Source organism: Polypterus senegalus, chromosome 1 (assembly GCF_016835505.1).
Source record: "Polypterus senegalus isolate Bchr_013 chromosome 1, ASM1683550v1, whole genome shotgun sequence".
Lineage (NCBI taxonomy): Eukaryota > Metazoa > Chordata > Cladistia > Polypteriformes > Polypteridae > Polypterus > Polypterus senegalus.
In genome coordinates, this window is record NC_053154.1 from 81749500 (window position 1) to 82037857 (window position 288358).

The window sequence follows — 288358 nt, forward strand, 5'->3', positions numbered from 1 at the left end:
CTAGGAGAAAGAGTGCTGAACACTGCAAGAAACCAGATTTCTGTTTAAATGGGATGAAATAACATCCATCCTTGTTGCCCTTGCGCCCTATAGCAGTTGTTGACTGCAAGCCAAATATACATTTAGAGGTACCTTAATATGCATTTTCAGATATATCTAAATATTAATTAGCTTTTCCTTAGTTGTGCTTAATCTTACTCTTATACTTTAGCCTCTCAGAATTTTCAGGGTCCGGGTGTGTGGAGATGCGCTGTTATAACAGAAATTTAAACTGGGAGATGGCATAATGTAAAATCAAAAGAGATGTATTTGATATCAGATTTGATATAAGAGGAATCATGGGTCGCTTTCACGTTTTACATTTTTGGGCGTATGCACCTTAGATAATACTGTACTTGGGAATCTTTCAGTAGGTACCGAAGGTAGCCAGCGGCCGCCGAGATTCAAGACTGGGTTACTGTTGTTCAGGCGTTGAGAAGAAGAGCTGAAGCTACAACGCGGTGACCCTAATATTTTTAAATTACTAGAGGGCTTTGCTCCCTGTTCCATTCGCTAGCCAACCAAAACCCACAACCCACCAAATCCGTACCGGCCCCCCCAACAACCCCCCACCATACCGGCCTGAGCTACGCTCCAGCCACTTCGTGTCTCTGCTGCAGGAATATTTGGATTTCACTTTCACCAAACAACAAATATGTTAATTCCCGCGGATACGCCTCTTCATTGGGAAGAAACACTACTGTTCCCTGATGGCAACACAAATTAGACGATCTACAAGTCTCTGACTTAAAGTTTAAATCCGAACAATATATTCGATCTCTGCCCTGCGATGGGCTGGCGCCCTGCCCGGGGTTTGTTTCCTGCCTTGCGCCCTGTGTTGGCTGGGATTGGCACCTGCAGACCCTATAGGATATAGCGTGTTGGATAATGGATGGATGGATGGATGGACATTCGATCTCTTTTTGCTGTTCCATTATTTCCCCGAGTAATAATTTCCGTTTGTGTGATCTTTGCTATCATTTTTTGAGAATTTCGGATTCTAGTACTTTCATTATCTCTAACCTGCTCTGCATGTTTGTCGCACCAGCGTTTTTGAATTAAGACGTTCCACTTTGCCATCTACTCTTTGTCTTTTATTTTCGGCCCCGGGCTGGTTGAATCTCTTGGCACTTGAAAAGTATCTCTCTGAAAAAGTCACATCTTGTCCCAGGCTAAAAAGTCGAGTCTCCTCCTAAGATTTTTTTATATAATAATAGAAAGATATAGGAATCAGGGTCCACAAATAAGACATCTTGGATATGTCTAACAGTTTTTAACGTGGTGGCTAGAAAAAAAAGTGTACTCTGTCTGTTCCTCAGTTAGGATAAAATCGCGCTGACTTGGGTTTATCACACTGAGGTAAGAGTGACATCAGGATCACAGATTTGTTCACTCCCTTAAACTTGTGTAGCACCTCTCTTGGCGCCATTTTTAAACATTCTCATTGGCTGTTCAGCTTTTAATTGCTTATCTGGTCCTCGCTTTCTATGAAAGGTAATAACAGGGATGCTTGACTGAAGACAAAGTGAAAGCAACTGATGACGGTGTTCAACGGAATTTGGATAATTTAATATGGAATTTGTGTCAAAGAATATACAAAAAATATAGGAGAATAAGGCATTCTGTGTAACATTAAGTACTGAGGAAAACACTACAATGACAATGCTACTATAACCTACAAATATTATGCTGGGTTAGCCTGTAAGTATCCAAATGTCTACTGTTTATGTTTGTAACTCATCATTTAAAGTTCTTGCTTTTAATTTAAAACACCTATAACCTATTGCAAAGGCGATTAGGGACTCTGGGGTGTTGAGCAAAAAACTCCATGAAGAGTTAGAATTTTTTTGCATTATTTTAGGGCAATGTCTAATTTATTTAAGATCAACAGTGAGAATTTAATAAGCACAAATACTTTTTTTGTGAAAAACAGATTATGTAAATAAAAAAATGACAATAAATACAACATTTGTATAAAAAATAGAAAATCAATAATAACTGAATAAAGTAAATTTGAAGAATCTATCATACCATTTTTAAGCCTGCTTAATACTGACCAGGGCCGCAGGAGTCTGTCCCAGTAAGCACAGGGAGCAAGGCAGGAACAACACCAATCCATTAGAGGGAGAACCTACACACACACGCCATCCATTTTATCGTTGCCAATCTACATAACCTGCATATCCAGAAGGATACCGACACAGACATTGGAAGATCATACAAACTCCAAGCAGGAAAGACCCATGACTTAAACTCCGGTCTCCTTACTGTGAGGTTGCACCACTGTATTATCCTTTAAAAATCAAATAAGTGAAGAAGTAAATAAAATGCAAATAAACTGTTAGGTGCACAGAACAACAAAAATACACACAAATTGCACATCATAATTTTTAAATAAAAATTATTTTTCTTTCTCTTCATCTTTTCCACTTATGTGGGGTCGATGTGCTTGATCAACCTTCTCCAAACAGCTTGTTTCTCCTCGCCAGTCAAGTGCTTTTCCTTCACATCTTCTTCTACTTTTTCCATCCACCTCCGCTTTGGCCTCTCTCACTTTCTCTTCCCCTGTCCTTCCATTCCCATCCCTCCCTTGCCCTCATATTCACTGTCTCACTTCCTCATATGTTAATGCCACTTCAACCTACTTTCTTGTACTTTCTTAGATATCTCTCCCAGCTTTGTTGTACCTCGGTTTGTTTCATTTCGTATTCTGTCCTTTTTTGGTAACTCCACACATCCACCCCTCTTCCAACTCTCTCTGCTCTTTCTCTTTTCTGGTGCTTTACAACAAAATGTCATTAGCAAAAAACCTGCACCTGGGATTAACCTTTAATTCCCTGACTCAATAATAATTGGATAATGAGCTGTTCCACGCCTTCTCCATACTTTTTTCTTGCCATCATTCTGGTAGAGGTTGATCTTGGTTTCATCTGTCCAAAGAATGTTTTTCCAGAACTGTGCTGGCTTTTTTAGATGTCCTTTAGCAAAGTCCAATCTAGCCTTTCTATTCTTGAGGCTTATGAGTGGCTTGCACCTTGCAGTGCACCCTCTGTATTTACTTTCATGCAGTCTTCTCTTTATGGTAGACATGGATATCGATACGCCTACCACCTGGAGAGTGTTGTTCACTTGGTTGGCTGTTGTGAAGGGGTTTCTCTTCACCATGGAAATGATTCTGCAATCATCCACCACTGCTGTCTTCCGTGGACGTCCAGGTCTTTTTGCGTTGCTGAGTTCACCAGTGCTTGCTTTCTTTCTCAGGATGTACCAAACTGTAGATTTTGCCACTCGCAATATTGTAGCAGTTTCTCAGATGGGATTTTTCTGTTTTCGCAGCTTAAGGATGGCTTCTTTAACCTGCATGGAGAGCTCCTTTGACCGCATGTTGTCTGTTCACAGCAAAATCTTCCACATGCAAGCACCACATCTCAAATCAACTCCAGGCCTATTATCTGCTTAATTGATAATTACATAATGACAGACTTGCCCACACCTGCCCATGAAATAGCCTTTGAGTCAATTGTCCAATTGCTTTTGAGCCCTTGAAATGAAGGGATTGTGTTAAAAAATGCTTTAGTTCCCTCACATTTTTATGCAATCGTTTTGTTCAACCCACAGAATTAAAGCTGACAGTCTGCACTTCAACTGCATCTGAGTTGTTTCATTTAACATTCATTGTGGTAATGTACAGAACCAAAATTAGAAAAAAGTTGTCTCTGTCCAAATATTTATGGACCTAATTACTCACAAAGTGAGTATACCCCACACATTTTTGAAAATATTTAATTATATCTTTTCATGGGACAACACTGAAGATATGACACTTTGATACAATGTAAAGTAGTCAGTATACAGCTTGTATAACTGTAAATTTACACAGCCATTAATGTCTAAACCGCTGGCACAAAACTGAGTACACCCCTAAGTGAAAAATATCCAAATTGTGCCCAATTAGATATTTTGCCTCCCCGGTGTCAGGTGACTCGTTAGTGTTACAAAGTCTCAGGTGTGAATGGGGAGCAGGTGTGTTAAATTTGGTGTTATCACTCTCACACTTTCTCATACTGGTCACTGGAAGTTCGACATGGCACCTCATGACAAAGAACTCTCTGAGGATCTGAAAAAAAGAATTGTTGCTCTACATAAAGATGGCCTGGGCTATAAGAGGATTGCCAACACCCTGAAACTGAGCTGCAGCACGGTGGCCAAGACCATACAGCGGTTTAACAGGACAGGTTCCACTCAGAACAGTCCTCACTATGGTCGACCAAAGAAGTTGAGTACACATGCTCAGCGTCATATCCAGAGGTTGTCTTTTGAAAATAGACATATGAGTGCTGCCAGCATTGCAGCATCGGTGGGGCTTGGGGGTGGGTGGGGGGCTGGTGGAAGTTCAGCCTGTCAGTGCTCAGACCATACACCACACACTGCATCAAATTGGTCTGCATGGCTGTCATTCAAGCCTCTTCTAAAGATGATGCACAAGAAAGCCTGCAAATAGTCTGCTGAAGACAAGCAGACTAAGGGCATGGATTACTGGAACCATGTCCTGTGGTCTGATGAGACCAAGATAAACTTATTTGATTCAGATAGTGTCAAGCGTGTGTGGCGGAAACCAGGTGAGGTGTACAAAGACAAGTGTGTCTTGCCTACAGTCAAGCATGGTGGTGGAAGTGTCATGGTTTGGGGCTGCATGAGTGCTGCCGGCACTGTAGAGCTACAGTTCATTGAGGGAACCATGAATGCCAACATATACTGTGACATACTGAGGCGGAGCATGATCCCCTCCCTTCAGAAACTGGGCTGCAGGGCAGTATTCCAACATGATAACGACCCCAAACACACCTCCAAGATGACCACTGAGGGTAAAGGTGCTGGACTGGCCAAGCATGTCTCCAGACCTAAACCCTATTGAGCATCTGTGGGGCATCCTCAAACAGAAGGTGGAAGAGTGCAAGGTCTCTAACCACCAGCTCCGTGATGTCGCCATGGAGGAGTGGAAGAGGATTCCAGTGACAACCTGTGAAACTCTAGTGAACCCCATGCCCAAGAGAGTAAAGGCAGTGCTGGAAAATAATGGTGGCCACACAAACACTTTGGGCACAATTTGAACATTTTTCACTTAGGGGTGTACTCACTTTTGTTGCCAGCGGTTTAGACATTAATGGCTGTGTGCTGAAATATTTTAAGGGGACAGCAAATTTACACTGTTATACAAGCTGTACACGGACTACTTTACATTGTATCAAAGTGTCATATCTTCAGTTTTGTCCCATGAAAAGATATAATAAAATATTTACAAACATGTGAGGGATGTACTCACTTTTGTGAGATACTGTATGACCACAAAGAGTCAGGACTTGTGTTTTACATCCCTTCCAAAAGACATCACCTTTTTTACAACACAGTGTTCCTGCCATTGCACTGTGGAATTGGGATCCACACACAAACCACAGGGTAATCTCCTGATAGCCTCACCAACACCTCTTCCAGAAGCAAACCAAGCTTTTTCTTTATAGCGTCCTATCCATGTTTTGGTTGGGTGCAAAACAAAGAGTCAGCTTTGAATGGCAGCTCACACACATTTAAATGTTTCTAGTTCATATACTTTTTAATGTTGGATGAATATTACAGTACATAGAGAAAACGTCACTGTAACACAGGGAGGACGTGTAAATTCCACACAGACAAGGCTGAAATCTGAATCCAGGATGCTGGAGCTAAGGTCTGTGTAACACTGCATTAAAAACATTAGACCTCTTCTTATTTGTTTTCAGAGACACGGGTCCTGACTATCCCGTGCAGCTGCAGACCTAATGCCACCAGATGATGTGTTATTGCAAGAACTAATGAAGACATCAGACCCCAACGGTGTGTTAAAGTGTTTGGCTATTAGTGCCTATTCACTTTGGAAGAGCCATGATGATTGTAGTGTCTTTGCATGCTGGGCCTTCTTTTTTTGTCTATGACTATATATCCTATAGACACCACTCAGTTCTTTAAAGTCTGCCACAGAAGTACTGATTGACTCCTTCTTTCTTTTTTCTTTTATTTTGCAGTTATCAGGGGTTTGGGTGACAAACAATTTTGCACAATTGTCACAATTTCTGAAAAAGTGTTAATGGAGAGCTTTTTCAGGAGCAGTGCAATCACAAAATAATCTGTACTTACTGAGGCTGATCAAACTAATCTCAGCCACTATGAAATATCGTTCCATTTTCTGTTCATAAGTTGTTCAGTTCTTTGGTACTTCATCAAATCCATCAATTTTCCCAGTGCCCACCACAGGTTAGTATCAGTGTAGTTTGTGTGTGGGCTGTACAGTATACAGTATCTCACAGATATTGTTCAGTTGATTGAAACATATGTGCTGTTAATTTTTTATTCATCACTTACAAAGTTATTATTGTTATAATTACAATCACCCTAAGATCACTTCCTAAAGAGGTTCTAAGAGAGCACTGATATTTCATTAAGAGAAGTGACCGCGATGTTAGCTGTGGTATATTGGTTATGTACTGTCAGACAAGTGCGAGTATGAGGCTGCTAAAGGGATTAAGTAATGGTAATACCACATCCCACCAGGGGGCAGCGACTGTCTTTCTCAGTTCCCTGCAAACCTTTCCTGAGAAATCTTGCCAGGTTCGGGAACCTCCAAAAACCTCAAGTCCAGTTTCGGGACCTTCGATGAAGTCACTTCCGGGCCCTTTGATGATGACACTTCCTATACGGGCCTTTAAAGCCGCCATCTTACCACCAAAGAATCAGTTCTGTTTTGGACTCAGTCTTGTGAACAACTCTGTTATTTTCAAAAGCCTTTACAGCCAGGGATATCATACGGGTGGCTGCCACAAAACTTTTCACGATGTCTGGTCTGTGTTTCTATCACAGTATGTTGAATTAAACCTCAATCAACATTAATCATTAATACTAATTAATGTGGAGAGCTGATTGGCGACTGAGACATGCTGATGTACTGGTGTCATTCTTACTAGTGAAACTGGAAATAGTACAGAGGTGTTTGTTGTGTCACTGTTGTCTGTGAGTTAATTAAAATTTTGTACCTAAAAACTTTTTTTTGGTTGCCCCTAAAGAGCTGTGCAGGATTTTTTTTTTCATCTGCAGAGGAGAAAAAGTAGTTGAGTGTTTGGGGCAACATTTGGAAAGCTGCTTGTTAATTGTATTTTTTCTTGTTAGTTGTATTCAGATCTAGCATCGGTGATGTGAGGAGAGGCAGAAAGCGGTAGATGAAATCCAGAAGTCTGTAAGTAAAATAACAATATTGTAGCAGTGAATAATTTAAAAGTAACAGCAGTTCCTCAGTGGAAAAAAGTTAAGAAGAAAAAAAAAACCTACTTAGATATACTTAGAGCAAAACTTATCACTTGAAAAGTAACTCCTTAGCAATAGTAAAAAGCAAGGGCATACACGTTCATACCTAAGGAGGAAAGCATTTATTTTAAATACACATTGCAGACTAATTTGAAATCAGTAAAGACAGGGGCTCTGTGGTACATAAACAGGGAGTAAACACGATAGGGAGTAAAAAATGTTACTTGATAGAACAGTTCTTAAAGGTCAAGAAAGCCAGCGCAATTAACTTCAAAAAAGACATACAGCAGGTAGTTGAGGGGAATAGTGTTAAAGGAGTTTAATTGGCCAACAAACTTTATACAGCTTCAATAGTTGTTTATTTTATTAATTTATGAATTGTAATAATTTAAATTAAAACATAAATTTGATGAAGAATTGAGAAGTTTAGTAATCTGAAGGCAAATTTTAAAAATGAGGACAGTACAATGCAAGTCCTGTTGAATATTGGACTTTTTGGACTATGGCACAGAGGAGGCAGTCCTATTTGAAGGCTATGTCTGCAGGAGGTGCCAGCTGATCCAGCACCACAAGCTCAGGGTCACTGAACTGAATGAAGATTAGGCTGGCCTGCGCTGTAATAGAAAATTAGATAGGTGAGTCACAGTTGAAAGGCAAAGGATGCGCACTGTCTGGGCGCATGAACCTCAGAATTAGAAGTGTCAAACCATTTTCACTATTTAAGAAATGAACAGTGTTCACCACCATGTTGATCGATATTTATAAATAGAAGTGGAATAATTAAGTTTAATAATATAAGTTTAATAATTCATTGTAAAAATAGCATGTTATTGATCTACATGTATCTCATGGCAATGTATATTATTGTAAAGAATTTTAAATACATATTTTTCTGTATTCTTGGAATTTGATTAGCAGCTGTAGTACAAACATACATCTCACAAGTACTCGCTCAGAGCTAAATTTAGGCCCATAATAGTGTTACGTATCCAAACTAAGCTTTCCCAATCTTACTATAATAATTACTGAGATACTTAAAATACAGTTGCCTGATTAAAAAGATTCTAGTGGGAACTGAGTCAAGAGTACAATAAATTGTTCCAGTTTTGCCTATAGGGATATTATTGGAACTTCAACTTATTTCAGATAAAGAAGTTTTAATAAATCAATATTAAAACTTAATATTTGAAAACAAAAAAAATCAAATATTCAGATATTTAATATTTTGTGAGCCAGATATCAGGATGCTAGACTATCAGAGGGTCTTTGGCATTTCCCATTTTCTGCCTTTCCTTCCCTTAAGATGAGTAAAGGAACTCCTCGAGTACCCAGTTATTGACACAGCTGCCAAACTGCATTCCTGGGTCAATCCAAGTGCCAGATTACCTTCCAGTAATGTGTGTGTACGACAGATGAGCCCAGAATTAGGGAGAAACACGTGTCGCTTACTATTTGCATTATTTGACAGTAAACTATTCAACCATTCTATGATCTGCTTCTCGCAACTGAAAGAGGACACCGTGGTGGACGTTTGCCGACTTGCAGACCAACCACACGTGTTACCGGGTAGGTAACCACCCATATATACATAGCATTTGAAGTCTGAATCACAATCTGATTGTATCTGACAGGTGCCCTCTCAGTTGTGAGAAGCAGATCATGGAATGTTACATAGTTAACTGTCAAATAATGCAAAGAGTACGCAACATGTGTTTCGCCCTATTCTGAGCTCATCAGGCGTATACACTCCACTGCACCCCTCATTAGGGATCGAACCTTGGATGTCAGACAAACGCACTTAGATTGTGACATTGTGAGAAAAAAAATCCTCTTCCAATTCCACATCCAGCCCATACCCTCCACAAACAAATTTTTTTTAAATCCCTTCTTTAGTCGATATAAATTGGAAGGAAAACTAGATCACAGCCAGAGTTTTGTTTGATTGCGTGTACGGGATTACCAGTGTGTTAGAAGAAAAGAGATCTCAGACTGGCCGCCCTGTATGTCAATCAAGTGGCAAGTGCCATAGGGAAGATATATGATAGAATAACGCTTAAAAAATTTTTTTTTGAATGCAACGCAATCTACCTGCACTACCTTTGTGATCTACCGGTCGATCACGATCGACGCATTGGGCACCCCTGATGTTAACCAACCCTCAGTGCTATTACAAGTCTTATTACAGAATTTCCAGCTTCAACTTTCTCTACAGATATCCTGCATAATATCTATTTCATATTTAATTTTCCTTCATGAACAATTTTAGACAGTTATTGTAAGTGCCATGTTCAAGTTCTTTCTTGAAGCACTACTAATAATTCAAGGAATATAAAAGTTTTCGAAACAAGCCTTAACAGATGGTCTAGACTTTGAGCAACTCATGATTATACTTTTAGGTCCTGTCAATATCTGTGTTCAACTTGTGTGGTACTAATAGGCCACTAATGCAGACTACATTGGTCAAGTATTTACATGGACCTTCTTTCCAGATCTTTCTTGTAGTTCTGTTTACAAAAACCATACCAATTTCATTTTCAAATGGTTATAACGACTTTCAACCCCTTTTTTTTTGAGTAAATAACTCTTATAAGAGACAACATTAATTGCTTTACAGAACCATGGCATATTCCCGATAGACTGATATTTTACAGAAACCACCTGCCCAGCCAGATGTTGGGGTTTACACTCATGAAATTAATTTACAAATAAATGGTCCTGGATTGACTATATGCCTGCTCTAATTATATTTCTCACACCTTTGAGAACCAGCCTCTGACTATCATACTACATGTCATGGAGTTTAGTATGGTAGTGCATTTCAAGGATATCCAGGGCATCCAAGTCTGCCAAAAAATCAGGGCTTTTCCCTCTACACACTGCCAATTTATTTTTGAAAAATGCAAAGACTTGGATCACACCTTTCCTTTAATAACCAAATAATTTGGGAAGCCAGAATGCAGCAGAATGATGCATGAACAGCTTTTACACCACTATTTCAGAGTCAACAAGTACAAAAAGTACATTAATGCTAAAACAAACAACATAATAAACTATTGTGTTTTTTTAATCTCAGATTCAATGTTCAGTTCATTTTCAGACAGATACACATTTTATATGGAGTTTGCTATTCAGTACATCATTTTGTATTTAATAGCTTTGCACTCACATTCAGTGGATTCGTAAAATGTTCATCTTTACTTTCTACACACTTTATTGTGTTGTAGATTCAATTTTAATTTAAATGGATACATTTTCCATTTTTTACCCATAGATATACACTCAATAACCCATAATGATAAAATGAAAAATTGATTTCTGAAAGGTTTGCAAATTTATTAAAAATAAGAAACTGGGAAGTGTATGTAAACTACCATCCTCAAATATCTCTACAAATGCTCTATGGGTTTTAAGTCTGGGCTTTGGCTGGACCACTTAAGAACAGTCAGACACTTGTTCCGAAGCCACTCCAGCATTGTCTTGGCTGAACATCCTGAAAGGTGAATCTTCGTCCCAGGCTGAGGTCGCATGCACTCTGAAACAGGTTTTCTTCAAGGATCTCCCGGTGTTTAACTGTATTTTTAGAACATTAGGACAAGCTAGATGTGGTCACACGCATGTGATTAGGAGACAGTTTATGGGCTCAAATAAGTGCATGTTTCCACCAGACCAGGCTGTCCTCTAACTCTTTCTCCTCTTCTCCTGCAGAACAACTGATGAAACATCAACCTAACACCAATTCCGATCCCCAGAAGACAACCTAACAGTACTTCCTGTTCTGGTCACAAGACCCCACCTACTCCTGATGTCATTTCCGGTCCCAAGATACCACTCCACCATACATTACTGTGACGACGTGGGTTCGTTGCATGCTCCCATCTTCTGTCTGGGAATCCCTGAACCGTTACCGTCAGTAATGTTACCGATGAGCTAAGCAGTGAGGCAACAACATAGCAAGGGGATGGTGCAAAAGTGCACAGTGCTTTTATTAAAAACAATCATCAAAAACAGTGTTCAAATAAATAGGTGCAGTGCTTCAAAAACGTCTTCAAATAAATAATCCATAAAACAGAAGTGAAGTGGAGGTTAAAAACAAACAGAAAAATCTTCTAAAAACAACGAGGTTAAAACACAATGCAGGAAACAATCTTTAACACAAAGCCTGGTGCTTCTTTTACCCTGGCAGCTCTCCCGCTTCTCCCATCTGGGCCCCGCAACAGAAGAGTCGCCCTCTCAGCAGCTGACCTTTTCTCCCCTCCGATCCCTGGCTTCGGTCGCGCACTCACTCCAGACCGAGACTTGGTTTCCTTGACAACCAGGACGCTCACATCAAGGACTTCACCCACCAAACCTCCCGACTCCCGCTGCCTTCACGGCCTTACGCGGCCTGTCGTCCTTCAACTGGTCACTCCAGCTCCTTGCTCGCTCAGCAGGAGCGACCGCTTCCTTCTGCCCCCACTGAGTGTTGGCCAAACACCCTTCTTGGGGCTCACCTTCCAGCTGCCTACCTGTGAGCCTGCACTCACTCACTCGCTCGCTCGCTCATTCTCTCGCTCACACTGGCTCTCTCGCCACACTGCTTCCTGTTCTCCAGCACCCTCCGTCTTTCTTTGTCTCTTTCTCTTTCTCTAACTGACTCGTGCTTCTATTTATCAAGAGGGTGAGGTAGCTGTGGCAAATCAGCAGCCCCGAGCACAATCACGGATGTGAACGATTTCTCACCTGTGCACTTCGGTGAGAAACGGCTACATAACGAATCATCCCGGGACCCGCTTCAGCCACACTACAATGCGCCCTCGCTAAGCCACGAGCGCGCTGATTATTTATTTAAAAATGGCCCTTTTTACATGTGCTGTGGACCCACTACACCACAATCACTTCCTGTTGTTTGATCATATATGACAGCCATTTTGTAATCTCTTCAGTTCTGTTTTGGACTCCTGTCTGTAAAGACATATTTTCACACCTGCATTCTCAAGTATACGGGGTGGATCCCCAACTCTTTCACGAGGTTTTGTGTCTTTTCTTACAATGTGAACAGGTCATTCAGCCCAACAAAACTCGACAGTCCAAAGTTATTAACCTTACCTTAATTCTGACCAGCCTCAATCCCAATCCCAGTCATGGAGCAGCACCTCACATCATGATGCTATCACCACCATGCTTCACTGTAGAGATGGTATTAGACAGGTGATGAGAAGTGCCTGGTCTTCACCAGGCATAGTGCTTGGAATTATTCTGATAGAAATTTTTGCTTCATCAAACCAGAGTCTTTTTCCACATGCTGCCTGAGTCCTTAAATACTGTTTGGTAAACTCCAAGCAGTACATAATAACTCTGATTAATGGAGTGTTGCTATGATGGTCATCCTTCCAACATGTTCTCCCATCTCAGCAGAGGACATCTAAAGTGCTGTTAGAGTGAACATTGGGTTCGTAGTCACTTCAAACATAATGCTTACAATTGTGCCCAAACAATTACATTTTTGTGCCATCAGACCAGAGAATTTTTGTCCTCATACTCTCAGAGCCTTTAGGCAAACTTCAAGCCGGCTGTTAGGTGCCGTTTACTCAATAGTGGCTTCCTTCTGGTTAACAGAGTGTTGCTGAGATGATCAGCTTTTCTACAGGTCCTCCCATCTCAGCAGAGGACTTCTGAAGTTCTGTTAGTGTGTCCAATGGGTTCTTGGTCACCTACCTGACCAAAGCCCTTTTTACCAGGTTACTCAGTTTGGCTGGATGACCAACTCCAGGATGAGTCTTGGTGGTTCCAAACTTCTTCCATTTCACAATTATTGGGGCAACTGTGTTCTTGCGAACACTTAAAGCTTTAAAACTGTTTTTCTTCCCTTGCATTGATCTACACCTCACCACAATTTGATAGCAGAGATCTACAGAGAGTTCCTTGGATGTGATGGTTTGGTTTTTACACTGACATGCAATGTGAATTGTGAGGTCTAATACACTCAGGTGTGTGCTTTTCTAAATGATGTCACATGTAGACTCCAATCAAACTGTAGACACATCTCAAGGATAATTAAAGCAAACATGACACACCTGACAACGGAGTGCCAGAGCAACGGGTATCAATACTCACAATAAATGAGTGATTTCAGATTTAGATTTTTAATAAACTTTGCAAATTTGACTTAATGGATTATTGAGCATAGATTGATGGTCAAAAGTGGAAAAGGTTTAAATTTAAAATTAAATCTACAACACAATAAAGTGTGCAGAAAGTGAATGAGTCCAAATACTTTCTGAATCCACTGTAAATAGCCTGCTTATGTTACATTATTTTTCCATCTAAAATATACAGTATATACATTATTTCTGAATGTTATTATTACTGTTATTATCATTACTGTTACAGTGCTTGCTTTTCCTTTTTTATTATATATTTGTATTTCTATGCCATATAAATCAATGGCAAAGCATTTTTTGGCTCTGTCTGGGGAAAGGCTGAGAAAGTTATTTTTCTGAAAGACCTCTGGAAAAGGTGTAGTTAAAGCTCCTAGTTTGTCTTTGATTGATTTATTATACAAAAACAGTCTTATTCTGAAGTTACACAATAGAATTTCTATATCCTGCTATTTTGAGAGCCTCACCCCTACTGGACTCAGGCTTCACTGAACTACCTGGGACAGACTTTTCTGCCTCCTCTAACAAGATCTGAATAAGACAGCAACCTGTGCGTCAAAGCACCTTAGCTAATTTAGCAAGGGGGAGCAAGAGAAAAAATTCATGACAGCTGTATGAATATTCACCATATCAATATTAAAACTGCAATGTCTGACCTGGACTGCATGTTGAAAAAAAATTCTGGTTCCCACTGTTGTTATTTTGTTGAGGATTAGAGGTAGCATGATAAGTGGAAAGGCCTTTTCCCAATGTGATTTCTAGCATTGGACATGCTAGACATACCTCATACACTTGTAATGGCAACACCAGTTTCAGGAAATGGACGAGTGGCTCTTTGTCATGTGGTACCAATCATAGTTTACTATAACTAAGGCTTGTGTTTTAGGTTGGAATTCATTATAATAGGAGGGGTCTGAAAACTGATGATTGCCTATATCCTTCGCAGAGCTTTTAACTTTTTCAAAGGATGTCCAGTGGGTGTCCATTTACGCTATTTAATTATATCTTTTCATGGGACAACACTGAAGATATGACACTTTGATACAATGTAAAGTAGTCAGTGTACAGCTTGTATAACAGTGTAAATTTGCTGTCCCTTCAAAATAACTCACCACACAGCCATTAATGTCTAAACCGCTGGCAACAAAAGTGAGTACACCGCGAAGTGAAAAATGTGCCCAAAGTGTCAATATTTTGTGTTCAAGAGGGGGTTTTGGAGGAGTGACCACGTCTCCTTGGGGTGCACTCAGCCCCCTCTTCACAACGTGAATGGCAAGGACGCAAAGTGGCGGGCGCATAGCACAGAAGAGGGGGGTTGGCGAGTGAAGTGAGCAGGGGGGGAACCCCTAGTATGATTATAATATATTACCCCTTTCTGATCATGTATTAAACCACACACAAAATGATATGTTTTTTTAAAAAAAACAACAGAAAGATCAGAAAACATAAGTTCTTGCCTAATTAAAGGAAAAAAACAAAACACTTGCCTCACACTCTGCTTAGCCTGGTGAGGGCTATGGTGATAACATGCTGAGTTGGACAGTCCAGTTCATCATGTCCTCCAACTAATTTTTCCAACTTTTTCCTGTGGAATTCCCTGATGCTCCCAAGCTAGCCAAGCAATATAATCTCTGCATCTACCATTTGGTCTTCTCGAAATTAGTCCTCCTGGTAAACATCTAGGGTTCTTTCCAATTATGCGCCCAAACAACCTCATGTGGTTCCTGTTTATCTGAGAAACAATGGCTATACTTCTAGGTCCTTCAATATTGCTCCTCACTCTTTCATGGTTAGTGAGTGCACTACCTGTAGCTTGTGGCCACAGACTGATAAATCAAAAGTCTTATGCAAAGTCTTAGTTCCTGCTTTAACACCATTCTCTGAGACAAAATCCACAAAACGGCTGCCACTGAATCAGTGCATTGGTCAATCTCCTCTTCCCTCGCTTGAGAATCAAGAAATATTAAAACAAGATTCTACAATTAAAAATGCATTCAAGTAATGAAATGTAAAAAAAAAAAAGGTTCTTTGTGATTTTTTTTTAGCATTTTTATTATTTAAAATTTCATACCAAAAGACACTGCATTAGCAGTTTCACTATTCAATATAACACAAGCTATGGGTTGAGTATAAAATAACTACTATTTAAACATCAAATATATATATTTTTGAACTAGCCTTTTCTGTTAAATGCTAGTCATGAATCAACACCTGATGGGTCACCAGTCCTTTTTCAGGGGTACATTCACATGCACATCCACTCTCAGTTCTGCTGGCCCAGTAATGAATTGAAATATATGTAAATAAATTTAAACAATTAAGATTAACTAAGAAATTAATAATTGCTTTAACATGTCACCTAATGAGTTAGATAAAGGTCATCTTTTCTCTTCTTTAATTTTTCTCTTTGATTACAATTGCTCTGTCTGATTTGAATTTTTGTATTTTAGTTTTGTTTATAATTTGTGTTACGAATAAATAAAATGTATTATTATTATCTCTCTCCAGTTATAGTTGTCATACTGACTTAAAATAATTCAGCCTGTTTTTAGCATAAATGAGCCAGAAGCTCATTTGAAAAAATGTCAACAACTGTTAAAAGGGTAGTGAAGCAAATGTCCTTTACTGTATAGGGGTTTCGCTTTGCTTAGATGTTTTAATTTCTGGCTTCCTTCTCTGTAATTTTAATTGCTAATTATCATCTCATTTTCATTTTCTAAGTAGAGTTTATTAGACTTCCATATCTCTAGCAACAAGCTCCTGCTCTTTCTGGGTAATTTCAGGATTATCCTACAGTAGGTCAGAACTTCAATCCTTACAGCCAGCATGCCCTGTGCCTGCTTGTGAGTCTCATGTTGGTGGGCCATACCCACGTCAATTCATTCATCACCAATGCTATCCATAATATATATATATATACACAGTGCATCACTTTTTCCACATTTTGTTATGTTACAGCCTTATTCCAAAATGGATTAAATTCATTTTTTTACTCAGAATTCTACACACAACACCCTATAATGACAACATGAAAAAAGTTTACTTGAGATTTTTGCAAATTTATTAAAAATAAAAAAAGCACATGTACATAAGTATTCACAGCCTTTGCCATGAAGCTCAAAATTGAGCTGAGGTGCTTCCTGTTTCCCCTGATCATCCTTGAGATGTTTCTGCAGCTTAATTTGAGTCCACCTGTGGTAAATTCAGTTGATTGGACATGATTTGGAAAGGCACACACCTGTCTATATAAGGTCCCACAGTTGACAGTTCATGTCAGAGCACAAACCAAGCATAAAGTCAAAGGAATTGTCTGTAGACCTCCGAGACAGGATTGTCTCGAGGCACAAATCTGGGGAAGGTTACAGAGAAATGTGTGCTGCTTTGAAGGTCCCAATGAGCATAATGGCCTCCATCATCCGTAAGTGGAAGAAGTTCGAAACCACCAGGGCTCTTCCTAGAGCTGGCCGGCCATCTAAACTGAGCGATCAGGGGAGAAGGGCCTTAGTCAGGGAGGTGACCAAGAACCCAATGGTCACTCTGTCAGAAGTCCAGAGGTCCTCTGTGAAGAGAGGAGAACCTTCCAGAAGGACAACCATCTGCAGCAATCCATATATATATATATATATATATATATATATATATATATATATATATATATATATATATATATATCTATCTATCTACACGCTTTGAATGATTTTGTATACAATTGCAACTGGTGCGGTTTATTTGAACTTGCTGCAGTCAAGCCTCACATTCGAGAGGAGTTTAGGGATGAGGACCAGTTTTCTTTCCAGCAGGATGGAGCACTTCCCCACTACCATCTTGATGTGAGGGCCTATTTTGATGAAAATCATGGATTTGGATAAAAAGGTAACCCTCATGTTCACCAGACCTCTTGATAATGGACTTTTTTGTTTTAATGGGGTCATGTCAAAAATAATGTTTATCTCACAAAACCGCCACACAATTGGTCATTTGGAAACAGTCAATGAAAGAGAATGCACCCAAATACCAAATGAAAAGATCTGTAAATCCATTGGTCCAAATTATCAGCAGTGCCTGGACAAGAGCAGCCAGTAATTGTGATAACTGATTCTACATTTGTCTTCTTTAATTGAAATTACAAAACTTAGATGTTTCTTAATAAACCTTTTATTTATAATCATTCAAAGTGTGTATACATTTTTGGGACACCCAGAGTGTGTGTTTCTGTATGTATATGTACATATATATTATATATGGCCTCAGGATCAATGCTGTATACACCTGCAAACCCAACTCTGTCTTGCTGGAGATTTAGAAGCTCTCACAAGGTTGTAAACATTTCATAAAATACTGGATATTATAAATGATCTTAGGACTGATTTTTAAGAGTTTTGAACTAGAAGCTTGTCAATGTTGTTTAAGAATTTCAAAAAGATTGTATTCAATTGCCAGGCCAAACATAATTTAGTTTACACTCTGACATTTGGTTTGGCTTGCATATGATGAAAAAAAAAAAAAACTTTAAAAGCAAGCTGGCACGCAGGAGGTTGGTGTGATTTCATTACAGTGGACAGGCCAGACTTGGTCAATACCACTTAATGAGAGTTGCTTGAGAATCCTTTTCTTTTGTGAAGGACATCAGTTGTTTAGTTTGTATGTCTACGGCTATTGAAATAATCTCAACTAAATGACTTTAAACGTCATACCAAAACAAAGAGCTTATTTGTAAAGAAAATAGTATTTTCTGTATTTCAGGTAAAGCTTTTCAGCGGCTGTTGGATTATGAATTAAATGCAAGTCCCTATTTTACCCTGAGCAATCAGGCTTCATTAAATACGCATTCATCTCTACAGTACATTCAGCCATTCTTTTCTTGACTGCATTGCAGAAAGTATTGTGCTTGCTAACCACACCAATGACTTAAATAGATATTACAGAAACAGAAAATTAATGTGCTTAACCCACTAACTCCCTTCCCTAACTGATTTCTAACTCATCCGGATTATATCTGGCAGAGAGTACCTTAACCAAATTGGGCTAAGAGCAATCAGATGGGGGTTTATGAGGCAGAGAGAGAGACTAAAACATTAATCAATCCTGGCAAAGCTGTAGTTTGGGATATCAGAATGTTTAGTTAGGAGATCCCAACAGTGCAATCAAATTACTTCTTGGACCCTAGTATCTTTCCCTGGACAAGTCTCTGCCTTCGTTCTGAAAGCTGACAGTCTGTGCCGTGCCAATGTGTAAATATGTTAATAAGGCTAGAATTTAATCATAAAATATATGAAGTTTATATTAGTTTATATATTACCATTCATAATGTTTGGGACAAAACACATTATTCCTTGATTTAGCACTCTGCTCCAAAAAAAAAAAAAAATACAAATCAAACAATTCAGACGTTATTAAAGTGCACATTGCAGACCTTCACCGAAGGATATTTGCAACATTTTGGTCACATCACAACACTTTTTATATAAGGTCCCCCCATTTCAGGGCATCATAATGTTTGGGACTGTTGTTGTCACAGGTTGTTAGGTTTGTTTCTACCTAAAGACTACCTTTGGAGATTGTAGTTGCAATTGTTCAACATGAGGACAAGAGCACTGCCAATCAAAGTCATTATGGGGCTGAAAAACAACAACAACAACAACATTTATTTATATAGCACATTTTCACACAGTAGCTCAAAGTGCTTTACATAATGAAGAATAGAAAAATAAGAGACACAGTAAGAAAATAAAACAAGTCAACATTAATTAACATAGAATAAGAGTAAGGTCCAATGGCCAGGGGGGACAGAAAAAACAAAAAAACCAGGCGGCGGAGAAAAAAATAAAATCTGCAGGGATTCCAGGCCATGAGACCGCCCAGTCCCCTCTGGGCAAAATAACAAGAATAATACCATTAGAGACATCAATAAAACCTTAGGATTGCCTAAATTAACTGTCTGGAATATCATTAACAAGAAAGAATGCACTGGTGAGTTCAGTAATCTCAAAGGGACTGGTAGGCCAAGGAAGACCTCCACTGCTGATGACAGAAGAATCATTACTATGGCCGAAAAAAAGCCTCAAAAGATCAGAAACAGTCTTCAGGAGGCAGATGTGGAGGTGTCAGAGACTTCTATCCACAGAAGACTTCATGAACTGAAATACAGAGGCCACACTGCAGGATACAAACCACTAGTTCGCAACATAAACAGGAGGGCCATGTTATAGTTTTCGAAAAAGTACTTAAAAGAGCCCGCAAAATTCTGTGAAAAGGCCTTGTGGACAGACAAGATAAAGATGAACCTGTATCAGAGTGATGGCAAGAGCAAAGTGTAGAGATGAAAAGGAACAGCCCAAGATCCAAAGCACAACACCTCATCTATTAAACTTAGCACTGGGGGTGTTATGGGTGGGGCATATATGGCTGCCACATGTATTGGCACACTTAACTTTATTAATGATGTACCTACTGACAGCAGTGACACAGTGAAATCTGAGGTGTACAGACCCATCTTATCTGCTCAAGTTCCAGTAAATGTCTCTAAACTCATTGGACGGCGCTTCATCCTACACCAAGGTAATGATCCCAAACATACTACTAAGGTAACACAGGAATGTGCCAAACCAGTCACCCGATTGAAACCCAATTGAGCATGCCTTCCATATGCTGCAGAGAAAACCTACAGGAACAAGCCCCCGAAACAAGTAGGAGCTGAAGATGCATGCATTAGAGGCTTGGTGGAGCATCTCCAGAGAAGATACTTGGCACCTGGTGATGTCTGTGACTTCAAGCAGTAATTGCATGCAAGAGATATGTGACCAAGTACTAAATGTGTTTAAATATAACTATCATAGCTATGTCCCAAACAGTATGGTGCCCTGAAATAGTGGGCTATGTAGAAATAGTGTTGTCATTTCTACATGGTGTGACCGAAATGCATGTAAATCTCCTTAAATTAAAGTCCACAAGGTTGACTTTAATCATGTCTCAGTTGCTGATTTGTAATTGTAAATTGTGGAGCAGAGGGGTAAGTCAAGGAAAAATATGTCTTTGCTCCACACATTATGGAGGACACTACACAAATGCTTGACTAGACACCTGAGGCCTCATTTATAAAAATATGTGTAGAATGACAATATCCTAAGATTTCCTAAATGATTTTTAAAAAATGCATATGCAATAATAAATGTTCCTAAAGCCTGCAATTCACAGCCTATTTGTAAATTTGAGAGAGGTCGCAAAATCAACTGGAATGTGCAAGCAAATTACAGAAAAAGATCTGATCTAAATCCGTTGAATAGTTCTCTCGTTCGCTGGCCAAATGGAGGCAAGGTACGCTCCGAGGCTGGTGTGTGAGTTAAGAAGGACCCACCTGGCTCTCCACTCCTGATGTCACGCTTCCCCCTCCCTTCGGCCTGCAGCCTCTGTCTTGGATTAGGGCGAATATATCACTCCTGCAATCGAAAAATGATTCGTAGAGTGATGAGAGATGTCGCAAAATCAACCAGAATGTTCAAAAAAAAAAATTGGAACAAAATTCTGTTAAGTAACGTAGATACTCGCATATAAGTTGGATCTTGAAACCCAAAAAATTGATCATAAAATCAGAGCCCGACTTATACTCCCATTCATGTTAAATTTATGCTTACATGTCATCAGTGTGAAATTGCTCAGGGCCCCTGTCTTTCTTCATCTTGCATTTTCACACAGAAAGGGTGGCTACAGAATCAGAGCCTTAGAGTCAGAAAGCACACTTCTACCCAACTGGTCTATAAGGGAACTCCTCTTAGGTCAACTTGGTACTTTTTAACTGCAACTGCAAGGGTGGCATAGAAACAGGGATATCTCACCGTCTCTGAGAATAAGCCCCCTGACAAAGCACATGAATCTGCATGTTGTCACTGCTCAAAGAACAGCCCAGATATCCTTAAGTAAACAGCAAGAAATCACTCATGTTAAAATGACAAAAGAAACGGCAGATGATCTGCAAGTTGAATGTTTCTTATTCACGTGAGTTATTGTTCATTTGCTGAAGGTACTTAGATTACACCCATGTTGTCATGCATTGAAACTATCACATCTGGAAATCTCACTGCTTGTTCAAATCCCCTCTTACTTGGAAACTGAGCTCTTTCCTCAACGGATTGACTGATGAACTATGTGGTGACAAGTGAACGATAACCTTCATGATAGCAAGTAAGTTTGACTGAGAGTAGACCAAGATGCTGCCGATCTGCCTGCATGTTCTTATCTAGAGGAGAGAACGTCTACTGTGCCTAGTAGAGCACTCAAAGAGTGAGATGCAACTGATGGCAGAGGTCTGTAAGGATTGCTTTCGCTGAGCCACTCATTGTCATTCTCAAAAAAGTCTAATTGACCTCTAAAAATGTGCTATCTGCCTAATGGAGAGTTGGTGAAGTCCTCTGGTAGAAGAGAGGCAGCAAGGGTTCCTTACTCTTCAGAGATCACTGTCCATGTACAGTATATTGTAAACCCAGTCCCCTAGTTCATTTTATATGATGCTAGACTGGTGAGGTGAATGTCTGCATCAAGTAGGAAATGCAGTACCATGATGACCCAGGTTCATTGTTGTGAAATGCACCATGGATAGCTCACTCCACTTACAGTACCATCTCAAAGCCACAATGGCAGCAAAACAACAATAACAAAAAATAATCATGACGCAAATGGAAAGTTTAAACTTGTATGAATGAATCAATCAGCACTGCTGGGAAAACACCATCTGGAGTTAGGACACTTGTTTTCCTCTCACTCCATTTCTTTGTTTGTTTGCTTCTACTGGCACCATTATGAGTAAGTCTCCTGAATGGAAAAAGACTGAGTGTGCCCAAATATAAGTTGGCACTCAGTTTATTCAATTTACATACAAATAGAATAAGAAAGTTTTTAATGGCTTTCAACTTTTATAAATGATACTTTGTTCATCAATTTTTATGCACAATTAAACCCATGAAACATTTAGATTAAATCTTTTTGCAAAATGGTTTTATAAATGAGGCCTCTGGTGCACTCATAAGAATGTAATTTGTAATTTTGAAAAAAAATTGTTTAAAAAATACTCAGCTCTTACTGGGCGGTATCTTCTGTTTTATATTAAAATTTTAGCTGGCCCAGTCTGTTATAAATGATGAACTACCGGATTCTCAACAACAGTGCTACTGTATGTAATGTGCCATCTGTTGGAATGAAAAATGCAATGTTCTTAATTACTAGTAATGGGTGATTCATAAAAGATTTGTTCGTTTTGAGCTACCTTTTTTCAGTAACTTATTTGATTCATAAGCTTGAATTATTCAGTCCAGTGGAGCTCAATGGGACTGCTAAAGCGCATGCATGTCCTGTGTGATATCTTCAGTGTTTTTTGTTTTGCTGATGTCAGTAATTGTTTAAAGCACATGCACAAGAATCACGAGTCCTACCACATTTTATTTGTGAACGAGTCGCTACCTGAAGCCCAGCCTAATAATTCTCATTTATTTAACTCCTGCAAATTAATGAATTCATGATTGAATGAATCGTCATGAGTTGCATAATTTTCATTAAACGGTGATTCTGTAACATAATGTCTGATTTTGATCATGCTTTTTAAATGTGTTATCATGCTTTGTGTACTGAAATGTCATATGAATTATGTTAAATATATAATTATTCACATGCATATATATTAAAATAAGGTATGAATTATTAAATTATATAGTTATTAATTCCAGGACTTCCCATTTATACCTGACCTAAAATGAATCAAAATTAAATGGGTAGGTCAAAAGAATTGTCAGTGTGACCATAAAGGTTAACACTTTGTATCCCCAGCAGAGTGTAACTGTCAGTTAGGCAGACAGAAACTCGCTTATAATATACTAGCTGATTACCCAGTGGCTTCGCACGCTGAGTGCAATGGAAAAAAATAAAATGTAGTATTTATAAAATAAGTTATTAAGTAGTAAAACATTTTGATAAAAGAATTTGAAGAACATATAAGAAGCGTATAAATGATCAAACAGTAAAAAACACTTCCATAAGAGAATTTGAATGATATATAAGAACTGTATAAATTATTAAGCAGTAAAACATTAACATCTAAGAAGTAAAGATACATTGAGTACTACTGCAGTGGTTTCGGGTAAACTACCTGCTTAACAACCTTACACTACGTGCCTGTGATTTAAGAGGAAAATTATTCTGAGAAATGTGGACGCTGCCCTTCCGTGCTTAACGGGCAGAAGGTCCAAACAATTCCCAAGTCCAATACTTCACATGAAGAGGTCAGTACATCTTCTTAGATGTAAACCCTCCATCTTCTTAAAAGAATTCATCACAAAAACAACCTTGAATGTTGCGAGGTTTTAGTGACCCGAACTCACCTTAAGGGACAGTAAGTAGCCGTGCACCGCAATTTATCAAGAGAGTCACACTTTGATGGCGCCGATTACACTCATTCGCAAAGATTTCCACTGTCCCGGGAGCCGATGGGGCACTTGAAGTATCACAAACAGTGCTAGAAGAGAGGACGCTGCCCGGTGAAAGGCGGTCTCGTCTTCACATTGTTTACAACTCGGCACAGTTAAAAAGTAGAAAAACGCAAAGCTGTTTTCTTCATCTCTTCTACTATCAAGTACTGCCAATTAAAGAAAAGTTACAATGTGGCAGTTTCCGCAACAGTCATGTGGAGGAATAAATAAACTTCTCTGTCAGAACGCACTCAGCGCTGGAGTCCACAGAGGAGGGCTGGGAGAAGGCGACGCGGGGCGCACTTCTATGGCATAGATTGGAGTGTTTGTGTTTACTTCTTTTCAATATCAGTAAAAATAACTCTCACACAAATAATAACAATTCGTAAAGACGATATAAAAATGGCGTCAACCAACAAAGTTATTAGTTCCTGTATTATAATATGTTCTGTGGTCATACATAATTTCAGTTTTGCATGGTCATACGCAATTTCCATTTCAAACGTGAAAAGTATTTTATATATATATATATATATCTCTCTCTCTCTCTCTCTCTCTCTCTCTCTCTCTCTCTCTCTCTCTCTCTCTCTCTCTCTCTCTCTCTCTCTCTCTCTCTCTATATATATATATATATATATATATATATATATATATATATATATATATATATATATATATATATATATCTACAGTGGTGTGAAAAACTATTTGCCCCCTTCCTGATTTCTAATTCTTTTGCATGTTTGTCACACAAAATGTTTCTGATCATCAAACATTTAACCATTAGTCAAATATAACACAAGTAAACACAAAATGCAGTTTTTAAATGATGGTTTTATTATTTAGGGAGAAAAAATCCAAACCTACATGGCTCTGTGTGAAAAAGTAATTGCCCCCTGAACCTAATAACTGGTTGGGCCACCCTTAGCAGCAATAACTGCAATCAAGCGTTTGCGATAACTTGCAATGAGTCTTTTACAGCGCTCTGAAGGAATTTTGGCCCACTCATCTTTGCAGAATTGTTGTAATTCAGCTTTATTTGAGGGTTTTCTAGCATGAACCGCCTTTTAAGGTCATGCCATAGCATCTCAATTGGATTCAGGTCAGGACTTTGACTAGGCCACTCCAAAGTCTTCATTTTGTTTTTCTTCAGCCATTCAGAGGTGGATTTGCTGGTGTGTTTTGGGTCATTGTCCTGTTGCAGCACCCAAGATCGCTTCAGCTTGAGTTGACAAACAGATGGCCGGACATTCTCCTTCAGGATTTTTGGTAGACAGTAGAATTCATGGTTCCATCTATCACAGCAAGCCTTCCAGGTCCTGAAGCAGCAAAACAACCCCAGACCATCACACTACCACCACCATATTTTACTGTTGGTATGATGTTCTTTTCTGAAATGCTGTGTTCCTTTTACGCCAGATGTAACGGGACATTTGCCTTCCAAAAGTTCAACTTTTGTCTCATCAGTCCACAAGGTATTTTCCCAAAAGTCTTGGCAATCATTGAGATGTTTCTTAGCAAAATTGAGACGAGCCCTAATGTTCTTTTTGCTTAACAGTGGTTTGCGTCTTGGAAATCTGCCATGCAGGCCGTTTTTGCCCAGTCTCTTTCTTATGGTGGAGTGGAACACTGACCTTAATTGAGGCAAGTGAGGCCTGCAGTTCTTTAGACGTTGTCCTGGGGTCTTTTGTGACCTCTCGGATGAGTCGCCTCTCGCTCTTGGGGTAATTTTGGTCGGCCGGCCACTCCTGGGAAGGTTCACCACTGTTCCATGTTTTTGCCATTTGTGGATAATGGCTCTCACTGTGGTTCGCTGGAGTCCCAAAGCTTTAGAAATGGCTTTATAACCTTTACCAGACTGATAGATCTCAATTACTTCTGTTCTCATTTGTTCCTGAATTTCTTTGGATCTTGGCATGATGTCTAGCTTTTGAGGTGCTTTTGGTCTACTTCTCTGTGTCAGGCAGCTCCTATTGAAGTGATTTCTTGATTGAAACAGGTGTGGCAGTAATCAGGCCTAGGGGTGGCTACGGAAATTGAACTCAGGTGTGATACACCACAGTTAGGTTATTTTTTAACAAGGGGGCAATTACTTTTTCACACAGGGCCATGTAAGTTTGGATTTTTTCTCCTAAATAATAAAACCATCATTTAAAAACTGCATTTTGTGTTTACTTGTGTTATATTTGACTAATGGTTAAATGTGTTTGATGATCAGAAACATTTTGTGTGACAAACATGCAAAAGAATAAGAAATCAGGAAGGGGGCAAATAGTTTTTCACACCACTGTATATATACAGTATATCTATATATATATATATATTTATATATCTATATATATCTATATATATTTATATATATATATATATCTATATATATATATATATATATATATATATATATATATATATATATATATGTAAGACGAACACTGCTCCCGGGGCCTCGCTAGGTCTGGTTATGAGGGGGAGAGGCACCCTTCCCGTGGTCTCCACGCCATGCTCTGAGGCAAGCCAAAATGGCGCAGGCACTTCGGGGGAAGTTTCTCAGGACCCGGAAGCATCCACCGGGGAACGGACGAGCTAGGGAACACTTCCGACAACCCGCTCCCAAGACCCCCTGAGCAATTTGGACCACCAATTTCGGTCCACGCCTGCCTCGTTTAAAAGAGAGCAGTGGAATGACGATTCCCTGCGGTTTGCCCGGAATGCGATTGTTCTTCCAGGCAGCTCACAAGCTGACGGTTCCATGCCACGCGAGCCCTTCTTTGTGCTGGAGAATAATCTGTTGTATCGGGTGGCAACCCACGAGGGTGAGGTGCGGAAATTGTTGCTAGTGGCACGTACCTTCCGGCGGGAGGTATGTGAACTAGCTCACGCTCACCTCCTAGGCACCCACCTCGGGGCCGAGAAGACATTGGAGAGAATCAAGCTCCGCTTTTACTGGCCCGGGATCAACGAGGAGGTCCGGCGCTTCTGTCAATCCTGTCCGGAATGTCAGATTCGCCAGATTCCTAGGAGGGACCGCGCTCCTCTCGTCCCAATACCCCTGATAGACATCCCGTTTGACCGAATAGGGGTGGACTTAGTAGGACCCCTGGAACCCTCAAACCGTGGCCACAAGTACATACTAGTCATGGTAGATTATGCAACCCGATACCCAGAGGCGGTTCCCCTGCGCTCCGCTAACACCAAGAATATCGCACGGGAATTAGTCAACCAATTTTCGAGAGTGGGTATTCCCAAAGAAGTCCTCACGGACCAGGGTACTCCCTTCACCTCAGGTACGTTCAGGGAGGTTGCCAAATTACTGAGAATCAAGCACCTGAAGACGTCTGTCTACCACCCCCAAACAGACGGTCTGGTAGAACGTTTTAACCAGACGCTTAAACAGATGCTCTGCAAGGTAGTCAGCGCCGATGGCAGGAATTGGGACCAGCTCCTACCGCTCGTGCTTTTTGCCTACCGGGAGGTGCCCCAGGCCTCTACAGGCTTCTCCCCTTTTGAATTATTGTATGGCCGACAACCCCGGAGACTTTTAGACATACTAAAAGAGGGCTGGGAGGCTGAGGCCCTTCCCTCCTCCAATAAATTGGAGTATGTGGTGCAACTGCGCGACAGGCTCATTAAAATCAGGCCACTCCTAAAGGACCACGTGACTTGTGCGCAGGCAGCGCAGGCCCGGTGTTACAACCGCAACTCCGTCCTTCGGGAGTTCCACCCGGGGGATCGAGTGATGGTGCTCGTTCCTACCTCCCACTCCAAGTTGCTAGCTCACTGGCAGGGGCCATCAGAGGTTAAGGAAAGAAAGGGGCTCGTCGACTATTTAGTTAAGCAACCTAATCGTCGACCGAGCGAGAGGATTTACCATGTCAATTTGTTAAAACCCTGAAAGGAGAGGGACGAGCCTCCCGACACTCGTAAATCCCTTTCCCTTTTCGCTAGCACGTCTGCCCTTAACCTCGGTGACGAGCTGACAACCCTACAGCGGCGAGAGATAACCCAGGCTATCCACGCCATCCCCGAAGTAGTGAGCGAGTCACCGGGCCGGACCTCGCTGATTGCACACGATATAGTCACGGACCCTGGAGTGATCGTCCGGGAGAGGCCCTATAGACTCCCGGAGGCAAAACGCGCCGAAGTGGAACTGAAGGTGCAATGAATGTTGGATATGGACATTATCAAGGAAAGCCATAGCCCTTGGTCCAGCCCAATTGTCCTCGTTTCCAAGCTGGATGGCTCCTGGAGGTTCTGCAATGACCAGGCCTAAACCAGGCCTCCAAGTTCGACGCCTACCCGATGCCCCGCATTGACGACCTGCTCGAGCGGCTGGGTGCGGCTCGGTACTTGACTACTCTTGATATGACGAAAGGGTATTGGCAAATTCCCTTAACGGCATCTGCAAAAGAAAAGACGGCTTTTAGCACCCCTAGTGGACATTGGCAATACAAGGTCCTCCCATTTGGGCTGAACGGGCCCCAGCGACCTTTCAGCATCTGGTGGATAGAGTTCTGAAGCCCCACCAGTCCTATAGGGCCGCCTACCTGGATGACGTCGTCATCTATTCCGGCACCTGGGAGGAGCATCTATTGCAGGTCTCTGCTGTCCTCACGACACTCGCTAAAGCCGGCCTCCGCATTAACCCCCGTAAGTGTTTTTTTGGCTTAAAGGAGGCCAAGTATTTAGGCTACCTTGTGGGACGAGGACAGGTGAGACCTCAATGTTCCAAAGTCAAAGACATCCTGGAATGGCCCCGTCCGAATACCAAGAGACAGGTGCAGGCTTTCTTGGGGCTGGGGGGTACTACCGCCGTTCGTACCCGTTTCTCGAAGGGCAGCACCCTTGACTAATCTCACAAAGAAGGGCGCTCCCCTGCATGTGGTATGGAACGACAAGGCGGAACACGCATTCAATGACCTGAAAAAGGCCCTAAAGTCGGCACCTGTATTAAGGACCCCTGATTTTGGGCGGCCTTTTATCCTCCAGACCGATGCTTCGGACACAGGCCTGGGCGCCGTGTTGAGCCAAAGCGTCGATGGTGTCGAACATCCCGTGATGTACCTAAGCCGGAAACTGCTGGACCGAGAGGGCAGGTACGCGGCAGTGGAGAGGGAAGCCCTGGCCATTAAGTGGGCCGTGACTTATCTCTGGTACTACCTGTTGGGTCGCGAATTCACTCTGGTGAATCACGCTGTGCTTCAGTGGATGTCCCTCCACAAAGAGTCGAATCCGCGGGTCACAAGGTGGTTTCTGGACTTACAGCCCTATAAGTTTGCAGTCAGTTATAGTCGCGGCGGCCTTCACGCCAATGCCGATGCCCTCTCTCGCATTCACGACCTCTCGGTTAGGTCCGCCCGACCTGATGGTCTTGGGCTAAGGGGGGGGGTCGTGTCACGCATGTGCGAGTGGGAGCCAGCGGACGGATCTTAAAGCGCTTCGAAAGACGTTCGCCGGCAGGGAGTGGCGGGGTACTAACCTTTCTCCTTTGTCTTCCAGAAAAGAGACGCTCCGCCATCATAGCCTGTCTGCAGTACGTCCACTTCCGCCCTTCCTCCGCCATCTTTCCTGACGTCAGCAGTCCCATCCTCCCTCACAGTTCCTTCCCAGCATTCCTCCACTTCCGGCTCATCCTCTATAAAATGGCCACCGACGCCGCTGAAGGGGTTCGAGCATATGAACTATTTTGTTTATATTTTGACCTGTTTTCTTTTTACAATATTGTGGATTGCCTGCAATATACGGGACCGGAAAACCCCAAACCTTGATATTGTCTATTGCTTCATCTTTTACAATATATATATATATATATATATATATATATATATATATATATATATATATATATATATATAGATATAGATCTATATCTAGATAGTGGCACTATCCAGACATTTAAGTTCTGTGGTCATAAATTATACTATGAAGATTAATATTATTCTTTTTTAATCCATAGGATTTATAAAAACTACACACAGAATTACATATGAATAAATAAATCTATACAATATGGCAAACTGTCATACATGCATGTCGCAGGACTTCCTCATAGGATCAGTCGAGGTACATATTAACAGGCTGAGATGAGAGGGGGTGCCACCGCTGTCTCTTTCTTCCTCCACAGTGCTGAGAAACTGACTCCCCCCCCCTTCCAATCCAGTTGCCATAAAAACGTGGGCGTCCCAGAGGGAGGCATCATTAACTGACTCGAGCAGCCCGTTGGATGGAGTGAATATGACTTGGCTATCCAGCTCAACACTGTGCTCCTCGAGCTTCTTTTTGTTTTGATTTACTTTGTCTCCCAGCAATAAAACTGGACAACCCAGCCAGCATCCCAAAAATTCTTGGAGTATTGGAGCTATCATTCCTGCACCCAGCCACAAAACATTATAATTAGTCCTAACTAATCTCTGATGAATTTCAGCAAAAAATAAATTTATATATACAGTATGTAAGTTATATGCCAACTTATTTCTATCAAAGTATTTTGAAGTTTTAATATCTAAAAATTATTGCTGAAAAAATATACTATTTTGATTTGTTATTTTTTCACTTTTTGAAAACTGCCTGGGGGATACATTGTGCCCTAAAAGTAGACTCGTTGGGAATTATACGGAGGAGGAAAACGTGGAGTGATTTTTAATTATGAGTTTCACATTTCTTCTCTGGTAATTTCAAATCCTTTGAGATCCGAATGATACAAATTAAAATGAAAATATTACTAATTTACAGATCAAATTTTTTGGTAACTGTAATATAACCTAACATTCTCAAGATCTGATGCCAGCAGCACTGGGTATACAGTGGGCAGCAGAGCTGGATGGGACACCACTCACTAACTCACGTATCCACTCTCTGGGGCCTCAGCAAAATGTCAAGTAACCTAACCTCATACTTCGAAGGATTATTCTGGTTTAATATTCATATAGACGTGAAATTGTCTATCTTTCCACTTGACTGTTCAGGGATTTTCAAAATAGCAAAAAGTGCAATGTATAATTAATACATTAAAATTAATATTCACTCATGATGTTGACATTGAAAAATCTAATTATCTCTCCTGTTAATAAAAGCATTTCAGCTCATTATATAATTAGGGGGGTTTTATCTGCTGATGTCCTTACCAATAAATATGCAGGAAAGAAGCAGAATTATATAGAATCCAAATACATTACCTTGAATTTAAAGCTTTCTTTTTTGATTTTCTGAAGATACATTTCATTGCATCTGTTTCATTGTGGTAGAGTTCTTGGCTGACTCAATTCTCCCTTTTTATTCTCTTTATGTAGACCTTAACAGAATGCCTCAAATCCTCTCTATTGCCTTTATGTGTTTATTCTTATGAACCTGGTTATCTCTTTGTTTCTTTTACATCTATAACCCCAGGCAATTAGAGTACTAGAGCAGACAGGAGAGAAAGTTACATATTTGTTCATCATGTATTATAGATAATAAGTTTAGGGGGTTGTTGTTTGTTTTATCACTTATGTATTATTTATATGTTTTCCTCTTCTCAAACTTCTTTAAATGGTATAACTAGTGCCATAAAAATGCAAACAGAATGTGGCTTTGCAAACCTCATACAACCATACAAGCAGATCATCCAAAGATAGAAAGAATATAAAGCAAGGATAAAAGTGAGGCTGAAACGACTCAGAACTGGCCTGTCCCCATAAATGTGGAAAGTGTGATTGCTGTTTAAAGAAGTTGGATGAACTTTCAAATGCTATGGCAAGTCACAGACTGTTCCTGGTACTGTGGCATTTGTTTATTGCCGAGAACTGGCGTAAATGTATTTCAGATGCTTTTTAATGGTTTACAGTTTTCATCTGATAGGATCAGACAGAGTGCTAAAACCAGGAGAGTGTCTGAAGGAGACGCGAGCACATTACAATTAAAGCTGATAAGTGTGATCCAGACTTCAAATAACTTGCCTTGAAGCAGTTGCAGCATCCTGCTGATGTTTATTTTTAAATCAGAATGATGAGTAATGCTGAACCAACGTCTAATGGCATGTTTCTTTTTCGGACACAAGCTGGACCTGCTTTGTTCAAATATTAATGCCTTCAAATGAACATCTGGCCAGGTGTGACCATCTTACTGCCACCTGTAGTAATTGATTGCAGCATCCTAGCCAGATGTTCTTATGTGTGTTTAGGGGGTTACTGTTTGTTTTATCACTTACTAGCTGTCCCCTGTGGCTCCGTCAGTGTAGTAGTGAAACAGAATAAACTTTAAAAATCAATAAACAAACAGGTATCACTAGCTAAGAGGAGGCAAGGTACGCTCCAAAACACGGCCCGAGGTAGACAGATTGGAACGAAGGCTGGCACGTGAGTCAGGAGGGCCCCACCTGGTTTCTCACTCCTGACGTCACGCTTCTCCCTCTCCTCGGCACACAGCCTCTGTCTCGCATTACAGCGAATACATCACTCAAGTAAGCGAACTATGATACAAAGCGTGATGAGAGAAGTCGCAAAATCAACCGGAATGTTCAAGCTAATTACAGAAAAAAACTGTGATCTAAATTCGATAAGTAGTTCTGTTGTTCGTTAGCTAAGTGGAGGCAAGGTACGCTCTGAGGTTGATACGCGAGTGAGGAGGGCCCCACCTGGCTCTCCACTACCGACGTCACGCTTCCCACAGCCTCTGTCTCGGATTAGCGCAAATAAAACTCTCCTGCAAGTGAACTATGATACTTAACACAATGAGAGATGTTGCAAAATCAACTGGAATGTTCAAGCAAATTATAGAAAAAACCCAATCTAAATCTGTTAAGTACCGTATATACTCGCATATAAGTTGGATCTTGAAACCCAAAAAATCAATCATAAAATCAGACCCCGACTTATACTCCCATTCAAAAATGTGACACTTAACTTTTTTTTTTTTTTTTTTTTTACATTTTCTTGGTTATTCAAATCTCGCACCAGTTTTTTAGATACATTGAATTTTGTTGCAGTAGTGCAGTTACCAATTTATTTCGGCACTTCAACGACTTTTAATTTAAAACTAGCTTCATATTTTCCTCTGATCAAACGCTCCTTCGTAGATAAGGGATGCTCTTATGATGAAGGTGTATGAGGGTGTGAGACACAAAAAACACAAATCAGTGCAAACATCACTTTGGAATAGTTCAGGGATTACTGTGTGGTCATGTAGGCACAATACACAGAAACAAAAGGCTGTGTGCTCCATGGTTACCCTCTCAGGTGGGCGTTAGCATATAATAATCTCTAGGACCAATAGCGTGAGTTTTCCGCATTCGATTTATATGATCGACATTATAAAATACTGGACTTGTCCGGGGGAGAACTGAAATGTGAGTATATACAGTAGTTCTCTCGTGGAAAGTGAACAGACATACAGACGTTGGATTTTTTTTAGATAGATAGATAGATAGATAGATAGATAGATAGATAGATAGATAGATAATTTATATATTTTCCTCTCTGACAAGCTTCTGTAAAGTTCTAATTTCCCCTTGGGGACATATAAAGTATACTCGCTCTCTATCTCTCTATCTGATAGTGCCAGATGTATAGTTAAAGATGGTAACTTGTAGTTACACTCGATTTTCTCTGGTCAGCTCTCTTCTTAGCCAGCTAATCATCTACCTTTATACAACTCTGACATTTATTTCTATAGCAAATTTTGAAGATGATAATAATGAACAAATAACACAAAAAATAAATAAATCCACACTTACTGTACATAAGATAGATATATAATTAAAGACTTTACTTCTCTATTATGTATTGAATCAGTTTTTAAGTCTCTAAAGATGGGTCAGATGGCTGGGGAGGACAGAAAAAATAAGACCTCTCAACAGACTTGAGCCGCAATCTTTGACTGCACATTTAATATCAAACCTCCCACCACTATAAAATCAATATTTCTTAGGAAAACAACTAGGGTGCTGTACCATGTTAGCCATTATGAATGTAGTGAGAAGTCAAGCAAAAAGACACCTTTTATTGGCTAACTAGAAAGATTACAATATGCAGGCTTTCACAGCAACTCAGGCCCCTTCTTCAGGTAAGATGTAATACAGAGACTGGAGTTCCCTGTGTTTATAGACACCAAGACAGATACAGTGTTAAAAAACCATTAAGTGAGACATCTTAAATAACAGAAGAATTTCACTCTGGAGCAGCTGGATAAATAATAACTTAATGTAAGAGAGGACATCTTGTACAGTAGGTTTAGACACTTTTGTCAGTCAAGATACGCATGGACTATGGGAAGAAGCAGCACCTTCTCAGTCTCTCTGAAGTGGACTTTAGGCAGCACTACTGTTTACCTGACCACGGCACAGAAAAGAGGCCACTGTTGGGATAGCTGGGATCACAGATAATTTTCTTTGTTCTGGTCTGACGTCACTCGGTGTTGTTGTTTCTGAAGTCAGGGAGACCTCATCCAAAGATGCGTTCATCTGACTGCACCACTCTCTATAGAGCGTTCTGGTCCCACTGTGTGCTGTCATCAAACCAGGTGGTAGTACTTCCAATCAGGATACTTGCAATGGTGGCTGTGTATTAGTTCTTTAGGATTCTTGGTAGGCAGCCCTGAAATCCCAGAGGCATCTGAGGTAGTAAAGACGTTGTGGTGCCTTCTTCACTAATGTACAAGGTGGTCCAGATCTAATTATGCAGATAATGATCTTCTGGATGACTTTGATTTATGCGGGGACGATTCCAGTTTGGCGCGAAGACAATTCTTCATGTCGTCAGTTCGCACACTTCTGGATATTCCGGAATTTTCCGGGTGATTTTCTATGTAATAAACTTAATAAGTTATAGCGTAATGAAAATTGCATAATTAGATCTGGACCACCCTATATTGATGTGCTTGGACTGGGTCAGGTCCTCTGTGATGTAGATACTAAGGTATGTGTTCTACAAAGTGCTCTACTAGCGATTTTATTTCTGTTTTGAGTTTGTATTGTTTGCTTAGTAAACAAATTGCATTTTCTAATTATAGTAGTTGTGGGTATTCAACACGTAGCCAGGACTTGCCATGGCTGCACTGAATTGGGCACTACATAGAAAGGTGCACAGACACCTTATCTTGCCAAACCAGACTTCATTTAATGAAGAGCTGTTAACAGTTCTCTGAAATAAAAGAAGAAAACGATGCCTCAAGCACAGCCTTGGTGCCTTTCTCAGTACTGGGCCTTCCATCACTTGGATTTCAATTGTATCGGTTTTCTTTATTTAGTATGAGACATGCCTGCAATCAGTCATTCAGCCTGTTTAAATAGAGAAAAGTAGCCATTGTGCTGTTTGGTGTCATCATGTGTCCCACACTGAACACAGACCAGAGAAAGCAAAGGAGAGAGTTGTCAGAAAGAAAATTATAGACAAGCCTGTTAAAGGCAAGGGGTAGAAGCCCATCTCCGAGTAGCTTGATATTCCTGTGACAACAGCTGCAAATATTAAGAAGTTTAAAGTCTATGGGAATGTGTACAAAAGAATATTCTTAAAATTAATGATTTGCATATATTCAGAGAGAATCAGAAGCATATACGAAAAGAAGTTTTCTATCCTAATGCATGCTAGTACAGTAAGGGTTAAACTATAAAAAAAAACCTTGCCTGCATATTTTATTATTTTTCTCTTTTCAGCTGCAAATCACCAATATCTTGTTGCTAAGCTCAAAAACCTTAGTCAAGGACAATGTGTACTTTGAGAGGGTTAAGCAGACCATTATTTTAGAAATGCAGCTGCACAAAAACCTCTAACCTTGAGAGATGCGTGAACGTCAAGGAACTTTCATTTGAACTGCACAGTGGCTCATCTGTGGGTCTTCCAGGTTTCGACTTAAGATGTGTTCTTGATCAATGAACTAGTTTCGGACACCTGCATCAGTAATGACGGCAGTTTCGGTCAAGTGATGGACATTAGGTATTGATGGGAAGAACCAAAAGGAGGATAGTTTTTTTGACTTGTAATAAATGTAAGCTCGCTGAATTGGCTAATTACTCATCTCACTTGATTCGAGATAGTGTACACATCACGTAGTAAAACTTGATTCTGCTATCTTCCAGAGACTTTGTGTGCCTTCTTTCAGCAGCTTGTTTCTGCCACAACATATGTAGCCAACTACCCTGAACTGCAAGAAGAAAATCGACCTCAGAATGGGCACAACTGCAGACAAAAAGCCAATGACAACTTCTAAAGAGATACAAGCTGAAGTCCAAGGTCAGGGTCTCTCAGTGTCTGATCACACCATCACTTTTTGAGTGACAGTGGGCTCAATGGAAAGAAAAACATAAAAAGGCCGGACTGGAATTTGCTACAACACAAATTAATAAGCAATAATGCTCCTGGAAGAAGGTCCATTGACAAAACTGGAGCTTTCTGGCAAGTCACCTCAGCTCTGTGTCCACTGATGAAAAAGTGAAAGTTTCAAAGAAAAGAACACCATACCTACTGTGAAACATGGAGGAGGCTCACTTATGTTTTGACATGGCTTTTTCTCCAGCTGGCAGGGAGTGTGTTGAGTCTGCAAAGGGAACAATGAAATCTCAGGACTATCAAGACATTCTGAAGCCAAACATACTGCCTAGTGTCAGAAAGCATGGGGTCTATTGCAGGTCGTGAATCCTCCAGGATGCCAAACACACAGCTAAAGTAAAAGCACCAAAGAATGGCTAAGAGCAAAGCATTGTGACTATTTCTGAAGTGGCCTTTTATGAGCCCCGATTTAAATCCTATCATCTATGAAATGAGACATGCAGTCTGAAGAAGGCCCCCTTCAAGCCTGACACAGTAGGAGTACTTTGCTCAGGAAGAGCGGGCCAGACGTCTCACCGAGAGCTACAGGAATCGCTTACCTTACCTGCAGTGATTGCCTCTAAAGGATGTGCAACAACATATTACATTAGATTTGTCCAGTGCAATTTTCATTTGTGTGATTTGAAATATTCAGTTCAATCAAAACTCTAAAGCAAAGTCTACTTTTTGTTAAATGCGGAATAAACAATCATGGGTGCCAATTACTTTTGTCACTTTCAAGTTATTTTCGAGGCAATTGTCGGCTCTTCTTTCTTCAAGGTGGGGTACAAACAAATTTGTCCTCATCTGTACATCAGACTTTGAGATTTTATCACAATCATTTATAAGGTGGCTCAAGCATAAGCACTTTTCAGGAAGCCACACAGCCCATCATAGCTCATCAGTCTATACCCATCTAAACTTTGATTCAAGATGTTAAGTTTCCAAACTACCACCATCATTCTGCACTGGGGATGTGTTTTCACAAATTTAATTACACACAAAAGGCCGATACAAGCATTTTCACAAGGAACGTAAGTAACATAACAGCAGTTTTTTTTTTCATCCCAAAACCCTTCGTAATATGAATATAAAGTGCTACTTTGTTAACTCCATTGCAAAAGGTGTCAAAAAAAAAAAAAAAAAAAAAAAAAAGCATCAAGGGGTAGACTGAAAAATGAACGATTGACAAGGGGATGGTGTTGAACGAGAAGTCAATTTCACACAGCCTGGGCCTTGTGTTGTAAGTCAGGATGAGCCTCTAAGTGCAGTTTGCCTGTTCTTCTGGCCTTTGGGTGTTTCCTGTTGCGATCCAAAGACATGCTGACTATAAGCTGGCCCAGTCCAAGTACACTCCATCTTTGTACTAATACACACGTGGACATAATTGTTGGTACCCTTCAGTCAATGAAAGAAAAACTCAAAATGGTCACAGAAATAACTTTAATCTGACAAAAGTAATAATAAATAAAAATTCTATGAAATTTAACCAATGAAAGTCAGACATTGATTTTCAACCATGTTTCAACAGAATTATTTAAAAAAATAAACTCATGAAACAGGCCTGGACAAAAATGATGGTACCCCTAACTTAATATTTTGTTGCACAACCTTTTGAGGCAATCACTGCAATCAAACGATTCCTGTAACTGTCAATGAGACTTCTGCACTTCTCAGCAGGTATTTTGGCCCACTCCTCATGAGCAAACTGCTCCAGTTGTCTCAGGTTTGAAGGGTGCCTTTTCCAGACGACATGTTTCAGCTCTTTCCAAAGATGCTCAATAGGATTGAGGTCAGGGCTCATAGAAGGCCACTTTAGAATAGTCCAATGTTTTCCTCTTAGCCATTCTTGGGTGTTTTAGCTGTGTGTTTTGGGTCATTGTCCTATTGCAAGACCCATGACCTGCGACTGAGACCAAGCTTTCTGACACTGGCCAGCACATTTCTCTCTAGAATCCCTTGATAGTCTTGAGATTTCATTGTACCCTGCACAGATTCAAGACACCCTGTGCCAGATGCAGCAAAGCAGCCCCAGAACATAACAGAGCCTCCTCCATGTTTCACAGAAGGGACAGTGTTCTTTTCTTGATATGCTTCATTTTTAAGTCTGTGAACATAGAGCTGATGTGCCTTGGCAAAAAGTTTAATTTTTGTCTCATCTGTACATAGGACATTCTCCCAGAATCTTTGTGGCTTGTCCACATGTAGTTTGGCAAATTCCAGTCTGGCTTTTTTATGATTTGTTTTCAACAATAGTGTCCTCCTTGGTCGTCTCCCATGAAGTCCACTTTGGCTCAAACAACGACGGATGGTGCGATCTGACACTGATGTTCCTTGAGCTTGGATCTCTTTAGATGTTTTTCTGGGCTCTTTTGTTACCATTCGTATTATCCGTCTCTTTGATTTGTCATCAATTTTCCTCCTGCAGCCACGTCCAGGGAGGTTGGCTACAGTCCCATGGATCTTAAATTTCTGAATAATATGTGCAACTGTAGTCACAGGAACATCAAGCTGCTTCGAGATGGTCTTATAGCCTTTACCTTTGACATGCTTGTCTATAATTTTCTTTCTAATCGCCTGAGACAACTCTTTACTTCACTTCCTCTGGTCCATGTTGAGTGTGGTACACACCATGTCACCAAACAACACAGTGACTACCTGGAGCCCTATATATAGGTCCACTGACTGATTACAAGATTGTAGACACCTGTGATGCTAATTAGTGGACACACCTTGGATTAACATGTCCCTTTGGTCACATCATTTTTGTCCAGGCCTGTTTCAGGAGTTTATTTTTTTAAATATATTCTGTTGAAGCATGGTTGAAAATCAGCGTCTGACTTTCATTGGTTAAATTTCATAGAATTTTTATTTATTATTACTTTTGTCAGATTAAAGTTATTTCTGTGACCATTTTGAGTTTTTCTTTCATTGACTGAAGGGTACCAACAATTTTGTCCACGTGTGTATGTCTTGATGGAAACTAATGGAAGGCTGCACAGCAATTCTAAGCACAACGTAAACAGGCAGACACTTCATAGCCAGGCAAGCGTTTTCTTTGTATCTGAAAGGATGGCTACTTTACATGGCAAAGTAAAAAAAGAAAGAGGAACGTCTCCAAGTTAAAATACAAAAAATAACAACTCATCAATAAATCATTTTATTTAAAAGAATATGTTACAATTTATTACACTAAGTGACATTACCAAACAGGTTTCTTCTTCTGTCTATTTAGAGCAGTTAGGTATTTTTCTTTTTGTTAAACAAGAAATTAAACACTGTTAGAATTTTTCTTTAATCTTTTCACATTTTTTAAACAGATCACAAACAAACATACCATGATGAAAACACAATTAGAATTTTTTCAAATAAATTTTAACAGTGCAGGATTGCAGTCTGGTCAGAATGCTGCTAGCGGGACAGTGTAAGGCCGCAGTAAGGGGCCACAGCCGGAGGGGACTGAAGAGCCACCCCAGGCGCAGGCTGGACTGGGCCCACCATCACAAGATGATAAAAATGGCAACTAATTAAGAAATGCCCAAGGATTCTCTTCCTTTTCTTGGTGCTACAGTATGCATCTTGAACAAAATGAAAGAGAATATGATGGCATGAGGCTATGGTGTCTCGATTAACAAAAATAACATTTAGAACAGGCACTGAAATCACTGCTTTGTCTAGAATGCCAGTTACAGAGGCAGCACTTTTAATGCCAAACGGTGACACTGCCATATCTAGAATTGTAATACCCAACAACTGCTTCCACCCAAGCTGTTATAAAAAGCAAATTTTTGGGAAACAGTAAATCAAGCAGTCTGGTTGTTTCTTTTAGTACTTAGGAGTGCAAAGTACCCAGCCAGTCACGGGAATGGCTGTTATGGGGGTAGAACTATGGGGGGCTGCACTAAAATGCAGTGCATCTGAACATCTCTGCTTTGAAATGAAGCCTGTGCTTCCTAGCACCAACATCAAATTACACAATTGTGAAAAGCGAGTGAACACCACGAGTCTGTGCCATCAGAACATGATTTTCATTTTACAAAACACATCAGAACTATAAAATGCGTGTATCTATAAAGGTCCATAATAACCCTGTCTGTGTAACTAGCCAGTGACAAATGTTTCCTGTGAGCAAATGGCTAGAGTGACTTGCTCGAAGAATAAGCTCAAACACACCAACCCCACAACCGGTGCCGCAGTTTTCTGTCCCATACACATGGCACACAGAAGGTCTCGCTTTTCTTCAGTTTCTTAAACTATCTGACTAACAGTCGTTTTTGGGCACCATCACAAAATTTCTTTTCATCAACCCACATAAGCACAAGTCACATCTCTTTCTCTCGCATTTTTCCATTTATGCACATTTTCTTGAACTTAGAAAAGCTCTAATTTTAAGCACAATAAAGGCAAAAACTGCATTTTTGGTGCTGTACTCTGCGCTTTACCTTAACCAAAATCTCCCACTGATCAACAATAAAAAGGCAGAAGATGCTCAGAAAATATTCCAGTGACGTCAAGATGGAACTTTACTCTAAATAATTCCTTTTCATTCATTTTTAACGTGCTCATTCAAGGACTGACATTGCCTGCATGCCCAAGATCAAAATCAGACATGTAGAGCTGGGCTCTCTGTTAAAGTGTCTGGATGCCCGGCTCGTGGATCATTGTCAGCTGGCTTCATTCATTTCACATGTCTGGTTAACCCTGAGAGGTAAAGTGGTAGCCGTATTAGTCCACCAATCTTTAAAATCTGTGAAATGTTAGAAGGAATTTAAATGGCGTCCATTCAAAAGGAAAACGTTTCTCAAAGTGAATTCTGTCAGTCTAAGAATTGAATATCAAGATTTATCTAAGGATTTATTTTATTGTGCATTATTGTAGATCTATTTTTGCTAACTGCTGCCCTTTTCAGAAGTATGATAGCTCTGGATTTGTGTATCTCCAGATGTTCCAGCAGTGGCTGGCCTTTTGAAGTGTAGGTTCTGAACTGTACAGGACAAAGCTGACAGGCGTGCTCCGTTGGTTTCTGCTAGGAAGTTTGTTAGTGAGCACTGGTGCATTAATCTGTCAGCGTCCAGCTTGAGCGGGTTAGCCTCTCAATCCTGCCTCAACAGTTTACAGCCCTGAGGGACAGGCCAGCCGGTGAATATTCAACATCAGCATGGCCCTCAGAGAGAAACTCTGCTTAAGCAGAGCAACACAGATAACTTCCCCAAAGCTGACAGCAGGAAAAGACTTCAAGTCCAATGAACAAGCTCATTTGTTACTGAGCACACTGATAACTAATGGACTTTTACCTTGATTAAGGGCTTTTCTCATTGATTAAGGCAGCATTCCATTAAAGCTTGCCTGTCTCACGAAGAGGGGTCGATGTGTATTTGTGTACCTTTACAGCTCCTAAAAATCAAGGCACTGAAAATGCAGAAGAGGAAACGGAGAGCAGTTTCTTTGCAGTTGGACACTTAACATTTCACAGAAGAAAAGAGTAAATAGAAGGTAAGCCAAGGTTAAACAAGTTTTTCATTTAAATCCTGAATTCACTCAATTTCAGCTTTTGAAGAAAACTCTTGACACAATATCCTCAAATTAAAAACTGGAAACATCTTTAAAAGCAATAATGACTTCAAGATGAATAGTTTTCTTGGTGAGCTGTGGCTCTCAAACAAACCATGTGCAAGTCACAGAGCAAACTCTCCATGCTGGGGGCACCTGCCATTCTGCAGTTTATTATATGAGCGACAGGTATTAGGGAATTCTGTTAAACTGCCACGGAGTAAAGGCGGCGAGAAATTAACATCTGGATACAGCAGCAGTAAAAACATACAGGAAAAATAGAACACCACAAAGTGTTCCTGACAGATGTTTGGGTCCAATAAATTGCCCTGTACTATAGATATTGTGCATTAAAATAAGGAGTGCTTGTACATACAAAGTCTTTTCTATGGTCTTTTATTCACAAAAGGGTGCATTAAATATGTGAGGCATACTACAGGATATCAAAGCAGTAATAAGATCCAGATGCAAAAGATAAAAACAAGTATGGGGTCACAAAAGGCTGTGCACAAATGGCAATCTTGTACAGTTGTCTGACTGCTTTGACATCCATGAACTAGCAAAACTGGCTTGGAAATACTATAGAAATTTTAAGGATAAAAAAGCAGCTTGTACATTCTTTGGTGATGAAAATGTTAAGTAATACTTTTCTGGCAAGCAGCCTCAGACTGCCAGGCCAAGTCAAGTACTCAGCAGGGAATCTTTGCAAATCCATTTGTGTGCAGTAACTGTGATTACATATATTTTTTTCCTGCTGACTTCAATGAATGTGGTGCATTAAGTTTAAAAAAAAAAATTCAGTATGTGATTTTTTTTTTGACCAGGCTGCTTCCAGCACCTTACCTGCTGTGAAATCTCTCAAATGACAGAGCTCTTCAAGTAAGTCATCTCTCTTTCTCTTATCTGTCTCGGGGTTTCTAATAAATATATATATAAAAAAAAAGAGGAGGGCTGCTCCTGCCAAAGAAAATTGTAGAAGCGGATGATTTGCTTGATTTTTGGCACTTTCGTGTTAGTAACTTTATTCGTTACTTATAAATAGTAACTTGTGTATGGAACACACCCACCCTCCCGGTTTTGAGTTTCTCGTCGACTTACTTTATATGGGAAGCCATTTAAAATAGTGCAGAAAAAAAAATTACTCAAAGTACAGCAACATTATGCAAAGTAGCCTTTATAACCAATGAAACTTCTTCCTCCTGATCAAGCATCCCACCCAGATGACTGGGTGCAGATGGGGATGTTGAGCAATGAGATAGCGTTTAAGCAAAAACAGTCCAGGGGGCCAATGCTAGAAACAGATTAAGGCCATAATGTCATTTAACTCACAGAATAAATTAAAAAAAGGTTGGTGTGTACCTTCTGACAAAAAAGGTCTACACTTGTCATTTTTGTAGAAGAATCTTTGCTTTTTACACGTTTCATCAGATAGCATAATTCCCTATTTCAGTACTTAAATTTGTGGTCCTCACTGTTTTGCCTGAAATCAGTTAGGGACTGAGAAAGAAAAGGTAACAAAAAAACCAGGAGATTGACATATAGGTAGCTTCAGTTTCCTCAACAATGAAGCTAATTTTTTTCTTGGTTTGCAATTACTGCAGAGCAAGAAAGCCCCTGGTAAAGCATTTGAGACATAACAAGTAATTCATGGGGGCCGTTTTCCCAAGAAACTCTTGAATCCCTACAGTACTAGTAATGCCTGTCTACTTCAATTTACCCGATCTGGACCAAACTGAAAACATAAAATAAGACAAAAAGTTAACAAAACTTCAAACAAAAAAAAAACTTTCACTTAAGGGCTCTTTCTGAACATTTTCCCTATTTACAGAAGGTCTTAGATCAAATCAGCATGAAACTACAACAAAGATTTGCTGAAGGTACAGGCAGGACAGAAATCCAGAAAGAAGAACCTGTAATACAAAATTTTAGTGTTCTAAGCACAACTGCAGCTTGGATGAAATACAGCGAAATGCTTTCCACCATTGCTCTTTCAAACACCTTCTTGGACACATTCACCTACTTGAAGCTTGCTGCTGAACAATGGTGCCATCTTCTGTGAAGTGCAGAAAAGGTGCAGATCTGCTACTTGTGTTACCTTCTGGTTCTAGGTTCACACTTTTAAAGGCCCAATATAATCCTTAGCGTTTGATCTCTGCTTTGTTCCACTCTGTGTTGCCCCACTTAGCCTCCAGGCACTATGCTGGGCACGTTCTGCCTATCTCCATGTGAGCCAGGATCTGTGAGAGGCTATCGAACACCTTTTGAGCGTCCTCTCACACTTCCCTTCAGTTCAGGATGCCGTAAATGACAAATGACATTTGACCAATGATACTGTTGATTCGAGGACAATTCTGGCCTGGGTTTAAGTACTCAATGAAGACAACACCTAGGATGTTCTTAATGTTTAAATCTCATTGCTCAATATTTTTTTCTTCCATGTCCGTGGATTTTTGAAACTAATGATTTATCTTATTTGCTTTTATGATGTTGCGATCTCTCCTCCTAGGTGGCACCATCCCTTCTGTTTGATCTCAACAGCAGGAAGATATTCTGAAATAGACGAGAGAAAGAAATGCTTACTCAGACTACAAGTCCTCAGAAAGAATCACATCTTAAAAATAGGCAGGTATATAATAAAAATATTAGTACTTTTTTAAAGTATACCACAAAATGCACAAAACAAGGCTACAGAAGATCATAATCATCATGATGTTGATTATTGTTAGTCAGTACTGACAGAGCTCATTCAGAGCTGCTAAAAACGATCTGTACAACTTATTTAAGTATAGAAAAAATAAAATAAATGAAGAAAACATGAAATCATACTAATCTAGGGTTACTGACACAATAAGCAAAAGTCAAAATATATGTTCATTGTTATCAACAGTCTAAAAACGATCAAAGATGGGACGCTGATACTATTACAGATGACCAGTGGTGCAGACGCACCATCTGACATTTAACGGCTTGATGCTAGAGAGATGAATGATTATGTTAACAATTTAAAGTTGCTAATACTGTATTGAAAACTTTAAGCAGTAAAAGACAGCCAAGGAAAATTTAAATTGGCAAATACAAAGCATACACAAGAGTGCCCTCTTCTACGCGGTGGTGTGCTGGGGTGGCAGCATAAAGATGAAAGACGCCTCACGCCTGAACAAACTTGTTAAGAAGGCAGGCTGTATTGTAGGAGTAAAGTTGGACAGTTTAACATCTGTGGTAGAGCGACGGACATTGAACAAACTCCTGTCAATCATGAAGAATCCACTGCATCCACTGAACAGTGTCATCTCCAGGCAGAGGAGTAGCTTCAGTGACAGACTTTTGTCACTGTCCTGCTCCACTTACAGACTGAGGAGATCGTTCCTCCCCCACACTATGCGACTCTTCAATTCCACCCGGGGGAGTAAATGCTAACATTAATTTTATTTTAATTTTTTTCATTAAAATTTTATTTTAACATTTTTATTACTATTTAATTTAATATTGTTTCTTTGTATCAGTATACTGCTGCTGGATTATGTGAATTTCCCCTTGGGATTAATAAAGTATCTATCTAATCAAAATTGATGCCTTATGTAAAAAACTGTTTATGTGAGACATGAATTCTGCAAAAAAGAAAAAAACTTGAAACAGAAGGATTTTAAAGCAGTTACAATTTATTCCCTACCCTAATGCCTGACACTGTCAAGCTGGTACCTTGTAAAAAAAAAATAAATATCATCTCTTAAAATTGCTTCTTGGCAACTGTGCAGATTTACTTAATTTCCTGATGTAGCTTTTTTTTTGTACATTTGGTCTAAATGCCTCGATTTATTGCAGTTAACACTTGAATGAAATGACATACACTGATAAAAAGTGTGTCAGCAGTGATGCTCACAGCAAAATGACAAATCACGGAGGGGAAGTGATTTAGCATGTCACTGAAATTTGGAAAAGATTAAAGAGGAAAAAAGGCTGACTGGAAATACTGCACTTAGTACTGTGAAGAGTTTCTGGAAAAATAACCTCATGCTGAGATAAAAGTGACAAAATTGATGGCCACCACTAAATGGTAAGGGGAAAATGTATTCTATATTACACCTTGCAAAAATATTCAGATCCTTCAAAACATTTTTAGATGTTACTGGAGAAATAATTTAAAGATATAATTAGGTGTTTGTCAATAAATATTATAAAATAAACCAAAAAATTAAATGCGGATGATGGCAGAACCATATGCCAACAAGATCAAAGCTTATCCTTTCTATGAAGGTACTGTAATAGAGCACATTAAGCCACCTGTTTCTCCCACCATAACATGCTTAGAGGTGCTATTCAGGCTTTTCTTGCTTAAAGCTTTCAGAATTCCTCTTCACATTGTAGCTGTCTTCATCCAAGCCGGATACAACAGCCACAACTTCTTTTAGGATGTCATATATTCAATATACAGTACACTGGGTTTATTATGAGTATTGTTCTCGTACTTGTGTAATGGTTTGCACTATGTTTATAAGCACTTCTTATACAATGTTGAACCAGGATTGTGAATTTCCCTTCAGAGATACTGTAATATTAATTTCTAATCCATAATGGTCACAAATATTCTATATTCTGTACACTATGTGTGTGCCTCTCCATAAACACACTTGTACACAGTCTCTTAAAGAAAAGAGCATTCTGCCAAACCCTCTCCTCAATGAACTCCATTTCAGTGGCCACGATATATGAAGAAATACAAAGTTTGTCAAGATAAGTGCACATTTATGATGTGAGGTATGCATGTGGGGAGAGAAACACTCCTATTAGGTAACGATAGCAGGAATATTAAAATACCACTGCTGTGTTTCACAACTCCCCAATATGGAGCCATTATTACTGAAGATTGGCATTCAGAAATGTAAGTTGCCTAACTGTGGGACTTGGAATTCTGACACTCAGCATGCCTCACAACCTGTAACAGTAATGGAGATAAGTAGCTACCACCTATGGCACCTTGAAAAAATACTCAGCACACATGCCAACATTCTTAGCCACACAGTTTGGGATTTGAATGCATTACACTGGGACAAATTTAAGTATCACAAATTCTTCTTTAATGAGGCACTACCCACATGAAAAAGTTAAATATAAATATATAAAATATATAAATATATATATATATATATATATATATATATATATATATATATATATATATATATATATATATATATATATATATATATATATATATATACACTGTATATATAACAAAACTTTGCTCTGTGATCTTTTATACTGTTGGTTGATTTATTGTTACATTAAGTTTAATTGCTTTATTGATTGTCAATCTATGTTTGTAAATGTATTAGTTATTACATCTTTTTTTACTTATGGCAATCTACTGTTAATCTACCTGGCCTACTACACTTGCTAAACAAACAGGCCCTCGCCTAACGTTACTCAATTAGGTTTACCTCTTTTATAAGTTGCTTTTGACAAAAGTGTGTGCCAAACAAATGTATATGTAAATGCAAATTAAAACATGTAGTATTTTTTTTTTTTTTTTTTTTTTTATTTTTAAGTATTATACTTAGTTATGTACTTTGTTGAACTAACTGTAGCAGCTACAGCAAGCAGATACTATTTTGAATAACACAATAAACACTTGATAACACCTAGAGCGTCAAATTGATTGGGAAAAGGTAATGACTGAAGTCTTGTCAAAAAAAGTGTGATGAGATTAAATTTAGGACTCTGATTAAATAATTCAATCACATCAGTATTTATTTTTTAAGCCACTAAAATGCCGATTGGGCAATATGCTTTATTCATCACCTTTCTGAAAAACAAATCTGTTCGCCAGGTCCCTTTTGGCAATTGACAACAGTCTTAATTCTTTTGGTCAATATGTTGTTCTCCATTTATCTTTCTGACAGTCCTGACAAAAGCATCCCCACTGGATGACTATGCCACTGTAAGGATAGCGTGAACTGGGGATGCCAGCAGGATTTGATTTGTTTAACATTCAGAGCAAAAGTTCTTTTTTTTTAAATTTACTCCTGTCAGATCACCATACTTACTTTCACAAATCTGCAAATCAGCTCTAGGGATTCTTTCATGTGTGTTGTCCATAAAGGTCCATTCTTGTGGAACGTATTAATGATTATTGGTCCATGACCAACATTTTTACTCACAGCCAGTGATACCTGTTAACTCATTCAAAAATGAGTAACTTCTGTAAAAAGTTGCCTATTCCAGGGCTACTAAGTTTATGGAACAGGCGAGTCTACACAGTAAACTTTTTTTATACTTTTGGACTATGGACTACATAGAGCTGCAAGATATGTTTTATCCCCTTAGAAAAAGCTTTTCTAGGATACCCCAGACTTTGGCTTTTCTGTAATCAAATCTCAGACTTATATAATATAATATATTGTAAGACCTAATAGAAAGAAAAAAAAATTCTAACAAACTAATGTAAAGCTAAAGATAAACAATTTTCCAATAATATATTGCGTAACTTGCAAAACACTGATTCAGTGCACACTTACAATTACAAAGGAGATGAAACTCCTTTAAGCAGATCATTTTTATTTTACATCTTGGGTGCACACTTGCAAATCCTGACAAACCAGATTTAGTATAATGAGCAAAGATTTGCAAATCACAGAAAAAAAAATAATTCAGTCTATTACAGGTTTAATGTCACACACAACAAAATGAAGGAATTTTTATAAATTTTCAAGGACTGTACATGGAAGCAAATAAATTTCTGCAGTCCTGAGTAATTCTGTTCACAAAAGAATGATTCAACGGAATATTTTATCCCTAGTGAGTAATAACTCTGAGTACATGAAGAAAATAAGTAACAGATATTTACCTCCTTAGAATTACATTTACCCCAGGAAGAATGAGCCAAAAACTATGATTTTATTTTTTCAGCAAGAAAAAAAATATATTATTGTGTGTAACAGAAACATGCACATATTCAAATCATCAACATAAATACTGATGTGGATTTAGTGCACGTCCTTTGTGAGGAATGTTTTGAGACAGTCACCAAGCCTGATGTTGTAACTGAGACAGTAGAATTCACCAGGCCTATTAGAGTGGTTTGGTCGTACAGTGCCATGTCATGTGCCAATATTTAATAACCAATTCAGATCTTCATCACTATTGCTCGATTTGAGTGGTGATTCAGGTTCAGTTTGTTCTAAAACTGTCCTTACTGCTTTTTTGCTTGCCATTGTGTTTTTCTTTAGTGGCTCTGCCTCACTCATGAACATTGATAAGTTACCTTAGTGTTATCATAAAGAGGCAGAAAGGACAGAAATATTTTTTTGTTTTGCAGAATGATATATCATCCACTAGACAGCAACAGAATACTTTCCCAAAAGTTATTTGGTTTTAACCATAAAGATTATCATCACTCATCACCCTGAGCCTGAATTGGGTTTAGTAGTTAATTGCATAAAATTCCAAGCAAGAAGGTTAAAGAGCATGAATATTGAACAAAACAAAATGTATTTCAAGTACAGTAATCCCTCCTCGATCACGGGGGTTGCGTTCCAGACCCCCCCGCGATAGGTGAAAATCCGTGAAGTAGAAACCATATGTTTGTATGGTTATTTTTATATATTTTAAGCCCTTATAAACTCTCCCACACTGTTCATAAATATTCCCTGCACAGTTATACAGCATAAACCCCTTGTATTCTCTTACATATTAGGTAAGATTCATTGAAATTATGTATGTAAACACACTGTTTATATACAGTAAAACCTGAATATTATTTTAAAGATATCGAGCGTCTCCGATATCACATATGTTACAGCCATTACAATAGACAGGCCACCAGCAATAAATACATACAATGCAAGAAAAACTGTATTCAGTAAATGTCTGTACAGTGACACTAAACGCATGTACATGTACTAAGTACTGTAAGTAGAAAATTAATTATGGTTACTCCCCAACAATGACACAATGACTTAACCGATAATGATGAGTTTAGTTTTACTGCACAAGAAAGGAGAGCGTTACAGCTGTTCTAAAGGAGCCTCTTCAGGCGACTGTGTAGCACCGCCGTTGTTCTTCTACCCGGCAGTCTTCAATCCAAATCCCTAAAGGAGATTCCATCCAGACTACTGCCTTATTACATTCACTTACAACTCGTTTTGCACCCTGGTTAAAAGGACACTGCGGCCATAGATCTTATATTCCTTTCCTACTTTTTAAATAAGAATCGTAGCCTCATTGATGCCGTAATGGCGTCCTACAGCAGTGTAGCTTTTCCCTTCCTTCAACATATCCAAATCGTTTACCTTTTTGGCAATCATTAACATCTTCCGTTGGCGCTTGGGCACGGCCCCTGAAGCAGTAGTGGGAGCAGATCATTTTGGTGCCATAATGAAAGGCTTGACTATGCACAAAAATAAACACAAAAGAGCACAAAAGTTAACTCTTTACATAGCGAAACACGTTGATGCTGAATGAGCGAGACGAGACTTCCTGGTTAACGCCGCAGAATCGAATTCAACGCTCCGTCGCTGAGCCATTTAGCACACAGGAACTTAAAACTGCGTGCTCTGATTGGTTAGCTTCTCAGCCATCCGCCAATAGCGTCCCTTGTATGAAATCAACAGGGCAAAACAACTGAGGAAGCATGTACAGGAAGTAAAAAGACCCATTGTCCGCAGAACCCACGAAGCAGCGAAGAATCCGCATTATATATTTAAATATGCTTACAGATAAAATACACGATAGAGTGAAGCCGTGAAAGTCGAAGCGCGATATAGCAAGGGATTACTGTATAAACAAAATCAACTGTGCGTTTCAATGGCAGCAATAATTGATTACTATTACCAAATTACACTTAAACTATAACTACTGTATTCATGGGGAATACAATGCTAAGAATGAATCATTAAGTGACTTCTTTAAAATGATTTTCTTGACTATGACAATTTTAGATGTGCATATCCAAGGATTTATATCAACACTCTCAAAACACTAAAATGCACAACCCTACCAAATCTATACCCTATTCTGGCACTATCATTTTATACTTACTAACTTTACTTCCATTAACAAATCTTTACAATTGATGAAGAGTTTCAGCTTTAGATTAGGTACTGCAAAAAAAAAAAAAAGATATGTAAAGATGTTAATGACTTATTAACAAAGGTTAAGTGTTACCAACATATGTTTCATCATTTAATGACATTTAAAAGAACGTGAGTGTGCATGAACATATATCCTGTTAAGAATTATATTTGTTAATGAAAGCGTATTATACAGTGGTACCTGAACAAGATCTGGCCACTTCGGGCCATTAACGTACAAACCCACATATACATGAGGTCTAATAAGAATAGTTATTTAACAAAATATGCATATTTTAAGATTGTGGGAGGACAATCTGAGTGCCTGGAGAAAAAATGTACCCAGCAGTTTGATCCCAGAATGCTCTCTGTGTGAGGCAATCAACCTCAATTTTTATGGTGTTTTTCACACCGTGGACCATCATCACGCAACTTACTGGGATGACAAGATCTCAATACACTTTTATATTAAAATAATTGAACCTCTCTCTATCCATACATACAACCATCAAACAATATTAAAAATACATAAATAAAATAATAGTTTAAAAAAATGTACCAGTGGAATACACTAGGTGGACCGTGGAAGTATATGTGACATTTTTAAACAGCAAGTGTGAAATTAAACTATCCAGGAGACCTATATAAATATTAACAGTAGTGATACACAAGGTAACCTGAAGAGCAGAGCCAGCACAGTTACAAAATGAAACAACAAAATTGGGCACATATTTACAGACCCCTGGGACTTTTCAGTTTCTAGGCTATAAACCCAATTTTACTGTACACGTCCAGTGAGGCAGTGACAGCAAAACCTAAATGACTAACAAAGGCCATGTGTCAAATTACACTTTTAAATAGATCTGCACAACCCTGGGTATTTCTAAGACAATTAATAAAGTAAAATAAATCTGAAATATAATGGTGTAATTTATAAACAATTTTCATCTAGGCTCAAGCATCGTCCTTAACCTGAAAACGAATCTTATCTTAAAATAAATAGCCCAATACAAGATGGGATTATAATTTCATCTATTATCCTTTACTTTCGCATTACTGCATCTTGTTTTATGACAATCACATGAATCTTTATGATTTCAATCTCCTATATACTATAAAGGAGTAAAAATCAACAGATTTATAACCAGTCTAGAAGGAAACAATATAAACTACCAGAGTTTCAAGACTAAATAAATCCACTGGTACTGTGGAAATGACAAAAAGACCATTTACTATCAAAGAGAGTTTCAAAACTCTTTGGGAGCTTCAAGGCTGCCATAAATTCAAAAACAGCTATGTTAGTACCCAATGAGCTGAAAAAACTTTACTGCCTTTTTAGGCCCAGAACAAAGAGAAATCCATCACAATTGTTATGAGCCACAGAGCCTTGCTCTATACCTCACTGAATATGATGCCTACACGACCTGTAAGAAAAAGTCTGCTCAAACCATGGTATGTTGCGTATCCTGAAAATGTTTGCATATGAACTAACTTGTTCACTTGGCATTATGATCACCTCAAACATACTGTCAAGGCAGTCATTTCAGAATGCTGTTTATAGATTACAGCTCCTGCCTTAAACACAAATGTACCCACAATGTTGCATATAGAAAAATAAAGAACTGGCAATGTCTAGCAACATATGCTGGATTTTTGAATGGCCACAAAAGGACTGTAAATGTGAAAAGATCAAACCTTATCTAAGCATAACTACACAGTTGAGCTCCTCTGGGATGCTGCCACAGAGCCAGACTATACTACTTTATATATTTAAAATTAACTAAAAAGCCAACTTATTAGCAGACATGATGAACTACATATAGTAATTATGTGGCACGGAGGTCGAGGGTAAAGTCTAAAACAGGAGACGGTTTAGTAGGGTTTTGTTTCTAAATGCCAAGCATAAAAAGGCCTTCATTATTGTTTCTTGCTATTACTGCTGCAGGCAAGGAATCTTAAAAATGAATTTGTCTTGCATGAAAGCACCGTATGGTTCAATAAACATAAGACAAAAAACAGGAGATTCTGTGTGCATTTTATTAATATCCTAAAATAAAGACCATAAAGCTTTGGACATCTATTAACTAATGGATCCACTTTCCAGTGTTGTCATTTCTTGAATGCAGTAAATCTATTTCAATAGCATCATATTATAACTCTCTCTGAAAACCTCAGGTTAGTAAAGGAATCAAAGTATTAATACAAGTTGACTCTGCCCTACTTTGAATATGCTGGCATAAACTACTATTGCATTTTCAATTTTTCAATGATAAGCAAAAAAAAAAAATAATAAAAGAAAGAAAAAAAAGAAAAATAATGTTTTTGCAAACAACTTCTTAGGTTATCAGTGTAAATTGCTTGGAGTCTATACAACAGATAAGTTTACAATGGAGGCATGTGATCTAGCTCCACTATAAAGAGAGCAGTTATAGCTGACAGGAGTGGCACCCAGCGTGGTCTCCTGCTGCTGCAGCCCATCTGCTTCAAGGTTTGATGTGTTGTGTGTTCGGAGATGCTCTTCTGCATACATCAGTTGTAACAAGTGGTTATTCGAGTCACTGTTGCCTTTCTATCAGCTCGAACCAGTATGGCCATTATCTTCTGACCTCTGCAATCAAGAAGGCATTTTCATCCAGAGAACTGCTGCTCACTGGATATCTTCCCTTTATCGGACCATTGTCTGTAAACTCTAGAGATATTGTGTGTGAAACTCTCAGCAGATGTACAGTTTCAGAAATACTCAGACCAGCCCATCTGGTACCAACAATCATTCCACGTTTAAAGTCACTTAAATCACCTTTCCTCCCCATTCTGATGATCTGTTTGAACTTCAGCTGGTTGTTTTGACAATTTCTACATGCCTAAATGCATTGAGGTGCTGCCACTTGATTGGCTGATTAGATATTTGCGTTATCAAGCAGATGAACAGGTGTATTTAATAAAGTGGCCAGTGAGTGATACCACAATGAGCACAGCTGAAGTAAGCTGTGAAGCGCCATTTAAGATTAAACATGGTCTTGAATGATACAAATTCAGTCATAAAGGATTATTGCAACAAAAACAGACGAAAAATAGATTCCGAAGGACAAGGTCTGAGAAGAATAGATTTGTGCTGCTCTAGACAATGTATTTCAGAGTTCTCCAATATAATCCTCTTTTTTACAAATGAACATTGCAAGTATAGTGGTTTAGAAAGCATTGCTTTTGTGATCATGTAAGGGATCTGATGTAAACATTTACCATTTGAAAACACATTTATTAGAGTTACAGTATGATAGAAGTAAATGAATTGAATGAATGAATTAATTCCAAATAATTAGTAATATTTGTTCCAGTTGCAAATAAACCTGACCAAGGGTCATGGAAGTTAAGGAAAAATGAATAATCATCCTTGCAATAATGCTAACAAGATTACAATATGCAATATGCACAAAGAATAATATGCATAATTTGCATTAACGCCAGTCTTACAACATAATCCACCATATTCAGAATATTGGAAGCCACAGTTTAATATATGCATGCTGATGTTATGAAGTTGAAGATATGAAGTTATTATGAGCTACTAGCTTTGAAAGAATCCAGATAAACAAAAAATGTGAAGTATCTTAGTGTAATTCCAATAATATGATCACAGCAACTAATCACTATGCATTTCCACTTTCATAAACATGTTCACTCACATATACCTGAAAGATATAAAATCTAAAATTGTAGCAATACTGGGGAATAACACCCTTGAAAAATGAAGTACCTTTTAAAACTGTTGGGGGAAAAAAGACCACCAGAAGAAATAGTTCAGGGAATTTTACATTACAGCAAAATACTGTAAATATGTTGGTTCTCCTCTACAAAACACATACATTTTAAGGAAAAAAATGAAATATGATAGGGATGTCTATTTAAACAGCACCTTCAAGTAACCTTGCAATGAAATGGCTGTATTTGCACAACTAGTAAAAAAACTCATTATGTGCCCACCACTATTTACAGGGTAATTACAATAGAACTTTCACATGCAATGGACTAAAGAACCTCACTAGCGTGGACTGTGCTTAAAAGAAAAAGCATTATCTACTTACTCTGCAACAAAATATATATATACTGATGGCAGAAGTCTAAATATCAAGTTCTGCTTTATAAATATCTAAATATCAAGTTCTGCTTTAATAATGTCAGGTAGCTTATCTAAATTAAAAACTTATACACTGCCATTACAAAATCTGAAAATATGCACCATATGATACATAATCGTAAGTTTAATATTTTGGGTAACCAATTCTTGACAGGAACTACTCAACATTGATTTTATCTGTGTCGTGGTAACATTATGTGCACTTATTTGGATGACCTGGAAAAAAAGCAAAAAACTTTTTAATCTCTTATGGCTGTACATCTGAATTTAGATTGTACACTTCACTAGTCATCCATACATCCTAATCTAGAAGTCTCCTATCACTTACATTTAATAAAGCAAGTCTTTGGCCATAAAGAGAATTATTTACATAAAATAAACAGTTTTAAAAATATTTGTAAATGTAATATATTACCTTCCAATACTTAAAAATTGTAACATTTAATACTACTTTGGAGAAAAATGAACTTGTGCAGGATGAACTGAATATGAAATTTTTTTATATTTTAGGGGGAAAATATTAAATAAGAACAATTAAAATAATAAATGAAAAAGCATTTATAAATCCACCCCAATAGCAATGACTGGGCATAGGACTTAAACCAGGACTTGGCAACTGCAATTCAACAACACTAACTACTATGTTACCATGCAGCTCATGAGTATACTTTTCACTTTAACGGTGAACAAATAAATAAAAACGAATAAGATAAAATAGGAGGTCCATGCCCAGTGTTAGTCCCTGTCTGGTGCTTGATACTGCCAAGACAGGCTCTGGCCATGCTGACCCTGAAATGGGTAATGTGTTAAGATAATATACAGTACACTGTAGGATTTTATACTCTTGAATGTGGAAAAACAATTTGTATAAAACAAGTTTTACAGTTATTATATTTATAAAGTTAGCAATGGTTTTTAACTAAAATAAGATTACTCTATGTGATGTCACATGAACGGACCGGATTATAAAACAGTCCAATTGTTTAATAAACAAACACAACATTTTATGGCATTTGTTTAAAATACTTTGCTGTGATTTTTGGTGTCTAAGACATAATTTAAAAAAGCAAACATTATTTAGCTAGAAATACAAAAAAATGTAAGATTTCTTTTTCATTGGAGACATTTACTTTATTTGTTTCTAATGAGTACAGAGTTTTGCTTAAAAAAAAATAAAAAAAAGCTCTTTATTAAAAGTGACTTGCCACTGAAAAGTCACTAGGAACTCCGACAGACTTATCTTTTTAAAATAAACTGAGGAAGTCAATTGGATGAGTGATGAAAGGTATCAGGGAAAAAAAATAATTCCAGGTGAACAGAATCAACTTTCTAGAATTTCCTTATCTGGATTATTGAGCATGCATCGAGATAAAATATAAATGTGTCACCAACATCTGGCTTGCTGCTCCATACTTACCTTATCATATAATACCATAACCTATAATTCATGTTAAATGTATTAATTTACATGCACTATGGCTGATCTTGATATCTGGACAATTCTGTAGGACCACAAATGATTAACACGTGAACTGTCAAAAGAGAAAGAATAACGCTGTGCATATGGATTGTGGCACTGTGAAAGGTGAGAGGAAAAGCCCTTGGTTAGGTCCATTAGGATCTGGAGTGAGGATGCCACCTTGTGTTTAAAGGAATGTTTGGATGCTATGTTATAAATGCTTTTTCAGTGCCTTGATGTAAAAGAAATAACAGTGTGATGTCAGAAATGTAATGTTTGAATGGACTGGGCTATGCCTATCAAGATAATTAAACTTTTGTCCCCCATTACAAGCCCTGGGTATCAAAAAATGTAAAAAGTATGAAATAAAAAAAAAATGGTTTATTGTCAACATCATGTGATAGCTAAGGGAGACACAGAAAGAGAAATTAAAAGACAGATTAAAACTTACAAATACATACATAGATAAAAAAATGATACTGGCCTCAGGGAGTTCTAAGGAGGTATGACAAAGTACTAAAGCTATGACGAGTGTTCTTCATAAAAGAAGGGGAAACAGCCACACTGGATCTGAGAGTACAAATGAATAAGGAATGGCTAACATGCTAAATCATTTTGAATGTGCTTCTCATTTTGAATGTGACAGCAGCAGGGAAGTTGGACAGATTAACACTGTTCTTACATCTACACATGCCATTACATAGCAAACTGCCTGATGTTATTAACGTACTCAAAAATTATACTTTAAAGCACCTAAGCCCTGCTAACATCTGTGGTTAAGTGATGAGACACAGTGCTGTTGTCTCCTGTTTTAACTATTTTTAGTCTATCGATCAGAGTATAAGACAATTTCTGTAGAAAACCTCAATCATTACTCATAAAACCACTTTGGGAACTTTGTGGAAAAAAAAATCATTATAGTCCCCTCCACAATTGTTGGCACCCTTGGGAAAAATGAGTAAAAACGGTTATAAAAATGCACGTTTTGGTGAATTACCTTAATCTAACACTGAAAAAATAATGCCCCAACAAGAAATCATTATTTTTAACAAAACTACATGCACCATAATTATTGGCAATGTAAATGAAGCATTGTTTCTATCTATACCTGACCTTAAGTTGATCAGAGTATGTAGGAGGTTTTAAGCAATTATTCATGACTTCTGTTCACTGGTGTATACAGTTGAGGCCAAAATTATTAGCCCCCCTGGAATCATGGAACATTTTCCTAAACTTCTTCCCAAAGTTTGCAACATTGATGAAACTTGATATAATCAAACATCCACCAGTCCTATTTACTAGCTTTTGATACATTTTGTAATATAAAATATATTTTTAGTCTTGCTTTATATCAAATATAATAAAAAATGGGGTGGTCAAAAATATTAGCCCCATGTTAATGTTTGCTTTCAAAACACACCTACACTAATTAACCAATCAGCTTTGAAACCACACCTGTGCAATCAATTTGCTTCCTAACAACACCTGCAGTCAATTGGCTTCCTAACAACACTCAATCAGCATAAAAAGACTCCCAAGGAACAGGGCTCTTGAACACATGAGAGGGACTACTGTTACTGACCATGCCAAAGACAAAGGAAATCAGTCTGGAGCTCAGAAAGAAGATAGTAGAGGCTCATGATAAGGGACAAGGCTACAATGCCATTTCCAAGCGATTCAGTGTCTAGAACTGCTGTAGGTTGCATCTTTGCCAAGTACAAGGAGACAAATTCTGTTAGAAACAAACCTGGCCGTGGCCGTAAGCGCAAGATTTTAAGAACTCTGGAAAGAAAAATAGTCAGAGCAAGGAACCCCGGACATCTGCCAAGATGATTGTTGCGGACCTGGCCTCTTCTGGAGTTGATGTTTCAAGGAACACAGTTGTGAGGGCTCTTCACCATGGTGGGCTTCACGGCCATCGTCCCAGAAGAACCCCGTTACTCAAAGAGCGGCACATCACAGTCTGACTGAGGTTTGCCCGTGAACATTTGAAATGTAAAGATGATTTTTGGAAGTCTGTGCTTTGGTCTGATGAGACTAAACTGGAACTGTTTGGGCACATGGATGTTGCTTATGTTTGGCGAAGAAAGGGACAGGCCTTCAACCCTAGGAACACAGTTGCCACAGTTAAACATGGTGGTGGGAGCATCATGCTGTGGGGCCGTTTTGCAGCCTCAGGCACAGGGAGCCTTGTTCGGGTCCATGGCATCATGAAAAAAGAAAATTATGTTGACATTCTGAGGGAGAATATGCAGAAATCTGCTCGTAGTCTAGGCTTAGGTCGTCGCTGGGTCTTCCAACAAGACAATGACCCAAAGCATACATCAAAATTAGTTCAACAGTTTTCAAGGATACCAAAACCAAGATCTTGGAGTGGCCCGCACAGAGCCCAGACCTCAATCCCATTGAGAATCTGTGGCGAGTGCTCAAAGTGAATGTCCATGCTCGGAAACCACGCAATTTGGACTAGCTAGAAAAATTTGCAATGGAGGAATGGACCAAAATCCCTCAGGAGACCTGTGCTAATCTAGTAAAGACCTACTCTAATAGATTGTTGTCAGTTGTGGCTCAAAAAGGGTACAGTATTGACTATTAATGGGCATGGGGCTAATAATTTTGGATGTCTCATTTTTGCCCTTTCTTGTTTCCACTTAGTGTGTCAATAAAATATCCAAACTACAATTAGTGGACCTTGTTATTTTGGACACAGACACGCTTTAAAAAACAAACATTTGTTTTTAATGGTCATTTTCATATTGGAATCAGGAGTGTTGCCTAATTTCATAAGGGGGCCTAATAATTTTGGCCACAACTGTAAAAATGAGGTGGCACAGAGGTAAATTACTTAATGCATTTATTAACAGGGTAAAGATATGAGAACATACAATTTAAAAGAGGGAAAGTGTGTTGACCTTCATAAGTCAGGGAATGACTACAGTGGTGTGAAAAACTATTGGCCCCCTTCCTGATTTCTTATTCTTTTGCATGTTTGTCACACAAAATGTTTCTGATCATCAAACACATTTAACCATTAGTCAAATATAACACAAGTAAACACAAAATGGAGTTTTTAAATGATGGTTTTTATTATTTAGGGAGAAAAAAAATCCAAACCTACATGGCCCTGTGTGAAAAGTAATTGCCCCTGAACCTAATAACTGGTTGGGCCACCCTTAGCAGCAATAACTGCAATCAAGCGTTTGCGATAACTTGCAATGAGTCTTTTACAGCGCTCTGGAGGAATTTTGGCCACTCATCTTTGCAGAATTGTTGTAATTCAGCTTTATTTGAGGGTTTTCTAGCATGAACCGCCTTTTTAAGGTCATGCCATAGCATCTCAATTGGATTCAGGTCAGGACTTTGACTAGGCCACTCCAAAGTCTTCATTTTGTTTTTCTTCAGCCATTCAGAGGTGGATTTGCTGGTGTGTTTTGGGTCATTGTCCTGTTGAAGCACCCAAGATCGCTTCAGCTTGAGTTGACGAACAGATGGCTGGACATTCTCCTTCAGGATTTTTTGGTAGACAGTAGAATTCATGGTTCCATCTGTCACAGCAAGCCTTCCAGGTCCTGAAGCAGCAAAACAACCCCAGACCATCACACTACCACCACCGTATTTTACTGTTGGTATGATGTTCTTTTTCTGAAATGTTGTGTTCCTTTTACGCCAGATGTAACGGGACATTTGCCTTCCAAAAAGTTCAACTTTTGTCTCAACAGTCCACAAGGTATTTTCCCAAAAGTCTTGGCAATCACTGAGATGTTTCTTAGCAAAATTGAAACGAGCCCTAATGTTCTTTTTGCTTAACAGTGGTTTGCACCTTGGAAATCTGCCATGCAGGCCGTTTTTGCCCAGTCTCTTTCTTATGGTGGAGTCGTGAACACTGACCTTAATTGAGGCAAGTGAGGCCTGCAGTTCTTTAGACGTTGTCCTGGGGTCTTTTGTGACCTCTCGGATGAGTTGTCTCTGCGCTCTTGGGGTAATTTTGGTCGGCCGCCACTCCTGGGAAGGTTCACCACTGTTCCATGTTTTTGCCATTTGTGGATAATGGCCCCCACTGTGGTTCGCTGGAGTCCCAAAGCTTTAGAAATGGCTTTATGACCTTTACCAGACTGATAGATCTCAATTACTTCTGTTCTAATTTGTTCCTGAATTTCTTTGGATTTTGGCATGATGTCTAGCTTTTGAGGTGCTTTTGGTCTACTTCTCTGTGTCAGGCAGCTCCTATTTAAGTGATTTCTTGATTGAAACAGGTGTGGCAGTAATCAGGCCTGGGGGTGGCTACGGAAATTGAACTCAGGTGTGATACACCACAGTTAGGTTATTTTTTAACAAGGGGGCAATTACTTTTTCACACAGGGCCATGTAGGTTTGGATTTTTTTTCTCCCTAAATAATAAAAACCATCATTTAAAAACTGCATTTTGTGTTTACTTGTGTTATATTTGACTAATGGTTAAATATGTTTGATGATCAGAAATATTTTGTGTGACAAACATGCAAAAGAATAAGAAATCAGGAAGGGGGCAAATAGTTTTTCACACCACTGTATAACAAAAATTAAAAAGCTCAGATAAACTGGGACTGTTACTATCTTGCCTGGAAGTCACTTTAGTTTGACCTCCCATGTACAGTGATCAGAAAGATAAAAGACATAAATCCCAAGGATCACTGTTTATATACAGATCAAAAGTAGATTCTTGTGGTCACCAACTCTCCAAATATACCACCAAGAGCCACTGTCCATGCCAACAGTATTGGAAGACATACCAGAAAAAAAGCCTTTCATTTCATTTAACCACAAACATCAGCGCATGGAGTTTGCCAAATGCTACTGGAAGTTTGATTGGAACCATGTTCTACGGTTGGAGAAAGTGAAAATTGAGCATTTTGGTAACAAGCACTCAAGGTACGTTTCACATAAAAATAAGAATGGCTACACCAAAAAAAAGCTGATCCCACTTGTGAAGTACAGTGGAGTCTCTGTGATGTTGTGGGGCTATTTTTCCCCAATGACCCTGGGAACCTTGTTAGGGTGCATGGAATCATGGACTCTGAAAATACCAGGAGAATTTACATTTAGATCTGGCGGTCTCTACCAAGAAACTAAAACCGAGTTGATGCTGGATCTTCCACCACGGAAATGATCCAAAACATATGTCCAAACCAACACACAAATGATTAAAGGAATCAAGCTTCTGCCTTTGCTGCCTCAGTCCCAGGACCTACGCCCCATGGAAAACCCATTGGGAGAGCTGAAGAGGACAGGGCACAAGAGATGAAACACTGGATGATCTAAAGGGACTCTGTAAAGTGGAATGGTCTTAGATTGCCTGCTCTGTATTCTCCCAACTTTAAAATGTGTTACAGGAGAAGACTTAGTGCGGTTTTATTGATAAAGGGAGGCTGGAAAAAGTATTAAATACAGTGGTACCAATAATTGTGGGAAGTGTGGTTTTGTAGTTATGAGGAATAAATTTACTTCAGTTAAATGTTAGATTTCTCATATGTTTTTTAGTGTGAGGTTAAGGTAATTCACCAAAAGGGGATTTATTTATAACCCTTTTTCTTATTTTTAGTGAGAGTGCCAATAATAGTGGAGGTCATATCTATTCCTAAGAATTTATAATGATCTAAGCATGACAATTAGTATCCCATAGCTTTAACTTGCTTGATTAAGAAATGCTTGGAGAGACTCTAAAAACATTCATCCAGCAGCTACTTGATCCTTTAAAAGCTGCCTCAGAGTGTCAATAATCCTTTTTTAACTCACATGTGCATGAAGCCTCACAAATGCATATTAAATTCAATTTTTCTTATGATTTTAATACTATTTAATCTTATATTTTGGTTCAGAGACCCCCACATTTTTGCAGTAGTCCTTCTGCTTTCTGGTTGTAGCTTCCAGTAGGCAGCCCTGTTCAGAAACAGAGCAAAATATCCTTTTATGAATATAGCAATTAAATGATTTTCCTTAAGCATTTTTATAATAGTGTAAAACTGTAATTATCTGAGACTAGGATAGTACAGGGTGGGCCATTTATATGGATACACCTTAATAAAATGGGAATGGTTGGTGATATTAACTTCCTGTTTGTGGCACATTAGTATATGTGAGGGGGGAAACTTTTCAAGAAGGTTGGTGACCATGGTGGCCATTTTGGATCCAACTTTTGTTTTTTCAATAGGAAGAGGGTCATGTGACACATCAAACTTATTGTGAATTTTACAAGAAAAACAATGGTGTGCTTGGTGCTTTTAATGTAACTTTATTCTTTCATGAGTTATTTACAAGTTTCTCTTTGTTTACAGCCATTGACACGTCGCAGAGGTTAACACATGAGGAGCGGATAGAAATTGTGTTGATGTCTGGTGAACACAGCAGATACCGGTTATTGCAGCAGATTTCAATGCAAGACACCCTACGAGACCACCCATCTCCCATGCTACAGTTAGCAAACTGCTTGCGAAGTTTCGTGAAACTGGTTCAGTGTTGGATTTGCCAAAATGTGGACGCATGAAAACTGTCACTAATGAAGAAACATCAGTGGCTGTCCTAGCTTCATTCAGCAAGAGCCCACAGCGTAGCACTCGCCGCATGTCACTGGAGAGTGGCATTAGTCGAACATCCCTTCGGCGGATATTAGCTACTCATAAATGGCACCCTTACAAACTCCAGCTACTGCAGCATCTCAACGAGGATGACCCAGATCGTTTTTTCTTGTGAAATTCCCAATAAGTTTGATGTGTCGCATGACCCTCTTCCTATTGAAAAAACAAAAGTTGGATCCAAAATGGCCGACTTCCAAATGGCCACCATGGTCACCACCCATCTTGAAAAGTTTCCCCCCTCACATATACTAATGTGCCACAAACAGGAAGTTAATATCACCAACCATTCCCATTTTATTAAGGTGTATCCATATAAATGGCCCACCCTGTATAACAAAGTTTGCATTTGTGTTATTTATTACTGGTCATTGTGTATGTGCATATAGGATGGTGAAATAAATGTGGTTTGATAGGGTAGTTTGAATTTCATTTTATTTGTGTTTGTCAGTCGACCAAAAAGGATAATTAAAGTTACTATTACTTCCAATATAATTCAAACAACAACAACAAAAAAGCAACCAGCTACTAGATGAACGTGTTGATCCCGGACATCTCCACATCTGCCATGCCATTCAGATTTGCAAGGCAGGTCCAGCATGCTGGAAGTCAGAGTCTGAATAGGCAGATCTTTGAGGAAAGATCTAAAAGCAAAGGCATTGCAGGAATCTGTGGGTAAGAAATAATATGCTCTTCAACTGGCAATGAATGAGTGAAAATAATTTTAATTGATGCATGGGTTGGGAAAACAAAGGCCCAACACAACTAGGCTAGAATTTCTAAACCAGGCCAGTGTGGTAGCAACCACCACCACATTTCCTCAGCAAAACAGTTTGAGTGTAAGAGTTGTCAATTCATTGAGTGACAGCGAGAACAAGCAGTGAAAACAGGCACTCTATCCAAACAGGGAAAGGCTGTGAGATGGAAAGGGATCAGGTGTGTATAATTATACCTTATCAAATGGACAATCCGTATATCAGATAAAAAAAAACAAGGTATATGTTGATTAATTAGATTTCAATCTATCTTAGGAGAGTAGAACATGTATTATTATTTACCTGTGTAGAGTACTTTTGGCATTAATTTTTGTATGAGGTGTAAAACAAGTATGACTGTGTGAAAGTGATGTATTGTATGAATCATTTTTGCAAAGGCAAAAATATGGTGTCCAAAGCCTATGGAGTGTAGAGTTAAATGAATGCAATACATAACAGAACATCTCTCTTTAAGCATGCTTTTAGGACAGTAGTTTACAACTTGGCTGGATTCATATGGATTATATTATGTCTCACCTGTCAGCTACTCATGTTCCAATCCATTCTCTCTCCCCCTTTGTTCTACATGCACCAGTAAAAAGATTTATTTAGCAGCATCAATTGAAGAACTTGCTAACTACCTGTGGTTAAACAACACGAAGGGTGAGCCTCGAAGGGGATGCAATGGGAGAGGTGGTTAAACATTAAAAAAAAAAATTGTTGTTTCTGTCATTAACACTCACTTGCTCTCAAGAACTTACAGAATAAAGATATTAAGAAAAACAAACAGTACATAGCAAAGGAAACTTCAGACCAAATAGTTACATGGAAGAAAGCAGTTTTACTGCAGTTAATAAAATCCACATACTGTACATGGAACTTGATCTTGCCTTATCACATTAAGGCTTATGGAAACATTTTATTAATGTTCCGACTTTCCTAAAAACAGCCTTATTGTGTGACATTTAGGCAAGGCCTTACCTTGCCACACATACCATCTTTACTGCAGTTCTTGTTGTCCTTGTCAGTCACCTCCTCTTCCACCTGTGAAGATGAAGACAAGATAGCCTTATTATTATTAAACTGTTTAAGTCAGAAGTCAAAGCACTTCATTTTGGTATGTTAGCAGACTGCTGCAGGTACTCACCTCCTTTCGCCATTTGAGTTCACAGAATACTCTCTCAAAGCACTCGTGCATGTAGTTGAACTGCAAAGAAAGCAAGAGTGTCTTTGATATAGGGGCACAAGCTTTTTTCAGTGGCTCTACATAACTCAAATATGCAGTCAGATCAGTTTTGATATTCAAATAACTACATAAACATTTATTTTCCTGCATAAATTAATATTTCACGCTTTATCATTTTGATTGAACTATACTAAAAATTTCAATGATAACTGGGAACAAGAATATTGACAGCACGTTAAGTCCAAAACATAACCTAATTACATTTTTGCAAACAATTATGTACTGTACTGTTGTAATGCTAGCTCCTGCTTGTGTTTCTATGGAATCTGTACACAAACAATAATTTTAATATTATAGTATTAATTGTAGATTTTTAACATACATTCATTTTGCAACAAGTATTATTCTCCACTGCTTGTGCCCTGTGATTGCTAACTTACATACCCAACCTTAAAAAAAAAAAAATTATTTGGTACTCATGTTGCCTTTATTGTCAGATACTTCACGACTTATTCCATTAATTTAAGAATATCCACTGACAACTGAAAATAAAATCTGGCATCAGCCATGCTGAATTTAACTTTTTTTTTTTCAAACTGACTACAGTAACATATGGAATTATGGAAGCCTGTTTCCACCAAACAAAAAAAATTTAATTGAATATTTCATAATTATGACAGCCTACTTCATATTTTTCATTTAGGATTTTATTATTATGCTTGATGCTGCATTCTATTTGAACTTGGAAGTCAGCATTTCCAAGTTCCTTCTCAGAATTTTCAACAGGAATGCCCACTCAAGTCAGATTTCCTACTCAGAAACTTGGGCCTGGTCTGTCAAGTCAGAGTTTGTCCGACTTCAGATTATAGCATTAACCCAAAATGGCGACTAACACTGTGAACTCTAGTGGAAGCTGTAGCATTATACTGTTTACTGAAACTTCTGTCTATTTGTGTCTAATTAAATCAGTTGCACACACAGTATTGTCCAACTTTTATCTGTGGACGTGCTGCTATGGTGTTTAGATCCGCAAAATACAGTGAAAAGGTTATCAACTAGTATTAATTCCATATAAGCGAACACAACAAAGGATTTCCTGGAGATGTCCATATTAGTTTTTTTTTGAATGTTTTACTTGAATGCAGTCAACTTGGGTGTGACCCCATTTGCAGCTCATACATCTGACTTTTGAGGTAAATGGAATGTAATACGAGTCTCATAATTATGACTTCCCATCTCTTAATTCTGATTTGGTATCTTTATGTTAAGACTTACAAGTTCATAATTTCAATTACTGTATCTATTATTCTTAAGACGTACCACCTCATAATTTTGATTTACTACATCATTATAAGGACTTAACCATCTCAAAATAATGACTCCTTACCTCATTTTGATTTACTATGTTATCATCAAGACTTACTATCGCAACATTCTAACATTCATTGGATAATATGATGTCACATGATTCTGCTAGTTTACTCAGGCTGTAAAAGCAGTGCTAAAAGCATCAGTCGGGAAACTGCATAGACGTGTATCATGTAAGCGTGATACCCAAGGATTACTCTGGCTGTAAAAACTCTGTAAAACTTTTGTGTAAGCGACATGCCCAAGTGTTACCCAGGCCAACCATGCAGATACGTCTTCTCACAGCCTTATAATGGTATCTCATAAGAAAGGTTTTTCAGCAGCCCAGATGTTGCATGCTCTTGACAGTGATATAAGCAGTGATGATGAAGTGAATCTGTCTTTAGGCAGTGAAAATGAAACAGACTGTGCAATCAAAAGTGATTCTGATGAATCCGAAATTACGCTTGTGTCAATCACACATGTGCAGTGTGCTGTTCAAAAGCTGATCAATCTGGAAAGAAAATCCACCACGCTACTATTGTCCCGACTGTGAGGTTAGATTGTGTATTTAACTGTGCTTCAAGATATATCACACAAATAACAAATTTTGACAGTACATACGGAATTAGTGTTATTATTATTATTACTTGTACCATTGTTATACTTTCTAAAATTCTGACTTTGTACTTTTAGTGTTTTGCACATTTTATAGTAAGAAGATGAGATTTAATGTACAGTATATGTAATTTTTCATGCCAAACACAATATGTTTTTTTATGTTTTTTCAAGAAAAAAATGTAACGCAAACGAAGCTACATATCCTACTTTCCCACCCTATATGCCTCGTGTAATACAATCAGTGCAAGTGAGAATGCACAGACCCTAAGGATCACTAAGAAAAAAGTGGTGAGGTCAAAGGGTTGATGTCAGAATAGCACACACACACACACAACATCAAAGCAAATAAGAAAAAATACTGTTTAAATGGTAGCAACATTGGCACACTGGTAACAGGTTGTTATTTGAATGAGATCCGTTTAAATTTAAGATCAAAGAACAGACATTTTTTAGTCTTCTTTAATGTTTCCATCATGTTGACATCTTCTTAAAGACTACAAAGTGAATATGCAAAAGCATGCCAACATCGTGTGTGTGTACTTTAATATGCTCTCAAATTGTTAATTTACTTATTAATAACACTTTTGAGGAAAACACGACCCTTTCAATGATAGACTTAAAAGAAAGCATTACGGTAGGGTCTGTGGTCTGGTATTAGGTCCCATAAGCCTAAGCACATGCTTTGTAGCTGTCATGAAAGCTCTGGCATGCATAAAGTCTGTGCCACTACAGACAAGACATACCTTAGAAGTAGAGTTAATGACGTTGACCGACGGCACATAAAACATTGCCAGCATTTAACACTATGCTAGTAAAGGAAGCACTAATATGTGCACCAGAATTGTCTCTTTCAGTACAGTTATGGCAAGTATGAAAAGTATTGAAGGGAATGGTTTTCAAATTAGCACATACATTCACTGGCCACTTTATTAGGTACACCTGTTCAACTGCTTGTTAATGCAAAAAATATCCATCCATCCACTGTCTAACCCGCTGAATCCGAATACAGGGTCACGGGGGTCTGCTGGAGCCAATCCCAGCCAACACAGGGCACAAGGAAGGAACCAATCCAGGGCAGGGTGCCAACCCACCGCAGAACACACACAAACACACCCACACACCAAGCACACACTGGGGCCAATTTAGAATCGCCAATCCACCTAACCTGCATGTCTTTGGATTGTGGGAGGAAACCGGAGCGCCCGGAGGAAACCCACGCAGACACGGGGAGAACATGCAACTCCATCGCAGGGAGGACCGGGAAGCGAACCCGGTCTCCTAACTGCGAGGCAGCAGCGCTACCACTGCGCCACCGTGCCGCCCGCAAAAAATATCTAATCAGCCAATTACATGGTAGCAACTCAATGCATTTAAACATGTAGACATTGTCAAGACAACCTACTGAAGTTCAAAACCAAGCACCAGAATGGGGAAGAAAGGTGATTTAAGTGATTTTGAATGTTTCATTGTTGTTGGTGCCAGACGGGCTGGTCTGAGTATTTCAGAAACTGCTGATCTCCTGAGATTTTCATGCAGAACCATCTCCAGGGTTTACAGAGAATGGTCAGACAACGTGAAAATATCCAGTGAGTGGCAGTTCTCTGGGCAAAAATGCCTTGTTGATGCCAGAGGAGAATGGCCAGACTGATAGAAAGGCAGCAGTAACTCAAATAACAACTCAGGTATGCAGAAGCCTGAGGTACACAGGCTATAGCAACAGGAGACAACACCAGGTGCGACTCCAGTAAGCTAAGAACAGGTAACTAACGCTACCATCTGTATGGGCTCATCAAAATTGGACATCCTGCCTTGTATTAAAGCTTCAGGCTGGCGGTGGTGGTTCAATGGTATGGGGGATATTTTCTTGCCAAACGTTGGGCCCCTTAGTACCAAATGAGCATTATTTTAATGCTACAGCCCGAGTATTGTTGCTTACCATATCCATTCCTCTATGACCACAGTGTAACCATCTTCTGATGGCTACTTTCAGCAGGATAACACACCATGTAACAAAGCTCGAATCATCTCAAATCGATTTTTTTGAACATGACAACATTCACTGTACTCAAATGGCCTCCACAGTCACCAGATCTTAATCCAATAGAGTACTTTTGGGATGTGATGGAATGGGCGGTTTGCACCAAGGATGTACAGCTGACAAATCTGAAGAAACTGTGTGAAGCTATCAATATGGACCAAAATCTTTCAGACATATTTACGGCAACTTGCTGAATTTATGCCATGAAGAATTACTGCAGTTCTGAAGGCAAAAGTGGTTCAACCCGGTACTGGGTGATGATTGCTAAATTGATTTAAAAATTAAATGAGTTTTATGTATGGGATAAACTGTCAATATATATTAACAATGTTGTCACATCTCAGATAATACTTCTCACTATTTAATTTGGGGTGAATGTCTGCTATTCTAAAAGCAATCTCAACTCAACATACTTTTTTTTTTTTAGCTCTCCCGTGAGATTTATAAAATCTGCTTGAATTGGACAGTATAGTGCAAAGTTTACTCACAGACAATATACTGCAGCTTGAACACTGGTACGTGATGTTCAAAACGTCATAACCTTTGAAAAGTTAGCAGAAATGTGACATAATACCACCAAATGATGAGAAGACAGTAAATAAAAATTATGAGTTATTTTATAGTAAATTAAAAGTATAAGATAGTGTGTCATAATTAAGAGATAGTATAGTATAACATAATTATGCGTCAGCATGTCATATTTATAAAATTATAAATCCAGATTATGATATATACTTGGTTTCTTTTTTTTCCCCCCAGAGGAGATGGACGTCTGAAGTGGAGCTCCGCTAGCAGTGGTGCTATTTTTCATATTATTTGCTTATTATTCTGAGATATCCTGTATTTATTCAACCCGAGAGGGACCGCTACAGTATATGTAAACACATATAAACATGGCCAACAAGAAGGGGGTCCAAAGAATCAAGACTAAAGCTACATCCAAGCTGCGATCAGCAAGCCCTAGTTCGAGATACGGCCTCTCAGAGACAGACCTGGATCAGATGGGCGAAAGTACAGACTCCTCGGGACCACGGTCCGCTACATCGACGCCGGCTGAGAGCGAAAAGGGAGCGAAGGTGCGATCGTGAGTGCAGATGTGGATAGCTCGCCGATTGGAGAGGATTACCTGAAACTGGAAAAGGCCGGGAGGTCCGCGGCTTCAGTTACGCAATTACGCGGGACTGGAGCAGCGGGACACCGCTTCAGCAGAGTCTGCTGCTTCATCTACGGTACAAGAAGGCACATTTGAGCTATCTGAACTGAAAGTGTTGCTCGCTGAGCTCACGCAAGATATAAAGAAAAGCGAGAAGGCTAATGAGAAAGCAACGGCAAAGGCACTTGAGAGACTGAAACAGGAATTAAAACAGGAGATGAAACAGGCCAATGAATGTCTGCGACAGGAAATCCAACAGGCAAATGAAAGGCTGCGACAGGAATTCCAACAGGCAAATGAAAGGCTGCGCCAAGAGCTACAACTAGAACTTCGACAGGTGCTGGGTAAAATTGAAGAGCGCATTGAGAAAAACTCGCTAAACTGAGCACGCTTGCTGATCGATTGGAGCATCTTAGTGAGACATTCACGAATCGGATCGAAATAGCCGAACATCTAGCTGCCAGTGCCGAGGAAAGAGCAGTAAATGTCAGTTCGGAATGTAAAAAACTCGGAGAAAAACTTGGAGACAGACTGGCTGCTTTAGAAGATGGGAATAGAAGGTATAATGTCAGAATTGAAGGCTTGCCGGAGAATCGAGAAAGTTTAAACCCGGTGAAATTCGAACTGAACTTTTTCTAAAATAATCGGGGCGACTTTAAAGCAGAATCTGAGATAGCAGCGCTTACGCGCACGCTGATCAAACACCGCCAGACCCGACCAAGATCTTTTATAGTTCGCTTTGAACGATTATCATTTAAGTTAGAGGTGATGGAACTCCTCAGGAAAAAAAGGAAGATATTATATATGAAGATTGCCACATTCGCCTTCCCTGACTTCTCTCCAGCAACAGCTATCAAACGCCGCCTTCTATAATATTAAACAGCTGCTACGGCAAGCCAATGTCAAATACGGCCTCCTGTATCCGCAAAACTGAAAGTGGAATGGCAGGGTCATTTCTATGTTTTCGCTAGCAAGGAGGAGGCAGAAAATGAGTTAAGAAAGCTGATCCCGGACTATTCTGATACATAATTGTGAGTCATGGCGGTAAATGATAAAGCTAGGATTAATAATCTACTGTCTGATCTATTTGTTTTAAAATACGGGTTTTTATCAGCATATATTCTCATATTCTTATATTATTATTACTTACTTATTACTTATCATTACTTAGTATTACTAGGCGCTAAATGTTTATGTTTTATTGTGCTTAATTACGTTTTCCTCCTCTTTTTTCTTTTCTAATTATTTCATGTGTACCCTAAATGAGACTGTTCAATATCATACCCTTGGTTTGCTGTTATTGCTATTACTGCATTAAGACTTGTTATGCTTGTTTTGGACACATCTTTAACACCATCACCTGGGTTTATTATCTGGGGATATCATCTTAATGCACTAAAATTGATGAAGATTATATATATATATATATATATATATATATATATATATATATATATATATATATATATATATATATATATTAAGTGCAAAATTATATTTTTTTTTTTTTTTTCCTTTTAAAGACTATATTGGTAACAGATATCTCTATCTTTTAACCTTAAAGCCACTGCATGGGGGCTTGATGTGCTTTGGACGTGCTCTGTCTCTGGGTATGTCAGAGGACTGGGACTGCATGAAGTGGGTTTTAGCCTCACCTGGGGAGGCAAAAAGGGAGGGTGGGGGTTAAGGGGAAGAGAAAGAGAGCAGGCTTGATCTATATCTAATCTATCATCTCAATCTTTATAATTATAACTATCAACGTAATAATAAGCTGCATGGCAACAACTCTTGGGGAATAGGAAATTAAGACCTAAACTATTTCACTTCCAGTTAAGACTATAATATGACACCAAAAACTCAGAATCAGTGTCTCCATGATGGGACAGTTAACTTCGTAAGCTGGAATGTTAAAGGCCTGAATCACTAATTAAAGAGAAAGAAAGTACTTTCTCACCTAACAGGTCTAAATGCTAAAATAGTATTTTTACAGGAAACCCACTTACTAAGTAAGGATCAGTTCCGCTGCAAAAGACTGGACTGGCCAATGTTCCATTCTAGTTTTACAAAGAAAACTAGAGGGGTGGGAATTCTCATACATAGAACAGTACCATTTGTAGCATCAGATGTAGTATTGGATCCTGAAGGGAGATATGTGATGGTCATGGGAGACTTATCTAACTGTAAAATGATTTTGATAAATGTTTATGCACCTAATGTTGATGATAAGGAATTTATACAAAATTTATTTGCATCCATTCCCAATCTGAACACTCATAAACTTATAATGGCTGGGGACTTTAATTGTGTTCTAAATCCACTTTTAGATAAGACTTCCTCCACAGGGGAACGCAACTAACACCGCAAAGATAATTACAAAGTTTATAACTGATCACAACTTATCAGATCCCTGGAGGTTTTAAACCCAAATTCAAGAACATATTCTTTCTACTCACCAGTACATCATTGCTACTCAAGGATTGATTACTTCTTTATAGATAATAACTTCTTGCCTAAGATTAAATCTTGTAAATACGATGCTATTGTTATTTCAGACCATGCTCGATGATCTTGGAGCTGAAATTACTAAGCCCCATACACTCACCCCGCAGATGGCGCCTCAATCCGCTTCTATTAGCTGACGAGAATTGTACTGAATTTATATCCAAACAAATCGAATTCTTTCTAGAGACAAATACATCCCCTGAGATCTCTGCAGGAATACTCTGGGAAACTCTTAAGGCCTTCTTAAGAGGACAGATTATCTCATATCTTTCCCACAGAAATAAATCCGCTTAAGAAAGTAGCAGAGATAAAAAGTAAATTACTAAAATAGATGAAGAACATGCCAGACTACCAAGCGAGACTCTACATAAGAGGAGGCAGGCTCTACATTCAGAATTAAACCTCTTGACAACTAAAGAAACCGAACAACTAATTTACAAATCCAGACATCATTATTATGAACATGGAGAGAAAGCTAATAAGCTTTTAGCAACAAATTCACAAGCAAGATGTGCAACGCAATCTCGTAATTACTAACACTAACGGAGATAAAATCATCGAACACAAAAATATAATGTACACTTTTAGAGACTACTATAAATCCCTATATACTACTGAGTTTAAAGAAGACAATATACAATCTAATGCATTTCTGGATAAATTACAGATACCACAAATTGACGCTATTAGTGTGGAGGAGCTCGATAAACCTCTGTCATTATCAGAATTACTGGATGCTATAAAGTCACTCCAAGGTGGAAAAGCAGCAGGCCCTGACGGCTACCCTGCAGAGTTTTACAAGAAATTCTCCGCTCAGCTAGCTCCCCTCCTATTAGCAACATTTACAGAAGCCAGAGATAACCAATCTCTTCCACAAACCTTTCGCCAAGCACTAATCACTGTCTTTCCAAAACAAAATAAGGACTTATTACAATGTGCATCATACAGACCAATTTCACTTCTGAATAACGACGTTAAAATACTCTCTAAAATCATAGCTAGAAGGATGGAGAAAGTGCTCCCTCAGTAATATCACAAGACCAAACTGGATTTATTAGGGGCCGACACTTATCTTCAAATCTTCGACGCCTGTTTAATGTAATATACTCACCAACTAAATCAAACACCCCAGAAATATTATTATCATTGGATGCAGAAAAAGCATTCGACATGATTGAATGGAAATACCTTTTACTATTTTGGAGAAGTTTGGGTTTGGCCCGAACATTTGTGCATGGATTAAATTACTGTATACTAACCCAGAAGCTTCAATTTGCATCAATAACATTTGCTCAGACTACTTTAACTCTTTTAGGGCGGATGTCGACTTTTGTCGACAGGAGGGGTTGAGGGCGAATGTCGACTAAAGTCGACATCCAGGGATAGAGGGCGATAATCAGCTGTTAATGGCGACAAATCTCACTGTCACGTCACAGGCATTCCCTCTGTGCTTGGAAGAATGATAGACTCGTTGACTCGCAACTAATCCTAGCGCAGCGTGAGTTGCGAAATGTAAACAATGGCAAGATGGTATCGACATGTGACAATAGAGCGAGGCGAGTGCAGAAAAGAAAACACTCGGCAGACAATGACAATGTTTTGCGCATTATCGCGAGTCGGACTCTGATTTTTCAGAATCGGATTTTATTGACAGTGATCAGGAGATCGAGCAAGAGAGTGAGAAGCCGGCATCAGCTGATCAAACACCAGCCGATGCCGCGCCAGCAGATCTGCTGCCAGCTGAGCGCCGCAGCCGATGCATCTACAGCAAGGTTCGCGTGGGATAAATACACAGACATTGATCCGTTGAGAGCCGAGCTGGCTACTGGACTTCACAAGACGGCATGGCTTGCTGTTGACACGACAGATCACCAGCTGCTGTACTTCAGGCTGCTCTCTCCTGATGCTGCTTTTCAGCTACCGTCAGACGAGATAAACAGGTAGGCAGAGAAATTTTTTCAATCGCGGGCTGCGTTTGCATCGCATTCTCATTTTTCAAAGTGTAAGCACACAACAAAACACGAGATGAAGCGTGCTGTGGTATTACAAATAGAGATGGGACAGAACTGGTGATATAACTTCAGGGAGCATTGGTCCAAACGTGCTTTGTCCCCTGGTGGCTTTGGACAGGTTATGTAGCATGGTGATAGGTACGTGCTGCTGCAAAGTTTTAGTCACTTCTGTAATAAACAGAAGCAAATCCCATGGGGTGAGCCGGGCTATAATGCCATGCATAAAGTTCATAAAGTTTCAGAAGATGAAAAGAGGTGACAATACGGTTTTCATGCGGGCAGAAAACTTGGTGGCAGTGGAATGGCACAATGGCAAAAGGGTGACTTGTCTCTCTACAGCACACACTAACAATATATGTGAGAAAGTGCAGCAACAGACAATTGAAAAGTAGGCACCAAAGCAACACGTATTGTAAGCAGTGCAATGTGGCAATGACTGAAATTGGCTGCTTGGACCGAGATCAGACTTTGCAGGACTTTGCTGTGTAAAATGTATGTGATATGTATGTGAAATCATAGAGTATGCAGGCTCATACAACATGCAAGACAGTAATATTTGTCAAAAGTAAATATTTTTTGTTGATTTGATATGTTAAACAATTGCTTTGTGTTCTTTTTAAAAAATGTTAGTTTTTGGAAAAATATTCAGCCCTGGGAGATAAGGAAAAAAAAAAAAATTAGCCCTAAAAGAGTTAAACTAGAACGTGGCACAAGACAAGGATGCCCTTTGTCACCACTGCTGTTTGCAATTGCCATTGAACCACTGGCAATACATTGTCGAAAAACTGATCAGATAAAGGGGATTAGCAGAGAAGGACTGGAACAGAAAATCTCATTATATGCAGATGACATGGTACTGTATATATCGGACCCAGAAAATTCTGTGCCTGCAGTCTTAGCAGCACTCACAGAATTTCAAAAGATCTCTGGTCTCAGAATTAATCTGAATAAAAGTGTACTCTTTCCGGTGAATTCGCAAGCATATAATATTAGATTGGATACCCTTCCTTTTATCATTGCAGAGCAGTTTAAATACCTCGGGGTAAACATCACAAGTAAACATAAAGCTCTTTATCAACAAAATTTCGTCGTCTGTATGGAAAAAATTAAACAAGACTTGCATAGATGGTCAACCCTTCATCTCACACTAGCTGGAAGAATTAACACTGTTAAGATGAATATTCTTCCTAAGCTCCTTTTTATTTCAAAACATACCAATATACATTAATAAATCGTTCTTTAAGCAATTAGATTCAACAATAACCTCATTTATTTGGAATTCTAAACATCCACGCATCAAAAGAGCGACCCTACAAAGACAAAAGGCAGAAGGCGGCATGGCTCTACCTAACTTCCAGTTTTATTACTGGGCGGCAAATATACAGTCGATAAGAACCTGGACACAAATAGAAGAACATACACAGGCATGGACCGCAATAGAAGTAAAATCCTGCAGTACTTCTTTGTATTCCTTGCTTTGTGCTCCAATAAACACACGTTATCGGCAATACACTAATAACCCAATTGTGCTCCACTCACTTAGAATCTGGAACCAATGTAGAAAGCATTTTAAGACGGAGAAGCTTCTTTCTGTGGCACCCTGCAAAAGAACCACCTCTTTCAACCCTCACAAACATATGCAGTTTTAATATCTGGAAAAATTTGGAATTAACTTGCTTAGAGATCTTTATATAGACAACGTCTTTGCATCCTATGAACAATTACATTCCAAATTTAACATTCCAGCTACAAATTTCTTTCACTATCTTCAAATCAGGAACTTTGTTAAACAGAACCTTCCAGATTTTCCTCATCTTGCACCCTCATCCACGCTGGAAAAATGATTGCTCAATTTCAAGGAGTTAGACTCCATCTCTACAATATATAAAATCCTTTTACAATCCCTTCCTTTCAAAGATCCAAGAGGACACTGGGAAAATGACCTCTCAATTAATATATCAGAAAAGGAGTGGAAAGTAGCAATGCAGAGAATTCACTCAAGCTCCATATGCGCAAAGCATACAATTATACAACTCAAAATTATATATCGAGCACATCTGTCTCGACTAAAACTCTCCAAAATGTTTCCAGGGCATGATCCAACCTGCGAACGTTGCAACCAAGCCCCAGCCTCACTAGGTCACATGTTCTGGGCCTGCTCCAAATTAACATTATTCTGGACAAAAATTTTTAATTACCTCTCAGACAGTCTTGGACTCACAATCCCTCCTAACCCATTAACAGCTGTGTTTGGGGTTCTTCCAGAGGGTCTTAAAGTGGAGAAAGACAAACAAATTGTGATTGCATTCACTACACTGTTGGCACGCAGACTTATTCTGATAAACTGGAAGAACCCAAACTCTCCTCTTTTAAGTCAGTGGGAAACTGATGTGTTATATTATTTAAAATTGGAAAAAATCAAATACTCAGTTAGAGGATCTGTGCAGACTTTTTTCAAAACATGGCAGGATCTAATCAGAAATATTTTGAAATGATTTTATAAAGCACAGAGAATTTGTTGATTTAGGTATTTTTAAAAGCCTTAAATTTTACACCGTTTGGCTTGCTCTCTCTCTCAAGGGTGGGGATCGATCTGTTCTTAGCATAATTCTTTTTTTTTTGTAAAAACTTGATTGCTATGTATTGATTGTAATAAAATTAATAAATAAATAAAAAAAAAAAAAAAAAAAAAAGAAAGGTCAAGTCACCATTAATCTTAAGTATTGAGAGGCTACATAAACCTGGTACAAGGCAGAAACACACCTACCTGTAGACTGTGGGCCAATCACTCTCTCATTCTCAAGCATGCACGCTTATGAGCCAATTTAAAGTCAACAAGTAGCATTTCAAGCATGTGTTTGGAAATGTGAGTGGGAAACCTATGCACAGGGAACAACTTGCAAACTTCATATTGACAAGACTAGACACCACAATCAAACTCGGGATGCTGGATTCATAGTGCAGTAGCGCTAACCTCTGTGCCACTGCGAAGTATATATACAGCATTTAAGTCGAATATTATGTAGTGTGGGAAAGCAAAATCTGACATTTTCTAAATATTGTTCACGTTGGTTTGTGCAGTGTGTCTCTTTATGACATTTTCTCTTTCAAATGTGTATCTTTTGACAAAAACAGTGGACACGGTGGTCACTAGAGCTAGCAGCGGATACTCATCAAAATATTACTATAATCAAGCATTACTTTTTTCTGTTTTGTCTTTAATGCAGAACCTTTTACTACTTTAAGATTAATTTATTTTCAATTTTTCAAGCACAGTTTTTGCCATATGTTATCTGTAACTTGCACTTTCAATAAGAAGCCACAACTGTGAGCCTTCTAAGGGCCACTCTGTTATCCAATATGGTGGACAATATACATGGACTGACAACATTTTTTAACCTGCACTGGGCCTTTTGATGTAATAATTGTGGTAGAAATACATTTAAGTCTGTAGCCTGCTGTAATTATAACACTACAAATAGCCAATTCTATTTCAGAAAAGCACTGTGTAATGTTACTTCTTTTGCAGAACTTATTAGAGTATTCATCTACCTTGTACAAAGTGTTATGGGCTTAACCTGAACCTTTACACACACTTACATATGGAGTGAAGATCTTGACCCATCGTGGTTTCTTCTCACCACGTGCGTACTCAAAACAGAATGCCATGCCCTCCTCATCTGTATCCCACCTCTGCATTTCATTCCACTCAAACGCAATTACCTGGTTCTAGCAGAGAGAAAAAATGTAGGCATTATGTACTTCATTTGTAGAAAATCCTGTGAAAACTGTGCAAAGGATTGACACCTGCACAGGGTGAATTTTAAGCCTATTTGGAAAATTTGCCAAAGTTTTACAAAAGTCCAGTATCTGGCTACTTTGAATATTTCAGGTACCTACCTCCAACTGTCCTTCTTCAGTGCAGGCAAGTAGTTTAAAGTGCTTAATACTAATTGCGGTGATCACGTGCCCCTTTCTCCTTGAGTCACATGCACAGTGAGGGAAAGTAATTTCATTGTATCCTTCACAAGAACGAACAATATTCAGATACTGCAAAATAAAAGAGATATTTTGTTAGAAAGTATTTTAGCCATTTTTAAGAAATGAATACTTGGCCAAAAGGAAAAAATAGATAATCTTTATTCATTCCAAGGGGAAATTCAAATGCATAAATCAACAGAAACATAAACAAGAATACAGACTCACAGATAGTACAGCCAATCAATCAATCAATAAAAGTAAACTTTATGAATACATCCAGTGGAAGCATTACATTGCCTGATAGCAGTAGCCAGAAAAGATTCCCCAAGGTTCTTCTTGAATGAGCCTTTCATGACAGCATCCAGTTTTGCCCTCATCCTCTTTTCCACAACAGCTTCCAGGGTGTCCAGGTTTTACCCTGTGATTGAGCAGGTTTTCCTGATAAGTTTGTTCAGGCATTGTGCTTTTGTGCTGAGGTTGCTTCAACAGGAAACCACAGCATAGAACAGCAGCACACTGACTACTATGGACTGATAAAATATTTCCAGCAGTTTGCTGCACACATATCCTTACCAAATAGAGTCTGTTCTGGCCTTTCTTACACAGCACCACTGTGTTGCCAGAGCAGTCTAGTTTGTTGTTTATGTGAACCCCAAGGCACTTGTGGTTCAGCATCATTTTCATGTCCTCCACTTGAATGGTGACTGGTTTTAGAGGCTTCTTGGCATGATGGAAGTCTACCACCAATTCTTTTGTCTTGAGCCTATGATGGAGGAGTCATCTAAAACTTTCAGTAGACGGCAAGTGCTGGTATTGTGCTGGACGTCTATTGTGTACAGCATAAACAGGAAGGGAGACAGAGCAGTTCCCTGAATGTTCCAGTATAACACACCACCATTTCTGACACACAGTCTCTCAGTCTCACTAACTGCTATCTGTTGATCAAGTGGTCCAAGATCCAAGAGATTGTGAGAGTATCAAGTTGCAAAGCCTTGAGCTTTTTCCCCAGATGGGCAGAATGGTGTTTAAAGCCAATGAAAAGTCAAAGAATATTATCCTGACTGTGATACTGGCTTTATCTAAGTGGAAGGAGGCTCTGTAGAGCTGGTAGATGACAGCATCCTCCACACATATATGTGCCTAACTGGCAAACTATTGAGGATCCAGATGTTCTGAAACCATGGGTTTTAGCTGTTAAAGGACCAGACTTTCAAAGGTCTTTGTGATGTATGAAGTAAGAGCATCTGGTCTGAAGTCCTTAAGATAACGAGAATGCCCTTTGTCACTTGGGCCACACAGTATGTTTTCCACAGCTGGTAAATATTCCGCAAATTCAGGGATAGGGGTGACAGGAATTGAAAGACTCCCCCAGAGCTGGCAGGCACATGTTTTCAGCACCCTGGAGCTCATTCCTTCTGGTCCTGAAGCCTTGTTTATACAGAGTTTTCCCACCTCTCTACACACTTGATTAGTACAGACACACAGTCCAGGGAGTTAAGGGGGTCTGGAGACCACAAATGTGTTGTCATTGTAGGAGACAGTCGTTCAGTATGCACAAGGCAGTTGGGATTCCAGAACCTGCTCAGCTTGCACACAGAGACTAGCAGTGTTGGTTGGCACATGTACTAAATTACATAAATATTGAATTGCATACATTAATTGATGGAACATGTTTACACATGTAAAGAAAACCTACTGTTTATTGTTGCATTTGCATACTTTGCTATGTCTGCCATGTGTTTGAAAAAATTGCAAGTAAGCTGCTCCACTCTCAGATTGTTCCATCCACAGTGTGCATTCTGACATGTTCTCCTTTCCGCATGAAAAACTAATGCTGCCTGTACACTTTGTATATTGACAACACTGCTGCTTTATCAGACAACTGACACACTTTGTGCAGAATATGCATTGTAAGTATGGGCATACATATTAGTTGATGAACAAGAGTTCAGTTTTATATATTTGGGAAGGTCGCCCTATTAAATATTGGCTACCACATTTCTGTGATGTTATTCTGGTATCACAAAGCATCATGAAAGAAAAAAAAGTCTGTCTAAGCCAATTGCAAGGCAAACTTTGAAGGAAAAGGTCAAATGAAGTCCCCAGTGAACCAAGCAAATTTGAATGAAAAACACATTTAAGAATTTTGTTGATCAACAATATTCCTGTTGAAACATCTATTCATAACATTAACGTTTAGAAGATGGAGTAGAACTTCATTTTTTGCAATTGAAACCTTTACACTAAACTTAATAAAATGTTACACATGGTACAGTTTCTTTCAGTTTAAAAACTAGTGAAACATATGATTTAAAGGCAACAAAAAATCATTGAGGGTATGTAGAGCGTTAGATATCTGTTTTTCTCTTAATCAAAAAGGCACCCACAATTCTGCATTTCTCCTCTACAACTTCATGATATATGGTTACTTAAATATTAAAAAAGAAGATTCTACTGGGGTTATTACGACAACTGCAGACTCATTTGGACTGTTCATACCTGCCTGGGCAATCCAAATCATTCATTACAATATGGGCTTAAATATATATACTGTATAATTTAGTACATTTAAACAGCCACATTGCTGTGCTAGGTTGCTTTTCTATTCAGGATCTGAATTCTTCACCAAGAATTTAATGTGCAAACTTATATTTTCTGCTTTATGCAAACTTAAATTTTATTGCATGCCATGGTGAAAATACTGCAGTAGAAATTAAAAGTACTGTACTGTACATTTCAAGCAGGAACAGAGTTAATTGTAGAGTATACAATGTGACATGATGCGTAAGACTTGAGTTTGTTATAAATAAAAAAAAAAACAAAACAATACTGATCTGTGTGTTTTACGGCTGGAAGGATTTTTTATGAAATTTGGTGCTTATTTATAGGATAGGTTAACTCACACTAGCTGGAAGAATTAACACTGTTAAGATGAATATTCTTCCTAAGCTCCTTTTTTTATTTCAAAACATCCCAATATACAATAATAAATCATTCTTTAAGCAATTAGATTCAACAATAACCTCATTTATTTGGAATTCAAAACATCCACGCATCAAAAGAGCGACCCTACAAAGACAAAAGGCAGAAGGCGGCATGGCTCTACCTAACTTCCAGTTTTATTACTGGGCGGCAAATATACAGGCGATAAGAACCTGGACACAAATAGAAGAACATACACAGGCATGGACCGCAATAGAAGTAAAATCTTGCAGTACTTCTTTGTATTCCTTGCTCTGAGCTCCAATAAACACACGTTATCGGCAATACACTAATAACCCAATTGTGCTCCACTCACTTAAAATCTGGAACCAATGTAGAAAGCATTTTAAGACAGAGAAGCTTCCATCTGTGGCACCCCTGCAAGAGAACCACCTCTTTCAACCTTCACAAACATAAGCAGTTTTTAATATCTGGAAAAAATTTGGTAACTTGCTTAGAGATCTTTATATAGACAACGTCATTGCATCCTATGAACAATTACATTCCAAATTTAACATTCCAGCTACACATTTCTTTCACTATCTTCAAATCAGGAACTTTGTTAAACAGAACCTCCCAGATTTTCCTCATCTTACACCCTAATCCACGCTGGAAAAAATATTGCTCAATCTCAAGGAATTAGACTCCATCTCGACAATATATAAAATCATTTTACAATCCCTTCCTTTCAAAGATCCAAGAGGACACTGGGAAAAAGATCTCTCAATTAATAAATCAGAAAAGGAGTGGAAAGTAGCAATGCAGAGAATTCACTCGAGCTCCATATGCGCAAAGCATACAATTATACAACTCAAAATTATATATCGAGCACATCTGTCTCGACTAAAACTCTCCAAAATGTTTCCAGGGCATGATCCAACCTGCGAACGTTGCAACCAAGCCCCAGCCTCACTGGGTCACATGTTCTGGGCCTGCACCAAATTAACATTATTCTGGACCAAAATTTTTTATTACCTTTCAGACAGCCTTGGACTCACAATCCCTCCTAACCCATTAACAGCGGTGTTTGGGGTTCTTCCAGAGGGGCTTAAAGTGGAGAAGCACAAACAAATTGTGATTGCATTCACTACACTCTTGGCACTCAGACTCATTCTGAAACTCGAAGAACCCAAACTCTCCTCTTTTAAGTCAGTGGGAAACCGATGTGTTATATTATTTGAAATTGGAAAAAATTAAATACTCAGAGGATCCGTACAGACTTTTTTCAAAACATGGCAGGATCTAATCAATAATATTTTAAAATAAGTTTATAAAGCACAGAGAATTTATTAATTTAGTTATGTTTACAAGCCTTAAATTTTACGCTGTTTGGCTTGCTCTCTCACTCAGGGGTGGGGATCGATCTGTTCTTAACTCAATTCTTCTTTTTGTAAAAACTTAACTGCTTTTTATGGATTGTAATAAAATGAATAAAAAAAAAAAAAAAGGATAGGTTAACTCAAAAAAAAATGCTAATAAAATTTGTTTGATGTCATCTTGAAACTAAACAGAGGCCAGGACTTGATATTCACACAAATTCCAAGAATCAGTCTATTGATCTCCTGATTTGCAAGTCAGAGATATATATATGTCATATGAAAAAGTTTGGGAACCCCTCTCAGCCTGCATAATAATTTATTCTACTTTCAACAAAAAAAGATAACAGTGGTATGTCTTTCGTTTCCTAGGAACAGCAGAGTGCTGGGGTGTTTTCCAAACAAATATTTTAGTGAAGCAGTATTTAGTTGTATGAAATTAAATCAAATGTGAAAAACTGGCTGTGCAAAAATCTGGGCACCTTTGTAATTTTGCTGATTTGAATGCATGTAACTGCTCAATACTGATTACTTGCAACACCAAACTGGTTGGATGAGCTTGTTAAGCCTTGAACTTCATAGACAAGTGTGTCCTATCATGAGAAAAGGTATTTAAGGTGGTCAATTGCAAGTTGTGCTTCTCTTTGACACTCCTCAGAAGAGTGACAACATGGGATCCTCAAACCAATTCTCATAAGATTTGAAAACAAAGATTGTTTAGTATCATAGCTTTTTGTAGCCTTCCCCTAAACCATGTCAGAGGTTTAAACTGTCAGTTTCAACTGTAAGGAATGTAATCAGGAAATGGAAGGCCACGGGCACAGTTGCTGTTAAACCCAGGTCTGGCAGGCCAAGAAAAATACAGGAGCGGCATATGTGCAGGGAGCTTTGGACTGATGAGACAAAAATCAAGTTATTTGGTCATAACAAAAAGTGCTTTGCATGGTGGAAGAATAACACCACATTCCAAGAAAAACTCCTGCTACCTACTGTCAAATTTGGTGGAGGTTCCATCACGCTGTGGGGCTGTGTGGCTAGTTCAGGGACTGGGGCCCCTGTTAAAGTCGAGGGTCGGATGAATTCAACCCAATATCAACAAATTCTTCAGGATAATGTTATGCAGGGGTTTGATATTCCAACAAGACAATGACCCAAAACACAGTCTGATATCTACAAAGCCATTCATTTAGAGGGAGAAGTGCATTGTTCTGGAATGGCTGTCACAGCCCCCTGACTTGAATATCATCGACAATCTATGGAATAATTTGAAGCAGGCTGTCCATGCTCGGCAGCCATCAAATTTAACTGAACTGGAGAGATTTTGTATGGAAGAATGTTCAAAAATACCTCCATCCAGAATCCAGATACTCTATAGGAGGCATCTAGAAGCTGTTATATTTGCAAAAGGAGGCTCAACTAAGTATTGATGTCATATCTCTGTTGGGGTGCCCAAATGTATACACCCAATTTTAACTAATTTTGTTATGATGCACATTTTCTGTTAAAAGGCAGAACAGCACAATGCTGGATCCTTTAGCCCGTGAAACACATGATCAGAACCAAGTAGGGGGATCTACAACAGTGGATGCGGCAACGGGTGCTGCGCGCGTGATGAGGGGGGGGAAAGATCGAGAATGTTGGCAGGACAGGGGCTGATGAGTGCCCCGGGTCCTGGCGGCCTCGCGTTGTTCCACCGGGACATAGACGGGACGGAGTCTCTTTTTATGCCATAAAGAGACTCAGACCGTCATGGCGTCCCAGAGTACAGGGAGGAATCGAGGGGAGAATGCTGGTTCCTACGATAGGAAGGGACGTGATGCTAGGTGCTCGCGTAAGGAGAAGGGAAACCCCACAGCTGGCTGAGGTGACACGTGCGGTCCCACCCGATGTCCCAACATGGGGGGCACGGAGGTCTCAAAAGGGGGGCCGAGGTGGCAAACGCTGGGGTGCTGGTCAGAGGGGGAAGCATTGCCCACATACAAAATGAGTCGCTGAGTGGCAGCGTCAGGACAACGTCTCCGCCCCCTGTTCTGATTTATATTTTGCAGGACCGGGCCAAAACTGTATAATGGGGCATGATTTAAAATTAACTCTACGCCAAAATATGGGTGTTGTGAGACGATGAAGGTGGTGTGAATCCAAATGAATAGTTTTAATTGTTTAATCCTTTTTAGTACCGGCAACCTGTGCTGCCCAGGGTGATGTGGGGGGTGGATGTGCTGGCTTGTGTCGGTGTTAATTGTCGAGCGGTAGTTACATAGTAGTCAGGAAATACCATCCAAGTGCAAAGGGTTGCATAAAAGGGATCATGTTAGATCAGAAAGGATAGAAAAGGAAAAAAAAAAAAAAAAATGGAAGAGAGTGATCACCAGTTTGGGAGAGGTAAACTGAGGACTGAAGAATTGGGCAATGCCATACAGCTGATGAATTTATATGGAGCAGGACAGAAGGTTGGAGGACGTCTGAGAGGTGTTTGCACACTCAGTAGCTAAAAAGGCTGAAAGGTAAAGGTGTTGATAGAGTAAGTGTGCAGGAAGAAGGATGGAATCCCAACAAAGCGCCATCCAGGAGAAGGCATGGTGCTCTGGGAGGTGCACTGACCAAATGAGCTAGATGGATGTGGCGCAGGATGTCTATGGGTCCTGAAGAGGACCGGAAAAGAGAGTAAGAAAAGAAAAAAAAAAAAGAATGTGTGATTTTTGACTTTCCTCATTGGATTTTAACCTATTTATTCAAATAAGAATTTTAAACATCCTGAGACACTTTATTAGTTTGTATGGTTTATTTAATCCATTATTTATTAAAGTGTTTATTAATTCTACTGTTTGGAATGCACTTTAATTGCTCCATGTTTTGAATAAACCATTACTTACTTTTGCTAAGCAAGTCTCACTTGTTTACTCACGAATGACTGCTGATGCCCTGGGAAGAGGGCAGTGCCAAAGAAGAAAGCACACTGAGCATCACAATAAAGGTACAAATTTAAAAGGATGTAGCAAAAGGAAATCTGTTTTTATACCCTGAATTTCTTAGCCTTTCTAATTCAAACACCACCAATTCCCTATCATCTACTATGCCAGGATTATTAATAAAGTGCAGGCCCAAACTTTGAAAAAACAAGCACGGTTTCTTTCACAATCAGCTTTATGTGTCATGCCTGAGGGAGAGAAGCAGGGAACAGTTTATTTTTCATCCAAACATCCAACAACAAAAATGTGCTATACTTGAAAATATTGCATTAACATAAATTATGCGACAAATCATGGAAAATATGTAGTGTAACCAAGCTTCAAGTGTTTTCAGATATTTAAAAATGATGTTGGTAACTGAGGATGACTAACATATTAAGATAAAACCTAAGGGATACACTTCAATAGTTCAATGTAGGAATTTGCAATTCAGTTTGTAATTACCTTACCTGGTTAATAAAAAAATAACTGCATACAGTAAAGCAGAACACCAATATCCATATTCGATTTTGATGGTTGGAAACACTAGAAAAACAGTTTCCTGTTCAAAAAACACTTCCAGATAGTATCTACATCTTACAAATGGACTTGGACAATGAACTGAGTATTAATGGCACAATTTTGTACATGCCTGTGTTGATTTTCAAATTACTGCTAAACACAAACAGGGAGAACTGCAGAAACAGTAGCCCACCAATGACACAATGAAGGAAACAGAGCCCTGATGGTGGTAGGGGGTGCCAAAAAAGGAAGGAGTGTAAAATCCCTTGCACACAGCTCATTAAGCCCACAGTTACACAAAAAATGCATGCTTCACTTACCATTCCCATTTTTCTCTGCTCTGCCAGTTTCTGAAGCTGGTAGGCCTTCTCCCCAACTTTAATGTATCCTTTTTTTACATCATCTACTGCCTACAGAAATTAAGATCATAACAATATATGATTATGTGAATAAAGCTATTTGATTTTCACAAAATAATCATCACATTATATATGCTCTGTAAGTATGATTGAATCAAAAAGTGGCATAAATTCCATATCTGACACTCCAGAAAAATCTTACACATTCTCAATCTCATTTACATTTTTACATGGTATCAGGTAGGTAAGAAACCCTTTGTTTATCCTTCTTAAAATGGTTATTGTGTAGAGATATTCTTTACAATACACAGAGCAAAAAACATATTGATAAGCAAGGTATAATTGTAAGAAACAAGCAGAAAGCATTAATCACAGAGGCAATTTACTTAAGTGGCTTGCATATTATAACTAGTTTATAGATGGACTGATTTATGAATTTTAAAATGCTGGGATATGTGGAATAATCTGCAATCTTTCTATTTGGGATGTTATGATCTTTCTTCTTTTACAGTTGAATGAATGCCCATTGTTAATACTTAAAAGTATGATCAGTATAAAAATTAAAAGGGTGGTTTCTAACTCCATCCCTCACATCTAGAAAGATGTTTCATAATATTCTCTCTAATCATCCACCTAGTGCTTACTGACTATAATTCATAATGTATGTCTTATATTGCAAATAAATACTACAATTTCATTTCAGCAAGTTATTTTTCTTTAGTTTGGTATGATATGAAACTGAGACAATATTTAAAATCGCCCACGAAGTATAGGTAAATCACTTTCATCACTTACAGTTTTATTGAGTAATATATTTACAATGAATGTCTGAAAATGACACATCACAGGCAAACTAGCTCCAAACACTGTAAGAACAAAAACAGTCCATCTCAAACCATGGGACTTTTTATGATGATACTCTTGTCTCTCTTTACATGCATGCATTTATTAGATGGTCTAATCTGAAGTGACTTCTAAAATCACAGTTTAGGGCAGAGGGCACAGAAGGCACTTTCATTTGGGCTCTTGAGGAAAGTAAACCTGCTGATAACGGCAAAATCAGTAACTAGACGAGGTGATGGAAGAACTGCACAATACAAGAACAAAACTTGGGGAAGGAAATCGGTTTGGTTTACATTTATGGAGCAGTTTAACTCCCAAATAGTTAAATAATGAATAACAATAACAGACAACATAAAAAATAAATGTGACTAAACATATTTTTAACAATAGTGTCAGTTTATTATGAAAAATATAATAAACTAAGTTGGAGCAGTACAGTATGCTGAAAGGGGCTTGTGTGTCAATGCTGGAATCCTAACCATGAGGTTTACACCGTAGACACCATTGTGATTCTTATAAAGTGATTATCAGGTGAAATGACTGATGAAGTGACATACAAAACTGCCACTACAAAATAAATTCCCATTTGTGTTCAGAGAAATGCAATGAGTTAAACTATTGGTCCTGTAAAAGGTGCAGCTGGATTAGGCTTTTTACTGAAATCCTATTCTGTTTGATATAATGTGGGACATCCATTTCATAGCCTTTTCAAATCCAACCATGGAGTCTCGCCAAGTTCAAGTTTACCAAATTGACTGGACTAGCCAAGATATTTATCCAGAGTGCACATGCCGCGAGAACAGAAACAGTATGTGAGAGTTTGCCCTTATCAGGTCTGTTGTGAAACAAAGGGAAGATATTGCAGAAGCGAATATCAGAAAATATTTTGAAGTTAAACTTTCTATTAGACTCCTGTCTAATGCTGCATTCTATACTGGTCCACGGTTTGTATATTTGTCACGTGTCTGTTTAAACACAAAAGTCAAAATGTTACCTTTGATATAACTACAACCCCCTTGTGACTGGGTAGTTACACTGCAACTAGCAGCTCTTGCATAAATACTAGGCTGGTTTCATAGCAACAATATTTCCAGACATTGCAGAGAAATCCTAAAATAGCATCATAGTTTCATACACAGATTTTTAATTTGCTTGAATATGATACATGATTTTTAGCATATTAGCTTAACATTGTTTGCTTTGCAGGTGCAAGAATAATGCATGGTAACTTGACACAGCTATATACTCTGAATGTGTCAGAACAACAGAAACGCTATGTAATAAGGTTACCTAGAGTAAGAACCATTTTAGTAAACACAAAATTGTAATTCATAGGACACATTATATACTATGATTTTGAAACCAGTCCTCCTTATTGTACTTTACATTTAATTGTTTTAAAATATCTACTGTTATCATGCTGACAGAGTCCCAGCCAGAACTGATGAAAGTACAAGTAAGGGAGGAAGAAGACATGTTTGGATAACAGACAACCATGTCTTTTTCTGATGTCAGTAAGAACTGCTGTATTCATGCCATACTACTGCAATCCAGGAAATGGAAACTGCAGAGTTAGTTATAATTTCGTTTTTCTTTAATGGTCTTTCAGCACAGCATTAGATTTCCTAATTACTGCATTTCAAAATTTAGTGCTGTTCCACAAAACAAAAGAAGAAATCAACGGTATTATTTCCTCAAATGAGAATAAGGATGTAGGGTTTTGAAATGAAAGGTCATATTTATTTTTGGAACAAAGACCATGTAAGCACATGTTTAATGTTACAGGCTATAATTTGTACAGCATTTTAGTTAGTTTATCATTTTCTAAAATAGTCCCAAAAATGATTAATGATTTTAAAATGAAAATTAAAAATATATATTATCTTGAAATCCTTAAGAGTCATCACATAAGGGAAAAAAAAAATGAAATCAACTATCAGCATATTTAAAATTAGTATATTTAATAACAAGATTGGTTCAGTATTTGTATACAGTTGGCATACACACTTGTACAGTGTGCAGCAAGGCAGCAACCATCCCAGGATAGAGTGCCAGTTCATCTCAGGGCTTACTCATGCTTAAAAAGCAAACAGCAATGGAATGCTGAGTGTACTTCATGGTCAAGTTTATATTTATTGTCACAAGGACAGTGACTTCCTACTTGTATGTGTGATTAACAAGCACAAGTTTATTTTCACTTGTTAAATATTTCAATGCCTATGAAGTATGTATTACAAATTTTGGGTAGTTGGTAATATTATGCAGGTTATCAGAACCTGGTTATTTGAACTTCAAACAATTAATGTCTAACATTACATTTTTTTTACTTGAGTTTCCTTATTTCTGACAGCCTTGCAGTTGCCTTTATTTTCTCTGCTCACTTCGCTAAAACAGGCAAACCACAGAGCTACTTTGCTAAATGAACCACTCTGTACTGATGTTCTCTCCATATCCAGGGACTGATGGCACCACTAATGCAGTGCTTTCTGAGCCTACTCATTACATCAATTTGAAAAGCTAAATTAAAATATCAAAATGCTATGTGACCAAGAAATGCATTTTAAATAACTGAAAAACTATGTACAGAAAAATCATGAACTCTAACCTGCCATTTTTCTTTTTTTGCATGTGCCTATTATATATGCATGTTCACAATCATTTCAAATTCTGTCATGTTGTTACCCAAATAAAGATAGTTTGAACGTAATTTTTAATACTTCAGTTATTGTACACACACACACAAATTATACTAATAATAATGGTCATAGAACTTTATTTGTCCCTGGGGAAATAATAAATTCTATCTATATAGCACCTTTCCCATGCTTAAAAAGTGCTACGTACAAATTCATAAAGAACAACAGGGTATATACAACAATGTACACGAGTAACATCCACATGAAACACTAAATAAAGATAAATATAGGATATACAAGAAATATTGAAATAGAATAAGATACAATAAAGCAAAATAAAATACAAAGTGCAAATACTATAAGAAAACCCTGAATCATCCTGAGCATCTGGACAAAGAAGGTAAACTGAAAGCAGGCTTAGAAAGTTAAATACCTTCCTCAATAAATAAGTTTTAAGTTGTTTGTTTTTTTTTTATAAAAACAATGAATCAAGTCAGCTGTTGGTTTGAAGGATCTCCAGTAAAATGCTGAAAAGTCCTCAGTGTTACTGTGTCAGAAAAATGATGTACAGCATTCTTCATAATGGCACTCCGGTTTGTTTTAATTCTCTCCTTTGCTACTACCTCCTGAGGGTCCAGAGTGTGTTCCATAACTAAGATGTACAACCCGTCACTGATGTGATGTGTACCCCAAGTACTTGTGTAAGAGTGCACCATCTTTACATTCACTCCCTGACGAGTGACTGGGCATAGAGGATCTTACGTGTGGTGAAAGTCAACAACTAACTCTTTGGTTTTGCTTATGTTAAGCTGCAGACAATTCTTTCTGCACCAAGAAAAAAAATCTGTCTGACTTCTATACTCTGTCACTTTCTCCTTATCAGTACATCAGAGTCACTTGAGAACTTTACCTGACCTGGTGATATACTTATAGTCTAAGGTATACAGAATGAAGAGAAACAAGAGACAGAACTGTTCCTTGTGGTGCTCCAGTGTTACTCACATCCATATCAGAAACACAGTCCTTGAGTCTCATAAACTGTGGCCTGTGTGACAGATAGTCCATTATCCCAGACACCATAGGCTCATCCACCTGCTTATCTCAGAGTTTACCCTTTAAGTGGGATGGCTTGATGGTACTGAAGGCACTAAAGAAATCAAAAGATATAAACCTCATAGTACAGTTCTGCTATTGTCAAACGGAAAAAATAAAGTTCCTGTTGCAAGCCTGAATGGAAAAACAGAACTAATTTTTGATAATGACTCAACACCAGTTAATGGCAGTCTGGACGGCTAGAGCCTGACACCAATCCAGACAGAGTGAGTAATGTTAACCAGTTATTTATGCACTTCATATTAGAAACTATTTAAAAAAAAAAAAAAAATCAGTTTCTGAAAGTTGCCAGACCATTACCCAAGGTCATTTTTGATCCATCAAAATAACCTTATCTTTGCACATGGGAGAAAGATTTGGTGCCATGATGGTCTTAGGTAAGATTTGTTAGTCCTCCTATGGTGCTGTTTGTCTTGGTTTACAATACGGTTACTGAAACACATTCCTTCCAGTAACCATGGTGCTGTCTTGACAGTCTACTGTTACATTCTAAAGCCGTGTTACACAGTCATATACTGCAGTTTTTTCCACTCCATAGATGTAGGTAGAGGCTGGGGAGGTGAATGCTTTACACCAAATTAACTATAACTCAAGAAAATACCACAGAGTTTCATAACTTTCTCACAAAAACAACAAACCAAACATCATTAACAAAAACCTTAATTAACAAATTAAAATAGAATGGATACAAGTCCTTGTGAATCTGTGCCATATCTAGCACATCCTATTAACAGGCATTTGCATTCATCAGGCAAGTATTGCTTTTTTAGTCCTCCAATCGAACCCTTTAATTTGGAACCGTGTATACACTATAAATGACTAGATAAGACAAACATTTATCTGAAAGGATTTTTAGCCCACTGCCACACTGATCTGCAAGCTTGCTGACTATAGTTGTGTTAGCCTCTGTTGGCCTCTTTCTTTATCTGTTCCTGGCCACTGGGCTGCTGCATGACAGATGTCCATTCTCATGGTGATACTGTTGTACCTGAAAACACCCAAGCATCAATGCAGTTCCTAATACGTTCAAAAGCAGCAGCTAATCACTTATGCATTTTTTTTTTCTTTTTCAGTCCCATGTTCCCATTTCAAGTTTGTCCTGGCAGTAGTGAACACAACACAGGAATCCACCCTGGACATGATGCCAGACTATAATGGAGTAAACTTCCACATGTAACAAGAATCTCTGATCTATGGGCCAATTTAGAGTCTACAATTAATCAAAAATACAAATCTTTAGGACATGGAAGGAAACTGATATAACAGGATAGAAATCCATACACACTTGGAGAGAATGTGAAAACTACACAGACAGTGACAAGTCCTGGGTGTCTGAAAAAAATCTCTTGGAATTGTGAAGTTATAAATACTACTAAAATACTCTTAATGGAAACATTTTTCCAGCATATGAATAGCACTGGGCCTCGGATAACCAAGTGTATCTGATTAGGGACATACAGATTTAAATGGAGATTCATTGTGTACATACCTTTCACAAACCTTTTGCATGCAAACATATTTTTTGATAAATAATGACAAATGTGTAGTATGTTTCCTGAGGTTGGTGTAAACTAGATGATGATTAGTTAAGTCATGATATGTAAAAACATAGGAGAGCAAAAGGTGTGCATGCTTTTGCACTTATATATAACCTATTTTAGTAACAAAATCAAAAGATTTCACTAGTCCCAAAGCTTATATCACAAGTTATTAAATTGCCTTAGCTCAATGGTAATTTTAATGGACAAAGATTGTTACGATACATTTTTGGAGTTACTGTGCGTTTAATTTATACAATATCAAGAACAAAATTTTATTTTATGTAAAGTTAGTGCACAGGTTAATTGGGAAAAAAAAGTAAAGGTTAGTGTGATTTATAGTGATCTGACATGATTTACAAGGATGGTTCCTGCTTTGTGCCCAGTGTCGCCAGTACAGCCTACTGAAGCACATTCCCATCCATCCATTTTCCTAACCTGCTTATTCAGAGTGGCGGGGAAGCTACAGCCTAGTGTGCCAATTTATCACAGGGTGAAAACACATACAGGCCACTTGACAATCTACATAACCTGCACTGCAGTGGACCTTGGGAGGAAACTCACAAAAACACAGGGACAGCATGCAAAATGCATATATGGAGGACTGAGACTTGAACTCCATTCTCTTTGTTTCAGGGCAGCAGTGCTATTGCAACTTGGAATACATGACCCTTAAGTAAAAATTTGTTTTTCGAACACATTATAATTAATGCTTAATGCCCATGTTATTGTATTTTTGCCAATTAAATAATAAATATCTGAGTGGTATATCAATGTTTTACTGAAAATAGCAGCTAACTTATTCATGCAGAAATAAGGGGTTTTGTCTTGGTATAATGAATGGTTCTCTAAAGAGATAAGCAACTGCTTTACAGGTCAGTAAGTTTGTTTTATCTATCATTTAAGCTGAAGCAGATGACAAGCAGAATACAAAAGTAACATAATACTAATTAAAAATGGCCACTGTCCTCCTGCTTTGTATTTTCTTGTCACAGCTATAGAATATGAATTTCAGGTCTAATTCATTTTCAATTGATAATCTAATCATATTTTGAAAGATAAGGTATATATTTTTTTAAAATTAGAGGCATGTAGTTAAGCATTTCAAAAAAAGGAAACATGATCTGTATATATTGTAAGCAAGGTCCTTGTACCAAATTTGCTACAAACCAGAATAAAAAGGTGCGACAGGCTACCGTCCTAAATACCAGAACCATTTTCTTCAAATACTTCACTATGTACTAAATATCCACATTATTTTAATATTATTATATTGACATAATAGATGGATAACTGTACAGCTACAGCAATAGTGTAAAGCATCAAAAGTAACTTGCATTACGTAGTTTGATTACTTTTTACAGTAACAAGTAACCTAGCGCAATATTTTATTGAAATAAAAAATACCTGTGCTGGTATTAGCACAACAGAAATGGGTGAAAGGCAAGAATCATAACGATGCACCACTCCTTTGCAAAGTGCAACCGCAAAGTCAAGCAGAAAGGAGTGTGCTGCGTGCAATCCAGTAAGAAAACCATAAATAAAATTGTTAGTTTAGTTTTAATCCAGCTATTTGCTACAAATATGTTTAAATAATGTGATCAAGTGAGGCAGAGGCCAGTGTTCATAATAAGAATCATCAGGGGCTCAGGTCAAGGATGTAAAAAGGGGATGAATGTTATTTATTGATAGATAGATAGATAGATAGATAGATAGATAGATAGATAGATAGATAGATAGATAGATAGATAGATAGATAGATAGATAGATAGATAGATAGATAGATAGATAGATAGATAGATAGATAGATAGATAGATAGATAGATAGATAGATAGATAGATAGATAGATAGATAGATAGATAGATAGATACTTATTTCAGGGCACATGAAGGACTAAACATATTTATAAAACATATTTGTTTTCGGATTCACTGCCTTAACTATTTTGAAAAGATGAGAGCTACCAAAAAAAAAAAAAAAAGACAATGTTCCATAAATTATAACTTTTAAACTAGATTTTAGATACATTCCACTTTCAGGGATTATTCTTTAGTATTAGATGCATTTAACGTTTAAAATAGTTGGTCCGTAATTGTATACAGTAATCCCTCGCTATATCGCGGATTTTAAATGTAAGCATATCTAAATATATATCACAGATTTTTCGCTGGTTCGCGGATTTCTGCGGACAATGGGTCTTTTAATTTATGGTACATGCTTCCTCAGTTTGTTTGCCCAGTTGATTTCATACAAGGGACACTATTGGCGGATGGCTTAGAAGCTACCAAATCAGAGCATGTATTACATATTAACTAAAACTCCTCAATGATTTAAGATATGCTTTCTGCGCGGTGCTTGATTGTTTGCTTTTCTCTCTCTCTGACATTCTGTGCGCCTGACGGAGGGGGTGTGAGCAGAGGGGCTGTTTGCACAGAGGCTGTTTGCCTAGAGGATACCGACGCTCCTCTACAAAATGCCGCTTTATCACGGTGCTTCGGCATACTTAAAAGCACGTATCGATTTTTTGATTGTTTGCTTTTATCTCGCTCTCTCTCTCTCTCTCTCTGACATTCTCTGCTCCTGACGGTGCTCCTTTGAAGAGAAGATATGTTTGCATTCTTTTAATTGTGAGAAAGAACTGTCATCTCTGTCTTGTCATGGAGCACAGTTTAAACTTTTGACTAAAGGGTGTTATTTCATGTCTAGAGGGCTCTAATAATGTTAACAGTGTGGGAGAGTTTATAAGGGCTTAAAATATATAAAAATAACCATACAAACATATGGTTTCTACTTCACGGATTTTAAGCTATCGTGGGAGGTTCTGGAACGCAACCCCCGCGATCGAGGAGGGATTACTGTATTTGCTAATTTATGGCTTGATGAAAACTGCATAAAAAAGAAATGTCTTTCATGCTGTAGAATACCTTTTGGCTCTCTATTTACCCTAAAACACGTGAAATCTTTCAAATTTTGATAGGTATTACTCATTTTACAGATCTTCCTTAGCAACTACAGGTGTCCATCTGAAGGAAATCAAACCTTTTGATTTATGAGGAATTAAAATGAAGAAAAAAATAAATCACGTCATGTCTATATTTCTAATACGTACTGACCACGTGTGACAAAGTCTACCATAAAAATACTTACACAACTGGAAAAAGCTTTTTTAAATTAGAAAATAGACAAAATATTAAGTTGCTCCCTGAACCAAATTAAATTTAATAAGGAATCCAACATGGCATTTTTGACTACAAAGAGAAATGCAAAGTATGGAGCTACTGTATACTGCTTATAACATAATCATGGACCTGTGTAAAATTATTCTAAAAATGCATCAGTGAATTCATATACTGTATGTACTTTATGTTTAAAATACTAAAAGAAAATTTGCTTTTATTCTGCCATATTCTGCTAAACCCAGTTCTACAACTGAAAGCAGACTGTAAAGAAACAGTGTCAACTTTAAGAGTTTGAACAATGCATAGATATCCTTTTTCATGTCCTTTGAAAGTTTATCCTTCCTACCCATTTATGTAAGTAGTCCATCAATGACCTTAAGGATTTGCACAAGAGGGACCCATAGGATGCATAAGAAAGACTTGTACATTTTGTTTCTCCTTTGATGATGCATAAATGTTGCCTATCCACCAATATTGGTCTAAGACAAACACAGCACATTTCCCAGGAGCTGCATCTGTGAGACAGAATCCTGATTTAACAGTACTTGAAAAATTACTTTTGGGTGATTCCCAAAGCCACACTGAAGTTAGGACCATTTGACACCCTGCTGCCCACAGCTAGTTTAGAATGAATGGCACAAGTGGATGGATGTCTCTTGTTCCTAAAATAGCGGCTAATCTAGAAAATCTTGTCTTCAGCTCTTTTTTCCCCCCACTCTGTGAAAATTGCTCTTTAGCAACTCAGATAAAATTGATGCTCTTGATAGTTTGATTGAAGGTACCAAATCCCTAATATGTGCATCTTACAGACAGACCTCAGAATGTGAGTCTCGGGAACAGCAGGTCTGGCATGGTGGTCAGCAACACAGAAGCGCTGCAGAGGACTATACTTTCTCCGGTCCTGTTCAGCGTATATACATCGGATTTCCAATACAACTTGGAGTCCTGCCACGTGCAAAATTTGCAGACGATACTGCTATCGTGGGCTGCATCAGGAGTGGGCAAGAGGAGGAGTACAGGAAACTAATCAAAGACTTTGTTAAATGGTGCGACTTAAACCACCTACAACTAAACACCAGCAAAACCAAAGAGCTGGTGGTGGATTTTAGGAGGCCCAAGCCCCTCGTGGACCCTGTGATCATTAGAGGTGACTGTGTGCAGAGGGTGCAGACCTATAAATACCTGGGAGTGCAGCTGGATGATAAATTGGACTGGACTGCCAATACTGATGCTCTGTGTAAGAAAGGACAGAGCCGACTGTACTTCCTTAGAAGGCTGGCGTCTTTCAACATCTGCAATAAGATGCTGCAGATGTTCTATCAGGTGGTTGTGGCAAGCGCCCTCTTCTATACGGTGGTGTGCTGGGGAGGCAGCATAAAGAAGAGGGATGCCTCACACCTGGACAAACTGGTGAGGAAGGCAGGCTCTACTGTAGGCACGGAGCTGGACAGTTTAACATCCGTGGCAGAGCAAGAGGCGCTGAGCAGGCACCTGTCAGTCATGGAGAAACCACGGAATCTGCTGTATCCACTGAACAGTGTCATCTCCAGGCAGAGGAGCAGCTTCAGCGACAGACTGCAGTCACTGTCCTGCTCCACTGACAGACTGAGGAGATTGTTCCTCCCCCACACTATGCGACTCTTCAATTCCACCCGGGGGGTAAACGTTAATATTATTCAAAGTTACTGTCTATTTTTACCTGCATTTTTATTACTTTTTATTTTAATATTGTTTTTTGTATCAGTATGCTGCTGCTGGATTATGTGAATTTCCCTTTGGGATTAATAAAGTATCTATCTATCTATAAAAACAAAGTTAAAACATTATTAAAAAACATGTCAGAAACAAGACATCAAATAAGAAACCTCAAATTATATATAAAAAAAAAAATAAAAGAGGAACATTTAACACCAAGCTTATGATCCATCAGATGGCTTCCTAGAATGCTTCTTTCCTTGTATTAAAAATTTTAAATGAGGTATGTGGCAAGGTGAAAAAGATAAACCAGTGGGATGAAATACTGCAAACGAATGAAAGTGGGCAGTGAACATTCATCTGTCTAAAAGATCATTTAAACATTTAGTCTATCAATGTTAGATTGCAAAAAACATGCAGTCCCAAAATGAAACAATGGGTGCCACTCACAGGGCACAGTTGCTGATAAGCCCTAAGGTTGGGTTTTCAGCTTCTAACAGTACACCCATAACATCCATGCAACTCTTTTCATCTCTCCCCAACACTGAACTGGTAAAAGGGTTTTATTTGTTTGTGGGGCAATGTGCACCCCTCCAATGGCTCTTTGTCCAGAGCACAGAGCACTCATATTTGACCTACACTTATGCAGGATTTTGTCACTTGTTTAAAATGTGAAGCACTGTGCCTCACTGACTATGCTACTTGATGGGGTCAGGTGTGGCTTTTTACCACTTCCAGGTGAGCTCAATGCATTATGCAATATGTCTCTTGAAAACATTAAGAAATAACAAATAGCTACATAAATGAATAGCTTAAAGCTGCTGTTATACATACTTGGGCAGTATTCTGCCACCAAGTAGAAGCCACTATAACTTGTGCAATTAACATAAAAATACTATTGCAAAGGTGTTTTTTGTTGAGTTGATGTTTCCAATGACCAGCATAATGGCAATGATTTAAAAGGAGCATGCTGACGGTGTGCTCTTTAACTGATCAAGCCAATAACATTTTTGAAATTACAAATTGTTAGAATGTGGTAGAAATAAATGCTTCATGCATCAATCATTTTATTGGTGGAGCAGTTCACCTGAGCAATACCTAAGTTATCAGTTTGAAAACAGTGTCTGCATTTCCAGAGCAAAACCAAAAGGTGGTGCTGAAAAGAGAATTGCATTCTCATCTTAATCAAAGTGAACAAAGCAGCATGGTGGTGTTTAAGGTTCAACAGTTTAGGTCAACCATCACTGTAATTTGTGGTGATTGCTGCTCTGCTTCCTATTCAGGCAGTTAGAGAAATTACTCCAGTAGACATGATTTGCAATGCTGGACCAAAACACAGTGAAGCAAATTGCATGAAGCAGCCAATCCTTTCAGAGTAAAACAGCAAAGCTCTTATTCATTAAGTGTTTAGTGGTTATACCTGAGTAATGTTCACCCTTTCTCTGCGTTAAGATTAACTCAGCATTGCACACTTTCTCTACAGGGCTTATATTTGTTCCTTCATACAAAGAAAGAAAAAAATTCCACCTGTAGATTTAAAAATCAAATGTGCTGAGAAAGAAATAAACATTTAATACCTAGGTCTCAACAGAACAGTATATATAGCACAGCAGGGAAGAAGATCTGAGCATTTTTGTCAAATCTTTTCTCTTATATATTCGCAAGCAAGATCATTGTTACTGTCTGCGGTATACAAAGAGCTATTTCATTCAACAGCAATTTCTTTATTTTGTAGTGCCTCCTGTTTAGGATACTCTTTCAGAAAACTGAAACAATAATGCAGCAAATTATACTTCATTAAACAAAAATAGTGGAAATATTGGGTCATATTAATGCTATCTATCCATTGCTAAATTGAGGGCTATGGGAAGTCAAAACTTCACTTAACAGAAAGGCATACTACACAGAAACAGATCAGGTATATAAGTCAAACAAAAGAATATGTACCTGTATACAAAACCAGTTTCAGAAACTTGTTGTGTAAGATTCAAGCAGGGCAACCATATGTTTGGGGCTTTGCATATTTCTCTCCATTATTAATTCTGCCTTCACTTAGCAGATTGCAATAATTTGTGTATATTCGAGGTTAAATTTATTTAAATCTATTATTAAATAGAAATAATTCATTTTGCTTTAATTTAAAGTACTTCTGTTAATATCCACCTTAATAAAAGGATAAATGTCTTTGTGTCAGTTATTTGTCTGTCATTCCAACAGATGGCACATCACAAATACTTGTAGATACAACATACATTGCATTTGTCAGTTTAACAGATGGAAAAAAAACTGCTTTTACAAATCCCATACAAAACAACATATAACAGAGACATATGCATTGCATTTTTCATTCCAATAGATGGTGCATCACAAAGATTTGTAGTAATGCATTTTATTACTACATGAATTACAAAATACATTCTAATAGATGGTGCACTACAAATGCTAATGCTGAGGTTTACATTGATTATTTAAAATTTGATCTTATCTTAGATGGGTAGCGCAGATAGTTTAGACAATAACAATATACTGTAAATAATAAAAGGGTACACAGTTGAATTTTATATTTATCCAGAAGGACACTGTGTACTATTACATATGTGAGCAGAAACTGAACATCCTTAGTGGAAATTCAACTGAAAAACAAATCATGTAATTTACAAGTATTTAAAATTAATTTTTTCCTAATGCAAAGCCTTGTTACTAGTAATGAATAACAATAAAGAATGTCAATGGCAGGAAGGATTGCCAAGAAATCACATGAAGAATGAGGGAGAGTAAAACGTTTTGAAAACCTTCTCTTTTTCCAGTTAGAGTGGAACCAGAAAATTAGGAAACATTGCTTATGGAATGAGCCGACTATTTTGTCAATTGTAGATGACAAGCTGACAATACTAAAGGAGGATTATTTGTCCTTTGTTTCTGACAGTTCCCTTTCAGTTCAAAATTAGGTCTGAAAGTACTGTAAATCCACAAAGTTCAGTACAAAGTGTTTTAAGCACCACAGACCTCACTTTACTCACAGCCACAAATGGTGTAGGTCATAGGTGTGAAATATTGAATGAAACGGGGAGTTGCTTTTTCCCCAGTCAGACACAAGTGTAAAGGTTCTAGCATTTTGTCAGTATTGCTGAAGGCAACCAAGTAAAGGTGTCACTTCAGATCTACACATTTTTGCATTATTGTGGCACTTGTAAACCATGCTGAAGTTCTGGAGAAGATTTTATATGTTTTAAATTTCTGAATACTGTGAATTTATACCACAGCAGATACACACATACAATACACAGAAGAACAATTACTTTTTTCACAGATAGGATGCTATTAAAATCTTTCATTTGAATGCACAAATGTTCACCCTTCTGACTGAAATAAATGACTGCTGCAATAAAAAATAGAAGCAAAGAGTAAAATTAAAAAAGCATGACGGCTTTAACATAAAATGTTACTGTGTCTTCTGTGTACTGGTAAGTACTTCGAAACCTTTACTACTTGAATAGTTAAATAAGGTTCTGATCTTCGTGACAAGTGTTCCACTTTTGCTTAGGGCAGCATTTTTGGTTGTAATCTACCCTTATTGTATTTAAAGGTATATGTTCCCTAATGCTCTCCTTAGATGTACACAGCATTTTTGCATTTTGCAGTTGAGTGGAAAAAAAAAAAAAAAAAATTATCATTAACCAAGCAGAATGAAAGCCTAAAAGGTACAACAGTGTTCTAAATAATACATATGTACAGGTGTTTATTCATTGCTAGACCTCCTCACCCAGGCAGCAGTAGTAGGTTCAAGGCAGGAACCATTCAAACACAATTAGAATTACTTAACTTGGGAAAACTGGGTATCCAATCAACCTAACCTACCAGACATTTGGAACAAGCAAGATTAAAAAGCCACAGAGACACTGGAAGAGACCAGGCCTGGGACTTGAATCTACCATGCTGGAACTAAAAGACAGCAGCGCTGTCCATACCACTCTTCAAAAGTACAGCTAAAACAAAATATTACTAATGGAAACATTGTTATTAAGATATTAATTTTAAGAACTTCCATCCATCCAACTTGACACTACAAATTATTATCAGTCTGCCAGAACTCATTGGCATAAATATTTTAAAATTAAAATAACAGCGGAACCTTATATCAAGTAGCTACAGTAACAGTACTAAAGCATAAAACCTAAATGTCACTGAACATCTGTGTGTCTATTTGACCTCTCATTCATCACTCATCAAAATAATAGTTTGATCTGTACGACATTACACAAGTACCACAATCAGAGTGATAAAGCGGTCTTCGCTTTCACACACACTACTAACAGCATTTACATTGAATTATTTTTAAATGATTAAATATCTTTATCCTTTGAATGATAACACATGACATAATTCAAGTAAATGAGATCTGTCTGTAGTCTCTTCATCAATGTGTTACCTATGAGCAAGTCTTTTTCTAATTTATCCTCATGCGTATATATATATATATATATATATATATATATATATATATATATATATATATATATATATATATATATATATATATATATATATAGTAAATGTCTTGAAATTACACTACTTTACCATAACATGTCATTATGTATATTTTCAGAAATACGTCTTACTTGTATTTCTGAATGGATGAATAGTAATTTTCTCAAGCTAAATAAAGAGAAAACTGAAATTTTAGTGATTGGTAATAATGGATTCAATGAGGTTATTACAAATAAACTTGATGCATTAGGATTAAAAGTCAAGACGGAAGTAAAAAACTTAGGGGTAACTGTTGACTGTAACCTGAATTTTAAATCTTATATTCATTAGACCACTAGGACAGCATTTTTTCACTTAAGAAACATAGAAAAAGTTAGACCTCTTATATCATTGAAAGATGCTGAGAAATTAATTCACGCTTTTGTTTTCAGTCGACTAGATTACTGTAACGCACTCCTCTCAGGACTACCCAAAAAAGACATAAATCGTTTGCAACAAGTGCAGAATGCAGCTGCTAGAATCCTAACTAGGAAAAGAAAATCCGAACACATTCCTCCAGTCTTGATGTCACTACACTGGTTACCTGTGTCTTTCAGAATTGACTTTAAAATTTTGCTTATGGTTTATAAAGCCTTAAATAATCTTGCTCCATCTTATATATCGGAATGTCTGACACCCTATATTCCAAATCGTAACCTTAGATCTTCAAATGAGTGTCTCATTAGAATTCCAATAGCAAAACTTAAAAGAAATGGTGAGGCGGCCTTCTGCTGCTATGTACCTAAAATCTGGAATAGCCTGCCAATAGGAATTCGACAAGCTAATACAGTGGAGCACTTTAAAACACTGCTGAAAACACATTACTTTAACATGGCCTTCTCATAACTTCACTTTAATTTAATCCAAATCCTGAAACTCTGAATGTTCAATTCATTATAATAACTACTCATGGTGGCTCCAAAATCAGTACTAACCTCTACTCTCTCCTCTGTTTCTTTTTCCGGTTTCTTTGTGGTGGCGGCCTGCACCACCACCACAACCTCTCAAAGCATCATGATGCTCCAACATTGATGGACTAAAAGCCAGAAGTCTACATGACCATCATCATCAAGTCCTTCCAAGATAGCCCTAAATACAAAGAGGACTGTTTCATTTATGTTAGGTAGAATGCCCAGAGGGGACAGGGCGGTCTCATGGTCTGGAATCCCTGCAGATTTTATTTTTTTTCTCCAGCCGTCTGGAGTTTTTTTTTTGTCTTTTCTTTCTTTTCATTGGACCTTACTCCTATTCTATATTAATTAATGTTGACATTTTTTCTTACTGTGTCCTTTATTTTTCTATTCTTCATTATGTAAAGCACTTTTAGCTACATTTTTGGTATGAAAATGTGCTATATAAATAAATGTTGTTGCTGTTCTACGTTGCCTCTTGTTTTTTACCTCTTGTAACCCCCTTAGATCCAAAAAAATATTTTGAAACTGTATTGTGAGCTAGAATGTCACTTTTTGTGACATTTATTGTGGTATGTGCAATTTCACAATGCTAAATTGAAAATCAATACTTTTATTATCTTAACACAATAGACCAACTTAAAAATAAATACATTAAAAATGTGATCCACTGGAAGGAAACTAGATGACAGATCATGAGCATTCTTATAGAATCTATGTGAAAAACTGAAATGGAGAACTCTCATCTTGTAAAAGCACAAGAGGAGAACCTAAAATCTGTACCTGATGGAAGCAATATGCAATAGCGAGGTCATTGTCATTTAACAACACTTCCTCCTCTGTAGTGAATAGCCATTTCCTGATTGCAAGACATGTTCCTGGCATCGCAGAGGTGTAGTTCTGAATGTATATCTTGTGAGGAAATTCGTTGGGAGCCAGCTTCCGAACTGCAAAACACCCACAGCAAAAGAATAAAAAAAGAATCGAAAAGGATTTATATAGATAAATAAGAACATTATTTTTAACAATAGTTATCTATTATATATTTTTCCTTGAGAAAAAACTGTGTAAACTTTGAATAAACACAAATAAGCACTGATATAATACAAAATAAGAAAAATGTTTTATGTTTTCCAAAAGACAGTATATATTTTTTGAGATCGCTAAAACATTACACTGCATGCTTCACACACACACACACACACACACACACACACATACATATATATATATACATATATATATATATATATATATATATATATATATATATATATATATATATATATATATATATATATATATATATATATATATATAGACAGAGGTTCTCTTATCTATAGACAGTTTCCAATTCTCCTTAACACCAGTGTAATACCAATAGTCTTTTAACACCCAGTAATCTCAGATTTAACACCCACATCTCAGATTTTTTGCAATGTACTGCATTCCCACTTTCTTTCCAAAAACATGTAATCAATTTTTTTCATTTAAAGTTTCCACAAACTGATCCCCAAGAAATAATTTTAAGACATCCCTAATGAAGGCACTGCTTACTAGATATGCTATAAAACTACCAGCTAATGCTGGCAGAAAGATGCACTAAAAAGTCTCCTTTAACTTCACTGCAAAAACATTTAAAATAATAAAATTTTATAAGCATCCAGTTACGCTGCAATGTTGCAAAAAGAAAAAAATGAAAAATAAAAAGTAATTTTAATTATTTGGAAAAGTGTTCAATGTCAAAGACTGCCTTTTTAGAAAGAGTTATGACTGCATGTTGTGTTGTCCAAGAAGGTTTAGAGAGATTTTTCAATCAAATAAAACTTGAAATAGATACTCAAGGAAAGAAATGTAAAAAAGTCAGAAGTGACTATTACTCTTCATGATTTAAGTCTGTGAGCTTTATATAAGACTGCAGGTTAAAAATGAAAATAATGTGGAAACTGTTTCAGAGAACGATTTCTAACTAAACAAATGATGTATATTGTATGCAATATAAAAATGACTATAGACTGAAAGGAAATGATAATGAGTTACTAAATGAATATTAACATTTCTATTTATTAAAAGAATCACAAAATCTACTAAGCAAACTATGGAGTCAATTTTCTATTTTCTGTTGTGGAAGAATAATTTTAGGGGAACAGCATTCATCTTAAAGAAATAGAATAAAGGGTTAATAAATGTGGGAAACCAAATAAAGGTGAAGTGAACAACCAAATGTACACTGAAATGTAAGATTTGGTTTAGGAAAAATACTGAGATGGTCAAGTAAATAAAGAATGTACCAGAAGAAATGTTGATGTAATATACAAAATGTACTGAAGGATGACTAAGAAATCAGTAGATGTCCTATAAACGAGAATGGACAGTTGTGGTATGCACAGAAATTTCAAGGGTGGTGTCTAATCTCAAAAGGAATAAGAAGAACCAGAATATAATACAATAGACTTTTATTTAATATAAATATTTGGGTGTAAACCAACCAGAGTAAAATGTATGCATTGAATGACACTGAATGTAAATTCAACAGTTTATAAAATTAACCTCTATCCTTTGTTTCTCTGACCATTCTGTAACGGACTGCTTTTGAAGAATGCTCCCTCCAAGGCATTTTACTGAGGAGTAATTAAAAGATACAATGAACAGCTTTTCTCCTGCCTGATTACTTAACTGTTCTATTAAATGATATTTGTTTCTTTAATATGATGTTAAATTTCGAGCAGCTTTTTGCGTCCAACGTTAAGGCGATTCGTACCCTGGAGGGAACTCCCGGCAGAATATGAAAAGATGCGATGCTGACATAGTAATTATAGTGCATCCGAAATAAGGACTGACTTGTTTCCATCTGCATGGGACTCCCCTCCGGAGGATGCGATAGTCAGACCTGAAATGGTAGGAGGCATGTTCATTCATTCTTTTGGGGATAAGGGGCTGGGTTAGATGTCATGCTGTGGGAGTGCTTTTTCTTAGAGTTAGGATAGTTAGTGTAGTTAGGTTAATGCCAGTTTGGCAAAAGGTCTCAGTAGACAATAATGCTGTTAAATGGATTGAGAAATTCTGGGTTCAAGTCCCAGGAACGTAGTAAGGGGGATAGTGCCCCCGCCTTAGTAAAAAGGAGGATAAAATCCTCCCTGAGGTAATAAGGTTGCAACCAGTGGGAGGAAGAATACCACAGGAAGATAAGGCTAAAAGTTAGAATAAAATAGTACTATAATTAGAGTAAACAATTTACCCTGCGTGGTATGTGGAAAATGTTAACTAGTAAGAAAAAGGAATATGTAAGGTTTATGTAGACTTTGTATGTTCTGTGAAAATAAATGAGCCCATATTTTTTCTGTGAAAATAAATGAGCCCATATTTTTTTTGTGCCAGGCATAGTGTGTAAGTAAATAGGCATCTTTAGTGTGCAGCGAATTGAAAGAAAATAAATGATGCAACTATTGTGACTGAGAGATTGCATGTGTAAATTGATGCTGTAGGGCTAGGAAGTCAAAGGCTGATAAATATATACAACAGAAGACAGGTCTCTTGAATTTAGAAAACAGAGTAATGGCCTGTGGCCGAAACAGGTTTAGGAAGGAAGATTTTGTACAGAGGAATGTGCCTTTTTTTGACTGGTGTTTTTGTTGGCAACAAGTGTTCAGAACCTGAGAGTAAGTGGAGTGACGATGAAGTAGGAAGGAGGGCGAGAAGGAAGATCCCTTTAACATATTGTAATGAGGGTGATTGGTTAATAAATATTTTTAAAATAGTCAAATCTGCGAAGTTGCACATCTGGAAAATAAGAGAAAAGTATAGAGGACGTGTGAAAGGGACTTTTGTCTAAAATGTAATGGTATTAAATTAAGTGTTCAGAGAGTCTACTAAAAATATATTGTGCACACAAATTTAGAAATATCTAATACATTTCCAGAGCGCTGAGTTAATTTGGGTTAAAATGTGAGTTTTTAAAATGTGCAATCTATACTAATAAAAGGCAAAGCCCTCACTGACTCACTCTCTGACTCATCACTAATTCTCCAACTTCCCATGTAGGTAGAAGGCTGAAATTTGGCAGGCTTATTCCTTACAGCTTACTTACAAAAGTGAAGCAGGTTTCATTTCGAAATTCTAAACGTAACGGTCATAACGGTCGACAACATCCACCATGTTGAACTTTCTTATATATGGCCCCATCTTCACGAAATTTGGTAGGCGGCTTCTCTGCGCTAACCGAGACCGATGTACGAACTTATTTCAGTGGTATGACGCCACTGTCGACGGCCATATTGAACTTTCCAACGTCACTAATTCTCCAACTTCCCATGTAGGTAGAAGGCTGAAATTTGGTAGGCTCATTCCTTACAGCTTACATACAAAAGTTAAGCAGGTTTCATTTCGAAATTCAATGTTTAACAGTCATAACGGTTAACAATGTCCGCCATGTTGAACTTTCTTATTCATGGCCCCATCTTCACGAAATTTGGTAGGCGGCTTCCCTGCGCTAACCGAAACCAATGTACGTACTTATTTCGGTGGTATGACGCCACTGTCAGCCGCCATATTGAACTTTCCAACGTCACTAATTCTCCAACTTCTCGTGTAGGTAGAAGGCTGAAATTTGGTACTTATTTCTGTGGTATGATGCCACTGTCGGCCGCCATATTGAACTTTTCAACGGTATTTGTTACTTATGGGCCCATCTTCAAGAAATTTGGTACGCGGGTTCCCAACGCTAACTGAATCCTACTTGCGTACATATATACGTCCATAGCCTGCAGCTCGGTCACCATGTGAGGCGGCGTTGGGTCCCCCATTCCAACGCCTCCCACGTTGTTGGCTGCCTGCCTATATAAGGTCGTTCGTCGCTCCAGTCTCTACATTCCGCTTTGCCATGGGATTCGCGTCTCCCTGCTGATAACTACAGCCTTTTTATTTAATCCACGGCTTCTCCGCTGTTTTATTGTTCATTTATTATGATTATAGTTATTGTGTAGGTATTTTAGACTTACTTTACATTGTACAGGTACCCATTTCCTTTATCATTCCAACCGCACCCCCATTAACATGTCTATCGAGGTGATCACCATCGATCAAAGAACTGTCACTTACCGAGTGGTTTCCATGCCCGGAGACAGCATCTACCTTTTCCATTCTCTTTGTTACATATTGCACAGCCATATCAGGCTCACTCTTGAGGAACATTGTGTCTTATGTATTGAATGACTGGGACAGGTTCAAGGTGTGGACTGATGACGGTACAGGTACAGGTAATTATTCTTCACAGGAGCACTATAAGAATGAAATGCTTAAGCCCTTCACCTATGCATCTGCATGTGAGTTGATGGCTGCCGGTGAATTGTTCGGTTGTCGCTTTCAACATCTCTTAAACATCTTAGATTGACAGGTGACGATTTCAGTAGTGGACACTTTGAGGTTTATGAATGCTTAAACTCTCAAAAGCTGGATATAAAGTTATCGATGAAACAGGTTGTATACTTACAACGCTTGACAGATGCCGAATATCTCTTCAACACAAGTCCTACAAATACTGTCGTAATTGAAACAAACCCTGAAACTCAAACCGATTATGACAGCAGATTTGAAACAAGATTACTGTTCACATGGCCAACTGTACGTTGCATGCTCAAGAGTAAGCTCAGCACACAGCTTGGTCATATTACAACTGGAGGGCCGAACTAACAATGTGGTATACAAAGAGATCCTTAACAAATAATTATTGGTATATTTTCCCTCAGTTTAAAAAGGTTTAATTTTCTTCTTAATAAAAATTTTAAGGCAGTACTCCGCCGCTGCAAAGCGCGGGTATTTTGCTAGTATTTGATAAAATGAAAACGTCTCCACTTTGCTTATAAAAATGTTTATACCAGTATGTATAAAACATCTTTCCTTCAGACCCTGATTAAGTCTTGGGAAAAATGTTCTTCGATACTTTTAAAATATAAAGGAGACAATTTCTTTCAAGGATAAACTGCTGCTGGTGTGTATGTATATATATATATATATATATATATATATATATATATATATATATATATATATATATATATATATATATATATATATATATATATATATATATATATATGTGTGTGTGTGTGTGTGAAGGTGCATATCTGTTATGGACATAAATGCTTTCCATGAGCTATTAGGTGACTGAAGTATGGTGGCGCAGTGATTGGCATTGTTGCCCCAGTAAAATAAAATGTAAACAACAAGAGGAAAAGTGTGTGCAAATGCTTTAAATAGTACATGCTAAATAATAATAAAACTTAACTATAATGTGTTAAACACTGTTTAAGTTTGAGTATGTTGTGCAATGTGAAAGATCTCTATGACTGAAGTGCATTTCAAGGAACATAACACTAGAATTACCAGAGCCTACGAAAAAGCTCGTAAATCCGTCCCACCTTAAATCGCTTCTTAAAATCGTTCACAGCTCTCCACCAGCGTCTTTTGTCATCTAAATGTGCTGATAATAATTAGGCTGCAAGCAGCCGGAGATTCCATCCCCCCACTGACTTAGAACGTGCACAAACTTCTCCCAGCTCATGCCTTGATTGATTTTCTGGGAGTGAAGTGGAGTTTTAGACTGGAAATAATAGATCGTTGTTTGGAACACACGCATTTCATGTCTGTTCCGTTTCTACAGTAATCTGTGTAAACACATTGTTAAAACAGAAACGTTTTTTATATTCTACTAGTAGATGACAAAATGTGGGCATAAACTATATAATGTATGAAGCCTGAAGTATCAAACAAATACTTTCACAAAAGGTACAAATTTAACACAACAATTGCGCTTTTATTCAAAAATATAACTGCAGAAACAAAAAGCCGCCTTAACATGCGACATTGACACCCGTTTATTAAGACTGCCTCTGTGGCGCAATAGAATCAGCTTGCCGACTGGGAATCAAAAGGTCGCGAGTTCGATCCTGCACCACTCCGTTTTGAGATGTAAACTGCTCTTAGTCTTACTATTTTAGAATAAAAACATACATTTTATTTCAGTCTGTAACAGCCGGTGTAATTTATGATACTTCCAAATGTTAGCTTTGTTTTTTTTTTTTTTTATCAATTTTATTATCTCAGCCGCGTTCACGAGCCCAAACACACCCCACCCCCGCATCTGACACTGCTGTTTTCACGTAGACGCACTGGAACACAGGTAAGTTCAGCTCCCTTCTACATCGGAGCAAGAATGCACATACCATTGCTTGCATACTAAAGTGTCAGCATGCCCTCTGCACACTACTTGTGACTTTAGGAAGTAAGTAAATAAAGGTAAATCGTGTCATAAAATGATTTCTTCAAAACGTCGAATGTTATCTATTTGGCACGGACATGTCTGCATGCACTTTTTGTGGCATTACACATGTATTTTTTGAATATATATATATATATATATATATATATATATATATATAAAAGAGAACTCCTGTAGCCACAATAAATGCCTTTATTAAATAAACAAACCAGGGATGAACAAGTTCCTTTCTACTGCAGCCACAGCCGCGACACACATAAAAAACATCAACAATAACTCATAAACTTGCAATATTATTTAGGAAAATCGCAACATTTTACTCAGCAAAAATTTGGATTATTTGTAAATAAAATCCATTGTCCTCTCTTTCCTCAAAAACAGTTCAATTACTCTGTCGTACAGATTATCCATGAGCTTCAGTTCCATCAAAACCTAATTTTCTATCGCCATCGAAGCTAATGCTGAAAGGCGAACCCGCCCTATGGTATTTCTGGCATAAGTTTCAATTCGCTTTAGGGCTGAAAATGTCCGCTTGACAGAAGCAGTGTACACAGGAATGCTCACCGCCAAATATACAAATGTGAACAGCTGCCCCATGCTCTCATTCAGATTTTTCTGATGAAGGAAGTCAAGGAGATCAGTGGGAGATTTTTCTGCAAAATCATCCATGGCATACATTATACATGGCATACAGTCAGTTCTGTTTTTAGCCGAGACAGATCAAAAAGTGCTCTGTGGCTCTTGTGTTAAAATGGAGAAGGCTGCATGCGTGAAATTTTTCTTGTATTCTCAAAACTTCTGGGGCTCGGGGAGCGTGACAAACATCAGGTTTTCGTGGTCTTGAAATCTGGTCTGTGTCTGGCAAATATTGTCCAGAATCCTGCCATGGAGTTGGCTGTAGTTCACACGACGATCTTTCGCTCGGAGCGTTTGCGGTGCGTTCAGTGGCCTCCGAGAGTTCCTCATAACGGCTTTTATCCAATCAAAGGGTATGAATACGGTGACGTTGCCATACGCCTGCTAGAGGGCCCTACTGACACCAACTCAAAATCTGATTGGTTGAAGCAACAGGTTAATCGACATTTACTCTGTGTTAGATTGCCTCCACAACAGATTGTGAAAGCCTCTCTGCCTGGCAACAAATGATGGCTAAAATATGATTGGTTAAATGCTTTAATACGAAACTCCGCCTCCCACGGCTATCGAGCTGCAGTCTATTACGGTATATGGACAAAAATACATTCTAGTTATGACCATTACGCGTAGAATTTCGAAATGAAACCTGCCAAACTTTTGTAAGTAAACTGTAAGTAATGAGCCTGCCAAATTTTAGCCTTCTACCTACACGGGAAGTTGGAGAATTCGTGATGAGTGAGTGAGGGCTTTGCCTTTTATTAGTATAGATAAATAAATAAACAAACATTCTCCAGGATAGCAAGAAAGCTGGTTATGAGCAGTGTCTAGGTAATGTTCTGTACTAAGATATGCTGTACAAAAGGGGGGTTAACTAACAAAAAAGGTAGACTGTACTTTTTCTGCAGATCATTGCTCTGGAGAAGCTGCAAGAAGCATCTCGGGATGACATCAATGAAAAAAGCATGCATGGACTATAGCCTTAACAAGAGGTCTTGGGTGAAAGAAATCAGTATTATTAAGCATAGCTAAATTTTATATATCAATATAATATATTTTATATATATCAATATTTTCTTTAAAGTATTGCATGTAATGGTGTGATGCACCAACTACCCTGAGAGCATTTTTTAAATTATAAGGCATTTGATACAGTATGAGAAGTTGATTTCTTTTCCCATAACTCCTTGTTCAAGTAATTTGAATATCTTAAATGTAAATTGGAATGTTAATGTTTGAATGACTACATTGCTGATAATAGGGTTCAACTTTATTTTCTATAATGTGATGCTCAAACTTCAAACTGAAACTTTCCAGACACTTATATTTCTCTCTGTGTCAATTTACTTAGTAAAATATTAGGTTAAAGAAAACAGCTGGGATATGAATATAGAAACTGTTTAGGTTTAAGATTAAAAGTTGAGAGGTAATAATAGATGTATTTTAAGATAACTATAACTTTTAAAAATAACCTGTTAGCCTTAGATTAAGTGAAATACAAATTTCTTTTCTAAATAATGTAAATCGCGAGACTGCACATAATTGACCAATATAATGTAATTAGAGCAATTGGCAAAGGGAATGTGGAGCTTAAGTGTTTTAGGTTATTTTTATCTTTTTTCTAGAAATAATTAGGAATTTACCAGTCCACACTGTGGATTTCTTCTTTGACTTCTGCTTGCTATGCTGGCTGAGAGATGTTCTCTGGAGGACACTGGTATTATATTACATTCGTGATGAAAAGGGGACCGAAAATGCCTGTCTAGGCTCCAGTTCGAGACTGGAATAAGAAAGTAAATACTTTAAAATCTTCTACAGGAACCTCCACAGAACACAACTATTTAACTAATAACCTCCACACTGCTCTACTTTCTCTTTTCTTTGGTTTAACTTGCTGCTCCTGGATATATTTGTGTTCTCTATAGGAGAACTATAACATTTGGCTCTTATGAACTTGTAATATTGTAGTGACTAAGGAGGGTGAGACACAAAACAAGTGCTGGAAATGTGGTACTCCAAAGATGCTGAGTTTACTGAACAAGAACTGAACAGAACAGCAACTTCCTCTGCCCGCTGTTTAGGGTCGCTAGGCATACCTATAAAACAACAAAATATCACTATTTGTTTGGTCTTTGCCCGTTTTTCGTACACTGTTGACTTTTGAGACTTCCTTTCTCTCTCCTCATCCATACACACATCCCCACACCCCCTTCCTTCCTGTCTCATTACTCCACCTGCACACACACCTTCTGTCTTTCTACGTAGTTGTAAAAACGCAGAGCCTGCCCTAAACAGAGTAAACAGAAAACATTAATTACAGTATTTACAATATTAATGGGACTGGTTTTCAGGGTTCTTGCTGACCGACAGATACCCTACTGCTCCACATTCCCTCTAAGGGGGAAAAGATTGATATTTAGTTTGCAAAGTTATATGTATACCAGTAATATAATTGCCACGGAGTAATTAAAAGATACAATGAACAGCCTTTCTCCTGCCTGATTACTGAATTGTCCTATTAGATGATGCTTGTTTCTTTAATAAGATGTTAAATTTCGACCACACTATTGAGTCAACAGTGATGAATAGCGGATTCTCAAAAGAGTGTACCTAATTGCTCTTCTAAGATGCTATGTTCTTTAAAGGAATGTGGCAGAAGTGTTCAGTGATACTTTAATTAAAAAGTTCCTTAAATAAAAATAAACATTCATTATTATCTGGTATTCCTACATATTCTACACACTAGTTGTTTGTTTTTACAGTCCAGGTTCTGCTGTATACACATGGCTGGCTACAAAATGCAGAGTGGCAGCAGGAGGCCTAGTCTATTTTCTCTATCAAGCACCTCTGACAAATTCCATTTTTATTAGTCACACAGTTTTGATAATGCCTATATGTGGATTTTAACAGTGAAATGGTTTCCAGTTTTTCCAAGGGTAGTCTTATTTTAAAATTTTTTGCTCAACAAAACATTTGCAAAAACAGGAATCAAAACACATAAATTCTGTTATTTCTTATGCAAAAACTGTCAACGAACTTTAAATGGACCAAGTTATTGCAATTAACATTGTACTTCATTTAAGTTTACTGTCTTTGTTATGCCAAGCAGAAGGAAGGAAAGAAAATTCTAATTTAAGAAAAACAGTATGATTGTTTAAATTTATATATTTTTTTCAGTGGGAACATAGATGGGTTAAGTCACTTGCTCAGGGTCAAAGAGCGAATGAGAAGCTTTTAAACCTTTAACTTAGGAAAGTTAAGGTTTAAGTACAATATTTAACCATTGGACTACACTGCTATGAAAATACTGGAACAAATTAAAGCCTTGTAAGAACATTTGATATCTTCTAATACATTTTACATGATTCTGAAATAAACGAGAATACAACTAAAACTTACCAAAGGAGTGATTGATAACTTCAAACAGTGCAAAGTAACTTGCAGTAATGCTGTCCATGCCCACTTTAGAGGCGACTGCCTGTAGAAAAAACATGTTTTGAGATAAATATTGAAAGTTAAACTATTCCTTTCATAACTTTTGTTTTAAATTATTTTATTATATGACAGATGGAGACAAAGACATAACCAATTTACAGTTTTTAGTAAATAAATGTTAGTGAACTGTGTTCTGTAATTGTCAAGGGGTACAGGGAGAAGTTGTTATTAGAAGAGAAGCAACATGAACGCAATTGATGCAGGCTATACCAGCAATTTACCAGTAAATTGTTGGGTCAAAGTCATGTGTGAATAACACCCAAACTGAGCATCCTGGGAAAGGCAACTTGGCAATTTCTTGTTTAAAGAAATAGTAAAAATCCCAATCTACTGGGCCTGCTTCTGTTTGACACATGGATAAAACAGCAGGCTAAAGCTTGTAAAATGTCCTATTGGCCACTGATAAGATGTGCAAGCAGAAAGGCAAGACTTTCTTCTTTTTATTCATAGTGTGTCCAGAGACTGAAGTAAGAGAGCTACACTTCACAAAAGCCAAGCTGAAAATTCTTAAGCATTATCAAACTCTGATGCAGCCATGCATTTTTGACTTCAGAGCCTCTGTTTGCTAAAAAGGGAGCAGATGGTTCGAGGACAGCAGAGCAGTGGTAGAAGAGGTGGTGCTCATACATATTAATGGCAATTCAAAAAAACCAACACACCTGAAGTTACCCTTCAACACTATTTTCTTTATTCCTTTCAGAAGTAACTAGAGTTTATAGCTTGGTTACAAAACTTTTGCATAGCTTCTCTGAATTAATCTTGAGTTAAGAAATTACAATTGTAAATAAATTTATGGAAACTTATTGGGGAATATTTCTAAAAATGCCTTAGGACAATAAAATCATAATGGATGAGGCTACTATATTATTACACATTAATATAGGAGTTATTAGGCCTTTGTATTCTCATTTGGGCTTCCTATGTAAACACTTCTAAGAACCTTATCCCAAAGGTTTTAGATGGCATGCCCCCAAGCACGGACAAAAATTACATAGGCAACAACTAATATCATTGAAAAACTTACTTATGGTTAGTAATGTATTTCTCACATCTGCTTTTAACAATTTTTGTCAAAATCTGTCTTGCCAGAACTGTTAACATTAATTCTAGCCACAGAGGTTTTATGTTTACAGCTCCCTCAATGACATTTAGATCCATGAGTAAAATAGCCATAATTAAGTAAGATAAACAAAGATAACTCCACTAATATGTTTGACTACAAGGATATGGTGAGTTTAGTGATACGTAGTGTTGTGTTTCTACTGTGCCAGGTAGTTTTAAATGTTTTTCTTCAGAAGACCGTGTTACATTATATTGAAAAATTCTAAAAAAAATTTCCTATGATTTTAAAAACATCAGCAGGCAAAGCACCTTAAAGCCTCATGCAGCGATCTTCTCTGGTCTTTTTAGATAAGGTTTCCTCTCTTAATAGAATAAATGCTGCATTCATTTGCGCCCAGCCTATAGTGTTTTCATATGGACTATTCAGTGAAATGCGAGTTAGCTGTTGATTTGTTAATTGATCTGCCAAAAAAAATTAGTAAAAGATAAACAGCATTTTATATGTAAATAAAAAGCAAAATAAACATTTAATGTGTATCACTTTGCTCCAAATGCAATTCGACCAAAAAAATGCATTTCTAGGTGATTGGGCCATATAGTTAAATTTAAACAATTGACTAAGGTGAAAGGTCAGCGTTACGTTGCAACTTGAGATTTTTCAGGAAGCTTTATATTGTCATATTTCCCAGTTAGTAGAGCATTCATTTAGAATTTCGAACTTGGCAACTTGGATTTACTATCTCTTTAAGAGCACGTCAACACAGCAAAATGGTTTCACAAACTGTTCTGATTCTTATTTTTGCAGTTGGTTAAAATGTACCTCATTAACTGAGCTAATTAACCTTGTAGTTCACTATTTCTTTTTTTTTTTTAATACAGGCACTTATTCTAACATTTTTCTTTATCATTTCTCTAAAATTATAATTTATCAATACAGATCCTGTCTTCTGGTGGAAATAAGATTTTGTTTAAAACAATTTTACAGTAATTGTATAACACAGAACTGTAATATGGGCTAATGTGGCATAGCACTACACTTTTTGTCCCCATAATGAGATTTCTGCCCTGCAACCTTTAACATGAAAACATACACAAATAAGTGATGGTCAAATGATTCTGTATATCTAGATTTTATTATACTATTCTTGTTTTATTGCTTGTACACAAAGGTCAGAATGCATAGCTGCATACCAAAACAAGCAGCAGTCAATTTACATACCTGATAGACCTGGTCTGTGGTGCTGTTCTTCACTCTGACTGTAATGGTTGTTTTATCTGGTAGTGCTATTCGAAGTTCAACATCTGATACTCCATTATAATTCTAAAAGTAAGAAAATGACAGATAAATTTAAGGTATTAAAAATCAAACAATGAACAGTTTAGAAAGTCAAACAACTGAAAACTCTATTTTGAAAATAAAATGGTGTGTACTTTAAAAACTTAAACCGGTTAAACTTTTAACAATAGAAACAATTCAACCCAAATGAAAAATAATTTGAGAAAGAGAGACAGACAAATATACAAAACAGTAAAGCTTTGTATAAGAATAAGCCATTACCTGTGGAATTTTATACCATTTTAGGTAAATAAGTACAACTAAGCGTTTATATATATACTGTATATATATATATATATATATATATATATATATATATATATATATAAATAAAAAAAAAAACAACAAGCGTAAAAAGACCAGTTCCACATGAGTACAAACCTTCAAGATACAAAAGCGATGAAAGCTCTGTTAATGCTTAACATTAAGTGTTATTTACTTTTCATACAGTGTACAGTATACACTACAGGTTAAGCATCCCTAATCTGAAATGCCTAGCATAAGGCATATTTCAGATTTTAGAATATTTGTACATATATAATAAGGCATCTTGGGGATGTGAACCAAGTCTAAACATACAATTTATGTTTTGTATACACATAGTCTGAAGGTAATTTTATACAATATTTTTAATAAATTTGTGCATGAAACAAAGTTTTGTGTACAGTAGCATCAGTAGAATACATGTATCGACTATTAAGTTGCAAGAAACAATAGCAAGCTTTTAGCCTCCACCTGTGTTTTAATTAAAAGGTTACTGGACACAGAGAATAAGGAAAAAAAACACAGTGAGTAATGCACGTAGGTGTGGCAGTGATGATGGTCAACACCAACTGTTCACTCTAAGCTTCATGGACTGCATTTTCCAGTGTGCCACGAACAACTTTTGAACTGACGTGCAGGTGTTTATCATACTGATCTATCCCCCAGCTAGCAGAAGTTTTGAAGTGTTGAGTAGCTGTTGTCATGGCTTTCAACCTTTGGTAATGTGCCCATGGCTCCCAAAACTTCCTCAAACAACCCCAACAAATTACTGGAAACATTGCTCAGAGTGCCATATAGGCAAATGAGGTTGTGTGTGAAACTTTCCACTTGTGGTGTCATGTCGGTGCACAAAAAGATTCAGATTTTGGAATTTCAGATTAGGAACTCTGAACCCGTATTTTTCATAATATTCACAAATCAAGGCTGAAACACCTGTCATTTTTAATTTTTTATTAATTTGTTTTTGACTGCATTAACATCTCCGTGTATATTAAAAAAAAAAAACACATTGTAACATGTATGTTTAGTCATTACTTTATTGGCACAAATAATAACACTTAAAGAACTGGTGAAAAATGTTTTCTTGTCTTTTGTAATGAAAAATGTTTTACCTCATCAGACTCTGAAAGAAACTCCTGCATGATGTCACTCTCTCCAATCACCCGTACAGAACAAACTGCAACAAAAGCAAAAACAACATTAGATACAACCAGTATGTAGGCCGTTAAGTACTACAATATAGAGAAGAAGATTTCTCAGAAAGAACACAAACAATTCTTCATAATAAAATCCTAAACAACTTTAGTTTTCACAATAGTAAATATTATATTGAATTAGTCCATCTTTATGTAATATAACACCTTTCACATTCAGCTGCATCACCTATCATTTCATGATGTAACTAATCATATCAACATATTTAATTTGTTTGTTATGCCTATATTGTTACATCATTATACGTTGTATTTCATTGTTTAGAAGAAAGGTGTAGCTGAAGGGCAAAAAAGGAGAGACCTGCAATACTGATGTCAAAGGAATTTACCGGAGAATCAGAGTCAACAGAAACAAATGCAGACATGCAGTACATTAATGTTCATTCTTATAGAGTAAAGCTCACATATTAAGAGGAGAGTGTTAGCAATGTTGAACAACTGAATCAGTGGGAGTATTTATTTTCAAAAAGCTTGTGCATGAGGGTACTTTGCTTGTCATAGTGCACCAGTCAGACACCTGGAGAAGGTGCCGTAGCGCAAGCACAATTAAGCAAAGGTGTCTGTCAAAACAGGTAGAAACCTTGATACAGGCCATGTCCACATCAGCACATTTATTTAAATTAAAAACCCAATAAATGCAATCTTGCATTGTTTTTTGTTTTGGTGGGCTATTTCTTGACAGGATCGTGACCAAACAATGTTATAAGAATTCAAAAAATGAACAATAGAAAATAAAGTTGAAGCCTGAGACTAAAGTATTATGTACAGAGCCCCTAAGACATAGTGTAATATTTTTTTTCTGGAAAAATAATTTACCAGGTAATATCACACGTGAATCACATACCTTGAGATGAGCACCAAATTCCGAAATTCACATAAAATCCAATTATGAAATATGAATTGCTCCTGTAACTTGTGTGAATAAGAAATTGGCTGTGAGCTACTAAGTACTGTAGCAGCAAGTAGTTAGCTAACTAAATTAATTACATTTTTTCTACACAGTGGTGCAGTGCTTAGCACTACTGCTTCACGGAGCCAATGACCTTGGTTTAAATATATACTTTTATAAATTTGCAAATATCTATTTTTGTAGAGTGTAACTGGGTGCATAAAATCAAAGTGTTAAGCAGTGTGTTCTGTTCACAGAAAAAGATGTACAGTTGCATGCAATGGTATTTGGTGATGATCTCAACATATACGATGTGCATGCAGTATTACCTGGTGCAACAAAGTAATTGGTGCTCAGGCTAGAGTAAGCAGTGCACATGATTGTTTCCCAGAAAATAAATTAAACCATGTCCCCTCAAGGGCTCTGTAACTACAAATTAGAGGGAATGAATCAATACTGATGCTCTGTGTAAGAAAGGTCAGAGCCGACTATACTTTCTGAGAAGGTTGGCATCCTTCAACATCTGCAGCTGCAGATGTTCTACCAGACGGTTGTGGCGATTGCCCTCTTCTACGCAGTGGTGTGCTTGGGTGGCAGCATAAAGATGAAAGACGCCTCACGCATGGACAAACTTGTTAAGGCGGCAGGCTGTATTGTAGGAGTAAAGTTGGACAGTTTAACATCTGTGGCAGAGCGACGGGCATTAAGCAAACTCCTGTCAATCATGAAGAATCCACTGCATCCACTGAACAGTGTCATCTCCAGGCAGAGGAGTAGCTTCAGTGACAGACTTTTGTTAATGTCTTGCTCCACTGATAGACTGAGGAGATCGTTCCTCCTCCACACTATGCGACTCTTCAATTCCACCCGGGGGAGTAAATGCTAACATTAATTTTATTTTTATTTTTTTCATTTTTATTACTATTTAATTTAATATTGTTTCTTTGTATCAGTATACTGCTGCTGGATTATGTGAATTTCCCCTTGGGATTAATAAAGTATCTATCTGATTCATTTTGAAAGTAATGGGGAAGTGAGAGATTAGCTGAACATGAATGTAGACATACAAAATGCAGTAAAAAAAAAAAAAAACACACACACAAACGGAGAACACTGAGAACAGATGCCACAAAGGAGAATAAAGTCTGCTATTAGGTTTCAGGTACAGTCATGCATGTTTATAAGGAGGAAAAGTAGTCAGGTATGCAAGGAAGATTAATTTCAGCCGCCTCCATAGCATTTCATACATTCATGATGGTCAAGTTACACTGCATGCTTACAGGACAGGTGTCAATATTTTAAAACGGCTTATTGAGGAAAACTTTAAACTATCGCAGAAGTAAAGAACAACAAAAGTCTTCTGAGGTAACAAGATAAGGAGATGCTCTTCACATGTTTTTATAGAAGGGACAAAGTTATTAAGTAAAAAAAAAAAAAAAAAGGATGGAAAAAATCTTCCACTTTAAGGACACATCAAAGCACTACAGCTACTCAACCCCTGCAAAGCAAAATATAGAAATATGGACAGGTAATAATGGAGAATAAACTTAACGTTGCATATCTAGAACATTCCTTAGTTTTTTTTTTTTTTTTAATTTTTGGACTTAAACTACTACTAACAGAATTAAAATCTGCCTTTACTCTCTAATGTTCCTGTCTGAATGTTGCACCTTTTTCATATTCTAAGATAGTACAACATGTTCATTTTAATTTTTCAGTCTCTGGGCTCATAAACTAGCATTGTTATGCTTAATCAGCAAATTTTAAATAAGAATGCACATTAACATTATTTATCCACTGATTTTTAAACATGTTCAGATAGAGAATAATCAAAGTGAGTAAGGATCTCAGCCAGTCAGTGACACAGCTTCTGCTTTTAATTGTATCCAGATGTTAAAAGAAATAGTTTATCAACTGATGGCTACTGTATATAAAAAGCAAATGAGAATGTTTAAACATGCAAAAACAATGTACTGTAAACCAAGATGCAGCTCATATCATATAGTGTATTTGCTTAGGCATATGAGTTAATATTAATTAATGTTTTATTTTAAAACAATCTCAAAAAGTCAGCTAGTGTTCAACTCATCCTACCTTTCTCCAGGTATTCTTCCAGACCACGTCGACGTGCATCCAACTGCTGCTCAGAAAGGGAGAAGGGCCACTTGCCTGGCAACCTTGGGAAGGTGAAATTGGTAAACTCTCTCTTCAGGTTTTGATGCAGAATAGAAAATTCACGGTACCGCTTTGAACACAATTGCCGACCCGCCATGTATATGTTATATACCTGTCATGAGGGGGGTAAAAAGTGTATTACTGCTACTTAAGGTAGACGATAAACAGAAAAAAATAAGCACATTCCTTATCAAGTTAACTTTATGATGACATAATTAAAAAAAATGCCTATACAAATGACTAAAAAATTAAAACATTTAATTGCTTTCTTCAGTTGTGGACAATGCATAATATAATGCAAGCTTAGACTTAGAAATGCATCCAGTCTGCTAGACTGGACTCTAAATGATTATGTTGATTATAAATGCCCAAAGTAATACATATTTTAAAAAATCCTTTCTCAAGTACTTTCGGAATTACAATATCCAAAAAGGTACCAGGTTTATATCGAAATCTTTAAGAAAATCTTTCCAGAAAATAACTGCCTCACCTGATCAATTGAAATGTCAAATATCTATGTACAGTCCCATCTGTAAGTCACAGTCTCTTGAGTGGCTGTTTATATCATTGCCTGCTATTCTGTACAAATCCAGATTAGACACCCTTCTTAACAGTAGTTCTTTCCTGCTCTGTTATGACTTGGAATGCTGCATACAACTGCACATATAATGCTGAAGAGGTAGGCTGCTAGCTAAAGGTTTCAGACTTGTTAACAAATAAGAGCCTTCAATATGTTCATTATACAATGATAAGCTGTTGAAAGGATGTCTAACAGGTATGGTGTCTCCCCAGTAAAAGGACTAGGAATATAACACTGTACTGAAAGCTTAAAAAAAACAAAAAAACAAATATAATCAGATCGGCCAATTCATTCTAGTAGGCTATTAAGAGTACTATTAGCTAGTTTGCTATGTGATACCATACTGTATTATACAGTAGAATACCCACAAATGAAATGGGTAAGCGGGTAGCCACATACATTGAATATTCACATACAAAAATAACAGATGTTCATTTTTTTCTAGGTATGTTATCTGAAATGTTTACTTTTGTCTTCTCTCTTGCCAACAGGAAAAATCCTCGTTCGTCTTTTAAATAGCTTACATGTTCTTACTTGAAAACTTTGGGAGCAATAAAAATTTTATGGAATTTTACATGTACTGCTTCATTACTAAATATCTATTAAAAACTTGAATTTCCCTTTGGGGAATAAAAAAAGAAAATCTATAATTTTATATCTACAAAATAATTGAAATAGAATACTTTTTGAAAGAAAGCTTTCACAATAATTATTCGGCAGCACATATAAATGAGTTCATCATGTAAAACACATTTTGATTACTATATTGCACAATCCATGTTTTTATATTGCTGCTATTTCTTGTTTAATGCCAACGATTTAAGTCTAATCATTCCCACTTAAATGTCTGAACAATGAAACTTTACGTATGACAAATGTGAGGCATGGACATACAAGTTACATTTTAAAAATCCACTAACCACAAATTTTTCTCCATTTTGCTCAACATGCTTGTATGTGGGAATAGAAATGGGCACAGCCTGTTTCTCAGTGTAGTCGTAGAAGGACTGGCCAGATGAATCATCCCCAGGATCTAAACTATCAGCTTCGTGTTGTGGTACCGACAGGACAGTTAGCAGCAGCTCTTTCTCTCCAGCTCGGATTAAGTCCACTACTTGCTTATGGGTTGCACCTTCCACATTTACACCATTCCTGTAAAGCAAATCAAAAAGCAGTAATCATTTTAGAAGTATCAACTACTGAATATGGAAGTTCCAGTTCTAACTTTGTACCACTGTATATAGAATCTCAAATTTCCTAAAATTTCTCCTGTGAGAGAGAGTGTGAGTTTTAGTATACCTGTAAAAACTTTGCTTATGTAAAAGGCAGCTTTTTGAACTAGACCAAATTCTAGAATGGCAAAGATGACATCACAGCATAGACCACAAAACATAAAAGGATAAAGTGGATCATTAGTTCTTACTAGCTGAAATATCCAGTGTTGCCCGGGAGGAAAATATAATTTTTTTTTTTAAATTGTTTGAGAAAAACAATTAAAAAAAACACAACTTTAAAAATAAATTAACAATAAACCGGGATTCGCTTCCCGGGTCTTCCTGTGTGGAGTTTACATGTTCTCCCCATGTCTGCGTGGGTTTACTGTGGAGGGTTGGCACCCTGCCCGGGGTTTGTTTCCTGTCTTGCGCCCTGTGTTGGCTGGGATTAGCTCCAGCAGACCCCTGTGACCCTGTAGTTAGGATATAGCGGGTTGGATAATGGATGGATAAAGACTCACTAATGTACTTAACATACATACAACACCGCAAGACATCATCCAGTTAACGCTCGGAACCGACCAACTGTATTTAATAATGAAAAGCAATGGGTGAGGTGGTTCTCAAACATAAAGAATGGGGGCAGTCACCTCCAGTTTGCCCTCATGTATTTTTTAATTGTTTGAGAAAAACATTAAAAAAACACATTAAAAATAAAAATAAATTAAGAAACTTAGACTCATTAATATCCTTGTCTTGCTGTCTTGTATGTATGTTACCATCTAGTTGACGCTTGGAACCAGCCAACTCTATTTAATTTGAAAAGCAACAGGGGCATGGTTCTGGTCAAAAATAATGAATGCTGGCAGTTGCCTAGTATATACTAACTGTGTAAGCCGATCCTAGAAATTATTTAAATCATCAGACCTACTCTGGGCATCTCTCTGCTAGAAGGATTCATGTTGCAGAAATGCTTGCATCGTTCGTGCATTAGCAGCTAAGCGACTGTCTTTCTTAGGAGGTTTCCTTTTGCCGGTGTACTGGCCTCGCTTGTGTATCATGGAGCAGGAGCCCTCACCCCAACTCTACGTCTCAGTTCTGGGCCAGACAGACAGACACACTTCCACGCGCAGAACTCTATTTAATTTCAAAAGCAACAGGGGTGCGGTAGCGCTGAAACAAATTATTTTTAGAACGGTGTACCTACAGTAATCTTGATAATTCACTTACAGTGGCTCCCAAGGCACTTTAGTAAGAATAAATGCACAATAAATGACCCTTGCCTAATAATTGGGGAAAAAAGTATTAAGAAGTCAGGTGCAACTTTTCATTTAATTCTGAATAGATAATGTCTCACTTTTAAAGAATGAGTAATAAAATCTAAAACACATGAAAAGAATAAATCTCTTCTAATCAGCAACCCCTTCCTCAAGCATTCAACAAGAGCTCAGCTTTTCATTTTCAGTGACGGTGCTTAGAGAAACTAAACTAAATGTACTTATGAAAGAAAGCATATTTCTAGATTTCCTCCAGTTTGTCAAATCTTTCGTTTTCACGAAGGCTAAAAGCTGCTCAGGCTCATACTGCACTTGCCTGACAGATGGGTAAATGCAAAATTCAGCAATGCTATTTTACGTTTATACAAATGCAACTGTGAAATAGTCCTTTTTATAACATCTACACAGCCCACTCATAACAGGCAACATTATACAAACTAGCAAACCCAATTTCACACTGAAAAAACACAAGCTATACAATAAAATTTAAGTCTGCCTAAATGTATGTCCACATAAAATTATCTCATCACAGTGCTGTTAAAATAATAGTTTTCCATGTCTGAAACAAGGATAAACACAGATTATACTAGAAAGAGTTGGGGAAGTACAATATAATGGCTTGTCTTGAAATATGTAAATATTGCAGCTTCTCTGAAGGACTGAGGACGTCCATTATTAAAAGAGCAAGAACAAAATTGAAAGAGAGGAAAAAATCTAATTTATTAAAAAAAAATAAAAATGTAATGATCTTAAGTAATCTGAAAAAGGACAGGAAGAGGGAAAGAGGCTGTGCCTGGAACCTAACTTTGGCAAGAAATACAATTACATGAAGACAAGCTTATATACCTGTAAAGTCTCACTGAATGAAACAGCACGTGCATGGTGTACATATGATATTTGTAGAATGTTTCAGTGTAACCCTGAAAGAGAGCAGAATTGCACCTAACAAATGATCCCTGCTGCCTGCCTCTGATCTTGGGCAGACAAGCTCTATTTCATGGATTTTTACACAGCACTTGGTTAATTTTCACATTCCAGTTCTGTAAAGAGGCAGCTGGTCCCATGAATACTGAGAGGTGCAGAGCCATTACAGACTCTCCATTACCTCGGCAGCAGGATGTTTATTCCAAAGAAGGAAAGAAAAAAAGTTGGAGAACAGACTCGCCCAGTGTACTGAAAACAGCTATTAGTTCACACGGGGGTGGGGGGTGGGGACTTTAGCAGAGCGGAAAAGGATTTTACAGTAGAAAGGCTATATAAGAGAGAAACACAAAAAACACAAACATTTCAACTTATAAACCCTCACAGTAAAATGATTAGCAGTAAATTATAGCTGAAGAAGAGTGGACCAATATGAACTGTTTTGTTCTGGCACTGCACAAAAACTGGTTTATGCTCAAAGAGATTTTGTTTTAGAGCAAAAATTCATCACTTGAATATGCTAACCAAAAATTATCTAAAAATGTAAGAACACGTGTGCTTAAACACATTGTCTAGATCTACAAGTAGGGGCAAACAGGTTATAAGTAGCTTTTACTGTGTCAATTTTCACCTCAAATTATCAGCTTCAGTCTTTGCTTGGAGTATGAATTAACTTTTAAATACATGACATCCAATACATTTTTTTAATCCCCTTTTTACAGTACCCGAGGCACACAAGAATAGTAATATGCTAGGTGACAGATTTCTGATAAGGTACTTTGTTTATAAATAAAGCAGCTTGGTACTGTTACTGAGCAAGAGCTACTGAAAAACACATTTGATTCTGTTTTAAAATGTTGCTGAAATCCAAACATATACCAACAAATATAATGTATCACCACAAAAAACATATACCAACAAATATAATCTATAACCACAAAAAAACTTAACCTAAAAGAGCATCCTGTCTGAATGAGCATTACTTTCCACAAAGAACCAGCCACTATACCCCTGTTCTGTCCAATTTCAAGAATTCACCATCTGCCAAAAGGTACTTCCATCTGTTGATATTTAGCTAAAATGACTACTTTTCTTTAAATATCTCTTTAATTGTACAGACATTTCTTACCCTCCCATACAGAACACTACAAATACAAATAATTTTGATCTTTAATTTTTGTCCGCCTGTAAGAGAAAAGTGAGTCTTTGGTAATTTTTTAATTTATAGACTACACAAGAAACTTTAGTCTATACTGATGGTTTCTTAAGAGGGAAAGAAGAAAAAAAAAAAAAAACACAAGACAATTACAAAAAATTCTACTTTATTACTGCAAAGATAGGGGAAGCAAAATGATTCTCCCATCACACAGTGCATCCGGAAAGTATTCACAGTGCATCACTTTTTCCACATTTTATTATGTTACAGCCTTATTCCAAAATGGATTAAATTAATTTTTTCCTCAGAATTCTACATACAACACCCAATAATGACAACATGAAAAAAGGTTATTTGAGGTTTTTGCAAATTTAGTCAAAATAAAAAAACTGAGAAATCACATGTACATAAGTATTCACAGCCTTTGCTCAATACTTTGTCGATGCACCTTTGGCAGAAATTACAGCCTCAAGTGTTTCTGAATATGATGCCACAAGCTATCCTTGGCCAGTTTCGTCCATTCCTCTTTGCAGCACCTCTCAAGCTCCATCAGGCTGAATGGGAAGCATCGGTGCACAGCCATTTTAAGACCTCTCCAGAGATGTTCAATCGGATTCAAGTCTGGGCTCTGGCTGGGCCATTCAAGGACATTCACAGGCCCTTCTCCCCCGATCGCTCAGTTTAGATGGCCAGCCAGCTCTAGGAAGAGTCCTGGTGGTTTCAAACTTCTTCCACTTATGGATGATGGAGGCCACTGTGCTCATTGGGAACTTCAAAGCAGCAGAAATTTTTCTGTAACCTTCTCCAGATTTGTGCCTCAAGACAATCTTGTCTCGGAGGTCTACAGACAATTCCTTTGACTTCATGCTTGGTTTGTGCTCTGACATGAACTGTCAACTGTGGGACCTTATATAGACAGGTGTGTACCTTTCCAAATCATGTCCAATCAACTGAATTTACCACAGGTGGACTCCAATTAAGCTGCAGAAATATCTCAAGGATGATTAGGGGAAACCGGATGCACCTGTGCTCAATTTTGAGCTTCCTGGCAAAGGCTGTGAATACTTATGTACATGCGATTTCTCAGTTTTTTTGTTTTTTTTTTTAATAAATTTGCAAAAACCTCAAATAAAATTTTTTTCACGTTGTCATTATGGGGTGTTGTGTGTAGAATTCTGAGGAAAAAAGGAATTTAATCCATTTTGGAATAAGGCTGCAACATAACAAAATGTGGAAAAAGTTATGTGCTGTGAATACTTTCCGGATGCACTGTACATCTTATGATATAAAATGACACAAATCCTAAAGCAACAATTTCACTGATGGGGCTGAAAACAAAAAGGCAAAAGTCTTGAAAGGCAAAAAACTGACATTAATCCAGTGTAAAATGTCTATACTGTACTTGCTTGTTTTCCCTGCAATTACTTCATTTTCACAAAAATGTTCATTACTGCAAATGCCTGAAAACAGCTATAAACTGGTTGAATATTCCTATGCAAAATTCAAAACTTTTTAAGTGTCAACATGATGTTACAAGTAGAATATTCCATGCTGGGGGGTCACTTTTATAAAACTTTGCCTGTATTCGAATGTAAAAATAAGCATTAGAACATGAAAACATGTGCAAAAAATAAAACTTTTTAAAAAACCTGGCATGTACACATTTATAAATCTAAATCATCTTCTATTGTCCCCTGTGAAGCTTAGACACACTATGAACATTCCAGGGGCTTGGATATCGCACGTAACAGTCAGTGAAGGGAGGAAAGAACACACAATAAACTATCAGGCAGTCTCGGGGATCGGAAACTCCAGTGAAGCATCGGGCTTTGTTCTCTGTGAAGCGACATAACACCTGTATGGCTGTTTAAAAGTGATGTGCAGTATGGTTACATTTGCTGCACAGTTTAGAGGGAACATAGATTGTAGTGCTTCTCCTCTGCATTCAAGGGATTAATAAAACGTCACTATTGCAAATTGTCTTTTTGTGTAGTCAATAACATGTTAAGTTTTATGTATGTACACCCACACCATACGAAAACTGAATGTAGCATCTCGGTTAGTTGGTTAATAGTTTCCAGCACAGTGAGCCTGATGGAGTTAAGCTTGGCTGAGATATTCCTTAATTGTCAGCCAGCTCTCTGAGAAAGACAACCAGTAGCTGATATAAACTGATGGCAAAACCAAAAAAGCCAAACCTTTCAGGTTTAGTATGTTTGAACCAATGAGCGCAGAGGTACCAGACTCGGCCAGAGAGGTATGCAAAAGGGAAAGCGTCAACTGTAGCTGGATGAACATTATGAGTGACAGCGAATGGAGAAAAAGTCTAATTTTAGTTTGCTGTGTATTATGGCTTTTCAAACAAGAGTTAAGAGTAGCCAAAACATCTTGGTGAAGGTGTTCCCCTCAGCCAGAACATATGGGAAGCCTGTATATAATTTAGCTTGCCATTTCTTCTGAACCAGTTCTGTCCCTCACCATGCTCGACTCCCTTATTTTGAACCTCTCACCCTAATAAACTGTTCTTTTTCTTTCTTTTTTTAAACTGCACTCTCTGGCTCTTGTGTCTTCATTTCCTTTACCCATGAAGAAGTCACTACAATAACAGCTCAGTTCTGTGAATTATTATATGTGAGAGTCATCATTTAGCTGGTTTGGCTGCATTTCCATACTTGTTCAAGGATGTCCCACGATATTTCATAATGTATATGCAAATATTAAAAAATCTGAAAATACTGACATTACTTCTGGTCCCAGAAATTTCGGATTTAGAACACTCAACCTGTACTTTGTGGAGTTTACTTTGTACATCTGCCCATGACAGAGTGACTTTTTCATGCTGCCAATCTTTTCCCAGGTTTTTAAACCATGCATGTATTTGATGCTTTTTAGATTATCAGGAAGGAGTTCTCCTCTTTCTTCGGACAATTTTACTTTCACCTATCAGACCACTTTTAGCTGAGCTTCTTTTGAAAGCTTTCATGTTGAAATTAAATATGCTTTTGTTTACAAATACGAGTGTCAAAATGTGCCTCTACATAACCACCAATTCTTTGATGCGAATAGACTGTTTAACATGTTACTGTTTAACATTCTAATCTAATGGGAAGAAGCGCAGGCCAATATAAACTAGTAGCTAACTGACAGATTACATTTCAAGAAATGTGTGGGAAATTTTCACATTACAAAAGATGCATGGGTGGGACTAACTAAAGTTCTGCTTGGTACTCACACTCATGCACTGAAATTCAAATCCCATCAGCATGAAAACCACTTCCCAAATATGAACAATTGACCTAATAAGGTCACTGAACCTAGCAAATATCAATTACTAACACTGATGTTTTTAAATGGGGTACGTGGGTGGATTACTCTTACTATTTATACTGACTCAATTTGTCTCTTCTTTCCAGGAAATGTACTCAACCGAGTTACTCAGAAGCATGTTATGTACATGTCTGTAAAAAGACAAACCTGCAGTACAGTACAAATCTAGACATCCTGTTGGAAACAAACATATTAGAAACATACATGGAGAAAATCATTAAGACTAAAAATGCCCAATGAGACCATTAAGTGACAGCCATGGAGTAAACACACTTGTCTAATTTAATCAATAATTACTGCAACCACCATAAACATCTTTAACCACAGCTCAAATACACAGTAAATCTAGTTACAACCAAGAAGTTGCATGCTTTTCTTCAAAACACTTATGTATTTGTGCCACACAACACTAACATTGAGAACTTGCACACAGACACATGAGTGCAAAAGCTGAATTTTCTCAGTGAAGTGGGCAGATGTGCTTCATGAATACAAAACTATGAACAGACTTCTGTTACGTCCTATGAAGCAGTAAATAAACTTACTTAAGTGACTGCACATTGTCAACTGGGACTAATCAGCCTTGCAAATATTCACCTTAAACTCTCTTCTTTTTCCATTTCCTAATTGTTGAAAATTTTATTTGGGCAGCTCTAGCTATAAAACTGAACCAACATTCAAGTTTTCCTAGATTCTTCAGGCATATTGCCAGAAATCAGCAGCAGGCGCTCAAGTCACTTACTTTAAGGTTATAAGTCCTCATATTTAGTTGCTGCTTACAAAATTTAGCACACTTTGGCTGAATGTTTATTAATGGCATGGTTTATTACGTCCATGATCTGAAGCAAAGTAAACATTCACAGCTAAACATCCAAAATACATATGTACAGTACAAGATATACAACTGTTTCAAAATGTAATTTAATATGATTACTAATTTGCAAACTTTTGTTTTAACACAAGCAGACACTCAAGTCTGTCTTAACACTAGAATTACCAAAGCTTATGAAAAAACTCATAAACCCGGCCCACCTTAAATCCATTCGCACCTCTCCGTCAGCATCTTTTGTCTTGTAAATGTGTCGCCACAAAAAGTGCAAAAAAGACGCTGACGGAGAGGTGCGAACGGATGTAAGGTGGGCTGGATTTACGAGTTTTTTCATAAGCTTTGGTAATTCTAGTTTTAAGGCAATTTCTGCATGTTCAAATAAACGGCTAAATGTTTTAGATAAATTTTGATGCAACCGTTTCTTGCAGCTATAGTCATGCACATTTTTTTACCTTGAACTATCCGCTACTGTGTTAATGTCTGAGTTGTAAACAGCAACATCAAAAAGAAAAACAAAATCACAGAAGGTATTCATCCAAATTTTTTATTTTAAATTCAGAGAGTTATCAGAGATAGTCTTCTGTCAGCAAGCTGCATGAAAAAATGTTTGATTCAGGGTTACAGTATACAAAAATAGTCTGTGTAAAAAAATAATAAAGCCATGTGGACATCTTAATACAATAAACTGATATTACAAATAAAAGTATTTATACATTTAATCAAGTATGAGATCCTACCACATTAAGTGCAAGTGTTTTACCTATGCAAGAAAAAACCTAAAGTGTCAAACCATTTAAGTGAATAGAAAAAAATCTCTGAAATACTCAGCTTTGGCATCGGAAATAATAACTGCACTAAATTATAAAATCAAACAAACCTTGCCATGCTTTGTCAGATTTTACTCATCATTCCTTATGACCTTTTTCCATCATCTTTAATGGTTTGTCTATTTGACATCCAAAAATGGTCTTCTATAGTGTGCCACCTACCTTTAGTACCACACTTTACTCATCCAGATTGGGCCTTTTCACCTTTCCTCAAGTAAGCCCTTGTTCAAACTAAGGCAGACCTTGTGGATGCCTCATCTGTACCACTCAGGGAAGGTGAGACTAAGACTTGCCCCATGCATGATCCAAGTGTATTGCTTTACAAAAACAATCTCCCATAAACCCACTTGCTTGCACAATAAATGTGATTAACAAACTATTTTTTTTTTTACACCAATTACTACACAAGATTGCCATTTATTACATAGTGTATGGTCTGTCTCAGCCCTGATCACTATTTCTTTTATTCCTGAACATCCTTTAATATTCCATCAAACAGTTTTTATAATAAATAAATGTGTAGAAAAAAAGGTGTATTTTATATAACATCTGATGAAGCATCTTGTGATTGTACATAACATGAAGTAATTGAAAGTAGAAGTTCAGATGAAACGCTGTAGAAAAAATTATCTGAAAAATACAGATTATTAAAAATACAGAATAACCTTTTTAGTAACATTTAAAAACAATGTTTTTCAATAATAATAATAATAATAATAAAACCAATTCTCATATAGTAGTGGGAGTGGTGGCTCTGAGGCTAGGGATCTGAGCTAGCAATCGGAAGGTTGCTGGTTCAAATCCCGCAAACACAAAAAGTGACTATACTCTGTTGGGCCCTTGAACAAGGTCCTTAACCTGCAATTGCTTCATCCTGGGTATGACAACCTGCATCCAGCGCCTCCAAGTTCCAAGGAAACCTTGGTGGTTGGTGGCAGATTTGGCACTTCAGCCACCGCAAAAAAAAAACTCATACTGTTCCAATCGACTAGTGTGGTGCTAAGATGTCACCCACCGCACGGCTACACTCTGGTCCCAATCAAGGATCCTGGGGTGGTTTGTCGTGTGGTGGGTGCTGTATCACTGCACGCTCCAAACCTCTCTCTATTACTCATATATTGATTGAATTACAGCAAACATATAGCCTGACCCAAAAAGTGTTATTTAAAGAAACTTTCACACTAACTGTAATCCAGACTGCAATTTGTGTTTTATTTTATAAAACCACAAACATACTAGGGTTAAGTTTTTTTTTTAATTACACTTTCAAAAACAGTTTGAGCTTCATGCTTAAGTAGCTAGACCAATGTTTGTGGCTACCAAAAGACTATCAGTAGGCAGAATTCATTAATGCTGTGTTTCACATGTAGAAGGATGATGAATTTTACAACAAACATTCATTCGTTGTTGTCAACACAGTTTCATCTCATCTACTGCCAACAACAAGCAGAAAAATATATGTTTCTCTGCCCTATCTGTGATGACATATTTTTGTGCATGGGTAGATGCCAAAATTTGCCTCTGCACAAAATACAAAAAAAAAACTAGTTATGTATATCAGTTTAAACATTAGGAATCTTTCACCAGCCTTAGCTGTTTCCTCCAATAGAAAAGAAGGCTCCCATCAACAATTCTGTCTTTGAAAAACAGGGAATCCACCTTAATAAAAAGACAAATATATGTGCATCTGTGTGTCTATTCTGTTGCTTTGTGCCTGTTATATGCCATTTAGTATGGGATTCATAAAAGCATGGCTAATTTTTGTGATGCATCGTCTGTTGAAATGAAAAACGCAACGCCTTTTATTAACACATGCATTAAAAAATACATTCCAATAGATAGGTCACTGAATACACTGAGGTCTACATTGATTAGTTAGATTTCAACGAGTCTCAGAAGGGCACCACAGTTAGTTCATTATGATAGTTTTGTCGATTTGTATAGTATCAATTCAACAAAAGTACAGGCAGGCAATGCTGTTCAATAGCGAAACTGGAAGTTCCGCGAAGTTGATTTGAGTCTTTTAAAATATATACAGAGACAAATTCTGAGGCAAACAAAAAACACATAGGGCAATGACATAACTGAACAATGCAGCTAATCATAATTTCAGGAGAGTCATGTGAGATATAGTGAAGGTCAAAGTTATAATAGTATCAAAAAATAAACCTCCTTTCTAGGAATAGTTTTTGTTTAATGTATGAAATCTAAAAGTTTATTATTTGTTTCCCATCTGATAGTTGGACCTCAGATGAAGGAGAAGCAATATCAGATGAAGGAGAAGCAATATTGATTCACTCCATACCGGAAACAGTGAACCACCTTTTTAATAACAGGAAGTCACAGGAGTTTGCCAAGTACACATATTTTTTTATTTGGAGAATGCCTGTGATTTCAGGCCCTGATGTTTACATTAACACTGACGTGGGTAACTGACTACTCAGACAATACTGAACAGAACATCACACGCGTTCTGAAAAGCCCAAGGGCATCTCCTTCAAACAAACAGTATAATGCATGGATGGTAACCTTAGTGCAATAAGAAGTACACTATAGCGTAGGTTTATTAGTAAGATGATAGATGTGCATCAGTGTGAAAGAACATATTTAGCACATAAATTGATTCAAAACCAAACAAAGCCACCTTTATACTGGATATGGGTATTCATGCAAGGTGAAATCAGTCCTGCACAGATTGCCTTGGAGAAATAAAGTGTCAATTGCCTGGCACTGGCACAATAACAGCTGTGAGAAACCCATAAACAAATCTAAAATGTCCCTAAAAGTTTTTTGCCTTTTTATGGGTGCATTAAATTGCCTCTCAAATACCACCTATGGATGTCTAAATACAGCATTACTCAAACATTGTCATCACTATGACCTTGTATGAGATGGAATTAAAATATGGGTTTTTCAAGATGTTGCTTCATTTTACTTGGTACCTTTATTAGCAGAACAGGAGTTATTTTTACATTTGTACCTTTAAGTGGAATCCTATTAAAATACAAGCAAAACTCGTGCATCCACTAGAGCAGTGTTTCAAAATTTTTTTTCTTGTGATCCAATCTTGCCCTTCTTAGTGACTTCGAGATCCATTCCATGAAGAGTGTCAGATCATGGGGCCCTTGGAGAATTACCTCTGACATGGCAGTCATAGCAGATGAATGTCAATTACTTAAACTGCTTGCGGTGGCCCATCTTGAGGAACTTTGCAAACTGTTTCCCATTGAATACAATTCTGAGTCACGACGTAGAAGGCAGCAACCTTAGGTTAGGAAACTATGCTCTAGAGGATTTCATAAACAAGATACCTTTGTGAAACCACACCTTAGGATCATGCACTTGAAAATAGTACCTTGCTCCTGGCTGTTAATGGTTGGGGGAGCATGTTCCCAGAATGCAAAACTTTAACTATACCAGAAGAAAGGTTAACAGGGATTATAAGACTGACCAACAGATTAGTGCTATGATAGCATTATTGAGAATTTAGTCAGAAAATGAATTTCAGGCAAAAACTATAAACAATGACAAAATATTTTGGGACACAGGAGGAAAGACACTTGTGGAACAACAAAAAGAAAATTTATTCGTAACATGGCAGAGTTGTTTTTTTTTTCAATCTAAAAAAACTGCTGTAATCCTGATCCAAATTGTTATAACAAAACAAACAGTAAATGTGCTCAGCAATTGAAACATTACATTTAATCATTTGCCCATCTTTTATATAATTTATAATACAATGTTTATAACTTGAACAGTACACTTTAGCAATTTACAAGAGGCTATAAATCACAGAACAGCAGCTACACATAAAATAGGTTTTAATAAATGCTCAGAATAATATGCAGCCACTTTCTGAGCCAATAATCTTGTCTATATTACCAGAAAGGTAATTGTTTGTTTATAGAAAAATAAATTGGTTTTGTTGAATTAATTATTTGTATTATATATTCAATTATTAATGTACTGATTTGTCATTTTTATGCTGGACTTCAGGTAAAGAATTTGAAGAAGTGCCATAATAATAAAAACTGAGTAGGCATGGATTATCTACTTAATTTAGTTCATATTGTCAGTGGGGCATAAAAGACCTGGCAAAATAGCAGATGTCTGCTAGAGTGCAGCTTACTATTTTCAGAGAATTGTCTGCAACAGCTACATTAGATGTGCATTTGTACAATGCCTATGAAGATATGGCTAAATGTAAAGCTGAACAATAAGAGAATGTGGAAGTACTGTACATTATTTGCGGTTATTCCTGTTCATTAGCAGTATTCATTATGATAGGCTGTTCTGGACTGAGGAAGTGACTGACAGAAAGTAAAAATATCACAGGAAGTGTTCAAGGCAAAAACAGAATATGCTAATAGTAAGAGGAAACAGAGAATTAAAAAAAATATTTCTTAAAAATAAAACATTTTAGAAAGAGCCTTTATCCATATTACTGTTACCAATCACATCCTTATCAGATGGAAGGCCAAGCTGTGCCCAATACTTGGTACTGAGTCTTCAATTTTAGGAGTGAACAGTACAGTATTTAATTTAGAAGAAGTTGCTTCTGTATTTTTTGGTGCACGAAAGTCTATTCAGATTCTAGATTTTACAATTCTGGACAAGCAAGTAAATTATTATTATTTATTTATTTTTTATTATTATTTATGTTTTCTAAGCCAATCAGCCACAAAGTACAAATAAGGAATCCAACTATTAATTTAATTAGGTCCTATATACACAAATATTTAGAAAAACTGTGACAAAGGGGAACTAATTCCAGTTTTCAAAAAATGTTGCTTTTCCTAGAAATGTAAAATATGCACCTGTAGAAAGGTCTTATTTGAGACAATGATAATTAGACCAAATTACCAGAATTTCTAGTTAATAAGAAGAACTTGTTTCTTACTATGAAATATTGTGGAAAAAATGTCTAAAACCACGGTGCTCCCCCAGTAATAATCACTAAAGTGACAGAGTGTATACTCTGATTCTGTAACAGAGAAGTTAAATTAAAATTTTACCTTTTGATGGTACTTAAATTATCAGCAGCAGAAAAACTGAATTTTTGAAGCCCAAAAACTTTACATTACCTTCTAGCAAATATGAGAAATTTCCCAATGTTCTCAGTATTTAAATAAAGGTTTTCCACAAAATTGAGGACAACCACTTTGACAGTTTATGTATACAAAGATAGTTTTTAATACATTTATTGATATTATTATGTACTACAGTGAATGTGAATTTTCTCACTTATGAAGACTAAGTTTGTGACTGTTTTCAAATGAATCTCTTGTGATAAGGCTTGATAATTTTTGCAGTTTTTCCAGTCAGCACAGAAGTGTTACCAGTACAGTAAAAAAAAAAAAGTAAACTTTTTTCAAGTTGTCATTAATGGGTGTTGTATGTAGAATTCTGAGGAAAAAAATGAATTTAATCCATTTTGGAATAAGGCTGTAACATAACAAAATGTGGAAAAAGTGATGCGCTGTGAATACTTTCCGGATGCACTGTATACACACACATATATATATCTACATATATTATAAATTATTACACACACACACACACACACACACATACATACATAGATATAGATAGATATAGATATATATATAGCCAAATCCCCGTGCTTTGCAGTGACGAAGTACAGCTTTTAAATTTTTATTATGAAGAAAAGAAAACCTTTTTAAACTGAGGGAAAATATACCAATAACGATTTGTTAAGGATCTCTTTGTATACCACATTGTCAGTTCAGCACTCCGGTTGTAATATGACCAAGCTTTGCGAGCTTACTCTTGAGAATGCAACGTATAGTGGTCCCGGAGAAAAGCAATCTTGCCTCAAATCAATGGCAACCTTGTGTAGGGTCTGTCCCTGAGACTTATCACTTGTCATCGCGAAGCTGAGCCTTACTGGAAATTGGAGGCATTTGAATTGAAATGGGAGATCAGAGGGTATAATGGGGATGCGAGGAATACATTCAGAGTGTGGAGAAACTCTAGAGATAGCGAGTGTATTAACTTGTGGATTTTTCTGTGAGTATTTGGTGGCAGCATGACGAAGTTGCTTCCGTAAGACCACGTTAGCTGTGGAGCTCAACTCGGAGCATATTCTTTTCCTACCTTGTCAAATGTGAAATGTGTTTTTTGAATAGATTTGATTCATGGAAGTGATCACTCGTTCAGTCAGTTCACATGAGCTGCTCTCTTGTGTGATGTTGCGATGTCCACGGCTTTATTTAATGTTAGCTAAGACCCGGCACTTAAAAGTTTCTCGCTACAGCAATTTTAACTCTGTTTGTCGTAGGCATGACAAACGCCAGCAGGAGCGTGTCTATAAACTTAATTTAAACTTACGGTTTACACCGTGCTTTGTTTCCGCAGTAGCTGCACTTATGAATATGCATGTATGCGTTTTTTCTGCAGCGCTCTTTGGAGTTCTTCCTTGTTTTCTACGTACTGCGTTCACAATCAGTTCACGTGATTACGTGGGAGGCGTGATGATGCAACACGCAACTCCGCCTCCCAGGGCCATCGAGCTCCAGTCTATTACAGTATATGGATAAAAATAGGTTCCAGTTATGACCATTACGTGTAGAATTTCGAAATGAAACCTGCCCAACTAAGTAAGCTGTAAGGAATGAGCCTGCCAAATTCAGCCTTCTACCTACACGGGAAGTTGGAGAATTAGTGATGAGTGAGTCAGTCAATGAGTGAGTCAGTGAGTAAGTCAGTGAGGGCTTTGCCTTTTATTAGTATAGACTAGCAAAATACCCGCACTTCGCAGCGGAGAAGTAGTGTGTTAAAGAAGCAATGAAAAAGAAAAGGAAACATTTTGAAAATAACGTAACCTGATTGTCAATGTAATTGTTTTGTCACTGTTGTGAGTGATGAGTGTTGTTGTCATATATATATATATATATATATATATATATATATATATATATATATATATATATATATATATATATATATATATATATATATATATATATATATATATATATTGTGAAGGACAGCCGGGTCCCATGCCCGGTAGGGACGCCTCTGCTGCTTATGTTCCGGGGGAGCCGCCATGGGAAGTCCAAAACCTCCCCGGACGCTTGGTGGCAGCCTCCCTGGCGTCGGTGACTCCCCAACCACCCGCAGGGCTCCATGGGAGATGGAGTCCTCCACAGCTTGGTTGGGGCCCGGCGTGGTCGCTAGGGGAGCTGCCTGCTTCCCACAGCCCGGCTGGACGAGCTTTCAGCCCCACCCGAGGTGCAATGGGACCAGGTGGTTACTCACCTGGAATGCTTCCGGTGGGCTATAAAGGCCCAGCCACCACCACTCGCGAGCCAGAGTTGGGAGGAAGAAGGAGACAAAGCTTGCCTGGGAGGAGTGGTGGAAAATTGTGAGTTTGTGCTTTGGGACTGTGTTTGGGACTGTGTTGGGCCTGTGGGACACGGGGAAGGCGTGTGCCCACGGCTGAAGAAAATAAAACCTGTGTGTTTTGTACACGTTGCCTCTGCGTGGTCTGTGCCAGGTCGGGCGCTATATAGCGCCTTTTACATCTGGCGAGCCGGCAGGATTCGGGCCGCCCATTTGGACCGGGACCTGCATAAAAATTGTGTGTAACGGCCCGGCACAACACCTGGGGGCACGTGTAGCTCAGCGCAGGAGCGCACACCGCACCGCACCACAGAGAGCGTGCTCTATTGTGAGTACAGCGCTGAGAGCGGCCTTTGGACTGCAGCAGGGCACGCCCCGACGAGCGCCACCGAGGCGAAGAGCGAGGCACGCGCCTGCACGACTTGCCCGGCGGACACGCGCAGCACAGCGCTGAGAGAACGCGCCGCAGCTGCAAGAAACCCAGCCAGCGCAGCACAGCACAGCGCAACTCAGGCCGCCAAAGATCTCCTACAGGCACCGCCATGGGGAAAAGAAAGCCGGGCGGACACAGAAGCCAGCCTCCAGACGCCGGCATGCCAGCCCGCTCCACGGGTCACAACCGGAGGTAGGTGACGGGCTCAAGAGGGAAGGGCCACGGGAAGGGTTTTCCGCGTTTGCGTCAGCCTACCTCCTGGACCCCGAGGGACGAACCACCTGTTGGTGGGCAGATGGCCTCTGTTCGTGGCGGGCGCAGAGAGCGACGGGAGAGCGAGGCTGGGCTGTGTCTTCCTTCGGGCCGGCCAGTCAGCCGGAGGAGGAGAACCCGGAGGAGTTTCCCGATGTGGTGACTCAGCTAGAGGAGCAGGAGCTCCTCTCCGAAACAGGTAAGGGGAGTGTGTCAGCCGCCCGCCGAGGACAGTTCGCAGGCGGGGTTGACGGACCTTCTCCCGAGCCTCTCGGACTCCCAAACGGACCTGCGGAGGGTCCGCAGGGTCTTGTTGGCTCGCGGTCGGTGGGAGGAAACAAGGGGACTTCAAGTCCAGCGCCGACCAACGCATTAACTTTTCTTGGGCTGTAGAGGAGTTGAAACATGTTCTCCTTCCTCTGCAGTCCTTAGTTAAGGTTTTCAGGTCCTGCAGGAGCGAAGGAGGACTTGACTGGAAGATCGGCGCCGATGGCGGCCGTTGTTAAATGGCTGGAGAGACGGGGCGCCAGCCTCCTGCCTGCAGGACACAGCGGTTCAGGTAGGTGAAGCCTGGGCCGTAGAGGAAAGGGGGCGGAGCGCAACGGCTGCGGATATGATCAGTGCTGCTTGCCAGGTCGCCCCGCCCACTACACAAGACGCCGCCGTGTGGACCGATACTGTGGCAGAGGAACATGTGGAGAGGCAGCTGGTGGATGTCGGCTGCCAAACAACCCCGCCCCTCTGCCTGCACCGGTCTCGTCGTCTAAAGGGGTGCAGGCGGCACAGGGTCTCCCTTCTTCCCATAAGGGGACCCAGACCGCCAGTGCACCCCAGAGGAAGAGGAGGACCCGGACAAAGAGGTCGGGACTCCTGACAAGGTGTAGCGTAAGCCCGCTCGTGTGGCACTGCAGGAGGGCTACGCGCGGAGGGGCTTAACACGCCACCAGCCCTCCCGAGTGGGGCGGGGCAGGAGTTTCCTGCCTGCTTCCGCTCCCGCAAGGGTCGAGCTGGAGGGGGTCGGTTGTGCTTTTCTTGTGGTCACGCTGGTCATGTCTGGAGGGTTTGTCCAAGGAGGACGTCCGAGTGGCAGGGACGCCGGGCAGCACCCCAGACCTGTTCATTATGTTTTACAGGGCACAGCCGTGGAGCCAAGGATGCCGACTCCTGTCCTGAGAGGACCGGCCCTCAGGGGCAGGCCGATGATCCCCACAAGCCTCATCTGAGGGAGGGAACTGTGAAGGACAGCCGGGTCCCATGCCCGGTAGGGACGCCTCTGCTGCTTATGTTCCGGGGGAGCCGCCATGGGAAGTCCAATACCTCCCGGGACTCTTGGTGGCAGCCTCCCTGGCCGCCGGTGACTCCCCAACCACCCGCAGGGCTCCATGGGAGATGGAGTCCTCCACAGCTTGGTTGGGGCCCGCGTGGTCGCTAGGGGAGCTGCCTGCTTCCCACAGCCCGGCTGGACGAGCCAGCCCCACCCGAGGTGCAATCGGGACCAGGTGGTTACTCACCTGGAATGCTTCCGGGTGGGCTATAAAAGGGCCCAGCCACCACCACTCGGCGAGCCAGAGTTGGGATGAAGAAGGAGACGAAGCTTGCCTGGGAGGAGTGGTGGAAAATTGTGAGTTTGTGCTTTGGGACTGTGTTTGGGACTGTGTTGGGCCTGTGGGACACGGTGAAGGCGTGTGCCCACGGCTGAAGAAAATAAAACCTGTGTGTTTTGTACACGTTGCTCTCTGGTCGTGGTCTGTCGCTATAGGCGCTAGCTATATATATATATTTATATATATATATATATATATATATATATATATATATATATATATATATATATATATATATATATTTACACACACACAAACATATATATATATACATATCTATACATATACACATATATACATACATATATATATCTACATATATACACACACATACATACATACACACAAATACATATATATATATTAGGGATGCACCGAAATTTCGCCGAAAATTTTCGGCCGAAATAGCATTATCGGTTTCGGCCGAAACGTAAGAAAACGCCGAAAATAAAAACCGAAATTGTCGCCACGCCTCTCCCATCCTCCGCCTCGCTCACGCTGTCATTACGCATCAAACACGGAGTATGTCGGCGGTTTGGAAGCACTTCAAAGTTTCAGATGAGGACAGCAAAGTTGTAATATGAAACATTTGCTCTGCAAAAGTTTCAAGAGGGGTTCAACAGCAAAGACATTTTCGACTACAGGTTTAATACACCACCTTAAGTCAAGACACGCAATTGAATTTGAGGAATACCGTCAAACAACGTTGGTTAAAACTAAGCCACATTTTTCAAAAATTAAGAAATTTGCAAATGACAGTGCTAAAGCACGTGACATAACAGAGAAAGTAATGGAATTCATTGCTTTAGATGACCAGCCGCTTTCAGTCGTGGCCACTCGCTGGAACAGTACATACTATATGTTGCAAGGATTACTTGAACAGAAGCGGGTTTTAGTTGCATACATGACAGATCACGACCTGTCAGCAACTTTGAGTGCACATCAGTGGATGTTGGTGGAAAACATTGTCTCTCTTCTCGCCCGCTCAACAGTTAACCAAAATAAGCTCAGCTCAAGCGCCTGTTGCTGAAGTTATTCCACTGATCGCAGCACTGAATCGCCTGCTTGGAAAAGAGGCGAAACAGATCATGGCGTAAAACAGCTAAAAACTCTACTGGAGGCTGTTAACAAACGCTTCCAAGACATTGAGTCCAACCCTCTTTACGGCATTGCAACAATATTAGATCCACGCTTTAAAGACCATTACTTTGACGATGAGAAAAGGCAGGATGTACGCGAAATGGTGCAAACAGAGCATACGGCTCTTTAAACCTCTGGTGAAGCACAAGCCGCGACGGGGAGAACAGAGCAAACTGTGCCTGAGAAACGGTCACGCATACAAGTGATAAGGCACATTCCTTCGCTTTCTGATATGTTTGACTAAATTTTACAGGAAAGCGCCCCAACCCACAGCGTGTAAGAGCAAGCGCAGCCTCACAAGAAGTAGCAACCTATCTAGCTGAACTACCCATTGGCAGAAGTGACAATCCACTTGACTACTGGCGCAACAAAGATCGCTTTCCTTTGCTTGCATGGACTGGCGCAAGTACTTATCTGCCCCAAGCACCAGCACAGACAGTGAGAGATTATTCAGTGCAGCATCTCATGTTCTTGATGAGAACAGAAATCGTCTCTCCAGCCAGAAAGCTGAACAACTTTTGTTCATAAAGAGAAATCTGCCGCTTTTGCTAAAATAAAAGCAGCCTAATTTGATGTTGTTTACAGTTAAAGGTTTGATTTATTTATTCTGTTATTGCAATGTTGTTTTGCACAGTAATTTAAAATTGAAGTAAAACGTTTAATGCAGGTAATATTTTGCACAATTAGTAAAGGCACTAAAAGCTAGCACAGACTGAGTGATTTTATTCAGTGCAGTATGTTCTTCATGAGAAGAGGAACTGTGTCTTCAGCCAGAAAACTGAAAAACTTTTGTTCATAAAGATAAACCTGCTTCTTTTGCTTAAATTAAAAGCAGACCAATTTAGTGTGTATTGTTATGTTGTTTACAGTAAGAGGTTGGATTTATTTATTTTTCTTCTGTTTGTGCACTATTGTTTGGTACAGTAATTTAAAATTGAAGTAAAAAAGCAGCTAGCATTTTTTTTTTCACAATTTTGTTACAGAGAGAAATTTTATTTAGTTTTGTTATTGTTAAACAGCCTTATTACTGTTATTTATTATCAATAAAAGTTTGATTGCTTAATTAATTTGTAGTTTTTTTAATACAAACAAAAAGAAAATATTTTAAACATGTTTTTTAATGAAGCCATTTTCGGTTTCGGTATCGGTTTTCGGCCAAGTGCATCCAAATATTTCGGTTTCGTTTTCGGCCCAGAATTTTCATTTCGGTGCATCCCTAATATATATATACATACATACACACACATATATAAACATATATATACATATACATACATATCTACATATATACACACACAGCTATTTCAGTATCAGTGCAATACGCTGTTTGTTAAAACGGTTGACTCCCGCTCTTACGTGCAATAACAAATCAAATCATTCAGTTGTCGTTGCTCATATGTCATTTTAGAGCTGGACGCCTGGCATCTTTTTTTGGCCACAAGTTCGTTTCTCTTTGGTGTGAGGTTCTGTGTTGTGGAGATTCTCAGGATGGATTGCAGGTGCTCATCAGTGAGGCGACTCCTGTGTGCTGTTTTATTAGTATTTATCACTGAGAAGAGCTTCTCACACAGTTATGTGCTACCAAACATGCACAAGGTTCGAGCCGCATGTAGGCGGACTTTTTTTGTTCTTCAAAGTCACCAAAGCGCCGTGCAAACTCAGTGCGCAATAACTCTAGCTTCGCAATAACTTGCAGCATCATAAGGTAGACTTGATTAACGCGGTAAGTGTTCGGCAAGGCAGCTGAAGCGCTGCATTATGGGATCTGTAGTTTATTGTGTTACCAGCGCTTCATATACCCGGCCATTAATAACAATAATACAGTATATAAAATGATCTCGGGCGGATATAATTACACGCCGGGCGGATGTGGCCCGCTGCCCTTGAGTTTGACACATATGGACTAAATAGAACTTGAAAAGATATATTTTTCAAATGTGATCGCGCAATTCAGATAGAGTTGACGCGCACTACAGCCTGCATGCCTCAATAAGTCATCCTCCCCTCGCTCTTACTTTTTTACCGTTCATCTAATGAATACACTGAGTATGGCTTTACCAAAACAATCATTGATGGCGAATAAAGTATCCATCATTCGAGTATGTAGATTGGGATATATATATATACATATATATATACCCGCGTATCGCAGCGGAGAAGTAGTGTGTTAAAAAAGCTAGAAAAAGAAAAGGGAACATTTTAAAAATAACGTAACATGACTGTCAATATACAGTATTTGTTTTGTGAGGGTTACTGAGTGTTGCTGTCATCAAGGATTTGATTATCATTATTTCTTTCAATCAGGTTCGTATTTGTAGGATGTGTTGTGTTCAAGTTACATTCCGTGTTTGTCAATCGTTGTAAAGATGACAGGTTTCATTCATCGATTCGTTTCTTACTGCATCAATAAACAGCTCGTCTTCTTCTTTATCTGAGACCTGACACACTGCATGCACGGGTTTTTTTTACACTGTCTTCCTTTAGCGGGACATTGACTTTTTCCAACGTGTGCTTTGTTTCCGCAGTAGTTGGATTTATGAATATGCTTGTAAGTATCAGACGCTTCATATTTTTTGCTGCCTTTTCAATTGTGTAATTCGGTTTTTGTTCAGCACTCTTTGGAACTGTTGCTTTTTATCTGTGCACTGCGTCAGTTCACGTGAGCCACTCGGTGTACATGCATCGAAGTTTCCCAGCTGTGCTGGTGCCATCTCGTGCTATGTCCATAGCTGTATTTAATGTTACCTTAGTCCTGGCACTTAAAACTTTCTCTCGCAGTTTCGCTGAGTTTGTGTCAAACACCACCCTGACCATCTCATCTTCCTCTCCATAAGCACAGTCCTTCACCCGTGAATATTTACCCGTGGCAGTTTGCTATTGGATTGCCGCTGACGGACGGCCTTATATGGGCAGGCACTAAATTACAAACGCCAGCGGCAGCCTGTCTATGAACTTAATTTAAAGTGTAGGTTTACATCGTGCTTTGTTTCAGTAGCAGAACTCATGAATATGGTTGTATATGTCACTCGCTCGCTTCTTATTGTTTCGCTGCCTTCTCAATTATATAATGCATGTTTTCTTCAGCGCTTTTTTGAGGTCTTCCTGGTTTTCTATGTACTGCGTGATTACGTGGGAGGCGTGATGATGTCACACGAAACTCCGCCCCCACGGCATTGAAGCTCATCTCCATTACAGTAAATGGAAAAACTGCTTCCAGTTATGACCATTACGTGTAGAATTTCGATATAAAACCTGCCCAACTTTTGTAAGGAAGCTGTAAGGAATGAACCTGACAAATTTCAGCCTTCCACCCACACGGGAAGTTGGAGAATTAGTGATGAGTCAGTGAGTGAGTGAGTGAGTGAGTGCTTTGCCTTTTATTAGTATAGATTAAATACATACTTATCTACTGCATAAACTACAGTTAATCAAAAACATTTGTATTATTAAATATCGACTCAATTATTGGACAGATTAGAGATCTAAATAAACAGTGACTGAACCACTAATCAATCCTAGCTCCCTTTATCTGTGAATGGAGCATTGTTAACTAGTGGCTCACTGTACTATTCTTTTACAGATAACTGGAGAACAACCACTACTTCACTTCAGAATTGAAACTTTTTGGGCCTGTATATATGAATTAATATTAGTGGGAAGTAAAATATTTGTCCAGTATACAAAAGATCTATGATTTAATATTACTAATTTAATTAAATATATTAGATGAGGATGAGGTACGTTAAGGAAGTAAATGCAAAAACTACATCCATTTCTGTCTTTTAACAATAAAGAGATTGATCAACATCACTTAACAGGAAAGCATTAGTTAATGAACCTAATAATGATGTGCACATTACCTTCAGAAAACATAATCAAATTACAATTGCTACAATTGAGCCCATGCATATATGTATTCAAATAACATGCTGACAACTTGTAGAGACATAGCTTTCCGAAATAAAGCCTAGGCTGGAAATTTGATTACAGTAGTAAAATGCATATTTTGGACTAGACTCTGTATGAAATGGGAAATAGGAGTAAAGGATAATGGGTTGTGCCACTGACTAAGTAATCAATGTGCGATCTTACAGCTTGGCATTGTAAAATTTTTTGGACTGTTGAAAAATATTAAATGTCACTGCAGACAACGTACAGTGGCTTGCAAAAGTATTCGGCCCCCTTGAACATTTCCACATTTTGTCACATTACAGCCACAGACATGAATCAATTTCATTAGAATTCCACGTGAAAGACCAATACAAAGTGGTGTACACGTGAGAAGTGGAACGAAAATCATACATGATTCCAAACAATTTTTACAAATAAATAACTGAAAAGTGTTGCCCCCGGTGAGAGGCGCCGAGCAGGTGTGGGCATACTTATTGCCCCCCGACTAGGAGCCTGTGCATTGGGGTTTACCCCGGTGGACGAGAGGGTGGCCTCCCTCCGCCTTCGGGTGGGGGGGAAGGGTCCTGACTATTGTTTGTGCGTATGCGCCAAACAGCAGTTTGGAGTATCCACCCTTTTTGGAGTCTCTGGAGGGGTTGCTAGAGGGCATACCTTCTGGGATTCCCTCGTTTTGCTGGGAGACTTCAATGCTCACGTGGGCAATGACAGTGAGACCTGGAAGGGCGTGATTGGGAGGAATGGCCCCGATCTGAATCCGAGCAGTGTTTTGTTATTGGACTTCTGTGCTCGTCATGGATTGTCCACAACGAACACCATGTTCAAGCATAAGGATGTTCATATGTGCACTTGGCACCAGGACACTCTAGGCCTCAGGTCGATGATCGACTTTGTGGTGTGTCGCCGGACTTGCGCCATATGTCTTGGACACTCGGGTGAAGAGAGGGGCGGAGCTGTCAACTGATCACCACCTGGTGGTGAGTTGGCTTCGATGGTGGGGGAAGATGCCGGTCAGACCTGGTAGGCCCAAACGTGTTGTGAGGGTCTGCTGGGAACGGCTGGCAGAGTCCCCTGTCAGAAGTAGCTTCAACTCCCACCTCCGGCAGAACTTCAAACACGCCCCGAGGGAGGTGGGGACATTGAGTCCGAATGGGCCATGTTCCGTGCCTCTATTGTTGAGGCGGCTGACCGGAGCTGTGGCCGCAAGGTGGTCGGTGCCTGTCGTGGCGGCAATCCCGAACCCGTTGGTGGACACCGCGTGAGGGATGCCGTCAAGCTGAAGAAGGAGTCCTATAGGACTTTTTGTCCTGTGGGTCTCTGGAGGCAGCTGATAGGTACCGCAGGCCAAGCGAACGCGGCCGGTTGTTGCTGAGGCAAAACTCGGGCATGAGAGGAGTTTAGAGAGGCCATGGAGAACGACTTTCGGACGGCTTCGAGGAGATTCTGGTCCACCGTCCGCCGTCTCAGGAGGGGGAAACAGTGCAGTGTCAACACCGTATATGGTGGGGATGGTGCCTGCTGACCTCACTGACGCTATGGGTCGGTGGGAGGAGTACTTCAAGACCTCCTCAATCCCACTAACATGCCTTCCACGAGGAAGCAGAGCCTGGGGACTCTGAGGTGGGCTCTCCCATCTCTGGGACTGAAGTCACCGAGGTGGTCAAAAACTCCTTGGTGGCAGGGCCCCGGGTGGATGAGATACCGAGTTCCTTAAGGCTCTGGATGTTGTAGGACTGTCTTGGTTGACACGCCTCTGCAACATCGCATGGACATCGGGGACAGTGCCTCTGGATTGGCAGACCGGGGTGGTGGTCCCCCTCTTTAAAAAGGGGGACCGGAGGGTGTGTTCCAACTATAGAGGGATCACACTCCTCAGCCTCCCTGGAAAAGTCTATTCGGGGTTCTGGAGAGGAGGGTCCGCCGGATAGTGAACCTCGGATTCAGGAGGAACAGTGTGGTTTTCGCCCTGGTCGCTGAACAGTGGACCAGCTCTTCACCCTTAGCAGAGTCCTGGAGGGTGCATGGGAGTTTGCCCGACCGGTCTACATGTGTTTTGTGGACTTGGAAAAGGCATTGACCGTGTCCCTCGGGAATCCTGTGGGGGTGCTCGGGAGTATGGGGTACCGGACCCCTGATAAGAGCTGTTCGGTCTCTGTACAACCGTGTCAGAGCTTGGTCCGCATTGCCGCAGTAAGTCGAGCCCGCTTCCAGTGAGAGTTGGACTCCGCCAGGGCTGCCCTTTGTCACCGATTCTGTTCATAACTTTTATGGACAGAATTTCTAAGCGCAGCCAGGGTGTTGAAGGGGTCGGTTTGGTGGACTCAGGATTGGGTCACTGCTTTTGCAGATGATGTTGTCCTGTTTGCTTCATCAGGCCGTGATCTTCAGCTCTCTGGATCGGTTCGCAGCTGAGTGTGAAGCGGCTGGGATGAGAATCAGCACCTCCAAATCCGAGAGCATGGTCCTCAGCCGGAAAAGGTGGAGTGCCCTCTCAGGGTTGGAGGAGAGATCCTGCCCCAAGTGGAGGAGTTCAAGTATCTCGGGTCTTGTTCACAAGTGAGGGAAGAATGGAGCGTGAGATCGACAGGCGGATCGGTGCGGCATCCGCAGTGATGCGGGCTCTGCATCGGTCTGTCGTGGTGAAAAGGAGCTGAGCCGTAAGGCAAGGCTCTCAATTTACCAGTCGATCTACGCTCCTACCCTCACCTATGGTCATGAGCTATGGGTAGTGACCGAAAGAACAAGATTGCGAATACAAGCGGCTGAAATGAGTTTCCTCCGCAGGGTGTCTGGGCTTTCCCTTAAAGATAGGGTGAGAAGCTCAGTCATCCGGGAGGGGCTCAGAGTAGAGCCGCTGCTCCTCCGCATCGAGAGGAGTCAGATGAGGTGGCTCGGGCATCTGATCAGGATGCCTCCTGGACGCCTCCCTGGTGAGGTGTTCCGGGCACGTCCAACCGGGAGGAGGCCCCGGGGAAGACCCAGGACACGCTGGAGGGACTATGTCTCCCGGCTGGCCTGGGAACGCCTTTGGGATTCTCCCGAAGAGCTGGAAGAAGTGGCCGGGAAGAGGGAAGTCTGGGCCTCTCTGCTTAAGCTGCTACCCCCGCGACCCGACCTCGGATAAGCGGAAGAGAATGGATGGATGGATAGAATAACTGAAAAGTGGGGTGTGCGTAATTATTCAGCCCCCTGAGTCAATACTTTGTAGAACCACCTTTTGCTGCAATTACAGCTGCCAGTCTTTTAGGGTATGTCTCTACCAGCTTTGCACATCTACAGACTGAAATCCTTGCCCATTCTTCTTTGCAAAACAGCTCCAGCTCAGTCAGATTAGATGGACAGCTTTTGTGAACAGCAGTTTTCAGATCTTGCCACAGATTCTCGATTGGATTTAAATCTGGACTTTGACTGGGCCATTCTAACACATGGATATGTTTTGTTTTAAACCATTCCATTGTTGCCCTTGCTTTATGTTTAGGGTCGTTGTCCTGCTGGAAGGTGAACCTCCGCCCCAGTCTCAAGTCTTTTGCAGACTCCAAGAGGTTTTCTTCCAAGATTGCCCTGTATTTGGCTCCATCCATCTTCCCATCAACTCTGACCAGCTTCCCTGTCCCTGCTGAAGAGAAGCACCCCCAGAGCATGATGCTGCCACCACCATATTTGACAGTGGGGATGGTGTGTTCAGAGTGATGTGCAGTGTTAGTTTTCCGCCACACATAGCGTTTTGCATTTTGGCCAAAAGTTCCATTTTGGTCTCATCTGACCAGAGCACCTTCTTCCACATGTTTGCTGTGTCCCCCACATGGCTTGTGGCAAACTGCAAATGGGACTTCTTATGGTTTTCTGTTAACAATGGCTTTCTTCGTGCCACTCTCATAAAGGCCAACTTTGTGCAGTGCACGACTAATAATTGTCCTATGGACAGACGCCCCCACCTGAGCTGTAGATCTATGCAGCTTGTCCAGAGTCACCATGGGCCTCTTGGCCGCATTTCTGATCAGTGCTCTCCTTGTTCAGCCTGTGAGTTTAGGTGGACGGCCTTGTCTTGGTAGGTTTACAGTTGTGCCATACTCCTTCCATTTCTGAATGATCGCTTGAACAGTGCTCTGTGGGATGTTCAAGGCTTTGGAAATCTTTTTGTAGCCTAAGCCTGCTTTAAATTTCTCAATAACTTTATCCCTGACCTGTCTGGTGTATTCTTTGGACTTCATGGAGTTGTTGCTCCCAATATTCTCTGAGACAACCTCCGAGGCCGTCACAGAGCAGCTGTATTTGTACTGATATTAGATTACACACAGGTGCACTCTATTTAGTCATTAGCACTCATCAGGCAATGTCTATGGGCAACTGACTGCACTCAGACCAAAGTCAAAAGTCCAGATTTAAATCCAATCGAGAATCTGTGGCAAGATCTGAAAACTGCTGTTCACAAAAGCTGTCCATCTAATCTATCTGAGCTGGAGCTGTTTTGCAAAGAAGAATGGGCAACGATTTCAGTCTGTAGATGTGCAAAGCTGGTAGAGACATACTCTAAAAGACTGGCAGCTGTAATTGCAGCAAAAGGTGGTTCTACAAAGTATTGACTCAAGGGGCTGAATAATTATGCACAGCCCACTTTGCAGTTATTTATTTGTAAAAAATGTTTGGAATCATGTATGATTTTCGTTCCACTTCTCACATGTACACCACTTTGTATTGGTCTTTCACGTGGAATTCCAATGAAATTGATTCATGTTTGTGGCTGTAATGTGACAAAATGTGGAAAAGTTCAAGGGGGCCGAATACTTTTGCAAGCCACTGTATCTTTATAAGACAGCTAGCTATGCAGTCTTCAGTGTTTGAAGGATACCAAATATGGCAACAATGGACAGCTTCATTGTATTTAGAAAACTGTTGCTGTATTTGGACAGCTTCATTGTATTTAGAAAACTGTTGCTGTATTTGCTGTGAATCTATAGAAATGTGTCTGCTCTGTGACAGTGATTAAGTTTTATACTGAGTATGACACATAATTTGAAACATTAAGTGCATCTTTGACAAGACACAGATAATGCAAATATTTCTCTAATATCTGTAGACAGGCTTTCTCAATAATAATTACATACAAATCTGTGGCTCCACTTTTGCAAATGACTGAAGGTATCTTGATATTTATTTACTAGGTGGAATAATCAGTGAAGTAAAATTACACCTTTTATTGGCGAACTGAACAGATTACATTATGCAAGGTTTCAAGGTAGGTCAGGCCCCTTCCTCAGGCAAGTATTTTATTTTTTAATTTCTAGTCCTATATGGTAGGTTACTAAGTGAAGGTCCCTATCAGAAAAAGGAAAACTCAGGATAAATTCCATACACATTATTGCAATGAGTGCGCATCCATACACACACACACAGATATAATTTTAACAAATTTACTTTATCAAATAAGCTTATGGGAAAAAATGTAATGTAATGCTTTGAGGCCACAGTAATTAATAAGCAAAGAATCTAATCACAAGATGAAATGTTGAAAATGTCAGAAATGCACATCCTGGCTGCACTATTTCAGAAGAAGAAAAAGCTGATGAAATGTTGAAAATGTTGTTGCCTAATACTGCAGAGGGAAAGGCTAGAGAAAGATCAGAACCTGATCAGACATTCTAGAATGCCCAGAGAAGATCCTGTAATAAAGTTATTTATTATAAGACATCAGAAACTGTAATATATCTCAACAACCTTCTAAAATAAGACATCTCCAGAGTAACACATATTGGCTGTGAGCTGACATTGATGAAAATCCTATGCACTATTCAAACTGCAACTAAGTACCTGCACACATAGCTTGACTTCCCAGCACAGATACATGTCCACAATCAAAGAGAAATTACAAGAATCTTAGGTAGGTCAATCCAATTTAAACATGTTCACCATTTCTAAGCAAAAGTATGGATAATAGACTAGCTGGTAGAACAAGCTGCCCAACTTATTCCCTTCATCTCATGAAATGCCTCCAATGAATCACCTCTTCCATAAATACCTATACCTACAGTACAGGCCAAAAGTTTGGACACACCTCCTCATTCAATGTGTTTTCTTTATTTTCATGACCATTTACAGGACTCCATCACTCTCCTCCTTGGTCAAATAGCCCTTACACAGCCTGGAGGTGTGTTTGGGGTCATTGTCCTGTTGAAAAATAAATGATCGTCCAACTAACCTGACTTCTGCACAACACAACTGCTGGTCCCAACCCCATTGATAAAGCAAGAAATTCCACTAAATAACTCTGATAAGGCACACCTGTGAAGTGCATCGAGAGAATGCCAAGAGTGTGCAAAGCAGTAATCAGAGCAAAGGGTGGCTATTTTGAAGAAACTAGAATATAAAACATGTTTTCAGGTATTTCACCTTTTTTTGTTAAGTACATAACTCCACATGTGTTCATTCATAGTTTTGATGCCTTCAGTGAGAATCTACCAATGTAAATGGTCATGAAAATAAAGAAAACACATTGAATGAGGAGGTGGGTACAAACTTTTGGCCTGTACTGTATATGCTTATCAATGCAGTTTTGATTTGGGGAGCTATAATGGGATAAGGCTACTACTTCTGTTTTTTATTGGAATTAATTTTGTTAACTGCTTTTACTATTGAATACAATACTTCCGGCTACAAGTTTAGTTTTCCATTTTCCTCATTTGTTTTCTAATCATTTAGGTACCAAGCTCTGAGACATTTGTTGCTATACTAAAAGATGTTTACTCAGCTAAACTTTAACCCTTGTAAGCTGCTTTGGATGAAAGAGTCTTCTAATTGGCTAAGGGTGATAGAACACAAATTTGTACAAATGCGCCAACCATGAACAAAGGGAGACTGTTCTTCTCTTTCATTAAGCACAAACAAAAGAATCATGATGCGACTTTAAACATGGTTCTTCTTTTACTGTTTCTTTTATCGTGATCAGCTTATAATTATTTATCTACTGTATAAACGTGCAGCAATAATCATGACTGCAATGTACAAAAAATACATAGGGCTGAACTGATGGTTGATGATATAGTCCAATGCCAATTGGCTAGACACATTATCAATGTGAATCAACATCGTCGATTGTCTCCAAACATTTGCATTTCCCCAAAATGACAAACTGCAGTGTTTTCTTTTTTGTTTTGTTTTTTTTTTTTAATGTTGTGCACTTCTCAAGGAAGTTGTCAGGCACTTATATTTGCAGCAGGAAACACATGACATTTCTGTGCTTTGCTACAAGCAGTTTAGCAGCAGTGCATGGCTAGTTTAGGGAAGGCAGCCTAAACAGTGCATCACGTTAAAGTTTGAATAGGAGCAGCACAGGTACTTGTATACTGTGAAATTCGGGTGCCAGACAAAGAAAGTTGCAGTGTTGAACGACACAGTAAGCACTGCCTATTATGCTAGGCTTTAGTGGCACACCACAGCTGTAAAACCAGCAGATATAACACACATCCAGCAGCGTAAAACCCTCATTTACATTCTAAACTAACTGACTAGACTTCAGCAGACACCAGCACAACTAAACACCAGTACCGTAATCTGATAACTAAGGTATAAATTACAGTTGAACTGACATCTTTGCAGGTTTTTTGGGCCAGATGGCATAAAAAAAACTCAAGCCAGAACACTTCAGATCTTGGTTTTTAACCAGGACACTTGCAAACCCAGACACTCTGACTCACCTTGCTCAGTCTCTTGAGAGCCCCAATCAGAAACTCCATTGACTCTGTAAAGATCACAACATAATCAGCAAAGTCAAGATCAGTGAATCTTTCTTCAACAAAAGATGCCCTACATCAGCTGGATCCCAAGACTCTGCCCAGGACCTAGTCCATGCAAGCATTGAACAAAGCAAGACAACACCACTGATGAACCCTAGAATAATTAAGAAAAATGTAGAGATACTGGCTCCACTAAGCATAGCACTCACAATACCAGTGTACAGGTCAGCCATGATATCCAGCAAATTCAGACTTTCATCAAAGTCTCAGGATGTCCGAACAGAGCAGATCGATTAACTGAGTTGTAAGCTTTAATTAAACTGACACAGACTGCAAAGAAGCTCTGCCGATATTCGCATTTGTGCTCGATGAGGACCATTAGTACCAGGATGTGGTCGATGGTGGACTTTTTAGGCATAAAACCAAACTGTCCCAATCGCTGGAAGGTGTGCAAGTGATCACGGATCTTATTGAGGATAACCTTACCAAGGGCCTTACCTGGCACAGAAAGCATTGTTATCCCTCTGTATTTGCCAAACAGAAAAAACGTATGATGAGTTGTATGAGAGGTTGGACACTAAGGAGGGACAAAAGGACCTGTACTGATTGGCTAGACAGAGGGACCGAGCTGGGAAAGATGTGCAGCAGGTTAGGGTAATAAAGGATAAAGATGAAAACGTACTCGCAAGCAAGGAGAGTGTGTTGAACAGATGGAAAGAGTACTTTGAGAGGATTATGAATGAAAAGAACGAGAGAGAGAAGAGGTTGGATGATGAGGAGATAGTGAATCAGGAAGTGAAACGGATTAGCAAGGAGGAAGTAAGGACAGCTATGAAGAGGATGAAAAATGGAAAAGCTGTTGGTCCAAATGACATACATGTGGAAGCATGGAGGTGTTTAGGAGAGATGGCAGTGGAATTTTTTAACCAGATTGTTTAATGGAATCTTGGACAGTGACAGGATGCCTGAGGAGTGGAGAAGAAGTGTACTGGTGCTGATATTTAAGAATAAGGGGGATGTGAAGGACTGTAGTAACTACAGGGGGATAAAATTGATGAGCCACAGCATGAAGTTATGGGAAAGAGTAGTGGAAGCTAGGTTAAGAAGTGATGTGATGATTTAGTGAGCAGCAGTATGGTTTCATGCCAAGAAAAAGCACCACAGATGCGATGTTTGCTCTGAGGGTGTTGATGGAGAAGTATAGAGAAGGCCAGGAGTTGCATTGCGTCTTTGTGGACCTGGAGAAAGCATATGACACAGTGCCTCGAGAGGAGTCGTGGTTTTGTATGAGGAAGTGGCAGAGAAATATGTATGCATTATGAGAGAAGTGTGACTGTAGTGAGGTCTGTGGTAGGAGTGACAGATGCATTCAAGGTGGAGGTGGGATTACATGAGGGATAGGTGATGGACAGGTTGACAGACGAGATTAGACAGGAGTCCTTGTGGACCATGATGTTTGCTGATGAAAATGTGATCTGTAGCAATAGTAGGGAGCAGGCTGAGGAGACCCTGGAGAGGTGGAGATATGCTATAGAGAGGAGAGGAATGAAGGTCAGTAGGAACTAGACAGAATACATGTGTGTAAATTAGAGGGAGGTCAGTGGAATGGTGAGGATGCAAGGAGTAGAGTTGGTGAAGGTGGATGAGTTTAAATACTTGGGATCAACAGCACAGAGTAATGGGGATTGTGGAATAGAGGTGAAAAAGAGAGTGCAGGCAAGGTGGAATGGGTGGAGACGAATGTCAGGAGTGATTTGTGACAGACGGATATCAGCAAGAGTGAAAGGGAAGGTCTACAGGACAGTAGTGAGACCAGCTATGTTATATGGGTTGAAGACGGTGGCACTGACCAGAAAACAGGAGACAGAGCTGGAGGTGGCAGAGTTAAAGATGCTAAGATTTGCATTGGGTGTGACGAGGATGGATAGGATTAGAAATGAGGACATTAGAGGGTCAGCTCAGGTTGGACAGTTGAGAGACAAAGTCAGAGAGGTGAGATTGTGATGGTTTGGACATGTGCAGAGAAGAAATGCCAAGTATATTAGGAGAAGGATGCTAAGGATAGAGCTGCCAGGCAAGAGAAAAAGAGGAAGGTCTAAGAGAAGGTTTATGGATGTGGTGAGAGAGGATATGCAGGTGATGGGTGTAACAGAACAAGATGCAGAGGGCAGAAAGATACAGAAGATGATCCGCTGAGGCAACCCCTAACAGGAGCAGCCGAAAGTAGTAGTAGTTATCACCTGGCTTAAGCCAGAACAAAAAGCTGTAAATCAATGACTGACAACTACAAAATACTGCACCTAAGGGAAAGCATTAATTTTGTAACTGTATGTGACTTTAATTCAATCAGGAAAGGTTCCACCTTCCTTCATAAACCAGTTGCACTCATTCCATTGAGGATTACCTGAGTCAAAGTATTACTGAGATCAAACAAGTGCAAGTATGAGTAAATCATTCCAAAGTGGCCTACAGGATTTACACAAAACACCAACACAACCATTATAATGAGAGTAAATTAAACAGACACTAACCGTTAATGTAAACAAGATACAAATCCAAAGGGAATAAAATACTAATCATAATTGAACTATAGTGCATGAACATTACAGTCTGGATAAACAAACTGCTCTGCCTTAAGGCGAATTGTGCAGCAAACAAGTAAGAACAAAAATCTAATACATTGTACTATAGTGTAAAAGTTCTTTCAAATACTATAGTTTCTTTCCTGTGCAGTATTTGTTAACAAGTTATGTCATATATTGCACAAAGACACAAAAAAACCCAAACCCGTAACATTTTTAAACAATTTTACTAACTTCAAGTTCTGTCCAATATTACACAGATATCAGAAAAAATAAAGCTATAAAATTCTACTCAGGAAACTTCAAGTTGTGTGACAGAAACGTGAGTCTGTCCAGAGCATCTAAGGTATATGTTAAAACATTTAGTTCAGTTCTGAAAGCCCTCTCAGAAGGGCTGCACAAGTACTTTTTCAAGTTTCCTCAATTTCAGGAAATGTACTTCTTGTGTTTTCCACCACTCAAGTGGATTTACATCACTGTCCACTTCAGGAATCACCAAGTAGCTCTTGATCTCTTTTTCAATGTCAGTGTACTGAGACTCGCAACAAAGCAACAGAGGATGTACATACCAGTGTGTTTCTTCGTGCCAGTCCAAAGCTCGGATAAATTGGGGAGGGTTACGTCAGGAATGGCATCCGGTGTAAAATTTTGCCAAATCAATATGCGGACAAGATGATCCGCTGTGGCAACCCCTAACGGGAGCAGCCGAAAGAAGAAGATGAAGTCATATAAGATTAATGACTGTAAAGTGAATCGTAGAGCGTATGAGAACATGAGGGCAACCATTAACAAGGATATCAGGGAGGCTAAAAGACAGTTGGGGATGAATATAGCAGATACAGCGAAAGAAGACCCTAAGAGATTGTTTCAGTATTTTAGTAGTAAAAGAACAGTCAAGAAGGAGGTCAAGTGCATCAGAAATAGTAAAGGGGAATTAAAAGATACAGACAGTGAAATAGCGGATGCCCTAAACTTGCATTTTTCTGAGGTGTTTACAAGTGAGCAAGTGTATAACCACCCAGAGGTAAACGTGACTACTAAGGAGGTACTAGGGATTTGGAAATTGTAGAGGGTGAAGTGCTGCTCAGATTAAATAAGATGAAATCAAACAAATCACCAGGACCAGATAATATTTGTCCTCGTGTTCTTAAGGAAGCTAGTAAGTACATATACACCGTTGACTAGGGGTGGGCAGTATGACAAAAATTCTGTATTACAGTATTTTTCTAAATTATCCCGGTTTCACAGTATTTTTTCCCATGCATGAGTGGATGTTAACCACATTTTCCACTGCAATTACTGCAGTAGACTGGCTAAGAATAACCTGTTCCACTGTCAAGAACATTGTACAAAAAAAAACATTTTAATGTGCACACAAGTATTAATACAGGTTTGCATGGCCCCATAAAGTGATAGTTTTCAAGGGGGTGGCACTAATGAAGAGAAGGAATCACATTGCATGACAGATGCATTCAAAATATAGAACCTTTTTGTTGAACAAAATTTTCAAAAACTTAAACTATAATTTTGACAACATATTTTCAACCATCCAAATAGGCATTTAGACTTAGTAAAATATCCAGAGGTGCTTGTCAAAAGTTGTATTGCACTGAACAGATCTTAGAAAAAGAATAAACAGTAAATATTTTTTGTAAACCAACTACACTTTCTGTTAATGTTAACAATCTCTGTCCACTGACATGTTAAAAGGACTTTTTAAACAACTTTACCATCATTAAACTGCTTAATATTTAAAGTAATAAATAATAACATCCATCCATCCATTATCCAACCCGCTAAATCTAACTACAGGGTCACGGGGGTCTGCTGGAGCCAATCCCAGCCAACACAGGACGCAAGGCAGGAAACAAACCCCAGGCAGGGCGCCAGCCCACCGCAGTAAATAATAACAATAAAATAAATTATAATATTATTACTGATAGTTGCACTATTACTTCAAGACTTCAAGCCCAGGTGCATTACACAGTATTCACCAAATTAAAATAAAACAAGTGCAACATGGTGATGACCAACTGAACCATCATTTAGGCAAACTGCATTAATATGGACCTTGCTTCAAGCTAAGCTATATACATAAATAATAAAACTGCAACTTGCATTTATAATGCTATTTGTGGTATAGCCCTACAGAATCGTATTAGGGCCACGGTGAAGAAAAAAAATATGGACACAGGGAAGAAAAAAAAAACAAACCATGCTGAGAATAAAGTCGACATGTTGACTTTATTCTCGACATTTCCACTTTAATTATGATGCTTATGTCAAGATTAAAGTCGACATGTTGACTTTATTCTCATAGTTTATTTTATAATTAAAGTAGAATGTTGTAAACTAAACTTCATCCTAAAACCAATGTTTAATTTACTAGATTTTCTCAAACCCCGTTATTTGTTAATGCAGCACATTAAATGCTTTGTATTAAGTGCTCCCCGACCCAGTTTTTAAATCACTACACTTCTTAAATGGACTTCCTCTGCACTAAGGTGGCGCCGGCACTTCATGATATTTCTGCTCTCTGAAAATTTAGAATGCGAAGATAAATACTTGATATCATGTTCATGATGAAATGCATTAAAGCAGGTATTAAAAATGCATGGTAGTGAGGAGGTAGTGCTGCTCCCTCGCAGTAAGGGGTCCCCAGGTGTATGTTTAGTGTAGAGAACTTTATGGCAGGTGTGACGAGGCTCCAAAAAACTGGATGTATGAATGGGTATCGCAAAGGTTTAACTTAAATATTGTGTAAATGTTGGGTTTGTGATCTGGTGGTCGGAGACTTTCTTTATTGCACGTGTGCGGTCTGTCTGACGTACCAAAACCTCAGTTCCTATCGATCCTTTTTCTTTCTCCACATAACCAATCACCACACGATAAACGTCTTTGTGAAATTAAAACTAGTTATAAACTTAGCCCACAAAGTGTTCAGAACTTTAAAAATATCTTTGTTATACATGTTTAATTATGCCATCCATTCAGGGTTGAGCCCATTCCAACAATCATTGTGTGCGAGGCACGAGCAAATCCTGAACGAGTCGCCAGCACATTGCAGGGTGAATACGAGCAATACACTAGCAGGGTCAGTATAGCATAACAAAACCCCACATCCTACATGACTTTGAAAGGAAACTGAAGCACGCCGAGTAAATCCACCAGAAAAACATGCAAATTCAAGGCAGGGAACACCCGAGACACCCTTGCTGTGCAGCAGCAGTGCAACCTCCATACCGCCGTGCCCCCACATGATTAATACATGATATAATTTTCATGATAAAATGCATTAAAACATGTATTTATCTTAACATTCTAAATGTTCTGAGAGTACAATTATCATGAAGTGAATGTATTCTTTGCGGCGACCGCTGCCAGTGTCTACTCAGTACAAGATAAAGTCAGTTTAAGAAGCACATACCGATTTAACATGGCTTGGGGAACACTTAACACAAAGCATTTAATGTGCTATATAACTTATGACGGGGTTTGAGAAAATCTAGTAAATTAAATATATTCATTTTACGATGAAGTTTAGTTTACAAAGTTCTACTTTAATGACAAATTACGAGAATAAAGTCAACATGTCGACTTTAATCTTGACATAAACAGCGAGAATAAAGGAGAAATGTTGAGAATAAAGTCAACATTTCAACTTTATTCTCATCATAAGCATCAAGATTAAAGTGGAAATGTCGAGAATAAAGTCAGCATGTCGTCACACTATTACACAGTACCCAGGTACATTACACTGTATTGAAAACAAATAAAACAAGTACAACTTGGCTTGCAGTAGTATCCAAGTAGTACAGAAACAGTATTTACACATTTGAACATAATGGTTCACATCCAACCTTTTAAAACCAAAGTATCTCCAAGCAACGGACGCGACTCCTTTTTTTCGGCAAAAGTTCTTCTGTGTCATCATGTTCAACTTTTTCGTCAGTGACAGCTTCAGTTTCGGAATGTTCTCTGTCCATATTCTCCACGCAATACCTATACTACCACTACCTATTTAGCGGTGTAGCAGTGAAAAAGAGCCCCTGCGCAACACCTCTGTGATTAGCGGTGTAGCAGTGAAAAAGGTCCCCACTTGAACAGTTTCCCGCTGCGCCACGTTCCGAACGTCGTTTAGGCAATTTAAACCCGTGTTGCAGTATAAGAAAAATCCATATCATAACAAAAATAAAAAACGGTTTTCGGTATGAACCGGTATATCGCCCATCACTACCCTTGACACATATTTTTAGGAAGTCACTGCATACTGGAGAGATTCCGAAGGACTGGAAAATGGCAAATATCAACCCATTACATAATAAGGGTGACAGGGCAGATCCAAGCAACTATAGGCCAGAAAGCTTAACATGTATCACAGGAAAATTAATGGAATTATTAAGGATAAAATTAAGCAATACATGGCAAGGACAGGAGTTATTCTGAACAGTCAGCATGGGTTCAGAAGAGGGAGGTAGTGTTTTACTAACATGCTGGAATTCTATAAAGAGGCAACAAAAGGATTCGATCAAAGTGGAGTATATGATATTATTTATCTGGACTTTCAGAAAGCATCTGATAAGGTGCCACATGAGAGGTTGGGCATCAAATTAAAAGAAGTGGGAGTTCAGGGTGATGTTTTTAGATGGGTGCAGAATTGGCTTAGACACAGGAAGCAGAGGGTGATGGTGCGAGGAACCTCATCATGTTAAGAGCAGTGCTTCACTGGGGCCAGTGCTAGGGCCACTGCTATTTTTAATATATATATCTATATATATCTCTATCTCTATCTCTATATATATATATATATATATATATATATATATATATATATATATATATATATATATATATATATATATATATATATATATATATATATAAATGATTTAGATAGGAATATAAGTAACAAGCTGGTTAAGTTTGCAGATGATACCAAGATAGGTGGATTAGCAGATCATTTGGAATCCATTATATAATTACAGAAGGACTTGGATAGCATACAGGCTTGGGCAGATTTGTGGCAGATGAAATTTAATGTCAGTAAATGTAAAGTATTACATATAGGAAGTAAAAATGCTAGGTTTGAATACACAATGGGCGGTTAGAAAATCGAGAGTACACCATATGAGAAGGATTTAGCAGTCATAGTGGACTCTAAGCTATCGACTTTCCAACAGTGTTCACAAGCCATTAAAAAGGCTATCAGAATGTTAGGTTATACAGTATAGCACGATGCGTGGAGTATAAGTCCAAGGAAGTTCTGCTCAACCTTTATAATGCACTGGTGAGGCCTCATCTTGAGTACTGTGTGCAGTTTTGGTCTCCAGGCTACAAAAAGGACATAGCAGCGCTAGAAAAGGTCCAGAGAAGAGCGACTAGGCTGATTCCAGGGTTACAGGGGTTGAATTATGAGGAAAGATTAAAAGAGCTGAGCCTATAAAGTTTAAACAAAAGAAGATTAAGAGGTGACATGATTGAAGTGTTTAAAAATTATGATGGGAATTAGTACAGTGGATCCAGACTGTTATTTTAAAATAAGTTCATCAAGAACACGGGGACACAGTTGGAAACTTGTTAAGGGTAAATTTCGCACAAACATTAGGAAATTTTTCTTTACACAAAGAACCATAAACACTTGGAATAAGTTACCAAGTAGTGTGGTAGACAGTAAGACGTTAGGGACTTTCAAAACTCGACTCAATGTTTTTTTGGAAGAAATAAGTGGATAGGACTGGCGAGCTTTGTTGGGCTGAATGGCCTGTTCTCGTCTAGGGTGTTCTAATGTTCTAATGAAGAAGAAGTGTACTAAGACTTGCCTTCTCTGAATTCCTGTAATTTTTTTTTATATATATATACAAAACAGCTACTAAAAGATTTTTTTTTCTTTTTTGCTCCCTCACTTGTGTCATCACTTGCTCCAACTTCTGCAGCCATAGGGGCAGGGAGATGGGGATCTTTGCAAGTGTTTTAAATAATGAAAGAAAAAAATGTGCTTTGGAATCGAGGACACCAAGATGGCTTGCAAAGTAAAACACGCACAATAGGCATATGCTTCTTATGGAAATAAAAATAATCCATTTGAACAAAATTATGTAATTTTTTTTAATAGATTAATAATTTGTTGTTTTTTTCCCACCCTAACACCTACAGGGCTCCATACTAGACAAAATTCACTTAAATTGCATTTTACCGAGGAACAACACTTTTTCAAATGCCAACTCTGTATACCCTTACTCATTCATTTTGATCTCAGTTTATTACGGTTTTGACTAAGTTCAGTTACATTTGTCTTACAATTACAGGAAAAAGGCAGTTTATCTTGACATAAAAATGAAGGTGATCTGGCTTTGAATCCAGTTAACCTCTGAAGCTTCCGTGTTGTGATTCATGATGTGCCGCTTTGAGCGAACCACCATGAAGGGGTAATGAAATCACACTGAACTCCTTTATCTGTTAATGTTTATTATTAACAGTCTGAAATATTAAAACTGAGAACATTTGAGTGTTAAAACTCTGTTGGTACAACTCCTCCTCTCACAGTTAACACAATGAACAGACAAGAGGGACAGGCTCATACTGATGACATAACATAACATAGACAAAGAAGTGTGTTTTTGATTGCTTTTTGCAAAATGAAGGACATAATAGATAATTTCAGCATGAAAATTGTTAATACAACAATTATGATATTGTCAAAGACAATACATATCTCACACTCCCAATATATTATATACAGGGCGAGTCAAAATTATGTTAACACTAATGGTACGCTAATGTATATACTTGTATACAATTTTTGTGGACAATTTATGTGCCAAATATGGTATATGTGTTGAAAATGATGGCAAACAGGGCGAGACATTCCTGTAAATTATCTTGCACATATGAAGTATGTTTTGTGAATAAATTGTTTCCGCCATTCAAATGTTAACATAATTTTGACTCGCCCTGTATAAATATACACACACACTTATCATATTTCTTTAATCCTCGAGTTTATCAATAAGCGGTATTATTATTTTTCTTAAAACGAGTGTACTTCAGCTACCTTGATATAAGTCTAACAAGTGGACGTCATCTCCTACAACAGAGAAATGTAAAGTAAATAAAGTAGGAGCTTTACCAAATTGTTTAATTCATTAAATACCCAAAGTTAAATCTCATACCAGTGCTTGAAGTTGGAAAGCATCTGAAGAACTTGAAGCTCAAGGGGACTCCCACTCCAATCTCTTTTGATATCATACATACCTCTGCTTCAGCATCCAACGGAAACCTTCTACACCATTGTGTAAAAGTAATAACAAAATCGGGAGGAAGAACACCACGCTGACTAAGCAAATGACTGCCAGTAGTTTGGTTCCACTTCAAGCACTGCTTGCAGGCAAATAGGAATGTAATTGTACTGTGCACACAAGATAATAAATCTGAAATAAAATTATTACACTATATATCAAAGCAGTGCTTTTTTTTTTGTTCTTTTTTTTTTTACAAAGCCAGTGCTATTGTCCTCCTGCATGCACGCTGCACATTGTAAGCTTAGAATACCAGTCTACATTTATCTTTATGCGTTTTTTGTGGCATGTCTGCACGCATAATGAGTAAAGAAAAAATATGCAATATCCATGGTACGATCAAACATAAAGTAGTAACACAACTTTTTTTTTTTTTTTTTTATATAAATAAAGCATTGTAGGGTCGCATTTCTGCTTAAATGGTGGTAGAAAGTGAACCGAGGACATTGTGTTTAAGTAAGTAAAAGGAATTAGTAACTTCTAGTTTCTTAAAAGAAAAAAACAAAAAAAAATATTTCAACTTCCTGTTGGTAGACATTTATTCCAGTCTGTTTTATGATGAGGCAGATGTAATTTTAGAGATTTATTAAAATATGGGATCGTTATTTGTACCAATTTCAAATTAATTTGGAACTAATCACCATTAACATCATACAGAACACTGCTACATGTATCAGATTGCTACAACCCAGCACAACAAAACTATCACGTCCCAATCTAAAATGCATATGCAACATTCCCATCACCCAGTGTAGATGCTTTCGGAGGCATGTGGGTAGAGTAGCTAATTATTCTCTCCATCTCTCCACCCATGGACTCCCTCATCAGCCCAAGACATTAGTATCACACATTACTGAGGTTTTGAAATGACAATGTGAACTTTTAAGACATTGAACAGCCCCAGTACTATAAAAACTTTACCTCTCTTGTGTGAACAGGAAATCTTTTTACAGGATCAATGAGAAGGTAGAGATAGAAGTCCAATTAAGCATGTCAAATATGTAGTATAAATAATAATGTATTCTCTTCTCTATTTTTATAAAAAACACTGTGTGTGATGCCATGTGCATAATTATAAACGCTGACAAGCTGAGGCTAAATTTCCAGGGTTTGCACACAACTAATGGGTGTGAATGGGAAAAATTACCATGTAAAAACTGCTCCAGGTGTTCTACTGCAGATTTGTATATGAAAGTAAGTAACCTTTATTCACTTTTGGCAAGTATTTACAGGACAATAAAGGATTAAATGTAAGCATGATATAGTTTAACATCTCCCACAATGATGACTAGAACAATTCAGTCCAAGCTGAACACAGAACATCATTGGTTTTACATTTTTTTATTTCATATATAGTGATACCTTGGTATACGTCCGCTTTGGAATTGTCCAACTTGGTATACGTCCTGTTTGGACATAAAAAATTTTGCTTGGCATACGCCCTTTGTTTGGAATACGACTCGCATGTTACCCTTGTTTACCTCTCTCGAGACAAAGTCACGACTGCCCACGAGCATCAGTACGGCAGTTGCTAGCATTCAGAGAACAACCCGCATGCTACCTGTTGTATATGATTGTTCAATGATGCTTCTGTGCATTGCTTTATGTTCGGGTGTTGATTGCTATGGTCTGTGTCATTTGAGTCATATGACTGCCGGAGGGAGGGGTATGGTTTAGAAGGCATGCTGTATGGAGAGTTGGTTAAACATGGTTCAAAATAAACAGCATTCGAAACATTATTCTGAGTGTGTCACTACTTCAAACTAGAGAACACTTCACTACCCTTGTTTACCTCTCTTGAAACAAAGCCACGACTGCCCACAAGCGTCAGTACGCCAGTTGCTAGCATTCAGTGAACAACCCGCGCTATAACTCTCTGTGAATTTTCATGTGATTTTGTGTTTTTTCACATAAATTTGAATTGATTGTTGAAAAGTATGAAGGTGGCATGCGTATCTGGGACATAGCTGCTGCATATCGTATGCCGAGAACGACAGTATCTACGATTGTGAAAAACAAAGACGTTATTAAAAGGTAAAGTGAGGTTAAATTTTCGTTTATTTCATCTAATTGCTTTTGTATTAATGTATTTTAGTATTAAGCAGTGTTTAAATTATTTTATACAACCCCATCTATGTATAATATGCCAATAACAATAGGATTTTTTTTCATGGGAACGGATTAATCATTTTCCCTTTATTTCTTATGGAAAAAATTCATTTGGTATATGTCCTGTTTGGTATAAGTCAAAGGATCTAGAACGGATTAAAGACGTATACCGAGATACCACTGTATATTACAAAAACAGAACACAGTGTTTCCTTATAACATTTCAAGTGAGGTAACACTGTCAGAGATACATTTTGAAAGTTAACATGGATATTACTTATTAATTGTTTTATGTATGACCCCCCCTCCTTGAGCCGTCACCTTATCGTGGTGGAGGGGTTTGCGTGTCCCAATGATCCTAGGAGCTATGTTGTCCGGGGCATTATGCCCCTGGTAGGGCCACCCAAGGCAAACTGGTCCTAGGTGAGGGATGAGGCAAAGAACTGATCAAAACACCTCCAATGAAGAATAAAAACTGTGGTCACCGGGGCCCCCCTCTGGAGCCAAGCCTGGGGGTGGGGCTCGATTGCGAGCGTCTGGTGGCCGGGCCTGCACCCATGGGGCTCGGCCGGGCACAGCCCGAAGAGGTAGCGTGGGTCCTCCTTCCCATGGGCTCACCACCTATGGGAGGGGCCAAGGAGGTCAGGTCCAGTGTGAGTTGGGTGGTGGCCGGAGGCGGGGACCTTGGCGGTATGATCCTCGGCTACAGAAACTGGCTCTTGGGACGTGGAATGTCACCTCTCTGAAGGGGAAGGAGCCTGAGCTAGTGCGCGAGATTGAGAGGTTCCGGCTAGATATAGTCGGACTCACCTCGATGCACAGCTTGGACTCTGGAACCAATCTCCTTGAGAGAGGCTGGACTCTCTACCACTCTACCACCTCGGATAGTCGAACCTCGGATTCAGGAGGAACAGTGTGGTTTTCGTCCTGGTCACGGAACAGTGAACCAGCTCTACACCCTTAGCAGGATCCTGGAGGGTGCATGGGAGTTTGCCCAACCAGTCTACATGTGCTTTGTGGACTTGGAAAAGGCGTTCGACCGTGTCCCTCGGGGAATCCTGTGGGGTGCTCGGGAGTATGGGGTACGGACCCCTGGTAAGAGCTATTAGGTCCCTGTACAACCGGTGTCAGAGCTTGGTCTGCATTGCCGGCAGTAAGTCGAGCCCGTTTCCAGTGAGAGTTGGACTCCGCCAGGGCTGTCCTTTGTCACCGATTCTGTTCATAACTTTTATGGACAGAATTTCTAAACACAACCAGGGTGTTGAAGGGGTCGGTTTGGTGGACTCAGGATTGGGTCACTGCTTTTTGCAGATGATGTTGTCCTGTTTGCTTCATCAGGCCGTGATCTTTAGCTCTCTCTGGAGCGGTTCGCAGCCGAGTGTGAAGTGGCTGGGATGAGAATCAGCACCTCCAAATCCAAGGCCATGGTCCTCAGCCGGAAAAGGGTGGAGTGCCCTCTCAGGGTTGGGGGAGAGATCCTGCCCCAAGTGGAGGAGTTCAAGTATCTTGGGGTCTTGTTCACGAGTGAGGGAAGAATGGATCGTGAGATCGACTGGCGGATCGGTGCGGCATCCGCAGTGATGCGGGCTCTGCATCGGTCTGTCGTGGTGAAAAAGGAGCTGAGCCTTAAGGCAAAGCTCTCAATTTACCAGTCGATCTACGTTCCTACCCTCACCTATGGTCATGAGCTCTTTGTAGTGACCAAAAGAACGAGATCGCAAATACAAGCGGCTGAAATGAGTTTCCTCCGCAGGGTGTCTGGGCTTTCCCTTAAAGATAGGGTGAGGAGCTCAGTCATCCGGGAGGGGCTCAGAGTAGAGCCGCTGCTCCTCCGCATCGAGAGGAGTCAGATGAGGTGGCTTGGGCATCTGATCAGGATGCCTCCTGGACGCCTCCCTGGTGAGGTGTTCCGGGCACGTCCAACCGGGAGGAGGCCCAGGGGAAGACCCAGGACATGCTGGAGGGACTGTGTCTCCCAGCTGGCATGGGAACGCCTTGGGATTCTCCCGGAAGAGCTGGAAGAAGTGGCCGGGGAGAGGGAAGTCTGGGCTTCTCTGCTTAAGCTGCCACCCCCGCGACCCGACCTCGGATAAGCGGAAGAGGATGGATGGATGTATGACCTCTGTCACTTTTATTCCTCCAGACAATCTCCCTTTCCTTGCACGTTTTTCAAACCATGTGCCGATAACCTTCTTTGAGTTGCCACAAGTGTCTGTTGTTCTGCTGGCATTAAGGCTGTTGCCAAAGGTTTATCATACTTGTGGTCCATAACTGTACGGCTGTTCGGTGCTCAATGGCTTCCCGTGAGTCCATGAGTTTCCAGGGTTGCATGAGTAAACAGAAATCTAAAGGTCTGACACAGGAAAATCTGCTGGTGTAAAACAGCGCTATTTGTTTTGAAATCCAGAAATGTGTAATGTCTCTATCCGAAATAGATAGGTAATTTTTCACTCTTCTAAACTAAATTGTTAAAAAATGTGATCATTATCTCAATAAGAGAAGCTATAGAAAAAAACAATAGGGAAGACTTTTTAATGATGGAATGATTACTCTTCAAAAAGGTGCAGGTGAAGCAGTTTATACTACATTTCTGGTAAAAAAAATGACAGTGATACAGTGCAAAGCGAGATAAATTTGGGAGTTCACAGTGGACTTACTGCTTTGTTGCGGTGCACGGTATGGCACACCACGCAGGCAGCTATGAACAGTTATGCAGTGTAAAGTGCAGCTCAATCACAGGCTACCACAGGAAAATTATTGCTTTAAAGTGGTGCATAGTGCAGCACACTAGGAAAGCGCCTATAAAGAATGATGCAGTGCGAAGTACACAACTACATCTTTGCCAATAACTCTCCAACAACTAACAGATATGTAAGATATCACCAGTTCACTTGGTCAACTAATTAGCAGAATTCATCACCTGATTCCCACCCACGATAGTTCGTGGTTGAACAAAAAAGTGCATACCCAGGAGTAGGAGCTTAAAATAAATAAATAAATAAATAAATAAAAAGTACTAGGAACTACAAATGGGCAACTTTCCTGCAGTGGAAGTGCAACAAAATCGAGTTTCCAAAAAGTCCCTAGTTCCTGAAAAATGTTTCTGAAACGTTTCTGCAGTGGCACAGTGTCTTAAGTCTTTTTATATTATGTTATGTTAGAGCCTTATTCCAAAATGGATTAAATTCAATTTTTTCCTCAGAATTCTACACACAACACCCCATAATGACAATGTGAAAAAAAAGTTTACTTGAGATTTTATTTATTTATTTTATTAAAAATAAAAACATTAAGAAAGCACATGTACATAAGTACATGCACATGACTTATGTATTCACAGCCTTTGCCATGAAGCTCAAAATTGAGCTCAGGTGCATCCCATTTCCCCTTATCATCCTTGAGATGTTTCTGCAGCTTAATTGGAGTCCACCTGTGGTAAATTCAGTTGATTGGACATGATTTGGAAAGGCACACACCTGTCTATATAAGGTCCCACAGTTGACAGTTCAGTTTAGAGCACAAACCAAGCATGAAGTCAAAGGAATTGTCTGTAGACCTCCGAGACAGGATTGTCTCGAGGCACAAATCTGGGGAAGGTTACAGAAAAAATTCTGCTTCTTTGAAGGTCCCAGTGAGCACAGTGGCCTCCATCATCCGTAAGTGGAAGAAGTTCAAAACCACCAGGACTCTTCCTAGAGCTGGCCGGCCATCTAAACTGAGCAATTGGGGGAGAAGGGCCTTAGTCAGGGAGGTGACCAAGAACCCGATGGTCACTCTGTCAGAGCTCCAGAGGTCCTCTGTGGAGAGAGGAGAACCTTCCAGAAGGACAACCATCTCTGCAGCAATCCACCAATCAGGCTTGTATGGTAGAGTGGCCAGATGGAAGCCACTCCTTAGTAAAAGGCACATGGCAGCCCACCTGGAGTTTGCCAAAAGGCACCTGAAGGACTCTCAGACCATGAGAAACAAAATTCTCTGGTCTGATGAGATAAAGATTGAACTCTTTGGTGTGAATGCCAGGCATCATGTTTGGAGGAAACCAGGCACCGCTCATCACCACGCCAATACCATCCTTACAGTGAAGCATGGAGGTGGCAGCATCATGCTGTGGGGATGTTTTTCAGCGGCAGGAACTGGGAGAATAGTCAGGATAAAGGGAAAGATGACTGCAGCAATGTACAGAGACATCCTGGATGAAAACCTGCTCCAGAGCGCTCTTGACCTCAGACTGGGGGGACGGTTCATCTTTCAGCAGGAGAACGACCCTAAGCACACAGCCAAGATATCAAAGGAGTGGCTTCAGGACAACTCTGTGAATGTCCTTGAGTGGCCCAGCCAGAGCTTAGACTTGAATCTGATTGAACATCTCTGGAGAGATCTTAAAATGGCTGTGCACTGACACTTCCCATCCAACCTGATGGAGCTTGAGAGGTGCTGCAAAGAAGAATGGGCGAAACTGGCCAAGGATAGGTGTGTCAAGCTTGTGCCATCATATTCAAAAAGACTTGAGGCTGTAATTGCTTCCAAAGGTGCATCGACAAAGTATTGAGCAAAGGCTGTGAATACTTATGTACATGTGATTTCTCCGTTTTTTTATTTTTAATAAATTTGCTAAACCCTCAAGTAAACTTTTTTCACATTGTCATTATGGGGTGCTGTGTGTAGAATTCTGAGGAAAAAATGAATTTAATCAATTTTGGAATAAGGCTGTAACATAAAATGTGGAAAAAGTGATGCGCTGTGAATACTTTTCAGATGCACTGTATGTACATGTTGTGCTTTTTTTAATTTAGCATTTCTTTTCTTATTTGGTTGATTCATATTTTATTGTATTTACTAGGCGGACCCGCCTTTTAAGGCGATCGACTTTTAAGCTGATCACTTCTTAAGGCAATTCAATATGTAGATCAATTTGATATTTAATACAAACTCATTAATTTGGTTATATTGCATTTGAGCGGTATTACTTTAATACTCGTCGTTTCTGTTATTTTTGTGATGAAATTTAAAATTTTTTTCTATATTGAGGTCGCCCTTTTGAACCTCCCTGATATTTACTACGTGGTGAGGCATTTTACTCCATCAACATTAATTATTTCCAGAGACATAATTTTGTCTATTTTTCCAGCGCATCGCGCACAAAAGCAAGGGAACGATGGGAGCACCAGAACTCTGCTCACATCATGTCGTTTCGTACCGCAAGCTGCAAGTATTAAGTCTGTGATAAGCGGAATACCGCTACGCTTTCCACTCACGGGACGGAAGGAGAATCCCGACCGCTTATATAGTAAGAAAGAAGAAGATATCGCACAGTCTGGAGTATAAAATCATCTTTTACCTGGAGAAACGAAACTAAAAATCCCATCTCTATCTATCTATCTATCATGCATTGCAAAATGGACAGGGCGTGTGTGAAACTCCGCGCCTGCGTAGCACTCACGGGACGGAAGGACAATCCCGACCGCTTTTATATAGAAGGATAATTGTGCAGAGTACACTGGACTTGTAAATGGAAATGTGCTTACAAATAAACTGAATTGAATAGTATAATTTCTATATGGAAAAATCATTCTTCAGTCAAAGAGTTTTTAATTTGCTTCTTTACAGAACATTATTTGACATCCTAAAACAACCACCTTTAATTTAAATATTTTGCTCTCATAATCAAAAGAAGGCTGCTGGGCTTCTTCTAAAAAGCCTAAGAGTACACATTCTCTTCATAACATTGACCATATTTGACTGTTAGTACTGCACTAAGAAATGAAAAGTGCTTTAATTTAGTGTGGATTTAACACTGATTTCATTAAGATTAATTTTTTTGGCAAATAAATACTGCTCTAAAGGCTGAGGGAAGAAAACATTAATTTTTCTAGGAACACAATTTTGTGATGAAGAATGGGTAAACCTTAGATATGTCAAAACATACTATTAGGCCTTAAAAAAAAAATAAAAAAAAAAAAAACACCACAGTTCCTTCTAAAGCAAGGGAAAATTTGTTATAAAAATGATCACTTCCCCTTTGGCCACATGAAAGAAGAGTGTGGGTGTTTACACTTTTTTTATATAATCGTACTTGGCCATATCAGCTTGCAAATGATTTGCTTTCTTGTAATATATTTTTCTTTCCAAGTATTAAATCTGGGCAGAAAAATGGCACAGTGTTATAGCTGCTGTCTCACAGGTCATGATTGGAGTTGTATATCTTCTACTTTCTGTATGTATTTTTCCTGGGTAATCAGGTTTTCCTCCTTCCACATCTCCTTTATTTACTAAGCATTTTCAGCAACACAGCTCAAAGCCAATTATGATTATTATTTATTATCTTGGACAATTTACATCTAACCTATTATTTTAAATAAACTATTAGGAACAATAGAAAACATCAACAAACCAATATAAACAGATAATGATAAAAAAAAACAAATTCCAGAATAAACAGATGAGCCATACATCAGTCCACCACTAACTCCCCCTTACACTCCTCCTACTCTGTACATTAATAAGAATAACTTTCCAATAAATTAACAACTCATTGTAACAGAACCCCACCGCGACTCCCCTATTACACTCCTCCTACTCTGCACTTTAATAAGAATATTAATTAACAGTTCAGCATGAGTTCACCTCCTTTATCAGCACACAGTACCTGTCCTGTCCACTACGTTTCATTGAACATTTCTAATTTGTTAGTTAGATTGCGGAACATAAATTCAAGCTTCAGTCTACCTACACATCTAACCTCTTTGTTCTTAGGGCTATATAAAGTTAGTTAATCTGATGCTCTCTTCAAAGTCGACATAGTTTAACAGTACTTCTTTTGGTTTACAGACAATCACCTGCCCAAGTGAAGCTAAAGTGGAATTTTAGAAGGAAGTTTCAAAGAAGAAATGGTATTATGGACTAGCTTTTACAACAAAGAGAAAATTTTGGAGAATTTTTGGGAATTACTGAAATATGAATTCAAGGAACCTTTTATATTTAGGGAAAAATAAATATTTCTGCCATTGCCTGCTTTTCTGAATATTTCAAAATCGCATTTCATTTACTGAAATATATCAGAGGAAATATACAAACTCCATTTTACAATATTTATAATAGCCAAACCATCAGCACCAACTGAATACTGGCAATTAATGTGATGTGCTCAGTATACGAGACCAGGCAGTAAGAATGACCTGACTTGAAGCAATAAAATTTAAGGCCAGGACCCCTACAAGTCCACTTCTGCAAGGTTTTCCAGATACTTCTATTTATATCACAAGTCTTACAATTTCTCTTTAATTCTAAGTTTACTTTGTTTTTAGACAAAACAATGAGAGAGGTATAAGGAAAAAAATAAACATAAACATTGTCAAAAGTAAAAGAAAAAAAAAAAAAGTATCACCACAGGAAATTGTAAAATATCCAAGGATTCACAATAGAGTATAGAGATATAAAGTGGGCTCTATAAATACAGGCCTGACTGATTTGTTAGCAGATGCTGAAAACAAAGTGCTGTTGCCTTGGTGATACTGAAAACAAAAGCACACCTGGCTAAGGTTTTAGGTTTCCTGCAGATACTACTGAAAATAATTTCTAGATAATTAATGAGCCAATATGACAGTGTTCCCTGATATTACAGTCATACTGACTACTGAATGTTATATTTAAACATTGATTCCAATTGATATGAAATATGTAATACCACAAATAAATGTGCTGTCATCAGCAAATAATACTTAGCATACAATTTTTACAAACAATTCCTTTTAGGGAAGAAACAAACTTGCACATAGCATGGGGTCTGTTCCAGAAAGCAGAATTAGTGTAAAAAATGGTTAAGGTAAGTTGGGGTTCACATAAATTGTGCTAATTCTGTTCAGATTAAACCTGGATTTAACCAAGCCTGCATTTCTGGAAGAGGGTTAGGACAGAATTATGTGATACATTAAGACATAGATGCAAATAAGTCACTAATCCAGCTTAGGCTTTACAGTATCTGTTCTAGAAAGAAAGAGTTGATGAAAACCAGCTTATTTACTGGGGGAACCAATGCCCTGAAACTAGCCTACAAAAGAGTACTTTAGCATGCAGGATTAATGCTGTGCAGCGTCAATAATTAGGAAGCAGAGACTCCAATTAAAAACCAAAGGTTACAAATGTCCTGTCAAAAATTAAAAATGCTAACAAAATGATGAAAATGTTATGCCCTTCTTAAACAAACAATTGGCATAGAAATACAACTTCTTTGCCAAATTCTGCAGAGAGAAATGTAATCAGACCCCAGTCAGACACAGTAGTGCTTGCATGTATGTTATCCTTTTACCTCCAATACTTTGATTAAAACAGCAGCTTCCAACATTGGAGATGCCACACATATTGGCAAAGTGCCCACAGAAGTGCGCCCAAACTTTGAAGTGGGGTCTGTACACACACAGATTGAAATAAATAAACACGATCAAAGTGAAATTCTACAGAATCACAGACAGTGCAATCAAATTTAAACAGCAGCAGTTATTTCTGAGCAAAAATAATTGACAATAGATTCACTGCTGGAAAAATCTGCCCAACTTCACACCTTTTGTAGAGCCTCTTGCTTTTTAAAGAAAGACTGTTCTCTTCCACAAATCCCTAATATGCTTTTTTATGCCGTTTCAATTTGGGGTACTATAAAGGAATAATGCAATGATATGACTTCTGTATTGTACTGTAATTCATTTGGCTGATGGCTTCTATAGCACTTGCCATTTTCCCCCCTCTCTTTTTTACTAATTGAGGCAGCTAGCTGCATGACACTTGTAGCCATTCTCACTCCGACAGATGGTTACTCTGCTAGATTTTATTCCTTGTAAATTGCCTTGGATAAAAGCCTTTGTTAAAGGAATAAGTGTATTACAGGACTTCCCAATGCAATTGGGTGTGTGGTTAGAAACCAAAAAAAAAAAACAACCAAAGCATTGAATGTGAATTAAGGAGACAATTGCGCTATTCTTTGTTTTTTTTTCAGCACAAGCAACATATACATTAAATACATTGTCAATCACTAGTACTGAGATACAGATAACCTTACTATAAAATATTTAAGATTTATATAAAGAAAATCACATGAAATCAGATTAAGCAGCAGATATGCATGAGAAAATAAGTAAATGCTGCTAAAAAGGGTTTGCTTCACTGAAATATGCTTATACACACTTCAGTTAAATTAAAGGTATGTCAGTTCAAACAATGCAAAGGGCAGATCTGATGCCCTGTTACACTCAGACTTGCCTTTGACTCTGGGCTATTACATAAATAAGAACTAGCTGGTCCAAAAATAATAAAATCTCCAGAGTGAAGTATATTTTCACAGGAACCTGGTTTCTATATCATTGTTTAAAGACCACTAAAGACTCATCAGTAGACTGACCCATCCTAATTAAATGAGGTTGTCTATAAGCCCTGTACATAACTTGCATTCTGTCCTGGAAGCTTTCCTGGTTTCTGAGAAAAATAGAAACATAAAAGGAATGGATTTTGAATTAATTCACAGAAGTAGTAAGAGTGAAGGACCAAGATGTCGGGAAGTTTCTTCCCTTAAGACTGACAAACTTCTTTTGATTCACTTTGGTAATCTCAATGAAAAAATAACATCAAAAATTAGTCTTGGCTTGAGTTTGTTCAATTTATGATAACATGAAATGTTATCTACAAAATGATTATTGTATACAAATATTTTGAAATAAAAATACATTTATTTACACTATAATGTAAAAGTATACAGCTTAAGGATAGTTTTTACATTGTGAGAGCTAATTCATACACAGAAGGCATCATATTCTGAGGTCACCCAACAACTTTAGTTGGCTGTAAATGACTTTAATCACACTGACCTATCCTTCTGTCATTAGTTGTCACATTGAGATATATATATATATATATATATATATATATATATATATAGATATAGATATAGATATAGATATAGATATAGATAGATAGATAGATAGATAGATAGATAGATAGATAGATAGATAGATAGATAGATAGATAGATAGATAGATAGATAGATAGATAGATATATAGATAGATAGATAGATAGATATATATATATATATAGATAGATATATATATATATATATATATAGATAGATATATATATATATATATATATATATATATATATATATATATATATATATATAGATATAGATATAGATATAGATATAGATATAGAGATATAGATATGGAGGAATATTTCGGACAAAATGAAATAAATAAATAAATGCGTAAATAAATAAAAGTACTGTGAAATGTGAGCATAAATAAATAAATGTGTCATGAAATGAGAGCCTTAATAAATAAATATGTCATGAAATGAGAGCATAAATAAATAAATGTGTCACGAAATATGTTTTAGATTTGCTTATTTATTTATTTCATTTATCGTAACATTCCTGCAAACCGTCATGAAATACGGCTTGAAATAAAACTGTCACTTTCACTCGTCAAAGTTGAGAGGGTGGGCTCTAACACGCCCTCTAGTTACTGATTGGTGAATCGATAGCACAAGAATTAATTAGAAAAATGCTTACTACTGCCGATGAAATGGATTCTGCCGAAGATATTACGTATTTCAGAGAGAGAATTGAAGATTTATCGGAAGAAATTACAATGTTTCTTCAAGGTGTTCTATTGACTCAGCTGGAATGTCAAAGGATGGACGTTCAGAGCAGGGTACTGCATCACCTGAACTGGAGTGTAGTAGAGTCTGTTCCACCTGTTCTTCGATAATTTCAAAAACAGTTTCATCTATATCGGAGTCTAAAAGGGCCGCCAACATTGTAATTTCTTCCGATAAATCTTCAATTCTCTCTCTGAAATACGTAATATCTTCGGCAGAATCCATTTCATCGGCAGTAGTAAGCATTTTCTAATTAACTCTTGTGCTATCGATTCACCAATCAGTAACTAGAGGGCGTGTTAGAGCCCACCCTCTCAAATTTGACGAGTGAAAGTGACAGTTTTATTTCAAGCCGTATTTCATGACGGTTTACAGGAATGTTACGGACAAAATGAAATAAATAAATAAGCAACGAAAAACATATTTCGTGACACATTTATTTATTTATGCTCTCATTTCATGACATATTTATTTATTAAGGCTCTCATTTCATGACACATTTATTTATTTATGCTCACATTTCACAGTACTTTTATTTATTTACGCATTTATTTATTTATTTCATTTTGTCCGAAATATTCCTCCATAGATATATAGATATATATAGATAGATAGATATAGATATATATCAAACAATAGTTATTTAGTAACAGAAAAAGTAATATATATATAAGCAAAATACCCGCGCTTTGCAGCAAAGAAGTAGTGTGTTAAAGAAGTTTTGAAAAAGAAAAGGAAACATTTTAAAAATAGTGTAACATGATTGTCAATGTAATTGTTTTGTGACCGTTATGAGTGTTGCTGTCATCAAGGATTTGATTATCATTATTTCTTTTAATCAGGTTCGTATTTGGAGGATGTGTTGCGTTCAAGTTATAATACGTGTTTGTCAACCGTTGTAAAGATAACAGGTTTCATTCATCGAAGTGTTCACTACCCAAATCGGTACTCGTGAATCTAAGATGTTTAACAGGCATTCCCGATATTAAGTTGTGGATTTGCCTGCGAATATTTAGCGGCAGAGTGTCTATGAACTTAATTTAAACTTAAGCTTTACACCTTGCTTTCCTATTGATATGTCTACAAAGGCTTGTTCAGATTCAGCAGGTTGTTCCTTTCTTACTGCATCAATAAACAGCTTGTCTTCCTCTTTATCCGAGACATCACACACTGCATGCACGGGTTTACCTTTCCCAGTCCTGCAAACTTTAGCGAAGTGGTTCAATTTACCACATTTTTTACACCGTCTTCCTTTAGCTGGACATTGACTTTTTCCACCGTGTGCTTTGTTTCTGCAGTACCTGCACTTATGAATATGCTTGTATGCGTCACACGCTTCATATTCTTTTGTTGCCTTCTCAATTGTTGTGTAATGCGTTTTTTGTTCAGCACTCTTTGGAGCTGTTGCTTTTTGTGTGCGTACTGCGTTCACAGTCAGTTCACATGAGCCACTATAAGTACATGCATCAAAGGTTCTCAGCTGTGGTTGTGCTATCTCATGCGATCTTGCGATGTCCACGGCTTCATTTAATGTTAGCTCAGACCCAGCACTGAAAAGTTTCTCTGCCACTTTTGCCTAGTTTGTGCCAAACACTATTCTATCCCTGACCATCTCATCTTCATTAGCATAAGCACAGTCCTTCACCAGCAATTTTAACTCCGTTACAAAGTGATCCAAAGTCTCGTTTATATCTTGCGTCTTCTCACTAAACTTGTATCTCGCGAAAATCGTATTCATCTTAGGCATGACAAAAGCCTCGTAGCGGCAGCATGTCTATTGGATTGCTGCTGACGGACGGCCTTACATGGGCAGGCACTCAATTACGTGGGAGGCGTGGGGTATGGGGGACGCAATATAGGTAGGCAGCAAACTACGTGGGAGGCGTGGTGATGGGTGACGCAACTCTGCGCACACAGCGACTGAGCTGCAGGCTATGGCCATATATATGTACATAAGTAGGATTCAGTTATGACCGTCACACGTAGAATTTTGAAATGAAACCTGTTTAACTTTTGTAAGTAAGTTGTAAGGAATGAGCCTGCCAAATTTCAGCCTTCTACCTACACGGGAAGTTGAAGAATTAGTGTCGAGTCAGTCGGTCAGTGCTTTGCCTTTTATTAGTAAGTAAGTATATATATATATATATATATATATATATATATACTTATATACTATTGTTTGATATATATCAATGTGACAACTAAGGACAGAAGGATAGGTCAGAATATTGATGGAAAAAGGGTTTGCTCTTACCACCTACAATTTCTCAGTCCCAACCTGGAATAGTATTAATATCTACAAGGGCAGAAGCCATCATTGCACCATGTCAGACTTGCAGGGTGAAAAAAGATCTCTACACTGAGAATTGCTATGCCACCCTATACAGAGACAGAGTTTAGGAGTCAACTGTAGAACTTTTGTTACTTGGTGTAGAAAGAATTGTCTGCAGCTTAACATCAGCAAAAACGAGCCTCTTTGTCACTGAATCAACCAAATAATTACAAAGTCAGACTCAAGTAAAAGACACACTCTCAATTCACTGGAGGCAGTATAAAAACAAAACTGAGTACCTATATGAACTATGCTCCATGTCCTCTCCCTGACACATTAACTTGGAGTACATTTTAGCCAATGAATTATTCGGCAGAAGTGTATCAAGAAACGCTACTGGGGCTCCTTTATATACCAGTGAAAATATGCCTGTACAATGCCTCACTGTGACTGCTCTTCTTATCTTTAGCTAAATAAGAAGTTTTCTTTTTTTCTTTTTTTTGTCATTCTGGTGTGTATTTCAGAGGGGATTTCTTTTTTGTCATAATATAATAGTATTTTTTTTATGTATTGAGTCTCTGTAAAAAGTCAAATTTCTCACCGGGGGACAAATAGAGTACTAACAATCTGTGTTTCTTTCATCCTTATTCAAGTGGACTCTTGTCATCTAAAAGAACAAAAATTCTACAATTACAAGCTCCATAAACGTGTGGCATGCAAAGATTGAAACTAAGTCATGAACTAAAAATTTAAAACTTTAGTTTGAAATAGAACGTACTGTTGGTAAATTAAATAAATTTGCAAAAAATTATTTTAATGCCTTTAGGACTTTACCAATAGCTTTGATTAATTATTAAGTCAGAAAACGTTAATTTAAAGCACACTGACAAAATAAAGGTTTAAAGAAACAAACATTAATACCAACAGTCAATTACATTGTACATGGTACCTTAACAGAATTCCAGGATTTATTTTACATTATTTAGTTGGTGTGAATGTGACATAATGAGGAGGAACTCAAGTGGCAATGTGCAGTTCTAAATTTTATAGCTTACACCCTAAGAGAGAGACAAGTGTGAAAGCACTGCATTAAAATAAATAAATAACAGACAATATACATTCCTCATTATTTTTGGATATGTTTGCAGCTTAGTCTCCGAAAAGCATCTGACTGAAAGAGGAACAAAAAAAAAAAAAAAGAAAACACAAACACAACAGCATATAAGAGGAACATAATGGTGCAATAATCATGTTCTACTCTTGCTTACTTCAACTTGACAAAAAAAAACACTTAATCTTGGATTTACCATTGTGTTACCATTTAATTTGGCCTAGATAATAACAGCATTTCTAAATACTGCCTTTACAAGAAGTGTGAAGGCTCAAATAAATAAATTATGCTTAAAGGAACTTGGTTTTCATCCCTGTCCTCACCTATGGTCATGAACTGTGAGTAATGACTGAAAGAATTAGACTGTGAGTACAAGTAGCAGAAATTAGTTTTTGTTGCAAGTCTGCTGGGCTGATACTCCATTATAGGTTGATAAGCTCAGTTACTTGGGACAGCCTCAAAATAGAGTTACTGTTTCTCCTGAGCAAGAACAGTAGTTTGAGATGATGAGATGAAATTAGATGGTTGAAGACAACATTACCACTCCTTTTAGAGGTGGGCATCTGTCTAGGATTTGTAGCAGTACAAAGATGCATTTTCTAGGTCATTAACTGGAGACTCGATAAGATTTGTTAATTTATTAGTATTGTCAATAGCAATCATGGGCTGTACCCAAAAATCTTTTTTCAGGTTTATTATGGCAACACCTCTAGTCAAACTGCCATATCTAAATAAATAACAATAATTAAATATGAGTTTGCCTTCATTGGAGCATTTACTATACTTGTGTCATTTTCATATACCAGGCAGTCCCTGGGTTACGTACGAGATAGGGACTGTAGGCTTGTACTTAAGTTGAATTTGTATGTAAATTGGAACAGATACATTATTTTAATAATTGCTATTGTTGATCGACTGTAACCAAGTTCACTGCCAATGAATGATGAGTTACACTTCTCTCTGACCTTTTCATTATTATTTCTACTTTATTGTGACCCTGCAATGAGGATATAGCGGGTTGGATAACGGATGGATGGATGGTTTTTCCTCTTCTTTACCGTATCACCAGCACTTGTATCAGATTTGGGTTTCAGAGACATTCTTGAAGGGTGAAGACAAAAGGTTAAGATGAGCTTTTCTGCACAGCACTGTACACGCTATCACAGCAGGAATGCACCCGTCGTCAACATGTCTGGTGTTCTGACAAGAGACAACTTCCTGCTATGTGCGTAACAGTATTATATATTGTATTATTATATATTATATTGCTATTGAAAATGAATAGGGGCGGCGAGGGAGGGTTCATCACTCACACACCACACTGTCACCTCCACTACAGTATGCTGCTTGCAGTGTCCGCCCACCACCACTCCCATTCAACAGGCAACCATCCGAGGCACACTACAATGTTATCCCCCGCCGCCCCGTTCACCCTCAATGGCCTCTATTCAGCCACAACTTGTTGCAGCATTACCAGACACCCACCGAGAACGAACGGGCCAGCCTTGTGTGATGAAAGGGTAGTGAAATTCCCCCTTCTGCTCCATCCAGCCTGCGTCCTGTCAGGAGCAGTAGCTGTGGCGGTGTAGTGGGCGGGCAGCGATCCGCCCCATCAAGCCTCCGTCCTCCACACGAGCGATAGCTGTGGCTCCGGCGACTATGGACCATGGGTTACCACTTGCTGCTGGCAGCCGCATGAGGGAAACTACACTGCACAAGCAGCGAAATCTCCCCCCTCCAGCCACCACTTGCAGCGTCCCCAGGCTGAAGATGACGGAGCGGCAGTTACTGAGGCGCATGCATCTAGTTGCTGCCCCGTTTGTAAGTCGGATGTCCATAACCTGGGGACTACCTGTATTTCCAAATCAAACAAAACACTGGGCACCCTGCTTCTGTATCTCAGCCTATAATGAGCCTGAAGGCAACAGAAAGCAACAATAATGCAGTTGCATGATGATTCCCCATTTAATTACATGGTAACTTGTTACTACACAAAAAGTACATCCCTATTCGGAAAAATCACTTTCACAGTGTCTTGCATTTCCATTTATTTCCAGTGGAGATACTGCAAAAACTGTTAAAAGTGCAGAAGCTACCAGTAGCAATGGCACAGTATGTTTTGATCCTCTTCAATCTGCCTTCTTTCAACATCAGTCATTTAAAAAAAGATATGTACAATTATGCTGAGCATGAATGGATCTACAGAAGACCTATAATTAGAAGTTGACTCCTCCTGATGCATAAGAGAGATCCCAAGGTCTAGCTAACTGCACACTAAACTACACTGTTCTCTTAAACTAGTCACTTCACTCCACCTTGTTAGGTCATCATTTATATTTTGTTTTGAGCGTCAACCCAAAAATTATAGCAGACTGTTGAATGCATATTTTTCCATAAACTTTATTTTAAATTATTCCCTAAACATCCATATATTATATTAATGAAATACTGATAAATTCTAATTTATTTATTTGCCTAATGAAAATAACAGCCAAAACCAAAAAGCCAAATAGGATAAAATAACATCATTGACACTGATGAAAACATCACATGCTACATGGTCATTGCAAGCTTACTGAAAATACTAGCTTAATGTAACATCCACAAAAACTTCAAAATTTAATCTTTTTTAAAATTGAACTGCAATTTATTCATGCAGATTATTAACCCTTTTCAACGCTATGCACTGTCAAAATAAAAACTCTCACATATTTTTTTCTTTCTTGAATCAATATGTGCATCACAACCAAATGCTGCCTTCATAACACTGAATACAAAGCAGTACATGGGAGGGATATACAGTATTTTTTCCAGAGTATTTCATAAATGAGTCACTATGGTTTTGTAGTTAAAAAAAAAAAAAAAACTTACTGTATTCACATAATTTTCATTTCTTCTTTAAAAGCCTTTCACAAATAAGTGCAAATTTGATTCATTAGAATTTTTTTTTTATACACTGTATTATTAAATTCTCTCATTCAATGACATACCTATCACTTATTCGTGTCTATGTCTGCTGCTAGAGTTCAGAATCATAGGAAGAGGAAGCCAATTCTGTTAGCAACTGAGGGAAAGATGGCAGAGAACAATCCCAGACAAAGCCAGCAGACCACAAAGGACTTGCATATTGTTATTTCAGATCAATTTAGAGGCATTATTCAACATTAAAGCATGTCTTTATGAGTAAAATTCATGGATGAAACTAATGAAAACACAGAAAGTCTATGCAAGCTCCACAGACACAATTTACAATGATCAGCCACAACATTAAAACCACCTGTCTAATATTGTGTAGGTCCCCCTCCTACTATCAAAACAGCTGTGACCGGATGAGACATGGACTCCACAAGACCTCTGAAGGTGTTCTGTAGTATCCGACACAAAGATGTTAGCAGCAGATCCTTAAAGTCCTGAAAGTAGCGAGGTAAGGTCTCCATGGATGAGACTTTTTCCAGAAGATCCTACAGGTACTGGACTGGATTGAGATCCGGGGAATTTGGAAGCCAATTCAACACTCTGACTTTTTTTGCTCTTTTCCTGAAACTATTTCTGAACATTTTTTGCAGTGTGGTAGGATGCATTATCCTTCCCATAATGAAATCTGCTGCTGATTATATATATAGTAATTGGAACTGATCCAGACTACATGTCAGTTTTAACTATTATATAACAGTGTCAAAAGACTAAGAATTAAATTACCCACAAATAAATAAACTTGAATTACAGGCAAACATACTTCTTTAAAGAATCTGTACACAATGCATGATTTTCAGCATATCCACTCAAAAGCAGCATGCCACCAGTAGTAAACTGTTGCCACTATTTCTCAAAGGAAAACCAGCCAATTACTGATACACACTTTAGACAGCCATGCCCTCTTATGCATATTAATCACTAAAGAGGTCGCCATGCTTTTGCATTTGTGCTTGCATTTGTCAAAAGTCAATTCTATTCTGACTACTGACGTGGATGCCCTTCAACCCCCAAAAAAGGGGCACATCTATTTTGCCTGGCTGACTTGTTAAATTTCTTCAGAAATGCGGTCATAAGCATATAAACATGTATAAATCAAAAACTGCAAACCAAAAAAAAAAAAAAATCACCTTGTTCTTCCCCTCTTAAAAACAACTCTGCAAAACACCACAGGCAAATATTAATCTAAACAGAAGAATACTTACAACCTGCAGTGCATCTGAAAAAAAAAACTAGTACTAGTTTCCAAGAGGTTCCATTTTCTGTTTGATTTTATGTTAATTATATTTTTATTTACTTTTACCATATATGCTGACTCTTATGTATGAGTATATACTGAATGTACTGGTGTAAACATTTTAACAGTAAAAAAATTACATATTTCTCTCTACATATAAGGGATGGATTTTCAAACTTGTTTTTAGAAGACAATTTACAGACATTCCCTAGAGTCAGTAAATCAATAAACAGAATGCTAGTTGTTTCTGTCAAAGTTATGAAGGGCTGAAAATGACATTTCATGGCAAAAAAGGGCATAACAGATGACGAGCACATACCCAGCGTTTTAAAAAGTATCTAGCTTTCTCACTGTGAGCAGAAAAGCAATTTATTTACAAGTTTAAAACAAATGGGGGCGTTTGATCAGATAAACTATCTGAGTGTGGGTGTTGGATGGGAATTAAGATCCTTTGTCAATACTTTATTGGTAAAAGCATCTTTCAATACACACAAACTACCTGATGGTGAACACAAATTCCATACACAACATCGCATTTTCAGATATTTTTTTAATTCCATATTTAATATTTTAAGCAGGTAGCATCCATTAATAATTATATAATAAATATATCTTTAAATTAAGGGCCAATCATTTCTTTTAGCTACTTCTTTAGAAGAGTAACAGCATGCAGATAACAAAATGGACTTAACATTATAGAAGTAAGCAGAGAAAAGCCAAGCAAAAATGACACCTTTTATTGGCTAACTAAAAAGATTACAATGTGCAAGCTTTCGAGGCAACTCAGGCCCCTTCTTCGGGCCAATAAAAGGTGGCATTTTGCTTGGCTTTTCTCTACATTCATAATGTCTAACACGGTACAACACCCTAGTACTATAGAAGTAAGTAAAAATGAAATTCTTTATTTGTATCTTTCCAAATAAGCCTCAATTTATTTATTCCAAAACAGCATTAAAATCCATGTTTTTGCCAGATTTTTGGTGCAACACTTTTATATTATCTACAGATTAATCTTCTCCAGTGATAAGCAGGCACTTGAAATGAAAGCCATGAGCTCTTAAAATACACTGTAGTAGTTGTTAAGCCTAAGCAGGAAATTGGTTTATTAGACTAAGTATTAACTACAAGTACTGAGGCAAACTGTGGAGAAATGAAGTGTTTAAAAAGTCAATACCCAGGATACCAAGATCAAATCTCTCACCCAGTCATTCCCTTTCTTGAGGATATATATTTTGTCTGCATTCATGAGTTTTTCCTCCAACTTTTCATCCCACATTTTTCATACATGCATAACAGGATGATTGGCAACTCTAAAATGGCCAGAACAAATGTATATGTGTTCAGAAGTGGTTCTCTCATATTGCCTTGTTCAGGACTGATTCCTGCCATGTCTGCCTTCACCAACCCTAAACTGGATTTTGAGTTTATGAATATTACATTATGTTGCTATTTAAAGAATACAAGAAAGAAGTATGTATGCTTGTACTGCACTTTTGATGCAAAAACAGCTTTAATAAAAGAAAAGGACTGTGTCATTGTATTGTGAAAATGAAGATATCTTACATCACTACTTGCAGTTGGCCTCTGAAAGTATTTGCAATTTCAGGTGTGATGGTTACTTAATAAAAACTTGGTGAACACAGCTAGTTGCCAAAAGCACCATATAAGGAAATAATCTATGTTGGAAACTATGCTGGGTCAAAAGCAAGACATTACAATATCAATGGATTATTATAGTATTTATTTTAGTAACAGCTATTCTCAGGTGACAAGAAGCAGGTACATTTACAAGTAGTTAATTATTTCTACGATTCCAAAAATTAAACTACAGATATTGCAGAGTTATCCTTGTACAACATCTACTATGATACTACTTCTTTGTCTTGTTTGTGTTTTAATTTTAAATTTAACTCTATTTTTAATAAATTATTTGCATTTCATGTTGTTACACTGTGGACCCTGAGCGTCACAATTTCATCTATCTGTATATTTGTATATGGAGATAGTGCTGGACGGTATACCAGTTCATACCAAAAAAGTTTTTTATTTTTGTTGTGACATGGATTTTTCTTATACTGTAACATCGGTTTAAATAGCCTTAACAAGGTTCGGAACATGGCGCAGCAGGAAACTGTTTAAGGGGGGGACCTTTTTCATTGCAGCACCGCTAAACGCGCATGCAACAGAGTACATGCGTTAGTGGCGCTAAACGCGCATGCAACGGAGTACATGCTTTAGTGGAGGTATTGAACGGTGAAAATGGACAGAGAACATTCCAAAACTAAAGCTGTAGCAGACAATAAAGTTGAACATGATGATACAGAAGAACTTTTGCCGAAAAAAAGGGGCTGTGTCTGTTGTCTGGAGATGTTCAAATGTGTGAATACTGTTTCTATACTACTGGATAATACTGCAAGCCAAGTTGTACTTGTTTTATTTTTTTTTTTCAATACTGTGTAATGTACCTGGGTACTGTGTAATAGTGTGACGACATGTTGAATTTATTTTCGACATTTCTACTTTATTCTTGCCGTTTATGTGAAGATTAAAGTCGACATGTTAACTTTATTCTCATAATTGTCATTAAAGTAGAACATTGTAAACTAAACTTCACCTTAAAATGAATATGTACTAGATTTTCTCAAAACCCGTCATAAGTTAATGTAGCACATTAAATGCTTTGTATTAAGTGTTCTCTGAGCCATGTTAATCACTATGTGCTTCTTAAACTGACTTCCTCTTGCACCAAGAGGAGGCGCAGGCAGCAATCACCACAGACAATACATTCATTTCATAATATTCCTGCTCCCTGAACATTCAGAATGCCAAGATAAATACTTGATATCATTTTCATGATGAAATGCATTAAATCATGTATTAATCATGAGGGGGCATGGTGTTGTTGCACTGTTGCCTCGCAGCAAGGGGGTCCTGGGTGTTCCCTGCCTTGAATTGGCATGTTTTTCTGGTAGGTTTACTCTGAAACTTCAGTTTCCTTTCAAAGTCATGTAGGATGTGGGGTTTTGTTATGCTATATTAACCCTGCTAGTGTATGTATAACTCCTATTCAGCCTGCGATGCGCTGTCGCCCTGTTCAGAATTTGCTCGTGCCTCGCACACAATGCTTGAATTCTGTGTTTGTGTCTCCGACCACCAGATCACGAACCCAACATTTACCTCGATAAATGTCCACTTTGGAATAAGTCCAATTTGGTATACGTCCTTTTTGGACGCAAAATATTTTGCTTGGTATACGACCTTTGTTTGGAATACAACTCTTGTGCTAGAACACTGCACGCTAACCTTGTTTACCTCTCTTGAGACAAAGCCACAACTGCCCACGAGTGTCAGTGCGCCAGTTGCTAGCATTCAGTGAACAACCCGCGCTGTAACTCTCTGTGAATTTTCACGTATGGGGTATAGCTGGTCCACAGCTCCTGCCAAAGGCCAGCTTTAAAATAAGTAATCACCGTGCTCGCAACTTGGTGAGGGGGCGTGGTGGTTGTGTGGCTGAGGCGGTTCTCAGGGCGATTCGTGATGTGGGCGTTTCTCATGTAAGTGCACAGGTGAGGGACCATCTGCATTCGTGATTGTTCGTGGGGCTGAAAGAAAGAAAGGACGGGAGGGAGGGAGGTTGCAGGAGAAAGCAGTGGAGAGAGCGAGCGAGAGAGAGAGAGAGAGAGAGACAGAGCCAGTGCCGGAGAACGAGCAAGTGCAGGGAGCCTGGGTGTTGGACCGACACCCGGGGAATAGTAGTAGTGGTCACTCCAGCTGAGTGATCATGGAGCGGGATTGACTGGAAGGAGGCAGACTCTCCGCGTAAGGCTGCGAAAGTCAGCGAGAGTCAGGACTTGGGCGAGTGTATTCCCCAGCATGTGCGCCCAAGTCGCTGTCAGGAGGAGCCTACTGGAGCCAGGGATCGGAGAGATGAACTGAACAGCTGAAGTAGGCAGACTGAAGGTCAGCTGCAAATAGGGCGCCTCCCCTGTTGAGAAGCCCAGATTTTATGGATTATTTATTTATTGGAACTTTGGACACTGCACTTTAATTTGAACATCTTGTTTTGTTGATTGTTTTAATAAAAGCACCTTTTCACCATCCCCTTGCTTTGTTGTGCCTCCTGCTAAGCTCATTGGTAACATTACCAACGGTGTAGGGTTCAAGGGCTCCCAGACAGCAGATGGTAGCATGCAGCAAACCCGCGTCGTCAAAACGTCATTTTGTGTTTTTTCACGTAAGTTTGGATCGATTGTTGAAAACTTTGAAGGTGGTATGCGTACCTGGTATCTACAATTGTGAAAAACAAAGATGTTATTAAAAAGTAAAGTGAGGTTCACTTTTCATTAATTTCATCTCATTGCTTTTGTATTTATGTATTTTAGTATTAAGCTGTGTTTAAATTATTTTATACAACCCCATCAATGTATAATATGCCAATAAAAATAGGATTTTTTTTTTCATGGGAACAGAGTAATCATTTTCCCATTATTTCTTATGGGAAAAATTTGTTTGGTATACATCCAAGGATCTGGAACGGATTAAGGACGTATACCGAGATACCACTGTATTTAAATTAAACTACGATACGATACCCATTCATACATCCAGTTTTTTGGAGCCTCATCACACCTGCCATAAAGTTCTCTACACTGAATGTACACCTGGGGACTTCTTACTGTGAGGAAGCAGCACTACCGCCACACTACTGTGCATGTTTAATACATGCTTTAATGCATTTCATCATGAAAATGATATCAAGTATTTATCTTGGCATTCTAAATTTTCAGAGAGCAGGAATATCATGTAATGTATTCTGTGCAGTGATCGCTGCCTGTGCCTGCTCTTAGTGCGGAGAAAGTCAGTTTAAGAAGTGTGTAGCAATTAACAACTAGGTCGGGGAACACTTAACACAAAGCATTTAATGTGCTACATTAACTTGTGACGGGGTTTGAGAAAACCTAGTAAATTAAACATTAATTTTAGGATGAAGTTTAGTTTACGACATTCTACTTTAATGACAAAATAAACTATGAGAATAAAGTGGAAATGTCAACTTTATTCTCAATATAGTTTTTTTTTTTACCTTCACCATGGCCCTAATACGCTTCCATAGGGCTATACTACAAATAGCATTATAAATGCAAGTTGCAGTTTTATTATTTATGTATATAGCTTAGCTTGAAGCAAGGTCCATATTAATGCAGTTTGCCTTAATGATGGTTCAGTTGGTAAAGATGTCATCACTTAGTTACGCTTGTTTTATTCTATTTTATTTTTATTTGGTGAATACTACAGTATGTATTGTACCTGGGCTTGAAGTCTTGAATTAATAGTGTTATTACTGGAAGTTGCACTATTATTTATTTTATTATTATTTATTAGTTTAAATATTATGCAGTTTAATGATGGTAAAGTTGTTTAAAAAGTCACTTCAACATGTCAGTGGATAGAGACTGTTAACATTAACAGAAAGTGTAGTTGGTTTACAAAAAATATTTACTATTTATTCCTTTTCTACGAAATGTTCAGTGCAATACAACTTTTGACAAGCACCTCTGGATATTTTACTAAGTTTAAATGCCTCTTTGGATGGTTGAAAATTTGTTGTCAAAATTTTAGTTTAAGTTGTTTGCAAAATTTGTTCAATAAAAAGGCTCTATATTTTGACTGTATCTGTCATGCAATGCGATTCCTTCTCTTTATTAGTGCCACCCCCTTGAAAACTATCACATTATGAGGCCATGCAAACTTGTATTAATACTTGTGTGCACATTAAAATGTTTTGTTTTTTTTGGTACAATGTACAATTTTAATGACAGTGGTATAGGTTTTTCTTGCAGTAATCGCAGTGGAAAATGTGGTTAACATCCACTCATGCATGGGGAAAAAAATACCGTTGAATACCATGAAACCTTTATAATTTTGAAAAATACTGTGATATAGAATTTTCGTCATACTGCCCAGCACTAGGTTGAGATAACAAAGTTTGCTTTGACTTTGACTAAAGTTAGGGCTTGTTTTTTCTTTCTTTCTTTAAGTTAGCATGTCACACTTCTTTAAAAAAGACAGAGACACTGGTCTATATGATTAAATATTAATTTGTATTTTAATTACTAATAATGAAAGCCAATATCTAATTTTCACTTTTCAACACTGTCCAGGAAATTACTACATCCTAAAACTGTAATTTAAACAGTTTCACCCAGAAGCACTAAAGAATGCATGTGTCAAATGGAGGCAATAGACCAGGGTCCTTATTTATAAAGTGCCTCAGATTTACTAATAGGAATTGCAGTAAAAGTCACACTAAGATAAGAATTTGTCCTACCTCGGAGTACAACCTAAGAAGTATTTGCAATACATCTTAGTCCCTGACCCAGTGAGAAGTAGGAATTCACATCTGAGAATAAATGATGTTGAGATTTTACAGCAGGCGTTGCCATAAGTTGACAATTATAATTACATTTTGTCATTTTCTGAAACTAACACTAAGGCTTCACCATAAAAACAATAATAATAATCATTATCAAAGTAGAATACGTAAAGCACAGTAAGGTAAGATTGTATGCTAAGCTGAATGTAATTGTTGCCATTTTGCAATATCATAAGTAACATTGTAATGAACACTGAGATGTAAAGATTGAGAAACATACCCCAAATGAGAGTAAAGCCTGATAATGGGCATGTTTATTTAAAACTGAATGCTCCAGGGATTGATCCTGCCTCACACCCTTGCTGGAACAGATTCCAGCTACCTCACAACCCTGCCCAGGTAAAAGCAGGCTGAATGGATGGGTGATCTACAGCCAAACTTTCAGAAAATGCCTCATAAAGTAACATTCTTACTGAAACTAGCCACAGTAATCTTGCACTGCTTCTGTAGTCACATTCACCCTTCTAGTGTTACCAATCATTTTCCACTGTGCCATGCTATTCCTTTCTCTGGAATTTTTTTTTTGGTATTTGGTGCACTGCATCATTCCCAATAAACCCAACCCTTGGTGAGGCTCTATTTATCCAATACCCCATTAATCTCTTGAACCTCCCAACCTTTTAAAATGTAATGGTGATGTTCTAAGGGTTCACTGAATGCAAAGTTCAGAGTAACTGTGTGGCATTTCGGTATCATTCATCAACCAAGCTTTGTCTATCTTCAGATTAATATGTTGGCTACTAAAGTACAGTATGCAGATATCACTGTATTAACACACAGGTGGTCATATCATTTGTGATTCAAACATGCTTGATCATCCACACTTGGGATGTTGACTTTTATGTGTGTGCCAATCTGCATGAATTCAGCGTATTTTAACATTGCCTTACACAGAGTTGAGGGAAAATTTATAAATCTGTGTATTACATCACGCATTGTATCGGTATCTTTTTATTAGTTCATTGATGTCCAGTATTTCCGAAACAGTCAGCCTTTCCCAGGATGTGCATGCTGAACTCTGTCCGAACGTCATCCTCTGGCAGTTTCTAGGAAGTTAGGACAACTCAAGAGCTCTTTACATAGGTTTAGCTAATTAATCAACCTGTGTTTATCTTACAATTTACATTTCGGCGTATACATGCATCCTCACTTTTGAAATAAAATAAATAAAACCATTTAAAAAACAGCTCACTGCTGACAAAGTGCTTTGCACTTGATGTTTTCTATGTAAAGACTGCACATTATCCTGAGGACTATCTAGAGCTAGCCTAAGCTACTTTTTGAGTGTATGCTCAAAGAGTAATGGTTAAGAGGTGAGAGGAAAATACATTGTCTATCTTGTGGTTAAAATCTAAAATACCTTTGCAGTCTCTTTTGGAGTAAGGGATGAGTAAGGGACAATAGCATAATGTCATTAAGTCATCAAGAGCTTTGGAAGCTGCCATTTCCACTTCACTTCTGAACCTTTTCCTCGTTGCTGTAAAAGGTCTGCTAGACCACAAAAATCAAAGTCCCATAGTTGCCCTAATGGGACCCGCAGGTGTCAAATATAGGATTGGGGAAATGAGACAGTCATGTTAAACTGTGCATAGCATTTTAATTAGCACATTGCTCCAGGCATATATTACAGAATGAATGGTCCTAAGTGGTATGAGGTTAATTACTCTGGAATCTTAAAAAAGTTGTCCATTAACAATGAAGCTTGTTATTTTGGCATATGGCAACTGTTGAGCCCTCATCTTGTCTCAAGCCCACTGTACCCCTGGCAGAGCTGCACTAAACATACATACTTTACAATGTCATTAAGGTTGCATAAAACATTTGAAAAACATAATACTTGCAGTGCAAAAGGAATATTGTATGTATATAAATGATGAGAAGCTTTTTAATTATTTTCATGTCAATGAGTTACAGTATAAAGCAAAAAGTGGCAAACTTGGCTTAATAAATGACTTAATTGGCCAGACATTTTATTGACTGTGGGCTAGGCTCAGGAAAAAGTGACACAACTCTTAATGGGCCATGGAAGTGATCACAATCATCAGATTGGTGTGTGTTTAAAAATAAACAAGTCTTAAGGCAGCCTTTTACACTTGCTGATGGCAATTTGCATAGAAATACCAGAATACAATAATCAGTTCTTTCTGGCAGGGATCATTCTGTCTAAAGGACAAAGAGATGCACACATTTTTTTTTCCATAAGAATGAAAATAAATAAATAAATAAAGGCATTCTCAACTTTAATCCAAGCTTGTTTTGACAAAAAAAAAATCAGTTCTACAAAATGCAATAATGCTTATATTATTTCTATTTGCATTTTTTCTCTCTCACTGACTGATCCCGAAGAGATATTTTACACAATTTTGTTTGTAAACACTTGGACATTCTAGTAGACTGAAACGCTGGAAACACTTCTCTTAAAAAAATTATGGAAAGCTCAGCTTGGACATGGGTAAATACTACAATACGAACACTTTTTAGGACACAGAGAAAATACCACATATTTAATGTTTTACTATTGTGCTTCTTCCTGAAGAAAAGACAAAAATAAAACTTTAAAAAGTACTACTTAAACATTGAATGTCATTACCTCGTATGACCAGATATTAGCTTAATTGTGTGTTGGGGTGCCTTCTGTGTCAGGCATGTTTCATCACAAAAATCTTGATAAATGTACTGGTGCCTCTAAACTGGACCATAGTGATAAAGGGGTTTGCAAAAGACTGGAAAAGTACCTGTAACCATCAGGACTGGTTCTGGTATATGGGATTGGAAAATGAACAGGAAACCTAAAGCATAGCTAACAAAATATCCATTAATTCTTATTTTTGAAAATAACTAAAAACACTTGCTTTTGTAATTAAAGGTTACTTTACATAGCACCTTTTAGAAATATTACAATTCCAAAATATCTAATACTAAAAAAAAAACGTTACCCACAAATACACTATATCTCCTCACACATATTTCTAATGACAACTTTCCCCTCCACCTCTGTCCAAGTCTACAAAACAATGCTTTGTGTAGGAATTCACATACTGTAAATACCAGCTGCTCTATACTAACTGTGAACACTGGGTGGAAAGGTAACTGTAGGTTATCTAATTACCACTGTCATCATAATGATGATATACTCAAGCAGCCACTGATGGCTCGACTTACAGCATTTAGATGAATATAACTACTTGGGCAGTGAAAAACATAGGCAAAATTTAGGCTGCTTAGATATATATTTGGCCATGTCAGGAGGAAGCATCAATTTAATGGCGACCATTGCCGAAATGCATTTTAAGGAGTGCTGTTATACAAGCATGTGGCTGGCTGGATTTCACAGGGCTCGGAATGCCTGTAGTTGCAGCTGTTGGCAAGCCAAGCTCGATGACAGCTTGCGAAGCCACCATGAATGCCTTCTTGTATCGGGGTGCAAGGAGCTGCGCACGAGACACTGAAAGACAAGCTATTGGGGCTCGCGGGCAGGCGGTGCACAGCCCAGAAATTTTAACATAAATCAGCAACCCATCTGCGATAACACACTAGCCATTAACTGTCTGGGTGCATCTCGAAGACGTAATGCATAAAACAAACCCAAGTTAAATTAATAATCATTTTTTGGTTCCGTTTTACTTAACGCATTAGTTACTTAAACGTTGCACCTAAATGTGAGATAACTAACGAGTGTCACTTGTGAAGCATCCCCTTTGAGCTGCAATAACTTTAAAAGAATACAGTCTGATTTCAAACATCCAGCGGTCATCAATGAATGCTATGCATGCATACCAAAATACTTACACTTCCAGAATGCGGTCCCCCTTGGAGATCCCAGCTCGATCTGCGGCTCCCCCGGGCAGTACGGCACTGACGTGCTGCAGCGGTGCGTATAGCTCGCCGTTGATACTCCGGAGCTGACCCCCTTCGCTCACCTGGCCTCTAACGTTAAATCCATACCCCGAATCCGATTTGACAATGCGTACTAGTCTGGGCCCTGAACTGACCCCAGGAGATGGGAGACCGGCTGAGCCGGTACTCGAACTATTTCTCGGCAGCGGCGGCCCGGAGCGGATTCCGTCACCCACTTCATCCGCCATCTTCACAACAACATTCCCGTCGCCAGCTGCCGTCATCACGAGACCGGCTCGAAAGCCCGCTTTCTCCCCCCTTATCCGCACTGATAGCTTTCAAGGGAAATGTAGTTTATGACTTCTCTAAGGTGGGCTGAGCTCGAGAAATTTGGGGAAGTATGAACTTCATTTCCCATGAACAGTAGTGTAAGCAGTAGTGACGCAAAGCGCCGTTCCTGGTAGCAAAGGATCATGGGAATTGTTGTTTTGGCAAAAGGTCAGCTGTTGCTGTATGCCTAAGTTTATGCTTTACGATGCTCTCACATGAATCGGTCAATACACTTGTTTCATGATAGTACCAACAGAGACACAAATGCAGATATGCACTGCACCAACACCAGTATACCGTTTTCACCTGCTAAACCCTTATAAAAACAGTATTTAAAATCTCACGAATTAGAGGCGTTTCAATCACCTACATACCAAACTACATTGTAATTGCCCCCCTGGAAGCAAGAATGGTGAAGCAATTGAAGAAAAGACATCAAACAGTAGTGAAGTTTTCAGGCTGTAGTGCAAGTGAAATTCACAAAAGTTAGAATATAGATTGATTGAATGTCATGCCTAAGTTGGAGGATAGTGCCAAAACCTGCTATTGGCTTCATGGGAACGAAGATTGTAAAATGTCTTCATATCAATCCCCTTTGCTATTTTAACGATGCTTAAAGTATGATAGATGTACATCCCTAAATTAGATGTACTGGTAGTTATGATTTCATGAGTAATAAGAAATGTTCAAGTATAAGTGACAGGCCGGATCTTAGAAAAGGCTTTTGATCGCTTAGAATACAACAGTAGGTAAATAACAGAAGGATTAATTTTTTTGTTGGAGTTTGGGGGGTGTGGTCAGAAAGAGAGAGGGGGGGATTTAAAGGTGCGTGAAAGGGAGACTGCAATTTTTAAAGTTAAAGTAAGTAGCTGAGTACTTTTCTGAATAAAATAGTTTTTCACTTAGGGGCTAATATTATTAGTTCACTGAAGCTCCTTAATCATGAATTTTCCATACTATTTTGCTTAATCCTGACCCAGGGTTTCAGGGAACTGGAGCCAGTAAGCACAGGGCATGAAATAAGAACAATCAATGGACAAGAAGCCAACCCGCTGCAGGGTGAACACACATACTTACACACCACGGCCAGTTTAGCGTTGCTAACCCACCTATCCTGCATGTCTTTAGACTGTAAAAAAAAACTTCAACAACTAGAGAAAATCCATGTAGACACAGGGAGAACATGCAAACTTCACACAGAAAGGACCCAGGACGCAAACCCTTGCCTTCTTATTGCTCCACCACGCCGCCCAATCTTGAACATGCTATACACAATTGCATATAAGTAAAACATTCCTGTCATCGATCAAGAATTCTTGCTTTTTTTTAGTGATTTGTCTTTTGGTGATGGTCAATACAAAACGCAATTACAGAGGAAACTATTCTTTTGAAGAAAAATGTAAGTAATAAAAATGTAATTAGTAGGAATAATAGGAATTTTGTGCATAAATATAATTTTATCCTGTAGCAGATCATGTAAATGTGATAGCTTCAGTCAGATTTGAATGTAAAACTTTCACCTGTAATCTTGTACTATTACAAAGCTTTGGAGGGTGTATCACACACAGCACTGATATTTGCAGGCTGTTCATTCCCATGGAATGAACTCAGCGTTTTAAGCACTGTACAAATAAGAACAAGTGAAAATAAAATACAATAAACTACATAAAATGCCCTCCTCTTCTGTGTTCTATACGTGAGGAACAGCCCTGTTTCTCTGTGAGATCCCAGCATCAGTTTGCACAGTGATGCTTTGCTGCTTGCAGTGTTCAATTGTATATACTGTGTTTCCCTGAAAATAAGACCTACTCCGAAAAGAAGCCCTAGCATGATTTTCAGGCTGCTCTGTAATATAAGCCCTACCCCAAAAATAAGCCCTAGTCAAGATCGCCAGCTGAAAAGTAAAGCGCCTAAGGCCAGGTTTATACTTCACATGATGTGACACAAGTACCCGAAAACATCCATTAAATTCTGAGGACACCTTGCAACAATGTCTCTGAAAAGGATGTTGATGATGATTATATCAATCAATTCAGGAATGTGCCCATTCCAGCAGCATCGGCGAAAGACAGAAATAAAATCCCTGGACAGGGCATCAGCTCATTGCAGGGTGAACACAAGCACACACATAAACTGGCATCATTGTAGCTTCACCAAATCCCCAAACCTTCATGTCTTTGGATGGAAAACTGAGCACACTGTGGAAACCCACCATGAAAACATACAAACTCCAGGCAGGGATCACAAGGGACGTGTTTAAACAAAGTTAACAATTTATCTGTAAATGTAACATACATATTTTAATGCATTTCATCATGAAAGTGATATCAAGTATAAATCTAAGAATTCTAAATGTGCAGAGAGCTGGAATATTATAAATTTAATGTGTTCTGTGTGATGATTTCTGCTTACAGCTGCTGTCAGGTCAGGAGGAAGCCCCAGAAGTGCGTTGCGATTAACAACTGGGTCAGTTTTAAGATTACGTTTACGATGGTTTACTTTAATGATAAAGTAAACTACAAGATTAAATTGGACATTTCGAGTTTAAAGCCGAAATTTCCACTTTAATCACAAAACAGGCATTTTCATTATGTAATGTTTTTCTTTGTGGCTCATACATGCCACTGTACATTCTAATGGTATTGTAAGGTACAAAAAAAAAAAAAAGATGGCACAGAAGATGGTATGTGAGACTGTAAATGTATCGTATCATAACTTTGAGGAATAAGCAATGGCTAAATATAAAGGCAACATGAATACATTTGTATGTCGGCATTTTGCTTCGCCACATCGAACCATTAATCAAACATCGAAGCATGCACATCGATCCTGGAGGATCCTAAAAGCGGCAGGAGTAGCAAGAAATTCAGGCTGGAATTCAGGGTTTAACTGTGGAGAGTTATGAAGATATTCCAGAAGATGACATGACTGTATTTGGATAAATGTATAGTGTTGTATATGAATAAATATAAGATATCCCCTGAAAATAAGCCCTAGTGCATCTTTTGGAGCAAAAATTAATATAAAACCCAGTCTTATTTTCAAGGAAACACAGTATATACTGCATATATATACATGTGTGTGTATGTGTGTGTGTGAATACTGTATATATACCCGTCCCCTGCAGCTCAGCCCACGTAGAAGTGAAACAGGACAGCGAGGAGGGCCCTGCCCGGCTCCCTACTCCTGACGTCACACTTCCCTCTCCCCTCTGCCCGCAGCCTCTGTCTCAGATTAGCTTGAATATATCACTCCTGCAAGTGAACAATGATTCTTAGCATGATGGGAAAAGTCACAAAATTAACTGAAATGTTCAAGCAAATTTTAGAAAAAAGCCTGATCTAATTCCATTAAGTAGTTCTCTCATTCACTAGCTAAGTGTATGTAAGATATGCCTCGAGGCTGGTGCGTGAGTGAGGAGGACCCCACCACCCCTCCCCTCAGATTGCTGCGTCTATCTCAGATTCATGCAAATAAATTGGTACCTCAAGGGAACTATGATACTTAGAGTGATGAGAGAAGTCGCAAAATCAACCGGAATGTTCAAGCAAATTATAGAAAAAAACCCAATCTAAATCCGTTAAGTAGTTCTCTCATGAAAAACGGACAGACATACAGACAGACCAACAGACAGACATTGGATCTTATATATAGAGAGATAGATAGATAGACAGATAGATAGATTTAGGGGTAACCCCACAACTGAAAAACTAAAGATTCCAAAATCTCAAAAAACCTTGACAGATTTGATTGTGTATGAAATTTGATTAGTGTGTGTCTAGTCCTTCAGAGCAATAACAATTGGTTAGTTTGGCTTTAGTGTGGCTGGTCAGTTTGGCTTGGGTTTTGTGCTGAAAGAGGAAGAGTGAGTGTGAGACACACACGGTTTAGTAAAAGCACATGTTAAGAGAGCTGCCTTCAAAGACAGAAAGTATAAAACGAGACAGGAAGTCAGAAAGGCACTTTGAATATAATGATGGAGTCTGAAGAACAGGCTTTATGGGAGCATGCTCAAGAAAAGGAAATGGTGATGAAGAAAGGTTCAGACACATGTGAATACAGAGGAAGGGCGTTAAAAGTACATGTACAGCAATAAATAGCAAATATTTTTAAATTCTTCCGTTATCTGTCTTCAACAAGTACTGTGGCTAATTTAGTAATATTATGCTAACTTAATGTTCTGTGCACGCTTTAGCAAATGAAGGCCACAGCAGAAGTAGTGGATAGGCCTCTCGAATAGCACTACTAACCAATAAGGTGGAATGATGACTGATGACGGGGTGGTGTTCTAGTCAGGAAAAAGAGACCCGATCATGTTGTAAAATGTAAAGAGAAAGTTTGGTTAAGCTTAAGGAAGATGCAAAGCTCAATGATTAGCAAGCACTGATTTTTTGCTATTGAATGCAGCACTTTTAGATGCGTATCATCTCTCATCTTGGTATTCATTCCACACTGTCAACATTCAGCCCATAGTCATGGCACTGTAAACCGAACCCCATCCTACCCCACCTTTTTGACTGTGGTCCTTAAAACATTAAGGGAGAACTCAGCTCTTCAGTTTGTGGTGCTACAAACTTAACAAGTCTTAAATAGTGGCACTTGAATTTCTAATGGGGAAGCCACAGAAATTGTGTTGTGATAGTCAAAGCTAATGATCCACTGTCCTCAATTTTTACGATAATACATCAGTGTAACACATAAATGCCATGGGGGCCACTAGGGGATGATGCAGGGAGGAGCAATGGATATTTTCCCTACGCCCCAGAAGCACACGTGGACAAGAGGAATGACGTGCATCCGGGGTGAAGAATAGAACTTGTACCTGACCCGGAAGTGATTGAGAGTCACATGGACTGGGGATTAGGAACACTTCCAGGTCAGGAGACATAAAAGGACTGTGGGAGCTCCCAGACGGCGAGCTGAGCTGGATGGAAGGGTGGCAACACGTCTGGGAACTGGAGGATTGTATTTGTGATTTATTATTGTGATTAGTGATTAGTATATGAGTATTGTGGAGGAGAGTGTGCTTTGTGCACTGTGGTGATTAAATAAAGTCAGAACTTGGACTTTTATCTGGTGTCTGGAGTCGTGGACAGGGCCCCTGTCTACCTCAGTGGTGTAGTCGGCAGGATTCTCCAGTGTCTATTGCGGAGGACCTGTACAAAAAATTTCTGTGGGCAGAGAACCCCGAAAAGACAACGGCATCAGGACTCACCACAACATCGCCAAACCCCGAAAAATCTAAGTCCAAAATGGGGAAGAGGAAGGGCAAGCAGAGCAATATCGCCAGCGGGAGTGACCTGTGTGCAATGGCTGACGCTCGGGAGGAGTTAAGGAGCTTCCTTTCAAGAAACCTCCAGGAGGCAACGATCACTCTGAGGTACATGCCGGGAACGTCATTAACAACCCGTTTGTTATAACTCATTTTGTTCCGTGCATGTACCTCGGAGATGATCACCTGGAGGCTCCGAGGGAAAAAGAAAACTGCCCTGAAGACAACGGCATGCTCCTCTCTAAGCCAGAGCACTTAGGAGCTGACTTCCGCATGACGGTAGCCGATGAGGGACACGGCAGCGATCCCGGTGCTTTCTGGGTAGGAGGAGGTCCGCATCCTGCTGTTTGCGCCTTCGTACCCGAAGAAAAGGACTTGGATATTCTGAAGGGGAAGGGGGAGGCGAGCGAGGCACCGCTCACCCCACAAAAAGGTAAGGAGGGTCGGGAAATGTCTAGTTGGGAAGTTATAAATTTAAATAAGACAGACCACAGACTGCCGAAAGAGGCAACCCAATCCTCCAAGAACTCCAAGTCCCAGAAGCCTCCACGAGACACTCCAGAGCATGTGCCAGAAGCAGACATGCCCATTGGCTCCCGGTCGGCAGGTATGACGAACAAGGAAGTAAGTCTCCTGCCGACCGAAGTAAACATTAATATGGACTTGCGGGAACTCGAGAAACTTCTCGAGCTTGTAGTAAGTTTCTTACAAGTCCTGACAAGCATAGAGAAGATCGTCGGGTAGTTGGGAGCTGTAACCAAAGAGCCGTTGGCGAAGGTGAGGGACTATGTGCGGCAATTTGGTGGGGAGCCTCCCGTATGTCATGATGTGGTGGTACAGGTATGTGAAACCCGTACCGTATATAAAACAAGAGGGACGCAGTGTAAGCCGGGCCCGCTTTTAATAAATAGTGGGTGCCAGTACACTACGTGCCCTACAAGAGAGTTAACCGAGTGGTCGGCGGAAGGGCTAATCGATCCGGGGCAGACAAGAGGGGTGCAGACAGTGAAGAGTCTCTCTTTATCTAATGGAGAGACTCAGATTGTAGACAACCCTCAGATCAAACAGGAGACTTCTAAAGTAAAACAGGGGTCTCCTGACAAGAAAGGAAAAGGAGAGGCAGCAGGGGTTTCACTCCCAGCCAGACAAGGGGCGGACCTAATATTTCCTAATTGTTTTCAGTCCCGCAGGGGGAGAATACCAGGACAGAGGCAGTGTTACAGATGCCAAAGGTTGGGCCATATTTGGCAAAACTGTCCTTGGAGAGAGGGGGACAAGATGTCGGTTTGGACTAATATTCCCCCTAGGTTCTCCAGGGACCAAGATATTCGAGTCAATCAAGGCTCAACCAGGACGTCCTCTTGGAGGAAGACTTCCCTCTCGGGGCAGGCCGCTCCGAATGATAATTCGTCGCTGGGAGGGGAATACTGTGGAAGTTGGTCGGCCGTTTATCCCGGCCAATACCCCCAAGCTGCCAGGTGGAGCCCTCCTTGCAGCATGGAGGTCCCCAGAAGACCAGCAGGGCATCATGGACAATGTAGTTTTTATGCGCAGCCCTGCTGGATGCCATGGGGGCCACTAGGGGACGCTGCAGGGAGGAGCAATGGATATTTTCCCTACGCCCCTGAAGCACACGTGGACAAGAGGAATGACGTGCTTCCGGGGTGAAGAAAAGAACTTGTACCTGACCCGGAAGTGATTGAGAGTCACATGGACTGGGGATTAGGAACACTTCCGGGTCAGGAGAGATAAAAGAACTATGGGAACTCCCAGACAGCAAGCTGAGCTGGGTGGAAGGGTGGCAACACGTCTGGGAACTGGAGGATTGTATTTGTGATTTATTATTGTGATTAGTGATTAGTATATGAGTATTGTGGAGGAGAGTGTGCTTTGTGCACCGTGGTGAATAAATAAAGTCAGAATTTGGACTTTTATCTGGTGTCTGGTGTTGTGGACAGGGGTTCAAGGGAGCGAGAGCGCCCCCTATCTACCACAGTATATATATTTCAAGCACTACTTTTCATATACATTCACAAGTGTGGAATTTAAAGGGGGACTACATAAATGAAAATTATAAACATTTAATAATAATAATAATAATACTATACAGTATACTAAATTTGACAATATTCCTATGATTACCCGTATAAATTCCAAAGAATACACTTTCCTGTAAAATGTTATTTTGCATTGACCATCAACAAAAACCAAGTCACTAGGAAATACAGAAATTCATCTAATGAAAGGAGTGTTTTTCTCAAGGACAATTGTGTATAGCATGTTCAAGAGTAAGAAACTCCAGTGAACTGATATTACTTATTATTTGACTGATGACTTTATCCAAGGTGACTTATTGTAATTTAGGTACAATTGGTTACATTTCTTTTGTTTTCTCAATTAGAGCACAAGCAGGTGAAGTGACTTGTTCATGGTCTCATGTTCACACAGTGTCAGTAGCAGAATTTAAACCCACAACTTCAGAGTCTTAGATCCTTGGTTCAAATCCTTAATTACTACACCACACTGTCTGCCAATAATATCAGACCTTGGCAAAACTAAAAAAATTACAAATATTTTATACAGAAAAGCACTTTGTTACATAGTACTTCTGAAACACCTGATTAATCGATGGGACTATAACAGAGGCCCATTGTCTTATGAAATTTCCTGGGTGAAGCTGGGTAACAGAGCTAGCAATTCAATAAATGAGGTCATGTATGCCAGTTTGTCTTACCTCCCCTCTAGCTTCTTATTGTAAGACAGGGCTGAATTGCATAAAGAATTTTTTATTTACCTTACTTTATTGCCATGACAACAACAGTTGCCTGAAATTTAATTTGCTTAAACTCACACAATAAAACAGTACATAAATACAATATAAGGACACCTGTAATCAGCTAGTTTAGCAAAAGGCTGACAGATGTTTATCAAATTATTTCAGAAGGCTCAAGGCCAAGTTATTCAGTTTATTGATCTCACTGCTTGTGGGTAAACACTGTGGGACTGGGCCAGGGAATAGTTTGGAGAATCAAGTCAAAAAGACTCTTCTTCAGAATTTGAAGGGCAGACCTGTGCTTCTTCCATAGTATTATATGTCAAAGGAAGAGGACTAAAGAGCTAAAACAAGAACTATCACCTTTATACGAATGACACATGCACTTTGTTTATTTCTTTCCTTCAACCCACAGATCTCCAGTTGTCTCTCTGTCATCTCACCATGGATGAATTAACATAACATTAACTGCTCTAAATCCAACATCTTTTAATTTTTTTATAACTTTTCTATCCACAGATGATTTCTTAAGCATTATCTTTGATGGTGTCAACGTTTCATCACTGGACACTTTCAGCAATGCTATCATGACTCTGGCTGATTTGTTCTTATTTTATCAACCCATTTATTCAAAGATCCAGTTCTAGATCCACAGGTTTCAGAACAAATCACAGCACAGAAACTGTACTCATTAAAGTAGTAAATGACTTGTGGGTAAATGCAGAAAGAGACCATTTATCTGTTCTCATCCTCTTAGATTTGAGTGCCGCATTTGACACCATTGATCACAACATTCTTAGAAATCGCCTTAGTCAATGGGTGGGCCTCTCTGGTAGCGCCTTAAATTGGTTTGAATCCTACCTGGCAGGTAGAAAATTCTTTGTTAGTTGTGGTAATTACAACTGAAAGACACATGATATCCTACACTATGTTCCACAAGGCTCTATCCTGGGTCCACTGCTCTTCTCAATCTACATGCTTCCGTTAGGTCAGATTATCTCGAAGCACAACGTGAGTTAAAACAGCTATGCTGATGACACACAGCTGTATTTATCAATAGCACCTGATGACCCAGACGCTGTTAAATCACTACCGCAATGTCTTACTTGTGTTTCTAATTGGATGAATAGCAATTTTCTCAAATTAAATTAAGAAAAAACAGAAATTTTTGTGATTGGCAATAATGGAGACAATGAGATTATTAGAAATAAACTTGATGCATTAGGATTAAAAGTCAAGACGGAGGTAAAGAACGTAGGGGTAACTGTTGACTGTAACCTAAATTTTAAATCACATATTAATCAGACCACTAGGACAGCATTCTTTCACTTAAGAAACATAGCGAAAGTTAGACCTCTTATATCATTAAAAGATGCTGAGAAATTAGTTCACGCTTTTGTTTTCAGTCATCTAGATTACTGTACACACTCCTCTCGGGACTACCCAAAAAAGACATAAATCGTTTGCAACTAGTGCAGAACACAGCTGCTAAAATCCTAACTAGGAAAAGAAAATCCGAGCACATTTCTCCAGTTTTGATGTCACTATACTGCTTACCTGTGTCATTCAGAATTGACTTTAAAATACTGCTTATGGTTTACAAAGCCTTAAATAATTTCGCTCCATCTTATATATTGGAGTGTCTGACACCATATATACCTAATCATAACCTTAGATCTTCAAATGAGTGTCTGCTTAGAATTCCAATAGCAAAACTTAAAAGAAGTGGTGAGGCAGCCTTCTGCTGTTATGCACCTACAATCTGGAATAGCCTGCCAATAGGAATTCGCCAGGCTGATACAATGGAGTACTTTAAAAAACTGCTAAAAACACATTACTTTAACATGACTTTCTGATAATTTCACCTTCATTTAATCCTGATACTCTCTATATTCAATTCATTATAATAACTTTTAATGGTGGCTCTAAATTCCGTACTGACCCCTACTCTCTCTTCTGTTTCTTTTCCCGGTTTTCTGTGGTGGTGATCTGCACCATCACCATCTAATCAAAGAACCGTGATGTCCTACATTGATGGATTAAAAGCAAAAAGTCTACATGATCATCATCATCAAGTCGTTCCAAGAGAACCCTAAATACAGTGGACTGTTTCATTTATGTTAGGTAGAATGCCCAGAGGAGACTGGGCGGTCCCATGGCTGGAACCCCTGCAGATTTTATTTTTTCTCTCCAGCCGTCTGGAGGTTTTTTTCTGTCCTCCCTGGCCATCGGACCTTACTCTTATTCTATGTTAATTAGTGTTGTCTTATTTTAATTCTTACTTTGAATTTTATTTCTCTTTTCTTCATCATGTAAAACACTTTGAGCTTCATTATTTGTATGAAAATGTGCTATATAAATAAATGTTGTTGTTGTTGTTTTGCTTCTAAACTAAGCTGTCCGAATATCTCTAGATTATTTTTCCAGGTTGTCAAGGTTTCTGCTTCAAATAAATGTCTTGGTAGTTTGTTCCAGAGAAATGTATTTAACGGCCATTGGTTTGAACAAGATAAGCGATGCACTTAAAACAGCCACATTTATAAACTGCCTAGACATAGAAAGACAACATGTTTTTAAAACTCTTGAAACTGTGGCTAAACCTTCTGCATAGATAAACCTCTTAGTATCTAATTTCTCTACGCCTTAGAGCATCATCATCCAATAATCCTCTTCCCTCAATGCCATCAGTATCCCTGCAAGTCATTTATTCAGTTTAATGGCTGAATTGTAGGGTTTGGTCAGTTTCTGGAAATTTAGTGAGTTACAGGACACATTCTTCAAGGATTAATTTGCAGAACATGCCAGGAATTCTAGAGTTCATGAACAACTGCTGATGGCACTCGATGACCTGGGCCTCGCAAAATCAATTGACATGGTATTTCAAAGTGAATCATTCATCAGACTCCTCAATAAATTTGTTATTTACTTTATTCAGCATTAGCCCAGCCTTTGTTAGGTGTGATGCTTCTAGTACAGTGCTGGCCTTAGTGCTTTCCCAGCTTCAGAATGGTATTACAGTACATGACCAATTGTCCTTCTGGTTCTCAAGTCCAGTTGAATGAAAAAACTCTGTAGGTGAGTGAAAAGCTCTAGTTTTAACTTTCTTGTATATATAGTATAGAGAAAGTATAGGAATCGTGAAAGAATTTGACCTTGAGATTTTGATGAATGTTGATGTTTTATTGGCTGTGGGCTAGTAAGCAATGACACATGTTCTTCTATGAGCAGGTATTCGCGTCATGCCCTGACTATCTATTGATGACATCAGGCACTGGGCACAAAACCCTCAGGATTTTTTGCTGAAAAGGGAGGCTCCAATAGTAAAACCTTATATTATAATTCACCCCTAGCCATGAAAATATGGTGGAAGATCAGCTGTTCCATACCTTTCTCTACATGGCCATAGACCCAGTTGAATTTGAGTCAAATGTAGTCTTGGCAACACCTGAAACTGTATGTTTATGAAGAACTCCATGTGGTTCACATCACCAGCACCTCTTAGCTGTAATATACTGTATGACCTGTAGTCCAAATGCTTAAAGTGCTCCCTACAGGGTCTATTGGAACATGTGCAGTGACTAATGTTCTAGTTTTTTTTTGCCCACTAGGCAACATAACATTGGCCCCAAGTAATCGTAAAACATATCATTAGGACTCATTTGGCTGAACTTGTTCTCAACAGCTGTTCTCCATGTTCTCTTCCAGACATGAACTGCTACTTCCTGTTGATCCATAGTGACCTCACTTTCTCAATGCCTGACCGAAGTACAGTTTATAAACACCAGCACACGATGAAGTTACTTTTCTTATGATTTTGGCTTTTGTTTAAGATTTTATGGATTCATGTAACACTTAATTCATGTTATGTGTGTCTTTTGTTGGGTTTTGGAATATGGAGAATCGACATTTAAGGTTTATTTTGTGTTAAAGGTAATAATTTAAATTATTTAAATATTTATCATCTTATTGTAACATCATTTTGTTTCCTGTGGGTGCTGCCATTTTGGACTTGGCTTCTGTGAGGCTGCTAGCCAATTTGCTATTTGGGATGACCATAGATCATTACATTGCAAAGATTTAATTTTAAGGTCAGGGGTCATGCACTTCCTGATTATCCAAATTGAAAAGAAACCTAAAATATTTAAAAGTGCCTCTATAGTTATAGTCTTCTTGGTTTCAGAATTTGTACACTGATATTATTACTATATTTTGCTATTTTGACTAAATCTTTGTTTATTGGTTTGGCTGTTGTGATATATAGGAGAGATTCACAGTTTTGCCCTTTGCTCACTTTGTGAATTATGTCTCTTCTCTTGAACTCTATTTAAAAAACCCTCTGTAAGGCAAAACAACATTTTAAACAGATGCATACATTGAGGGTTTCAATCTTTATAGCTCTTGACTGGGTCTGTGTTTCTCATCCTCACCTTGACCACAAGCTGCAATCTTTGTAATCCTTAACACAAACAGTTCTTGAGCACCTTGGGCCTGATACTTCCCGTCTCTCGAATGGATCATGATAGCAGGCAAACTACTTCCACAAGGTGGCACCACAAATCACTGCTGATACAGAGATGAATATAGAACTGAACCCTTTCAGCCCTACTAAATCCCCACCTGAACTCCTGACTGCACCTAACCAAACCGTTTGAGCTCAGTCTCGCACATGACTGTATCACTGACTGTTATAATAATCACTAATGATGAGCAAACTCCATACTTGATGAAATGCATTGAAGTCAATGAGGAAGGCCTCACTGAACTAGATTTGACTGGATAATAATGGCGCAATCATCTTTGAATTGTCACTGAGGGCTAAGAAAACATGTGCCAACTATACTGGAGCAATTATTGTGGCTGAAAAGGTGTCCCAACCATTGCACTACATTGCCTCTGTGAGATCAGAGAAGAAAGAAAGCAGTCAAGAGACGTGCAATATTATATTTCGTCAAAACAAAGCAGAAATGCTGAAATTGTAGATAAAAGTCAGAAAAAATATGTATGTCTTTTCAAAACAGAAAATTCAAAGAAGCTTGTTATGTTTGGAGCCGCTGGCTCTCTAAAATGTCTCTGCTGATTCTTTGCATTTTTTCTTCTATCAAAAAGACAGAAATATCTTGTAAATAGAAACAAATTTGTTGTTGTTATTATTATTTCATAGAGTTTCCTTTGTTTGGTTCAGGCTCTTTCAACGTTTGTTTTTTATCTCCAAGTGGCTAATTATGCATGCCTAGGGCACACGTCTCCTTCTCTTATATTGACGTGGAACACAAAGATTGACCTGCACATTTGGCGACAAGCAGAGATAATTGTTATTTATGCAGTATATGGATGGATGGATGTTCCAAAAATATAATATTGAGAACCTGCATTATTTACTTGATCAACATTATATACCTTGTGGCTTGTCCCATTTAATGTTGGCTGTTACAGCTCTGGGGGATGTCATGTTGGCCTCTCAAAAACATTATGGCTGTGAAGAAGAAAGGTTCTCTTAAACAGGCTGAATAATCTGTAAATAATTCGCCGAACAAGGATGAACACAGAAAATTCACTACGAGTAACGCTTTAGCAAAATTTGATAGTCAACACTAATAATCATGCTTTGTGGATTATAATCCTCTTGTTTCTGTTTTACATTTTGTGATTTGCTTGCGTGTCATGAACTTGTGGTTCCTTAGTACAATAAGTTTTAAAAACTATTCAAAATGCCCACTACAGAGGTACAAACCATCAAAAAATGCACTGTAATAATCAAAGCCCCAAAGAGCACAAAAGGCAAAAAAGGAGTTGTTTAAAATATGCAATCCTATAGCAAACCACGTCCCAAAACACAAATCCAAAAAATGATTAAAAATCAGAGCACAGAGGTCAAAAATCGAGTAATTCACAAAAATCACAGAATAAACACAAGTGCAATCAATGAACCACAAGGGACTGTGGGTTTTTCTTATCCTTTATAGGGTTGAAGGCAGTTGGCCCTGTCCTTTGGTGGACCACCCACAAAACATATGGGGCATAGAAAAAGATAATAGACAAATACAAACTGAATGATCAATAATGTAAACATAAAAAAATTAAGAAAATAGACATAAATAAGAAATTTGAACCCCAGCCAGTAGGGGGTATTTCTGACTGAAACGTAACATTGGAAAGGAAGCAACGTTTTTTTCTGGCCTTCCTTGCTTGCCTTAGGGCAGCATGCACTTTTTTGAGTGATAAGATACTGTACTGAGGAAAGAACTATGCATGTATGCTAAGTGTTCTGCTGTCTTCATTTTGGCAATATAACATTCACCACATTTGACACTTAGCTCCTCTTTTAGGCTCATGCTTTCTTTTAACACATGTTACCAGACCCCTCTCGCTCACCTTGCGCACCTGCAGCTGCTCAACTGGTGTTCCCTTTTTCCTCATTTCACCTTCACTATTCTTTGACGTTTTTCCTCCACTGGCTTCCATTTTCAGCATGGATTCAATTCAAAGCCTTTGTTTTGACTTACATAGTTCTGTTCCTCAATACTTCTGTTCTCTATCATCTCCTTATGTTCCTTCAGGAGATTACCATCCTGCTACAGCCAACTTATTTACTGTGTTTCACCTTACTGAATGTGTTAAAATTGTACAATAGTTCTCAATTCAAACTATGCAATGAGCTTCCTATGACTATCAGAATTGCTCCAGATATATTGTTATTAAGATTACTTAGACTTTGTACTTCTCTGCTCTTGTGGATATCTGTGGTTTTACTGGCCAGATTAATTCAGGTGGTCATTCTGGAGAATAACCATAACACTGATAGCACTTGCCTTATGATCTACTTTAAATTCTGCTCTCAATTGCATGTGAACTTTGTACTTCCCAAACACTCATATTGTATGTAGTGTATTGTAGTTTGCTGTGTAAACCTGCTTAGGTAAAGGCATTCTCTAAAAAAACTAATTATGGAAATAAACTAATACTGCAGTGGGAGGGTTGGGAATGTTCTGGAATACCACTGCAGATGAAGGAATGCAAGGCAGTCATTAAGTGAATCGTGATTTATTTGAGGTTTCTTTTTTGAATATCACACAGATTTCACTTTGCAGATTTGACTTTGATCTAGTAACTAGTGGGAAGAGATAGGGGATCACAGAACATAAAAAATATCACCCATTACTATGCTGTTCCTGATTGGTGAAATGAGGGCTACAAGAGAAAAGCATTTAGTCCAAAAAGTGAAAGTTCAGGTAGCTGGAGGAGGCAATTAAAATTTGGGATTAAACATATACTGTACTGTGCATATTATGGAGGGTTGCTTAGCTGGCAAGAAGTTAACAGTACCCAAGAGGGTGTCACAACACAGTTTTCTGTTCCAAAGAAAACTGCCTAAAGAGAAAAATACACTGGAGGTGAGTGACAGAACCTTTCTGCGGCCCAGAAAGTGGAGTAGAGCTTGCACCTATTAGCAATGCCCCTGAAGTGAAACCTCTTGGGATCTTAAAAGCAAGAGAGAATGTAGGATGGAAGGGAAGCTAAAGAGGTTCTTCCCCAGATTAATAAGAGACAGGCAACACACACATTACTAGAAATGCCTAATCAGGGAGCAAAATTAGAAACGTATCTCAGTAACTTGATATAAAGCTAGAAGACCTTCAGCTTGCTAGGTGCCTCTTTATGTCAGTTAGCCAGGAAACATAGACTCTGTTGCCCATTAAAGGATCGGGACAAGTAAAAATTGCAAAAGGCCAGCACTTTACTGCCCGGCAAGTAATGGGGCAGCACATAGTTTTTAGGTAGGATGAATGAAACTATTTTGTGACAGTAAGACACTAAGTTACAATAGGTTCAGAAGTGCATAGAGACAGTGAAGTTGTAGCCTGGTGTTAATGAATTTAAAGAAAGCCACACTTGACTCTAGAAGTTATTTTCAGGAATGGCGTGGAAGAAAAGTCAGGATTGTGTCTCAAATTTGCCTTCTTGTCTGATAATCATGAGGCTTAAAATAAGAGGAGAGCTTAGGAAAAGGCTTATTGCATAGTGGAGCAGGATAGAATCTTGAGAGAGAGAGATGAAAGATGAGAATGTAGCACTTTGGATTAGTTGACAAGATGGCAAGTGAATGGGTCTCCACTCCAAAAAAAAAAGCATTTAAAGCTTACATACAATAGGGAGGCATGGCAGGCTCTCTTGTTTCCTCTGTATGTTTTGTATTTTGAGTTCTCCCCTGTGCACTTAATTTGAATACATGCAGTCATTTTCAGACGTAGAGGGACACTGTTATGGCAATCTCATGTTACACCATATCCAGGTATCTGAAATCTGAAACAGCGGAGCTGTTATGAGAGAAGTCAGAAGACTCACATTTTCAGTTCAGGTTGGCGAATCTTACTGTACCATGACAGAAGGAAACACAGAGTTCAGCTGAGCTAGGCCAGCTTTCAAGTGATTCCCTTTTTAGGCATCTTCAGACATGATATACCACATACAAGTCCATAATTATAAACGAATGAGGTTCTAGTACTAACCTCTGGCACCAAGGGTTCAGATGTACTCTCATGTCCCATTCCTTAGTCATTCACAAGAGAATTTTGAGTAATTCATTTTTTTGCCACATCTACATAGAGAGCAGCTCGGACTAAATTAACAAAAATGTTAATATTAAATAACAATTGTGATAACAATGGATACTTAATTTACACATTTACTAAAATATATTTAATGTATTTACAAAACTGAGCAAATGAAAAAACTGCAATGAAAAAACTTCATATATAAAGGGGAATAACATCAAGAATAAGCACATGTTATTAAATAATCTCTTGGTTTCACAATAAGAACTTTGATTAACTGATTTAAAATACAGGAAAATCATATTTTAATCCATCCACCCATTTTCCAACCCGTTGAATCCGAACACAGGGTCACGGGGGTCTGCTGGAGCCAATCCCAGCCAACAAAGGGCACAAGGCAGGAACCAATCCCGGGCAGGGTGCAACCCACTGCAGTGTGCCATAATTACCACTCTAAATACAAAGAAACACACAGTAACCTAAAAGACAGGAAATACAAGTAAGGAAGAGGAAAATAGTTTAATTTCTGGGGTCAAGCCAGTAAGTGTAAAAGGGTATAGTCCTGTATTCAATGCTCATTTACAGTTACAGAAACTATTGATAATCCATAAAGATGTATTATATTTGTTATTTGCACTGATTTTCTTAAAACTGCTTTAATGTACAGGTGTTTGGTTTTATTTTAAAAATCAGAATATCCTACCCTGTTATTAATTAAAATTACTAAGGTGATGAGCATGAGAAATTATATAGTCTGACTAATATTTTTACATTTTGAAACTGATTTCCCTGTCTGTTGTGTACTGTTTTCTTCATCACTGGAAAAATAAATAAAATCAATCCTATTTATGTTGGTAGGAATTGTACCTAATAGTTTAGATTTTTTATTTGCTCTAATTATTCCCTGTTCTACACAGTATGTGAAGGTTTTTTTTTTGTTTCCATGTATTTAGAGTAGTATTGAGAGCAAGCCAAAAAAAAGATTTCTTACATTTTTTAACACTGTCTGCCTACGCTATTAGGCAAACCTGTAATTTAATTGTTCTCTATCTAAGAGGATGTCTACAATCATAAACTTTGGTGAGTTTCTATACTTTAGGAACTTTTGTTTTGAGAGGAGTTATCCTTTTTTTTCATCTCTGGTTCTACTAGTCATCAAGGCCCTTAGCCTCCTCAACTGTCCCCATCCCATAGCTTCCCTTTCACTAGCTCTTCTTCTATAATTCCATACACTGATTTTTTGGAGGTCATCTACTGCATCACCCAATCCTTCTTGTTTTCAGTCTTCCAGTTCTTCCTTGTCCATCTGGGTAACCACTCAGTGCCTTCCTGGATCTGCTATAAGTTTCCGTCCTTCCTAGGTGGCCAACTAATCTGTCTGTTGCCAACTAGGTGGGGGTTCTATTTACTGTAGTTGTTTCAGCTCATCATTTGTTCTTATTCTAAACCCTTGCTCTATATCAGGATAATAAATGCTCTTTAATATTTTCTTTTCCCAGGTATTTATTTTCTCTTCATCCATTTTGATCATGACCTATACTTCACTACCATACAAAACTACTTCTCTTATAATTATTTTGTATATAACTAGAGGGTTTTGCCCCTGCTTGCTTCACTCGCCAAACCTCCAAACCCACCCCCTCCCCCACCTGCATTGTGTGCCAGCAACTTCGTGTCTCTGCCCCTGGAATATGTGGATTTCACTTTCACCAAACAACAAAACTTTTAATTATCACGGATAGGCCTCTTCATTGGGAAGAAACACTACTTTTCCCTGATGGCAACACGAATCAGACGATCTACAAGTCTCCGACTTAAAGTGTAAAGCCAAACAATATCTACATACTTCTGTCATATCACCTATGTCCATATATTCAATCTCTTTTCGCTTTTACCTTTTTGTCAATATCTCATTGAATTTTGATTCAGTGTTTGGAATTACATCGTGACAATGCAATGTATAACTGCCCATGAGTGAATATCATTATATTTCTCTCTACAAGAAATGTGTCTGACAATAGCATTCACACAAATGATAAATGATTTAACTGTGTACGTGGTTATGTGGGCAGGACTTTTCCAAATCTCTTTGCATAAGCTCTTGTCTCGCGGGGCTTGAAATTTTCTCTTGCAGGATTTCATTTTCACCAAACAACAAATCTTTTAATCCTCGTGGATATGCCTCTTCATTGGGAAGAAACACTACTTTTCCCTGACGGCAACACAAATTAGACAATCTACAAGTCTCCGACTTAAGGTTTAAATCTGATCAATAAATTCTATCTCTTTTTGCTGTTCCATTATTTCACCAAGTAATAATTTCTGTTTGTTTGCACTAATGCGATCTTTACTATCATTTTTTGAGACTTTCAAATATTTGTATTTCCATTTTCTCTAACCTGCTCTGCATGTGTATTGTGCCAACGTTTCTGAATTTTTTATGACATTCTGCTTTGTCATCTACTCTTTGTCTTTTATTTTCCGACCTGGGCGTGGTTAAATCTCTTGGCACAAGTCTCGTCTCGCGAGACATGAAATTATCTCTCTGAAAAAGTCATGTGTCGTTTCTCTTACAAAGATTTTTTTTTATAATAGAGAGATGTAGTTTATTTAATCTCCCATGAGACTGACTTAGTGCAGGTGATATTCTCAAGAGCATTGTAGCACATGTCCCCAAGGTGCAACTTTGCCTTTATTTCTATTTTCTGTGAAGAGCACTCCTGAGAATGGAGTCAACCATTTTGAAGATGTAGTGATTGATAATACCAGAACTTCTGGCTTTAAAAATCTTCCTAGATATGTACATATGCAAGGCTTTACTTTCATTGGTGCAGATTCAAATTGTTCAAAAGCCTCATGTAATGCCTTATGTTCTATTATGGTTAAATCATTAGTGTATGCTAGGTGTTGGTAGAATCTGTTATAAATTGGATAGAATGCTATTTTCTGATGGCCTTTTCTAACAGTATATTATTTAAACTATTGTGGTAATAATGGATCTCCTTCCTTTAATGAGTTTGGTTGGTACATGACATTCTTGCAATACCTTAACTACCTGTATGAAATCTAAATACAGATGATGTGGGCTGACATCATACTCATGGAATTTCTCCATATTCAATCTAAGAGAGAAAATGAGATGTATTATGAAGGAGCCAGTTCTGAACCCATACTGAGAATCTCCTAAACTCTTTCAGTATATTTAAAATGCACTTTGCTTGTACAATTGAGGATATTCTTGTATTCAACATTAAGAAATGCAATCCCTCTGTAATTTTCTTATTAAATTTTGTCTCCTTTTTATGTATAGGATATATTAATGCCATATGCCAATCCTGAGGCATTTCCTCCGTCCCAGGTTTGAAAAATTAGTTGGTGAATCTTCTCACGCACTACTTTCTCCTCACATTTAATTATTTCTTGAGTGATCTTATCTTCCTCCTGGAGCTTTATTATTTTTTAGTAATCAGATGCATTCTTGAACTTCGATGAATGCTGTGAGGCTTATTATATTATTATCCTCCTCCAGGTCTGTTTGGACTCCTTCATCTGTGTTACCCTTTCTTCCTAAATTCATGTTAAGCAGTAAGTGAAAGTTTTCTGTCCAGCTTGCCACTATCTTCTTTCTCTCTCTCATTAAATGGCCTTCATTTATCTTTGCAGATACTGGTTTGGGACCTTTGTTATTCTGTCAATTAATTGAGGAGTTCCCATTCCATCACTCTCCGAATTTTGTTTACAGATAGGATGTCTTATTCTGTTTGGTCTCCTGAAATGCCTGGACACTTCCTCTTAATTTCTTTTGGAGAATGTTGAAGCAAGGTTCTAGTCAATACACACTTCCTGGCATTCCTTATCAAACCAATATATTCTTTTCTTCTGCTGTTAATGGCCAAGTACTTCTTCTGCACTATCTTGTAAGGTATACTTGAGTATTTCTCATTGCCTTTCTGTATCCAGTGACTGCACCTGCCATTTTTACCTCAAATTTCTTCATGATTGAACACCTTAATATTGTATATTCTTCCCTTTTTTAGGCTTGATTTCGATGTTTAAACTTTGCATAACTAGAAACAACTGGAGTCCATGTCAGCCCCTCTTAAACATCTGAGGTTGATTATATCATTTGTTTGCCATGCTTCAATAAGAACGTTGTCTATTTCATTCCTTGCTTGTTAATCTGGTGACTAAATTTGGTACTGCTGATTCTCAGATATTTTGCAGATGCAAAATCAATTAGCTGTGTCCCATCATCATTACTCTCTTTGTGTTTGCTGTGTATCCCAATAATATGTCATTATGATGACTCTTGTTCTACTCAGGGCTGGGACTGCCATATAGGCAAACTAGGCAATCTCCTTGGGCATCTAAGTTTTTGAGGACCGGCATTTTGTTAAGTAAAGTAAACATAATCATTGCCATTGAGAGAGAGTGAGAGTGAGGAGATATTGCTGCTAAGCTCCTGTTTGTGTGACTTGCATGAATCTCCAAGGGTGACCCATGCCCTTTAGTATTGTAACATATCAATAACAAGTCAGAATAATTTCCAAATTATGAATTTATTTCAAACTTTATTTAAACAAAAAGGGGCTTCACATAGTTACTCCTGCGACCCTGAGTAGACTGGGGCCTTCCTATACTCCTACACTTAATCACAAGTATCCCTGCTGCCTAGTATGCCTGCACAGTTGCCTGAATAATAATCCAACAAATCATCCCTTAAGCTGACTTTACAGTCTCAGTAATGCTGAATTGGGAAAAAATAAAAATAATAACAATAACAACAACAACAATAATAACAATAATAATTTGTAAACTTCTTGTGCTCAATTAAGTGCACTGGCTTTGCTAACCACCTATAGAAATAAAATAATCCTGTTCATGTTCAGAAGTAGTCTTTCAAATAACCTGGGGCCTCATGCATAACGCCGTGCATAGAATTCACACTAAAACATGGCGTACGGACAAAAGAGGAAATGTGCGTACGCACAAAAAAATCCAGATGCATAAACCTGTGCATTTGCCAACTTCCACGTTCTTCCACTACATAAATCCTGGTCAGCGAGAAAAGTAACGCACGTGCATGCACCTGCTGCTCCTTCCAAACTCCTTCCAGAATTACACCTCTTTGAATATGCAAATCAGTATAAACAGCCCTTAAGATCAGTGTTCTGTGAAAAGGCAATGGCAAAAGCACAGGGGAAAATAGAAGAATTTCAGGGAATACCAAGTGAAGGCAAGGAAAAATGTACTACTTGTTGGTTTTAACAGTGGTATAAACAACAAAAGGAAGTTGATCGAGTGACATAGAGTGTCGGAGAAACTCAAAAGCTCAAGTTCACAAAGTCGCACAGTGTCTGAAATAAAAAACAAGTTGTCAGATATCAAAGTCGCTGTGAAAAGGTGAGTTGTAGCACACCGTCTGAATGTCACATGAAAGCTTATTAGGGTACAGAGAAAAGAAAAAAAAAAAGGTACACAGTGGGAAAAAGCTTGAAATGTCCACTTAATCATGTAGTTTAATTTGTCATTAAAGTAGAACATCATAAACTTCATCTTTAAATCTTTTAATTTACTAGTTTCTCAAATACCATCGTAACTAAAGTAGTAGGTTCAATGCTTAGTTTTGTATGTGTTCTTCTATGTGCTCTATGTGTGTGAATCACCCTCTCCCATGACAAAGTATTTATTGTTGGCGATTTTAACATTCATGTTACCTTTGGTTAATTACTTTTTATCACTATTGGAATCATTTGATTTTATCCAGCATATTAATATGCCAACTCACTCTCTTGGTCACACCCTTGATTTCATTCTTACACGTGATATTTCAGTTAATGATATTGATTTATGCAATGTTTCTTTTACTGATCACTTTTCTATAATGATGGAATTGAATATTACTGTAGATGTCCCTACTACTAATTGTGCTTTGCGCTGCTCTCGCTTTTTAAATTCTTCTGTTATATCCGATTTTAAAACCATGTTCTCTAGTCTTGATGTGTATGTCCAATATGATTGTATCGATGATTCTGTCTTAGAATGTAATTCTTCTTGTAAAACGGTATTAGACTCAATTGCTCCGATCAAGATATGCTGTAATAAGGGAAGACCAGTTCCCTGGCTAAATGAAACTACGCGATTGTTGCGCCATGCCTGTCGAACTGCAGAATGGTGTTGGAAAAAAGATGGTCTGATTGTTTCTAAACAGATTTTTAGGACTGTTGCAGCTAAGAAAGCTAAACATGATTTCTTCTCTGATTTAGTTTCCCATCATTCTAAGAATCCTAGGGTCTTATTTAATTCAATTAATGTGGCCATTCACCCTCATTCTGTGATGGGATTAAATAGCACTGTTCTTTGATGTGAGCAATTTCTTTCATTCTTTGTCAGTAAAATTGAGAAAATTTGCTGTAGTATTGTTACAACTGACTATGAACTTCCCACTGTTAATCATGGTATTGTATTCGCATCTTTTGATCCTATCTCACTTTCACAGCTAAAAAGAACTATTGACACCTTTAAAGCAGCTCTCTGTCCTCTTGATATTTTACCATCATGCCTCTTAGTGGAAGCCTTTAATGTTTTTGGCCCATCTTTACTAGCGATTATCAATGATTCTATTAGTGTGGGGGTTGTGCCCTCATTTTTTAAACCTGCTGCAATGCACCCCGTCTAAAAATGGCAGAATTAGATCCTGGAGTTTTAGCCAATTTTCGCCCGATTTCCCAATTGCCATTTCTGGCTAAAATATTAGAAAGAATTATTTATAATTAATTGGTTGATCACCTTAACTCCAATAAATTATTTGAGATCTACCAATCTGGCTTTAGGCATTATCATGGTGTTGAGACGGCCCTCCTTAAAGTATTCAGTGAAATCTGACTCAGGTGGTGCTGCAGTCCTTGTCCTCCTGGACCTGACTGCTGCCTTTGACACTATTGACCATGAGATATTGCTGTTGCAGCTTGAACATCTTGTTGGACTTAAAGGGGCTGCTCTTAACTGGTTCAGGTCATAACTAACTGGTAGACACTTTTCAGTGACTTTAAATTCCTCTTTTTTGTCTACTGCTCCTCTTAAATGTGGTGTTCCTCAAGGATCCATTTTGGGTCCTATCTTATTCTCTATATACCTTCACCCTATTGGAGCTATTTTTAGGAAATTTAACATTTGTTTTCACTGCTATGCTGATGATACACTGGTTTATATTCCCGTCTGCAATTCTGCAATAAATCAACTGCACAACTGTCTTTCTGAACTAAGATCCTGGATGGCTAATAATTTTCTTGATCCGAATCAAAATAAAATGGAAGTGCTTATAGTGGGTCCATCAGCTAAAGCCCAAATTGGTCTTAGACTTCTCGGCTCTTTCTCTGTTTTTTGCAAACCTCAAGTCCGCAATCTAGGTGTTATCTTTGACAGTAACCTCTCTTTTGAGAAACAAGTTAATTCTGTAGTTAAGAGTTGCTTTTTCCAGCTTTGTCTATTAGGTAAGATCAAGCCTTTTTTATCTTCTAGGGATCTTGAGAAAGCTACTCATGCTTTTATCTTCTCTCGCCTTGATTACTGCAACTCGCTGTATTCTGGGATTAGCAAATCCCTGTGTGAAAGATAGGGGGCGCTCTCGCTCCCTTGAACCCCTGTCCACGACTCCTGACACCAGATAAAAGTCCAAGATTCAACTTTATTAAATCGCCACAGTACACAAAACACCCTCTCCTCCACTATACTCATTCAAATCACAAATAATCACAATAAATCAATCCACCACTCCCAGACGCGTTGCCACCCTCACCTGCCGTCTGGGAGCTCCTGTAGTCCTTTTATATATCCTGACCCAGAAGTGTTCCCAATCCCCAGTCCATGTGATCTCAATCACTTCCGGGTCAGGTAAAAAGTCCTTTTTTTCACCGCGGAAGCACGTCATTCCCCTTGTCCATGTGTGCTTCTGGGGCATAGGGAAAATATCCGTTGTTCCTCCCTGCAGCGTCCCCTAGTGGCCCCCATGGTATCCAGCAGGGCTGCGTATAAAAACTACAATGTCCATGATGCCCTGCTGGTCTTCTGGGGACCTCCATACTGCAAGGAGGGCTCCACCTGGCGGCTTGGGGGTATTGGCAGGGATAAATGGCCGGCCATCCATCACAGTATTCCCCTCCCAGCGACGAATTATAATTCAGAGCGGCCTGCCCCGAGAGGGAAGTCTTCCTCCAAGAGGACGTTCCGGTTGAGCCTTGACTAATCCTTGGTCCCTGGAGAACCTAGGGGGAATATTAGTCCAATTCGCCATCTTGTCCCCCTCTCTCCAAAGACAGTTTCGCCAAATGTGGCCCAACCTTCGGCACCCGTAGCACTGCCTCCGTCCTCCTGGTATTCTCCCCCTGTGGAATTGAAAACAATTGGGAAACGTTAGGGCCGCCCCTTCTCTTGCTGGGAAAGAATCTCCCGCTGCCTCTAACGGTGCTCTTTCTTCTTTTTCTTTCTTGTCAGGAGAACCCCGTTTTATTTTCGGGATCTCCTGTTTGCTTTGGGGGGTTTTCACAGTCTGAGCCTCTTTATTTAGTAAAAAGAGAGAGATTTACAAAAGACCGGTGGCGGCGTCTTTAGGACCGCCTTGCTCTGGGAGCCAGCACTGTCCAGCTGCCATGTCTCGATCGATCCTTCCTCCGACCAGTCTGTCATCGTACCGACCTCCTTTGTAGGGTACGCCGTGTATTGGTACCTGCTACTCATTAAAAGTGGGCCCAGATTACACTGCATCCCTATTACTTGTTTTACGGTACCGGCTTGGCTCACCTGTACCGCCGCATTCGTCATCTCGGGAGGCTCCCCACCAAATTGGCGCACGTAGGCCCTCACCTTTTCCAATGTCTCGTTGGCTGCTGCTCCCAATTCCTCAATGATTTTTTCGATGGTCTTCAGGACCTGCAAGAAACTGCTTACGGGATCGATTAACCTTTCGAGTTTCTGCAAGTCAACAATATTATTTACTTCGGCCGGCAGAAGACTCACTTCCCTGTTCATCTTACCTGCTGGCCGGGAGCCAATGAGCACGTCCGCTTCTGGCACGTGCTCTGGAGTGTCTTGCGGAGGCTTCTGGGATTTGGAGTTCTTAAAGAGTCGGGTTGCATCTTTCGGCAGGCTGTGGTCTGTCTTATTTAATTTTATAACATCCCGACTAGCCATTTCCCGACTCTCCTTACCTTTTTGTGGGGTGAGTGGTGCCTCGCTCGCCTCCCCCTACCCCTTTGGAATGTCCAAGTCCTTCACTTCGGACTCGAAGGCGCAAACAGCGGGACGTGGACTTCCTCCTTCCCAGCAAGCACCAGGTTTGTTGTCGTGTCCCTCGTTGGCTACCGCCATGCGGAAGTCGTCTCCCAGGTGCTCCGGCTTCAACAGGAGCCATCGTCCTCGGGGCAGTTTCCTTTTTCCCTCGGAGCCTCCAGATGATCGTCTCTGAGGTACATGCACTGAACAAAGTGAGTTATAACAAACGGGTTGTCGATGACGTTCCCGGCACGTACTTCAGAGTGATCGTTGCTTCTTGGAGGTTTCTCTGGACTTGTAAGGCAGCTCCGTGACTCCTCCCGAGCGTCGGCCATTGCACCTAAGGTTCTCCCGCTGGCCTTGTCGCTCTGCTTGCCCTTCTTCTTTTCCATACCGGACTTGTTGAAGGTGGGTTCTGGTGCTGTTGTGGTGAGTCCTGACGCTGTTGTCTTTTCGGGTTACAGGTCCTCCGCAATAGACGCTGGTCCTGCCGGCTACGCCACTGTGACAGATAGGGGGTGCTCTCGCTCCCTTGAACCCCTGTCCATGACTCCTGACACCAGGTAAAAGTCCAAGATTCGACTTTATTAAATCGCCACAGTACACAAAACACCCTCTCCTCCACTGTACTCATTAAAATCACAAATAATCACAATAAATCAATCCTCCACTCCCAGACGCGTTGCCGCCCTTCCACCCAGCTCAGCTGCTTTTATATATCCTGACCCGGAAGTGTTCCCAATCCCCAGTTCATGTGATCTCAATCACTTCCGGGTCAGGTAAAAAGTCCTTTTTTTCCCCATCATTCCCCTTGTTCATGTGTGCTTCTGGGGCATAGGGAAAATATGCATTGTTCCTCCCTGCAGTGTCCCCTAGTGGCCCCCATGGCATTCAGCAGGACTGTGTATAAAAACTACAATGTCCATGATGCCCAGCTAGTCTTCTGGGGACCTCTATACTGCAAGGAGGGCTCCACCTGGTGGCTTGGGGTTATTGGCCGGGATAAACAGCCGGCCATCCGTCACACCCTGATACGCAGGTTACAGTTGGTCCAGAATGCTGCCGCTCACTTTCTGGTTGGGGCAAAAAAGTATGACTCTGTTTCTCTAATATTAGCTTCTTTACACTGCCTGTCAGTTTTCGAATTTATTTTAAAATCTTGTTGCTAGTTTTTAAATTTTTACATGAGCTTACTCCTGCCTATTTATCTGAATTGTGTGTTTTACGCCAGCCACCTAGAGTGCTTAGATCTTCTGGTCAGTTGTCTCTTGTTGTCCCTCGTACCAAGAGTAAAACTAAGGGGGACAGCTGCTGCTCCTCGCCTGTGGAACTCTTTACCTCATTTCATAAAGGAGTCCTCTACAATTGAACTGTTCAAAACAAGATTAATGACTCATTTCTATTCACTTGCATTCTGTGACCTTCAGTTATACTGATGGTTTCCTCATTGTGATTATGTAACATTACTTTTTATTTTATTTCTATTTATGTTATTCATGTTAATTGCATGTTTTTCTTCAATTTGATTATTGTAATGCACTTTGGCCACTGCATTCCTATGTTGTTTTAAATGTGCTATATAAATAAATTTGACATTGATATTGACACTATGTGCTTCTTAAACGGGCTTTCTCTTCCTCCGACAGGACACAGAACCCATTACATTCATGATATTACAGCTTTCTGAATAATTAAAATACTGAGATGTATACTTAATATCATTTTCATGATAAGAGGAGTTAAAGCATGTTATTAAACATGGGAACACGGTGGCGCAGTGATAGTGACGAGCTGGTGCCCTGCCCAGAGATTGTTCCTGCCTCCCGCAAGATGCTTGCTGCGCTGTACGCGACCTTCGATGAAATAATTTATTGCAGCGTTACTGTCTCTTTCAAATGTACTAACCTCCAATTCCTGTCCTTCCTTTTCTTTCTCCGAGTAACCAATCACCACACAATCAGCTCTTTAATAGATGTTAAGCCATCCGTAAGCTGAAAACGCTGATTGTTCAAAACTTTTCTAAGGAACATTGAAATATTGAAAATTTTAGTATATGTTTAATTATTCCATCCATCTGTCCATTCAAGGTCACGCCAGTCCCAGCAAGCATACAGCGTGAGGCAGGAACAATCTTTGAACGGGGCACTAGATCATCGCTAGTGCTGCACCACCGTGTCCTCACATGTTTAATTATTAACAATATAGATTATTTAAATGATGTTAACATTTTATCTGTATAATGTGATAAACATATTTTGCTGCATTTCATCTTAAAAATTATATCGTCATCATATGTAAATACACTCTTTACAAAGCAGCCCAGGTTGTGCAATATTACAACTGTATCACAAGTTTACAGTGAGGTGATTGTACTAACAAGTACAAACAGTTCTACAAGGAGCACTTGATGGACTGATTGATTGCGTTTATAGTTCTTGGGATGAAACTGTTTCTGAACCGCGAGGTCAGCACAGGAAAGGCTCTGAAGCATTTGCTGTATGAGAAGAGTTCAATAGACTGAGCTCATGCTTGATGCTGTATACCGATAATTCTCTTTCTGATCAGCTGCTGTAGAGCTGTGATTCCACTCTCAGATACAGTGAAATAAATACTCTGAGTGGTGCATTGAGAGAAAAAACGCTAAAGCAGCTATGGTATTTAAAATAGTTTGGCTATTCCATGGACCATTATATTGTTACAGTTTAATTATAATCAGATGCCATAAACTAATAAACAATATGCGGTTAATTTCAGTGTATTTGATAAAGCAGCGTCAGGGATGTGGATCTAAAAAAGAAAGGGAAACCACACTGGAACAAAAGCACTGCTTTGACACTGGGTGCCGCCAATTTATGGAGAACCTGCATACGGCAAGCATTTAGCTGGCGTGAAAATGTGCATGGCTTTACGCCAAGTTTAGGTTTTATACATCGCAATATGAGTGTGGAAATGGGCTTACGCAACATTTTTGTGCATACGCACTGTTTATACATAAGGCCTCTGGTATTTTCTACAGTCAAACAGGATATTTTTGAACTGGTGGAACTGTCTCTGCCCTGCCTGCATTCTGAAAATGTGAGCACTAGACCCTAATGAAATTTCTTGAATAGGAAAGGGATTAATGATTGGGCTGTCTCCTGCATGCTCTGTCCTCTGACAGTTATCCACTAAGGGGGCCAAGAAGTTATTATGCTTCACTGCTCGCTGTCCACTGGGTTATAACAGTGATGGATATGGTCTTGGTGTCATTTAACCACATGCCCATTTTTTGTCTCCACTCTCCAAGAAATAAGCCCAGTCTGCTTGATTACTGTTCCACATATCCAACATTTCCCTGATGTCTGGAAATTCTAAATATAAACAGTTTGTTTCACTGAGAGTGTCCTCTCCTTTGCACGATTGTTATGATGGCTCTTCATTTTCACTTACATCTCTGCCATTCTTTCCCCCAGCCTCAGGTTAACTAAGCCCAAATATATCTGTAGTTGCTGCCTCATTATTAACTCACCAGGGGAGAAGCCTGTGGTCATCTATGGTGTTGTCCTATAGCGCAACAGGAAATGTAATAGTCTAGTTTCAAGTGACCCACTTGTCATCTTCCTCTGGCCTTCTTTACGGTAAATGTCCTAACTGCTCTTTCTGCCAGACCATTTGATGCCATATGATAAAGGGCTGATGATACATGTTTGATGCCATTCATTTAAAAAATAAAAGTAATCTCAACACTTACAAAACTGCTTCCATTGTCTGTGACTACAGCTCTTGGTAAGCCATGTATGGCAAAAATGCTTTATAACTTATCCATAGTGGCCCCTAATGTGATGGATTGTATTGGGTGGGCCTCGATCTATTTTGAATGCATATCTACACAAATCAACAGTATCTTACTTATCATTGGTCCACAAAAATCCATTAGAAGACAAACCCATTGTTGTTCAGACCACTCACCTAGAAGAAATATGGCCCCCGCATGTGAACCCTGATTTTCTTAATATCTGGCCCATTCGTGCACTGCTAGCACTGTTTCTTTATTCATATTTGGCCACCAGAGTGTGCTTCATATAGTTCTTTTATTAATGTCTTTCTATCCTGTGGAAGTATTACAACCCAGTTTCCTACAGTGTGCAGCCACCCACCACACTCAGCTCTGCTTTCCTGTGAACATACAACTCCTCTGGTTTACTTGGCCAGTTCTCTATTAGAACTTATTAATTCACCTATGACAATGCAGAGTCTCATTGTGTCCATGCCTTAATCTGACTTGCCCCATGGAGGGTTGTCCATATGCACCAAAAGCTTGATGACCCCTTCAGTTTGTGGGGTTTCTTCACTCTTTTCATATTGTGGCAGATGACTCAAGGCATCAGCATTAGCACATTCAGTTCCTTCTTTATACATTAAAGTATATGCTGCCAACTGTGTGACTCCCTTCTGTTCAACAAACAGTCCTAGCAAGTACTTGGGATCTGTCCTGTTACAAATGGTTTGCCAAAAAAGTACTGATGAAACCTATTCAGGCCAAAGATTAAGGCTAATGCTTCTTTTTCAAGCTGTGAATAACTCTGCTCAGCTTTAGTCAGTTTACGGGACATACTGTATAACACATGGGTTCCATTCTCCCACCAGTGCTCCCACCCCATGGGGTGAGGCATCACAAGATAGGTACAGATCCTTCTCCTTCTCTTCATCAAAATGAACTAATAACTGGTCAGACTCTAATGCTTCTTTGGCTTTCTGAAAAGCCTTCTCTTCCACAGCTGTCCAAAACCAATAGGTAGATCACTTCAGGTGCCCTGAAAAAACATTTGTCTTTATGCACCTTTAGTCTTGCCGAAGTTTACTTTGCAAGCATTTCATCAAGGTGTTTATAATGATATTTATCATTCTTTCTAGAAATCAAAATATCATCAATTTGTACCACCATCTAAGGTATGGCCTGTGGAATATTTTCTACAGTGTGTTGAAATATCCCAAGACTGTATGACACTGCATATACAGTAGGAGTCGTGTATACCAAAACAGCCCTTTGTGTGTTGTGGTGAACTTCTGGAACTCAGATGGCCATGGAGAGGGCTAATTTTGTATACTTCTAACCATCCCCTAACTCAATAAATCCTCTGTTTTAGGAATTGGATAATTTTCCAGTCTGGAAACTCGGTTCACATTGAGCTTGTAACCTCCACAGATGCAAATTGTTCTATCAGCCTTTACTAAGGGTACTATCAATGAGGCCCACTCTGAACAACATACAGGTTCTATAACACCCTCACTTTGAAGCCTCTGCAATTCCTTTTCTACTTCCTCTTTCAAACTACATGGCAATGGATGAGCTTTGAAGAATCTGGGCTGAACCCCCCCATCCACATATAGCTTTGCCCCCACCAGAGTTCCTAGTCCTTCCTTTAGTACTGTTCTGTTTCAGAAATTTCTAACTTCTTCTTCTTTCGGCTGCTCCCATTAGGGGTTGCCACAGCAGAACATCTTCTTCCATATCTTTCTGTCCTGTGCATCTTGTTCTGTTACACCCATCACCTGTGTGTCCTCTCTCACCACATCCATAAACCTTCTCTTAGGCCTTCCTCTTTTCCTCTTGCCTGGCAGCTCTGTCCTGAACATCCTTCTCCCAATATACTCAGCATCTCTCCTCTGCACATGTTCAAACCAACGCAATCTAGCTTCTCTGACTTTATCTCTAATCCGTCCAACTTGAGCTGACCCTCTAATGTACTCATTTCTAATCCTATCCCCAGTGCAAATCTTAGCATCTTTAACTCTGCTACCTTCAACTCTGTCTCCTGCTTTCTGGTCAGTATCATGGTCTCCAACCTATATAACATAGCTGGTCTCACTACCGTCCTGTAGACCTTCCCTTTCACTCTTGCTGATACCCATCTGTCACAAATTACTCCTGTCATTCTTCTCCACCCATTCCACCCTTCCTGCACTCTCTTTTTCACCTCTTTTCCACAATCCCTGTTACACTGTACTGCTGATCCCAAGTATTCCGACTGACCTTCATTCCTCTCCTCTCTAGAGCATATCTCCACCTCTCCAGGGTCTCCTCAACCTACTCCCTACTATCACTACAGATCACAATGTCATCAGCAAACATCAACCTGTCCATCACCATTGCAAATAAAAGAAAGGGCTCAGAGCTGATCCCTGATGTAATCCCACCTCCACCTTGAATTCATTCATCATTCCTACAGCAGACCTTACCACTGTCACACTTCCCTTGTACATATCCTGTACAACTCTTACGTACTTCTCTCAGAAATTTCTAACACTGACTCATCCTATGAGATTTGCCCCATTACTTCTCACAATCAACAAAGGCAATTCCTTCTGCTGTTTTTTGAATTTAACCTGATCACATAGTCTGCCTAACACCGGGACAATATCTCCAGTTTATGTCCATAATGATACCCTAGCTTCCTGCAGTTCAACAGCACCCAGTCGTTTGCAAGTCTCTTCACTCAGTATGGTGGAAGATGCACCTGTGTCAATTTCCATTTCAATGTTCTATCCATTCATTTCTTTTGTGGCTTTATATGGTGAAACTTTGTTGCTTGATAGTTGGTAGAGTGAATGCCTTCTTGTCATCTGCCAGAAAATTTGCTGTATTTTACTTTTTTGCCATCTGTGTGTTGTGCTCTGGTTAAACATTTCCTTTCTAAGTGCCCCCTCTTGTGACACAAATGGCTTACTGCAATTATGAAACAGCATGAAACACTATTGTGCCCCCATTCAACCTCACCCCCCAAGACAATAGGAAACTGTATTCTTCTCCTTGCCCCAAGATGCATGGAGTTTATGGACTTCTCCAGTGCTTACAAGCTGCTGTTGCTGTTATAACTCCACTACATCTCTGCTGCTTCCATAACCAGTGCAATTTCCACTGCCTTTTTCAATGGAAATTCCATTTCTGGAAGTAACTAACGTTGCATTCAATCATCATTAATCTCTAGGTTTCCACCAAACTCACAAAACTCAGATGTCCATCACAGTTCGGCTACAAAACCCAACACAGATTGGCCCGATTTCCTCATTTTGGAATGAAATTTGTATATCCAAACAATCATGCTGGGTTTGGGGGGCAAAATGATCCATAAGTAAATTGACTATTTGAGTAAAAGTGAATTCAAATGGGGGTGGCACGGTGGCGCAGTGGTAGCGCTGCTGCCTCACAGTTAGGAGACCTGGGTTCGCTTCCCGGGTACTCCCTGCGTGGAGTTTGCATACAATACAGTTTATTTTTGTATAGCCCAAAATCACACAGGAAGTCCCGCAATGGGCTTTAACAGGCCCTGCCTTTTGACAGCCCCCCAGCCTTGACTCTCTGAGAAGACAAGGAAAAACTCCCAATAAAACCTTGTAGGGAAAATGGAAGAAACCTCGGAAAGGCAGTTCAAAGAGAGACCCCTTTCCAGGTAGGTTGGGCATGCAGTGGGTGTCAAAAGTAGGGAGTCAATACAATACAATATACAGAACAGAACAATTCCTTAAGACAGCATAATAATAAAAATTTTAGAAGTACGGTTTAACAGTAGATGATATGACATAATTAGGTTTGGATATTTTTAGAGTCCTGGAGACCTCATCCATCTAGCTGCCTCCCCATTTGGCCATGCCACGACTGAAACGTTGCTCCGATTAAAGGACCCCTCTTTCCCATGATTCCTGTGATCCTCCATCAGGGATAACTTTACCATAGGCAGGCAAACAACTTGGCAGGTGGGCCGTGGCACCAATTGCCACATTTGGGTACCGAGAAAAGAAACAGAATAGGTGAGGGTTAGTATTCAAATATAATTATCATGTTACTTATGTTATAGTGCTAATGACTAACAACAGAGATGCAGTATGTACAGTTAATCAGCAGCTCTAGTCAGGATATGCTAAACTGAAGTAGTGAGTCTTCAGCCGGGATTTAAAGGCTGAGACTGAAGGGGCATCTCTTATGGAAGCAGGAAGACCATTCCACAGTTTAGGGGCCCTGTAACTAAAAGCTCGACCTCCCACTGTTATTTTATTAATCCTTGGAATCCTAAGCAGACCGGCATCTTGAGATCTTAATGTCGCTCAGGTTTGTAAGTCATGATAAGTTCAGACAAGTAAGCGGACCTTGGCCATTTAATGCTTTATATGTTAAAAGGAGGATTTTGAAATCTGCCCTAAACTTAACTGGGAGCCAGTGTAAAGATTTAAGAACTGGGGTTATGTGTTCATATTTTCTTGTTCTTGTAATAATTCTTGCAGCGCATTTTGGATTAACTGGAGGCTGTATAGAGAACAGTTTGAACAGCCAGTGAACACCGCATTGCAGTAGTCAATCCTACTAGAGATAAATGCATGAATTAATTTCTCACAATCCTGTTTATTTAGAAAGCGCCTTAATTTCCTAACATTTTTAAGATGGAAAAACATGTTTTGGACGACTTTGTAATATGCTTTAAATGACATGCTAGAGTCAAAGATAACTCCTAGATTGCGGGCTGATTCAGTAAAATTAATTGGGATTCCAACTGAGTTAAATGACGACAAAATATTGCTGTGATCAGCGTCATTCCCTCCAACAATTAACATCTCTGTTTTATCTGTATTTAAAGACAAGTAGTTCTCATTCATCCATTCCTTTAATTCACTAACACAACTAATTAAAGACAACATCGGAGAAACTTCATTTGATTTAAATGAAAGGTATAACTGGGTGTCATCTGCATACGAGTGAAAATTAACATTATGTTTCCTAATGAGAGATCCCAGTGGAAGCATGTAAAGTGAAAACAGTAAAGGTCCCAGTACTGAGCCCTGCGGACACCATATTGAACTTCTGTGTATAATGATGGAGTACTGTCTGCACATTTCTGTACATACTGGAATCGATTTGATAAATAAGAACTGAACCAAGCGAGCACGGGCCTGTAAGCCCAAACATCGTTTTCTAGCCTGTGCAGTAAAATAGAATGGTCAATGGTGTCAAATGCTGCACTTAAGTCCAACAACATAATTACAGTGGAATTTCCTTCATCAGAGGATATCAGAATGTCATTTACAACCCGTGTTAGTGCCGTTTCTGTACTATGACCAGCCAGACTGGAATTTCTCAAATAAATTGTAATGTAAGGTGTGACTGAAGCTGACTGGCGACTACTTTTCTAGTATTTTAGAGAGAAATGGTAAATTTGAAATAGGCCTATAGTTATTTAGTATGTGTGGGTCTAGGTCTGACTTTTTAAGTAAAGGTTTAATGACTGACACTTTTAGTGCATCAGGTACTGTGCCATGCAGTAATGAACTATTGATAATGGTTAGAATAGGCTGCAAGAACATCCATTGCACTTTTACTAGTTTTGTTGGCACTGGATCTAGGGAACAAGTAGTGGGCTTCATTTTAGTAATTAAAGTTAAGACTTCCTGGTGAGTTACAGGATTAAAATTATTAAAGTGCTGAATGCAATGTGACAGGGTCTGCTAAGCTAGTATTTGGTTTGTACTGTGATGCTGAGATCTGGGATCTTATATTTTTAATTTTCTCATTGAAGAAGTTCATAAAGTCTGTACTGCTAATATCTGTTGGTATTTTGCACTGTTGATCTGAATTCCCATTTGTTAATTTAGCCACTGCTCTAAAAAGTACCCTAGGATTTTTATTATTGCTATCTATTAATGTAGAATAGTATTCTGAGCGAGCTTTAAAGAGGGCTTTTTATATTTATTACACTCTCTGTCCATGCAATTTGAAAGACATGTAGCTTTGTTGTTCTCCATCTGCTCCAGTTTTCGACACTCTAATTTAAGAGCTCGAGTATTTTCATTAAACCAGGGAGAGTTTCTATGTGCTTTGATCACTTTTGTTTTAGGGGAGCCACTGTGTCCAGAGCATCTCTCAAGGTCACATTATAATGTGATATTAGCTGATCTAAATTGTTTTCCACGTTTACATTTGATGTTAACTGATCTAAATGGTTTTCCACAATTACACTCGACTTACTCAAGGTATCTATAAATTTTGAAGCAGAATTACAATCTAGATGTCGCACTGTCTTTGTTTTAATCTGCGAGTGCGCTGGCATGGGCAGAACTAAATCAAATGTAATTAAGAAGTGATCGGAAATAACTACATTTAATGGAGTAATATTTAAATTTTGAATTTCAACTTTGTAAGTTAAAATTAAATCTAATGTATGGTTATGATTATGAGTTGGACCTTTGACAATCTGACAAAATCCTACTGAATTTAACAAATAAGTAAAACATTTGCTAAAAGTGTCAGTTTCCACATCAATGTGTACATTAAAATCCCCATCAGAACTACGTGATCATAATTTATAGCCAAATCAGACAGAAGGTTGCTAAATTCAGTCATGAACAATGAATATGGCCCTGGTGGTCTGTAGACTAGCACTATAATTGTGTTGGAATCTGTTTTAATATTTAAAATGAATGCCTCAAAGGATGTAAAGTTGCCTAAATTTTTAGGAGTGATTTGCAATTTGTTACAATGAATTATTCCAAGGCCTCCTCCTCGACCAGAATCTCTAGACTTATGAAGGAACAAGTATCCATCTGGTGACGCCTCAGCTAGGGGAACAGTGTCATATTTACTAAGCCAGGTTTCAGTAAGAAGACACAGATCAGATTTTGTACTTAATATGATATCATTTACCAAAACAGCTTTAGTGCCAAGAGAGCGAATGTTCAATAAACAGCATTTAAAACTGCATGGTTCTTTCTGAACTGCTGATATATTTTTTGTTTTAATTTGAATTAAATTGCATGTTCTCCCCGTGTCTGCGTGGGTTTCCTCCGGGCACTCCGGTTTCCTCCCACAATCCAAAGACATGCAGGTTAGGTGGATTGGCGATTCTAAATTGACCCTAGTGTGTGCTTGGTGTGTTTGTGTGTGTCCTGTGGTGGGTTGGCACCCTGCCCAGGATTGGTTCCTGCCTTGTGCCCTGTGTTGGCTGGGATTGGCTCCAGCAGACCCCCGTGACCCTGTATTCGGATTCAGCGGGTTAGATAATGGATGGATGGATGGATGAATTCAGATGGTTTGGAAGGCTGACATAAGTCTTTTAAAAGGGTATAGACTTTACTACAACATGCACTTAGAAATATTGCTCTTTTTTTGCAGTCGGTGATGTCATTGGTTTCAAAATACATTTCTAGTAATTCTATAAATTGTTGCCAGATGTCTGTCTCTGAATCAAACTCAGAAATTTTCCCGTATGTCACCATTCCATACGGTGGCACTATCTCCAGAGATTCCACAACCTCGTTGCCAATGTAATATTCCAATAACCAGTCTGAATAATTTCAAAGTTATGAATTTATTTCATACTTTATTTAAACAACATTTGCTACACATAGTTAATCCTGCAACCATCAGTTGACTGGGGCTTTCCTGCACCTAACCACCAGGACCCCTCCTGATTAATCTCCCTGCATAGCTGCCTGATTAATAATCCAACAGGTATAACATACATGTACCATTTGTTTGTATCACCAAGATCTCCTGTTTCTACTTTATGACATTCAGTTAAGAGAATCTTCAAGGGGGACTCCCTGTCCTGGTATTTGATCTGATATCAAGGGGAAAGCTCTGTATGATCTGCACTAATATGTATGCCAATTGTCTTCAAGACATCATGGTTTGAGTGCGACACTTTAATTTTTGCCTATGGTAGCAAAAAAGATATAGCTAGCCCTGGTTCACTAAGCATTAAAGTCATTGAGGAGTAACCTAATATTTCTTGTAGGTAATTTTTTAATAAATCATACCCATGGATTAGGAGCCAGACCATCAAAAGGCACACTCCTTGATCAATTATAAGGGACCAATTCAGAGTCTCCAAATAATCTCACAGACAAATCTTTGGGATTTGGAAGAAAAACTGGAGTACCTGAAGAAACAACAATGCATACAAAGAATCAATGTGCAAACCTTTTACAAAGAGAGGTCAGCTTTGAGTCAGATCTAGTATCTTGGGGCTGTGAGGAATCCAATTAACCATTGTTGTCATAAATACATCAAAAATCATTTTGTTAAGTAAGTAAAATGTTTTAGTTGCTTTTACCATCATTGTTTATTACATTTAAAATTTTCTTTTGATTAACTCTCACTTTCTCCCTCTACTGATTTGATTTGGGTAATTAGCAGTACCATGTGTAGTACAGGCAGACGATTACATTTACAGTATATCTTTAACATTTTGAACCCGCACATTAGATGTCTAATGATGTATTTCTCAGAAATAATAGAGTAGCATCTTTAATATGGTAAGTATGATGAGGGGAATAATACAAATGAATATATTAATGGATGGATATTATTCTGAATACTGGAAAAGGGAACTGAGTGAGTCTGAGAATAACAATGATATTGATGAACTTCCTTGGCTGAAGGCTTTTACCTTGGAAGAGGAGTTGACATATGAGATCAACAGTTGGGGAAAAATGAAGTGTCTTTACAACATTGATAAGAATCTTTTTTAGATTTTGTGCTAAAGAAAAAAAAAACACACTCATAAGGCCATTTTAGAGAGTTAAAAGCTTTTTCAACACCTCGGATAAGGAGTGCAGTAGGGCTTTGAGAACTGAGTAAACTAATACTATTTATTGTCAACAAAAATTACCTGACACTAGATCGGAAAGACTAAAAACAATTTGATTGTGCTGTACTAATTTATGAACACTGATTTTGCTAAACGTTCTCTAAACAATTTGGCCTCCTCATTCATTAATGGAATGGTCCTTTACTTCCCAACCATTGTAGGTTATTCTGTCATTATTAAAGTGATGACAGCTCAGTGACACCTTATTAATATATGTGCAAATTATTGCTAACAAATGGACTAAAAGTTCTCCAAGAAATCAGAAAGAAGTTGTAAATGGAAGTTATCAATGCCCTCACTTCATTGAGGACAGCATATTTATAAAATGCTGCCTTGAGATTCAGGTGCAGTGCATAACTATTTCCACCACTAATATGCACGATAGTATAACTGTGACAAAAATAAGAATTAATGGCTTTGGGTATTAACTATTAAGTGATTATGTGCAGATGAACATGAATTAAAGAAATTCTAAATCAACACCTGTATTTTAGTTCTCTGTTCAAAGTGAATAAAGTGGCTAGACTAATGTATTATATATTAAATAAAATATATAATATTTAATTAATTAGTTAATTAAAAAAATGAATGATAATAACAATTAGTGAATATCAAAGGAAAAGTTGTCAGCCAATATTTGATATTGGGTTATTGCTTGTTAGAAAAGTGTATACTTTTGACTGCCACTAGAGGGCAATAGAGGTTTTGCTTTCTGTAATATGAAGATATTTACTCCAGGTTAAGGCAGGCCAATTGGAGAATTCTGTCAGAGTCAGAGTTAATTATTCATTGTACATGGGTTCATCTGGGACAAGTAGGTAAAATACTCTTTCATTCCGCTAGACAAAAGAATGGGCTACAGTCCTCCTAAAAGAGTTTTAAGGTGAGAAGTGTAGTGTTTCTTCAACCACCCATCTATTATTGAACCTGAATAATCCAGTTGACTGATGAAAGGGACCAAGAGACTATACTAGCAGCATTAGGCACAAGGCAGGAAGTCATTCTGGAAAGGGAATATTTGACTGCACTGCACATTCACATGCACACTGAAACTTGCTTATTTTTATTTCACATTTGTTCTGCTTTTCCTTCTCAAGGTCATGGTAGCAACATGTCAAACTGGTCAGCCTTGGCCAATCTATCCTCAGTAACATTTTCTGCTCTACCTGTGTAATTCTGTGATGCTCCCATGACCAGCTGAGAGCCACAATTTCTCTAGGGCTGGGGTTCTCAACGTCGGTCCTGGGGACCCCCTGTCGCTGCAGGTTTTTATTCCAACCAGCTTCTGTTTTAACTCCTGGGCTAATTAAGTGAACTGATATTTCCCAAGTTCTGTGTTTAAGGAACAATATATTAATTAGAAAACTAAGTCTGCTAAAAAAAAAAATATTAAAATGTACCAAGCAGTTATATAGGAATAATGTATTTTTTTCTTTTTAACATTATTTTCATGTTGATTTTCATTCTACTTTTCTAGGTGTTCTAATTGTTTAATTAATATATTATTTACTAATTAGTGGGTCTGACTCTAAAGCAGCTGCAGCCTTTGATTATTCAGTGATGTTTGCCTGGGTGTCTGCTCTGCTCGTTTTAAGTTGTCATTATTAAGATACAATGAAGGGGGAAAAACTGCACAGAGAAAGGGCAAAGTATAATGAAATCACTAAAAGAGAGTTAAGCATTGAAATCTATAGCAAAAGCAGAAATATTTGTAAATGTCTTATAGATGTAAAAATCATGCTGCTGTGCTTTTTTGAATGTCGAATTAAAGGAAAAAATCCCAGCTAATTAAATGAGATCAGTGCTATCAGGTGTTGTCACTGATTAGGAATCTGGTTGGAACAAAGACCTGCAGCCACAGGGGGTCCCGAGGACCGACGTTGAGAACCCCTGCTCTAGGGTGTCCTGGGTCTACCCTGGCTCTATTCCCAGAGTGCTGAAACTTAGGGAATTTAGTTTAATTCAGTTTAGTTTATTCTTATTAAAGACATTTCCGTTTATTAATCTGGCTTGCTAGACACTAATTGCAAAAATATGAAAAAGTGACTGCAATATAGACACATACTGTATAATGCTTTTTTCAATATAAACAGAGAAACTCAATATAATACTGTATATACAAAAATATAAATCAATATTGTATACGTATACTGTAGACAGGGAGGTTGCAGGACAGCTGCATTCTGAAAATGTTTTTTTCATTGACAACTGGTAACAATTTCATTGAAGAGATGTGCAAAAACAGATCTGTTATATATGTACATTCTGTCAAAATCAGATGAAGTGCTACTAAGGATATTCAAAAGAGGAAGAGATAATCCAGAACTATTATTTCAAAAATGAAACAACAGCATAAAAGAGTAATATGACACAATCTGAGCAGCAGCTATAGCAAGAGTCTGCTTTACTAAGCCTCTAATTAAATTCTGAAGCTCATGGGGCTTCTCTAATATTGTTCCAGACTTAGGGTGTCCTATAGCTAAAGACTCTGCCTCCTTTACTTGTTTTATTTATCCTCAGACTATTAAAGATCCCTTAATTTTCAGATTGCAAAGTACTCCCTGGAGTATAGGAACAAATAAGGCCTGCAAAGTGAGTGAGGATAGATAGATAGATAGATACTTTATTAATCCCAAGGGGAAATTCACATAAACCAACTACAGCTTTATCAATGAGAATAAGGGTTTTAAAATTGCCTCTAAACTTAACTGGAAGCTAGTAAAGAGATTCAAGAACTGTGGTTACATTGCCTTACATCTTAGTTTAAGTTATGAAACTAGCTGCAGTGTTTTAATGAACTTCAGTGCTGTAACTGAATGGCACGAACAGCTTAACTATAAATAATTACGCTAGTTAATTCTGCCTGAGACAAGTGAATAAAATATCTTTTCAAGATCTTGTATCTTATTGTCTGGTTTCTGTTGACATACTCAACATTATTATTACTTTCCAACCCAAGACACTCCTCTCTGCCTTAAGCTTGTCTGGCCTCAACCCCTCTTCTCTTCTTTAACCTCTTGTTTCCCTCCACAGACTGCAAATACATATTAAAGGTCCAGTGACTTCAGCTAAGCCTTGGTTACCTTCAAGAAACTTCTCCTACTCCATATACTAATGAGCTATGAGAAGGTGTTATGAGCTTCTGACTGAAAATAAAGCAACAAACAAGAAAAATGTAAAGCCTAAACCTCCCAATGAAGCTTAGTAAGTGTCTAGCACAGAATGCTAAAATGCTTTCCTGATGCCTAATCTCTAAAGTGGGCCTATCCCCAAATCATAAGACACACAAAAACACCTGAAACAACCCTTGGTTAATTTTCAAAGGAAGGTGACGAAATTGTGAAATTGACTAATTAAAAATAATGAAATAAAGTTGTTTACAAATTTAAAATATTACAAAAAATAAATATATACAAAAAAAATCAAAAAAGTAACAACTGAAAAAGTTCTGCATAGAAGCAAACAAGTCAAGTCCACAACACAGAAACCAAAAACCTGAAAAATCCACAAACCAGAGTATTTACAATGATTATTCTCCAAAATTGCCTATCTGGAGGACCTAATCCTTTGCTTGGACTTAAATAGGCAGAGGGTGATCCTTCTTCAATACATCGTGGTGGTCCTGCCCTCTGAAACTCTATTTTAAAAGGAAAGGGCTCAAAATTTAACACACTAAAACTAAATAATACAAAAATATAAAACAGTTTTCAAAACAAAGCATGAAAATGACATTAATAGAATTGATGACAAAATATGCATAATAATGATATTTAAAGAAAAGCAAAAGATCACAGAATATACAATTACACTCAGGCTAAAGCATGAGACAAGGTTGGTTAGAGGCTGAAGGGAAAATGAAAATGAGCTACTGTCTCTGTCAGTAAATAAATCTGGCCTTCCCACCTTTGACTCTACACAGAATGATCACCTGCTGTAGCCAAGGGAAATTGTGTGATGAAACAGGGAGCATAGCAATTCTATCATTTGATTTGAGAATATCACTAGATTTTTCATCATCTTTACCATGCCTGGATTTTTCCTTATTTTTTTCAAGGTAAGACTAATGCTGTTTCTTATTACTTACTACTTTTTTGTCTCTGCTCAGCCTGTGCTCTCTTGACAGATCCCTATTTTCTGCTTTCATGATGTGCTTGATCTGCTCTGTCATTCCAGTCTGACCACTGATCCTATTCAGTGTCCTATTGCCCTTCTTTTAAGGCAGAACCTAGGGTCATAGCTGTGAATAAGGAAAAAAGGTCAGGACATGAACCCAGAATCTAATACAATTGGCAGTTTTAGTTCATTTTTTAAATTAAATTCTGGTGGCTGTTGGATTAATGTTTATGCTCATTCTGAGGTTTCCAACTCAAATAATTCATTTTTGAATTGTTTTCATTTTTATCTTGCTGCTTTTAAATATTGTTCATTTTTTTAGCTATTCTGCAGCATGATTTTAGTTTTCTGATGGGCACTGCCATTTTCACACTATTGTGTGCTCCATTTCCTTGATTTGAGTAGTTCTGTGGCTAGACAAAATATAGACCTACATTCCTGGTTATCGATCTTTGCACAGCTTCTATTTATGTCTTATTCCTGGTCCTTAACTAAAAGAATACTTTGTAGTTCTTTGAGACAGAACAAAATAAGAGTAGGGAAACAGTGTGGAATAACTGAGGGCATATAGGGAAAACGTAATCAGTTAAACATTGACAGCATGAATGAATACTAAAGGTTTTTGTAGGAATAATCCATAGTCTCAGATGACCAGGAAGTGTATAACACCAAATGTGTGCAATCATAATAATGTCATCACATGTTGCACATTCCTGGTTATCTATACTAATAAAAGGCAAAGCCCTCACTCACTCACTGACTCACTCACTGACTCATCACTAATTCTCCAACTTCCCGTGTGGGTGGAAGGCTGAAATTTGGCAGGTTCATTCCTTACAGCTTCCTTACAAAAGTTGGGCAGGTTTTATATCGAAATTCTACGCGTAATGGTCATAACTGGAAGCAGTTTTTCTCCATTTACTGTAATGGAGATGAGCTTCAATGCCGTGGGCGGAGTTTCGTGTGACATCATCACGCCTCCCACGTAATCACGCAGTACATAGAAAACCAGGAAGACCTCAAAAAAGCGCTCAAGAAAACATGCATTATATAATTGAGAAGGCAGCGAAACAATAAGAAGCGAGCGAGTGACATATACAACCATATTGATGAGTTCTGCTACTTCGGAAGCAAAGCACGATGTAAACCTACACTTTAAATTAAGTTCATAGACAGGCTGCCGCTGGCGTTTGTAATTTAGTGCCTGCCCATATAAGGCCGTCCGTCAGCGGCAATCCAATAGCAAACTGCCACGGGTAAATATTCACGGGTGAAGGACTGTGCTTATGGAGAGGAAGATGAGATGGTCAGGGTGGTGTTTGACACAAACTCAGCGAAACTGCGAGAGAAAGTTTTAAGTGCCAGGACTAAGGTAACATTAAATACAGCCATGGACATAGCACGAGATGGCACCAGCACAGCTGGGAACCTTCGATGCATGTACACCGAGTGGCTCACGTGAACTGGCGCAGTGCACAGATAAAAGCAACAGTTCCAAAGAGCTGAACAAAAACTGAATTACACAATTGAAAAGGCAGCAAAAAATATGAAGCGTCTCATACATACAAGCATATTCATAAATCCAACTACTGCTGAAACAAAGCACACGTTGGAAAAAGTCAATGTCCGCTAAAGGAAGACAGTGTAAAAAAAACCCGTGCATGCAGTGTGTCAGGTCTCAGATAAAGAAGAAGATGAGCTGTTTATTGATGCAGTAAGAAACGAATCGATGAATGAAACCTGTCATCTTTACAACGATTGACAAACACGGAATGTAACTTGAACACAACACATCCTACAAATACGAACCTGATTGAAAGAAATAATGATAATCAAATCCTTGATGACCGCAACACTCAGTAACACTCACAAAACAAATACTGTATATTGACAGTCATGTTACGTTATTTTTAAAATGTTCCCTTTTCTTTTCTAGCTTTTTAACACACTACTTCTCGCTGCGATACGCGGGTATATATATATATGTATATATATATAACCCGATCTACATACTCGAATAATGGATACTTTATTCGCCATCAATGATTGTTTTGGTAAAGCCATACTCAGTGTATTCATTAGATGAACGGTAAAAAAGTAAGAGCGAGGGGAGGATGACTCATTGAGGCATGCAGGCTGTAGTGCGTGTCAACTCTATCTGAATTGCGATCACATTTGAAAAATATATCTTTTCAAGTTCTATTTAGTCCATATGTGTCAAACTCAAGGGCAGGGCCACATCCGCCCGTGTAATTATATCCGCTCGAGATCATTTTATATACTGTATTATTGTTATTAAAGCCGGGTATATGAAGCGCTGGTAACACAATAAACTACAGATCCCATAATGCAACGCTAGCTCACATGATGCTGAAGAGAAAAGTTGATTCTGAAAATAGAGCCTTTAAAAACCGATGGGAGGCTGAGTATATGTTTACTGAACCCGTGTGTCTCATTTGTGGAGCTATTGTGGCTGTAATTACAGAATTTAATCTAAGACGGCACTATAAAACAAAACATCAGGGTAACCTGAAAGACCTGAATGCAATGCAGAAGATACAGAAAGCAGAAGAATTAAATAAGAATCTGACACTTCAGCGGACGTTTTACCCGTGCACAATCACAAAGTGATTTCAATTGAGGCTGCTTTTATGGGAGACACAACCACTTGCCCCACTTTCCCTGTTACCAAGTAATGTTAAACCAAGTCGTCACTACGGTGTTCCCAAATACGCACTTTGCTGATAAACTGAGCGCACTAAGTTTGCACGGCGCTTTGGTGACTTTGAAGAACAAAAAAAGTCCGTCTACATGCGGCTCGAACCTTGTGCATGTTTGGTAGCACATATCTGTGTGAGTAGCTCTTCTCAGTGATAAAGACTAACAAAACAGCACACAGGAGTCGCCTCACTGATGAGCACCTGCAATCCATCCTGAGAATCTCCACAACACAGAACCTCACACCAAACAGAAACGAACCTGTGGCCAAAAAGATGCCAGGCGTCCAGCTCTAAAATGACATATGAGCAAAGACAACTGAATGATTTGATTTGTTATTGCTGAAAGGAACACATTTTATTTATATTTCCAGGTTTTGTTATGCAGCATGTTCATATTTGAATTTGTATAATTTTGACAGGATATATTTTATGGAGAGCAAAATCTTTTGGGATATTTAAAATCTAAGTTTATTTTTATAAAATATAAAATTACATAAGAGTAAAGAAATTTGAATGTTTTTTCTTTTAATGTTTACTTTATTTCTAACTTGTATAATTTAGACAGGATATATTTTTATGGAGAGCAAAATATTATAAGTTGTTTAAGGTTTGAGTTGATTTATTCAGGAATAATATTCCTGTCTGTTTTTACCATTCCTACCAAAGATATTTCTGTCGACTAAATAAAAATTCCTTCTATTTAAAATTTAAATAGAACTTGAACAAATACGATAGTTCATAATATCCACGCAGACTTGCGTAAGAGCGGGTGTCATCCGTTTTAACAAGCAGCGTATTGCACTGATACGAAATAGCTGTGTGTGTATATATGTAGATATGTATGTATATGTATATATATGTTTATATATGTGTGTGTGTATGTATGTATATATATATGTATTTGTGTGTGTATATGTGTGTGTATGTATGTATGTATGTGTGTATATATGTGTGTATATGTATAGATATGTATATATATATGTTTGTGTGAGTGTGTAAATATATATATATTTATATTTATATATATATGTATATGACAACAACACTCATCACTCACAACAGTGACAAAACAATTACATTGACAATCATGTTACGTTATTTTCAAAATGTTTCCTTTTCTTTTTCATTGCTTCTTTAACACACTACTTCTCCGCTGCGAAGCGCGGGTATTTTGCTAGTTTTTTCATAAAAGTTGCAAAGCAAATATTAACAAAAACAAAACAGGACAACTCTATGGGAGAACATAGTTAATTTTCAACATTGCTAAAAAGTCTTGAAATAAAAAAATAAATGTAACCAATAAATTACTTGGTTTTCAAAACAATGGAAATGAAGTTCAAAAATGTTAACAGACCAAATAACCACCAGAAAAAAATAAAAATTTCAAGGCACATCATGACATCTAGTCTTACTGATTTTCATATCTTTTTGTCAGTCTAAAACAATTTTCACACATTTCTGGAATACTTGATGCACCAGCCTGACCTCAAAGGCAGATGATAGCTAATATTATATGAAGGTTACTCCTGGATGTGCATCACTCTTAAGTTCACTGCCTACCATGGTGACCTTACATTAGGAACGTAAGACAAAAACATAAGAAGTATAACAAATGAGATGAGACTTTTCAGCCCATCAAGCTCATTTGGTTCACTAACTTGTCCCAATATCTCATCAAAATACTTTTAAGGGTTGTAAAGGTTTTGGCTTCCATATTACATATTTGAGGTTTGATATCCTGAGCCTGTCAGAGTAAGGCATGCCATTTAATCCTGGGATGCACTTGGTTGTTGTCTGTACAGCTTTAAATTTTTCTGCACTATGTATTGTTTGCAGTACAGTGACCAGGACTACACACAACATTGGAGGTAGTACTTTATTCATATTGCTTGTAAAGCCTTCTATGGATTTTGGCCTCTGGTACACCTTCAGCCCATAAAAAGTGGATCACTGCTTGCTGCTTTTCTTTGGTGCAAACCAAGAGCAGAGTGGCCATGTTTACTCCTATAAAACATCAAGAGACGAAGAAAGGCATAGAAGAATTTTTCAACTTAGAATTACATATTGAGTGCATCTCGCTTGTTTAAAATTGTCCAAAATATTTTCAGGGAAGAATCCAACCTGCGAATACTGCAATCAAGCTCCAGCCTCACTGGGTCTCATGTTTTGGGCCTGCACTAAATTAACATCATTCTGGACCAAAATCTTTAAATGCTTTTAAGACACCCACAATCCCTCCTAATCCACTAACAGCTGTGTTTGGTTTACTTCCAGATGGGTTTAAAGTGGAGAAGGACAAACAAACTACACTATTGGCATGTAAACTTATCTTGCGCAACTGGAAGAATCCTAACTCTCCTATTCTAAGTCAGTGCGTAACTGATGTTGTGTACTATATGAAGCTGGAAAAAATCAAATTCGCACTTAGAGGATCTGTACAAAACGTTTTCAAAACCTGGCAGGATCTACTCAATATCATTTTAGAATAAGCATTTAAATTGAGGAAGCAGGTTCTCTCCCCTCTTTTACTCTATTTATCTCTATTCATTTATTATTTTATCTATTCATTTGTCTTTACTAGCATAAAGTTTTACACTGTTGGCCTAGCTCTCTTTCTCAGGGGTGGGGGTTGATTTATTTCAAATCTTTTTCTTTTTTCTTTTTGTAAAACTCGAGTTATGTGTAAGAAGAGTTATTTGATTTTTAAAAATTCAATAAAATTTAAATATAAAACAACAAGAGAAACTGACTGACCAAGATTAAAATTTTACCACTGTGACCACAAACACACCATGTTTTCACACATGTACTGGGAAAGCTGTACAGCCAACCCAAAAAAAATTATCACAAAAGTGTGGATAATTATTGACTTACTCTAATATAATAGTTTTTTTTTTCAAATAAATTTAAACACAAGCATCTACTTTATATCTTAATGCAACATTGCGTAAGATTATGGGGTTCCTCCACCTTGGCTAACAAGCACCTTCCAGATGCTGACAATACTCTTTAATAGCCAAGTACTGTAGTAAACCTGTGATTGGCTGATTTAATTAAAGGATTATTTTTTCAAATAACCTCTCATTTAGTAATCATTATGGCATGACATTTAACTTAACAGGGATATTTAAAATTATCAAAAAATCCATACATGTTTCTACAGAGTCAAATTCACACTTTTTAAGCGGAGATCTGATGACAATGGGAACTCATTACAGTACTCACCTCTAGGAGTTTTTTCTTCTGTCTTTTAAAAACAAAATGCTGTCTTCTGCTAAATTACTGATAAGAATAGATAGGCCTAAGATATCACTATATTTTAAACGTAACCAGAGAATCTGAATATGAAAAAGAAAGAGATGAAATGTAAAAGGACATCCTTGGTGAATTTCTTACATTATATTTGTCAGTTGTGCCACTGGATGTGTTAACAGTGTGTGGGCAACTGAACAATGACATTTTTTTCTTTTATAATTTAGTATGCAAATGTGCTCACTTCCCAAACCCCCATACACAATTAATGCACATTAGTTAGTATAGTAAAATAGAAAGGGAGCAAAAAAAAGGGAGTGCTATAAAATGATCTACATTAAACTACCAAAGTTTATGGGAAAAAAGCTATTATACTAGATGGAGCTAAATGAACCATTTTGTATATCCAGAATTTTTTTTAAATTAAATGTCAGCTGCATTAATATGTTTTATTTATTGAGATTTACAGTCTTTTAAGCAAGCATTTACTGAGGCAAAAAAAAGTGTGTGCATTTACTCCGGTTTCCTCCAACAGTCCAAAGACATGCAAGTTAGGAGAATTGGCAAAATTAAATTGGCCCTAGTGTGCGGTTGTTGTGTGTGTGTTTTCACACTGTCCAGGGTTTCTTTCATGCTTTGTGCCCTACGCTTGATGGGATAGGCTCCAGCACTTCCTGTTCAGGACTAAATAAGTTAAAAATTGATGGACTGATAAAGTAATTAAGTCTTTACCTTAGTTGTTAATGAATTTAAGCCAGTTAATCACAAAATAAAAATGTGTTGTTTTTTATCGCCACATGCCTTTTTAGGTGTGTTTGCATGCAATGCGCCAAAGCACCTAATGAGAAAGCCCACGTGTCTGTCTGTCTGTCTGTCTGTCTGTCTGCATGAAACAACTTGGCCATCGGTGGACCAATTTTGGTGAAATGTGGCATGCTTCTTTCTTCAAAAGAATTTTTGTTGAGATATTTCAAACAGATCATGATTTAAACAGTTTTCAAATTTTAGAAGTTCCCATTGAAAAGCATTGGAAAATTTGTGAACTCACCATCTTGAAATGAATAAACATTGCGTATGACTTTAGCTATAAATTCATTTACTGTATCAATTTTTGTCTTCACAGTAGTTACACCAACTTGTATGTTTTTAATATTTTGCTGCTTTTTACCGATAGCTGCTACTGATTGTGATCGACTTTTCGTTAAATAAAGAGAAATTGACAGGATATGAACGGAAGCAAACATACAATGCATAGGAGGCAACCCACCCAGCCTGAGCCAGGAAGTAAAATAAAAATGTAATTTGAGAAAATCCAGTTAATAGTGAAGAGAACAAACAAACTAAAGAATCGTGTCACAGAAGAACAAAGTCTATTTTCTTCAAGTGTTGGCCAAATTTGAATTTTTTTTCAAACTTCTTAATTTGCAGGCCCTTTCTTTAAGTCTGACAATTCTCTTCTCTTCAAGCCGTATCTTCCTGATGAACCAGTTTGAGCTTCAGGTCAGAAACCTCTTGGTGGAACACCTTCATCTTCAAATTTTGATGTGATAAGGTGGATTGTAAGGCTCTGACATCATTATTCAATTTTGCCTGTTCCTCTTTACTAGCTTTCAGCTGGCCCTGTATCTCAGTGAAGTTGATCTGCATTGTAGTATTTAGTGTGCTGGTGTTTTCAAGGAGGAGATTTCTCATCGAGTTCCAGTAGGTGTCCATATTGTCACTGGATCCTGCTGGTGGATGTTGCAGCTTATTTAGCAAATTAAAAACAAAGGAATGGGGTTTCTGGCCTGAAGAAGACATTTGTACTTGGTGACATTAGGGAAATACGGTGCAGTCTAATGATTTACTATTAAAAGTAAGTGTAGCTGCTCCTGAAAGTTTTTTCCCGGTACAGATGAGACAATGCTGCGACTGATGTTTGAAGAGTATTTATTTGCTCTTTCTCTCATTTCACAGCTCTCAAACACAGTGAAAAACTAAACTAAAATAAATTTAGTAAATTAAACAATAAATGAGTTACATCGGTGTAGGGATAACAAAATTAAGACATAACGTGTGTACCTTCTGACCAGAAATTCAGGAGTCTTTATTACAGTCTCTCTGATACTGAACTCATATCTATTTTATTAAAACAAACACCTTTCTTCGGCTCAGTGTCCATTAAGTGTATCACTATGTGCATTTCCGCTCCTCCAATTAACCTTATCATGTGACCACAGCGCCCTTCCATTCAGATCAACTTTTTAAACTTATGTACAAATACAATGATATCATAGAATAAATAAAATTACAATTAGAAAAGAAAATATTCTCAACAATAAGATTGCACCACACTATTATAATATTCAATATAATTTACAAAATATATTTTACAAACTCCTGCGGTGGGCTGGTGCCCCGCCCAGGGTTTGTTTCCTTCCTTGCACCCTGTGTTGGCTAGGATTGGCTCCAGCAGACCTCCGTGACCCTGTAGTTAGAATATAGCAGGTTGGATAATGGATGGATGGATTTTACAAATTCAAACATCAAATTTACAAATATATACACACACATATTTTGCGACAGCTACAGTAAGGTTGGAGAAAAAACTGACGATGAGTGTGGTGTGGAGCTCAAACCCTAGCCAGTCATCACAGTGAAATGTCACATGACTCCCCCGACCGCCAATACAAGTTAATGAAGCACTAGCAGACTGTGTGCAAGGGCTGGAAGTTGCTGTCACTGGCTGATTGAGTGAACGAGGGTTTCAGCGCAAGCAGCAAAGAACAAGTGCATCAGCACCTCAGTTCTCCTGATATTTTAAATCGTAACAGAAGTTATATGATCTTCCTAACCAGGAAAGTATAAAATGCAATCTAGGAAAACTAAATATTATCTATCTATCTATCTATCTATCTATCTATCTATCTATCTATCTATCTATCTATCTATCTATCTATCTAAGATGGAAAGGCCTTAACAAAAGCAGAGAGAGAAAAGATTGCTTTAAAAAGTTGCATGTATCAGGTAGAAATCAAAACTAGACTTCTTGGATCAAAGATAATCATGCTAACCTTATCATCCAGTACACCATTGTTTTTCTATTGATGGATCGCACAGTAGTGTATCTTGTCACTTGCACAATTTCCCCTCAGGGATTAATAAAGTATATCAAACTTAAAATATTAAAAACGTGGATTACAAAGTCATTTGTACCTAATTGATATATTAAAGGGAACCTTAATAATTCTTGTAATACTCCTAAAAACATTATGTCCCGATACCCTAATGCATGCATCAGATTGGAAGGTGTTGATGTACCCTTCATTTGGATAAAAGTATTTGATAATGTGGAAACCAAGTAAGGTATAATCTGTTTGCAACATATCCTAAACTAACAGGTGGTAGTAAAGAAGCCAGAATTGTACTGGCATAAGAAAGAGGCTCAGGAGAAGTTCTGTATGCCTGGCACACGTGCAGGACTCCATGATGCAGGAATCATGGACTGAGGGAGGGTATTTGTGGCTCTGTTGCCCCATGTCCTTAGGCTAAACATCTAAACCCAGTAACAACTTTGCATTATTCTGTATGTAAAGTCTAGGGGGGGCTATAATTTTATATTTTTTATCCTTCTTAGAGGTTTGACAAAAACACTCATTTCACACAGAGTATGATGTTTATTATGTTTTACCAGTCCATAGTAGCCAGTGTGTTTTTCTATGCTGTGATCTCCTAGAGAAGGAAGTCACGCTTAAAAGTCACACAATGCTTAAAGAAAATGATCAGAAGAGCCTGCTTCATCACAAGGCTAACTCTGGACACACTTGAAATTATTGTGGAAAAGAGAAGGTTGGCAAAACTGGATGCCATCGTGAAATATCCCTCTATTGCCTCTAGGAAGCACATTCAGGAAAACCGGTTTTAGCCACAGGCTTATTCCTCCATGGTGAACTACAAATCACCTCTGGGGATCTTTTTTGTTCACTGCTGTCAGGCAATTTAATACTTTCTCCCAACATTAAAATACTAAATGCTTATACTTTTTAAGTTCATTTTGCTATTTCTACACAATGTATTTTTTTACCTATTTACTTGTCCATCTATCTTTTAATTTATTGATTGTATTATTTGTACTGTGAGTCTGTATCTTTGTTTTTCATGTTTCTGATGCTATATTTAACTAACTTTCCCCTGGGAGTAATAAATCGAATCTAATCTAATATTTATGTACAGAAAACATGAAAACAATGTCAGCAATGACAACTGAAAAGAAAATTTTATATCAAAACCAGACTTCATTGTTACTGACAGTTTTATGTCAGTTTACAAAGACATAATTTAACCTTTTGTTTATTAGCTGGAGGTGCAGATAGTCAACAGTCTGAGAAATTAATAAATTTTTCATTTAAAAAATGTCATGTGCCCCTGAGGATCACCTTCCAGGATCAGACAAGGTATATCATACCCCCAAGGGGGAAAACGGGGGTGCCAACACTAACAATGCCATCATAGCTCTGAGAAGCTGCCCAGTGAGGGAACCTAAGCTACATCCTCATTCAGCTAAAGGACGGCTCTTCTGGTTGGGATGACATAAATTCGAAAGCTTATGGAAGATGATGTTTCAGTCTGGGGAATACAGTCCTACATGATGGAGCTTCCCAACCCAGACCTGCTTGACTGAGATGATACTATTGAGAAACCACAGAGGCTAGCAAGGCATCTGTTGCCCTTCACTTTTATTGCACCACTGCACATTGTAATCTTTTCAGTTAGTCAATAAAAGGTGTCATTTTGCTTGACTTCTCACTACATCCATAATGGCTAACACGGCACAACACCCTAGTACTCTTTGTAAAAGACTTGGAGCTGCATTCTTTAAATGAGAATGTGATATAGTAACAAAAGTTGTTGTTGTACTAGCCCTGAAAATGGCTGGAATAGATAGTACTTATATCTAGCTAGTTCTCAATAATTTCATAAATGTGGGGTCCCATTTTTCCCATCTAAGGATACTGTGCCAGTGCCTATTGGCCAGCAGTTCTTGTGACTGCTTGCCAGCCATCAACAACAACAACAATAACAACAACAACAACACCATTTATTTATATAGCACATTTTCATACAAACAGTAGCTCAAAGTGCTTTCATTTTTCTATTCTTTAATATGTAAAGACACAATTATAAAACAAAATAAATCAGCCATCAACGTCTAGTCTCTCTCTTTTTTAAATAAGGTCAGACAAATTCTGAATGCCCTGCCATATACACAGTGTTAGAGTAGAATACCATGGCTTCCACCTAAGCTACATCTTCTTTCTTAATTACCCTGCTGGTTGTTAATTTTAGTGGTTTACACTATCTTATGATGCATTTGCCATGCCTTTTCTCAACAACCTCTTGCCATATGGCTACCTCTCATCTGAAATAACTGGATGTAGTTAGTGAACATAGCATTACAGTTTTACTAAAGAGTTTAGCTCAATGAAAGTATTATTTATTTGTTCAGAGCAGTTAAAGAGCCACATTATAAGCTGAACACTTAAAGGCACCAGCAAAATACTTTTAATGTTGAACAGATTGTGTTTTATCTTAAATGGAAAATCCAAGAAAATTAACCTCTTGAAAATAAGTTAAATCAGATGGTGCCAGAAGCGTAGTGACTCATAGTACAATTAAATCAAGGAAATCCAAAGAGCTATAGATTACCCTTAAATCAGATGTGATGCATTAAATGGAAGGGCCCTCAGGATAAATAACTTGATTGCGGCTTCATAGAGTAGAATCTTGTGACTGCATGTGTGACTCTTACCAACAGAATTTGTCTTTTTAATCTACTGTAGATCTAGCAGAACATGAGTCACAAATCTTGGCAAGGACTTTCTTTTGAACAGTTAAAATACTGTTTAATTGGCTTCATGAGTGGAAACATTTTTTTGAGTTGTATTTTTGGGAAAAGTCTGCAATTCTGTGGTACATTTGAACATTATAGTTTTTTTGTGGGACCAGGAGGAATGATAATAAATAGTAGATTTCCTTTGACTACCTCTGTCCTCCCAGATATGGACCAGATTTGATTAGAAAAATCCATAATAATAGTGAAAAATGTATGTTAAATATATAGGCCAGTATGTATACCATCCATCCATCCATCCATCCATCCATTTTCTAACCCGCTGAATCCAAACACAGGGTCACGGGGGTCTGCTGGAGCCAATCCCAGCCAACACAGGGCACAAGGCAGGAACCAATCCTGGACAGGGTGCCAACCCACCGCAGGACACACACACACACACATCAAGCACACACCAGGGCCAATTTAGAATCGCCAATCCACCTAACCGGCATGTCTTTGGATTGTGGGAGGAAACCGGAGCGCCCGGAGGAAACCCACGCAGACATGGGGAGAACATGCAAACTCCTCGCAGAGAGGACCCGGGAAGCGAACCCGGGTCATGTATACCATATATACCTAAATTAAAAATAAACAACAGCTATAATTCACATCATGTTGGAAACACTAAAAACAGAAAAGTACAAAGTAGCAATTACATCACACCAGTAACGGCGTACTGCATGATACACTTGACTTACAGTTTTCAGACTCTTTCTCTGTACATTTAGGATTTGTTTCCTCAGAGGCTGATGCGCTTGCTGGTTACTGAGCAGTTCTTCTTTTCTCCACCTTAGCGGCCCACTTCTCTTCTTCTGTCGCCATCTTTTTGCGTTTAAACTGTCAGTGTTTGTGTTGCAATTATGTAGGTTTTTCTTAATTTTTCACTTAAGCTGACACTTAAGTCTTCAATCTGCCTCAAGAATGATTTAAGATATGAAGAGGTAGATGAAGTGACGGTGAAGGTGGTAGGGATGAGAACGGCGGCCGTACGCATACGCCACACAGCTGCCTACTGGTGAGAGTTGATTCTACAATAAAATAAAATAAAAATAAAAAAAGTAATAAAAGTCATCACCCTGAAAGCAGATAGTAGATGTCACATAGAATACGTGTACCAAATGTCAGGTCAATAGGTCAAACGGTTTGCGAGCTACAGGTGATTTAAAATTCTGGACAAACTTACAGCCACGGCAGCGTATTATATAAGAAAATATTCTGAACATAAAGAATGATGATGTCTCTGAAAAGGGGCACTGATAGTTTCTAAACAACTGAGGAGTTCCTAGACATAACAACATTCAGTCACATGATATGCTGTTTATTTTAAATATTTCTGTTTTTGTGGATTTTTTGACACTTTTTTATTCTTGGATTGTCTCTATTGGATTACATATTGGGACTCATTTTCCTGGACTGCTTTTTTGGCTATTTTGCTATTTTTGTTCTTTTTTTATTTATTTCAAATTGACACTTTAGATACTTCAAAAATGCATTTATTACTCATTTAATCTTTGTAACAAGACCGTGACAAAGACTTTTTTTAGTCTTAATTACAGTTATAAGACATCAGTAAATAACTTATTCATCTCTGTGCATTATGGTATTTGAAACACTGATCAAATTACTTATGAATATAAAGGATTCACTAGTCTTAGACTAAGTATGCAATATCAATAGACTAATGTCTCACTAAAGCTACCTCTGAACTTTCCAAAGAGAAGTTATTTTAGCAGGTCACATTGCACATTTGAATAATCGCTTTTCTGATGCTTCAAAAGTGTCATTAACATCAAAAGAAGCCATTGTTAAGGTCTTGTTACATAAGAGTAAATGAGTATAAATGCAATGTATTATCGTTTCAATAACTATATTAATGTAAAAGCATTTATTTGGAGAGTGTTTCTTAAGTCTTACATTTTTTTAATGGTTTTTCTTTCTCTAGAGGGACACTTTTTTGAAGTCAAAACTCCCTTTAGGCTTGTGCAGGTGAAAGCAGACCAGTAGCATTTTGGGTCAGGCTGCCTGAGGTGAGGCCTATTTCTAGGCAGGTTAGAATAGGCCCTGGCCTATCTTATGGGTCTTTCATGAAGCCTCACACCATTTTGCTGTTTTTTGTGCACTCAGTCATACCAAGGATCATTCTGTTTTGGAGTGTTTTTATGCAAGTATCATTTGGATTTTCTGGTTTGAGATTTTTGTTTTATTCCTGATTTCAGATCTGGATTTATTTGTCTTGGATTGCCTTTTTAGACATACCTGTTTTTCATATTTTTTGCTTTTTCTTTGTCATTGATTTTTAATTATTTTTGAATAAATTACTTATTTATAAAGATTCTTCATTGACATTGTTTTCTCAAGCTAGAGGTTTTCAGTTTTCTCTCCCTTGTATGGCCTGTTTGTAGAAATGGGATATTTAAAATATATTTGAAAACTTTACAAACCTAAAACCCATTCTGGCCTGTGCAGGCCTCCTGCTTGTTGGGTTTGGAGACAAACTTCCTGGGTTGAAGCCTGCTTTAGTATTCTAGACGATGGGAGGTCTGGTTTAAAATATTTTTAGGCCTGTATCCCATTTTGGGTGGATGTCTTGCTCTTTATACGAGGGGGGACCCAAAATAACCAGAATTTTGTTGTTGTTAGGTTGGTACTTGTAGTACGTGGTTGGGCTGCTAGGGCGATTTAGTTACACTCCTTACAAGTCAGTCTGCCAAGTGCCATCAGTCTGGAAGGTTGTGCTTGTGTTCAGTGAATTTTGTAAAAGTAGTTTTGTGCAAGCGTCGTTTTTTTACGGTGGCCTATTATCGTGAGCAACACGCTGACACGCTGCAGTGAAATTTTGTTTTCTTCTTGAAAAAAGTGTTGCAGAAACTATTGTTATTGAAACAGTATGACAACCCTGAACCGCCCACCCTACTCATCGGATTTAACTCCGTGTGATTTCTTTTTGTTCCCTCGGATGAAAAAAGACTTGAAAGGAAGGCGTTTTGCTGACGTCGAAGAGATAAAACAAGAAACGACCAGAGCATTAATGGGCATTACTTCAGATAAATTTAAAAAATGTTTTGAACAATGAAACAAACGGTTAGATAAGTGTATTTCCGCCAATGGAGAGTACTTTGAAGGAGACTAATTGTAGTTTGTACAGAAAATTAAATTCAACACGTTTTAAAAATATTTCCGGTTATTTTTGGGTCCCCCTCGTATGCTGAGCCTATTTAGCACTATTTAAGAGACATCAGTCCCTGAAAGGGTTGCTAATGCATTGTTAATGTTAATATTTATTTGCATCTGCTCAATTCTTTGGATTTTCCTTGGTTTCTGGTGGATTCTTTGGTTTACTTCCTGGTTAAGGTACTCATTTCTGGACTAAAGGTTAGCCTTTAGTATAACTGTTAACTTTTTTGGTTTTGAGCACCTCAGTTTTATTTTTGCTTTGGAGGTTTCTCTTTTTTAATAATAAATCTTATTAAAATCGTAGTTTAAAGCTTATTCACTTTCTGGGTATTTTGACTTTAAACTCCTCAGCCCTACTTCTGGGTCTGTGCAGACTGTAAGGCTGTGTGTTGAGTTAGGGCCCAGACTGATCAACTCGGACCTGTGTGGAGGTACACGGCCGACCTTCTTTTTCAAGGCCTTTCATCGTTTGGAGTTTTGTGAGTAGGTAGAAATCTCAACATTAGTGTGCTACTGAAACTTTCAAAGAGGTGAAAACTAAAGAAAACAAAAATCTTGAGCATTTGATGTTTCTTTTTGTTTACATTTTATAACCCCCCAAAGTGCTATTGATAGTCCTCCCATGCTTTAATTGTGACCTTTTATTTACTGCTAAAATACTAGAAGAACCTGTTATGTCTGTTCTTGCATTTCTCTCAGCTGCCTTTTTTGCATTTTCCAATTTGCTTTTTAACAATTCATGTTATTTTAGTTTGTGTTGTTAGTGCTATTTATTCTATTCTTTTTTCAGATGGATTACTTCATTGTACAGCAGCCATTTTCCTTTAAGATTTTTATTGGTGATCTTTAGTGGCTTTGTTCAGCTTTTTGAATAAACAACAAATGAGGAGTATTTGTGTGGTAGAATATGTGAATTGGCCAGATGTTATAAATGCATTGGCAGAAGATATTTTTTACTTCAGTTTATTTTTACATAGAGTCCCTGCCATCACATTTTTAGACAAACTACATTTAAAGTAAAACATGTTTCATTACTTGCATAATTCTGACATTTTCATTTATTGATCTATAGGAATGCAGTTGCCATTCACTCCATGTTTTTCTTGTTAACAATAAGATGCTCTCCACCTTAATAAAAGGATAAATGCCTGTCTGTCCATCCGGTTGCTTTGCCTGTGTCATTCTAACAGACAGTGTGTGCATCACAAAAATTAACACTGCCTTTATAAATCCCATAACAAACGGCACCTAATATTGCTTTTCACTTATTTGTATGGTGTTTTTCTCTCATATGGTGTCTTGTCACTTTTTAGTTTATCATGATGGAATTTATTTATCCAGCCACAGGGGATGCACAAACCAGTGTGTTTCTTTGTGCCTGTCCCAAGCCCGGATAAATGGGGAGGGAAAAGTCAGAAAGGGCATCTGGTGTAAAATTTTGCCAAATCAATATGTGGACAACAATAAAAATTTCCATACCGGATTAACAATGACCGCCACCAGTACTGTTAGTCAACAGGGTGCTGGCAGAAATTGGGCTACTGTTGGCCGAAGAAGAAGAAAAAGGAGAAGAAGAGGGGAGAGATGTGTCCAGAGGCAGGAGGAGAGGAGGAAGGTAAAGAGAGTGGAACTGAGGGTAGGAACTTTGAATGTTTACAGTATGACTGGTAAGGGGAAAGAGTTAGCTGATATGATGGAGAGAAAGGAAGGATGATATATTCTGCGTGCAAGAGACTAATGGAAGGGGAGTAAGGCCAGGTGGATCGGAGGTGGATTCAAATTGTTCTATCATGGTGTGGATGGGAGGAGAAATGGGGTAGGGTTTATTCTGAATGAACAGTATGTCAAGAGTGTTTTGGAGGTGAAAAGAGTGTCAGACAGAGTAATGATTATGAAGCTGGAAATTGGAGGTGTGATGATGAATGTTGTTAGTGCATATGCCCCGCAAGTTGGGTGTGCAATTAATGAAAAAGAAGATTTTTGGAGTGAGTTGGATGAAGTGATGAACAGTGTACCCAAAGGACAGAAAGTGGTGATTGGAACGGATATCAATGGACATGTTGGAGAAGGGAACAGAGGAGATGAGGAGGTAATGGGTAGGTATGGTGTCAAGGAGAGAAATGAAGAAGGTCAGAGGATAGTGGATTTTGCCAAAAGGATCGACATGGCTGTGGTGAATACGTATTTTAAGAAGAGGGAGGAACATAGGGTGACGTACAACAGTGGAGGAAGATGCACATAGGTAGATTACATCCTATGTAGAAGAGTCAATCTGAAGGAAATTGAAGACTGCAAAGTAGTGGCAGGGGAAAGTGTAGTTAAGCAGCATAGTATCGTGGTCTGTAGGATGACGTTGGAGATCAAAAAGAGGAAGAGAGTGTGGGCAGAGCCAAGGATGAAATGGCGGAAGTTGAAAAAGGAAGACTGCAAGGTTGAGTTTAGGGAGAAGGTGAGACAGGCACTGGGTGGCAGTGAAGAGTTACCAGACAGTTGGGAAACTACAGCAGATGTAGTAAGGGTGACAGCATGAAGGGTGCTTGGCATGACATCTGGAAAGAAGAGACGAAAAGGAAACCTGTTGGTGAAATGGGGAAGTACAGGAGAGTATACAGAGGAAGAGGATGGCAAAGAAGAAGTGGGATAGTCAGAGAGATGCAGAAAGTAGACAAGAGTACAAGGAGATAAGGTGCAAGGTGAAGAGAGAGGTGACGAAGGCTAAAGAAAAAGTGTATGATGAGTTGTATGAGAGGTTGGATACTAAGGAGGGAGAAAAGGACCTGTAGCGACTGGCTAGACAAAGGGACCGAGCTGGGAAAGATGTGCAGCAGGTTGGATGATGTGGAGATAGTGAATCAGGAAATGCAATGGATTAGTAAGGAGGAAGTAAGGACAGCTATGAAGAGCTGTCATATGTATATATCTATACTAATAAAAGGCAAAGCCCTCTCTCACTCACTCACTCATCACTAATTCTCCAACTTCCCGTGTAGGTAGAAGGCTGAAATTTGGCAGGCTCATTCCTTACATCTTACTTACAAAAGTTGGGCAGGTTTCATTTCGAAATTCTACATGTAATGGTCATAACTGGAACCTATTTTTCTCCATATACTGTAATGGACGTTAGCTCGATGGACGTGGGGGGCGGAGCTGCGTGTGACATCATCACGCCTCCCACGTAATCACGTGAACTGACTGTGACCACAGTACGTGGAAAAGAAGGAAGAGCTCCCAAAGCGCTGAAGAAAAACGCTGAATACTTTATTCCCCAGATACAAGTTTAATGAGAAGACATGAGGTATAAACGAGACTTTGGATCACTTTGTAACGGAGTTAAAATTGCTGTAGCGAGAAACTTTTAAGTGCCGGGTCTTAGCTAACATTAAATAAAGCTGTGGACATTGCAACATCACACAAGAGAGCAGCCCACGTGAACTGACTGACCGCAGTACGAGTGATCACTTCCATGCATCAAACCTGTTCAAAAAACCTGTTCAAAAAAATTACACAATTGACAAGGTGGGAAAAGAATATGCTATGAGCTGAGCTCCACAGCTAATGCGGTCTCGTCACGCTGCCACCAAATACTCACAGAAAAATCCACAAGTTAATACACACGCTGTCTCTAGAGTTTCTCCACACTCAATGTATTCCTCGCATCCCCTTTATACCCTCTGATCTCCCATTTCAATTCAGATGCCTCCAATTTCCAGTAAGGCTCTGCTTCGCGATGAGAAGTAAGAAGTCTCTGGGACAGATCCAACAAAAGGTTGCCATTGATTTCAGGCAAGATTGCTTTTCTCCTGGACAACTATACGTTGCATTCTCAAGAGTAAGCTCGCACAGCTTGGTTGTATTACAACCAGAGTGCTGAACAGACAACATGATATATAAAGAGAACTATAATAATCTTAATAAACGAACAATAAAACAGTGGAGAAGCTGTGGATTTCTTGGCAAAGCAAGGAAAGAGGATGGCTTTATATGTCGTTCTTTTATAAAACAGCAGAGAAGCTGTGTAATGGCTGCTTCACAAAAAGCCAGCGGAGCGCCTTATATGAGCAGGCAGTCAGCTAAAGAAGGGAATCAATAAACATCTCTAATCTTGATAAACAAACCCAAAATAACGTACAAGCCGCGGATTAAATAAAGGAAATGAGTACCTGAACAGTACAGTAAGTCTCAAATAGCTACACAATAGCTATAAGAATCGTAATAAACGAACAATAAAACAATGCAGAACCGCAAAGCAAGGAGAAACGATGGCCTTATATGGCGTTCATTTATAAAGCAGCGGAGAAGCTGTGTGAAGGCAGCTACACAAAAAAACAGCAGAGCGCCACACTCTGAATGTATTCCTGGCATCACCGTTATACCCTCTGATCTCCCATTTCAATTCAAATGCCTCAAATTTCCAGTAAGGCTCTGCTTCGCGATGACAATTAATAAGTCTCAGGGACACACCCTACAAAAGGTTGCCATTGATTTGAGGCAACATTGCTTTCCTCCTGGACAAAACCTAGACGTTGCATTCTCAAAAGTAATCTCAGTGCACAGCTTGGTCATATTACAACCGGACTGCTGTACTGACAACGTGGTATACGATGGGATTTTGCTATATACAGTAGATATATATGTATGTATGTATGTATGAATGTTTATATACAGGTACTGTATATATATATATATACTCAGCAAAAAAAGAAACGTCCTCTGACTTTCAACTGTTTTTACTTTCAGTAAACTTAATGTGTAAATATTTGTAGGAACACTAAAAGAGTCAACACCATAAGACATAAACTAAAAATGTTTCACAAAGTGTCCCTGAATGAAGGGAGGCTCAAAATCAAAAGTACCAGTCAGTATCTGGTGTGGCCACCAGCTGCTTGAAGTACTGCAGTGCATCTCCTCCTCATGGACTGGACCAGATTTGTCAGTTCTTGCTGTGAGATGTTACCCCACTCTTCCACCAAGGCACCTGCAAGTTCCTGGACATTTCTGGGGGGAATGGCCCTAGCCCTCACCCTGCGATCCAACAGGTCCCGGACGTGCTCAATGGGATTGAGATCCGGGCTCTTCCACTGCGAGGATGATCAGCTGTCCTTCCTGTCTCCCCTGTAGCGCTGTCTTAGGCGTCTCACAGTGCGGACATGGCAATTTATTGCCCTAGCCACATCAGCAGTCCTCATGCCTCCCTGCAGCATGCCTAATGCACGTTCACGCAGATGAGCAGGGACCCTGGGCATCTTTCTTTGGGTGTTTTTCACAGTCGGTAGACAAGTCTCTTTAGTGTCCTGCGTTTTTAGAACTGTGACCTTAAATGCCTACTTTCTGTAAGCTGTTAAGGTCTTAACGACCATTCCACAGGTGCATGTTAATTAATTGATTATGGTTAATTGAACATGCATGAAAAGCATTGTTTAAACCCTTTACAATGAAGATCTGTAAAGTTATTTGGATTTTTAAAACATTATTGTTGAAATACACAGTCCTGGAAAAAGGAACGTTTCTTTTTTTGCTGAGTAATATATATACTGTCACAAGAATGAGACATACTCAGATAAAGGTTTGGGGCAGCCACCCGTATAATCTGGTTTCCTGGCTGCAAAATCATTTTGTAGAAATACAGAGCACTGAAGTGCATACAACCGAGTCCAAAACAAGACTGAGGAAAAAGGGGAAAAGGGCATGCTTTTAAAGGGGAAGACAGGAAGTGAGGTCATAAGGATCGGGCATGTGTTCATCGTTCATTGGATCAGGCCTGGACGTGACATTGGGGGGCCAGAGCTAGTAAGGTCTGTTTCCATTGGTTCGGTCCCGGAAGTGATGTCAAGAGAGCCAGGTGGAGTCTCCCAGGAATGGTCTACAGGGAAGTGAGAAAAAGAGTCAGTGCACTCTGCCACATCCCGGCATGCCTCCGAACTGCCTTCATTTAAGCCCTTTAGCTGCCTGCCATGCGCACGTGTGTGACAATATGTAGATATGTATATATATATATATATATATATATATATATATATATATATATATATATATATATATGTGTGTATATATATGTGTGTGTGTGTTTGTATGTATATATGTGTATATATATACAGTATGTATGTATGTATATATGTATATGTGTGTGTGGATGTATGTGTATATATATGTTGATATGTGTATATATGTATATATATGTAGATGTGTATATGTATATATATATATATAGATATATGTATGTGTAGATATGTGTACAGTAATACCTCCTCGATCGCAGGGGTTGCGTTCCAGACCCCCCGCAATAGGTGAAAATCTGCGAAGTAGAAACCATATGTTTGTATATATTTTAAGCCCTTATAAACTCTTCGACCCTGTTAACATTATTAGAGCCCTCTAGACATGAAATAACACCCTTTAGTCAAAAGTTTAAACTGTGCTCCATGACAAGACAGAGATGACAGTTCTTTCTCACAATTAAAAGAATGCAAACATATCTTCCTCTTCAAAGGAGCGCCATCAGGAGCAGAGAATGTCAGAGAGAGCGCTCGCTAAGAAAAGCGAACAATCAAAAAATCAATACGTGCTTTTAAGTAAAGAGAAGCACCGCGATAAAGCGGCATTTTGTAGAGGAGCGTCCGTGTCCTCTGTGCAAACAGCCCCTCTGCTCCCCCCACCCCTCACCATTAGGCAGAGAGAGTGAGAAAGATAGAGAGAAGCAAACAATCTGAAGCACCGCGCGGGAAGCATATCTTATATCATTGAGGAGTTTTAGTTAATATGTAATACACACTCTGATTGGGTAGCTTCTAAGCCATTCGCGAATAGCGTCCCTTGTATGAAATTAACTGGGCAAACAAACTGAGGAAGCATGTAAACTAAATTAAAAGACACAGTGTGAACCAGCGAAAAATCCGTGATATATATTTAGATATGCTTACATTTAAAATCCGCGATAAAGTGAAACCGCGAAAGTCGAAGGGCGATATAGCGAGGATTACTGTATATGTAGATATGTATATATGTATATGTATATATGTTTATGTGTGTGTGTCTGTGTGTATGTATATATATATATATACATATATATATGACAGCAACACTCATAATAGTGACAAAACAATAACATTGACAATCATGTTACGTTATTTTTAAAATGTTTTCTTTTCTTTTTCATAACTTCTTTAACACACTGCTTCTCCGCTGCGAAGCACGGGTATTTTGCTAGTAGATATATATTGTAGCGACCTGGGGTCGAGTCTTGAAGTTTTTAAAGCCGATCGCTGCCGTGCACCTCTCCCAAGCTGTCGGCTAGCGGATTGCCAGCGTTAAACACGCAGCTGTACCCAGCTCTTTAAGTAACGAGCACTCGTGTCCCATACACTGCACGACTACGAGTGTCTCGGCATTAATTGCTTAGATAAAATCTTAGCAATGAATAACAGCTCTGTCCTGTTGTATCTCTTTATTCACAGATAGCCAGTAAACAAAGCTCGACATTATTGCACTGCCATGGTCAAGGTCATGCACGAAGACACATTTCACATAACCGGTACTTTTTACAAAATAAATAACCCCGGACGGCGATGACCCAAACCCACCCAACTAATTGAACACAAACACAACAATTATTTACAAGTTAAGACATTAATAAATACAACAGGAAAAACATTATAAAAAGCAGTGAACGTACAAGCTTCCCACAATGCATCACTCCGGCAGCGCTGACTGCCGGGTCGCTACAATATGTATATATGTATGTAGATATTGTAAAAGGCACTATATAGCGCTCGACCCGGCACAGACTTACGCAGCGGCACGTGTAAAAAAAATAGGCTTTTATTTTTCTCTTCAGCTGTGGAGCACGTCTTCCCTGTGTCCCACAGGCCCAACACAGTCCCACAAGCACAAAACACAGACTTTAAACAACCCTTTCTGGCACCACCACTCCTCCCAGGCAACCTCTTCCTCCCGATTCTGGCCTCTCAGTGGTGGAGGCTGGCTCGTTATATACTGAAGATTCATCCAGCCAGGCTCTTGAGTCATGGCAGCGCCCCCTAGCGGCCACCTCCTCTCCCAACCAGGCTGTAGAGGACTCCATGTCCCATGGAGCCACGTGGGAGATTGGGAAATTAACATTGGCCAGGGAGGCTGCCACCTAATGTCCCGGGGGAGGTATTGAGCTGTCCATGATGGCTCCCCTGGAACATATGCAGCAGGGGCGTCCCGACCGGGCATGGGACCCAGCTGTCTGTCACAATATATATATATATGTAGATATATACTGTATATATGTATGTAGATATATATATGTAGATATGTATATATGTAGATATACTGTATATGTAGATATGTATATATATGTAGATATATATATGTGTATATATATATATAGATATGTATGCATAGATGTGTATATATATATAGATATGTATGTATATATGTGTGTATATATATGTAGATATGTATATATTGTGACAGATAGGGGGCGCTATCGCTCCCTTGAACCCTTGTCCATGACTCCAAACATCAGGTAAAAGTCCAAGAGTTGACTTTATTTAATCGCCGCAGTGCACAAAGCACCCTCTCCTCCATAATACTCATATAAATCACAATAACTACAATAAATCAATCCTCCACTCCCAGACACATTGCCACCCTTCCACCCAGCTCAGCTCGCCATCTGGGAGCTCCCGTAGTCCTTTTAAATACCCTGACCCGGAAGTGTTCTCAATCCCCAGTCCATGTGATCTTGTATCACTTCCGGGTCAGGTAAAATGTTCATTTCTTCACCCCAGAAGCCCGTCGCTCTTCCTTTGATGAACTTCCGGGTTTAAAGGCACAAAGAAGACTTCGGTCCTCCATGCAGCTCCCTCTTGCGGCCCCTGTGGTATCCAGCAGGGTCTTGTATAAAAACTACATGTCCCATTACTCCCTGCTGGTCTTCGGGGCACCTCCATACTGCAGGGAGGGCTCCATCTGGCGGCCTGGGGGTTTGGGAAGGAAGACAAGCCAGCCACATCTCACAATATATATGCAGATATGTATATATATATATATATGTATACATACAGTATGTGTGTGTATGTGTGTATATATATATGTGTATATGTAAATATGTATGTATATGTATATATGTATATGCGTATATGTATTTATATATTTATGTGTGTGTGTGTGTATTTATATATATATGACAGTAACACTCATAACAGTGACAAAACAATTACATTGACAATCATGTTACGTTATTTTTAAAATGTTCTCTTTTCTTTTTCATAACTTCTTTAACACACTACTCCTCCTCTGCGAAGCACGGGTATTTTGCTAGTGTATATATATATATATATATATTGTAGCGACCTGCGGTCGAGTCTTGAAGTTTTGCGAGCCGATCTCTGCCGCACCTCTTCCAAGCTGTCGGCTAGCAGGTTGCCAGCGTTAGGCACGCAGCTGCACCCGGCTCTCTAAGTAACGAGCACTCGTGTCCCATACACCGCACGACTACGAGTGTCTCGGCAGCACGCAGCTGTACCCAGCTTCTTAAGTAACGAGCACTCGTGTCCCATACACCGCACGACTCGAGTGTCTGGCATCAATTGCTCAGATAAAATCTTCGCAATGAATAACAGCTCTGTCCTGTTGTATCTCTTTATTCACAGATAGCCAGTAAACAAAGCTCGACATTACTGCACTACCATGGTCAAGGTCATGCACGAAGACACATTACACATAAACGGTACTTTTTTACAAAATAAATAACCCCGGACGGCGATGACCCAAACCCACCCAACTAATTGAATACAAACACAACAATTATTTACAAGTTAAAACATTAATAAATACAACAGGAAAACAGTATAAAAAAACAGTGAACGTACAACCTTCCCACAATGCATCACTCCGGCAGCGCTGACTGCCGGGTCGCTACAATATATATATATATATATATATATATATTGTGACAGATGCCTGGGGCAACGACCCGGCCGGGATGCCTTGTAGGACCAGAAGAGGGTGTGCGCCCATCTCAGACCACGTGGGGGCAGCCACCTTGGTTTCTATGGGGACCCTGTAGGGGCCCGTGGTCACAGCCAGGGGGTTCCCCGGTGCCTGGAGAGCCCTGGACATCAGCACTTCCATCACACCAGGAAATACTGGGGGGAAGAAGACTGGGGACACCCAGAGGGCTTCCGGGTGCGTAGCCAGCACTTCCATCACACCAGGAAGTACTGGGGGGAAGAAGACTGAGGACACCCTGAGGGCTTCCGGGTGCGTAGCCAGCACTTCCACCACACAGGGGAGTGTCCGCGGAGAAGTGTCGGGAGCACCTGGAGTCCATCCGGGCTTGAATAAAGGGGCCACCTCCCTTTAGAGAATGACTGGAGTCGGGTGGAAGTGGACGGGAGTCTTGTGAGAGAGGAGTGGAGGCTGCCTGAAGAAAGGCACTGGAGAGAGAGGCCTGGGGCCTCATGTATAAACGGTGCGTACACACAGAAATGTTGCGTAAGAACTTTTCCACGTTCAAATCGCGATGTATAAAACCTACACTTGGCGTAAATCCACGCACTTTTCCACGGTACCTCATACCTTGTCGTACGCAAGTTCTCCGCTCGGTTTTGCAGACTGACGGCACCCAGCGTCAAAGCAGTGCTACTGTTCCTGTGTGGTTACACCTTATTTTCCTGAAGCGGCTTTATAAATACACCGAAACTAACCGCATATTGTTTATTAGTGTAATGCATTTGATTGTAATTAACTTGTAACAATATAATGGTCCAGGGAACAGCCATAGTATTCCAAATACCATAACTGCTTTAGCGTTGTTACTCTCACTGCACCATCTTCTTCTTCTTCTTCTTTCAGCTCCTCTTGTTAGGATTTGCCACAGCGGATCATCTTTTTCAATATTTCTCTCACTGCACCACTCAGAGTATTTATATCACTGTATCTGAGTGTGAATCACAGCAGCAGCTGATCGGAAAGGGAATTATCGGTATACAGCTTCAAGGACACGCTGTCTCAGCCACTGCAAAATGTTTTAAAGCCTTTCCTGTATGGACCTCGCGGTTCAGAAACAGAAACGATATTATTTATAAGGTGAAATTCAGCAAAATATGTTTATTAAATTATACAGATAAAACTTTAACTTCATTTAAATAATCTATATTCTTCACTGGGAGTGTCGTATGATAGAATAATTAAACATGTACTACGTAAGACATTTCAATGTTCTTTAAACGTTTTGAAGAATCGGGCGCTAAGCTTACAGATGGCTTAACGTCTATTACAGAGCTGATTGTATGGCGATCGGTTACTTGGGGAAAGAAAAGCACTGACTGCAGGACGGCTACGCCAATATATATTGAATATAAAACAGAAAGAGAAAATAACAACACAGCTAAAAACGCAGCGACAAATTTCGTCAAAAGTTAAATGCTTGTGTCATGAGCACGGCTGCTATGCAGCCATCCACTGTGCATAAGCTACCTTACTGACATTGGCGGGCGAAGGAGCCACCGATTCTTCCTCTGCCCAGTGCCACTACAAGCCTAGAGCCGCCCCTGAGTACTGCTGCAATAAATTATTTCATCGAAGTGAAACACATGTTTAATAACGTGCTTTAACTCCTATCATCATGAAAATGATATCACGTATACATCTCAGTATTTTAGTTATTCAGAGAACTGTAATATCACGAATGTAATTGATTCTGTGTCCAGTTGGAGGAAGAGAGCCGGTTTAAAAAGCAAGTAGTGATTCACACACATAGAGCACATAGAAGATCAAATACAAAACAAAGCATTTAACGTGCTACTTTAATTACGATGTGATTTGAGAAACTGGTTGATTAAACGATTTTAAGATAAAGTTTATGATGTTCTACTTTAATGACAAAATAAACTACGTGATTAAAGTGGAAATGTCGAGATTGAACTTGACATTTCGTGCTTTTTCCTCACTGTGTGCCTTTTTTCTCTGTACCCTAATAAGCTTTCATATGACACTCAGACAGTGGGCTTACAACTCTTCTTTTCACGGCGACTTTGATATGTGACTTCTTTTTTATTTCCGGCAATGTGCGATTTTGTGAATGTGAGCTTTCAAGTTTCTCCAACACGCTATGTCACTCGATCAACTTCCTTTTGTTGATTATACCACGGTTTATTTGAACAAATAATGTTTTTCCTTTGCCTCCACTTGGTATTCGCTGAAATTCTTATATTTTCCCCGTGCTTTTCCCATTGTCTTTTCACAGAAAGCTGCGCTTAAGGGCGATTTATATTGATTTGCATATTCAAATAGGCATAATTCTGGGAGGATTTGGGGCGTTACATAATGCGTGTGCACGAGCATTAGTTTTCACGCTGGTCGGGATTTATGTAGCGGAAGAACGTGGAAGTTGGAGTACACACAGATTCCTGCATCTGGATTGTTCTGTGCGTAAGCACATTTCAGCTTTTGTACTTACGCCATATTATAGTGCGAGTTCTACGCACGGCGTTATACATGAGGCCCCTGGACTTTTGTGGATTGGTGCAGAGGCACTGGGTTGTGCACTGTGAAACTGTAAATAGTGTAAATAAATATGTGTGTGTTGTGTGACCAAACGTTGTCCATCTGTCTGTGTCTGAGGCTTGTCTCACAGTGGCGTAGTCGGCAGGATGGTCTGCCTGGTTCAAGGCAGGGGCCTGTATTTCAAAATCATTCTGTGAGTGGCCCGGCACAGCAGCATAACCCACACACACGCCGCAGGAGTGGCGCACGCACAACCCCCCGGGAGCGATTCTCCCCAAGGACCACCACCGGTCCGCAGAAACACTTTAATTCCCGGGTGTGGAGGTGCGACAACGGGTGTTGCAGGAGTGCAGTGGGCTCCGATAGACACGTTGTCGCAATGGACGACCAGGATGGCATTGCAAAGAGGAAGGCCACACCAAAGCTGATACCGCAGAATAACGGCGGTCGGCCCTGCGGGGTCGGACTCACCTCTTGTGTTACAGGCAGGGACTGCCCGGTTCCGCTTCCGTATGGAGGCGGCAGTCGGGAGAGCTGCCGGGAAGGAGACGCTGCAACTCCAAGAGCCCAAATGTTGCCACACCAGGGGGAGAAGAGCCAAAATAGCGGAGGACCGGAAGTCCCTCTCCGTGGCAGGCACAGGATTGATACCAATGATGGTACAGAGTCGGGACCAAGGAATGTCCATCTCGTGCCAGGAAGAGACCCGATTGGGCCAGAGGAGAAGGCCTACAGAAAGCAGCCAGCGGCTGATGCTGATGAGCAGGTAAGCTCACCGGCAGCTGGCTTTTTGTCCTTGTCTGCGGCACTGCAGGCGCTGGAGGTTTGCCTTTGGTCCGTAGAGTTGCTTCCACAGGAGCTATGTGCCTTCCGTTCAGAGGTGCAGAAGCTGGAGGAGAAGGCGCCGCGTCAGGGCAGGCGCTGCATGCGCGAACGAAACAACGCGACGCTGGATCCTTCGACCGGAGAGGTACAGCAGGAACGGTAAGTACAGCCGACCGCGTAAAGCATCCAGGAGGTCCCACCGAAAGGACCCGTGAACTATGTGTACGGAAACAAGTAGGGGGACATCCGATAGTGGATGAGGTGGTGGGTGCTGCGTACAGCGCGAGGGTAAAGACAGCACGGGGACATCCGATAGTGGATGCGGTGGTGGGTGCTGCGTACAGCGCAAGGGTAAAGACAGCACGGGGACTGGCAGGACGCGGGCTGTTGTGTGCCCCAGGTCCTAGCGCCCTCCGCCCCGAGCCTCGCGCCGTTCTATAGGGACGCAGACGGATCAGGGGCTGTGCTTTTGCCATGGGCAGCCCCAGACCGTCACGGCGTCCCAGAGGAAAAGGAGGAATCGAGGGAAGAATGCCGGTTCCTCCGATACGGGAGGACGTGTGGCAGGCGGCTCACATCCAGGTGCTGGTCGCTCTCTACGGGGGCAGAGGGAACCCGTAAGGTCAGCGGAGAGGAAAGGAGTGCAGGCGGTTCCGTCTGTTTCACCGACAGGATGGACATGGAACCCGCGGAGGGGGTGCCGAACAGGCAAGTGCCAGTGTGCCGGTCGGAGGGGGGAGTGCTGCCAGTGCACGGCACAGAGGGACGCCAGGAAAGGGTGTCCAGATAGCGGCTCTGCCCCTTTGTTTCTGTTTGCTGCAGGACCGGACCTTGGACGAGCAGTAGGACCCACTTCATTGGGAACCTGCCCTCATGGGACGTGCCGTCTGGCCAGAGGACTCTTTGCTGGCAAGGGAGTGCTGCCTCGGCTGGCGGAAGCGTCAACCAAAGGGGCACAACAACCTGGGAGAGGGTGCTAAAGGAGTAGGCCCCAGGGTGCCGAGTTGGACCCTGGCACCTCAGGAGTAGGACTGGCTTCAGGGGTAAGCTGCCCTCGCGGGACATGCCACTCCTCCTGACTGGTCTTCGCTGGTGGTGGGGCACTGTGGCAGATGCCTGGGGCGATGACCTGGCCGGGACACCTTGGAAGACCGGAAGAGGGCATGCGCTCATCTCAGACCACGTGGGGGCAGCCACCCTGGTTGCTATGGGGACCACGAGTACAAAGCTTTGAAGCTCAACCCTGTAGGGGCCCGTGGTCACCGCCAGGGGGTGCCTCGGTGCCTGGAGAGCCCTGGACATCAGCACTTCCGCAACACCAGGAAGTACTGGGGGGAAGAAGACTGGGGACACCCAGAGGGCTTCCAGGTGCGCAGCTGGCACTTCCGCCACACAGGGGAGTGTCCGCGGAGGAGTGTCGGGAAGCATCTGGAGCCCATTCGGGCTTGTATAAAAGGAGCCGCCTCCCTTCAGAGAATGACTGGAGTCGGGTGGAAGTGGATGGGAGTCTTGCAAGAGAGGAGTGGAGGCGGCCTGAAGAAAGGCACTGGAGAGAGAGGCCTGGACTTTTGGGGATTGGTGCAGAGGCACTGGGTTGTGCACTGTGAAACTGTAAATAGTGTAAATAAATATGTGTGTGTTGGGTGACCAAATGTTGTCTGTCTGTCTTTGTCCGAGGCTCATCTCACAATATATATATATATACATATATATATATATATATTAAACTTTTTAAATCCCGAAGGAAATTACTTGGTTTTCGAATACCCCTTGGGGTCAGAGCACAGGGTCAGCCATTGTACAGCATCCCTGGAGCAATTGAAGGTTAAGGGATCTCTTTTGGCAGTGATGAGGATTCAAACCAGCAACCTTTGGGATACCAGCACAGATCCTTAGCCTCAGAGCCACCACTCCGCCCTTAAATAATGTAAAACATTGTCTAAAATATAAATGATAAAAACCATAAGTGGGCTCTGAAATTCACCAGGTTTATACAACTATACAATTATTTGTGTGCTTGTAATTTATTCTAGAATTGTTTGAAGAAACAACACGATAACTGGATAGAATTTCTACACATCTAATTTTTCTCCATAATCTCCAGTTCAATCAAATTCAATAGCCTTGGACCAGTTGTTACAGATTAAGTAACTTTGGGAATAAACTTTGTCTCTCTCTCAAATCGGAATTTTGGTCATTGTTTAGTCTAGGGAACATTATAGTAATGTTACTTTTCTGCTATCTTGTCTTTGTAAATTGATGAATGTTATTAAAATGATGTTTGTTTGCTTACTGCATTGCGATTTTGTTTTCTAGTGGGGGCTACCATTTCAGAGCTCTTCAGATGCTTTCACATGACTCAATATTGCTAGAGCCAATGCCCCTTGTTTTTTGGTGTCCAAGATTATGGATTGTTTACAAAGGACTGTTGACTTTATACATGCTAATATTCCTTAGTTCTTTTTTTTTCCTTGTGCATGGTTTTGACTATGATTCTTGGTTTAGTTTTTGGTTAACAAGTTTACAGTAGGTTATTTGGAATTCCCAGTGACAAATGTAGATAGTCTTTAGGTACTTGCATAACTTCTTCTCCTTCTACTCATACTTGTGCCTTGTCACTGTAAACAGCAGTGAAAACTGCCTGTTAATGCATGTTTCTGATTTTATTTTTTCCAAGAGAAATTCAATAACATCCTGTTTGTTTAAAATGAACATCATCACATAAGAGCATCTTGAAGGCCACCTGCTCATGTGCTAGAAAATAAATGATCTTGTGGTACTGCTGTAGAAATTAGGACATTTGAAAGTAACTACAGAATAAGTTATATATATTTCTCAGTTAACTGAAGTGTTGCAACTTTCATATACAGTATGGAATGCTTGCATTTCATTTTCTAGTCTATAAAGTGCAGATTTTCATTCCCTAAAGTGTACTAGCTTTAACATTCAATTTCCAAAACTGTAATTGCTGCAGACTTCAATACCAAAAAATTTGTGCACATTACCAGCAGTCTAAAAGTTATTTTTAGTGTCTGTAAGAAAGCTCAGAGGTCAAACTGGAAATATTCATCTCAGAACAGGGAGAGGAGTACCATGTATCAAGTTGATTTGCACAGGTGAGAGAAATGAACCTCCAGAGGTCTGTGGGAACAGCAACGGACTACTGGGGACAGGAGTTGCATGTTTATTACAGAATGTCCCCAAAAAAAGTATAATAAGAGAATGAGAAAAAAAAAAAAAACTGGACAGCATGAAGTGAGATATAAGTTTGCCTTTCTGATATTTTCCTGGGCCAAAACCCTTTGCATTCTCTTATCTGCTTTAGGTTTCATATAATCTAAATGGTATAACACAAACAACTAGCTCAGCCTTAGACATTTAAGAACCAGTGAGGTTCTAGTAACTGACATTAAACTTCCTTTTATTGAGTCAACTCAATTTCCAAAACTTGTTTGCATATTAGTGGAAAATGCCTACCAAGATTGCCCACACGTCTACCAAGTTCACTCCTCAGGGGTCCATTGTGCTGACAGGAAGATGAGAAAAAACATATTATCAAAATTTATTTTAGTTATGACCTTGCTTTCAAGGTATGTATATGCAATTCTTTTGTGGATACATGTGAAAAATTCCTAATATTTCCAAAACTTCCTATGTTGCTGGGGTAAGCTCCAACTTTCTACACCCTGAAAACTAGCTAGCAAGTAGATTCAAGAAATGAATGCATGGAATTTTCCAAAAATTTCTCAGAGTAATAATTAAAATTCCCAAGTTCACTTCTATTGTACTGAGTGTTCCTAGATATGGTATATGCTCAGGTTGCATTAATATGCAGAAGGATCACAGAAATGTTTTGTTTAGGGCTTCCCTAAAGTATACTTACCATCCACCTATTTATTTTTAAGATAGTTAGATAGAACATTATTTGCAAAATATTGTATTGTATTTGTATACACTGTATATACTATACAGCAGTATGGAAGTCAGGAACATGTACTCTTTTGTTATATCAAAAGTGGTCAAGTATTGGACTTTATTGAATCGCTCAAGGAGTTCAACCACATGTAGCGTTGGTTAAGTGTCAAATTGGGAAATTAGATTAAGTCAATGGAAACCATTAGAAAAGTGTCAACTACCTTTTGGGATCAGGATGATGGGACTAGACCTGGGACTATAACTTTCCTCTATCACACCAAGGTCTAGCATTCTTCTTATCTCAGGTTTCACTTCTACTCATTTTGCCTTCAGGAGGCAATACGGGTGTTCTAGATTGATAACCCCTGATTCAGTAACAATGTCATGTCATTCACCACTTCCATGACAGACATGATAGCTGCTTCAAGTTCTTGTTATTTGGGCATCAAAGTGGTACCGAGATTAGGGGTTGTTTTCAGAGTGGAGTAGGAACTAAATTGTCTGGAGTAGTGATCAGGTTCCCTGTCATTCCCGGGTTTCAACAAATTCATGTGGTAAACTCATTCCACTGGCTGGTGTTTCAGTTGTTTAACCAAATAGTTGATTGATCCCTTCTTCTTCTTTTCTCGTATGCGCCTTGCCAATGCAGCAATAATTTGTAGTGGTAAGTAGCAATAAGGACCATGACTTGGTCTTCTGGGTGGAACTTATGAGAGGTCAAGCCGTGATCATAGAAGCAAGCCTGAGTTGATTGCCCATGTTCCATGTTCTCTTTTAATATTGGCCATTTTTTAGCAAATCTATCGCATAATTACGTGATATATTTTAAAGAATGTTGGCAGAGGGGAGCATCTCTTCTTTCCAACCTGCTTTTAATATGTTCAATAATCCCAGGGGTTGCCATCCATACAATAATTCAAGCCCGTGGATGTTTGTGGAACCTCCCAGTAGGCAAATGGCAGAAAGGGGAGTAACTGATCATAGCTCCTTACATTCTTGCTGACCACATTGTGCGGCATTTCTACCATAACCAAGATATCTTTATTGCCACGTGCAGAGGGTCCAAGGGGGTTCTGCAATATTGACCCCTTTGCACTGGAATGGAATATTGATGAGTAGGACAGGAATGAGAGGAACGTGGTCATTATAAAGATTCTGCTGCAATTGACAGTCTGGATAGGAAGCACAAATCCCTGACCAATATAAACAGAATTTAAGAAACAGAATTTAATTTATTCCAATGTTTTCTCGGTACCTAAGTGGACTCGTAAGTGATTAGTATGTGCCAGTTTGCACACTTGTAAGTTCATGGGACTAACAGCAAAGACATCATCTCACCCTCATGCTTAGCTACACAATACAATAAGTTATTACTATGCACAAAGTGCAGATCAGGTGGCAGCGGACAATTTATACATTGTCCATTGATCAGAACAAATGCATTTTATGCAAACTTGAGAGAATCACCTATTCTATCGCTCTGTTTTGAACGAAGCCCGAGTTTGCCTAATTTGAAAATGTAACTCACTTAAAGAGTGAGTCCAGGATGGCCTGAGGGGGCAGAGCGATGTCAGTCCTAGGCAGTGTTACACTGCTTGCATCATATTGGGTGGCCATGTGACCTCATTCTGCTCTGACAGTGTGGCATGGAGATGGTTTGAGATAGATTATCACCATGTTTACCAAGGCACAGTGTTTTATTTGAGGTAGTTTGTGATTTTTGATTTGTGACCAGTCTCACCCTAGTATCACTGGATAAGGTGGGCTGCTCATGACGGCCAACATGATTTTACAGTTTATCCCCTGGTAAATGGTGATACAAGAATCAGACTTATACCACTTTGTTTTCTCATGGATACAGGTTAGACTGGTCGATCCAGATTCCCACTGTCATGAAAGCACATAATGGTGAGTAACAATACAGATGTTACTGCCAGAATCTATAAGTATCATGATCTTGCGCCCATTTATTACCACCACCTCAGACCTGCAGTCTATTGGCTTTCTGAAGCCGAGGCAGTTGGGGATGGTATGGCCAAACTCCCTGCCTTTGTAGCAGCAGGAATGCATCGTGTGCTTCTCCTTGGATTTAACTGAGGGTTCCATCTTGCGATAAGTAAGCTCAGAAGTGGTAACATGTGTTATCTAGGACTTTTGCAGATCATCAGACCATTCCAATCACTTGATTTGCGCAGCTGCACAGTGTTGCTCAAGGGCTGTAATGAGGATATCTATAGTCTTATACTTCTGTATCTGGACTGGCTGGGCAAGGAACCTGGGGAGGACGTTCACAAGAAAGAGACCACCATTATGGTCAGTTTTTAAAATTGTTTTTCCTTTAATGTGGGAAGTAACATTCTTCACATCTTCTATAACTCTGTGATGGCCAAAGTTATATAAGATAACTATGATTGCTCATAGGGTTATCAAAGCTAAGAGGCAATTTGTGATTTTATTTGCTGTTGTGTGCAAGCTCAGTTATGAGTGGCATTATGAACAATGCTGCACATCATTTCTCTGAGACTCTAACACTGAGTGCTTTCAGCCAACAAATTATTCAGCAGAAGTGTGTCAAAAATAATACTGTCTGGGGCTCCTTTATACCAACATCAATACGTCTGCATAATGCCTCAGTGTGACTGTCAGCCAAGTCACAACTTTTCTTTCTTTTGATTTTTCTTGCTTAATAGTCATTCCAGTGTGTGTTCAGACCAAAGTGTGTGTTTATATTTATTTACTTACTTACTTATATCTATCTATCTATTTATTTATTTATTTAAATCTGTAAAAAGCCAAATTTCTCCCTGGAGACAAATAAAGTTATATCTACCTATCTATAATTGCAGCTATATCCTGTTGCTCTGTCATCTTTGCAATTTTTCATAATCCTGCCAACTACGCCACTGTAAGAACAAGACAGAAATAACATAAAGGCATGGAGTACCCAAAGGCAAGCCCTGTATAAAAACACCACTGACAAGCGTTGTAGAAAAATCTTTTCAAACAGGAGTATGGTTTTGATCAGCTAAGATTGCAGTTCTACTGGTTAAAATTATCTCTGGCAGGAAGAAGCTAATCCTGACTGATGGACACCAGAACTGACAAACACTAGCAAGTATATATTTTGTATATCAATCAATCAATCAACATTTATTTATATAGCACATTTTCATACAAAAAAATGTAGCTCAAAGTGCTTTACAAAATGAATAGAAAAATAGAAGACAATAAAAAATAAACATAAGTCAACATTAATTAACATAGAATAAGTAAGGTCCGATGGCCAGGGTGGACAGAAAAGACAAAAAAAAAACTCCAAAGGCTGGAGAAAAAAATAAAATCTGTAGGGGTTCCAGACCACGAGACCACCCAGTCCCCTCTGGGCAATCTACCTAACATAAATCAAACAGTCCTCTTTGTATTTAGGGTTTTCATGGAAGGACCTGATGATGATGGTCACATAGACTTCTGGCTTTCAGTCCATCAATGTTGGTGCATCATGATGCTTTGAGTAGGTGGTGGTATGTAGGCCGCCACCACAAAGAAAACCGGAAAAAGAAACAGAAGAGAGAGTAGGGGTCAGTACGGATTTTGGAGCCACTGTGAATAGTTATTATGAAGAATTGAACATACAGAGTTTAGTATTGTATTATAGTGGGTTCTGTAGGACTTCCCAAGTCCGTTACTAAATTGGTCCACTCTCCTTAAGATTATATAGATACACATACTGTACACATAGGGATCCTGTACACAAAGTCTCAGGTGAAAGCCTGATGTCACCACACAATATTATAGTAAGATCCCCCTCATATTCATGCATAGACATCCTAATTTAGACAATGGTAATGCCTAAGTGCATCACACAATATTCAATAGCAGTCTATACTTAAGAACTTACTGTCACTGACAAACATAGGGTTGTCATCACAAAACAATTAAAAGTGCAACTCTTTTCATTATTCATTATTACCATCCAAACAATATGCATTGCTTTTACCGCAGTTGTCTTTCTTTTGAGGAGCAGCCTCTTAGCCTTGATAACCCTATGAGCAAGTAATGTTGCTAACTCCTCATACATGTGCCTTAATTTTTAAATTATTATACAAGATACAGGAACAAAGTATAGGAAATGTAAAAGCAAAATGGTATTCACTAATGAATAATAATATCTAATAAAATAAGAATAGGAAATAAGACTGATAGTAAGAGTCTGGATATAGTCTTTAGATAAAATCGTACAGAAAATATCAAAGAGTGAACGTTGTCTTGGGATGGCTTTTGATCTAGCGATCGGTGATATTCATAAGATTCTTTTGCTGACATTCAGATGAAATGCTCACATGTCTCTTTGTCTCTTCTTCTGACATTGCCTTTGCTCTTTCTTGTCCTTTTTGTCGTAACATTTTTTGGTCCATCAGACAAGCCTTATTTATGTTAAAATTCCACATGGGGCTTTGGAACATGTGATATTACATACATTTGATTGGCTGGTTGTCTGCATGATGGATGCATTTGTTCAAAGGTTTTGATATTTTTATACATCTCAGTTTCCCAAACAATAAAGCAATCAACATAGCCCACGGCATCACAGCTATTTCCTTGGTCATCTGCTTGTTTACATAGGTGTTTTAAGGTGATAAATTACTGGTACAATTCAAGAAGAGAAAATGTTTTGATGTTAATTGCTTCTAAGTTTAGTTCATCTTGTTTGCCATAGCAAAATAAACAAAAACATAAGCCTCCATTATTTAAAACACCTTGCTGATTTCCTGTTCTGACACACCAGGACATTCCATCCTTTTTTGGTCAGACAAACTAAAAGTGCTGTGGACTCTTCAAATCCTTGGATGTATGGGTTGGTAGTATGTTCCCATTCCCTTTTAATCACCTCCACAGCCGGATACTCAGTTCCCCAAACAGATTTGACTCAGCAAGGACATTTGAAGTACTTCACAGCTCCAACAATTAGAAGAAAAGACGCATTTTATCAGATGATGTAGTTCTTACATTAGCATTCCATCAGATATATTGCAAAATTTGCCATTGCCATTTCATATTGATTCATTAAAATTCCATATATCCTTGGCTAGTTGAATCTAATTTGATTTTGTAACTCCTGCTGTGTTCTATTATTTCTGCAGTTCTTGTCTTTCTTATTTTTTCCAAGTGATTGAGATGCTGCATACAGGATGGAAGCTGGACTGCCAAAGTCTCAAAGGCCTATTCCAAGTTGAATTCAAAATTAGTGTTTGCCATATTGCTATCTTGCACCTAAACTATTGCAGTTAACTTTTCATTCCACCCCTGGACCCCCAAACATAAGTCTATCTAAATTACAATATTAGGAGTTTCTGTCTCCTCCTTGAACCGTCACCTTATCGTGGTGGAGGGGTTTGCGTGTCCCAATGATCCTAGGAGCTATGTTGTCCGGGGCTTTATGCCCCTGGTAGGGCCACCCAAGGCAAACTGGTCCTAGGTGAGGGATGAGACAAAGAGCGGTTCAACAAACCTCCAATGAAGAGCAAAAACTTTGGACAACGTTTCCCTTGCCCGACGCTGGTCACCGGGGCCCCCCTCTGGAGCCAGGCCTGGAGGTGGGGCTCGATGGCGGTGGCCTGGTGGCCGGGCCTGCACCCATGGGCTGCCGGGCACAGCCCGAAGAGGTAACGTGGGTCCTCCTCCCCATGGGCTCACCACCTATGGGAGGGGCCAAGGAGGTTGGGTGCAGTGTGAGTTGGGTGGTGGCCGAAGGCGGGGACCTTGGCGGTCTGATCCTCGGCTACAGAAACTGGCTCTTGGGACGTGGAATGTCACCTCTCTGAAGGGGAAGGAGCCTGAGCTAGTGCGCGAGGTCGAGAGGTTCCGCTAGATATAGTCGGACTCACCTCGACGCACAGCTTGGACTCTGGAACCAATCTCCTTGAGAGGGGCTGGACTCTCTACCACTCTGGAGTTGCCCCCGGTGAGAGGCGCCGAGCAGGTGTGGGCATACTTATTGCCCCCCGACTTGGAGCCTGTGCGTTGGGGTTTACCCGGTGGACGAGAGGGTGGCCTCCCTCCGCCGGGTGGGGGGAAGGGTCCTGACTGTTGTTTGTGCATATGCGCGAACAGCAGTTTGGAGTATCCACCCTTTTGGAGTCTCTGGAGGGGTTGCTAGAGGGCATACCTTCTGGGATTCCCTCGTTTTGCTGGGAGACTTCAATGCTCACGGGCAATGACAGTGAGACCTGGAAGGGCGTGATTGGGAGGAATGGCCCCCCCGATCTGAACCCGAGCGGTGTTTTGTTATTGGACTTCTGTGCTCGCCATGGATTGTCCATAACGAACACCATGTTCAAGCATAAGGGTGTTCATATGTGCACTTGGCACCAGGACACCCTAGGCCTCAGGTCGATGATCGACTTTGTGGTCGTGGTCGCCGGACTTGCGCCATATGTCTTGGACACTCGGGTGAAGAGAGGGGCGGAGCTGTCAACTGATCACCACCTGGTGGTGAGTTGGCTTCGATGGTGGGGGAAGATGCCGGTCAGACCTGGTAGGCCCAAACGTGTTGTGAGGGTCTGCTGGGAACGGCTGGCAGAGTCCCCTGTCAGAAGTAGCTTCAACTCCCACCTCCGCAGAACTTCAACCACGCCCCGAGGGAGGTGGGGACATTGAGTCCGAATGGGCCATGTTCCGTGCCTCTATTGTTGAGGCGGCTGACCGGAGCTGTGGCCGCAAGGTGGTCGGTGCCTGTCGTGGCGGCAATCCCCGAACCCGCTGGTGGACACCGGTGAGGGATGCCGTCAAGCTGAAGAAGGAGGCCTATAGGACTTTTTGTCCTGTGGGTCTCTGGAGGCAGCTGATAGGTACCGCAGGCCAAGCGAACGCGCTCGGTTGTTGCTGAGGCAAAAACTCGGGCATGGGAGGAGTTTGGAGAGGCCATGGAGAACGACTTTCGGACGGCTTCGAGGAGATTCTGGTCCACCGTCCGCGTCTCAGGAGGGGAAGCAGTGCAGTGTCAACACCGTATATGGTGGGGATGGTGCGCTGCTGACCTCACTGACGTTATGGGTCGGTGGGAGGAGTACTCAAGACCTCCTCAATCCCACTAACATGCCTTCCATGAGGAAGCAGAGCCTGGGGACTCTGAGGTGGGCTCTCCCATCTCTGGGACTGAAGTCACCGAGGTGGTCAAAAACTCCTTGGTGGCAGGGCCCCGGGTGGATGAGATACCGAGTTCCTTAAGGCTCTGGATGTTGTAGGACTGTCTTGGTTGACACGCCTCTGCAACATCGCATGGACATCGGGACAGTGCCTCTGGATTGGCAGACGGGGTGGTGGTCCCCCTCTTTAAAAAGGGGGACCGGAGGGTGTGTTCCAACTATAGAGGGATCACACTCCTCAGCCTCCCTGGAAAAGTCTATTCGGGGGTTCTGGAGAGGAGGGTCCGTCGGATAGTCGAACCTCGGATTCAGGAGGAACAGTGTGGTTTTCGCCCTGGTCGCGGAACAGTGGACCAGCTCTTCACCCTTAGCAGAGTCCTGAGGGTGCATGGGAGTTTGCCCGACCGGTCTACATGTGTTTTGTGGACTTGGAAAAGGCATTCGACCGTGTCCCTCGGGAATCCTGTGGGGGGTGCTCCGGAGTATGGGGTACCGGACCCTCTGATAAGAGCTGTTCGGTCTCTGTACAACCGTGTCAGAGCTTGGTCCGCATTGCCGCAGTAAGTCGAGCCCGCTTCCAGTGAGAGTTGGACTCCGCCAGGGCTGCCCTTTGTCACCGATTCTGTTCATAACTTTTATGGACAGAATTTCTAGGCGCAGCCAGGGTGTTGAAGGGGTCGGTTTGGTGGACTCAGGATTGGGTCACTGCTTTTGCAGATGATGTTGTCCTGTTTGCTTCATCAGGCCGTGATCTTCAGCTCTCTGGATCGGTTCGCAGCTGAGTGTGAAGCGGCTGGGATGAGAATCAGCACCTCCAAATCCGAGAACATGATCCTCAGCCGGAAAAGGGTGGAGTGCCCTCTCAGGGTTGGGGGAGAGATCCTGCACCAAGTGGAGGAGTTCAAGTATCTCGGGTCTTGTTCACGAGTGAGGGAAGAATGGGCGTGAGATCGACAGGCGGATCGGTGCGCATCCGCAGTGATGCGGCTCTGCATCGGTCTGTCGTGGTGAAAAGGAGCTGAGCCGTAAGGCAAAGCTCTCAATTTACCAGTCGATCTACGCTCCTACCCTCACCTATGGTCATGAGCTATGGGTAGTGACCGAAAGAACGAGATCGCGAATACAAGCGGCTGAAATGAGTTTCCTCCGCAGGGTGTCTGGGCTTTCCCTTAAAGATAGGGTGAGAAGCTCAGTCATCCGGGAGGGGCTCAGAGTAGAGCCACTGCTCCTCCGCATTGAGAGGAGTCAGATGAGGTGGCTCGGGCATCTGATCAGGATGCCTCCTGGACGCCTCCCTGGTGAGGTGTTCCGGGCACGCCCAACCGGGAGGAGGCCCCGGGGAAGACCCAGGACACGCTGGAGGGACTATGTCTCCCGGCTGGCCTGGGAACGCCTTTGGGATTCTCCCGAAGAGCTGGAAGAAGTGGCCGGGAGAGGGAAGTCTGGGCCCTCTGCTTAAGCTGCTGCCCCCGCGACCCGACCTCGGATAAGCGGAAGAGGATGGATGGATGGATGGATGGATGGATGGAGTTTCTGTGCAAACAGCAGACATAATTTATGTCTTTGCATCTGATGAGTAAATGAATGGTCATGGAAGGAACCCCTTCACAAATGAGGCCTTCATCTCAACCATCAAAGAAATCTATAACATTTTCCCTATTCAATTTATTCAGTCAGTAGAGAAGGCCAGACTTCCACCAATTCTGGCCAGAATTTATTGGGACACCCCGTATGGGGACATTAAGTGTCTTATTGTCCACCAGGTCACCACTGAAAATTGCACCCAATAGGTGGACACCCCCTCCTTTTCTCTTCTTGAGCAGTGAAAAATATTCTTCCTTTATTCTACTACTTTATGTCAATATTAAATTCCTTCTCTTACTTATTAGAGTCCTTCTTAATGTGGTCATGTTCCAATTCAGAAGCTAAAATTAACTATGGCCTACTACAATGTACAATTCCATAATTTCTTATAAATTTCCCATAGTAAACCTCACAGTCCTGCACTCCATTTTAGACAATGTAGGAGCCCAGTTTGTCAAAAGGCCCAAAACTTGTTTAATCATAGTTGTTCTTGCAGCATTTTATTCAAATTTTCTTCACCTTATTGTTTTTAACTTGTAGCACAGACTGCGTTCCTGTCTTGGGGATTCCTAACCTATTTCATTGTGTGGTGGGTGCGGCAACGTGCTGTACCAGTGCATGCTCCAACCTGACCTGACCTGACTTTTTTTTATTGAACACAATTTATTCACTAAATAATTATATAAAATAGCATCACATCTAAAATTGTAATTTAGCTGATAATTACCAGATTAATTTAGCTTTAATGTTCAATGTTTATGGCCTCCGTTGAGGCCTGCATTTCTAACAATTCCTGATTATGGAGCCATAAAAGGCATACCAGCTGTGGAGTGATTTGAGGCGTGATGGTTAGCTTATCTGTAGTAATAGTGGGACTAACCTGGCGGTATCGCAAAATTGAGTGCCTTTTGCCACCCCTTCAAATATAGCCAAAATTATAGTGCAAATTGAGTACAAATCTTTGGAGGACCACTGGAGAAATATTAACTATCTTTTTGCTGGAGCACCACTTCCACAGGCATAGACAGTGTTGTGCAGGTCCCTGCAGCACATCCTCCTACCTTTAAGTGCATTAGATTACAGTCCTTAGGGCATCCAGCATTCCATTTAAGTGCATAAACCCCATCCAGGATGGTTACCACTGTAAGCAAAAGTGTCACCCAATACAGCAAAGTGGGCTACAGGAATCAAAACAAAATGCTAAATAAGGCATAATTTGTCTGTTGGGGCCTTTTGGACAAAGTGATTGCCTCATTGTCTTTTTGATTGTCTTATTCATTGTCCTCCCTTGGGACCTATGTAGTCCCAAAAATGTGTACTAAACTGTCCTGTCTTGTTCTTAAAATCCAGCTTGCCTCTGCATGCAGTATTATATCCTTATGGAAAAGAGCACTTAGCTTTTCTCAGTGTCCAGTTGTCTTGTCCTTTCTCCAATACTTGACAATGATGGTGTAGTACCATGGCATCCTTCAGCAAGATTCTGGTGCTTGCTTAAGGTTCCGGTTTCAAAACTTTCTTGCAAACAAATTCAGTTAGAAATAGTTCATTCTGCTCCACATAGAAATCTGTAGAAATGAATGCAAGAAAGAATTTACCTGGCCTTCAATCATAACGAACCTGATGTCCTCTTTGCCAGTAGCCATTGTTTCTCATTTTCTGGGCGCTCTTCCAGGACTATTAATCCAGACCCAGTTACCGGGTGTAATTATTAACAGTGAAACAATACTTTGTCCACCTAGCTAGAGTGACTGAAGTAACACAGTCACTTTTTGTTTTGAATAGCATGCTCCACCAGCGTAGCGTTTCAATGACAGTGCTTACATGTCCTATCAAAACTTCTGTCTATGTTCCATAATGACTCCCAATGCTAGTCACTTCACCAAAACAGACTTAACACGAAAGTATCACCAATCCTTCTCTCTACTTTGGTGTACCTGTAACATGACCCTGAAAAAACTGTTGAGGTGTTTGTATAAAACACAACAGGCCTTTCTGTCTTTCTTTTTAACATCAAAGCAACGACTTGCAGTTCAGCCCACTGAATGGATTTTTCCATCCCTTTTTTTCTAGCGCCAGAAACTGGATGGTATGCCACCGCCTTCCATTTTCTTATTCTGCTACATGAATTTGCTACTTGAAAAGCCAATAAACCAAACTAAATATTACCACAATCGCTGACTATTGTTGCTGGAGTTTTACTACCCTATAGTCTATAACAGCTGTTCACCTTCAAAGTTCTCAGGATCAATGTTAATTAAAGTTAGAAATGTGCCCTTTCTCAAACTTACTGTCAGATACATACACGTCCTCCACTGTCACTTCCCTTATCTTAGTGGCAGGGGCCAACCTTTCAAATGCTGGGTTTTCTTTTCATCCCTTTCCAAGACCAGGAAATTGCTACTCCCCCTTGTGTTCTATGAGTGTATGCATGGCCTCATCAAGACGCACACAACCATAAATCACCTCTGCTTGCGTTTCCAGCACAGCTAGCAACCTACTTGAATAAGTTCCACTTGCCTCATCAACAATCTGCTCTGCTGTAAGCTGCTCTCCTGTGTGTCGAGTAGAAGCTGCTACAGAACAGAACAGAAACGGCTTTCTTATCAGCAGTCAGATGTGTGAGGGCAGTGACCTGGCTAAAGGGCGACAGTTCTCCTGCATTATAGTTCAAGTCAGTGTGCAAATTAGTCTTCACAAATGAGCAATTAGATGCTCTTTTAAGAATTTTAGGACTGGTGTCGCCATAAGAAAATGTTATCATTAGCTAATTGACATTTTTAGTTAAGGTGAGGTGTATAGGCCACAAAGCAAATATTACATTGGAATTTTAATAATACTGTATTGACTTATTTAAACAGTGTATAGCAGCACCGCTAGAGGTGTTTATGAAATGCATTAAGACTACCCTGCAGTAGTGTGAGCTACTTACTGTTTAAATGGTAATGACATTGCAGGGGTTCTTATTTGCACACTGTATTCTAAGGTTCTGCGGTGGGTTGGCACCCTGCCCGGAGTTTTTTTCCTGCCTTGCGCCTTGTGTTGGCTGGGATTGGCTCCAGCAGACCCCCCTGACCCTGTAGTTAGGATATAGCAGGTTGGATAATGGATGGATGGATGGATTATAAGGTTGCTCATCATGTCAGATGTTCCAGATCCCCAAGGTTAGGCTCCAGTATGCATTACTTACAATTTTCCCAGATTATATAGTAGAATGTCTTTATTCATTATAGAATGGAAAATAAACTGGGTTGAAACATCCAAACTCCTCAATTGATTGCCCTATACAATATGCTCATGAGAACAAATCTATACACTAGACATAAGAGAATCAGGTGAATTCAGACATGTTTCACTTGTGTCCTTATACACAACACAGCTTATAAACGTCCCAAAAACCTTCTAAACTTAATAAGAAACACAGTTGTTATTGCAGACAATGCTCATAGCACGGGTGTAATATTTCTATTTCTTCATCCTTATTTGGTTTCATGATTTTATCAAGTTTACTCTCCGCAGAAGAGGCATTATGAGTTGAGTAATTGTGAAGCTGAGGTTGGAATACAAGAAGAGAACTGGAATTTTTGGAGAAAAACCCACACAGCCAGTTTGAGAAGGTTTGCAAACAGAAATGTGCTGTGGTATTACATAGCTTTACCTCTGAGGAATTGTCCTCAAAAGAGTAAAAAAATCTAAAGGCAAACAATATGGGATTGTGTTGTAAACAGTGTTAAACGTTCTGCATGCATACTGTAACTGAGCAACAGTAAAGCTGAGGTTAGGTTTAAAGTTATATATTATGTGAAACAACTTATCAAAACTTGCAGTGGGCTGGCACCCTGCCCGGGGTTTGTTCCTGCTTTGCACCCTGTGCTGGCTGGGATTGGCTCCAGCAGACCCCCGTGACCCTGTAGTTAGGATACAGCAGGTTGAAGAATGACTGACTGACTTATCAAAACCATTTTATTTTTACTTACCATGGGCACCTGTGTCAGTTCTTATGAAAGACCCTCCAAGGCTCTGCAATGAGTTGTTATGGTCTCAAATGACTGGTATCTGTTTCCCGGTCAAGTCACCGCACCTTACAGTTTGCGCAATCTCCATGTGCTCTTGTGTGTGTGTGTTTTGTGGGTATTCTATACCCTTTTCACATTCCTTAAACTTTTTGAGGTGAATTAGTGAGTCAGCATTGCCCTTTTTGAACTGAATGTCAGTGTACAGGTGAGTGTGCCTCGTGACAGACCCATTGCTTACTTTGTTACCTGACTTTGTCATAACAGATTCTATACAGTAATGGAAAAAGAATCTGTGATAGAAGTAGGAGGTAAAAAACATGCATGAAGTACAAGGTTTTCAAACCCGAAGACTCTTGACAAAAGGTGTTTTTCGTTATCCTTGCTTAAATATGCATAACATGTCGTCTTTCCTGTAGTGTCATTGATTTAGTACTGTCATAAAAGTTTATTTATTTGATTTGCTTTTGAAACATAATCATGTAGGCTTTGGAAACCACTTTGAGACACTGACTGGTATAATGAGTAATAATTATCAAATAAATGTCTGATCTCAATACATCCTTTAAACCGTCTGCCAGAGCACATTGGCAATGTCCACAGCAGACCTCTATCAAAGAAACTCCTTCAGTACCATTCATTTAAATGCTAAAATAAGCGATGAACTTTCTCAATACTCTTTTCACTCTCCTGTTACAGTTACTCATTAACAAGCACAAGTGTTGTGACCACCAGGGGGCGTTGCAGCACCCCAAGCCCCAAACACAATCTCACAGACACAAGTCCCAATGTGAATAAAAGGTTTATTTTTATAAATACCTTGTACAAAGGTTTGAACAAGGCATAAACAAACCATAACACACTTCTTTACTTCTCTTTCTTCCTCCAGCTTTGTCCTTCTTCCTCTCAATTCTGGATGAGGCTGAGTGGTCTCTTTTATCTTGGACCCTTTTGTACTTCTGGTGCTAGGGCATAGCCCGATGGAATTCCAGACAAATCAGAAGTCTCACAAAGTAATGATTGTTAATCCCTTCAGCTCCCCCTGGTGGCCCCCACAGAACTCCACAGAGCTGCATCATGGGACTACTGGTTCAATCATGCCCTGTAGGAGTCCGTGTGGGAATCCTAATCCAGGGGGGCTGCCACTTACCATTTTGGGGAAGGAAAATGTCCTAAATGTATTGTCTTCCATTATACTGGCCTCTCGACTGGGTGAAGATCCCTGCTTAGTCCTGGCCGGGATGCCAGTTTGTGCATGCCATGCACTACAGTTACTTTTTTAGGGACACCTCAGGTTCCCCAGATGTTGTTCCTTGTATTGTATAAGATGGAAAGAATGTAGTTTCTCATCTTGCATATGTCTGAGTTTTGTTACAGTAGGAAGTAAAGCTGCACTACATACAGTAAGTTAAAGTGTACACCATAGGAATCCAATATAATTTATTATTTGAAAGCAAACAAATTCACACTTTTGAAGCTATAATGGCCTTTTATTTGATTTTCTTATTATCAAAATACAAAACATCTGAAAAGCAAATACTTAGTACTGCATTGTTTTTCATTTATTTGCATGACTTCTTGCCCTCTTTCAAGCTTTGAAGAAGGTATTCATTGCACACTACTGCCAATGAAGCTAGAAATGTCATGTACTCTGTGAAATCAATTTCGCCACTCTTGTCGCGGTCCAGATCATTCATGAGTTTCTGTATTCCTTCTTTGTCTTTAGAGTTCTGCAAAATAAACAGAATACATTTATTCTTTTTTCATAACCACAGGAAGGTAGGTTTTTGCCATTAGCATTTCCTATAACCGGCTAGAGTGCTCTGACACTGTCAGTATATTTTAATTTTGATCTGTTTCTAATTCTATTCTGAAATTTTGCATTCACTTTCTTACTGAGTTAATAACGATCACAGGTCCAGCCACAGCGATATACTTTACACGTGTGCGTAACTTCCACAAATACACATTTTGAAATGGTTGATTGACCATTGTGTGCTGAACCTTCTACTGGATACTGAGGCATGCTGGACTAGCATCTCCCCACTCACTGTCTATGGAGTGGACACATTTTAATTTAGAGTTAGGTTAAAGAAAAATATGCCATTTATCAAAGTCATTGTCAATTTTTTTAAAAATCTCTGAGCTTCCCTTCCAGGTTAGATTCCCTGACATACTCCCTGTTTTTCCTCTTCTTTAAACATTTAAAGTTTACATTAACATTACGTTTCCTCATCAGTGCTCAGACAGTTTTCCTCTTGAGACATGTTCTTCATTTATTAGAAGAAAACATAATCCCTTTTACATTGTTATATCTCCTCCAAAATGGGAAGTATAAAAAAGAGAATTGCTCTCTCAAATGTGCCATGTTTGTCCAGCTGCACAATTTTATTCCTAGTAATTGATTTTATTACATATTTCTGCTACAGATCTCACTTTTCCCCATAATCTCAAATCCAACAGCCTTTTACTAATGAGAAGCAACAGCTTTCATGTCTCCATGTAGCAGTATGAATTCTGCACTCCTAGCAACTTCTTGGATAACCTCTTCATCACGCCCAAACCTTTTCCCCGAGACTAACAGTTCTTTAGTGAGAAGAACATTTTAACTGCCTGTCAATGTGGTTTTCTTTTTCCAGAATAAAGAAATTCCATGACATCCTGTTGTTTAAAATTCATATCACCCTATGATATAAGTGGCTTCTACTTCTCTGCTAGGTAATGGATTATGCTCTGGATCTGCAGTAACATGTAGGACATTTCAAATTAACTACATTAAAAGTTGCAGGACTTTCTTATTTATTTTGAACTAAATGTAGAAGGTCTCACAAACTTTTATTTGGACAACTCTCATATATTGAAAACTGCAATATTGCAATTACAAGGATGTAAAAATAGAAACTCTTATGCTCTACACTGTATAACTTTAACACCCAGTTGCTAAAACTGTAACTTCTGTAACATAGAGTACAAAATAAACTGGTGTAAATGTATGATGCCCGATGTCGAAGTCAACGTGACACAATTTTTTCCGTTACTAAATTGGATTTCAGCCTACATTAACTTGTACTTGTGACAGAAGAGATGGATGTCAGAGTCAGGTAACCTATCAGCCAAATCAGAAGTCAAAAGGCAGTCCTGGACACCATTTAGGAGGCCTCAATATCAAACTGGAAATGTCCATCTCCAAACAGGGAATAAGGAGCCACATGGCAAGTTGACTGGCAAAGGTGAAAGAAAGGCTGCTCCACAGGCCAATATGAACAGCAGGAGGCAGGGGCTCCTACACGTACAAGGGGTCCCCTCAAAATAAGATCATCTGAAAACTTGAAAAAACAGGGTGACCTGAAGTGAGCCATAATTCTGCTTTTTTAACATATGTGCTGCGCCAATACCACTTCTATTATGTTCTCTGTTTTGTGGTTGTATTTAACTTAAATACTACAATGTCAAAAATGCTAGTTCTTTCTCAAATAGTTAGCATCCAGACAGCTCTTACTAAATAACATCACTTAGATGCAGATTTACAGTTACACTTGGGAATTGATAGCATGTTCTATAAACTCTAATGAAGCCATTATTTCTTAAGCACATGCACATAACTATTGTTTGAGTTAGCCATTGCAAATCTGTCATTATTTTTCCATTTAGCACTTACCTCAAACACATGTGGGAACTGTGACTCGATCAAGGCTTTAAACTCTCCCTTATTCAGTGAACATGCATTTCCATCCTTGCCTGCATATTCGTGGAAAATGCCCACCATCACTGCAAGGGCATCTGACAGAGTTGGTTTGCCTGCCATTATGCTGCAACACAATACAAAGAAATAGGTTAGCAAGATTTCCTTCACTTATGACGCTGCCGGCAAGGTGTGCAGATGCAAGACCTTTTGAGAGGTGAATGCCAAGCCTTTGGCACCTTTTCAAAACTTCCTGTCCTTCTAAACGCCGCTGGGTTAGGCTGCAGCCCCCTGCACTCTTACCAGATTCAGTGCACTGACTACACACTGTTGCTACGTTTGTGCTTTTGTTTAAATTCAGCTATTCTGTTAATGTCATGATACAACCACGTTATTGGTAGCTGCTGCAAATTGTCACAAAAATTTTTATTTTCTACCTGCCTATTCAAGTCATTTCTACTGTATAGCTGGAAAATAAACCATTAAATAATCATTTAAGAAAAGCAAAAGCAAAAATAAAGTAAGAGCATGTTAGATGTAAGAGGTTTATTGCAATTTGGATCACTAAATTTTATTTTTAAGCTTAATTTCAAAAATCTTATTTGGATTAAGTTAGGCATAACCAGTTTTAGTTCTTTATACTGAGGAAAATCTTTAACACTTTAAACAGCCAGATTTGTACAGCATTGACACATATTTTATAACAGCGCTCTGCATTTCACATCAAATAATCAAAGATGTAGGCTGAAATATTTTTAAATTAACTACCAAAATTGGAAACCTTCTGACACTGCCACCACAGAATGCTTGTACAGTAGTTAACATGGTGTCTTGGGTGACTTTGGCGCAGGCCGTTGCATGTTCTCCACCATGGATTCCAGTTTACTTTAGGCATAGGAATGAGCAGGCGTCTCTGCTGTTAGGCACTCGCCATTCAGACACATTTGGACCAAGAGTAACATTGTTTAGAACAGGTAAGCTGCTTTAAGCTCCACTCATTCTACAAAAATGTCTTCCTCAGTCAGGCACACAATTATAAAAAATCAGATAATTAACACAAATTAGACATATAAGCAAAATGAATTCTTTACAAGTAGAAATATGACTCAAAAATGCCACCGAACAGAAATTAAACCAGTTTTAAACTTGTTGTTCTTGAAATGCCAATAGAAGAATTCGTTCATTACAATTGAATTAATATTTAATTAATTAAAATACTCTGAAGAAAATATTGAACAGGTGTCAAAGAACATTTAAAGTAATCTATGATCATTTATCTGTTTTGGCCATTCTTGCAGGAAATAACACCTGTGCATTCTGGACTGTACATGTATACCCGCATCGCATTTTTTTTAGACTTATGTAAGTTGCACATGATTTGCTATATGAAGGAATTCAGTCATTAAATATCTGACTAGGGTAGCATGGTGGCGCAGTGGCTAGTGCTGCTGCCTCGCAGTTAGGAGACTCGGGTTTCCTTCCCAGGTCCTCCCTGCCTGGAGTTTGCATGTGTTCCCCGTGTCTGCATGGGTTTCCTCCCACAGTCCAAAGACATGCAGGTTAGGTGCATTGGCGATTCTAAATTGTGCTTGGTGTGTGTGTGCTCTGCCCAGAGTTTGTTTCCTGCCTTGCGCCTTGTGTTGGCTCCAGCGTGACCCTGTAGTTAGGATATAGCAGGTTGAATAATGGATGAATGGAATATCTGACTAGCAATCCATCGTCTTCACCACATTTTGCAATTTAGGAGTGCAGCTGCCTTGTGGTGCACTCTGGGTACACTCATACAAATGTTTTAGACAACACTTTACATGTTATACAAGACTCCATCCTAACTGTCAGGCATGGCCAGTAAATCTGTACAACTGTTGATTTACAGAAGGAAGACTGGACCCCCTGGAGAATAGCTCTGTATTCTGTGATGATACTGTTTTAGTAAGAAAGAGTCCTCGACTCACTTTACACACAAGAGTTAAGCAACATTAATTACTCAACAAAGGAAAGGAAAGACAAAAAAAAAAAACAAAACACACAGACACTCCAAAAAGCTACGGCACGTGAAAACAGATTTCCCAGAGCTGCATCTTTGCTTTCTGGCTGCTCGTACGCCTTTGAAATTAAAAATACTGCATATTTTCATTG

General features: G+C 39.0%; 2 protein-coding genes across 3 annotated transcripts in view; both read right to left on the bottom strand.

Annotated features, from left to right (window-relative positions):
• Positions 1-40139: 40139 nt before the first annotated feature.
• LOC120528132 (sorting nexin-27-like) lies at positions 40140-194936 on the bottom strand. Of its 2 annotated transcripts, none has more exons than XM_039752191.1 (13): positions 194571-194936; positions 123064-123295; positions 121483-121675; positions 118398-118462; positions 116905-117006; positions 114528-114606; positions 104003-104166; positions 86738-86827; positions 78569-78718; positions 78269-78397; positions 64957-65016; positions 64805-64853; positions 40140-44334 (listed from the first exon to the last, which is right to left on the bottom strand). In XM_039752191.1, exons 1-13 carry the CDS (start codon positions 194900-194902, stop codon positions 44264-44266), a joined length of 1716 nt encoding a protein of 571 aa, XP_039608125.1. In that variant the 5' UTR covers positions 194903-194936; the 3' UTR covers positions 40140-44263. The 2 variants fall into 2 exon arrangements, with proteins under 2 accessions (XP_039608125.1, XP_039608132.1); XM_039752198.1 differs by having other exon boundaries at positions 64791-64853.
• Positions 194937-284006: 89070 nt separating this feature from the next.
• The window catches only part of LOC120528145 (protein S100-A2-like), a 4614-nt gene continuing 262 nt past the window's right edge, over positions 284007-288358 (bottom strand). The window contains exons 2-3 of the mRNA XM_039752210.1: positions 286196-286346; positions 284007-284267 (exon numbers count right to left, since the gene is read on the bottom strand). Coding sequence (XP_039608144.1) covers positions 284100-284267; positions 286196-286342 — 315 coding nt within the window. The 5' untranslated portion in view covers positions 286343-286346 and the 3' untranslated portion in view covers positions 284007-284099. The remainder of the gene's footprint in view (positions 284268-286195; positions 286347-288358) is intronic.

Coding starts and splice junctions, on each gene's coding strand:
- LOC120528132 (XM_039752191.1), bottom strand. CDS start 194,902: ATGACGGCAGCTGGCGACGGGAATGTTGTTGTGAAGATGGCGGATGAA. Junction 78,398..78,568: donor CTGAAGAAGGACAGTTGGAG/GTAGGTACCTGA, acceptor TCTCTCTGCTAG/AACCAGGTAATTGCGTTTGA. Junction 44,335..64,804: donor CAAGAACTGCAGTAAAGATG/GTATGTGTGGCA, acceptor CGTCTATTTCAG/AATATCTTCCTGCTGTTGAG.